The sequence below is a fragment of the Excalfactoria chinensis genome, chromosome 3, assembly GCF_039878825.1.
Source record: "Excalfactoria chinensis isolate bCotChi1 chromosome 3, bCotChi1.hap2, whole genome shotgun sequence".
Classification (NCBI taxonomy): domain Eukaryota; kingdom Metazoa; phylum Chordata; class Aves; order Galliformes; family Phasianidae; genus Excalfactoria; species Excalfactoria chinensis.
In genome coordinates, this window is record NC_092827.1 from 39,637,171 (window position 1) to 39,925,528 (window position 288,358).

General features: G+C 41.0%; 2 protein-coding genes and 1 pseudogene across 10 annotated transcripts; 1 reads left to right on the plus strand and 2 right to left on the minus strand.

Annotated features, from left to right (window-relative positions):
* Positions 1 to 56,358: 56,358 nt before the first annotated feature.
* HACE1 (HECT domain and ankyrin repeat containing E3 ubiquitin protein ligase 1) lies at positions 56,359 to 104,096 on the minus strand. Of its 4 annotated transcripts, none has more exons than XM_072331434.1 (24): positions 103,912 to 104,096; positions 100,447 to 100,501; positions 98,853 to 98,942; positions 97,683 to 97,787; positions 96,527 to 96,602; positions 96,134 to 96,265; positions 95,573 to 95,655; positions 93,455 to 93,551; positions 91,037 to 91,138; positions 86,612 to 86,718; positions 83,578 to 83,728; positions 78,959 to 79,296; positions 75,800 to 75,868; positions 75,171 to 75,258; positions 74,080 to 74,191; positions 73,903 to 74,000; positions 73,652 to 73,739; positions 72,378 to 72,527; positions 69,230 to 69,426; positions 64,808 to 64,939; positions 63,978 to 64,076; positions 63,608 to 63,678; positions 57,732 to 57,845; positions 56,359 to 57,279 (listed from the first exon to the last, which is right to left on the minus strand). In XM_072331434.1, the coding sequence occupies exons 1-24, from the start codon at positions 103,985 to 103,987 to the stop codon at positions 57,177 to 57,179; spliced, it is 2,733 nt and encodes a 910-aa protein (XP_072187535.1). In that variant the 5' UTR covers positions 103,988 to 104,096; the 3' UTR covers positions 56,359 to 57,176. The 4 variants fall into 4 exon arrangements, with proteins under 4 accessions (XP_072187535.1, XP_072187534.1, XP_072187537.1 ...); XM_072331433.1 differs by having other exon boundaries at positions 83,482 to 83,728; XM_072331436.1 differs by having other exon boundaries at positions 98,785 to 98,942; positions 103,912 to 104,081.
* A 25,987-nt stretch (positions 104,097 to 130,083) lies between these two features.
* Positions 130,084 to 215,532, plus strand: LIN28B (lin-28 homolog B). Of its 6 annotated transcripts, none has more exons than XM_072332647.1 (5): positions 130,084 to 130,271; positions 138,618 to 138,666; positions 143,335 to 143,522; positions 181,304 to 181,488; positions 213,000 to 215,532. In XM_072332647.1, exons 2-5 carry the CDS (start codon positions 138,633 to 138,635, stop codon positions 213,367 to 213,369), a joined length of 777 nt encoding a protein of 258 aa, XP_072188748.1. In that variant the 5' UTR covers positions 130,084 to 130,271; positions 138,618 to 138,632; the 3' UTR covers positions 213,370 to 215,532. The 6 variants fall into 6 exon arrangements, with proteins under 6 accessions (XP_072188748.1, XP_072188749.1, XP_072188752.1 ...); XM_072332648.1 differs by having other exon boundaries at positions 143,338 to 143,522; XM_072332651.1 differs by lacking the exons at positions 130,084 to 130,271; positions 138,618 to 138,666 and adding an exon at positions 142,485 to 142,589.
* Positions 215,533 to 230,612: 15,080 nt separating this feature from the next.
* Positions 230,613 to 272,784, minus strand: LOC140250702 (uncharacterized; annotated as a pseudogene).
* Between the last annotated feature and the right edge of the window lie 15,574 nt (positions 272,785 to 288,358).

Genomic DNA, 288,358 nt, shown 5'->3' on the forward strand with positions numbered 1-288,358 from the left:
AGTTTAATTCATCTACTCATTACTTCAAAGATTTTCTCAAGCTGCTGACACAGAAAGACAGAGAACTTTAGTTTACTACCACTTCATTTTCAAGAAGTATATTGCACAAGTAATGTTCGCATAAAACTGCTGATTTGCATGTCAGCTGTATTTTTGAGTTTCCACTGAATTTCCATAAACACCCAAGTGATTTAAGTTGTCCTGATTTCACATTCCCAAAAGCAACCAACCACAAGTTACTAGGGACCCTTAACCTTGACAGCACCCACCTATTATTTGCCTTGTGTGACAGAAGCCTTTCATAGCCTACCAGCTATGAATATACATGTATACATATAGTATACAGCTATATTCATGAGCATCCATCACTTGGAATATCACTGGAGGCTGGATAAACAAGACCATAGGTTCCCAGATGTAGCGACATGTTCTGCAAATGTGGGCTCAGAGTTGCCCAGGTAAAGGAAGTGAAATTCAGAGGAGGAGAGAAATTACAGCTGAAGGAGTCTCTGCTTAAATCTGCAGGCCATGAAGTTAATGATCACCTGAACCAATTCTGTGAGCCCTACTGAGGCTATAATGCATGCACTGAGGTAAGATATTACATCTAAAAAATAATTACTGTGAGTAAACTGCAGTAGATAATGTATGTCACAATAACATGATAGTTTGCCTGGAGGCAAAGCTAAGATGTTAATGAGTTGTAAAAGTGTCTATTTAGTGTGAGAATCAGTTGCCTCATTATTAGATTTTTTTTTATTTTATTTTATTTTTTTGCTTGAGCAAGTTTAGCAATGAAATTTCCTTTCATCTTTGTCATCTACCTTTCCATCAGCTATATCGTCTGCTTTCAAGCTTCATTGTTAATCTTATTCTGAAGGCAATTTAAAAACCACTAGATCTCAGTTCTTTCCAGCCCTAGTTGCTATGGTTACATATATGCCAATATACATCAGGATGAAAGGAGGATGAACATCAGACTGTTTGCCTTTTAAAAGGGAGAGCATTATAAGCCACAACTAAAAGCACAGCTAAGATCATTTCACCTGCTGTGCTTCAAATCAGTGGACACAGAGCCAGACTCCTCGCTACCCCATCTCCCGTGAACTAGTAGCGGGCAGCTTCACCATGCTGCCCACACAAAGCACCTCCACTACCTCTACATGAGCCATCCTGCCTGGCAGGATGCCTGCATTTTCCAAGTACCTGAGATGGACTTCACACTTCAGAGTAGTGGTCTGCACCATCACACCAAATACCTCAGCCTTCCTTCTCCTTTCTGCTTCCAATCACACTGCACGGGCTTCTAGTTTGTCACCCCCATTTTTGCTTTATTTTGCTTGTTATTTCCCCTCCTTTCATCACACTTCACTACCTTTGGCAACTACTTAACATTCTGGTTACTGAGTCAGACAAGCTACAGTTTTCAGAAGCACACAAGGCAGATCTAGCAAGCTATTGTTTTGACCCAGTGTCACCAGTGAATAGCATACAGTGCCAAAATTGGGCCAGTCAGGCTGGCCATACTTTGTAGCAAGCAAGAAAACATATCTACAGAAACTTTGTGTCCATCATAAATTTCACAACAATTCAGGTCATCAGTCACCATTTGAAGATTCATACTTTTGTTAGCATGGAGAAGTAGTAGTTGCCTCTCAGTTACACCTGTCTTGCAATATCAGATTCTGTAGTTTTAGCTCAAGGCATTGATCCAGACACACAGAGAGCTTAAGTCCCTGTGAATTTATTTCAAGTCTTCCAAGACAAAAAAAAACAAAAAACAAAAAAAAAAAAACCTTATTATATACCAATGCAGCACTTTGTCCATCAAAATTATCAAAGCTGCTCCCTCTTTCATACACAAAAGCCAGCTCTGTACAAGCATCGAAGCAGTGAAACTCCACAAATTCTCCCTACGATCCAGAACCCATGGCAAAAAAATGCAACAGTCAAGATCTGATCAGCTCAGAACAGATGGAGAATGAAAAACATGATCTTACTAGCAAATATAATGGCCAGGTGAATTGCAAATATGGATGTGTTACCTCTTCCTTTTCAACTTGAATGAGGCAGTAAAAGAAACAAAAAGAAAATCCCTCTCTCTAAGGAAAACTCTACTTAAGTTGTGTTTATGTTCTATTCCAATGCCATAAAAATTAACATTAAATTTACACTATATTAACATATTTGCACAAAGCCTGAGCAGGAAGGAGTCATTACTGATACTAAGCTGCTGATACTGTTATAATTGCTTTCTTTTATCAGCCTTATTATCAAATGATCTTGTTACAGCTAAAGAATTACCTATAATCACTTGCACAGAGAGGATTTTAAGCCTGATCAAAAAAGAATCATTAAACAGTAATTAAAAATACTGCTTGAGCACTCTGTATTAGGCTTGACAGCTTGCAGGAGCAGCCTGTTAAACAATTCCTGCTAAGCACATGGATAAAGCAAGGTGTGTCTGTACTGAGTGTACAACTGGGTTTTGGAAACATGAATTTAGTCCATTTATAAAGTTTTCTCATTAGGTTTCAATTCAGGAGTAATGCCACAATTGTATTTAAAGGATATTCAATCACTCGTGACAGAAAAGTTGGACTGACATCGCACAAATAGTGTTTGATTATTACCAATCTATCATGTCAGTTACCAGGAGGAAAAGATACATTTCAATTGATTTCAAAAGATCACCATGACAAATGTGTTCCAGAAAGCTGGGCAGCAAAAGATTTTGGATCCTGATTAATTTGGTAGACACAAAACTCCATACTGTGGCCTTTCTTAAGCATACAACACAACCCTCAACACAAAATTCAAAATGTTGCATGACCAAACAGTGGGTTATTTTCTTTCCAGTCTTTTATTTGATTATTGTGTTTGTAGGCCAAAGCTTCACAGCATATCAATCTGTTCAGCTCTCCAAAGGTAACAGTTGCAACATTCATTAAAAATCTGGACTTATACTCATTTGTTATATTGTCAACATATGTAAGAAATGAAATACTGTCTTTTAGAAAATGACCCAAAATATTTGGGGGACCACAAGAGCCATCCAAATTACATAGGAGAAAGTAACACAATCAGGCAAGCTATGCTACACTGGTAAGGAAATGTTACCCATCAGCAGTGCCAGGCACAATCTGCTACTGCAGCCACTGAGGAGCACCAGGCATCTCCATCAATAAACAGACCTGTTGGTCAAAGCAATGTTCTCCAATGAGTTATGTTTAACTTGATACAGACGCTAATGGTGAAACCTGGCATGTGTTATTCTCCAGAGGGAAAAAAATAAACCACACAGCTTTTATGTATTTGTTTGCCAAGTAAGTTCAGAAGAAATATTGGCCTGACAGACATAAGGGAAAAGTAAAGTAAAAATAGTACATTAAAATTCAACATTGCCTAAGCAGTGTGTTTATACAGAGGTTACCAGCAGATCCCCACAAAGGCATCCATTACAACAACAACAACAAAAAAGTCATGGAAGTTGATGTATTTATCTAGTGATTATGATAAAGAATTATCCTTGCAGTTCTTCCTTTTTTCCTTTTTCCCCCCAGCATTTCCACATCAGTAAGATACCCAGACATTTTTTCACAGCTTCTCCACTCAGGATACCACAGAGACACAGAAACTAAATTAAATGTTAACAGTCCCTTTAAGATGCCTTTTCAAGTGTGGAGAAGAGGGGTAAAGTGGAATTTCTACTATCCAGGCTTATTGCCTCTATAGCCAGAACCACATAATTGCAAGACAGCTTTGAATATTACTAGATGTCATAAAAGAATAAGTGCAAGAAGTCATAAAAAAACACAAGCTCCTTCATCACCCTCCTTTCACATTAACTCTGGCAATCAACATGAGAAGTGTTACCCCTTTCCCTAACATGACTAATGATTAACTAAGATGGCCTAGCACTGAGGGAAATATTCCAGCAATTAATGGGAAAAACATGAAATACAGTCTGCTGGCTTCTTCATAAGCTGAGGAACTTGAGAAAAGAATTAAGCTGAATGGTAATTGATGTGGGCTTGGGAAGTGAAAAAACAGGAGAATTAATCCTGTGATTCTTGTTCTCTGATGCACTGGTGCAATCATAAAATAAATAAATAAATAAACAAATAAATACTGCCACCTCTTTTGCTTTTGCAGTTGGAAAATGAACCACAATATGAATCAGTGTGAGGCAGTTTTTCACTGGAATGGCTGTACGTAAAGAACAGTTTGGCACTTCCATCATGTTCTCTTCTGGCAAAAGGCAAGAAGCACAGTGCTTTTTGGGTAACTCCCAACAGATGGGCACATTACTGAGGGTTTTGGAAGCTCCTTGAATTTCAGATAGCAATCTTGAATTTTGTATTGTAAAACGAAGCCCATAGCTGTTGCTTTTTTACCAGGACTATAACCGCAGCTGAATGCTTGAAAGTCTGATTTTGCATTTTCCTTAAGATCAGTTTCTCAATACAGACATCTTTATTTCTAGCTGCGATGTCAATGGCTTCTAAAAAGAACATCCACAGTATGCCTCACAGTGACACTGAGCTACAAAGTTGATTAGCTAAGAAGATACTTAATAATTTCACCTGCCCTAGTAAGGCTGTACAATCAGTCCAAACCACAGCAGGCATTTATCCTTTATAGCAGATATTTGACAAATTTATGCTTTCAGTGACACATGGATAAAGTGAGGGGCCACTCACAGAATAAGATAGGCATCCTACTAAAGTTATCCTAGTAAATCACAAAAAAATACATCTCTCCAGTCAGCTCCTATAGGGTGCTCTAAGCCCCTATAAAAACAGAGATGTTGATATAATTATTTCACATTTCTCATAAGAACATTAAAAAAAAAAAAAAAAAAAAAAAAAAAAAATCTACTCTTGGATCTGAAGCCTTGTGTGACATGTTCCAGTCCATTTAGCAAACCCTCCTGACATATGGAATTCATAACCACATTGATGGCCCTAGTTAGAAGTATTCCATTATAATCTGTCGTTCAACATAACTATTACCCAAAAACGATGATCCTGCACATTCAGCTTGTGAAACACAGGCAGGCAAAGAAAAAGGCAGGGAGCTGGCACTTGAAGTGGGCTTCACTGCCTCACACCATTTGCTGAAAGACGCACTTTGAAGTTAATCACATAGCTTTCACCTCAATAACCAGTGTAGACCTTGAATGTTTAATTATGCTACTGGTTTTATACCTAATCAATCTTTTTCATTAAAATCCAGTGAAGCAGACAACTGAGATAATTACTGAAGAATCATCTTAATTAAAAATTTTAGCTTTTAATTAAGAGTCATTGTTTACCTCACCAGAAAACCATAAGGATTCAGGACAAGGTTGCCCTGTTCATTATGATTCCAGCTTTATTTTTTTAAGCTTTCAGAGAAGAGAATGATACAGGTTTTTATGATTAAAATATATGTGTGTGTGTATATATATATACACACACACACACATATACACACACACACATTATATATTTTACATAATATATATGTGTGTGTGTGTATATATACACACAGACACACACATATATACATATATAATTGTACCAAGAAAATAAAGAGCAGGCACTAGTCAGCATCACTATTTCTTAGAGGACCCTGGTATATTTACATACAGAATAGTTACAGAATATTTCTGCATATAAATTAAGGCTGCATCAGCCCTTGAAAATAAAACCATGTCTACACTTAGAATGAACATGACCTCCTAAATTATTTCCTTATTGCTTTCTAGCTATAATAATTTTGAAGTCCCTCAACTTTTCTATCCTGCACTCAGAAATCTTTCTCCACTTTTTAACTGTTGTTTTCACAAATGCCAATTTGTGAAAATTTGAGGTGCTTCAACTGCAAAAAAAGCACAGTGGTCATTACAGCTTAGGAATTAGAAATACATAGCAATAAAATGACATCACTGAGGATGCATAGTTTCATCATACACATATTCAGTGCAAGGTATCAGGCATAAGTGGCACAGTTCCAACTACGCTTCAACCAATAGTATTAACTGGGGGATAGAATTATCAAGTCCTAACCCTTATAGGTTTCCCCTTTGTACATATTTGCAGGAATAAGGCAAAAAACAAAGATGTCTCCATATGGACGTTTTTTCCACCTGCATCTCTAGTATGCAAATTTTTAAAAGTCACGATGATGATGTCAGACCAAGTTGCTGAGTTCAGGCATTTGAAATGCAAAGCTAAACACCTCTAGCTAAAACAATTGCCAGTAAGAACTGACCATCTGCCATAGAAAAAAAACTTCGTAAGGATCAGCAGTAAAATGTAGCACAGCCTATTCTTTAGAAACAACTTTTTTTTTCTTTTTGGTTCATTCTATTTTTATAAAAACATCCTGAAGGGCATGGTGTAAGGTATATTGTACAGATCTTTAGTTACTGTCCTCAGCGGACCGGTATTTTGATGCAAGGAGTTCACACCTTAGAATTATGGAATCATAGAATCATTAAGGTTAGAAAAGACCAGTAAGGTCACCTAGTCCAATCATCAACCCATCAAAACCACATCCACTTAACTTTGAAAAGCTCCACAAAATATCCATAAATTATACATACATCACAATCAACAGAGCATTCAGTTGCATCAACAACAGAAAAATCCCCATACCAAAATCAATGTAACAGCATAATGCTGCCAAAGATGAACAATCACATGTGCTCCACCTCTTGTCCCTTCACTACATTACAGCACCAGTTATTATACTCTCCCACAATATCCCATCCAGGAGGAACTGAGAACATGATGTTGATAGCATAGAATTTCTTTATCATGTAGCTCTGAAACAATTCAAGTAGATAAAAATAGAAAAAATAGCTGCCAGGGAATTCATATGAAACTACCACCTGAGTGTTACTAATTTAAGTAATAATTGCCTCTATCTGTAAGAATGAAAATTGTCAATAAGAAAAGGTAGCCAAATCTGGTTCAGAAAGAAGTACTGAATTATCGGTTTGTTTTAAGAGTAATAGAGATAGACAAATAGAAGATATTTAAAAGGAAACTATTCAGAACAGTAAATAACAGCAGCTCCTCTCTGTCTTCAGACAAATAACTCAGTAGTACTGGCCAGTGCCAACACTTCTTAGCCAGTTGTACTTGCTCTCACCTGTAGTATAAAGTCTGATTGCAGGCATCTGAAGCAGTTCTTGCACCACTCAGTGAGTAATTTGAGTATTCAAAATTGAGTAGCAGGTAACAACCTACAGTACAACAAACCCCTGGAAGGCATACCAAGGAGGAGTTTAAAGGCTTGAAGTGTAGGTAGGTGTGTATTTGCCTAGGAAGCTAACTTGGGAAAGGCAAGATATTATGTCTACAGATGAACTGGGTGATCTCACTGGTTTCAGGTGACCTAATCTAACACTTATACCTTCAGCTTATTGCTAAATGCTGGCTGTATAATTTCCAAGGCACAAATATTTCTATTACACCATCACTGAACTGACCAAAATCTCTTCTCCAGCAAGAGCCACACCCTGTAAGCTCAAAACCAGATGTCAGAGAAACAGGGGGACAAACTATACTTTACAGTAGAGAGGCAGAGAATACCATACCACAATACCACACCATAACCTCACCAGTGTGTAATTCTCACCCAACATACCCTTCCATGTTTCAGCTCTCAAGTGACAATGGCATTTTATCACTGGGTACTTGGATTTAGAGGAAGGAGAATCAAAAGGAAGAAACATTTTAAGAAGCAATTAAGTTCTCTAAATTCCAATGCAGGTTTATGACTGTTTATCCAAAACAAAATGAAGCTTTTATGCCTGGTCAAAAGTTGGGAAGAAAGTTTTTCAGTACTGTATCTGAGGAAGCTTATGCACCTCTGCCCTCAGCTGTCTTAATTCTCCAGTGCCAGCACATCTACCTCCCATGCCATATAAGGGAGCCTAAACAGCTCCATTTGGGACAGATGCTTTCCAGTTGCAAGATGGTTTCCAAATTAACAAGAAGACTAGTCCTTGTAAAGCTGAGACCCATCTACCATTGCAGGGTTGGATGTGAATCATTTTCTGGTCAAAAATATGCTCATATAAAGACTTTATTATAGACACTAAAGGAAAACACATGCCAAACCAGTTACTTATTACAGCTACAGGAGAGCTAACGACATGAAACAGCCACAGTTCCTCTCTACTTACTGCTCAAAAAAAGTTCAGGCCTGCCTTTTAACTGCTTGAACTAAATCAATTGATCACTTAATTACATATCAATTTATGAAGAAAAAGTGACTTTTGACTTGCTTGGAATCCTACTGATCAGAGGTGCCATGGCTAAAAAGTCAGATATTTAAGTGCAAAATGTCTGCCTTCTCCATGTCTAGCTTAAGAACTGCTTAACAAAAGAAATTATCTGCTTACCTAAGAAACCGAACTTCAGAGGCTCTGAAATGCAATAGTGAGGAGGAAGAATCTTCATAGATAAATATGAAGAAAATATGAACACTATTTATAAATCTCTAAACTGAGGGAGTCAAACAGATGGACCCATGCTCTATTCAGTGGTGTGTAATGTCAGGACAAGGGCTAGTGGGCAAAAACTGCAACATGGGAACTTTCATGCAAATATGAGAAAAACTTTTTTGTGAAGATGACCCAACACTGGAACAGGCTGCCCTGAGAGATTGTAGAATCTCCTTCTCTGTCAGTATTCAAGACCCACCTGGCTGCTTTCCTGTACAGCCCACTCAAAGGAATCTGCTTTAGAAGGGGGTTAGACTTGATCTCTAGATGTCCCTTCCAACCTCGGTAGTTCTGTGATTCTGTAACTGGAAAGAGGAATGTTAATAGATTCAGGAAAGTAGCTACCAATCCTCAAAACTTACAGAAAAGCATCAATAAACTGTATGATGGAAAGAGAATAAAAGAGGAAAGAAGAGTTGAGTCAGTATCCAGACTCAAGCACTGCGTGAATCTGAATGACACCAACTGGATATGGAAGGCATCTGCTACATGTAGCAGGAAGGCACAGTGTTAAAGGAAAATGTCAGAAGTCTGAATTTAGTCTGACAGTCACAACAGAGAGGAGGGAAAAAAAAAAAAAAAAAAAAAAAAAAGGGAAAAAAAAAAGAGGGAAGAAAAAAAAACCTTATTATTGGGGCTGAAAGCTGCAAAAATTGTCAGTCTTGGTAAAATATAGTGGAATCCACATAAGCTCAAGGCAGTTGAAATTAAGAGATTTCCTGGCATGTTGGAGGGCATAGGACATCTGTTAAGACGTTTGAAAACTCAGGCTATCACTGAAGGCAATGTCAGTAGTGCATGCAGAGCAACGAGTGTCATTAACATTAAGGCCAAAGTTGGGGAGGAACTCCAGCATACGGTATAATTAAGTGTAATTGGAAAGGTGGAGGAGTCCTCAGAATGATTACTGCGAGTAATAAAAAAACAAGCACATGCTGAGTCAATCTGAATGTGCACAGGCCCTTGAGACACACATGCAGTTAAAACAGGGAAAACTGTACAACAGCCACCCTCCCAGATGTAACTTGCAAGGATTCCACAGAGACAAGGTTCAGTCTATAGGAATAGACGGTCTACTTTCATCTGCCAGGGAAGCAGAGAGATTGTTACTTCCATTACTCTGACAGGATAAAAGCACTTCTATATATTAGAAAGACAGACTAAAACTGAAGTGCAATCTAGGCTATAGCAGCACCTGAGAGGAGCAAACCAAAATGATTTCTGGCTAATTGCGAAGGGTAGGACATGCAGCCAAAACCTGAGACTAGGAAAGGGGAAGTAACCTTATCTGGTCCTCAAAGGAGAGAAGTGGAATGGCTTTAAAGCAGTAACCTTCTCTCTCTCTCTCTCACGCTTCTCTTCACATGCACAAAAAGGAGAAAGGAAACCGTGGAATCCTTGGAATCCTTGTTAATACTTCTACAAAGATTACAAGAAATCTCAGTACCTCTATGAAGCCTGAAGGATGGAAGAAAGCAACTGGTAGCAAAGGAGGTGAACAAGATCATCCAAAATACAAATGATAACATCCCACTCAAGTAAAAAATCTCAAGATAATTCACTGAAAGCAAAAAGATGCTTCCCATGCAGCAACTGCAACTTTAGCATGTCAGGAAGACATGTCAGCAGAGCCACTGGTGGCAGAGCAGCAGAGAGGTTCAGATAGACGATTATTTGTCACTATGTGTCAGAAATACTGACACTTATCTGATTGTCACACCCCTGACAGAAGCTGAAAACAAGCTCTGAGAACATCCTGGACAAGACCATACAATTAAGGTTTCAACATGTTATCCAAAGCCATCAAGGAAATAACTAAAAGACAAAAAAGACAGAAAATCCTGTAGCAGCTCTTCACTCATCCAACATGACAATGGCATACAAAAGAGAAGGGACAGATGTTCACTTATACCTGTGTCTCTGCCAAAAGAAGTGGGGAAATGCAGGGAGAAGCACAGTGCGCTGATACCACTGATTTATTTTTAATGCAGTCAATGAGGACTGGATGTCAGGCATACAGCATCAACTTCCCTCGGCCATGAAAGATGTTTGGATTAAAACAAGAATCAGGCTGTATGTGTGGGATATGAACTTGTCAAAAAAAAGTGTTCAGGAAAAGAATAAATAAATAAATAAATAAATAAATAAATAAATAAATAAAAACAAAAACAGAGATTCCAAAACATACTTTCTACATAAGGAAATCCTTCCAAAGCATACTTGGAAGAAAGTCTGTGAGGGAATCTAAGGTATGGAGCTGTAAAAAAGGCAAACAAGTGGAGGAACTTTCCAGAAAAGACTTTAAAAGCAAAATATAGTCTCTTAGACCGTTCTATTTATGTAAAGGAACAGAAAGGAAGGGGAAAAAAAAAAAAAAGACCAGCAAGGAAGCAATGATAGTTCATGATGCACCTAATGGAGGCTTGACAGCAATTGGTACCTGATTTATATGAACATAGCCAAAACCACTACCTGCTGACACTTGATTATTACAGTCATTTTGTCAAAGTAACTGAAGTTAGAAACACATTATACAGCACTGCAATGAGTCAGACCACAATAACATTCACTGGGCATAGTATTTACAGCAAGCTAATTTGGAATAATGGCTTGCAATGCATAACCAAGGAATTCTGAAGATTTGTAAAGGACAATATTTTATGCACACAACAAGCTTTTTTTATTAGCTACAGTCCAATGGAACTGCTGAAAACACACATTTGAGTAACTAAGTAGATGCTACATGAAACAGATGAAGACAAATTGAAATCCTTACCTCCGTTTATTACATTACCCAGGTCAAGTTGTGGAGCTTTATCAACACTGATGTTAAAAGTGCAAGAAGCATCCCATCTAAGAATAGGCATAACACCCAGCAGTGCAAGTCACTAATTATAACACAGAATGACAGACAAAATATAAATGGAAATTTCACTACAAAATGTCAGTTTGCTAAAACCTTTCATTAAACACATCAGTGTCATAATATTGCATTCAGAAAATAAGGTACAGTAACAAGAGGAGAAGAACACATCAGGTTCTTCTGTAGTATAGAATATTGTAGAGTACGTACAGAGAAAGTACTCTAACATAGAATACTACTTCATCTGCAGTTAATGCATCTCCTAGACAGATATCCCCAGAAAGAATCTAGTGAAGCCACCAACAGGGCTAATCAGTGACATGTCACTCTTCCTAATGCACCTGTGCCGCTTACTTAGGTTATATGTTTCTCTCTTGTGGCTGATGGATCTTCTGTTATCTGACCAGAAGTTCTCTGCAAAGCCTGTAGATATGCCCTAAAAAAAATTCTGCAGCCACACATATAAAAAATGGGATTAACAGAAAATTAAATATAAAATATCACAAGAGTGAACATTAAGAACATTAAGTACATTAAGACTCAAGCACTCAGAATACCAAGATGATGTTAATTCATGCATGCCTCATTCTGTCCCAGCAGGCGTAAGCACCGTGAAAAATTTAAGTGTTTCTGTTCTCCCATAGCCCTTCCTTCATACTCTGAAAGATGCACGAAAAGCAGCAAAACCAGGGCTGCAGAAAGGATTGGACCCAGAGGTGCTGTACAAACCATCCAACTGAGGCACTTCCTACTTTCAGTGGCTTACAATTTAAAGCTACCAAACAAACAAGAGAAGGTAAAACATAGGCAGAAGAAACTTCAGTGTGGTTATGGACCTTGTCAGAATATGAACTAGGACCAGCACTAGTCCTTCTGAACTCTAGTTAAAAGTTTATTCTTTAGATGTGACATCAAATAAAAAGTCAGCCACTGACCAATAACTTGGGTACACCATAGGACGCCATGAAGACATCAGTGTCGTTCAGTTTGACCTTGAGAACACCAGAATATTCACATATAAGAAATGTTTCATCCCAGGCTCACAAGCCTTGCAGACTCAATGCTAAAGCAAACCATACTTGCTCTGAGTAAACAGGCCCTGTTCATATATACGTGGCAGAAATGCAGATTTTATTCAAATCTTTAAAATAATGAGAACTCTTCTTTAATATCTAAGTAATCCAAAGAAGCAGAGTAGGGGATGATGCCTCCCTCTGGAGAATTATGAGCAATGGCTTATTTCCAGTAATATCACAACAGCAGCCTGAATATGCAATGGATTAAAAGTACACTGAAATAGATGATTAACAGACAGCCCATTATGGACTCCCTAAAGTAACATTTTCTAAAATATTAATATTTAATTGTGGAGGTAGCAGCAGGCTGCAGGGTTTCCCTTCTTTGTTTTCAATGTGTTCTACTTATCTATCAGTAAAATATTACAGATAATAAGAAATCATGTACCTGCGTAAACTCTAATAGCAATAATATGGCAAAGCAGAACAGTAAAAAAAAAATAAAAAAGAAAGGCCTCAAGCTGTGCATGGGGTCTCTGGTAATTGGAAGAGTCAATGGCTATATGATTCAAGAAAATACCTTCCCTGGAGAAGGAGACTGACTGTCCCGCATTTATACAGCAGCTAACCAACACTAAGCAGGCTTTCCTTTGCATATTATTGGTGCCAGCCCAATGAGGCAGAAAATTGCATCGTGTCAGTTAATTTCCCAATCTTTGTTTTCATTGTATTAATCTTTTGGCTTTGCTTCACTTTATAATTTGAAGGCTCAGCAAGAAGCAAACCAAATGGAAATTCAGCTTACTTTCATGTCTAGCTGAATGTGGTCGTTGCAGTTTTGGAAAGTTTAATTCTGTGTAATCTCACCCATGAATAATAATCATCTGGTTTTGTATGCAGACATATTAGTGGTTATTAAAGACTGCCTTAAAAATTCTTGGGATTGTGCCCAAAAGTCAGTCACCAAAACATGATTAACAAATAGGTTACAGAAAAAGAGCAGATAGGGGTTTTCTTAAGCAGGACTGTGTGCCCTGTTGCCATACTAAAAAAAAAATAAAATAAAATAAAAAAAAAAAAGAAAATCTGCAAAGTTCCTGAACTTGACTAATGATTTTAAAGTTTATAGTTCCCAGACTAGAAAGTCAGATGCTGAGGATGTTAAGACACAGTGGTTATCTTGGAAAAAGTACAGGGATTAAATGTGGAGCTCGCTCTGAGAAATGTCTTTTGCAGGATAATAATAAACAAAACCTATAGATTATCTTCTTGTGCTTATAACTAGTTGAGTCATCAAAGGCTCTGTAACACTGTGTACCTCTGAGACAGAAGGGCCCCACAGAGATCTTCTCTTCTGAAGCAGGAACAGATTAGCAGCACTATCTTCCCCTCTGCTCTGCCCTGGTGATGTCTCATCTGCATCTCCAGGGTCCACATCATAAGAAAGGCAGTGGATCCAGAGGATGCCATGAGGATGATCAGAGTGCTGGAGCACCCTTCCTATGGAGACAGGCTGAATGAGGTGGGTTTCTTCAGTGTGGAGAAAAGTAGGCTCTGGGGAAACCTCATCGTGGTCTTTCAGTATATAAAGGGAGCCTATGAGAAAGACAAATTACGATTTTTTGCCAGGGTCTGCAGTGACAAGGCAAGGGGAAACAGTTTTAAACTGAAAGAACGTAGATTTAGATTAAGTACAAGGAAGAAAGTTCTCACCATCACAATGGTTAGACATTGGAATCCAAATACACTGTAGATGCCCTATCCCTAGGGATGTTCAAAATCAGGTTGGACAGGGCTTTGAGGAACCTGCTGCATTAAAAGCTGTGGAGAAAATGATCTTTAGAGATCCCTTCCAACCCAAGCCATTCTGTGCTCCCATATTGAAGTGCCTTGCCTCCACTTGGTACATGGTGACAGGGTAAAATGAGGACTAGGACCCAAATCTGGGCCTCCAGTTCACCATCTTCCCTCTAGGAGCATGCTGAATACTTGTAAAAGGTCTGAAGGCTTGCTCAATTGCTCTTTGGTGCCTTATGAGCATTGTTCTCATTTTCATTTATTGAACTATCATGAAGACACATTGTAAATTTATACAGCAAATCTGATATGTATTTCATGCTGTGGTTATGTGATTCCCAGTTCATCCAAATAAGATTCATGAGCCATATCTGATGAATAAAGCTATTCTAAAAATGAGATGTCTTTTTCATGATTCCATTTCTGTTTTGTACAATAAAAAAAGTTTTGCATTTTTTTCAAACAGAATCTGTTGTAATCATGATGAAGAGTTTAAAGGTTCCCTTACTCAGATCTCCAAGAACATGTCCTACCAAGAAAAGTTTAGGGATTTCTGTGCTGTTTTCCATTTGTGAGAAGTTTCCATATTTGAAATGCACCTCAATCACATGAAAAGAACTGCTTAAAAACAAAAGTAAACTAAAATAAACTAAAATAAAAGAGGAAATATCCTTTTTAATTTTCATGATGTGGAAAGCAAAGGAAGGGCACCATGAGCTAAACTCTGCACTTCTACACTGTTCCCCATTTCTCACCAAGAGACAGAAAACAACTTCTGACCTACTACTAAGTAGGCAAACAGAAGGAGAAATGTGCCATGAAGAGCTGAAAAAAACCCACTATCTGACATGAGACTTGTGAAAGCCAAATTTCATTTCAGAAGTTTTAGCCAATGTATTTCATCATGTCAGGGTGAGTATCACTGCAGAGTCGCTTTCCTCTTTCTCCAGGAAGTATCCACAGAACATTTCAGGAAACTGATTTAAATTTGTGACTCTAAACTTATTCTGCTGCTATTTGTTCCACTGATGTCCCCTGAATGAGAGGGATATCTCCCCCATAGAGAGATGCAATTGCTTTTTGATACTAGAGCCTGTTACAAGTTTCTGCAATTAAACACGTGGCAAAGTATCTGCTTATCATCAGGAAGTAGATAAGATGTATTTGTGCCCCTTGTAAAATATTCATCATTAATGGAGATGCATTTTGCAGTTTACAATTCCTTTCTCAAGCATCAGGTTTTGAAAAAGACTTTAGAAAAGTTTGGGCAAACTTCGTTGGTCAACCACACTCCAAATGCTCTAGTAGTCATTGGGCTTGAGCAAAACATCAGGAAACTCTTTATCTGCTATATTACAGATGTATAATCAGACACTCATGAGATTACTTGTCACTCCTGAACCTTACAGGAAAAGATGAGCACCAAATCAGAGCTCTGTTAGTCATACTAAATTCTAGAAATACAGTTCTTTCATTTGAACTAAACAAGCCTCAGTCATACTCAGAGCATACAGGGCTGTGTCCGTTTGCAAGATGAACAAATCATTCTTCTCCCATTCTAGGCTCCATACTAGCTCAATTAAAATAGACTAGAGGTACCTCAAATAGTTTCATAGACCCCAACACTCCCTGACAAAAATTGAAACACTCTATGGATTCAATTCAGTGAAGTTCTCAAAGTTCATTAGCACCAAAAATTGGATTTAATTCCACATATCCTGAATAAAACAAGTTCCAGTAACAAGTGGAATTTATATACATATATATTTTTTATTATTATTATTTTATTTTTTTTTTTACATTCTGACTTAAAAATGTCAAAAAACACAACCTGATTCAACAAACTGTAGTTGAGGAAATAGATGGACAATTGTCAAACATTCTTCTATGGCACAGATTTAAGTAGTCTTCTTTCATAAAGGTTGGTGTGTTTCTGAAAGTTAATTACTAGTATTTTGTGCAAACTGTCAAGGAGGTTTCATAGCCAGGAGCAGATATGAATATATTGCTGATATTTAATCACAGAACTGAGAGAGGAGAGAGCACACATTGAGACAACTAATTGTAAATGACAGTCCTGAAGTTGGCAATTTCTGGGCTTTTTCTACATTTGACATCAATTTTCAGTGGACTTCATGCTTTCTCTAAGAACAGTTTTCCATGTAACTTGTCCTAAAACTTGTTTCTTCTTGTTATGGTGATTTCATGCAGAAAGGACACATCCTTTCTTTTGGAAAATTTGGTTGCAGAAGCAGAGAGAATATCTGGGGGCTGCATTGCTGGAGGAGGAGAAATAAAGCACATCTTTCCCTTTTCCCACTCACAACGACTCAAGAATGAATCCATCAGTCTTCAAGCATTTCTCTCTGTTCATCTCTAGTCTACCCTACTGACAAACCTGCCAGAAAAGAAGGGTTTAAAATAGTGGCTTTTTGTAGCAGCAGAGGAGAGAGGCAAGGTCTAGCAGTGCCATGTGTGGGGGATGCAAGAAGGATGTGAGATAGCTCTGATATGGAAGGTTTTCTGCTATTGCTAGGCATAGATGCTAATGGGAAAAGTGCAAGAACTGAAGAACAGAGCTTCCCAAAAGCTTTTCCCAATGACCTCACTTGACAGCTAATTTATATCTTCATGAAGACTTGTATGTGTAGACACACTCATCGATAAATCTTAAGGCAACCATGAATTCATGACCACTACTGCAATTAACTGTCCGAGGAATGCAGTAATAAAGAAAAAAAAAAAAAATATGACATCAGAATGTTCATGGACATCTGATGTAAAAGAATAAAGGATGATGCAAAATATTAAATAAAATAAATACGCTATCAGATATCAACATGCTGTACAATGCATTAATCTCTACGACAGATTACATGTAGATCAAAATACTGTAGACTATCTTAATAAGCAGGCTTACTGTAATTAAATAATTACAATAGGAAAGTTGTTGACAAAAAAAAAAAAGTCTTGAGAAGACATTAATACTGTAATTACATAGGAAATTTTTTCTTCACTATGTCAATCATTCTTATAAAACAGACTGTAGGAAAAAATGAAAACAGATTTGGCCATCCAGTCTTCTGAGCCAAATGAATTAGCAGAGACTTGTCTGGTTCCAGAATTAAGGGGTGTCATCTTTTTTATTTCAAGTCCAATCCCCTGAACTGTTAGCAAATCATTTAACAGTCATGTCAGTCCTAATCAGTTAACAGATGGTCTTCTTAATGCACCACAAGTCACAGAATATTGCTAACAATCTTAACAGCTCAACAACAACAAAAAAAAAAGGTGAACTACAGTGGTCCCCATGATAACAGTATATTCATCAAGTGGTAAAATCCTATTGATCCTGGAAAATGAGGAAGCTACAACACAATGCCCACATTTGCAGAGAAAGTTCAAAGTTCAAAATATGTAACACTGAGAAAATATGTATTAAAATTATTGTCATTTTTTATCCTTTTAGTCTCTGGAGTTTAAATTTGATCTAAAACACTCACTGACAGTATGCTTTGGCATACAGAAAAACATAAGCTGTTGCTCACCTGTCCAGAGATAGAGGTTAGAGAGAGTTGATACTAAAGACAAGATTCAGTCTCCCATAGCAGCTTTCAAAGTGTTAGCAATGGAAATCACAGCTGTTTCCAGACTTTGTATCTAATGCCACTTCTAAAGCCAAAAAACTCTTATTTTCCCACATCCATCTTCTGGATGGACCATGAGAGCTTTGATTTCGTGTTGGTTGCTTGTTTGTTTTTTAAGTTTTTGTACCTCCTGTGTGAGCACGAGAAGTAGATGTTACAACCGACAGCAATTAAAACAGTATTTTGTGGTTTCCTGTGTTTTCAGAATGCTATATGGAGACATCGGGGAAAGTAGGCTCCTTCATTTGCTTTTAAATTTCCACAAACTGCAGAATATTTTCCAACTTTCCTGCTGCTGTAACCCTGCCTTAAACAGCTGATGTGGTAGAATAGCTTCAAGCCTTAAAATATTGAAGAAACCTGAGGAACAGTTTTAGGTTGTTCAGCACCATACCCCTGAGAACACTGTAGCCCTGCAATGTCAATAGAAATGATCTTTTGATTTGTCTGGACTTTCGATCAAGCCCTAAAAGTGTAGTTTCAGCCCCAAATAATTGGCTCAGATGAAAGTAGCTCGTGATAACTATTGCCCAAAGTACTGCACACATATGCGCTTCCACAAGGCCTGGATATTAGCGCTGATACCCTGCACCACCTGGGGCTCTGGGCTTTCCCACTTCATTTCAGGAGGTCTGTCAGGTTTCACAGCACCAGTAATCTCAAAATAATAAGGGATTTCTGATGAGAAAGAGAATGAGAGATACTAAAGATGTGGTTACAGGCAAGTGCTATCTTACTACTCCACAAATAGCCAAATTTTGGCACCTCTGTCTGGCACTGTCTGCCTCCCAGAGAGGACAGGAATTTATCTGCTTGAAATCATGGAAGCCAATGCCAGAACCACAAGCAGGAAGCATGCTGTTCTGACTACACCCGCATACCAGGGGGTGCCTTCAATCACTGTTCAAATTCCCTCTGAGATCAGACAAAAACATAAGGAGCAGTGATGGCACTACATGAGAATCCTCAATCCAGACACACTCAGAGTTTTTCTTTCCATCTCCAGAAGGTATACATCAGCTCCTGGCAGTGTTGGAGCCCAAATGCACAGACAACACTCTCACTCTGACATATGGGGAAGACAAAGCAGGTGTTTTTAGGGAGTAGTAAGTGTGTTGGTATTGAGGACTGAGAAGCAGCTCCACAGTGCCAAGCACCACAGCAGAGATCCATATCCAGCAGGAAGGGAGGAAAAGAAGAACTTGGAGCCACATGGAGTTGTACAGGACTGAGAGAAGTACAAGCTGAAAAACAAAACCTCTCAACTAGAAAGAATTTGGTAGCTGGGAATTAGGAAGGGATCTGCACTCAGTGTTTTATGTAAAGACTTTGGACAACCATTTGGAACAAACACTTGGAGTTTGCATTTAAAGTTAAATTGGGAGAGACAGCAAATAATAAGAAACAATGCAGACAGATAAAGAAGGTCTTAGAGCAAATATTTTAAATACCAACACAGCTAATAAATGCAAATGAAGTTCACTGCAGATAAGCACAGAATTATGAGTCTGAAAGCAAAGAATAAAAAGCAGGAACTATCTGCTTAGTGGCAATCAGCTGCACTGTAATGACCAAGAATGAGATCTGGGGAATTATTGTGAAAGAAATCCCTAAAGCTTTCAGCCCAGTGAGAAAATGATTGAAACAAACAAGATGATAGGCTTTATTAAACCACCAGAATATAATGCTCAGTTTCCACACTGTGAAGAGTAGGAACGAAGTGCACCAAAACATAAGGATTAAAACCAAAAAGAAGCTGCATTAACCTCATAGATTAAGATGGATTTTTGCCCTTGACTTCTGTCTGGAACCTGAATTTTCTCAACTGCTCTGCTCCTTTGTTACCATAACGTCCTCTTTTATTATTTCACTTCCTATATTATTTTTTAATCTGTCATATAAAACTTTATGAGAAACCTAGCCAAGAAAGGACAATCTCTCCTTCAAAACCACTGTAATCTATTGTTCAGGTCAGGTAGATTTTTAAAACATAAATCCCAATTCTATCTTGGATGCCTGCCTAGATTAGCAGATGACCTCAGAATTATGGGCAAGAACAAAATTAAAAGCAGCATTATTGCAGAGCCTGGGATGTGGTAAGGAGGCAGCAAGCTGGACAGGGAGAGAAAGACTTGCACTGACAAAGGTCTGGTATGGAAGTAATACCAGAGCTTTATACAGAGGAAAACTATCACTCCAGCACGTCTTCTCTCACCACAGGTCCTCCAGTACTGTCCCAGCAGCTCTTGGCAGCCACTCATATCTCCCAGTACAAACTTACGGCTGGCTCTGCATCACCATCCCTCATCCTCATTGCTGACTCCTAAGTGCATGGTGAGATATAAGCATGGTCACACCCTGCCAAGAGGTTAAGAACACAGCAAACACAAAACAGCATATTCTCAGGACTTTCACATGCCCCTAAGTGAAAGGTTTTGCTTGAGGACATCTAAAGCTAGAATAGTTGCCTTTGTAACAGTTTGTCACATCACGTTTTAATCTCATGGAAAATTTTAGCATCCACAAAATCTTGTGCCAAGAAATACCATGGGTCCATCCAAATATGGCCAGTTTATCTACCTGAGGTTTTCCTAGCAATAAACAGAATAGGAAGCAGTTTTCTTGCTCTTTCATGGTTCCATACCCTGCCTTGGTAGCGTTCAGCTTTTAGGCCACAACAGCACTTCAGTTTTTTCAACAAAAGTTGTTCTCAGCCAGTTGATCTTAATCATGGCTTTGACAGTAATAAACAATTGCATCAAGTATGGATTCCTGTCCTTTTCCATCATCATTTTTGCGTTCTGTCTGTCTCTGTAGGTTGCCAACGCCATTTAACCTATCCTTCACATTGCTGATCTCCCATCCTCATTTAGTTTCAGCTTTAATAGAATATTTCCTATACATCAAGTAGGACATTAGAAATAGCACTGACTTGTAACTAAGAATGCAGCCCAACAGATACACTTCCTTCAGCTCCAGGATCATTTCAGACTAATCTATAGGTATCCTAGTGCCAAACTTCCTGCTGTTCAACAGAAGCAGTGAATTCAAAAGCTTGAACTATTCCAAAAACTTAATTAGGCTGGACCTGAATCTTCAGGGTAAAGGAATAAGCAGAAGGACTTCAGACATTCTATTTTGATGACATTTTCAGTCTACAACTTTTCTGCTCTATTGAGCGACACACCAGCCCTTTCCTTGGGCATCATCTCCTCCAGAAACTGTGTCTAAATGATGATTTCTTGCTGGTCCCAATGATTCCTGCTAGCCAAGACAGTTCTTCTAATGCAGAAGAATAACAGAGCACAAAATGACAATGACTCAACAGTGATGTGATCAGGGTTCAAACAGGACACAGGTGCGCTCCCCCATAGCCCAGAGTTATTGCAGATATCTCCTCTTGCCTTTCCTACAGATCGCTGTTTTCGGATGGATTCCCACATAATTGTACATTCCAGGAAATATTGCCTCTCATTCCATTCTAATCCTTCTGTTTTGGTCAGTTCAGTGTACAAGAGCTCAAATTGAACATTTTCAGACTGTCACAAAGGTTAAAAAACCTATTTACTACAAATGAGACTCTCACTTGCAGAAGATGCCAGGCTCCTCCAGACACAGCAGGGCTTCGGAGTTTATTAGGAGCTCTGAAAACAGCCATGCTGAGAAGCACGGTGCTCTCAAGGTGAAGGTACTGCACTCTTCTGCTAGCACAAGCCCAAAACCTGTGAGGAGAACCACCTGAGCATTTCTAGAGGGCGCAAAGCCTCCATAAATAACTCCAGTGCTTTCCCTAGGCTTTTCCAACACAATAATATAGAGCAGCTTTCTTTACCCCTTTGAGTCCCTGTCCAGACAACAGAGAGGTGTCATAGTAATTCCACATCACCACCAAAACACCCCAAGGGAAACAGACACAGAGGAGGGAAGTGATGCTGGGGACCAGGGAAGGTTTGACACCCTTAGCACTTCTTTAGCACAGCTCTGCCTTTAGGTCATTTATTTAGTGGCTTCCTCCACATGGGGGGGGGAAAGGAGAAAAGGACATGTAAAACTTCAGCTTTTGAAAAATACACCTTTACTAGCCTCTCACGGGCAGAATCAGCCGAACTCTGATGCAAAACTACTTTCTGCCAAACTGCGTGAAAGCATCATAAGATCTCATTTTATCTCCGTTCTCCAGATTTATTGCAGAGATGCCCTCTCCTACTTCCACTCCAAAAAGCATTCCCATTATAACCTGCCTCCCTTTTTCAAAGATTTTAACTCATTTCCATATGCGCATGATGCTGCAGCTTGGCATACAAAGTCCTTAGTCCAGATGTGATGTTTTTTTTAAAGAGGCAAAAATGATTTCTTCAGTTTTTGATTTACAGACACATAAAAACTATAAGATTTACACTTTAAAGAGCTAGGAAGAGTACCTGAAAAAACAGAAATGATTGAATCCAGGGGTGAAATGAACTATCCCAGATTTTAATCCTGGAATCATCTACTTGAAAGGCAAAGTACTTTTTCTCAGACCTCATTTTCCGAGCATCCTTCCTTTTTAAATATAGCAAAGACTAAATTGATCCCACCTGCAATAAAGCTGTTGGGGAGTAATAAAGTAGGAACAAACGATTTTTGCCAGTAATATGTGGTCTGATGGAACAGTTGTGGTATTTGCAGTTACAACTCGAGAAGTTGCAAATTTTGAGCAAAAAAACAAATATCACATCACCTGACAAAGATGTTAGCAAAACAGGATGCTAGCAAAGATGGTATTACATGCAAAAGGTAATAGCTTCTGAAAAGTAAAGAACCCTGTGGGATGGTATGATGGCCAACCTCTTAGAAGTACAGCTGATAACAAACTGTCCATACACCCACACAGGCAGTTTTCTGTCTGTGAGCTGTGCCCAATATAATGTCCCAGGAGCTCCAGTAAAGCCAACTCAATTCATTAATGAGAAGCAAAATCTGCTGTTCTCCAGTGCTCAATCCACTCCAAAGGGGCTGTAGGTGGTGGCATCAAGCAAAGCAAGATCCACCTCTGCTTTCTATCATTATTGCCTGCATCCATCCCCACCTGTTTAAACCACAAGACATATAAGTGGGAACAGTGGGAGTTCCTTTGCATGTATTTAGCCTCTGGGTGCTTGAAGCTTAGAAAAACATCCCAAGCTCCGAGCTGCTAAGGCTGCCTAACACTCAGCATCATATCCTCTGACCCCCTCTTTTCTCTGCCTTTCAGCACAGTACATGGATTGAAATTTTCTTTCAGCTATTCAAGAGCCATGCCAAAAACTGGATGTTTTACTAAAGCTACATGTTGTAAAATTGCTGCCTCAGACTTTGCCTCTTGCTCGGAGGTGATCCAAGCAAGAAAAACAGGACCTTCATGCTGAGACAAGTTCAAAAGTCATATTACTGAGGGTATTTCAGTAGAAAACTAAAACTGGTCAAGACACTGTTTACAGACTTATTAATGGTTTCTTGTAAGTTGAGTAATAGAAAATAATGACTACTTCCTTGTTTTTTTTGATAGATCGCCTGAAAGATCTGACATATTTTAAAAGAAGACTGTAATTGAACATATTAGATGTCCCTTCACATTATTTTAGTATACATTGTATTTCTATTTAGATTATTGAGGCATAAAAGAAGTGTGAGAGGTGATGGAAGAAAGGAGTGACATCACAGTTCTCTTTTTAAGGGGGTTTGAAACCCAACAGTTTGGTAGCTCTTGACTGAGATGTTTTAGTCCGAGCTTCAGAATATTCAATATGGAACCTCCTCAATCTGCTTTGCAATGAGCAAGGAACACGGAGACGGGACACAAACAAAAGCACAACTTTTTGATGATCCATGAAAACAGAAGCTAACAGTACATTAAAAAATACAGATTGTATTTGCATTTAGGCTCTTGTTATTTTTCTCTTTATATTTGTAAATGCCTTTTCAGGCAGTATTCTCGCTACCTGCCTCCTGCAGCTGTGCAGGTTTTGTTTTTCTCACTTGACAGTGATTAAAATGATCCCCCAATATTGCCTCAATGGTAGAAAATGAAATGCAAGTGAAGAAAATGAAGGGCAAAGCAACAGTGTTTATTTTGCAATCTTGCTTTTCAAAAAATAAAAATAAAACCCACTGAGAACAGAATAAATTCAGAAGTCAGTTAGGGAGCTCAGCATCGTCTGCTGTCCTTATTCCACTGCTCAGGCTCAGCTGTGAGCAGGGGTTTTTCTTCCAGAGCAATGAATCCTGCAATAATATACGAGACTAGACTGTTTACTTTCCCTCATAAACTGCCACCGTTGAGAACATCCAAAAAATGCTCCTATATTCTCTTTCACCAAAATCAGTTCTATAAAAGCAAAGTACAAGTTTAAAGAAGGGCTCAAATACTACATCGCTACGGCTGTAAAGCACTGTCTGCATGAGGTATGCTACACTGACGTTGCCACTGAGCTGGAGAGACCTGCAATGCAGTAAATGTTTGATACGAAATGAAAGGCTAGGAAGGTATTCATTTCCCTTACATGTACTCAAAGCATTTCATATTTCAACATACTTATAAACATGCCCTTGTTTCAGGCTTTTAGAAAAAACAAGCACAGTTTACTACTAAATGACTACTATCTGCAAGTGGCAATTCCAGCTAGCAGCCTGTAATTTGTCAGGGACAGATAACAGAACACTGTTATATTGCACCTGCTTAATCCAAGCTCCATTTATCTCGTGTGCATGTCAGCGTAGCCCAGAGATGTAAGCGGTAACAAATCTCATGGCATATGCGTGCATGCTGTTGTCTTGTTCATCAGATTGTATTGTGTTTTTTTAAGCCTCATATACAATGTTCTTCCAAGATTTGCTGACTATAGAATGTACCTTTGAACTCTGGGACAGCTGAAACTTAATGGAAACTTCAACTCTCATTCAGCTGTTTTGAGAGAGGTAATGAGAGAGGGAAGACATTTTTCTAAACAAATGAGTTTTCATATTGGCAATAGTCTACTTTATGTTTTAATGCGTCACAGCAGAACATTAAAGTGTGCTGTGAAGGCTTTTAAAAAAGAGAATATTGCCATTTGTGGTTAGTCACCATCCACAGCCCATTATTTGAAGGAAAATATTATCCACTAATGGCAGCACATAGGAAATTGCTCCCTTGATAGGAATGGTTTACAGCAAGTAGGAAACAACTTTGGAATGGAGATTGGCTAATAGCTCTACCTTGTCTTTGCAACTTTCTATATTCTTCTTTGCCTTTACTGCAAAGTTGACTCCTTAATAGGAAAAAGGCTTTATCAGAGAATAGTAGTTATTTACACAGCTTCTGTGAGCAATGGAAATAAATCATTGTAAGTTGAAAATGTTCCTTGAAGACCATGAAACGCACCTTTTTCAATTGCTCCATTAGGTATGATTATTTTATTTATTTCCAGCTTTAGCTTTCTCAGTTTGTATCTCATCTGCTTACCCTAAGGATCTAACTTGTAATTTGTCATTTCAAAATCACCCAGCCCATTCTAAGCGTAAATTATGTAAATGATAAAATTCATTTTTAGTAAATATGAGGTAAGTGCAGAGTGCCCAGACTTCTATATTAGCAGGAAAACACTACATATAATTGCATGGATCTGGCATTAAATCTGGATGCTGTACATCCCAGTCCATCAACAGAAATATCAAAATGCAGAGGTTTAAGAAGATATTTGTCAAAGATTTAACTGTACAAATTTCTAGCATGCCACAGAAAACATATTAACACTTTTATTCCATATTGTCTTTCATTTGACCAGTTCAAGTGGGTTTTTTTTGAGGTACTAAGGCATTAACCAAAAGTGGTTAATAAGCTATTAAATGAGATTTCTTTCTCTGTTCATATCCATTTGAGTTTATGTTCTCTATGCAGCCAGAATCCAACAGTTTTTCCCAAGGCAGCCATGGGAGTCTATCCAAAGTGCTGGCCCTGGCTCGCTTTGAACTAATTCACATAATGAACTTCACAGTGTGTTGATATTTGTAGAAAGCTAAGCCACTTGTTATGTCCAGTCCTAGTCCTTTTCTTAAAGAACTTGGTGAGGCTAGAGAACAAATCATAGGCAAAAAATACCTGGTAGCTGGTAATACTGTAAATCTCTGCCTTCTTTCTGTGGGAGCACAGTCAACTCTGGAAGCAGAGGTCATGCAAGCAGAACTCAAGAGAGCTGATGTGCAATTCTGAGTAAGTAGCAAGCTTTTCGTCTTTCTGAGTGCCACAAGGGAAAAAAAGAAAAAAAAGAAATCTTGTTATTCACTCAGTAAAATTAGCAATATGCTTAAGTCACACTCATTCCATTCATGGCCATTTAGATCATGACATTCAGTGACATTCTTCTATTCAGAAGAAAAGTTCTCAGGCTCAAGTCTGGTAAATACACGACTGTCTTCATCTGTATGCAAATAGGCATATATTCTAACAGCTGTCAGCACAGCTAACACATATTCTAGCCAATAGTACAAATAATATCAGAGCTTGTCTCTTTTAGCTTGGGATAGTGGGGAAAAAAAAAAAAATGCTAACTCATTTAAGCATCCTTCCTGTGCAGGTGCACATGCAGGTGCAACTCTCTTCTTACACAAGCCTCCAATGTCAGTGCTTGCAGTCAGCTGAAGGCTGAACATAAACGATCACTTCTGCAGCGGGACAAGTTAATATCCCACCAGTGACAGGAACAGCAAGAAGCTGAGCTCTCCCGATAAATTCTCCCCACCTAGTAGGAACAGGCTGTTAGCTGTCTGCATAAGTTATCCCCACAATCTGTAAAATAAGGAGATTCTACCTGCCCACCCTTCACACCCTGAATATATTGTAACAGTAGGACATAACTCAGTTGCTGGAGATTAAAACCATAATTCAGATGCCCAACCACTTTATAGGTGAATTAAACCTGTGTTTGAATTTTGTCTGTTAAGCATTTCAGCTGAAAAGGAATGAGAAAGTTGCATAATTTATTATTTAATGTTTTCAGCAGACCTCACTAACATACTGAAAATCAAAGAGTTTGCATGAAACACATATGTAGACAGGAGTTACAAAAAGGCTGTGACTCAAGGTTTTATGGCAATGCAGACACAATAAGAAGACTGTTTTATAAAGCTGCTTTCTGTGTGGTAGCTCATTTAAAAACTGAAAAACACTTCAAGAAGTCTTCATTAACACAGATGTGTACAGGATAAATTTTGGTCATTCAGTGACCATGGATGGAGAGCATGTCTCATGCAAGCTTCCAAACTTTGGTGCTACTTTTTTCTTACCTCCCTTCACAGTATCACACTTACCTGTTTCCTTAGTAAAGATGAGTTTCATTAGCATCCCTCACAAAAAATGAAACAAAGTTATACAGTACTTCATGCTTTCCTTTGGAACATCTTCCTTTCAAGGTACCTATCCTGCTAGTTCTCATTTCCTATCAGCTAGAAGTTTACTTGCACCACGTTGGCTTCCAAAAGGGGCTGTGTGTTATAATAAAATCTTCTCATTTTTTCCTTTTGCACAACATTTAAAATACTGAAATCATAAAACCCAGATACTGTCACCACCCAAAACACGTACCATCATTTCAGCCTTTAAAAGTTAGGTATTAAACACCAGCATTGCAACCCAGAGCATTTCCACATACTTTTTGCAGTAGTATCATTCCTTGCAGTAGTAGCATTCCTTAGATGGAATTACTCTCTCATACTGCTCAGCCCTTTTAGGAGGCAGAATGAACATATGTACCTGAATATACGTACCTGTCCAATGCACTGTGCAAATACAGAATCAAGTAAATATTTGGCTTCACAATGCCATGCAACAATCCTACAATCATATAATCATAGAATGGGTTGAGCCAGAAAGGACTTCAGGGATCATCAATTTCCAACACCCACACCACAGGTAGTATTGACAGCTGCTAGATCAAGTACTAGACCAGTTTGCCCAGGGCTCCATCCAACCTGGACTTAAACACCTTCAGGGACAGGATATTCACTACCTCTCTGGGGAGCCTGTTCCAGCACCTCATCATTCTCTCAGTAAAGAAGTAAAGAACTTTCCCCTGACATCTAATCTAAATCTCCCTTTCTTTAGTTTAAAATCATTCCCCCTTGTCCTATCACTATCTGCTCATGTAAAAAGTTGATTTCCCTCATGTTTATAAACTCCCTTTAAATACTGGGAGGCAACAATGAGGTCTCCCCACAGACTCTCCTTAATTCAAATTCACCAATTTGTAACCCAAGACCCTGAAAATGTCTTTGATTCCAGTAAGAAAAGGTGGAAGCTGATATCATCACAGATGAATTATTGGTTTATTCAACATTTTCTCTATCATCAGGCATGTAACTTTATACATCAGATGTTGCCAGCAGGCTTGTAGGAGGCTAACTTGCTTACTGTCTAGAGACAACAGTAATGACAGTGACAGGCCAGCTGTTTAAGAGGAAAGAAAAGCAGCAATCCTAGCCCAGAGGGTCCTCTTCTATATTGGGGCATTAGATGTCTGGAAAGCAGCAGGGAATCAGCTATAAAATTCTGTAGACTCCAGTTCAATTGAGGGACCCTGTGGGATACCAGTGGTTTGTGACAGAACTGATTATCAGATGGGATGGGAAAAATGCACAGATATTTGATTGAAGCAACATTTATACCCATATAACCTTCCAGTTCTCTACTAATACTTAAAGGATATGTCAAAGGAGAAATAGAGCTACCAATAATGATTACATCGCTTTTCATCCCATAAGATCTTTGGATGCTTTTCAGACTGCAAGATTGCTCATGCACTGCCGAATTACAGCTGGCTACTAGAACCATTTTGTAGCACTATACAATAGCTATTATGAATGAAATGAAGAATAAACTTCTCCTATTGATCCAGCACTAGGAATCTTCAATAGATAGAATGTAATTGCCTGAGCTAACACAGAGGAAGGTTGAAAAATGGTAGTAACTATGAGTATGAAAACACCAACTAAGTTAGCAAAGTTAGCCTTGAAACAGCCAAAAAATCTCTGGGAAAAGTTAGAAGACATGAGGAAATCTTTAGTATCACATCAGGGAGCAAGGGAAAAACAAACCTCAACACTGCCCAATTATCCAACTCTCCTTCCCCTCAGACATAGCATCAGTCTCTGGTCTTGTCACAGTAATAAATTGTGACTTTATATGCAAATATAATTAATTTGGCCCAAATAAACAGAATGAAAAATGAAGATATGGAAATCACCTTTCCGAAACACAACCTCCTTTGCACTGCCTCTTAGGACCTTTTTTTGGGTGAGAGTTCCCACTCATTCTCTGACTGCAAGCAAAGCCCTGGACAAATAGTAACACAGCCTGGTAACACCCAAGACTGGCATTTCACAGTATCTCATTCCAAAACGAAACAAAGGATCTGAATGTAGCTTCTGGATACTTTCACTCTACATAATAGATATTAGATATTAGGAATAAATTATTTACTGCCAGGACAGTGAGACACTGGAACAGATTGCCCAGAGAGGTTGTGGATGCCCCCTCCCTTGAAGTATTTGAGATCAGGCTGGATGGGACTTTGAGCAACCTGGTCTAGAGGAAAGTGCCCCTGCCTATAGCAGTTGGGTTGGAACTAGAAAAGCGTAAAGGTCCCTTCCAACCCGATGGTGTGGTTACTCTATGATTCTGTGAAAGAGCCCAGCAGAGGGTCACCAAGATGCTTGGATTGGAGCTCCTCTGTTGTGAGGAGAGGCTCAGAGAGCTGGGCCTGCTCATACTGGAGAAGAGGAGGCTCAGGGGTATCTCATCAAGATGTACAAGTACCTGCAGGAAGGATGCAACACAGGCAGAGCCAGGCTCTTTTCAGTGGTGCCCAATAAACAGAGAAAACAGGCACAAACTGGAACACAGTAGACTCCCATTGAGCACCAGGCAGCATTGCTGTGCTGTGCAGGTGACAGTGCACAGGCACAGGCTGCCCAGAGAGACTGTGGAGTTTCCCCCCTGAGATCTTCAGAATCACCTGGATGTGGGCCTGGGCACTCTGCTTTGGGTGTTCCTGCTTGGCAGGGGTTGGGCCCATCTTGTCCAGAGGTCCCTTCACACAACATCTATTTGGTGATGCCGTGATTCATCTCACTGCCCCCCCCCCCCTTTCTCCTTGGCTTTCTAACATACCTATTTTTATGGCTCTTGGTCACAGTTTTGTAAGCTGCTCACAGGGTCAGAAAGGCAGGCTGTCTAATTGGACAGGGAGGAAAAGAAATAATATTGATATATGATACTACCATGATGCAGTTGGTGTCCACATAAAGGATTGTGCTGGCAATTGATCCAAAGTCACATCTGTAACTGGCATAATTCCATTTTTACAGCAGAGTCTGCCCTAGTAGTGTAGAAGAGCTTTGAGAAGCTGTTGTGAGAGATGAAAGAGCTAAACATTTTTTAAATGGCACCTAAGGAATAGGCTGCAGGGGCAAGGAGGGGTGGGGTGGAAGCTCCTCAGCACACATTTGAGGCTAAATGTTCAGCATATTGGTTTCCCAGCATCACTGAATTGGTGTAGACCTGCTTCTCTGCCCTCTTTCAAGACAGTATTTTGTTTTCTATATCTGAAATCGTTCCTGGCTCACCTTCTGAAGACCTTTCTAGCTCAATCTACAAAGCCTTTTGCAACTCACTGTTCCTCAGTGAAAAGCTATTTGGAAAGGCAATGAATCGTGAAGTGGTCTGATAAATACTTGGCAGAGGAAAGATGCTCCAGTGCTTGGGCAGCTAGGCTGGGATTTTGATGATCAAGTTGAGGGGTTTTCTTTTCCTTTCCTTTTTTTTTTTTTTTTTTTCTTCTCTCCTCTCTGCAGCAGATTTCAAATAAACTTGGGCATGTTATTTAACCTTACTTTCCAGTACATGGAAGTGTTGTGGGCATGACCACAGGAGTTATAACTGTTTCTTCAAAAGAAAAATTGAATCTCATTCTATTATTTTTTGCTTCTAATTCTTCTTAAATACTCTGTCAATTTTATTTTTCCATTTCTTTCCCAAGAGGAATTAAAACAGTCTCAACTTCCACGAGTCTTGGGAAAACCTTCCTTACCACTGCACTCCAGTTAACATCTCATGGCAAGGTTTTGTCAAGGACACTGTTGTGTTAATCTTTGCAGAGTGATGGATTGAACAATTGTTTCTACTTATTAATTTCTGATCACTTCAAAGAGCATTCGAATCTCTGGAAAATAATAATAATAAAGAAATGATGCTTGTCAGCTGTCTCCCTTTACTGCTATAGATGCTGAATTGTACAATCAGATAGGCATGACAACTTGAAGAGGTCAGTTGTTGACAGAGCTTTCTGCGTAGCACATGTAATTGCAGAAGTACTGTTTGTCTTCCTGTTGATTCATTACTATCATTATCTGTTCAATTTCAATGTCGTTTTACTTATCCCAATTTCATTTCATGATCCAGAAAGGCACTTGCTATTAGCACAGGTAAGAGGTATTTTTCATAGCACTTATCTGCTGAAAGTCACCCTGAGCAAACACACACCTGAAAGCAAACGTGCCTTCAGACAGCATTCAGTGGAGGCAGCCAGACACCCACGGAGTAAAGGGCAGATCTGCAGCAGACACACGCAGTCCACAAAGCAGGGGCTAGTACATGACACAAGTGATCTGCTTTCTTCCCAACATGAAGCAAACTCAGCATAACGGCATAACAGTATAACAGCATCTTTCCTGATGTCTTGAGGTTTGTCTGTGTTCAACTATTTATGCCAGGTTCAGGAAGATTCAGACAGAGAGGCATTGCTTTGTTGATGTTTTCCTTCTTCCTCTTGTATAGCTGTATTTTTCTATTGCACTCCCAAAATGCAGTGAAACTTGAGAATTGTCCAGATGATGTAGAAACCTCTTTGTACAAACTGTCCTATGGCAACGTGTGTTTGAGACCTGTAGGATCTTTCCACTAAAACAAAAAGTCAATGATAAAAGAAATGAGCAGTGCATAGGTATCTTTTAACTGAGCTGGTGGAAGAGGATCCTTTCCATGTTGATCAGACTGTTTGTGCAAGCTGTAGTCCTGACACACTTCAGGAAAAACGCTGTGGTGTATGTGATCTAATTTAGATGTCTTGGTCTGAAACAAGATGAAGGTGCTTGTGCAGTTTTCTCAAAAGATTAGCTGCCAACAAGGGAAAAGAATGATCAGAAGCTATAATGGTTGCCCATTTTTTCTGGCATAACTGAGTCTGAAGTTAATTGAGGTTAATCAAAGTTAACGTTTACCCACGTTTTTGGACATATGGATGCCTCCTGAAAGCTACTTCAGGTATGAGCAGTGGTGAAGCATTACACACACTGAGTCATGTAGCATCCTTCCTCTGCGTAGGCCCCACAACATCCACCTTCAGCCCTTTTAGGGAAGCAGTTCTGCATTCGTGTCCTTGCCAAACAGAAAAGCCAGAAGAAGGTGACCATATCTGAATGCATATGCTTGACAACAGTAAGTCAAATTAAGGTTGATCACAGATTTGGCACTGAGAGACCACACAAAAGCAAAGAGTGCAGTAAAACTAATCAATATGTTCTTGATGATGTTAATGGGCCATCCTCTTTTTGTCCTGGGATATTTCAGCACACACATCATTAATACTGCAGATGCTAAGCCCCAGATGAGGGCAGCTTGCCCAAGTCATCTGACATTTCTTGAGTACAGCTGGACATATTCTTGCTGCTCAGACCCTGTGTTGAAGACAAAGCACTGGAGCAAGGGTCCTGGACATTTGCTTCACTAAGGCAGCAGTCTCTAGCTTCCTTGAAAAAATCATTTACTGTCTTAGAAATTAAAGCCTTGTTCATATGTACTGGAATAACGTTTGTTTTAGGCGCAGCAGCTTCACATGTGCGACATAACTCATGTTGATTTCTACCACTCTGAGCTCCCAGCAACCTCCATTCTCTAGGGTGGAAATGAATCAACACATTTATGACTTCAGCTGTTGCATGGGAGAGCTGTTCACCTGAGATTTATCCACTTCTGATCACTGAAGCCCAGTAACTTTGAGTATAATTATGAAGAAAAAATGAAGCTAGAACAGCTAGTTTGTATTTTACCCAAGTTAATTAAGCATAATTAATTGTGTGTCTTTTGCTGTAATTTGGCAAGCTCTCAAAAAGGTGACTTGCTGAGACCTGATTTTTACCTCTTTACTTGTCCAATGAAGACTGCTATTTCCATGAAAGCATTCGGAGAAATAGATTACTACCTAATAGCATCAAAGCACTTGATATCTTCTGGTTCAGATGTCAATCTTGTTATCTGTCTGTACCTTTTCAAGTAACACAAAAGCTATTTATTTACAGACTGACACGCAGTAGCTTGCTTTGTTCTGTCTCTCTCCCCGAGAAAGAGGTACTGATTACTCAAAGTCAGCTTTCCTTTCCATATAAATACGAAAGACTTCACATATTCACAGCACCATAGACATTCCTTTAAGCATTGACTGCTGTTATTAGCTATTACTTTAAGCTTAAATGGTATTGAATTAAAATAATCTCTTAATGATAATCCCCTCCTCAGAGGATTTAATGGTTTTTAAATTGTGTTTTGGCAAGTGTGAGACTAGGCAAGTATGCAAGCCTGGATCTTATCGAGAGACAGTTTCAATCAATGAAGTCATCAGGTCGTTTAAATGCATCACACCACAGCACAACAACTAACATTTAGTAGAATGTTTGCAGAATATTACAAAGTCTATAAAATATGGATTAAATGTACCTGAGACACAACCAGTTTCCTGACAAACAGGAGATGAAAGCTTTTTTTTTTTTTCCAGCTTGACTCTGCTGATCTAGACTTGCTGCAAGCTGTGGAAAATACTAGCTAACTTCCAAGCAGTAATATTCCTTGCAGCGGGCAGTCCAGCAAGTCTTCAAAGAGTAATTTTCTATGTGAATGATTTATTTTTCTTTGAAGCTTGATGGATTTTGATAGTTGAAAAATAGAAGTTGTAAGGGACTTCAGTTAATAACAGCCTAACCACTAGAAGATGGTCTTCACCTTCCTGTTCATAGAGTTTTCACCCCTGAATGGTCTGTAAAGTGTTGCACATTACTACTAAAGATTGTTATGCATTTTCTGAGTTTTTGTCATTTGTAATGATTTTGTATTTCTTTTCACTTTTCTTAGGATTTTGTAATTTAAATGAATAAGCTACCTTCAAATGCCTAAGGACCAAATCAAACTGTGGTCTTAACTGCCAGGAGCTGGCATTGTGTGGCCTTTGCTTATTCTGCATGACTGTTGGGTAAAAGTGTGAGTTCTTTACTTGTATGAAGCCAAAGACATACTGAATAATCTTGAAAGCAAATGAAAGCAGAAGGAAACTACTCATCCAGGTACCAAACTGTTCATGTTTTTGTTCATTATTAATATACAAATTTAGTTTATTGGTGAAAAAAAAGCCTAAGTGGATGCTGCTCATAGGGTACAGAGACATCGGTGAGGATAGAAAGCTCTGAGCTCTTCTATAGATATATAAATGTTATAGAATAGTTTGGGTTAGAAGGGACCTTTACAATCATGTAGTTCCAACCCCCTGCTATAGGCAGTGATGCCTCCCTCTAGACCAGGTTGCTCAGAGTTCCATCCAGCCTGGCACTGAATGCTTTTCTACCTTTCTGGGCAACCTGTTCTCTGTGTCTTACCACTTTCTACAGTGAAGAATTTCTTCCTAATATCTAATCTTAATCTACCCTCTTCCAGTTTAAATTTCCCCTAATTTCCCCTCATCCTGTAGCTAAATGCTCTTACAAGAAGTCCTTCCCACAGGAGGACTTTTGGAATGCCTCTATAAGGAATGTGTAGGAATGCCTCTATAAGGTTCTTCTTGGAGCCTTCTCCAGACTGATAAGCCACAGCTCCCTCAGCGTATCTTCATAGGCAAGGTGTTCCATCCCTCTGACCACCTTCACGGCTCTTCTCTGGACCCATTCCAGCAGCTCCATGTCCCTCTATTTTTGGGGGCCCCAGAACTGGATACAGTACTCCAGGCTTTGCTAATCCTAAGCAGAGCTGAAAAGCCTGGTGTCTAACAGCTGCCCAGACTTTGTTGCTCCCCTGCAGACTAGAACATGGCAAAATACCCGGCTGGACCCAAAGGCACTCCAAAAATGTTCAGCTGAACATCATCTAGTGACAGGATCCCGCAAGGACTCAGTTGCCCAGCAGCCCAATCTAGCACAGCCCTGCTGATGCTGTCTGGAGAGTGGTAATTCGTGGGTCTGTCCCAGACTGGAGGAAAGGTTGTGTGCCTACCATTATTTTGACAGTAAGAGTAGAACAACTTTTGTATTTTGGTAAGATTTCACTTTGCTTATTTGACAAAGGAGAAGGAAAAAAAAAAAAAAATCACCAACTTCAGGATAGAACCTTCTCAAGTGGATTTGACAAAAAGCAACTTACAGCTCTGCTCCCAAGGACAACCACCCTCTCTGTCTGGCACTGTCAGAGGTCCTCTGCTTGGCAGAACATCAACTCCAGCAACACAGGGCCCCAGGCTGCAGGGAGGGGGAAAACAGATTTAAACCAGTCCCATCAATACTGTCTTAGTGTGCAAAGTGCAAGAGGTCATTAGACTCAGGAACTTCCAACAATACTTTCAGTTTTTCCTTCTGAAGTCCTGCTAAACTGTGAGATTTCACATTCACTGAATGTTTTCTCTAGTCTGATCGTATAAAATATGACTGAGGGATAAACACAGACTGGGACTCTTCACCAGAATATCTGCTTTCAAACAGCATATCCAGTGGTGTTCAGAAGGCAACACCACATGAAGTGCTCCTCCGCATTTTGCTTCAAGCTCTCAATAGGCAGCCAGAATGTTTCAAAAACAAGACAGTGCATCTGTGAAAAGACAGAGACTAAAAAGTGCTGCCAGTTTAGGGTCTTGAAGTCTGGCTACTGCTGCGCCAGAGGAAGAAGGCTCCAAGCAAGGGGTGTAGCACAAGCAGAAGAATGAGTTCAAACAAGCAGACGGGTGCTTTTTTCTCCTGCCCGTCACCTCAGCTTGCCCTGGGAGGGAGGGGGGAAGGTGCTGGTGCAGGGGATGAGCAATTGTTCCATCCTTCTGAAAAGACACTGCACTGAACAAAAGTTTAAAGTTCGCCTACTTTGGGGGAACTGCCACTGACCTCTCTCACTCAGCTGATAAAGGCTTGGGGGGGTGTTTTTTCTTTCAAAATCTGAGGGATTGCTTCCCAGAACTAACTCCAGTCTGACAGAAATCAGCTGCTACGACAAGCCATTTCTCCTTTACTTACTAGCAACATTAGAAGCGGTTGGATTTTAACGACCACCTGAGAGAAAAGAGCTTTTGTTTTTAATGTCAAAATACTCCAATCTAAGTTTCACTTTGAAGTGATCAGCCCAAGATCTTAAAAGAAGAAAACTCAACACGAAGAAGCATTTGGTTTTTAGTCACTATTAGCACAATACTTACCTGGATTGTGTTTTAACTGTCTTCAAAGCATGCCAGGGATAGGGAAGCATCAGACATAGCTGATGACTGCCTGAGACTGTCTGGGAGATGACACCAATAGAAACAGGGGTGCCATCGAGGCATGGGTGTCACTGTCACCCCATATCACGGGTTGCTCCACTCCTATACACTGAGAACAAAGCTCCAGCTATCTCCCAAGGGCACAGATTAATTGTACACCACTGACAGAAAGAAAGATACATAAGCTTCTGTGAACAAGTGTAGAAAATATGTTTACTGTGAGTATACCCAGATATCAAATACTGAGAGTGTTATAAACTCTAATATAATTAAAAATAAATAAATAAAAATTTCAGAGATAAGAGACATCAGCTTCTAAATACAAGACCTCTTAAAGCAGTCTCCTAGGCACTGGGGAGGTATTCATGGGTATTCTTATTAAAAAAATAAAAAATAAAAAATAAAATGAACTATCTGAAACTCTCAGCCACTATTAAGAGGCATCAGAATTTGATGCTGTTTTCTTCTAATCAGGATTATTAGGGAGAGTTTGGGGGTTTCTAAATTCATTTGCACCATAACCCTGAGCTCTTTTTCATTTTTCTTTTCTATTTCAAGATTGGTTTTATCTATTTATTCTGAGAAAAAAAAAAAAAACAAGCACATTCATGCTCAGAGGTTAAACACACACACGGGCTCCCAAGGAATCTCAATCTTGTTTATCACAAATGCATTTTTCATTTCTGCTTTCTCTATTGCACAGCGGCAACCAGACAAGCCTTTGCTTATTCATTTGCATCCTATCCTGTCTCACTTTAAAAAAAGATGAAAAATATAGTACCACTTAAGCACACTGTATTTATTTATTACCTGGAAGTTCTTACAAGTCCCTTCTGCTTTTGGAGCTATAAAGCTTTGTGTTTTCACCATCAGCAAGCAGGAAGGTTGGGTAGCTTTTTTTTTCTAATCCCCACCCACCTAAACCACCTGGATCTCTAAGCACTTCTGCAGAAAAAGGTATCATTTCTGATCATCATCTGCACTTTATGTACATAGGCTGTATGGCTTGACATGCAGCATCAAATAGCACTGCGTTCTGTTCAGATCAGCAGTGCACTAAGCACAGTGTCAAAGGACAGTGGAAGATTTCTCATTTACAGGATCAAGGTGGAGTGCAGTCACTGTAGAAAGTGCATTAAACCAAAATGAAGAGTGGAAAAAAAATCACAACCATACCGTAGCTTTTCCATTCAGTTTCATGGTCTGTTTTGTATTACACATGCCTTCAGTTTGCCAAAACAACATGGAATTTGGAGTTAAGCACTGGGAAATGTAAAAGGAGTCCCAAGTGGTGCTAAGCACACACCTGTCTGTGCATTTACGTTGCCTAAAACCAGGGCCTGGGAAGGTATTTGAATTAAAAACACAAAAGCCAAGAGAGCTGCATTTCCAATCAAATCTTTTGGACTTCCTTTTGTTCAAAACAAATATATCTCTTGTCATTGCCCTAACCTGCAAGAAACAATAGTTTAAACAACCATCTCAAGCTCTTTCTCATGTGATGAGATTGAGATTGCATCTCCTAGAGCACTTTAAGTCGTCCCCGGGTGTGTTATCAAGCCTTCCATGGTCACTATCCCATTGGAAATGATTAGAACCATATAAGGAATTCACCTACTTCTGCAAGCCCATGCAGTAACAGCATGGCTTACTGTGTCTGTGGACAACAGCTTTCTCATAAGGTCCTGCTATGAGCCAACAGCGGTGGTTGGCTTTATCAGCAGCGCTTTAACATTAAAAAATATTTCTTCAAAAGTTGCAGAAGAGCTACAGAATCCTGCGTAACCTCAGCAAATTGTAATTCTCTCTGAGTCTCCTTGAATTAATTTTCCAAGAAAAATTAACCTTCATTAATTTAAATTCAAAACAGAACTGAAAACAAAATGAAGCAGGTTTTGGTAGACAGGTGCTGGTCTTTATCAGAAACCCTCTATGATTAGCAGCCTACTGGACTAATATAAAAATCAGAGTGTCCAGATGAACTGAAAAAAACTAAAAGTGGGCTACCTTTGTTTTCTAGTCATTGAAGTGTACTTGAACCTGTATTTTCCCTTTCACTCTAGAATTTGTTAAATCACAGAGCATCATTTAAATGTCAGAATAACATTCTTTCTTACTTGCTGCATTGTAGGGGGTCATTGGTAGAGGTTCATTTCTGCATTGCTAGTACCATAAATAATGGTTTTCATTTATGGCCTTATTACCTTTTATGTTTAAGTATCTCTCCAAGTGACATTCTGCTGAGATGCAGTAACAATATCTACATGTACTGAACCACATTTGTTAGAAAAACACTCTCTATTGACATACTCTTTAATGTGGTTCTGCTGTATGTTTTCCTTGCAAATTTTAGAACTAATTGTTTTGGAAGCGTTTTCAAAGCAGAGCAACACAATTTCTCACTAGTTTTCCTTTACTTTCTCAGGCATGCATTGGAATTAGCAAGTTATATGATGTTTTACTGCTCATAGATTGAATTACATTTATCACTCTGCAAGCGGAAGCAGCGCAACTGCCCTTTTACATGTGAAACATGCAATTCATTGATTTCTGGAGCTGTAACCACAGCTTTACATTTATCATGTGTCACTTCTAGTTTACTTAGCAGTCCCCTGTGCAGGACAAAGTAGTTTAAAACAGTGCTATTAAAGAGAAAAAGAGAAACATTTCACATACAATTGTAACATTCATCAACTGTTCTTTACAGAGCAGTGTAGCACTATTTATCAACTACCAGTTTCCAATCTCTCTAGCAATAACGCTCTTATAGACTGCTCAAAGATATAAGTAAAGAATGACAAAAAGAACAGTTCAAACATGGTCCATATAAACCTACTACTTGTGGCACAGTAAAATCTCTTTTCTACCAAAGGAAGAGGCAATTTTGGATACCAGAACTTTGTGTCTGAAGGTTCAGATCAGCCTCATGACCTGAGAGGAAACTACTTTGCCCTCAGAATTAAGAACTTCTCTTCTAGTTTTGGATACCTCCATCTGAGTGAACAACAGCTCACTGAAGCCCCCTATTTCAGAATCCTCTGAATCTCTTGAGCATTTGGCTTTGTGGTGGCAGTCCCTGTTCCAAGGGACCATCTGATGATCGGATGGAGGTATTACAAACCCAAACAAACCCTTGCAATTGCCACTTGGTCTAGAGATTCAATAAAATAAAGTGCCAAAAATCCTGCTCATAACTGAAATATTGAGATAACTATCAGAAAATATACAGCAACCTTGCATTGTTCTGAAACTCTTCCACTCACCTATCTTTAATATGGAGGCTCCAGCAACTGGTTGAGTGTACAGGGCCAGCATCTCTGTTTCATGGTCAACACTGTTGCCCAGGAAGTCAGGAGATTTATCTTTCCTTCCTTCTCTACTGGAGTGTACATGACTATGTCTTTGTGAAAAAATGCAAATTATAATAAAAAATAAATAAAAAATAAAAAAGGTGAAAACGAGTTGTGTATCTCTTCCAGATCCTGGATGGACAGTGGGAGAGAGGCTACACAAACACACCTATGATTATCTACAAAACATCCAGTGATCTTGTCACTTCTCTCTAGATATCAGGAAACAAAGTGTATCTCTGCAGGAAGGGCAACAAAGCGATGGCTTTACCTACCCCCAGACCTCAAGGCAGAGTAGCTGCCTGCCTGACACTGACAGATGCAGCAATGCAGTCACACACTCGTTCCTGCCCCAGGATCTTCTCTTAGTTCTTTACACCAGCAAAGACATCTCTTGCCAGAAGAACAGCTTGTCTTGCGGTAGAAAGGATGGGGAGGAGAAGGTGGCAACTGTCAACACACCTTCTTCCTCCAAGTGAAATACATTTTCAGCTTGCTGAGGGGAAAAGCAGAATTTGTTCTGTCAGGTGACAGCAGGGACAAGTCACCACAACTGCAAGAATCTGCAAACTTAAAACTCGTAGAAAATATACTCTCCAAGGAAAAAAAAAATAATAATAAAAAAAGGTTTAAACAAAATGATCTCTTCTTGTGACACTTAACCTTGAAACCTTGAAGATTTTTTCTTTCTACCACGGATATTTTCATGTGGTTTACTACAAAATAGAAAAATCACTGTCTTGTTAATCACAAAATGAAGTAGGTCTTATTTACTTTTTCCTCCATGTGTGTGAAAATTGTGTTTTGGTTAGCATAAAAGATGCCTGAAATGAAAGGCAGTAAAACAAAGTCTCTCCAAAAAGTACTGGTTTCCAGTATTGTACAAAAATATGTTACTTAAGAATAAACCATGTGATGATCTATGTAGTCTGTTCAGGAGAAAATTATTTTTGTATGAATCAGGGAATAGCAATGGATAATCTCCAAGAATTTCTCCACCTTCTGCAAAACAGGCTAGTATGAAAACAAAGCATGGTCCTTCCAATGTTTGCACTCAGAACTTAGAACAGTCACTTGGAAAGGGGAAGATTCACATCTGAGCTCTACAGCAAAGCTTCAGTTTGTCTTTCTCAAACTCCAGGTCTGGAAAGGAGCTCAAGAGGTTATGTGGTCTGGCCTTTTTGAAACAGGCCTGCAAGATTATGGCCATGTCGAGTCAAGCTGTGAACAGCTCCAAGAACAGAAACACCACAATATCTCTGGACAACCTGTTCTACTGTTTGACCAACATCATGGTGGGAAAAAAAAATTTCTTTGTTGAAACTACCGTCTATTGTCTCTCATTCTTTTCTTCTGCACCTGAGAGAGCAGCATTCAAGTATTTAATTCCCTTAAACTACTCACCACAGAATGTTATATCAGCCTGATTGGGCCCATGGCAAATCCACGCATCAGCTGGTGTGATCCACTTTTGCTGTCACCACTGCTGAAACACACCACTCAGCACCTCATGGTGCTCACATCCACAGTTAGGTCTCCACAAATGTTCAGCAAGCATCAATGAACATCAGTGTTATTTTCCACGGGGAGGAATTAAATTTCACATCTTTGTTTCACATGCAGTTCCACATCAGATGTCATTGCGTCAGACTGTTCCTCTGCTGCCGATTGTCATAGAGCAACAACATGTAATGGAATATTGGCATGAAGGTTCAGCCTTTACTGCCATACCACCACTGTTCGCTTTTGACAGAATGGGTCAACAAAATAAAATAGGAGGCATTACTTTCAGAGCTGCCCTTTCCCTTAGGTTCTTTCCAACCTTGTGATTCCATGATTCTGTAGACATCTTCTGCAACATCAATAGTCAAACACTATCTATAACTTCCACATCCAGAGTCTAAAAATAAAGCAAAAAAAGTGAGCTGATAATTTGGAGAAGGTGAAATAGGATCTAAAGAGAGTGTTCGAGGACAGGCAGTACCAGAAAAGGGAGATACAATTGGGCACTGAAGATATGGACAAGATACTCTTTCCTCACAGTCATAATACTGAGCACAGAGTTCAACTTAACATTCTCAATAAATAATTAAAGGCAAGAAAGTCTTTGGTCATGGTGTACAAGTGACTGACACTGAAAGCACAACTTGCTGAAGGAATATTTAATTTAGCAGAGTAGAATAAGCCAAGCTCTAATGGCAGCTGAAGCCAAATAAATTTAAGTTATGTGAAAGTTTTTAAAACAGTGAGGCAACAGATGACTAAAACACACTTGGAAATCAATTTTAAAAATGGACTCTTCATCAATCCTCCTTCTTGGCAGTCTTTTTGGAAAGCACGTCTTATCAGAGGGGAAAATGAATGGAACCTGAATGAACACACATTGCAACCTCCCTTGCAAAAGATCAGACAAAAACACACCCAAAGACTTGAATGTTCATAGACTGAAATCAGCATAAAGAACACTGATTCTGTCTAAACAGTGAATGTAATCCCCAGCAAGCACAATGGCAAGTTAGATCTGCCCTTAAGGGCACCAAATTCAATGCAGCTGGTGTTTTCTGCCCCCGAAAGATTCATTTTCCTTTTACTTGCATTAATAAACTCAAAGTTCTAGGGATGCCAACATGAATGCGCCAGTAATGCAGTAGGGCAACAGCCTGTTCGTACTCCTGCAGAATGACATTTATTGCAACGATGAACTTTACAAATACTTCAAGCCAGATGGTGTCTGGTCTCAATGGCATACAGGCAAAAGAGAGCCCCTGAGGACCTCATACAAAGGAAATCTTGGCAGTTCACAAGGTAACAAGGTTTCCTGCTTTTTCTGCCTGAATCAGACCCTTTTAAACAGCTTGCTGTCCTGACCCCACGGCTGCTTGGTTCTCACAAATAGGCTTTAAATTGCTTGCACGTAAACGCCAGTCTCTGTCCACAAACACAAGCTTCTCTCTGCATACTGCAGATATCTCCTTCTGGTTTTATGAAATGCACATATTCACATCAGCAAGATCTACATGCTTTACCAGGCTCTTTACTGTTAATTCCCTTTTATAGCAATGAAATAGGATGCTCTTTGAGCTAGTTGAGGAAGGTACTCTTTAAGAATTTGCCCTTGCTATTAATGCATTCAAAACAACACATTTTGCATACCTCTGCAGTGCAGCATTTAAGAATGTACCTTTTCACATTACCATATTGCAGCCAACAAATACAAGCTTAGTGCAGCGAGGTAATATTTCCACAGACATTTTATCTATATATTAAAAGCACAATTCCGTAGACTCATTTTCCTAGACCTGGCAAAGAATATATATTTAAAAAGAAGAGATTTAGAAATAAACTCTATTACTATTCAAGGAGAAATAAAAGCAAAAAGCTACAAATTCATACAGACCTCATTTCAGACCAGTTGAACTTACCAGTTGCTTCACACATTTTCCCAAGCAAATTGAAGGCCGCTGGAGGAAAAAGTATTTGCATGTAAGCACACATATCTCGTGCACACACACAGGCATATGCATTATATTTATGCATGCTTATGGTGTGATTTCTCCTTTATACTCAATAAAGCGTATCGGATCCTAAGAACTGCCAGTTAATTACAGACTGCCGGCTGTAACTTCAGATATATACCACATCTGCCAAATGACAGAGAGATGGATTGATCACCACAGACTTTTTACTTATTTGATGTGGATGTAATTTATATCAGGAGCAGAGTTGGAATGCCCACGCGGAGCAAAGGCCGTCCGCGGTCCCAACACGCTGACTCCCCATTCCCTCCGCTAGTTGTGTGCATCTGTAGATCTATCAACCTGTCAGGCCCAACTGCGGGGCTGCTTTCATGTGCTCCAAAGATAAACACTCCTATACTTAGGGGAGGAAATGAAAGACTTCTTTTGCTGATAAAAATATGATTTACAACAGGCGTTAGGACAGAACCATTCCAATTAAAAGCAACACTTAAGCACTTTTTGTCCTCAGTATCAGCAAAATCAGAATGTCAGTGTAATTCTGTTAGTTAATTTTTAAGTTGATTTACTAGGAATAATCCCCCTGAGCCAGTAGCTGACCTCCCAAACATTCCAGCTTCCTGTGGGATAACAAGGAGTAATGAGAAACACATTACTGTAAAGTAAGCATGGCTGGTGTGGTGTGAAGTTTGTTCCTGTGCTGTCAGATAGACAAGCCTATAGCAAGTACTCAGCAGTAGCCAAATAAATGTCCAGAGACCTTTCTCAAAAGGACAAGTAAGCAACTTCAAACAGATTTCTTGGGCTAATTCACTCTGGTATGGGCTGATAAAGCAGTATTAATCTGCTTTTAATCAAGCTTCTGCCACAAGGCTGCCCCAATCTCCCCTATGTTATCAAGTATCTTAGTGGCAGAAGTTTATATTGCTAAACTGAATTTTCTTCTCTTTCAGTATATGATGCATTTTCCTCACTTATAGTAGGGAGTGTAAAAACTAAGACACTGACAATATCATTGAATAAAAAAAAGCTTACAATTAAAGCCACTTTCTTACGAAGCCCCAAAGTTACAGCAAAATTACAAACACTGCTCACCTAGAAACAATCAATCAAGTACAAGATTTTAAGTGAAAGTCAGGCAATAGATGGTTAACTTTTTTATTTACCTTTTTATTGCAACTGCATTTAAAAAATAAATAAATAAATAACCTTTATAGTGAAAAAAAATCTCCAGGCACTTATAAAACACTTATTGATTCTTGGTGTGTATACTTACTCTACAAGATGTCCTAACCCACAGCATCCACTATTTTTAATGGAAACAGATACTCTTTACACAAGCCTACAAAGTTAGTGGCCCTTTGTTCCATTGGAGACAAATTTACAGTAAGTAAATGTCTCTGCATTAAATTTACTAAGCTAAAGTTGAAATGAATAACCACAGGCGACAAAACAACTTAATTTTATGGCCAGTAATAGAGCTGCAGGGTGGCTGGGGGGTAGAAGGCAGTAGAATCTACTGCAGCACTGACAAATTTTACAGCCTTCACTTTTCAAGAACAATACCGCAGTCTCAGTAACGTTTAGACAGACGTGTCCTGCAGACTTCTTTGAATCTTATCTATTGCTGACCATTACCATTTCAGCAAGTGCAATAAACAGCCTCGGTCAGGTGCTCAGATCAGAGATACTGCCGCATGACTGCAGAGCAGTAAATACAAAGAACTCTTCTTATATACTGATATGTTTGGATTCCACTCCTAGTATCGCATTAGGCAGAGCGTTCAAAGCCCCATGCTTGGGCACCGCTACTCCATCCATGTCAGCTTTGCAGCGAAGCCCAAAGCTAGCCAGTACCAAAAGAAGAAATCGTCTTAGTTTATCAGGCTTTGGGTGAGCAAGATAGATTAAATTTCACTCGGCTGCAATCTACATTAAGGGGATAAATAAAGCACAGCTACAGGTTTATTCTCTCTCTAGAGGAAGCAGACTTTCCTCACAAAGTGACAGCCCTTTCCACAAGCCTTCCCACAAAACCTTTCTATCTTGTGGGGGGCATTACTCTTTTGGCTCAGCTGGGAAACATGATGTAAAGGCTGAATACAATCAGGAACACAGCAAGAATAGAGCAAAGAGTGCTGTAAGGGGCTGCTGCCTTGGTTTAATTTTCAGCTGACTTCTCTTGAGTGCTCAGAGCCGGCTTGCATTAAGTGCTCCTGCTTTCCCTCTTGTGACAATAGCTTCAGAGAGTTCCCTCCAGCCTCTGCATGATCTTCACCTCTGCATTATCTAACATGTCACAGCCTTTAAATTACCTTTGCTCACAATTAGAGCTCTGAGATCATGGTCACAGGAATGAGCAGGAATACCTGAGGCAAACCATGGAGAGTGGGCAGGGAGGTGGAACACAGCCAGGAGCTAGCAGGCCTCAGGTCAGCACTGCAGCAGCTTTACTGCAAGTTCTGCAAACTATTAGTAATCAAAGGAGTCTGTTCCTTTCTATGCTTCTAAAGGGGCCTCAACAGTTTTATAGTCCCGTTGTTTGCCCATCATTCCCTCACTGCATTAATTTTATCCTCTTCCAAGTAAAGCTGTTTTACTGCACACATTTCAGAGGTTCCTGCAACCCCATTTCCAAAGCAAGTGGATGGTACATACTGGCTCATCCAGCAACCTGCACACATCGTGTCTCCAGTTTATCCTGTGTATCCTTCTAAGTTGCAGGATAAATGTGTTTCCAAAACACTGGTGTTCTCACTAGAGACTGCCATAACTGATAATCCAGCAATAAAGGGGAAATATGGTCTTAGGCAACATAAACAGAACCATATGCTACTTTAAAAGTCGATATTTTAAGAACTTCTTGGAGTAGATGTAAAAATATGTAGCACAGTACAGATGTTAACTCTCATATTTCAAGGTGCACTTCTAAATGGAGAAGGATAATCTTGTTAAAGACTCCTTTAAGTGTCCTTATTTGGATTAACTGAACACAGGAAAGATTCCTATAAATATCTGCCCAAAACATAACACAGTATTTTATCAGGAAATAAAAAAAGTACCAGAAACGGAAAGAAATGACAAAGCAAAGGACAGCCCATCCCATACTTCACTGCTGGGTGGGTTTTTTTTGGTGGTGGTGATTTAGGATTTTGTCTTGTTTGTTGTTATGTTTTATAGGCTTGGGTCTAACATGCAAACACTAAGGGGGAAAGATCATTTTTCACCTTTTTATGCCAAGGAGCCACTGCTGCTAGTATAAGAAGGGAAGTACGGCATCATAGGGGATTTGTCGGGTCCACTTTGTCCTACTGTAATACTTCTATAATTTAATAAAACTCTGTCCTGCATGTATATAACCCAAGAACAGCAATATTATAAGATTCTTCTATTCCATTTCTTATTGCAATTTTCAAGCAAGTGACCATTTTCTTAAACAAGTGATTTCTCAGAAGTTAAAAACCTAAAGGGAAGTTCAGCAAAGGTTTCTTAATGGATGCCTCATTTTCCACACCGAGTTACAACAGTCTGGTGTACAGGATGGGCACCGTTTAGTCCTGCCTTTGACAGGTTTAATGCCTGGTATCCTGCTAAGATGGAAGTCAGAGCATTCTACCACTGGCAAAGGAGAGTTAGCAGCAAATAATTCAATATAATTACACATAAACGCATTCCCTTTGCTTGATGATACTGATTCATTCTTTGCACAAAGTGCACAGCAAAACAAAACCAGATGTTTACCTTCCAATTTAACATCATATGCCAGAAAAACAACTTAAAGCTTTATAATATTTAATGGAACGGCTGACAGAATCTTCCCACTTGTAAAACCAGGTGCCACCAATATCTCAGCTCTCCTGCAGTCAAAAGGAAAATATAAGCATCAACAAAAGTGGATGTACTGCAAGTAGCTCTCTATGCTCACAGAATAGTCCTTCAGGATCATAATCTGAATTTCATGAACTGCACCACGAGATATAGAGGTTTTACCACCTACAGAAGTGGCTCCTCCCTCCCATTATGAAATATTTCTAATATGTGATTTCCAGTTTCTCATGATGCTCATCTGTCTGTTACACCTGGGAAAATAAAATATAAAAATCTCAAATAATTAAGTTCCCTTTCTTAAGCGGGTTCAGACACACTGAACAAGCGTAGTTGTGTGGTGCAGGATCAGAGCAGACAGTTATCCTGAGGCAGAAAAAGCAATGGAAATACTTTAGATGGATTTATTCCTGGCACTCCTTTTTTTAAGGGCTACTAGTAGCTGATGTTTGGCATATATCACCTCCTGGCTATGTGTCACCTTCTGAACGAGAGACCTTCAGGTGTTGCAGATTCTTTGCTGGTTTACTGCTTTCTATTGTTGCCTTCATCAAGACGTGCTCAGAAGCCTTCCCGATGCTGTGAAGTTTGATTTGTCTGAAGGGAAGTATGGCATGAAATTTAAAGATGAGATATTCCGCAGTCACAGAAAAATAAGATATCTTTTTAAAAAGCAGCATCTGTGTGTAGAGCTGCAGGACGGCAGCCTGGATGATGAGACTGGCACATTTTTAGGAAAGCAAGAAACTCCTCGCCACCTTTTTTTTCTTGGTTTTAAGTGCTGCCTACTTTGAAAACTGACTTGATTTCTTTTAATGTATGTAACCATTCATTTTACAGCGACAGAGAAACAGCACACAGCAAAGCTGAACAAAAAATACTGACTTTTACCTTCACACTGTCCAAAAATTGCTTTTGGCTTTGTATAAAACACTGACAAGACAGGCTGTTTTATTAACTGAAGCAAGGAGCACGTACATACACAATTCACGCTAACTGTAGGCTTTAAGGCAGAACGTCAATGCAATACTGAGAGAAAATATCTCAGGAGTTTGAGTGAGATCAAACCTGCCAAAATGCAGGCATTGTGCTTTATTTTCTTAAGCTCAAAAATGAATATTTGTAGCAAATATCTATCAAACACGTTTACACAAAGCTATTACAGAACGTTTGGTGTAGGGCTGTTTTTTCTGTTTTGCTTTGGTTTTAAGTGAAGAGCAGTAGGTGAACTACAATGAACTTACTAACATAAGACTGTTTCACATTCAATATGTAGCAGAAAAAAATGTAGATTTTCATAAGAATAGGTTGTATTTACGAGAGCCTGTATGCATTTAAAAAGGTAGAATAAACACAAGATGGGCAGAGTTTGCCATTAGGTTGTTAGTTCGGTACAGAAGTTGCCAGATGATGATGAATGGACTTACACAGATAAATACCAAAACAAAGAAGTGTGACACCTGCTACTCTGAAAATGCCGAGGCCTCTGATAATATCTACTGCTCTAAAGCAACTTCATCAGAAGATGGAGAGCAACAAATAGCAACATTTATCTGAAAGTTAAGGAGTCAACATTAAACTGCAGGGATTTCAAAGCTTTATCAAAAGAGCCTCTCTGTTCTGGAGATCCACTGCTGTCTGTAAAAGCCCCCAGTAACAAAGCAGTGAAGGCTCCTGAGAGGATGATTCCTCCAAGCCAAGTTAAACCACCTGAGATATATCCTTATCTACCATTCCCACCTGTTCACTGGCTCTTGAACACAGCATCTTGCAGACAAGTCACGGGAACTTAACACTCAGTCAAGCATGTAGCCAAGGTGAGAGCAGAGGATAGCTGCCAGATGGACTTGGGATGGCAAAACATGGCCAGAGTGAGGAGACTCCCAAGGACCCGATCCCGGGAATGCCTCAAAGGAACGGTAACCAAAATTAAACTCTAAGTAAAAATACAGATACTACATCTGGACAATACCAGATGCCACTATCAAACTCATCTGTTCTTTGAGACATCACACAGATATACAAAGAGTGTCTTCCCTCAGAAGTTTATGGTCTACCTGTGCTGTACATAGGCCTGTGCTATTATAAGGTGTGATTTACTAAGGTTACAAGGGAGGTCAGCAGCAGAGGTAGACATCAAACACAAACCTCAGCAATCTCTGTATAATCTGTCTGTCCATTGAACTTTGCTGGCTGTTAAGCACAAAGATACACGACAGAGCAAAAGCCCTTAGTGAACTTGCATCAAATCAGTCAAGAATGAGTACTGGAAAAGCTTGGTGCTGGAGACAAGACAGACACAAACACAGAAACAAAATCTACAGTCCAGCAGTGCAAGACATGATCACAGGATTATTTTTTTTTCCTGTGAAAAATGTTAAGGAAAAGACTTTTGTCAGGCTTTTTCCCACACAAAAATACACACAGGTATGAGCTATAATTAACTCAACACTGGACCCTTGAACAGCTGTAATCAAAGCATTTAAGAGAACCCACAGAAAGCATAGTTTTATGTTAAAGTTCATGAAAGTTACTCATACATTTCCATTATTTCAGACCATTTCTCTGGAAACACTATTAGAGATAGGGGAATTCAGTAAATTCTAGGAAAGAAACTTCAGCGAAGAGCAAAGACCAAGTATGTTTGTCTGGTCCTTCTAATGCAGTCCTTAAATTACTACAAGGAGACAAAGATTTGTATTACACTAAAATAAAAACACTCCCACAGGAACACCGAACCTAAACAAAGAAAGTGACAGCTACTTGAATTCCATCCAACTGCATTTTCAACCTTTGTATGTGTGAAACTCTTTAAAGCTGGGAGAACCTTTCCTGGCAAGGAAAGTAACACCAGCATTCAAAGCATCTTTTTTAAAAATACACACACACACGTAGATTTTTCCAAGACATATGCAGGCAATATAAATAAGGTTCAACTTAATATGTCAAAAAGCTAAGGACTAAAGGCACAGATACAGTGATTAAATCCCATGTGTACTGCCCACAGATTTTAAATTTAGAGTCTTTCTTAAATTAGAGACACATTTTAGCAAAGTTATGTTATGCTGTTATGTTTAATGGGAAGCATCTTGTCTTTACAGAAGGGAGTCCTTAACTCGCTTTAGCAAATGCTGCCAAGAAAATCTACCTTGAGGCACAGGGAGAAAAATTATCAAACCGAAGAGTCAACAGAAGACTGATTTTGGACTAGCACCAGATGTGATGGAGAGAATTCATCATGTCCACCAACCCTCCTATAGACCTGTCAAGCCCCACTAATTTTCCGGCACTTGTGGCAACAAACAGACAGCAGCCTTCAGACCAGGTGGGGAAGAAAAAAGTATCACAACTCAAGGAGGCCCAGGCTCTTTTTCCACCTGCTAGATGAATGACATGCCTTTTATTGGAAACATCACTGTTATTACATGAGACACTACGCACCTCTTTCCTGAAGATAATCTTCACTTTGAAAAGCGTGCTTCTACCACTTATTTTCTCTTTTCTCTTACTTATGTCTTAAAAGGGGTACTGTTAATGTGTGTCACAAACCAGGGGTAAGTGCAGTAATCATCTCTAGCTTAGCTCACCAGGTCCAATCTGTCACAGAATTTACATTTCCTCAAGGGCAATCCCTTCCTGATAACACACATCTAAAAGCCATAGCATCATAATATAGCACAGGAGTCCAAAGACTAAGCAATAGCTACATTTCTTTATATCCAGAAGGCTAAATGAGACTTAACAAGTCTAAAATAATGGTTATGCATAGACCCACTTAAATTTATGTCAGAATAAGCTTGAGAGGCACAGAGAAGACATCTACTAGACATCTTTGCCCATGTGTTTGTATTCTTCAGTATTTAGTTTTCTCTCTAAGCCATGTAATTCACAGATCAAGGTGCTTTTACGTACTGGACATCCCTAGGGGTTCAGTTTCCTTTTACCACCGGTTTTAAATTTGACTAGACAGCAACAATTGCTTTTTAATCTAAGCAAACTGATCTGTCAGAGGCAATTGGTACGGTGGAGCTATCCCATGAGAATCCTAATAATCCCAATGAATCACTCAGCTCCATATGAAACTCAATAGTTGAACTCTTGGCATAGATTGTCACAAGCACTTAATGCAGCAAGTACACACAGCTGCAAACAGGTACATCTTGGCACAGATTTTTACAAGCGCAGCATGCAGGGTCATGTTCATCACTGGCAACAATGCACAGGTAATAGTGGTAGCTACCTTGAAAAAGCGTGCTTTCTAGCTGAGAATTTGCACTACCAAATAGTGTTCTTGTGCTCTTTGTACCTGTTCTAGTTTCCATGATAATAAAGAGGAAGCATTACTTTCAGAGAGACCTATGCATATATCATACGTAATTCAATGGTTGTGTTTTTCTATATTATTGTTTTATACTTAAAGTTTACATTTAAAGTATATACTGAGTATTCATTGTTGCATATTATATAAATGATAGAAAAATAGAAATTAGTCTTAAATTCTGAAAAGTTATTCTGCCCTAGGAAAACAGCTTCCTTCTCTCACTCTTTGCAAGATCTGCCTCATGTTTCAAAAGCCTTTGGTGGAAACAAGAAGGTACTAAGCAGAGCACCACTATGCCTTCCTGATATGTTAAGACAGGGTCATTTCCTTCCCCCTACCACAGTTCATGTTTACCAGTCTATTAATTAATCAAGTGGTTTAACTCGAGCAGACTTTCTAATGCACAAGGAGAATTCCCATACAGATAGCATCGCCTTTGATTGTTGTTTTTCCTGAGTTCTGCAAAAGGAACTCATTACTTCTTATCTGGAAAAGAAAAAACCAAAACAGTCATCAATAAGTTGCATGTTCAATTTAACACTGAGTCTATTTGGCTTCCTAAAGTATCCATTCCAGAAACATTTTCTGTAGAAAGTGCACCACATAGAACATAATCTTGTATTGCAGGAGTTTATAGGAATTGACTGGTGTAAAGAATCCCAGGCAAACAGCTGACACTGACTCAGAGTTTGAGAAGTTAACAGGTCTCTTTCCCCAGCATATATATGCTGAATAACCACGATGTATACCTTTGGCATCAATCATAACCCAAAATCTTATTTTAATATACATTAAAAGAGAAGTATGTAACATGGAGCAACCTCAAAGAAGTAAGGCTTGCTTTCCACTCTGACCTGCCATCATTAGGAAGATATCCAACACAAGGAAGATGCCCTCCTTCTGAAACAAACATCGTTACTGTATCTGATCTCACCTTTCTCATTTGTTTCCCTCATCAACAGAACAAGAAGAACTTCTTTATTCTCTCCCCACTAAATTAAAACTATTACTCAGAATCCTACGTGCAGAACTGAAAAGGCAACTTGGGAAGGGAAAAACAAATGGCAGGAAGGAATGAACCCTCATCTTTGCAGATTGTAAGTCCTTCCATGTAAAGACTATCTCCATTCTGGATGCCCGAAGACTGTTTTATCACAACAGGAATAAGAAGTTAAAGAACTGTTTAATTCATTAGCTGTCCTCTTTCTTCATAAAGGTATTTTTTCCCCTCCTTTTTCAATTCACTAGACTTTTTGAATGTGCTAATACAAGATTGCATGAGAAAGTGTGACATGCTGAAGTACTTCTTCAGTATCAATGTTTTAATAATTGCTTGAAACACTTTATTGTAAGCTATTGTTTACAAGGTCTTTAAAACAATGATTGGATGGTCTTAGAGCAAGACCATTACCATCCGATTATGAACTTTTTTGTTGTTCTAGAAAACAAACGAACAAAAAATCCCTAAATTTGGAACAATATTGCAAAGAAAGAAATGGGAAAAACCTGAGAACTGACAAATTTGTCTGTTTGTTCATATTTGCTGACGATCAGCTGAAGTGTACTGCAAGGAATTCAGAATTACCCCAGATAATAACTAAAGATAACCAAACCAAGGCTATTGCTAAGCCAAGAAATAAGGAGTCAGCAAATGTGTTTATATAATATCAAGAACAATTCCCACAAAACTAATAATAATGTTACAAAAACTATTAAGCACTCAGCAACGGTCAAGCAATTAAACTTGTCTTGATCATTGAGGGTTCTGGATGATGGAGGGCACCAGGGGAACAAAAGCAGGACAGTGCCAGCAATAGACTTCCACTGCCTGAATAGCAAGGACCTCTCGTGTTCAGGCAGCAGAACTGCAAAGAATGCTTTTGCTCGGAGTGAAAAATCAATCCACGGTGTATACAAAATGAACGATGAAAGCTTGGTTCAATTTCTGTAACTGCCTCCTATCTAATGCCAAGGAAGTTTAACTGGAAAACCATCTATATATTAAGACCTGGAGGAACACCTAAGGAGTACTGCTTTCCTGCGTTGTGAGGGACAAAAAGGTTATTGATTTACTTATTCAAAAGGTTTAGAAAAGCAATCTTCTGCGCCACGTACCTCCGGGCTGGATGTCACTAAAGAGGGCTTCCGTTCCTCTTCGGGCTCTAGAAGGTCAACAGCAATGCTTTTATTAGGCATTATTGAGCTGTACTTGCAGAGCTGAATCAGCTCATTAGACTTCAAGAACAGCCCAACCACAATAAAACTACAGTTTGGAGTTCAGTCTTTTAAATAGAGAGTTTACAGTCTTCCAAAGCAGATGTGGTCCCAATACAGGTTTTTTTACTGTATGAGCGGAAGTCTCCAAGTCTCCGGAAAATTCAGGCCAACGACTTTCTCTCTTTCATTCCATTTTCAATCTTATTGACTATAGTAATTCATATGGAACGTACAGTAGTAGTCATTAAACTACATTTCACAGTTTATGGTTTTAATGGTTTTGTAACATTAGATGCATAACACATTTTCAAGCATCAAAAACTAGGCTTTGCTATCTAACATTTTATAAAGATAATAAAAGTTAATGAGCGCTCATGATCTATGATGTGACAAGACATCTGTTCTTTTCTTTCCTAGATAAAACACTCACCCCCGCCTTCTTCTGGCACAGTGGGAAAGAACAAATATAAACCAATTAATCATTCTAAACTATAAGCTATATTAAGTTGTAGTTTCTCAACAGGCTTGTCATATCCTGTTGCTAATAAGGCACAGGTGTCCTAAAAACAGTCTTTCAAGGCAGCAATTAAATCCTGGTAACTTCACGTGGTCAGCTGTATCAGACAGCTCAGTTTAGTGCTTACAAAAAAAAGCTATTAATAACAAAGACACTGGATTTATGATATAACAGCAGGAAGAGCTCTATATCGATTTTCTACTTATTTTCATCACGTTTTCTGTATTAGGTTTATATGGCAGCAGAGGGGCTGCAAGGGTGGGCTCTGTGAGCAGAGCCTGCTCCAGCTGCTCCAAAGGGATCGCCGCTGCCAGAGCTGAGCCGTGAGCGACATCGGGTGTGCTCCGAGAGAGCAGATGGAAGGAAGGGAAGAACCACTGTGCAACAGCAGCTGGAAGAAGGGAGCCAGGGATGGGAGAGAACGGTCCTGCGGGCACCGAGGTCAGTGCGGGAGGAGCTCCGGACGCACGACGGCGGCTCCCTGCGGCCCGGGAGAGGCCCACCCAACCCGCGGGGAGGCCATGTGGGATCAGCTGGGGGAACACGGCAGTGTGGGAGGGACAGACATGGAGCAGGGACAGCGAGCGACCGTCTAAGAGGCAGAAGGGAAGCGTTGTGGATGGACCACAGCCCCCGTTCCCTTGCGCTGCCTCAAGGGAGACAGAAGAGCATTTGGAGGAAGTAAAGTGTTTTTCGTTTTCTTTTAGTTCTCACTGCTCTAGGCTGTTAGTGATAGGCAATAAATTATATTAATATCCTTATGCTGAGTCTGCTTTGCCCATCACGGTAACTGGTGAGTTATCTCCCACGTGAAAGGGAAAACAAAGTAGTTGCATAATACACAAACAGCTGTACTTACAGTAAAACATGTGGATACAATTCCAGTTTACCTAGAGAAAGTAAATACTTCATCACTGACAAATATCGTGTGTTACTCAGAATGCTTTCCTCATGTCAGCCCACCAAGCAGAGGCAGACAAAGACATGAGCTGCACAGCCAAGGAATGAGGCACTGCCCAGCTGTGCAGAAAAGTGAAGTACTTCTGCTGACAGATCCGAGATAACTGGAATTTAGCACTAAAACCCCACATACCTTCAGACTTCTCTAAATAATCTCCCTAAGCTTCCTAAAGGATGCCACAGAGGAACAGCATGTCTCTCTGCTGACTAAACCAACAGTCTGGGCTCCTCTGACTGAACCACCATGAGGGTTCAATGAAATGCCATGCCAGAAGAACCGGCTTCCTTTTACCAACTAAAAGCAGTATTCTCCTTAAATTGCAGTCTTTAAGATGTCAGATGGAGGTTCACAAGCCTCACAATTTAAAGCAATACTTAAGCATAGTGGTGCACAAACAGCGCTTGGGGGAAAGTTTATGTTTAAAGCTCCCCCTTAAGAACAATTACTGTGGCACCACTGAATTGGATGACCCATGGATTCCTGTCTCCCACCCCCAAGAGGCTATAAGTGTTTTAGATTAAATGAAATAAACACATTAAAAACAACCCAACCCTCGGGGAAAATAAAAAAGGAGAAGAAAAAAAAACCCACACATCATCAAGTAAGTATCCTATACAGATCAGCTGGTGAACTGTATTATAGAGGCTATACTCATATTAGCACTCAGTGTAGAAGAACGTGAGCAGATCAGTAATAAACTGCTGAGAACTTGAACTCTAAAATTTATCTCTTTGGAGTATTTGCTAAGCCTGCACTCATTTACTAACTCGTTATATCACCTCTTTGGATCAATGTTGTCCTGCATTCATAACTAATGTTTATCTGTTAGCATTTGGTACATTCATGGATGGTGTTTTTCTGTTTAGTTTCAGCTGGAAATAATCCATACCATATTCTCTGGAGCAAAAGCATGGCAAGCAGGGATGATCAGATTCATTAAAAAATAAAAACACACTCCTAGCCTGAACCAAAGTGCTAAGGCAGACCTACCAGAAAGTCTTTTTAAAAACTGTTATAAAAATACATATTCTATCCCTATTTATTAAAAAAAAAAAAGAAAACATTCAGGTTTGCATTTCTGCATATGACTTGAGGAACGTACCCCAGTGCTATAGAAATTTTGATGTGAGGTTTAATTATTGTAGCCTTGACAGTTAACCTCTCAGTAAGCTCAGGTTCCTTCCCTGTACATTTGCTTATGTCTATCCATAAACTTTAATAATGCCTTCTCAAAAGCTACTTCCATGGCAATTTAAAATCATAAACAAGATGAACAAAGTCCTAGAAAGAAAACAAATATACGAAACCATACAAACTTGTCACATTCAGATTCTGGTAAAAAATATTAAAATTTAATAATAACTTGTAAACATACATTTATGTCAAGGAAAGAGCAAAGGCATTCAAACAAACAAATGGATGTAGAACTTAAATAATATTTACAAATTCTAAACCATAAGTTGACTATCGTCACAAATACTTTAAATATTAGGAGAATATAGTGTAAATTCTAATACAAATTAGATATTAATTCCATCTGATATTTTTCCAGTGATAAGTCTAATCTTTACATACTATGTACATTAAAATACTAAAAAGTTATAAAATTTTATTTCTGTTACTATGCAAAGGAATGGAAAATACATCAGATCTGCCTTACTGTACAATATCCAAATTGAACTTTCTCTGGTGTCCTCTGCAAAAATAAATGGCACTTTCACATGCAACAAGGCATGAAGTAGAAGCCTGTCCATTAGCAATATGCTACCTGAATGCAAAACAAACCAATGCCATTCAACCATCTAGCTGAAAATCAAAAATAAGACGGCAGAAAGAGATTCTAACAAACTTCCCAATTCAGACTGAAGTAATAACAAAAAGCATGTAAACCAATTTCCATACAGACCTGTCATTTAAAAAAATGAAAATACATCGTACTGGGAAAAGTAAGTTGTGTGACAGTATCAAAGTTCCTTTGACAACATCTAATGGAGAAAGAAACCTGATGATCCTGTATGAATTCTAAAACTCAGCCCTGCTGCTGCATCTGAGTTGCTATTCCACTAACAGCTTCCCAAAAAACGATTTCCACCACACTGAATTTCACATCAGTAGTCAGATGAGTTTTCTGGACTTCATTATGCCATTGTGTAACCATAGCTTCCACAGTGCAGCGCCACAAGAAGCCTGTCCTTCAGGATTTCTTTACTTGGGTATTCAGGTAACTTGAGCATGTTGATACTGGAAAGGGGAAGAGGAAAAAAAACAAACCAAGAACAAAAAAAAAGGAAAGGAAAACTCATCAGAGCAAGAAACGCAACTGTAAAGTTTTGTTTTCTAATTGAAAATTACAAAGATGTCACATTCAGTAAATAAGGAGCAAACAAAGCCAGTTCTGCATTACAGTCCCATTGGGCAGCATGCACATATATTGCAGAAAAATGTTTTTTATCACATTAGTTAAATTTAATACATTAGCTTAACTTTTAACTTCCCTTATAAAAATGAGCAAAAAATAAAAATTATACAACTACCACTGAGTATAAACCCACCACTTGAATAATGCCAAGAGAATACTCCAGGAACTGTCAAAGACTTCTGGCCTTTTAATGAAAACATTCAAAATATTTTTGACTGGCATTTATAAGAAAAAGCTTTTATTTTTAAGGTGTTATGATGAGTATTTGACATACCACGTGCTAGATGTTGGTAAAAGGTTGGCAGTATATGGCACAGCAGCAATCGTAAAATTCTGCAGTCCACTCCCACCCATTATATTGGCAAAGCCACCATGAGGCACTCTGGAACTGAGAATACTCACAGAAATTAGATCGTCATAAGAAGAGGTAAGTAACAAATACATAGTAACACCGCAATCTCTGTTAACTTACTAACACTTTTATCGAGGTTCTCCCTTTCTCACATCAGTATCAAAATTCTCATTGTCTAAATAGTTAAATTATAATACTCACATTTACATTTATGTGCATTATACATCAAACTCTTTGAATGATATTCAGGAGAATTCTGTTTGCAAAGCAAGCTCACTTCTTCAACCAGTTTTTATAAGACCTCAGTTTACCACATTATCATATTTATCACACCTTGTCTACTTTTTTTCCCCTACATTTGCAGTTCAAGAAGTACTGCATTATTAAACAGTTTATTCTCCAGTTGCTGCCTGTGTAAAAACTGACCCAAGTGTTTTGATACATCTTTTCATTTAGTACTTCATATTTAATATTTTAGGTGTTAACTAATAAAACCATCACACTGGATACATTCTCATCTGGTGATCTTAGAATGGCCTGGGTTGAAAAGGACCACAATGATCATCCAGTTTCAACTACCCTGCCATATGCAGGTCTGTCAACCACCTGACCAGGCTGCCCAGAGCCACATCCAGCCTGGCCTTGAATAACTCCAGGGACGGGGCATCCACAGCCTCCCTGGGCAACCTGTTCCAGTGTGTCACCAATAATCTATGGCAAAACAATACACACACAAAAATCACCACCATCTTCAGGAATGCATTCTCTCTTAATCATTTTATTTATTTATTTATTTTTTCCTCCATTTCAAGATATTTTCCAGGATTAAAGTGTAAATGAATAACAGACATGAAGTCTTCAGCATCCTTCCCTGATTTTAAACTGAGACAAATACAGTAAAGTTCAGATATTTCTATCAGCTGAAGTTGGTATGCATTATAACATAAAACCTGTTGTTATTACAGTCCTCATTACATTTTTTTTTTTAATTTTTTTTTTAAAGTCTAGAAACTACAACAAAAGGAAAAGGACTAATGAAGTTCAATGTGAGCAAGCAATGCATTCTCACATCAAAGGACAGCAGACTCTTAGTTGCATCAAGAATAGTGCCAAGAGGTGAACCCGCCTGTGTTCAGCCCAGGAAGGAAAGACTTGGAAGTGCAAGTGCTTTCTGGTAGAAGAGAGACAAGGATACGCTGCATCAACATGAGCAAAGTGACACAAAGGGACCAGAGAACCTGCCACATGAGGAGAGAAGCTGGGGTTGTTCAGCAAGGAGACTCAGAGAAATCTGATCGGTGTGCTTAAATGTCCACAGGGGTGAATAAATAGAGCTTGAGAAATTGCATTTAAACCTGAGGGGTTTTGTGTTGTTTTTCTCTCTCACTCTGAGGGTGGTCAAACATTAGAACGAGTTGCCCAGAGAAGCTGTGGGGTCCTTGTAGACCAGACAAGACCATGAGCATCCAGTTCTAACTGACCCTCCTGCTTTGAGCATGGAGTTGGATGAGGTCCCTTCCAATTTCATCTATTCTATGATTCTGTAACAAGCAAAGAAAGAATCTGATAAAATAAGAAAAACCTTCCATAAAATATAAAAGAGCTGTCAGCATTCAGGATTACAGGAAAACACATTAAAAATAATGAAAATAAGTAAAAAGACACTAAAAAATGAGAATAAGAAGGGAAAAGAAGAATGAAGTAAAGCTTCTGCTCAGTAAAATTACATGGTAAAATGCAGAAAAGGGGAGGTTGCTATTGCCTGACGTTAAGGAGATATATCAAACTATGCAATAACATTTCTTAAATACACCATTAAGAGCTAGCTATAGCATCCAACAAAAGCATAATATTCAACCACCTAGATTAATGGCAGCACAATTCAACACATCATTCCTAGCATTGGTGTATAAGGCAACCACCAGGAAGAAGAGTACTGATTATTTGCAGCATACCATTTCTGATGTACAAATGCAATTGTGTTTGCAGCCACACTTCAAAAGAGTTGTAAAGATTTTACAGCAGTACACTCTTTTGTAGCGTGTTTTTGGCTTGCATTTCTAATACAGTGCTGCATCCCCTACAGTGAATTTTTGTTCTGTGAGCCAGGAGAATTCTGCATTCAAATAAGCAATAAAATACAGACCTCATTTTGTCAACAGCCCACTATTAGCTAACTTTTTTTATAATTTAACTCATTAAAATGCTTTTCATATGGTAGATTAAAATCATGGCTTTCAATGCACAAAATAAATGGCTTAAACCTCCAAGTATGTGATTTCATCTCAACAAAACACTGCCAACATTATAAAGAAAGCCTTTCAAAGATGTGTAAATAAGATCACAAGATCCTACCTCTCCTACTGCATGTGCAAATAGCCTTCAGCAAAAGCAACAATACAATTCCATAGCTCGGGGAACTTTAGAGCTATTGAAATGTTTAAACTTGCATCTGAATCATAATATTACTATCTATTTTCTATTAACAGATTTTGCATAATCCTACTAAAAAAAAACCAGCATAGAAAGAATTCGCTCTACTTATGTTTTGTTTTAAGAATAATCATATCTATTCCATTTATCAAATACATTGACTTTCCCTTAAAACAGAATGTAGCTTATTTTTTACTTAACAGAAACTGCAGCGTCCTAAGTTAAATCAGAAGAGCAGGCATCCACAGTACTATAACCTAAAAACTCTGTAGTTTTAAAAGAATACTAGTAAACATTTATCACAGCAAGTATTCAACACTCCCAACTATTAACTACAAACCTGATCAAAAGTTGCCAATAGGTAATTAACAAATAGCCAAATACAGTAATAAACTATGTGGTTATTAAGAAAACATTTGGGTCCCCAATGCAAATATCTGGCACAATTTAGGCTTTTTCTTCAGTGTGCTAAGACCTCCAAAACACAGACACTGAAATGCCACGTGTGACATGGAAAGTGCATCGTCAAAAAAAAAAGATGTCTCAAAATTAATATTACTGATTAATCCAATGCTATAAGCAGTGAAACTACCAAAGCGAGCCTTTACTACATGGAAGAGAAAAAGCTTTATGACTAAGGGAAGATGAAAGGTAACATAACAGAAATATTTAGAGTTGTCAGAGAAACACTGAAGATATTGGCACAAATGTAATTAATGTTATTCAACTCACAAAGTTAATTTTATAGCCTTCAACTGGAAAGTAAGAATAGTAGTACTTCACACACACCCAAAAAAAAAAATCAATTAAGTGAATACGCAGAAGAGACTAAAGGGAAATGGAAATAATGGAAATTTAGAATGCAGATTGCAAACCAGCCCACACAGAATCTTAAAATAAATTCCTGGTTAAAAAATGTGGAGCATCCAGCTAGAAAAAAATAAAAATCTTGTTTAAAATCAGATATAACTTTAATGTAAAATTTTACTTGAAATACTGGCCTGTATTAGACATCAAACTCACAGTCTGGCATCTAAATTTTTTATGTCCAAAAACCAGAGCTTTTCAGGACACTATTGGATGAGCAGTGCTCAAGCATGTATTAATCAGGCTACACAATTGTTTACTTGGTAAGAAGTATCCACGAGAATCCAGGATATTATCCCAAATGTCTATGAAGTGGCATTCAGTATGTTTATTATCATTCGCAATGTTTTAAGCAGCATTTGAAACATGACCTTACATCTTACATATCCTTATTTGCCACCTAGATTTAGAAATGGATTGGTTCATTAAAAAATGGAAGACCACCAGCTGACATGCAGCAGATGTGCAGTGAGAATCACAGGAATCATTTGTGTAGAGGATAAAGGAAGATCAATGTGCACAGAACTAGCTTCTTAAATTGCCTGTGATCCCTAAAACCAATCAAATTCATAATAAATCAAGTGAAACTAATATAATTTAAAGACTGTTCCATTTGATGATATGTCTGTGGCTGTGAAATTTCTTCCTATAAAAGCCACGGTTTAATGATCTAAATTTGTATTTTACCACCACTTAATCACAAAATTTATAAACAAAGGAAAAGGTCAACTGCTCTGCTGATCCTCAAGTATGAAGGGAACACTACGTTAAGAAGAGGGTGTAATCTGTACCTACCAAATTCAGCCAACATATGTCACTTTGCAAACTATCTGTACACACAGACCTGGCAACACACCCAGATGCAAGTGAAATTTACTACTCAAACCATAAAAGGAAGCAAAAGTGGCTTTCTCTGAAGAACAACTAGAATTTAGGGCAGCAATACTATATAAAGCAAACAGTCTTACATATGGTTGCACTTTCACTTGATCTTGTCGTGCTGCGCTAACATTAAATCCAACTGAGCTTTAGGAGAAGGAAGTTCTGTCTACACCCATTAAAATCACACCTAGTTGTTTCTTATAGTAAAGCCTATATTTATTCAAAACTTACAGTGATATGTGTCCCTTCCCATAGTAATGGGGTTGGAACTAGATGATCTTTAAGGTTCCTTCCAACTCAAACCACTCTATGATTCTATCCAGTACTCACTGGAGAAATCAACGAATACATAAATATGCAACAGGAAGGCGAATATAAAGTGCCATTAAATTCACTACCTCCTTGAAAATTACCTGAGGCAGCAAAGTAACTACACAGAAGCTTGGTACTGGGGTCACTCTCTATTCAACATCTTTATCAGTGATATTGATGAGGAGATTGAGTGCACCCTTGGAAAGTTTGCAGACAATAGTAAGTTGGGAGGGAGTGCTGATCTACCTGAGGGGAAAAAGGCGCTATAGACGGATCTGGATAGCCTGGACTGAGGGGCAAAGGTTAACTGTATGAGTTTCAACAGTGCCAAATGTCAGGTCCTGCATTTTGGTCACAACAACCCCAGGCAACCCTACAGGCTTGGGGAGGTGTGGCTGGAAAGCTGCAGATGAACTTTGGTGTACTGATGGACAGTCAGCTGAATATGAGCCAGCAGCGTGCCCAGGTGGCCAAGATGGCAAACGGCATCCTGGCTTGTATCATGAATGGTGTGGTATCAGGACTAGGGAAGTCATCCTGCCCCTGTACTTGGCACTGGTGTGGCCCCACTTCAAGTAACGTGTTCAGTTTTGTGCACCTCTGTACAGAAACGACATTGAGGAGCTGGAGCAGGCCCAAAGAAGGGCAACAAGCCTTGTGAACGGTTTGGAGAATATGCCCTACAAGGAGCAACTAAAGGAACAGGGGCTGTTTAGTCTAGGGAAAAGAAGGCTGAAGGGAAACCTTATTGCTCTCTTCCAATACCTGAAAAGTAATTGCAGCAGAGCAGTGCTGGTCTCTTCTCACTGGTGACAGGATGAAGGGAAATGGCCTCAAGTTGCACCAGGGGAGGTCTAAGTTGGATATAAGGAAAAACTTCTTTACAGAAAGGGCTGTTTAGCACTGGAATAGGCTCCCCAGGGAGGTGGTTGAGTCACCATCCCTGGATGTGTTTAAAAACTGTTTGGATGTGATGATCACAGACATGATTTAGTGGGGGGTTGTTAGTGAGGGTAGTACGGTTACGTCATGGTTGGACTCAATGACCTTTAAGGTCTTTTCCAACCTGAGTGATTCTATAATTCTGTGAGGCCTCCTGCAAAGCAGTCAAGTATAATAAGCGAGTACTTATCCATTCAAGCAGCAATATATGTATCAGAAGTACTAACACACATTTTGTCTGTTTTTATAAATGCACTGAACACCAAAATATTCACAGTACTTTCTAGGTATGTGATCTGAAGCCTGTTGACTTATTTCAGAGTATCCAAACAATATATTTGTTGCTACGTAGGGTTTCTCACCTGCCAGTAACGAACTGTAAGAGTAGCACTCTCTCTTCCTGAGTTAGTTCTTCCACAACATCCCAGAACCACTAAGGAAGAAATAAGTTAGTTTGCATTTTCCATCAAATACTTACAGCATTTGAAAACATAATGGTAAGACTATAAATTCTCTGTATCTTGAATTACACCGATTTTCACATCGAATACATAACTAAGTCACATAATATGGGAATATAGTATAAAAAAGCTGCACAAATTTTAACCAAAATAAGCTTCCATGTAAACACATCCATAGAGAAACAGGGAAAATAAATAAATAAATAAATAAATCTTTCTTTCTTGTGGATTAAAATGCAACAATCATTATTATTCAAAAAAATAATTTTACCTGGATTACTTGGTCTCCTCTCTCATAGCCGCTGGTATATTCTGTATTTTTTAACCAATCATTCACATCGATTTCCGGCATACCAGACAACAAAAGCTCCTTCAGAAGAAGCACACAGCTTTTTGTTAGTGTGGACTAACCATTAATTTCAAGGGATTATGCTATTTAAATGGTAATGCTTTTAAATAATAATAATTAAAAAAAAAAAAAAAAACACATTTGCAGTTCTATTTCTGCTTAGTTTTACCCTTACAGAATCTTGTGTTGTTACTAAGTTTTACTATCAAAAGATTCTTGAAATCAGGCAACTGTACACGATCTGTCTAATTTAAGCATACTACATCAAGAGATGGAAATCACAATGGAAGAGCCTAAAAATAAAAGCTCTAAGTTTTACCATAACTTAAAGCAAAACTTGAGATACCTTAGTTACAGAACAACAAACTACCTTAAAAAACTTATTCCAATTTGATTCTAAAACTCAAAGAAGAAAAAAAAAGTGAACACAGTACACAGCATCTCATGATTCTTGAAGAAATTCTGTCTTCCAATTCCTTCCTCCAGAAAAAAAGTCCATATATATAAATATATATGGACAACAGTTCTCAAGGTACAGTTTATAGCGTTTATCACTGGCATTTTCCTGTGACGCTAAGTTGGATAAGCAAGAATACTCAAATTGAGATCCTCACTGATAGATGCAAATGAAAGGACTGAAATGAAAGATGCAAAATATGTATATTCTCTGGGCTCTGTTTCTGCGCCATTACATTATCGAGGAATGGTGCTGAACAAAGTCTCTGACCAAAAGTACAGGCATCTCTGCTTACCAGTTCATATTCATCAAAAAGTTGAATCAAAGATGGTGGAATGAACATATGGAAGCCTTGTAAAAAGGCATTTATCTGAGGTTGAATGGCTCTTGTCATTCTAAGTTCAGTGACAAGCTGGACATATTCAGCCTGCAAAAAAGAAAATGAGATTAAGATATACAATAACAAAACTACCTACTGATCATGCATACACATATACATTAATGCAGTCCTCCATATATTACAAATTTCATCTCCTGTTAAGGCATTAAGAGTCCCCTATGCACTTTCCACGCAGTTAAGCAACACAAGATAACTCAGATGATCCTTTAGAGTTCATAGTCCTTTGTTTTATTCCTTCCTTCCACCAAAGACAACTGCCAAACACAAGAGTTCAAATCACAGCAGCAGCCAGTCAAGATGGACCTAGACCAAGACCACAGAAATGAATAAAACTTGTTTGTCACGCCTGCATCTAATATAGCCACCTCTGATGCATGCTGTTGCACAGTTAAGCCAAGCAGCGTAACTCAGGAAAAAAAAAGGTAACATTCTGAAGCAATATTTGCTAGTGAAAAAAGCCTGCTTGTTTTCCTTGTGTCTCTGGGAGTCTAACCCCTGCAAGCTTTGTTGTATTAATAACTTTTTTTAAACAAGTCTCAAAAGCCACCTCAATTTTTAGAGGGAAGAAAAACAACAGTATTTATACTATAAATATGCAAACAGACAATGCAATATTTTGCATGCTTTAGAGATTTGAGGGCTCTGTTCTGCTTTAAAAGATTCCCATTAGAAAAGGAATTCTCCAAAACTCTGCTTTTGTTGCAAACACAAAAGCTTAGGAGGCAGTTAAAGGAAGGATTTTAAGAAAGAGACAGATTTAAAAGTGCCTGCATTAAAGCTGTGCAAACACCTCTCATTTAACCTGACAAAACAATGCAAGTCTAAAAAGTATTCAAGAACAGAAAATTTGTCCTCAAATAGAAATCTATTTCTGGATTTTTTTTAAGCATATGGTTTCAAAGTAATGCTTTTTTTACTTCCTAATTGCCATTTCTAGTAAGAAAATCATAAAATATATCTCCCAATTTAACCATCTCTACCATCATCTTGCTTCAAGACAACAACCTTATGAAAATGCAACATAGATGTTTAAATTAAAAAGAAAAAATCATTAACATAACACTGAAGTTTAGAAACCAGAAGAAAAACAATTAAGTAATCTGTCTCTCCTTCTCTTGACAAAGAAAAGAAAGCCAAACAAAACAGAGCATGTTTTTCAAGGGCAGTTCCTTACAAGCACAAAAGTACACAGTTTAGCTACTTGCCTCACAGCTGGAAGATATTTTTAAATACATTGCTATCATCACAATAGAGCGAGAGGATAATTAATTTGTAAAGAGCTCTGAAGACATACCTAAGCATGTCTGCAGCTGCAGAGCTGTTAACAAAAACCTGGTTGCAATCTAGTAATCTCCCTAGGTTGTTTTCACTATCAGTGGAACTGAAGACATCTCCTCCTAATGAATTAGATGAGCAACCAAAGGATATTAACTGCAGAAGAGAGTTCACCTCTGCAACTACTTTTATGAGCTCTGGGTAGAAATAAGAAACTTAAGCAATAACAGAATTAAAGGTAATGTTAACATTGTTCTTCTACAAGCAGAAATATTTGTTTTTAAGTCTGTTACTCCTTAGATTGTTCAGAAAACAGGGAAATAGAAAGTTTCACAATCTTATCTTGAAAAAATCCATTAGAATAAATACAATGTATATAAATTATATTATTGCATTACAAATATATTTACATTAAACACTTCCATTATGAAAGAAAATAGTTGCTGTGCTTTAGGTAGAACAAGAAACCTTTAAACAGCCTGGAACAGCACCGCATACTGACTACAAGAACCGGTGCACACTGAGAGACCTGTCCCACTATATTTACGTAATGTATGCCAGCAAAAAACAGCCAATCTGTTTTTGCCTCTGTTTATTTCATTTGCATTTTATTCCTTCTCCAAAGCCTTGGGAACACATTACAAAAACAAAAAAACTTCAGAATTTTGTACACAGTCCTACATAGCGCATAAAAGTTACAAACTAACACATTCTTCATTCAGTGAGTTGCTCATCACAAACATAATAGAGAAGCTGGGGTAAGGGCTTGTATTGTATTTTCCTTTGAGGTAAAGCAAGCAAAGATTTCACAACCCTATGCACTAAGACAAGGATCAACGTCCATTATGATGTTCAGGTTTAGGAGGCAGCCACATCCTAAAGATGTTTTAAAAATGTGTGTGGTTTTTTTTTATTGCCAGACAGCATGGCCAGGTCACAGACAGACAGGTCCCAAAGACAGGGAAAGAAATATGACTGTAGAGATTTGGACAACTTTTTGAAACAGTATATGGTCAAACTTTGTCTCTCATTTTTCCTACAAGTAAGTTGAAATCTACAAGAACACACATAGAAAAGAATAAAGAAAACTGCATAGCAAGGAAATGGGAAAAAGCAATACTTCTCCCTCTGAGGTCTCTCCATTATCATCATAAAAGGCTGCTGAACCACTACTATAACAGAGACTTTAGTTGGAGCTATGCAGACAGCCCAATTGCAAGACTGGAACATTTACATCGCATGATCCCACAGCCATTCACCTATTATACAATTGAGGTAAAAAGAGAATTTGCTCAAACACCTTTTACAAACAGCTATGCAGCTATTACTTCTACTCTTCAACAATATACTTTTCTCCTTTCCTTTCTGCTTTTCTGTAAGAGGAAAATGGATAGTTTCTGTGGGCTTCTTTGATTTGTTTGTTTGTTTGGGTTTGGGAGGGTTTGTTGGTTTGGTTTTTAAGGAATAAAGATTCACTCAATTCCATTTCAAAATACATTATCTTCAAACAGGTAATCTGCTAGTGTGCAGACACAGCAAATTCTTTTAGAAGCTGGTTTTCCTTCTCCCAGAGGTATGACAAATACAAAGATTTTTAAGCAAAAATCTTTTGTTCCTCAGGTAAAGGCAGAAAAAAAAACTATATCTGTAGCAAGAAAAAAAAAAAAAAAAAAAAAAAAAGGTGTTGCATAAATTAGAGTGCAGTCTTTTCTGTTTAACCCATAAGAGCTGTTAAGTTAAAGCATACAGCAAAAATCATGTCATGTTAAAGACACTGGAAAAAATACCCAAACAGTACTAAACCACACTAAAACACAGTTCTACAATTTTCAGCAGCTTGGTTCACTGATGTCAAAATCTGAAATAAACATTGGCATCTCATAGATGTACACTGACTTTCCATTTTGCAGCCTTCAAATTCAAAAATCAATGAATAATAACAGTTTTAAAGCTACTATAACAGTTAGCTGTTTCTTCCCACCCTTTAAATAAAGGCTACACAAACGCCAGTCCCTTCCTGACAGCACTGAAGAAGGCTGATGAGCTGGCAGGAGTGCATATGTGCTACGCACATTCAAGCACCTTTCTCAGACTGTGCCCCGAGTCACAAGTTAATGGAACAATGTGAGCTATTAATGGCTGAGGAAATCCTCATGTGGGCAAACTTCTAATTTCATGCTAACTGGTAACTGCCAAATACTTTTAAAATGGTCGTTTAAAAGAACGCTATTCATTTCATCATCAGATCTGTTTTATACACTGAAATCAAGACCACCTAGAAACAAGAATCAACATCTTTGCATTCTCTGGTGGGCAGTAAGGAAATTAATCACCCACTCACAATCAGACTTGTTTTATTGTCCGTATTCTTTCATGAATGACTGTATTGCAGGAGACAGGCAGAATCAGGCTAATAACACACACTTCAGCTATTGCAATAGCACTCTACCTTAATGAAAATGAGGATTAAGCATACAAGAATTCGGTGCCAACTGCGCCAAGAAAATAGAATTTTGTGAGAGCAAATGCTGACACCAAGCGGTGATTACTATTACAACAGCTGTCTGCGTTAGCAGGGAAACCAAATGAATACTGCATACACAAAGTAAATTAAACCTGCTGATACAACAACATAGTGAGTGAACTGCAAATGGCTGAAAATCCTCCTGCAGCTTTTCAGGTCACCAATCATACTGTATATTATTGCATGGCAATCTAAGGCTGCCTTACCTACAGTTTTACTTTTTAGCAATTGCTATTGTTCTACCCTCCTGGTATATTCAGTCATGATTTAACATTATCAATATCTGTAACTTTTAAAGCAAATACTTCATTTTTCTTCCAGAAGTTCTGACAGAAAGAACATCAAAGCTGAACACAATAGATACATATGATAGTACTACCTCAGTAATGCATTAAGCTAGAAAAAGAAAGGGAAAAGAGACAGTAACTTATTATTTTATATACTTATTCCTTTCTCAGAAAGAGAGTACAATTGTTTTTTCTTATATTCCCAGCACCTGAATAAATCTGTATACTCACCTTGTTTTCTTGTGTCACAAGTATACTCGCACCCCCAGGCTTTAATGGCACTTCTTCCATTGCTCCAAATACGTCAGTCTCAACAGAAAATGTCAGCTCTAAACCCAGATCACTGATATCATTATCTAAAATCCACTGCAAGTTCTTTGCATACTCTGGATCAATAGATGCTACATCCTGATAATTTACAGGTATACCTAAAAAGAAAAATAAAGATAAAATAAATACAAGAAGGTAAAAAGGGTTCTAATTTCATATATAGTAGAAGATTGCCCTCTAGAGAGGAAATGGAATAATGCAGTAACAGAAGAGAGGAAAAAGGGATTCACCAGCATTAAACTACAGCTGAACTGTACTTAGAGCGATTTAAAAGCATTAAAGTTTCCTCTGGATGTGTTTTTTTTCCCCCTCAGAGAAGCAAATGGCACACCTCTTAAGCAACAACAGTTTGCACAATTATAGATGGCTTGTGGATTTCAGTAGAAGCATCTAACAATAAAGAACGTGCAAGGTTAAAGAAGTGATCAAAAAAGAAGAAAAGCTCTTTTAAAGTTTTCTATTTAACTTCTAGGAACCCAAATCCATTCTTTTTTTTCCCCCTGTATAGTATCTCTTCTCCCCAGGAAATGTTTATAGCTGGAAAAAGAAAATATGAATACCTTTCTATATTTTGAAAATTCCTTCACTCTTGAGTTTTCTTTTTCATCTTTTGTTATGAGTTCTACTACTCAGTTGAAAAAAAAAAAAAAAGTGATTTATAGAAATTTCACATTTTCAAACTGAACTTCAGGTCACTCAGAAGCACTGAGATAAGCACTGATGTGCTAGAAGTTTGGCTTCCAGCCCAGTATGGAAACTGCTTATTTATTATCCTCTTCACAGACATGGCACTTGAGAACAAGTTTGAGCAAACATGTCAAGAACAAGTTGACTGAGTTTGCACAGAAAAAACTACCTCTTCACTGCACAAGAAAGCAAACCTGAGTGACTTTACAAAGACAGATAACTTAGATAACTGTCAAAATAAATACCTGGAAAAGAGGAAGAGGGTATAAGTGTTAACAGCTTTACAGGAGAAAACTAATTACTGGGAAGTATGTCTTCTACTTCACAGTCTTCTTGTTCATTTTTACGGTGACACATGAACGTTCTATTAGTAGAGGTTTTAACACGCTATGGACTGCAGGATCAGCACCCCAGACAATAAGACAATTCAGAGGCTAACAGCTTGTAGAAACACGTAAATGCAAAAATCTCTACAGTATTTCACTGGAAGGTCTGAACAGTGCTAAAATGTCTTTGTAGGCTAGAGCTGAAGTTTCCTTTTCCAAACACAAAACTGTCTCTTTTTTAAAAAAATACAAAATAACTGGGTAACAGCAACAGAGAAAGTATCTTCTCTTCCCCTGCTTAAGCAGAAGACAGTTTGAGGGGGGAAAAAAAACAAAGAGACCTTGGTAACTTCTAACTGTATTCTTGCCTTAGTTCTATATCTGTAATAGAGTACACTGATAAACAAAAAGAAAAATGAAGTTTAAGAGCACAAACAAGAAGTAATATCATTCAGAAATTTAACACATCATAAACCATGTTTCAACTGTGTTATCACCAGAGCAGATCACTCACTGCATACCAGATATTGGTGCAGAAAGATCCCATCACAGTGTAAAAGGGTGACGAGCCCACCTGAACCTGAAAAAAACTGGCCTCACTCGTTCTCACAGGTTTCAGTTTTTACCATCACCAGGAAAGGCAAGTAAAATGAAGGATTGCAGTGTGAGGTGAGAAACCAGAAATAGGAAACTGGTCTCAGGCTTCAATAGGATGTTTAATACTCCTTTGCTTATGACCCCCAAGAAGCTGAAGGAAACCTCTACTATGTCTGTAACCTGGAAATTTGTATTTGGCATGAACATAGTGAACATAACCCATACCTAAACTTGAAAAAAGCCTCAGGAGCACCTGCTGTTGTGCATCTCAGGTTCCTGAAGTGAGAGGAGACTCACAAAGGTGAGGGAAGTGGACTTAGAAATCTCGTTTGAATAATCCACTCCAACGCGGGAAAAACAATTACTTTGGGAAACAGAGGTATATTTTTTCCTTTTTATTGTGTTCAGAAAGTAACAAGAGGTGACAAAAACCTGTGAATATTTTGAACTTAAATGAACTGAATGTATCAAACCTCTGAGGAGTTACAGGGCGTCAGTGAAACAGGATGGTTAAGACCTTATTAAGAGGTACTGATGACATCTTATTAACAGTGGCTATGCACTACTGTTTAGTTTTCAAATAGAGAGATGCCACGTTAGAAGAGATGTGGCCAACAGCTGACTTACATACTGTGCTAATTTCTCACTTCAGGAAAAATATCCTGTGGCAAGAGTAAAAAAGCAAAAGAAGATCAACACCTGACTGTTTTCAAAGCATGTGAGCAAGCAGCATTAGAATGATTCCCATTTCTGAGTACAACACATAGAGATTATCCTTTAAGTATCATTCTTCTCCTCATGTGGAAGAATCACTTGATGAGAGGCCAATCCTTAAGCCAGCATCAAATTGCACCATACAAAGAAACGTCTACTTCAGAACCCTCCTATCATGTGAAGAAACAATTACTGTAGAAGCCTAATGGGTCATTGCCTATTTGGTGCTGCTTCAGACCTCCATTACCTCTTGCCCAGTACACGGTTACAAAGCATAAAGCAGATCCAAGGGAGACAGGTAAAGGTTAACACTATTCTCATGCAAAAAGATCTTGAGAAAGATAAGCAGGCTGATTGTAGAAAATCAGAATGAGATCTAAAGAATCTGAATGTCTTGCGAGGGCATAAAGTAAGGAGTGGTTCTTGAGGAAAAGTAAGACTCTTTATCCATGTTCTTGAGGAAAAGTTAAACAACAAGCTATCTTATACCTCCAAAGACAACTAAGGAATAGCACTTCAGAAGAAAGAACATTCTGCGTGATGTGGCAGTTCATAAGAGATACTCAGTATGAAACAGTAATCACTACCATATTATGCTGTATTTTGACGTACACAAAAGATTAGCAAGACTCTTTGCACTTCTAACACATACAGAATTAAAAAGGAAAAAATTACTGCTCAGACAATTGTTACAAGTAATAAATAGGATTTTAATAAAACCATACCAAGAATATGCTTGTAGAATGATCTTGTGAAGTAAATGTTCACCAGCTGCCTGTGATTGAGAGCTAATCCCAGGATCTGGCCTGCAAAGCGGAAGTAGTTCAAATGATCTGGGTTTACAGAAGAGTTGCTGTTTGGCTGTAAGGTTGTTCCTATAAAATAAGAACATAATTGGATTTTGTTATTTTATCTATATATCTTCTCTAAGTGAAGTTCATGTTTGTCAAACACATTAACTATTGGAAAACAAAGTCTTATTTTGCAGTTCTGGAAGGTTGTTTCTTTTTCTGTTCATGTCAGTAAGACAAAAGAAATAAATGTATTACAATGTAATGAAATCGTATTATTAAAATGATACTGCTTAACCACTCTCCAAGGCAGCACCCTGAAATAATTATCATCAACAAAAGGGTAAGCACTATCTGCAGAACTTGGTCTTCCATTTCTACATGCACCTTTGCTCACTCTCATGGGCCATGCTTCTATAATCTCACGAACAAGCTCACAGGAAAGATCAGAATACATTCAGTTCCTTTCGTCTGGATCCAGCCAGATGCACACAGCAGGCCATCCAGTCTTGGTCTTCTTGGAAGAGACCATCTCGCACAGACATCCCTGAACTTGTCCTTTCAACTTTCAGAAACTGACTTATGCTTCTGCTGTTGACTGATATCCTTACCATTCCCTAAGACTTAAGCCAGAGGGCAAAATATGTATTACTGCTGCTGATTTGAAATCTTTTATTGATAAAGATTTGCTGTGTATGAAGCACCTAAAAGACAAAAAGTCAAATACAAGGTAGACCCACGGAGACCAACAGATCATTTTAGTACAAAAGTGAACCGCTGGACTTTGTGGTTTTCTAAAGAGAAATGAAGGAATATCTTATCTCTACAGCTCCCTTAAAGCTGCAGAAGAAAGGGAAACACTTTCTATACTGCTGTCAAAGCATTATGTTCCTCTAATACCAGACAGAAATAGAATGGAATCATTAAATAGCATGGATTCATTAAAACTGACAATTCATTCTCCTCTTACAAAAGAGGAAAAAATTTAAGGAAACTTAAAATTAAAAAGTATTCACTTGAAGTTTTAAAACTACATGTTGAACAGATCCCTTCTCTACACGCAAATATAATTCTGACAGTTTCACTTTTAATAAGTAACAATCTTACAATCTGCAATCAATTAAGAGAATATGAGATGATAAAAATGCTTTTATTACCCTAAAATTAGTCAACAACAACAACAAAAAAAAAAAAAAGCAGAGACATACCATCAGCTGAATGGGTAAATAAGGCATAATCAGGGTTAACTATTTCACTGGATAAGATATCAAACCACTCACGCACCACACCCTGACCCTGCATGTCAAAAGAATAAAACATATTAGTACCTAGAGCTTTTACTGCCAGTTAAGGTAGATAACTGCACATTTCTTAATGAAAGTACAACAGTTGTTTTAAATTTGAATTTCATTCTAAACAATACTCATGAAAAACAGGAAAACCATGCAGTTTTACCCACCATGCCTTCTTCTCCATGAAATCGTACAGCAATCCCTTGCTTTAGTTTTGCAAAATTTGCTTTAGAGACAACTTCACAGCTACTCCTAAAAATGGAATCTAAATATAAAGCATCAATTAATTTTAAGCATTAATTCATTTTATTACCAGAGACATCCAATTCTGTTTAAAATAATACCTCTGTGAACCAGAAGGATGTCATTTTCATTGACAGGTCTGTGCACCATGTCTGAGTCTGGTTGCCCTGAATGCAGATGTTCATAGAACCATTCACAACGATCTTTAAATGGCTAAAAAACAAAAGGTAAACAACATTACATAGATGCATTCAACTAGATAATTCCTTCACAAGCACAGTGAGGAAACATCGTTCTATCCAAACATCAGGCAGCACTACTTTACTGCGCGGATGATGGAGCATTGGCTTAGGTTGCACGGGGAGGTTATGGACTTTCCTTCAAAAGCCACCTGTACGTGGGCCTGGACACCACGCTTTGAGTGTCCCTGCTTGAGCTGGGTTTTGGACAGATGGACCCAGAAGTTCTGTCAAATCTCAACTGTTCTGCAATTTTGTGAAAATGGTTAAGCACACTACAAATTCATTTTGAGATGCGCTGAGTTACTTAGTACTATCTTAATAAGCTAGGAAGTATTTTGGGATAAGGAAAGGGCAACAATGTCAAAATGAGGAAGCGTTGCATAAATCAGACTTTCATACTGAAGTTTGCCTGCTATTTTTTCCACTTAGCTGCAGTAATTTTCTCTACAGTAACTTTTTGGTCTAGAATTCACATCCCACATAAAACCATGAGGTGAGTTTAGGTTACACAAGACATCGGGATTTTACATGGCAGAAAAAAAAAGAAATATATATATATATATATATATAAAAGTATATATAAGTTTATATATATATATAAACTTATATATATAAGTTTATATAAGTATATATAAATATAAATATATATATATATATATAAATATATATATATATATATATTTCTTCCCACCCACAATTAATCAAACAGGAAGAAACAGTGTTTCACTGAAGGAGCTCCCACTAAGTAACCATGGCAAAAATCAACTAATAATGGTGTACCGATCCTATGTTTTTTTTCTGTTTAACTTATCTTAGATTACCTCAGATTCAGAAGCATTGGAGGACACAGTTCTTCTGTCCTCCCCCAGTGGATTTTAAAAACTAACAAGCAAAAAAACCAACTCTCTTTTACTCATAGAAATTGTAGCAAAACATATCTTTGTGTTTACCTGAGCCTTTATGATGTGCATAAATCTGGACATCAGTTCAGGACACTCAAGAAGGAAATGAAAGTGATCAAAAATGATTTTAGGATTCCTGAAAGAAAAATACTTTGAGTCAGAAGTCTGCTGGACAGAGATCTAATAATAATGCTTCATGACACTCTAAGGCTACTTAAAGAGCCGGTGCAAGTATTCCTATTGAGCAGTTCCAACAAACCCTTCATTTTTGAAACATTTTCATCAATGCTTGCTTCCAAATGACTTAAGCTACACATCTGAGTAAGCATGAAAGCTGCTATTCAGAAGAACAGGCTTGGAAAAACAGAGGCAGTAACCTGTTGAAAAAAAATTATTGCTCTGGGAAAAAGATTTTGTTCACAAAATCTCACCAAATCTTACAGGTTTGTTTAGAAATGCAGAAGAATTCATTTAAGCCTAAACTCTGAATCATTAATATTCACTCTCCCAAATTTGGAAGGGTTAAAGTGCATTTGGAAAGAACAAGAGTGTGTATGCTCTGTATGTCAAAACAATAACCTCAAAACACAGTTCTGTAAGAAGAAAAAGTGTATGAGGTTGGGCCACGTCAGACAAAAAATAAACAAATGAGGAACTGCACATTCCTCGAAGCTTACCGGTTAACAAAACACTTAAGGACATCATCGTGTTTACAAACAAATTCTATAAAACGAGGTGACGTCATCCTGTTCAAAGAAAATCATAAAATGTTAATGGAATTGTTTAATGAAACAGAATTTGAATTATGTTATGCGTTCTACTTTTTAATACAATGTTACACAAATAAAAATGGTTGGTTTTTACTCAATCATTAAACAAAACACCCAGCAGCATTAAAGAATATGAAGACGCACACATTTCTCTGTTGAATTCTCCCAGCTTTCAATATAATGGAAACATATAAAGAAGGACTATTGTATGCACCATATATGCACACTGTTCTATATGCCTGTTCATTAGCTAAAACTCTCACCACACACTTACACACATACTGTAAATTGTACTAAGTGTACAACTTAGTAACAGTGTTATGAAGAATTAATACTACAAACAGTGAGCTCATTAATTACGGGGGAGAAGGTGAAACTTAATAGCTTCTTAAAGAGACCAAATTACTTGTCATGCAAGCATCTTGTACATTAGCATGGAATTTTATTTCTTCTCCTGCATATGTTCAGAGAACATGGGATGAATTTAGATGGGAGTTATGTGGGTGCAAACTTGTTTACGTCTGTGCTGTGTGCCACTCAAGAAGACAGAAATACTTAGTGAGTCCCTTAGTTTCCAGAAGAGCAATATTTGCAATTGAGGATGAAATCATCTTAAAACACGCAGCATCTAAGAATGGTAGTGAAAAAATAGCGCTTTTAAAAAGTCAAGGACAATAATTCTAAAAGATCTGTGATAACTTAATAGAGCTCTGAGTTATTAAGAAAATTAACTATGGCAAACAAGTTGAAAATCACAGATTTCCAGCAACAAAAGTCTAAATATAACAATGCTCCCAACATCAACTTAGATAAAAGAGCTACTCATTTTTATATTAAGCTGAACCATTTTCCTTCCCTCTTTTATTCACTAAAATTTTACCATATCCTTTCCTTTATCCTTACACAAATCAAACCAACATACAAAACCTTCCACGCAGAGTATGAACATTTTAAAAACACTATTTCTGGCCTGAGATATGATCTGAGACTACTGAACAACTATAACACTGTCTCCTCTTTACAGATTCTGTGGCAATTTACACATTTAGATGTAACTTACACAAACTCTCTAAACTCTTGGGTTTTGATGCTGAAAAGTTGTAACGTTGTATTTCAGTATTTTGACACAGGAGGGCTAGATTCAATAAGAGCACTCACAGAAGAAAAGTAATCATGGTGTGCAAATGAAAATAACCTTAATGCTTCAAAAGTTTTCAGAGCTTAAGTGCTAACTCTCTGTTTCCACTCAGTAATTCATTATCAGATAATTTTCCATTAAAGCACGAAATGTCATCTTTTATTGTATGAGCATTATAAACAATGGGAAACTATGAGCTCTGTTTACCCTCCTTCATTAAACGTAAAAGACACTCAAATCTGAAATTAGAGCTATTTAAATTTATTTTCTGTCTGAAAGTGTCATTTTTTGGAATTTAAATGGTATTTGAACATAGCAGCAAGTTTATTCTTTTATCACAATGATCTTTCATATGAAAGGTCTGTATAACCTCTGTTTACCTATTGCCTATATAACTGTACACATCCCAAGTTCTCCAGGTTACCAATAAACCACTGAAACTGTTCTGACTCTCCTAGCTTTTATGACAGTAACCACAAGGTTCTTCCCCAGTCCCAGAATAAAGCATGTGGAGGAACAGAACCACTGGGCAAGGTCCACAGGCAACTAATCAGGATACAGACAGCCTCAAACTTAATCTTTTTATAGATATAAATCGAAGGGGAAAAAGGTGACTCACTCATTCCTAAAAGTATTTCTACTCTTCATTTGGCTGTCATAAATACACTCTATTACTACAGCATCTTAACAAGTCTTGTTGGAGATTTCAATGGAAAAGGCTTAAAAACAGTTTCTAATTCAGGGTGAAGTAAAACTAAAAGCTGAAGTACAAAGCATTTGTTGAAAGTGTTGATCCTCAGAGCATCTTCCAGAATGCCCAGAGATGAGACACCAGACAAACAGTACTGGCTGACTTGAAAGTTTTTGATCCACTACATTTGCAGAGAAAGAAAAATCATTCCAGTAGCAGGAAATAATCAGGAGTTACCACAGAATCACACAACTGTAGGGGCTGGAAAGGACCTCCAGAGATCATCAAGTTCAGCCCCCTTGCAAAGTAGGCCCCCTACAGCAGGCTGCACAGGTAGGTATCCAGTCAAGTCTTGAACATCTCTAGGGAAGGAGAATCCACAACACCCCTGGGCAGCCTGTTCCAATGCTCTGTCACCCTCACTGCAAAGAAGTTCCTTCATATATTGGTGCAGAACTTCCTATGCTTCAGTTTAGGGACATTAAATCATGTAGAGGGAACCTCACTTCAAGATTTCTCAGGGTCCTAGATCAAAACTTCATACTTTCCTAGCCCTCCACTCAGGAAGGCCAAAGGATTTTTTCCTTGCAAGTTCACTTGACAGATATAAGCAAGCCTGGACAGACTAAGACCTCAGCTACAGAAGAGACACTTCATTTTAAACCAGACAGTGATGGTATCTAATTTACGTAAGTTATGTCATGTCTGTTCCACACAAAATAATACCTGCTAACCTGGGGCAGAATTCCAAGTGAGTGTTATTTTGAGATGAAAGGCTTCTTTGGAAAGCTTCTGCAATACAGCCAAATGAGTCTTGCCCCAGCTGTCATTTTCATATACGATCTGCATTTCTTCTGAGATCAATTACAGTTGTTGTGGGATAATCACATTAAACTTAGGGATATTTTCACACTAAGAACCAGCAGCAGAAACAGCCAAATTTCAAGAGATCAAAACTACATTTCCTGCATGTATCCCACATGATTAAAAAGAGACAGTCAATATGAAACCCACTCCAATGCAGTTACCGACAGCATTAAGTAAAATTTGCTGCGCCATTTGGGGTCATTAAAGCAGGAAAAAAAAAAAAAATCAAATAATTGAACTAATGAAAGCATCAGGAAGTATGCCCCTTGACTGCCATTAATATCATCTGGTCAGCAACAACGCTCTTCCAAGACAGCATATATGATTGTAAAAATGTAATAGCTTAGTTAACGAACAGTATCCTCCTTACCCCTGAGGCATCTGACAGGAACAGCACATATAAAATGCTTGAATGACAGCACTTAGCCTGTTTGCTGTCATGGAGATAACATCCTGGCAATCAGCATAAGCTTCCTGCTTCCCTGCAACTTCATATGTTCTTGAGTCCCCTGTGTTAGTGGATAGCTCTTTTCTGCTCTCTGTTCCTGTGGCGGCAAAGGAAGGCGTAGGAGTAGCATCCTGGTGATCTGGTCCTTTTTGCTTCAGCAAAATAGAAGTAATATTGGCAGAGTCCCTTTTGTTTTTCATCAGCTCCGTGGCTATAAGAACTAGCCATTCGTCTAAAGAGTGCCAAAGCAGTTCTAGTGGCTGCAATAAAATAAGCAAAAAAAAAAAAAAGACAAAAAAAAGAACACGTTCGCATTAGATAATATGATAATATGATCATCACATCATTAACATTAAGACATCATTCACATTTAAAAGTTCAAAATCATAATTCAGAAGTCACATTAGACATAAGGCTGAAATATTCCTAAAAATTCTCTACTTGTAGCCACAGAGCACAAAGAGAAATTTTCATATAGAGTGAAAGGAGAAGACAAAACAAAGGCAAAATAATTTAAAGAAGGGTCAAACCCTGAACTGTTTAACGCAGCTTGGCTTCACCGTTCTTACACAGCACAGCTCTGCCCAACAGCTGCATTCAGTCAAAGACAGTAATGCACACCTCTAGTTTTAAGACTAAGCTTATGAGTGCTTTCTTAAGGTTCTCATCAAAAAAAGCTCCCCACACAAGATGGATAGAGCAAACCCTAAACAGAGCCAAAGATTCAGATCGATACATACATCAAGTAAATAGTGCTTTATGTACAGCATGAGATCATACAGCTCATTTTGATAGTATCCCAGAAGTCTCAGACTGGGGGTCACTAATACCTTTATGAAATAAAAATAATATTAGTAGGATGTCATAGCAATTTGTAAAGCCATGCATCTCATTTGAAAGAGGTCACTCTTTGCTCACTACCCATATAATGAAAACCTGGCACAATTGCATTATTGTTACACATTTGCTCTCAGGTGCAGGCCTACAGCAAAGGATGGGAAGAGCTGAGACACTTGTGGCTTCCTCACAGGCATTTCAAAAGCATGAGGTCCAACTATGCCACTCCTTAATGCTGCTCAAGTGGACATTCCACAAGTGGACATTCTATGAGTAGACGAAGATAATTTTTGACTGAAGTCATCCATAGTATTCCAAGAGCAAAAGTGAACATCTAACACATTATCTTTTCCATATATTACTTTTGAACCAACATTTTTAATCAATTACAGAATTTAAGGACTTAGCAGGTACTGAAAAGTACATTCTCATCATCTAACCCTGCCCTTAAACATTAAGGGCTATTTTCAACAGAGAGTATCAGAAGTCTAGGTTATTTGGAGTAATTTGTCTCAGAACAAATTAATTCCCATTAAAGATGCGTATTAAAAACTCTTGTTGAAGTTCACTGTTAAGTAACTCCAATGCTTCCATTTTCTCCAATAAGATATTTAAGGAAAGAAAGCCAGTCTGTTCTCCATGTCTGGTACTGGTACTGTTCTACATACCATATAAAACTAACTTCTTGCCCTCCCAGAAACAACAACTCTCTCTAGATGGCCTGTGGTGAATTACATAAAAGGAAACATAGTAAAGCAGAGATGGCACTGTGATTTTCTTATTCTTGCCAAGAAATAACATTCCTCAGCAGCCTCAGATCAGGATATATTCACCTTTCCAATTTTACTCTAGATTACAATCATAACTCTTCAAAAAAGAAATGTGTAAGATAGGTGTCAAAATTACTAAGTATTTCTGACATGTTCCCAAGTATGTTCAAACAGTACACTAGTATAAGAAAACTGTAACACAGTGTTGGAAAAAAAAGAGTAAAAAGATTTTTCTTCATTTCTTATGCTGGATAAAGCATGTTTTTGCATCAGCTCTTTAAAAGTCATCATGCACAGACCTACTTGCACATACAGGGAATGTGTTCAGAAGAAAGGAAAAAAAGAAGCCAGCAGCAACTGAAAATATTCTTCTATTTATCTCAAAGGGTACCAGAAGGCAGAACTCCTGCCACTGCTACCCCAGCAACATCCTCCCAGTGAAAGTTTCCCAACCCATTCTCAAAACGAGACAATATTGGACAAGTGATTAGCATCTCATACAGTAAAATACAATATCTATAGGTCTTCATTTGTTCAAATAAACAGCATTTGAAGAAAGAGCTGGTGATGATAGCATCAATGAAGACAGACAACTCCCAGGTCTCTTCAAGTACCACTACAACAATTACCAACACAATAATATAGAGGGGAAAGGAGCTTCCCCCTCTCCTGAAAGGAGTGAAGAGCCCCCCAACATCATGTTTCCAAAGAAAGAACAAAAAATGATAGAGAGAGAAGTAATAGTAAAAGAGAAAGGAAAGTCAATCAATGGAATGAGAATTATCACATCTTGTAGTAAGTACCCAGTAATTGCACATCCAGAAAAGAAAAGGCTAATCCAACTGCAACTAAGAATAAAATTGCACTGTCAGACCAGTGTACTCCACTCCCAAACCAGAACAAACTCTCATCAATTATTTTACATTTTTTCTCCTATATTTAATATCATGGAGAAAGAAAGCATTAGCCCTAAGTAGGGACCGCACAGGTTTTAGAATTTCTAAAATAACTGAAAAATAACAATACTAAATTTTAAATCCCCATGAATGTTTTGCTTTGTTAGCTCATGCAACAATAGTATATATATTCTTCTCTTTCATTAAAATAACATTAGAACAGTTTTTACAGAATTTAGAATTACTGATATGTCCTGGGAAAGCTGTGCCAGTTGTGTAATATTAAGTCTACTGCACAAGACTAATCTACAAACCAAATGGAGCAACAGTTCCTCCAGCATATAAAAATAGTATGGCCACACAAGTAAGTAACTTTGCTGAAATACAGCTTCCTTCACAAATCGTGGTATTTACATTTTGTATTTACTTTTTTCGTTTTTTAATAACGAGTCTTGAAGTGAGCTCCAGTTGAAAAGAAAGTTCTTTCTATTTTAGTCCATAAGCCAGAACAAAAATGTAAAGTTAAGCTACTCCCAAGAAAAAAAAGAAGAAAGGTAACAGTACATGTCCAACCTTTTCACCACAAGTATTTCTGTATTAACTGTGTTTAGCATCATCTGTTTGTTGTCTGCTCTGGTGCATTTAAACCAGTTTTCAATGAAAGCATTAAAAAATGGTGTCTTTAATAAAATCATTCTTGTGATTTGGGTAAGGCTTTGCTTTTTGAAAAGGAGTGAACACGTGGTTTAATTCACAAAATGCTAATTTAGTTCAATATGTTTTCATGAATAATCCTAAAGGACAAATATTATACTGCATACAGTATGACGCATTACTTTGAGCACACAGCACACTCAAGCTCTAGTCTGATACTGATGATACAAATGAATTTGTTATTTAATATATTATATTTATTTTCCTATAGAAAAAGAAAGAAATGTTTGTTTTTCAAACATTCCAATGCCTTTCTTCCTTCCCAGGAAAGAAAATCAAAAATTAAGCTAAATAACTAAACATAGATGTAATTAGATTGTCATCTTTCATGAACTTATTAACATAGCTCTGTTTAAAATTACTAGAAATAATCTGATAAACCTATCACCAAAAAAAAAAAAAAAAAAAAAAAAAAAAAAGCAGTAATTTCAAAATACCCCATTTTTTAGAACACCTGGTAGAAATGTGAAGGTTAAAGGGTTAAAGAATATTCTCATCATTTAATCATTGGCTTCTAAATTTGGTGATATGAGCTGTGCCATCAAGAGGATGGAAGGAAGAAGAAAAACAGAAAAGAAAAAAAAGACTATTTTTCAGCTGTTTTTCTTTTGGTGTTTTGAATAGCTTATCAGTTGTATTCCCAATGCAATGGCATGCAGGAAACGGAGACTGCCTTACAGAAAGTAAAGCTACAATTTTTGACAGGATTCCTCACAAACAAGTATTTTAAAAACTTCAGAAATTAAACACCTAGATGGCCAGAGCCTAAAGCACATTTTTGAAAGCAGCTATAAATCAAGAACCTTTCAAAGGAAGTAGTGAGCTGTACATTCTAAAGCATATAATAATAACACTCAAGAATAACTTGGTTGGGGGGGATGGGGATCATGATCAGGGTGAAAACAATGAATAGATTAGAAATTAAGAACTCCTAATTTTGAAGCAACATTCATACAATCTCTTTTACACTGTTTAATATTAGCACATTTTGAGATCACTACATTCTAAAATAAAATATTTAAAATAAAACCAATGTTTACAAAGAGCAGTCGAGAACTACATTTTTAGCATCTAACAAATAAGACGTCTAAATCAAACAAGAAATAAACATAAAGAATAAGGTGAAATGTGCATTAGTGTTTAAATGAATTCAGTGGAAAAGATAACTGAACAAAAGAAAAGAGTCAGGCTTAACTTAAGAAGGGATAGGGACATCAACCAAACTTACTTCCTGTTCATGAGATGTCTGATTAATGAATGCATGCTTTGTGAAATTCATCTCTTTAACGTCTATCTTCCTAACAACATCATATACTTTTCTGACCTTGAACACCTGACTTCTTGGAGTTTTATTTCCATTGTAGCCCATGTCATTTCCATTACTGGGAGAGGATGGGCCAATGCGAAAGACGTGGCAAAATATCCTCACGATCCTTAAGAGACTCTTCATTTGAGCTTCATAATTACTTGACAAGCTGAGGGAAAAAACAGAATATTTAGTTTTCTTTTCCTAGATGAAACAAAGTAGTATATTAAGAAGTAAACAATCTAATGTTGAGATCTGATAAACACAATGAAAAAAAAAAGTCCTTGTTTTTAATCCCTAATATATTTGAACGTTTATTTCCTGCACGGGTCATGGGTAAGAAATCCAGCTTTTTACTGTAAAGATCTCAATGTATGAAACAAATTGGGTTAACCAGCTGGAAGCATTTTTCATTCCAGAAGAGAATCACATATAATGGTAAAACTGTAATGATTAATCAGATATACCACCACAGCTCATCCATAACCTAACTCCTGTCCTAAGTGTCTATTAATTACCTTAGTCAGCTAAGGGGTCAGGATGATAAATGTCGCTGATTTACCCAAGAAAAACAAGTGACCTAGAAGATGCAACATAAGAGCACTGGGTTTTTACTTATTTATTTAACATATATAAGTTTTATGCCTTATTAACTGGCCAACACTGAAATCTATAAAAACTCCTCCACCACAAACATGGTGTAGAATTGGATACACTCATGAGTTTATGCACAAGCAGAATACTCTAATTCAAACTTAACCTTGTTTTGTTTTAAATCCCAAGAAGTAAGAATTTCTCAATCCTGAACAAACACACACAGAAAACTGCAAGAAATTAAAATTTCCTTTACTGAAATCTACACAGTTCTGAGAGCAGCCCTTTGGAAAAGGACTTGGTGGTGCTAGTGGATGAAAAGCTTGACATGAGCCAGCAATGCATGCTTGCAGCCTAGAAAGCCAGCTGTACCCTGAGCTTCATCAAAAGAGGGGTAGCCAGCAGAACAAGGGAGGTGATCATCCCCCCCTGCTCTGCCCTAGTGCGACCCACCTGAAGTACTGCATCCAGACCTGCAGTCCCAACATCAGCTGGACGTGGACTTGTAGCCCTACTCTGGACTCACACCAACAAAGATGCTCAGAGGGCCAAAACACCTCTCATAAGAAAAAAGGTGACATTCAGCTTGGAGAATAGAAGGCTCTAGGAGACCCCATTACAGCCTTCCAGTACTTAAAGGGGACCTACTGGAAAGATGGGGAGGGACTCTTTACTGGGGAATTTACCAACTAGGCAAAGGGTAATTGCTTTAAAATAAGAGTGGAAATTTGAATTAAATATTTGGAAGAAACTCTTTCTTCATAGGGTAGTGAGGCACTGGAACAGAATGCCCAGAGAAGTTGTGGATGTTCCACCCCTGTAAGTGCTCAGAACCAAGTTGGTCGGGACCATGGACATCTTGATTCAGTGGAAAATGTCCCTGCCCACAGCAGGAGGTTGGAACCATTCTGATACACATGCGTATTTATAAGGAAGTACATATTTAGTTTTATCCTTGAAGTACTTGCTTTCTAACTATAAGATCAACACACTCCAGAAGACTGACACCCTTACAGGATGCTGCACACCTCTGATGTAATTACTGATATGCTAATTCACAGCTGGTTTCAATCGACCTAAACTCAAGAAACTAATTATACTTCTGAATAAAGCTCTTACCTCAGTGCTCTGCAGGCAAATTTTTTAAAGCAACTCAAACCTTTAAAAAAATAAATAAATAAGAAAGAACACCGAAAGAAGTGGGTCATTAAGAGCCTACAGGACATCCGCATGTATGAGAAACTGTTGATCACAGCCTGAACCTCTGATTAACCAACTGAGGCAAGCAATGAGTCAGCTGCAGGAGCACAGGTGAAGGTAATTCAGCTGTGCTCCCGGAAGGGGTGGAGCTTGGGTCCACCTCTCCTAGATCTCATTTAAGGGGCTGATCACCACTAAGGCAGGATCTCTTTTTGGAGATCAGCCCCTTAAATGGAGTTTTACAGCAAGCCTCAACACTGGTGAGCATTTATCCTTAACCCTCTTTCTACTACGTAACCTCTGTTTATCCATCAACTTTATAGCTGTACAATTGTAACCGTACACCTGCAGTACAGGCATCTCCAGAAATGCATAGCCTATGCAACAGAATGCTTCTAATTTGTCCTCAGCCTGAACTATACAATTCACATTCAGCAACTACAGAGGCACATAGCAGCTTATATTCTGAGACACATACAAGCTGTTTGTACAGACTGTTTCTACAGCCATACTGAGAGAATGTTGCTCAATATAATGGAGCAATAACAGTAATAAATCAAACAGAAATGCAAAATCATCAGTTTAATTTACATTAAACACATTTGAAACTCCAACACACTACAGATGAAGTGTTTTGCACAAACTGCCTTTAATAGATGCCACAAAAATTAGTGAAGCGTACTAGGAAAACACACTTGCCTATTTTACATGCTTCTTCAACTAACTGCTACTTGTACTGCTGAGATAGCTACGCTGCTATTTTTGCTTTAGTGCAGTACAGGTGCTTTCATACATGTATTAGTAAACATGGAAGGCAACCAGAGCCAGCAGGCATGACTCAAGTGTCTGAAAAAAAAAACAAAATTCTTCTCAGGCATACCAGGAAAGCATGCAGAAAGTAAAGAAAAGTTGTGAGGAAAAAAGAAGAGGGGCTGGGAAGTAATAATGGTTGCTGGCTAAAAAGTTTCCCTTTCTAAAGATGACATGACTGTATCAAATTTATTTAAATAAAAAAAAGTAGTTCACTTTGCAACTCAGTCTTCCTGGTCCTAACAGCTACACAAGGAGGATACCAACTTTCTGTAATGAAATCCTTGTGAAGACAGTTATCTAAGCAGGTTCTGTTATCCAGAATTAGATATGAGATCCTTTTACTCCAATATGTGCCCAACATCAGATGGTTGAGATTATCAAATTTATTAAGTGGCAAGAACTACCTGGTAGCTTACCAACCAATTTATAATCCCCTCACACTTACCTAAGTAGTTTGTGACCATTAGTTGTAGCAACTTCAGCAAGACTTGTCAGGATTTTAAGATACTGACTTTCACTCTGCTGAGACAAATGTTCCAGAACTTGCCGCAACTGGGTTTGTTAAAACAAAAGAGATTGCATTGAGTGTCAGACCAAAGTTTAACTTAGAATATCATTACACAGTCTAGCTTTAATTCCTAGAAACATTAATGTACATGCCTCTGTTGTTGAACATCTAACCTAACCTTAGCATTTTATAAACGCCGTTGTTGTACACTTCTTTCTATCCTAGGCATTTTCTCACAGGGGAACCAACTCTCCAGTGACACCATTCACCATGCGTTCTTAAGTCTTCTCATTTTCTTCACTTCTGTCACCCTCACTTTCAGAAAGATCAGTAATCCTTCTCACAGAACACAACAAAACTGCAGGAAGGCAAAAAAAGAAAAGGAACTTCACAAAGGCAATCTAGCCCAACATGCTGATCCCATAATAAGAGCTACTTACTGCATTCTGTGATCCAAAATAGTTTGTCTAATTTGCCTGGTTCATTTTTAAACACTTACATGTCTAGAGGCAGTTTCATCAAGTTCTTTTCTTATACTCCACTAACAACCTTAACTACGTGAAAGTTTTTCTCAGTGCTACAAATGTCTAAAGCAAAATATTTCTTACTGTAAAAAATTATTGGGCAGGCTTCTACAAATTTAAGATATTCAGTGAAGCCTCTTCCTATCCCAAACTTCTTTCCGCTACATAACCATAACTTTCCATCTTTTTATAGCAGTCATTTCTCATGTTTATTATATTCTTAAAATTCTTAGGAGTCTTCATAGAATCATAGAATCATAGAATTACTCAGGTTGGAAAAGACCTTGAAGATCATCAAGTCCAACCGCAGCCTAACCAGTAGCCTATCTCTTAAAAAACAACCACAAAACAATACCACAACAACAAACCTCTTCTAAGTCATATCCCTGAGTACCACATCCAAGCGGCTCTTAAACACATCCAGGGATGGCGATTCAACCACCTCCTTGGGGAGCCCATTCCAGTACCTAACCACCCTTTCTGTAAAGAAGTTCTTTCTAATATCCAACCTAAACTTGCCCTGGCGCAACTTGAGGCCATTTCCCCTCGTCCTGTCACAAGTCAGTAGTGAGAATAGACCTGCCCCACTCTCACTGTAAGAACCTTTCAGGTACTGGAAGACAGCAATAAGGTCTCCCCTCAGCCTCCTCTTCCTCAGACTAAACAGCCCCAGCTTCCTTAGTCTCTCCTCATAGGGCTGATTCTCCAAGCCCTTAACAAGCCTCGTTGCCCTTCTCTGGACCTGCTCCAGTACCTCCATGTCCTTCTTGTGCTGAGGTGCCCAAAACTGGACACAGTACTCGAGGTGAGGCCTCACCAATGCTGAGTACAGGGGCAGGATGACTTCCTTAGTCCTGCTCACCACACCATTCCTGATACAAGCCAGGATGCCATTGGCCTTCTTGGCCACCTGGGCACACTGCTGGCTCATATTCAGCCGACTGTCCATCAGCACACCAAGGTCCCTTTCCGTCTGGGAGCTTTCCAGCCACACCTCCCCAAGCCTGTAGGATTGCCTGGGGTTGTTATGACCAAAATGCAGGACCCGACACTTGGCCCTGTTGAAACTCATTCCATTAACCTTGGCCCATCGATCAAGTCTATCCAGGTCTCTCTGTAGTGCCCTTCTCCCCTCAGGCAGATCAACACTCCCTCCCAGCTTAGTGTCGTCTGCGAACTTACTGAGGGTGCACTCAATCCCCTCATCCAAATCATCAATGAAGATGTTAAACAGAAGCGGCCCAAGCACCGAGCCCTGGGGGACGCCACTTGTGACCGGCCGCCAACTGGATTCCACTCCATTGACCACAACTCTCTGGGCCCGGCCATCCAACCAGTTCTTCACCCAGCGGAGCGTGCACCCATCCAAACCACGGGCAGCCAGCTTCTCTACCAGAATGTTATGGGGGACAGTGTCAAAGGCCTTACTGAAGTCCAGGTAGACCACGTCGACAGCCTTTCCCTCATCTACTAAGCGGGTCACCTTGTCATAGAATGAAATCAGGTTAGTCAGGCAGGATCTACCATTCATAAACCCATGCTGACTAGGCCCGATCCCATGGCTGACCTTTAGTTCGCCCATGATGATACCTGAGATTATCCTTTCCATAACCTTCCCAGGCACCGAGGTGAGACTGATGGGCCTGTAGCTGCCAGGATCATCTTTCCGGCCCTTTTTGAAGATAGGCGTCACATTTGCCAGTCTCCAATCCACCGGGACATCCCCAGTCAGCCAAGACTGCTGAAAAATTATGGACAGTGGTTTGGCAACCACATCCGCCAACTCCCTCAGAACTCTAGGGTGCAACCCATCCGGCCCCATGGACTTATAAACATTCAGCTTTCTAAGTAGATCCAGGACCATCTCATCACGGATCACGCAAGGCTCTTTTGGTTCCCCCTTCCCGTCTACCAGTGTAGGGGACTGCGTTCCCAGGGAGTTACAAGCATAACTATTGAAGACCGAGGCAAAGAAGGTATTAAGTACCTCAGCCTTGTCCCGATCCTCAGTGACCAAGTTGCCCTCAGAATCCAACAAGGGATGGGGATTTTCCTTAGCCTTCCTCTTGGTATTGATGTGTTTATAAAAACATTTACTATTCTCCTTAACCTTAGAAGCCAAGCTCAATTCTAGCTGCGCCTTGGCCTTCCTAATTTTCTCCCTGCACAGCCTCACTACAAACCTGTAATCCTCATAAGTAGCTCCCCCATTCTTCCAGAGACCGTAAACTCTCTTTTTGTTCTTTAGATCAAGCCAAAGGTCTCTGGTCAGCCAGCCCGGCCTCCTCACCCGTCGGCTCATCTTTCGCGATTTTGGGACAGTCAGCTCCTGCGCCTTTAGGACAATTTCCTTAAAGTATTCCCAACCTTCCTGGGCTCCCACACTCTCCAAAGATACTCCCCAGGGGGCCCTCTCAACCATAGTCCTGAGGAGGTTGAAGTCCGCCCTCCGGAAGTCCAAGGTGGCAGTTCTGCTGACTCCCCTCCGCGGTTCGACAAGGATCGAGAAATCTAGCATTTCATGATCACTTTGTCCCAGACGGCCTCCAACCTTTACATCCCTCACCAGACCATCTCTGTTAACAAACAGCAGGTCCAGAGTTTTGTTTCCCCTCGTCGGCTCCTTCACCAACTGTGTCAGGAAGTTATCTCCCACACACTCTAGGAACCTCCGAGACTGTTCCCTGTCTGCTGTATTGTAATCCCAGCAGATGTCTGGGAAGTTGAAATCCCCCACCAGAATGAGGGGGAGTGACCTTGAGACCTCCCCCAATTGCCTATAAAGCATCTCATCCACCTCATCATCTTCCTCTGAATACGGTTTCCAAAGCTGGATGCAATATTTCAACTAAGATAGCAAAAGAGAACTTGTGCAGCAGGACTGCTTTGTGTGTCTTAAAGGAAACAGAAGTTCCTTCCCTCTTCCTCACTCTTGCAAACTGAAAAATATGATGCCAACACACCAGCACAACTTGTAGCCTACAACAAACATCAGATCCTTTTCTACAAAGCTGCTCCACAGGCAGCAGCTTCCCATACTCTGTTTCAACACTAATTGTTCCTACATGAGCACAGGAGCACTGTACTTGTGCCTAGTGAAATCCATTATTTCACCCTGCAGCTTATCAGTATTTTTTCCAGTTTGTCAAGAACATTTAAAACATGAGTCTTGAGTTCCAACTCTTTACATCATCACTTCCAGATAATATGAACTGCTCACTATCCAAGTCTCTAGGCAGAACAGTTTGACCTTGGTTGTAGAAAACCAAACTTAAGGTTTCATTCTTTTTTTAAAAGAAATATAGATATACAATGAAACATCTAACATATTTTACATGGACTTCCGTTCAGATCTGACTGTGCACGCACTGCCATGATTGCTCAGATAAGACACCCATTTCCCTTGTTTATCATCTTCACTTCTGCAATACATGATAGTGTGCTTTGTCATTTGCCTGTCTGTGGAAAGTCATTTTTGTTCCATGGTTTTAATCCTTTAACATTCTCTTTTATTTGAAGTCAACTACCCCATCTCCCTATGTTTCTAAAATAAACCCTGAGAATTCTCATCTCTGTATCATCTAACTTTATAAAACTCCACACTGTTTCAGAAATTTAAGCACTGTTTCTATAGTTTCTATTTCTTCCTCAACCTTGTAGTGGAAGTAATGGGATTACAGACACCATTTTTCTTTTTAATCTTACAATCTGCAAGATTGTTTGCAGTTACTTTCATGTAAACAATATATTAAAACAAAAGTATCTAAGTAGGGAGAGAAGAAAAGTAACCCACACTAACACTCCCCTGCTAGATCAACAAAACCTAATACCATATTACCATGTTTTCCCGTAGATCTTCATTCTGAGTCATTTGAATTATTGTCTGGAAAAGTCGAGGATGGTACTGTATTAAGACTTCACAAGTCTCTCCATATCCACCCTAAAAAGCAATAGTTCAAAACAGTTTTTAATTAAAAGCAGTACTCAAATTGGGCTTTATCCTAATGTAGGCATTAAGACTTACTGAGCATTAAAAATACTTAAAGAAAGACCAACATCAGAAATGCAGTCCTAAAATAAACTTGAAGTCAATAACACATCAACGTTAGACATCACTGAATGTTTGGGAGAGGACAGAATCAAGTTATTTCAATATATTAGATCAAACATTGTATTATTTTGAATGTAGTGGAGAAGTTCTCCTACCTGGAAAATCAAAGCTAGCTTGCACTTAAACAACGTCTCCCCAACAACTCACAAAAGAGATTAAATACAGTACAATACTTAGCTTCTCTGCTGATCAATGATACCAGTTCACCTATGTACACCCAGAATTTGATCCTTTGAAACAAATCTTTCCCCAAAGTTTCATAAGGTACAAATCTGATTTGTTAAAGTAAAAAAAATAAAAATAAAAAATAGGATAAACATACAGAAAGGTTTTTTAACCACAAAATGAATACACATGTACGATTCCACATGTGCCCCCAGATCAATAGTGTTAACCAACTTAACGTTTTTCTCAAACAGTTTTGTTATTTGGAAAGAACAGAACTTGAATTTGTGGTTTGTTTCTATCAAATTTTATTCAACACATTTGCATTTTTTAAAAGGACACCTAGCAGCTGAACAGAGGTCACAAACTGGAAAGATGTAATTTATTAAAAAGCTTTAAGTCCAGAGTATCCTTCTCTGTACATGACAGTGTAGAATGCACTTCAGGGATAGGAGAATCATTGAACAGATTGACTAAATTGTTCCTACTGCCAAGAACTTAAGTATTAAAATTGAAATCACTCTTAATCTTCAAGAATTAATGAATGTCATCTCTTTAAAAGCAAGGTTATATCACACTAGCAAGAAATACATAGATCCATAATCTCAGTCCTCCTAAAGCACGACTCTACTTTGAAAATCAAATCCACTATCGAAGAATAAAACTATTCATATAAAAGGAAAGAATATATTTTGTTTTCTCCTTTTTTACTCAGTATCACTAGCTTGTCTTTTCTAGAGGATCTCAAATGCAGTATTACCATCCCTAAAAAACAGCTAACACCAGGTGTCAGTATTCACAACTTCAAAGAAAAAAAATTTGAAGTTTTTTTTTGAGTTTTGAAGTGGTGTTCATCCCTCTGCTTCCCTAGAGATTGTAAATCTGGAAACTAAAGCAGACATTTGAAACTCTAATCATAAAAAATAAATAAGCTAAGCACATACTGCTATACTTTCTTACACGTTTGTGGATATAAGAAGCCTCAAAATCAAATAGGCAGTGCGGTTTTACAGTAGTAGTAAGTCATTCTGCCATAACAATGAAAATATTTACCTCTGAGCTTCACAGAAAAGACAGCAGTGAGACAGTATAGTGAACAAGTAGTTCTGAGCAGTTTTCAGGCACATCCAATATACTTCGTTTATTTTTGATGCCCTACACTGCTTTTAGAGCTTTGGGTTACAGAAGGCAGGAGCAATGGATCTCCTCCAAAACAACCCTCACCGTTTTCTAGAGATCTCATTAGGAAAAGATCACTTTAAGATGAAACACAATTGGATCTACTTCCTGCTCATCAGAGGGGAATCAAACACATTTTTGAGGGTCTTCCTCTCCAGTTATTTGCTGACTTCCCACTTCTTTCCCACATAAGCCTTCCCAATGGTAATCTGAATCAAATATACCTACAGTTGACTTGCACATCATACTCAAGAGATTTTACAGAATTCCTTAAGCCCTGAGAACAGACACAAGCTTATATTATACCACCATCAACATGCAATTGATTTCCTTGCACATCACAGTAATAACTAAGATGCTAATTAAATCCAAAGTCTTAACTTCAATGAAGGGGCATAATTTTTGTTTTTCTAGGGGAAGGCTAAAAGAGAAGGTTTTGTGAGATTTTTCTTAAAAAACAGTAGAGCGGAACTGAGGACTGCTTAGAATTTCTCCCGTCCAAAAAGGAATGCTATAAGTAGCTTAACTTGACTAAGACTTTTCACAGATAGCCTATAAAATAAGTTTTGCAGCATTAATTATTCCAAAAACATCCCACAGGTGCTGAAGACAACAAGTCATTACCATGTAAATATAGAAACTTCAACTGCAGGTCTTAAGCACACGAGAAATCTTCAGGATAACTTGAGATTATCTTCACCTTCTACATATATACATGTATATATTAATACTGTTAGCAAGTGACAGTTCTTAGGGGGAAAAAAAAGAAAAAAGAGAATTGGTACACATATATATACATACCTGTACACAGAGATCCAGTGGAGTAATGCCATTTTTATCTGGTAAATATTTGGCTCCTCTCATCAAAAGAATTTGTGCAGTGTCTCTCTGACCATGGCTATCCAAATGAAGAAAAAGAGTTAAGACAGCAGTTATGCTTTATTATGAGTTGAGTTTTATTACACCTGACAAACACGGTCAACAAACGATTAGGAAGAAACTAATACTATGTAATAAGAAACTAAGAAGAAACATGAAACAGAAGATAATGCAACACTCACGTGCCCCACCACTATCCTTCCAAGTCACTATAGAAGCCCAGTGGAAAATTAGATATGGCCCATTTATGCAACCAGAGTCATCCTCATCATTCAGAAATGAGCCATCCTTGCCTAGCCTGGTAAGTATCTATGAGCTGCATTTCCTGCACCCTATAAAGTTTCCCATGCTAAATTAGTTCTTCACTCACTCCTAATAGATTCAGGGGAAAAAAAAATATTGAACTAATATATTATCTAGTTATACCAAAAAAATAAAATAAAATTAAGTACCAGTGATTACATGCTGATTTAATTAAAAAAAAAGTCCAGTTGACAGTCACCTTCAAGAATATTGTGCATATACTGACAAAAAAAAAAAAAAAATGTAATACCAAAGTATCTAAGGACTATAACCAAAGAGAAAAGATGTAGCAACTGAGGCTACAGATCTAAGTTGTCCACTGAAGTTTCAGGTCACAAACACTAGCTATCTCAGTCTCCAGCTGAGTTCACCCCTCCATGCCTTTGCAGATCAGGAAGCCAATAGTTTAAACTAATGTACCAGACCTCAGCTTAACATAAACACTTTCAGCTACCAGATCTCATATAGGAGCTAAGACTAACTGCCTTATGAAGCACCTTTTCACAGCAAGTTTCCACACCTTTAAAAACAGAGATATGCAAGTCAGACTTCAAGCACTCATAACCCTTCTCCAGCCATTACCAGACACTGCTGCCGCATTCTATTCACCCTGTGCTCAGTGAACTTTCTCCTTGGCTGGCAGCACCATCAGTTGGCACTTACTGACAATGAGACCTGTTTATGTTCACTGTGCACTCTGTCCACTCTACCCTTCCAGCTGCTCCAATTGTTTATTTCTAAAAGAATATCACAATGGACTCACCATGCGTTCCTTTCCCACAGAAAAGCTCCAAGCTGAGACAAAGTTGGTTACATCTTCTAAAGTGAGTGCCAAAAGCTAGCAGCTATTTATTCTCTGCTTCCCTCCTTATCCTTATCAATTGACAAGAGACAGCACACACTAACTGCAAAGCTCCAGAAACTAAGACTCTCACAATGTAACCCTTAGCAAGCCAGCACTCTTCCTTATGATAAATGTTAGTAAAAACAAAAATGAACTACTTATCCTATAGCCACAGCTTAGGGATTACAGAATTTCAAACAAAATAACAGCAAAAACAGTCCAATTAAAACAAGAAGTCACTTATCATACAACTTTGAAACAAAGCTGAACAGCATACACTGTAACACCATTAACAAACAGTCAAAACTGCTGTAGAAAACTTGCACTTCTTCAAAGTTATTAACACAGCTATTATTGCCTTTATTATTCCTATGACTCAACGTGTGGGGTCTTCCCACATTAGGGAAATAAATAATTTAGATGATATCTTGAAAATGACACAAAAGTGATCTTCCTGGCAGACCTGTATTTACAAATGTCCTGGAAAGGTTATCAGTGCTTAGCTATCCACAAGAGCTTAATGCACAGAACAGTAACCCAGTAAAAAGAGCTACTTAAATTATTACTATAAAGCACACGGGTTTTAAATAGTCACAGGAAAGAGAAAAATATTCGTCAAAATAATCTCTTCAAAAGTGGATCTTTTCATAAGTCATTGATTCTTGCTGTAAAATGCACAGCTATATGTTTAATATGTCTGTTACAAAGAGGTATATAAGCCTGTATTACTAAGGCAAACATTTAGATAAGGCAACAAACTACATTTAATCTTTCCTCATGACTGAATGTAAGTCAGCTTTTATGTTTCCTAATTTTTGTGCCTCCCCATCACTGTTATTGATGAGAGAAAAAAAATACTTCCAGCATGATATTTAAACCATAGGAATATATACCTGCAAGCAAAATAGAGTGGAGTTGCCCCTGAAACGTTGGGCCTATTTATATCTGCACCACTATCCAGCAGACACTGTACTGTCTGTAACAGAAAAAAACATCAACATTAGAGAGACAGCAGCAGAGAATTCTAATGGTTTAGAACTAGTTAGCATCATACACATCTAATTACACCGAAGGATTTAATTTCCAGTATGAATCTTATGAATTTTAACAGCCATTAGCTGGTATAATTATGAATTATTACAAGTAACAAGGATGAACATCTTCCTTGTATTAACATCTTCTGCTGTCAACAAGGCAATAATACTACAGAACATCGGAGTATATAGAGTAAGTCTGAGTATATAGAGTTCATCACTTAGTCTCAGAAACAGCAACACCAGTTATCTCTATGAGAAGAGTATGGAGTCAGTATTAAGACACACAATAGAGTTTTTCACATTCACCATCATAATATGCATGATTGGCCTGAAGTTAAAAAAAGTAACATGCAACACCATTTAAGCATTACTGGAATGAAGGTTTGCATAATAAGTTACTAAAGTTTAAAAACTTACTGTTTTGTGTCCATTTTGACAAGCTACATGAAGGGCTGTCTGTCCCATTGCATCTTCAACATCAACATTACTGACATGCTGCACAAGGTCATGAAGCAATTCTGTCCGTCCATTGACAGCCAACCAATGAATCTAAGTACAAAACAATGATAAGTTTCCTCAAGCAACAACACAAATAATTTATAAATAAAATTTTCAATCTGACTGCATAACATTTTCACAGGAGAAGCTTTGAATATCAAATACTTCAGTATTTCAGTTACATCTTTCATTTATAAAAGCACTGGACACAGCAGTTTCATCTAGTTACATAAGATGGCAGAAGCTTAAGAAATCTGGATCTTCAAATTCTGCATTCATTTTAAGTTCACCATGAGAATTAACAGCACTTACTGCAGTCAAGCCTTCATTATTACAAATGTTGACGTCTGCACTGTATTCCAGGAGCTTGCTCATGCATTTTTTCTGGCTATAAACAAAACAATACATTAAAATTGAGCTGGTCAAAATCATCTTCTTAGGCTCCATTCACTCTAATTAACCACTAAAAAAAACAACAGCAGACAGTTTTACTTCACAAAGACTATGGTACTGAGCACCTGAGATAAATCATCATTAATAGCACTACAGATTCACACAGTAAGTGTGACATGACAACGAGGGACAAAAAACAACTGTGTAGCTGAATGTTTTTGTTGGGAGCGTACAAGTAACTGTCATTGTAACAGCTTCCATTCAGCATGACTTACACTCTCAAGACAAGATGCTGGAGCTAATGGAAATCCATAAAGCCAGTCATCATCTGTACACTTCAGTGAACATATTTGTACTAAACCACTTTAGATCACTATTTAATAAGACACTCATTGTAACACCACATGCATTTTTGGCAAGTACAAAAAAAAAAAGCCTTAATGAAAGCAGGAGTGTTTTTCCTCCTTCATGTTCTGTTGGTCTTTTTCTGCTCTCTAATATTCTAAGTGCTTTACCCACAAGAGTTTATTCTCAATTCTTTTTATTTAGTACTTCTTGCACCTTTTCTCACATTTCCCTTTCACATAACTGTCTCATGCGCACTTCTGTACTTCATGATGATGCCACTCAGCTGTTTCTTTCTTCCTTCTCCTAGATACCCCTCCCCCAAACTAAACACACCCATTCTCACTTGAACAAACAGCTGTGATACAGTTTAGTTACCACTAACACACAGATGTTCTAGTCATGTGCTACCTAAAGCAGCCTTTCAGAAGTGCCAGTAACAACTGAAGAGAGAAAACCATCACTAGCATCAGAGTTAGAACCGCTTTATCTTTAGCACTGCAAAACTTTACCATCAAAATAACAACTACGTAACTGGGAGACACAGATTATTCAGGCTGAAGTTGTTTTTCCACAAGGAAGGAGAAAACGATTTTTCAAAGGCCAAAATAAGATCTGACATTTTCTCATAAAGCAACCAGAAGTAATAGTTAAGGCAAGCTCTAACATCATGGCATCTGACGTGAATTATGTACAACACCTTCCTAAGTTTTAAAAACATTTTTCTTACCCGTTCCTTGCAGCTAAATGGAGAGGTGTGCATCCTGAGATGTCCTGATAGTTTGGATTTGCTCCTTTTTTTAATAATAGAACAAGACATTCAACTGAGCCACAGCTAAGAAGAAAAGGGAGAAACAGTAACAAGGATATTTACAAACCAAATTTACGCTGACACAAAGACAACAGCAGTACTATGTGCAGATTGCAATTAACATAAACTCTTAAAACTAAATAGCTTCTGCACCTCTATATTTCAAATCACATACAGCTAAAAAGAAAAACACTTAAATACGATGAGAAATGACTGACCATAACTTGTACTAATAAACAGATGTTAGGCTTGCATGTGATTTTAGTTACTCTAAAACCCAATAGTGAATCTTTAAGACTGCCAACTGTTTTGAAGTGTAAACCATCTATAATGTGCTATTCCCTTCAATGTTTTGTTTATTATTTCCTCTAGCCTCATCTTTCACCTATTCACAGGACTGAATTTTCCATAATTCCAGTATGATTCTTTCTTTACGCTTCAGTGTCTGGAAGTTACATTTAATAGTTTTAATATCAGAAAAAAAAAAAAAAATCTAAAATATTAGGACAATGCTAGAAGTCATGCAAATGCTTCTTGGCACTTTGGTTCGAGTAGGTAAATCCTCTTTACTATTCATAATAAGGCAGCTCCCTAGGGTAATCAAAGTCACCAGGAAACTTTGTAATAAACATTTATTCTTCTTCTGAACTCTCCAGAAAAAACTGATTTGAAGGGAAAAAAAAATGCAGTATTTTTGCATTCATCCTGACCAGTTTACCTATTATTACCAGTGCCCTCAATGACAAAACTACTATACAACAACCCAAAGACACTGAAGCTTAGCTGTTCAATAAGTTGTAAAAATAGCAACTTGATGACCTCTTAATGATCCAACAAATAACCAAGATAAAACAGAATCCACAGGCTCTGTAACACATTTTCTTGTGTTCATTTGACACCACATATAATAACCGTCTCTCCATAGGGAGACAGGCACATTGATTAAAAAAATAAATAAATAAAAAATACAAAGGAAGTGCAAAAACAAATGTTACTGATACTACAGAGTTTTCCAGCTTACATTGATGCCTTAGATTTGTGGTATTATTTTCATTGTTAACTTCTGGACCGGACTCAAATAAGTCTTACTTTGCTGCAATATGAAGCAAACTTCTCTTCACGCGTCCAAACGCATAATTCACATCAAATTTTGAATTTGATAGCAGCTCTGAGACAGACCTTCAAACAGAAATACCAGATGTTAATAAAAAACCACTGACAATATCCCGGTATATGCCATAACTTGTACACAAGTACTTAATTTCTTACTTGATCACAACTTTCCTTCCCCGCAACCAACTTCTGAACAAAAGTTCCAACAATATTCAAGCATCTGTATATTAACACCTACTTCCACTCTTTCACTACAGTCTTACATGCATGTAGCACAAGCGCTAAGTCATGGCCTGAAACAGTGATTGAGCACCTGGTGCGAAGGCAGAACTAACCCAGGGGAGCTCAGGTGCATGCAGTGCATCTGAGTGACCCAAAGGGATGGAGCCAGGATCCACTCTTCCTTCCCCCAGACCTCATTTAAGGGTTGACAGCAAGGAGGGGGTATCTTGCTTGAGGTTCCTGCCTACCTGGGGCCTTCTGAAGGTAAGCAGCTTTTTCCCTTTATTTCTACATCCACAGCTGCCTCACTTGGGTTTATCATCACTTGCTGCTGCCTGGGACTCTGTTACCTCCCAGTCATTGATGTCTTTTCCATCACATTATAGCATTACAACATAAAAAGGAATTGTGACGACGGGCAACTGTTTCGCATGTGCACTACTTGGCACTGGACCAGATGGCCAAATGATATCTTTAGAGACAGAAAACAAGTATATCACTAGCATATGTTTGAAAGAACTATACAGTCTAATTTTCCTCAACTAGAATAGGATGTCTATGCTGAGATATCTACCAGCTTTCCTAAATATAAGTGAAGTTCAGGAAGAAGACTAGTACAGGAGAGCATTACGTAGGAAGACATACTATGATAGTATGGCAAATTTAAATACAGGCCTTCCAGTTCTAATGAACTGATAAAGATACAATATCTCAAAGTGGGTCAGATTGCAAGTGAACCGGTCATTTCAACCTCCAGTAATGAGCTAATCACATAATGTAAAAACCAGTGCACACAGAATCAACAAGATATTATGTGTAACAAATGTTTATACTGATTAGATAAGCAATTTCTATTTTCAGCAGGAGGTACTACCCGCATACCTACAGAACTCAGTGGGAGGCAGCACCACTTTGTTGGCACCATACAGCTCACAAGTCCCAAACACACTGAGGGCAACTGAGTAAGAGAACCAGCTGCTTATCTGAGGAATCACAGAAGTGTCAGTCCCATTCATTTTGTGTTTTTTTGGAGACATCTACATAAGACTAACAGCTTTTATGTCATAAAAACTACACACTTAGAGCTATAACACCGTTACAAAACTATGTTTTCCTTACTCTAGAGCAAATTCCTCTCTGTGCATCAAGGGAATGATGCAGTTCCAGTTTAAAGCACAAAATAAATCAGATTTCTCAGCCAGTCACAGTCAACTACTAACTTCAGCTATAGAAGAAACCTCAATTCAGCACTAGAACTATCAAACACACTCAAGCAGCCGTAGCCACAGCAAACATGCTGCTTTTTATGACCTTAAAATAAAAACATGAAATGTAAATAAGCTCTCACCTGTGCTGGTCAGCCATCACCATTGGCATTAGTGTATAAACAGCAGTTTCATTATCTGTAAAGAAATTAAATGACTCCATTATCAAAAAGTAATATTTTACCTAAATTAAGTTCATCGAGCAGCCTTATTCACCTTTTAAAGTACCCACTGTTCAATAGATCACTCTAATTACAGAGGTAATAGGTACCTTGAGTTACATCATAAAGATCTACCATACTCATAAAGAGGTAAAACTTCAACATAGCATTTTTCTCTTTCCATCAATTTATTTTAACTGACGACTCTGCTACATCAAAGCATTTAAGAAATGTGCATTGAGCAAAATAAAAAATACATTTTAAAAAGACATAAATTTTTCCGATATTGAAAGGTGACTTCCATAATCCTCATAGCTATAAGTTTGTGAAAGTTATGCCATAACCATTTAGTTTAATCCCAACTTGAAAACTTGAATGCAGTATACTTTCTTTGCAGTGTTTCATACCTCATATCTGACTGCAATGAAAAAAGGCTGCAACACAAAGATGCAGATAGATGATAAAAGCAGACTGAAAATAGACTGATATGCAATGATAGTCTCCATCAGTATTACCGCTTCACATACCAGAACAACACATGCTTAGATGTGCCTGCCTGATCACTTACTGACTTTCTGGAGTGAAGTATTATTTTAAGAAGGCACTAATTTGACAAAACTTAAAAATGACTTCAGTGTACAAAAACAGCCCTGAGGGAAGAGCTGTTGAAAAAATGTATGTGATCATCTCACAAATAAACTGACAAAAGGAAAAAAAAAATACAGAAAACCTCTTGCTTGAGCTCTGTTCCAAAGGTCTCTTGGCAGGAAAACAAAAATCTGCTTAAAAATAACAGCAACAAAAGAATGTGAGTGCATCACATAAACCCAGGCAGCAGTTAAATATGAGTGTAGGCAGGCCATAAAGGTTGTTTATGATATCAGAGCTCACCTGAGCCCTTTCCTATTCCATTAAGGGCATGTACAATGTACAACACAAAGATTTTACCTGAATTTCTCTGTAGAGATAGTTAACTAAGGAGCTTTTCTTCCTATTTTTTTGTAAATATTATCCCTATTCACAAACAAGTTCCTATTGACTCAATGTAAAAATACATAATACCAGGGAGAAAAGCATTATATGCCTCATTATCTAACTTGCTTCCATTTCAAGTCACGAATATTAAGGCCTAAAAGTTGCAGCTCCAGACTACAAGACCTGGCTTTCAGACACTAAGCCTTTAGAGTAGAATCCAGATATCTGTGTTGAGCTCTTAGGTGCTCAGAAAATGCCTACTGAATAGTGATTTAAAAATAAAATAAAATAAAACAAAATGAAATAAACACTTAAAATTCATCATCCAGAATCTTGATCTAACAAGATGCACATATTATTTTATTTCCTAACAGGCTTGAATTTAACAGAGACCACCATCTTAAAGAAGCGTGAGCACCACCTACATAATATGCCAATGGCTACAGCCCACATAGAGAACCAAATAATCATAGAATTGCTCAGGTTGGAAAAGACCTTAAAGATCATCAAGTCCAACCATGACCTAACCACACTACCCTAACTCTAAAAACCCTCCACTAAGTCATGTCCCTGAGCACCACATCCAAACAGCTCTTAAACACAACCAGGGATGGTGACTCAACCACCTCCCTGGCCAGCCCATTCCAGTGCTTAACAACCCTTTCTGTAAAAAAGTTTTTGCTGATATCCAACCTAAACTTACCCTGGTGCAACTTAAGGCCATTTCCTCTCATCCTGTCACCTGTCACCAGTAAGAAGAGACCAACCCCACTCTCACTGTAAGCACCTTTCAGGCATTGGAAGAAAACAATACGGTTTCCCCTCAGCCTCCTTTTCCCCAGACTAAACAGCCCCAGTTCCTTCAGTTGCTTTCTCTTCAGAGGAAGATAAACACGTAGATTCAACTTCATCAGCACAAGGAAGTTCAAACACATCATTTAATAGATTCACAGAATCATTAAGGCTGGAAAAGACAGCTAAGATCATCTAGCCCAACCATCAACTCATCAACCCTTGCCCAGTAAGCCACGTCCCTAAGTGTCACATCTACACATTTCCTGAACACCTCTAGACCCACAGCTGCAGTACTCTTGTGATGGTGCACTCTCTCCACCCCTTCATTTTTTCTTATGGATACTGTAACTCTTAAGGACAGAAAGCAGAGGTAAACCCCGCATCTTTACAGTTAAAGCTATTCGTGACACACAAGAAGCCATCAAACTACATGTCATACCTGGCTGGGTGTGGAATATTCTAAGCTGATCCTGTCAGTACATGTTTGGAGCAAAGCACTAAATCCCAAACTGCTTACACAAGAGTTGCTCCTCAAGAAATGTTTGAGCAGGCCAATAAATGGCCAGGTCCAGGGAGAAGACATTAGATGTACCATTGCAAGACGGTCATCGAACAGAAGTTATCTTGGAACATAACTGACATTGTAACTAGTGACAGGACTAGAGGTAACAGCCTCAAGTTGCACCAGGGGAGATTTAAGTTGGATACTAGGAAAAACTTCCTTGATTGAACGGTGAGGCACTGGAACAGGCTGCCCAGGGAGGTGGTGGAGTCACCATCCCTGGTCGTGTTCAAGAAATGTTTAAATGTTGCACTGAGAGACACGGTTTAGTGGAAATATTGGTGACTGGTGGATGGTTGGACTGGATGATCTTGGAGATCTTTTCCAACCTTGGTGATCCTATATTGTCATCACAAATTGGTTGAACTGTTACTGCATTATTCCCATAAGTTTGATCTGACATTGGCAGTACCAAATCAATTCTCACTGCTGCTATTCAAGAGCTCGGGAGAAGCAGGAAAGCCCCTCCGAAGCACCTGTCTTGCAGTGACATTATCAGTAACCGCACCGCAGCACTGAAGCCATCCATGGGGACACGGAGGCGGGAGCAGCAGAGGGCCCCATCTACCAGCTAGGAAGTCCCAGCAGAGAAAGCACGCAGAAAACAGGGCTATTCCTTCCGCACAACGCAGGAAGCGAGAACCGGCAGCCTGAGTCAGGCTCAGCTGTACAAACAACTCCCTGAAGGAAGGAATGAGCGGTGACAGCGCACGACTGACGGGGGCAAAGCCCTTGGGTTTCCCACAGCTGCTCCACGGGCAGCCCTCCCGGCAGCGGGACGCCGGCACAAGCAGAGGGAGGCTGGGAGCCCGTACGACAAGCGGCGGGGACGCGGCGCTGCCAGACAGGCAGCCGGACACTGCTAGACACCGGAGGAAGGAAGAGGATGAAGAAACCAACCAGCAGTGCCCGGAGCGAGGAAGGGAGCCGGCTCCCGTTCCCGGAGTCCTGTGCGGAACCCGCTTAGCCCGGCGGGGCCGGATCGGGCCGCCGGACCCAACGCAACCCCCTGTAACCCCGAGCCTCATTCCCTGCGACCGCCCCTCCGCTCCTACCGTCCGGCAGCTCCACGGTGCGGGCGCGGCGCAGGGACCTGGTGAGGCGGTTGAGCTGCTCCATGGCTCTCTCCATCCTCGGGGCAGCCCGCCCGACAGCCGCTACCAGCCCTCGCACCGCTCCGCTCAGCCCATGGCCGTGCACCGGCGCCCAGGCTGCCCGGGCCGCCGCCGGCACCCGGCGTTGTGCGCATGCTCGGCGGTGGGGCGGCAGTGCGCACGCGTGGGGCAGCTGCCGGAAGTGAGGTGGGCGTGGGGAAGTAATGGGGTTGTGGTGGTGCGATGGGCTTGGGTTAACGTTGGTGCTGCGAAACCAACATATCTCAAAGAAAAAGAAGTAAATGAACCAGCAATACATATTGACACCATCTGATCATTAAATACATATATATAGCTACCAAGCTACCAGCTTGATGTCCTCTGGTAGGTAGTAGCAGTGAGTATCCCAACCAAAAGGCAGAAAGCTGAGACACTTGAAGGCATATAAAGGGAAAGATGTTCAGCGTTAGCATGCTTCGTCTCTATTGGTCTGCCAGTCTGAAGGTCAGCTTTCCAGAATCGTACAAAGCATGTCTGCTTCTCAAGACTTTGCTTTACTGGTGATGAAGTCGTATGTTTTAGTTTTAATTAGGAATAACAGTGTTTAAATCTAGTGGTTTTACAGCTCTGTGATATGTAAAATCGGTATTTCCATATGAGGTGAATACTGATATATTTTAGTTGCTTGTTGTTTGAGGTGGCTGTTGCTTACTTGATGTTTCATCTTAGCTCACAAAAGATGGTTGTGTGCTTTCAGTGTGGTTATCTATGCTGAGTGCCAGTTCCTTCCTGAGTTGATACTACCCATTTTCACAGACCTTTTGTAAGCTGAAACTCTGGAGATGAAAACTGCATCAGTGCTGTAGGTACTGACCTGGTGTTGATTCCTTCCCCTGAAGAACTTCCTAGTTCGATTTGGCCAGATGTTTTTGCCTTTGTCTGCATTTACACAATAAGATGGTAATGCTTTCTTATATGAGATACAGTCAAGCTCCAGTGATCAAGACTGTGAAAATGTGAGGCTTCCTCATGTGTGTGTGTGTGTGTGATTCTGGATACACCTAATTGCAGAACCACAATATGTGTGAACAACCGTTGCACTTCTAGGAACTGAAGAGAAGCAAGGAAACTTGCATATATATGTTCTTTCTAAATAAATTGTCTTTTGAGACCCTCATTGGCTACAGTGGCATTTCAAGGGTGTGCCACCACCACAGGACACATTTAGAAGCATAGTTTAAGTTCATCAAAATGGCTGTAACGAAACCAGAGCATTAAGGATATGTGATCAATATAGGTTGTTAGAGGTTTATGCTAGAAATTCCCAGCTTTTAGTGCAGTGCTAAATGCAAAGTCTCAAAAATTAAACTATGGTTACAGCAGTGATGTAAAACCATCAGTGAATTTTATATTAAATGGAGAATATTTTAAAGTCGCACTGTAGATGCATTGTGACCTGGAGGCAATAGGGCAGAAAGAGTACTGGAGGACAGGTGGACAACAAAGTGCTAGCAACATAATATTTGAAGATATTTTTCAGTTCCTGAGACACTGATTAGTTACAACTGATGATTTTTACCTTCTATATTGTCACAAACTGCTCAAGAAAGAGGAGAAGATACTCACTCCCTGGCTTATTTCCCTAGCAATAAGCTCCACAGTCTTCCAACCCTAAATACAACATCTTCCTCAACTTAAATACAAGGTTTTCCACTACCAATCCAGTGAGATCTGCTATCAAGCCAGACAACCTGGATCTCATCAGGGTAGGAAAAACAATCCTCTTTCCCTGACCAGCCAAGTCCCCCCAACTTTAATTTTGCTCTTGCATTTTTTGTCCCTCTTTCAGGTTTTCTTCTGGAAACTCATTCTACTATATTACCAGACTAATAGAGGACATGTTGATGGGCTCTTGAAGCTTTGAAGCCTTACTCTTTTCACCATAGCAGGAGGAAACCTAAAAGAAAAAAGCATCCCCTGGAGGTTAACATCTCCTTTGGCTGTGAGCTGTATGAAAACTCGAGGAAGGAAAATCCAGAGCAAGCCAGATAGTAGTAACATGATCTCAGCATCAGTGATCACAGTTGTCAGTATCACTTTCAGAGGCTGTCTTAAATTCTAGATCCATCCAGGTAGTTTGAAGGGTACAGAAATGGCCTCAGGTGAGGCCTTTTTTTAATTTATTTATTTATTTATTTATTTATTTTTTAATGAACTGCTTTAGTAGACTTCATCACCTAAAAAGAAAACCCAGCTTAAACCTCTGAGTTATTAGTGTATCCTGGGATGTAAGTACTTGAACAATTGCTTTTCCAGTGGTACTGCTGCTATCCAGCCTGTATTGACTGTCCTGGAAAGGTAAACTAGGCATAAGCAGGTGGTAATTAATTCAGTCTGCTTTAGAAATTGGTATTACATGTGGTGTGAGCACCTTCTTGAGGTGCCTGAATCTTCCTAGAGTATGCCTACATCTCAAACTGAGAACTTCTTAACTGACTAAAATTAGCTGGAAGTTGTAGAAATAGCAAAAATTTGTTACATTGTGACAAATATAATTTATAATTCTTCCCAGTTTTATTAACTTTCTTGTTGTCAAGGAAAAGAATCCTTCCCAAAGAAAGACTAAGATTCCCAGCTTGCAGAAAGCCTTTGAGTCACTTGCTCCCTGAGCACAATCGGCAGAGTTCCTTCCCATCAAAACCCAGATAACAGGCATGAACCTACCAGCCCACTGCACTCACATATCCAAAGATACCACATCCAAGCACAAGAGCAGCTGGAGAAATTTGTCTTTCACAGTTAATTAAATCAATTCAATCTTTCCTCCTGTGAAAGAAGGAGTGTCTCTGGATTTCACAGGAAGCTGATTGCCAATGGACTTGAGCATTCCCTGGGGAGAGCACAGCTGGACTATGTTTCTTTCCCAAAAGATAATAGCATCAAAACAATCAAAACAATTAAAACTGTGGAACTTACGGCATTTATCTTGCCAAACGTTTCTTCAGAGATTTGGTTTTCTTTTTTTTTCTGGATTGTTGTCAGAAAGAAAATGCAAAACTAAATAAATATAAAAGCCTTCAGCTCTTTTGGTCTTTTTTCCTCTGTCCATTCTTCACGCAGCCTTACCAAGTTGTGAAATATTTAAGCTGGTTAGCCCACAGCATAGGAGAAACAGAGAAACTGCTATTGATGCTTCTTGTTTTCAATCCCCAAATCAATCTGTGGCACAGTGACTTTGGTGTGTACTCTGCATCTCCTTTTTATCGCATCTGATTTGTCACTGGGCTCTCAGATCCTCACAAAGAGGCTTCTCCACACCATGATAAACCCAAGAATTGAGGCATAAATAAGACCCTTTGGGCATCACTGGATGACAAAGTATTAGAGCAAATGTAATGTGTGAGAAAATGTGTTTCAGCTCTATTCTGTTGTCTTCTTTTACTGAAAGAAAAAAGAAGGTGGTGGGGCGGGGGGGGGGGGGGGGCAGATATTCTTCATTTTATGCCTTTCAAGTTTTGGCACACTTGAAGCAAGTCTACTTGAGAGAAACCTCACATCTCTTTAGTGAGAAAAATGTCATTAAATATGTAAAAATAGGTAAAAGAGTTGGATTTATTATTTGTCCACTACTCATTATGAATGAGCAGATGGTGCGGTTGCTCATTTTATATCAAGGAGTAAATTAAAAGAGTATGATATATCCATGGGATACTCCAAATACAGAAGCACAATTGGGTGTACTCCCCTCCTGCAGCTGCATTGGCCTTTACTTACTTCCAGCTCTGCCAACAGTGATTCTCCTCCCTCTGCATTACCGTGACGGCAGCCATTTTTCATGTATGGTGTGGAGCAATTTGTCTCTGCAGTCACTCACTTCAGACATGGAAACCACCCATGTCTTCTGCTATTGACAAGAGTACATAGCAGAGAGTTCACAGACTGACAGAAGAAGCTGGCTTCACTCCCAAAGACCTGCACTAGCTATCTTATCTTCTTCATTTCTATGGTGCTACCATAAGACATGCGTGTGAAGCAAGTCTGTAGCCACTTTCCCTGTGCTCCCCAGGGGGCCACTCTTGTTGCTGGAGAGATGCTGTCAGGACTGAGGAAATGAGCTCGATCCACTTCAGACGCAGACCTATGCCTAACCCCACAAAAATGGTGGTGAACAATCCATATGGACCTCTGCAAATCTCACTGCTAGAGCAGCTCCGTGCCTGTAATGTAACTTTAGTGTAACTGACCACTTAAAACATGGCTGCAGGTAGACTTCACAGAATCTAACAGCTATTTATTGTGGGGTAGGGAAGCTTCATGCATATATACATGGGCACCTGATTTTTTCAGATGCTCTTCTATCACAAAAAATCTTTATTTAGCTTTGTTGTCAATAGTATCGAGGATAAGAAAATGCAGCATTGAGCTGTTTCACATCTGTCTGTTAGCCTGACTGGAAATCAATAGTTTCATTTGCATATCCACCTTAAAAACAATCAATGCAACCTTATTTTGTTGTCAGTGGGATTTATAAGAAGGTAATAATAATAAGTATTTTGTGCACATTTATGGCTGCTGCCAAATGAAACGTGTACTTGGCTGCATTCAGATGCAAGTTCTGAGCCTCGCTATTTCTGTTATAGATGGCAAAGCAAAATTAACAAGGTCTGTAATAATAATAAACAACAATAATAAAATGTTACATATCTCACAAAACAAGATACCTTATTTCTATATTTTCCTCTTATTTTTGAGGAATATTGTTCTATGCAGTAAAAATATATATATTTCACGTAATGAGATTTCTTAAACCTGTTTAATACTGAAAGCCATATTCTAAAAAATGGCAGATCTTACATATATTGACAACAATGTTACTGTGAAGGGATGTCACAGAATCATAGAATCACCAAGGTTGGAAAAGACCTAAAAGATCATCCAGTCCAACCATTCACCTATTACCAACAGCTCCCACTAAACCATGTCCCTCAACACAACATCCAGTCTTTCCTTGAACACCCCCATGGTCGGTGACTCCACCACCTCCCTGGGCAGTCCATTCCAGTGCCTGACCACCCTTACTGAGAAGTAATACTTCCTAATGTCCAGCCTGAATCTCCCCTGCTGTAACTTGAAACCATTCACTCTGGTCCTATCACATCCAGAAAAGCAAACCTGCTCTAAGAAGGTTCAGAAAGCACAGCAGTTGCTTTGGTTCTGCCAAGTGGCAGTGAGTCAGGACATGAAACAAAACCCTGCTCACTTTTCTGTTTTTATTTTACCCAGCTGTATTGCTGGATTTTTTCCTTCTGTTACTTTTGGGTGTTTGTTTTTTTCTGCTGTACACAATACAAACTTTCCTTACTTCTTGTTTCTCTTTCTGAGATCTTCAGCAGCACTTGAAAATACATACAGATCTTCCTTGATTTAATTCAAACTTGAACAATTAGTCTAATTACATGTGGTTAAAAACAGGTATTGTATTTTCATGACCCACATGATTTATGCTGACTCTCAGCAACATCTCTAAACGAAAGGCCCATCAGTTGCAAATTGCTCAGCATCCATTTCTGCTCTCTGTGGAGTAGTTACTTCTACTTGACTGCTACCTACATTTCCATGAGGCTGCTGAAATTTCTCAGTAATGAAGAGCCCAGAGTCAGTGATATGTTTTTAATTCTCTCTGTCAATGAATGCAAACTCCTGGTCTGAAACAACTCTGCCTGCTCTGTCATATTTCTCTTTAATTAATTTTTCCAAAGGATGTTTTACAGCACCTTGGCAAAAATCAGCGGTGCTGAAGGATTAGAATGAACATACTTTGAACTATGCTTATAATGTCACAGTTGTTAACTTTGCAAGATCTTCACTGGGGTTTGAAAAGCCTACCGCTATGTCTCATATTAAAAACAGAATTCCACTAATTTGAGTAAAGCACAGAGCATTTCTGAGCAGAAAATACCAAGGTACTTAAGACATAGGTACAACCCTTTGTTCTGCTAATCCTTGTGCTCCTCTCTGTATCAGCCTGCATGGAATCAGCTAAGAGCCCATTTAAACATCTGTCTGGGCAATACAAGTGTATAATTTTTCTGTCATCTGTCAGACTTTGGCCATACCATCCACGTGATGCAAACTTGCTGTCTGTTCTGCCAAATGACCTGTTTTCCCTGTCCTTTCCTCAGTAGTTCTGTCCCCATCTTTATTCTGTGCAGCTCTAGCTGTCTACAGATGTGACATTTTCTTCCTCCAGATAGTTATAGCTATTCTTTATACTCTCTTTTTTTTTAAGATGCATATTTGAAGCTCTTCGATGATAATTAATTATCTCTATCCTCAGCAGAGGTCACAATAAGGAAACCTGCAAGGTGAACAATGTTGAAATGGTATATTACATCCTGAACAATAACTTTACTAGGTTAAATGAATATGAAATGAATAGGTTAAATTTGCTACAAGTGTAGAGCTTCCAATATACAGAGATTTTCACTGTCTGTCTCTGTTTCAGCCCATTAGTAACTGCAAAAATTGCCTTCAGGTTAGTACTATTTTCCATCATTCTAGAATTTACTTCATTTGAAGGATTAATTTCCCTCATCAACTGATTTCCTTCCTGGAAATAAATTAAAACTGGGCTGATTTTAGTTACTGCCATTCAGTTCTGTCATTCAGAGAAGTTTAAAGGAGGGCAATCTCCCTTCCTTTCTCAAGCAAATAAATAAGTATATATTATCATCAAGAAATACTGTGTTTATCCTTATTTGACACACGAATAACTGCAGGTACCACATCTGTTTTGCCTCTGCTACTCGCTGCTTGAGCTATACCAGTGGACACCCATTGGGACCCAAAGGTGTTGCTGCAGAAGCTGATGATGCCTATGAATCAGCTAATAAAGTGCCAATGGGTGATCAAAATGTTTTAGATAGATGTCCAAATTTCTTTCCGGCTTTGTGTCAACATATTGCGCATTTCACACGGCTCTCCACAAAAGAGAATTCTAACATTAAATTCAGTAGAGTACAGAGAAATAGCCTTATAATATTAAGTAATCCTTTCAGTGATCAACAAATTGTAGCCACTGCTATACTGTTTGGACTGGAAGTAATAGCATTTCATGCTCGGAGATGGATTCTATTCTGCAACAGACACTGGCAGTACATTCTTTACATAGCAAAAGGCACAATGAAACCTGAGGGAACGCTCCTGTGTTCCCAGTAACTTTCTTGACCGAATGTATGGCAAAAACAGGGCTAGTTCTAATGCTCTGGCTGGGCTCTGGTAGCTCTTAATTCCCTAAAGATGGAGAGCATCACTGAAGAGATTTCCAGACAATAGGCTACTCCCTCTTTTGTCCCTGTTCATTGCAGGGGAGTTGGACTAGATGTCTTTTAAAGGTCACTTCCAATTGAAATAATTCTATGATTCTATGATTACCCTAACCAATGCCTTTAAGTTTGCTTGGTGCACCAGAGTAAGACTGCTAAAAATTTAAAATATCTAAGCTGTTAAACATCCACATGTTAAAGGAGACACGTCAAGGTGGGCTGTGACTGCAGGAGCAGAAAGGCTTTGCTACGTTGGCAACTCAAAGATATAAATCTCTGAAGGCAAAAGGACGTAAGTTTTGATAGTAGCACAACTTCTTTTCTCAGCTGCCAGCTGGGGATACTGAATAATTCTCACAATCATGTAGCTAGTGTGCTAGGTGTCACCTCATGTAGGTGACAGGGAGAACACGTACAACAGCTGCTTAAGCCAAGGAAGGAATTCAGCCTCTTGTGAGAAGTGTGAGCAGAAGGCTGCATACAAGAAGCAACCACAAGATGTCAGCCTTAATGAGTTACTGCTGGTTATTCCAATCAGCTTCATCGTGGTAAGTAACCAGATAGGAAATAACTATTTATCATGTTGGAGGCTTTGTGAAGAAAATGACTTAAGAATAATATTCCTAGTCATACACATATTCAGAAAAAGATTGATGAACTCCAAATAGAGTCCCTCTGTGTGGTTGTTTCTACCAGAAAGGCACTGAAGTTGTGCTGCTCCTGCTGGAGGCTCACAGGGAGGACAGAACAGGAATTCTGTCACCCTGCAGCAACCATCAGCTGTCAGAGCTGCCAGAGGTATCAAACCGGATGGAAGTCTGCCTTCATCTTATGCAGTTATTTTCACTCAATATTCTTGGCCACAATCCTGTCCTGCAGTTCTGAATGTTTGTGAGATAATGAGAAAGTCTTGATTTCCAGTGCAGCTCTGGAGATGTTCAAGTGACAGCTCCATTGATCGCTGTTCCTGGAATGCTCTGCAATCTGCTCCCCTCAGCTTGCTTCTTATGCTGACTGAGTAGTTCTGCTGTCCCCGGCTATTTAAAACAGTTGCTGTTCTTACTCCTAGCCACTCACACAAGCAGTGCTCTTGTGTTTGCCACCTGCAGTACACATTAGCCACTACCATTGGTCACAGCCTTCTACTGTTGTTCCTGCTGGTCTATGCTGCTCTTCTTCACTTGGCTCTGTCCTGACAGCAGAGCTGCTGGCTGCTTCAGTGCCTCTGCCCAGCTCCTCCTTTCTGCAGCCCACACAGCCTTTCCGTTGTGCTTAAGAAGTTCAAGTGATACCCAAGATCTGCAGTGGGCAGATTTCCCAGTGGGATCAGAGAGAGAGAAAAAAAACCCTCAAAGATGCTTTGATCCAGGTGTGCTTTTAGTTCCTTTGCTGCAAGATACAGAGCCCAGATGCAGCACTGCCCCCTCAGCCACCACAGGTAGGTTGCCCAGGACACCATTAAAACCATTACACACCAACTTGAGAGCTCAGCTGAAATGCCTATAAGGTACCCCAGGATTTGCCAGGAATTTTAACCCTGCCCCGTCCTTAAAATTTAATTCCCCTGCCATGTCTTTGACTTTACTGACACTTTGATGGCTTTCAGTCTCTCTTTATATTCTTATTTTTATATTTGCTTATGCTCTCCTAGGAGAGCAAGCATTGTAATATGCAATTAGACAGGGTGGCCTTGGTTCTGGGCTTTCCAGGAGTAAAGAGGTGGTGGAGAGCAGCTCCAGCACCCTGCAGCTTCCCAATACTGCCCACACACTGGGGAATGACAAGCATGGAAAACGTTCTGGGGTATTCGTGCCTCTTCCCCATCCACCTACCACTTACTGGAAAATGTTCTGATATATCACTTTCTGTAACAATATCCTTTACTTATACTAATCCCCTGCAAATCGCAAAGCAAAATCATAAAAGTAAAGGATAAAAAGATGCTGTTTCTCATTTCTCTCAGCTTCTATCTTGTAATTTGTCTGGAAGCCGTCTCCTTTTCCTTATAAAATCACTTCCTTTCTGCCTGCTTTCTTCTCTGAGAAGCAGCTAGACATATTGACTGCTGCTGCCGTCACCAGGGATATAGAACCATAGACTCAGGAGTTAGCACACATCGATTTAGTACTCATCAATTACTTTGTAATTGGTACCACGGAAGAAATACAAAATGTCAGCAAGACAGTGAAACAGCAGAACCTATCTAAAAATAGATCTGACATAGATGCATTCTGCAGAAAACCCAATGCTTCCAACATACAAAAATCCAATTTTCAGAACAGCCAGTTTATTGTATTTATATTTTTTTCTACATTTTTAATTGCATTCTATTAGAATTTAACCTTTAAGAGACATGTTCACATCGCAAAATCGATTACCGTAGCCAACCCAGTTCTCAGACCAGAAACTCCTCGAGCGCTTGGTTTCATGGGTACCTTTACATCAGTCAGCACAATCCCAGCTCAAGTTTCACTTAAGATAGCTAATAGAGTTACTGCGTTCCACTAAGAAGCATTTTCTTTCTTCGCTGGATGCTTAGTCGGCTTCTGTGTTCTTCACTTGTCCCCTTGTTCTCAGTATATGATTTTCTATCTTTAACATTTTAAGACAAACTTGTAGATCGATGCTTTTCACAACATCAGTTTTAACCATTGACAGTGATGATGATGGATGGGATATACCTTCCCCTATTGTTAGGACACTAATTCCCAGCCCATTTCCTGCCCTGCATTCCTAAGCTCACCCAACACATTCTTTACCTTCCTACTCGACCACTTTATTTTTCCTTTAAAACATGCCTTCCCGCAACCATTGCCCTCATCCTTCTCCTTTCTGTCGCTTCCTGTATCACCTCAGGCCTTCAGAACATGCATTTACAGGCAGAAAGCAAACAAATGCAAGTCCAATAAGACACATGCACTTACAGTTTTCTGTTGCTGACTTGTTTACCTCCATGCACCAGTGCACTTCCCAGAGGTCAGGATGTGGCTCATTAGAGTGCTCTGAAGAGCTAGCCAGGGACCCAGGAGGATATATATTTGAAGGTATGTGCACTTTTTAACATCTCATAATGAGACCATAGAAGGATAGGATTCCTGGAATGATCCTGGCTTCAGCTTTCCAACAGCTGTGAAACGCTTTCTATCCAGAATTACTGTATTTTTTGTCCTCCTGTACCACACATAGTCCATTTTCAGCTCCTGAAGACCTGTTGTTGTTTGGTCCTATGGTGTGGGACCATGGGAAAGGGTAGGCCGGGTGAACGTCTTGTCTAAAAGATGATTTGACACATCTAGGTGGAGATGAAAGTTCACTTATTCTCAGTTACTTTCTAAACATTTAATAAACCCTGAGCACTACATGAGTAATAATAATAATAAATGACAATCTTATTATTAATTATTATAACATTTTTATTTCTTATAATACCCCTTGTTACTCAGAGAGGTTTTCTGTGGGAAATATGCCACAGAATTTAACTTTATGATTGAAAACAATTTCATAGATTAGGAGTTAATCATCCAGGAAAAGAAACTATATGGTTGGGAAAACAGCTGTATGGAATACCCAGTCTTGTCACTCATGGTTATAGCAGCATCTCATGAACTTCCTCAGAGCAAGGAGGGGCTGTGGGTCATGGGAAGGCAGGAAGGAGCGTGCAGGATAAGAAGCAGAATGTTTTGCGTCGCACTGATCTGTTATTTTATGTTGTTACTCTTTTCCCTGGGCTCTTTGGGTCTACCTAGGAAAAATTCTATTGAGATTGGGGGAAGTAAAACATACTTATAGGCCAGATCTACTGAAGAAAAGGATTTATAAACAGATTAACTCACAGTATGTGAAGCTATAAGAGCAGCTCACCCAAATGTAGGGCAGGAACGCAGCAGACAGCAGCAACCATTGCAAGGAGATGCATGCTGCACAGGAGTGGAATGCATGTTATATGCTGTCTGGAGGACAGGAACCTGCTGAACTGCCATGGGAAACATGCTGTGGCAGCACAGCACCCCCAGGACCCACAGACTGTGGTTGGCTTCAGCTCTTTTCCCATGTTTCCCATGCAAGTTTCACAGCTGTCACAGTCAAAATACAGAACATCAGATCACACACTCACAGTTTGCTGTATATTGACACAGAAAAATAGGGAATGTGACAGATCTGTGACACAGCACGGAGACTTTTTTGGTTCCTGCAATGACCTGATTTCCGACCGCTTATAAAAGCAGACAAGAGTTATTTTAATCTAAAACTTTGATTTTCATACCATACCTAAATAATTAAGAAAGCAACAAAGTCGTTCCTCAAATATATTCATTTGCAAAGGTACGTGAAGCCAGATAGACACAAAAGAAAGTTGTTGTGCTATTGCTTCTGTCTGTTAGAAAGTCTTTTCAATATAACTGGAACAGAAGTTGAATAATATTTTTTGTCAGTTTTCCATTTATAGCAAGATCATCATCATGAATTAGCAGAATATTCTTCATTGTAAGGGCACCCAGACATAAATTAATGTCTGTCTATTTACATACAAATCGTGCCCTTAAATGAAAAGCGAGTTAGGGAGATATCCGTCCCTATACCAGGCCATTTTCCACATGGATGTGTATGATAAATATTTCTGTATATGCTAATTCTGCAGGACTCATGTACTGCAATGGTTGAATGTACCTAATCCTGATTATTCCTAATCTTAAATCAGAGAAAATCCTCTCCTCCCTTCTGCCATCACCTGATCTTGATTCCTGGATTACCTTATAAATACCTAATTGTTCATGAACATGAATCATCTTCTTTAAATATATACTCTGTATAAACAGAGCCTGTTTCTCATTACCTCGGTCCTAGACATTATTCCCATGCTATTATTTCTCTAGATAAACTCTAGAAAAAAAGCACTTGAAATCATTCGAATTCCGAATGCTTTTCTCCTGATCCAAACACAGAGCACATCCATTGAAGGAGCTCAGTGCTGCTCCCTGTGAGGAGCAGCTCACATGAGGCCTTCCTTTGTATCTGCACACAACACTTGATGTGCAGCCACACTGGCACAGAGCAGAGCAGGACAAGCCCTAGAGGGCTGTGCCCTCTTACTGTGCTGGCAAAGCCTCTGAGGTTGTCCATGCCAATAAATAAGGCCAGCTGGGGATGGGTTCTGGAACCACAGGGCCTGCATGGTTGAGTCACCAAAGCAATCCTAGCTGCTCCTCCTGTGCAGCTCCCAGTCTCAGCTCAGCAATTAGCCAAGGCCACTCCCAACAAGGAGCTTGCATACAGTCATCCCAGTTTGGAAGCAAGAACCAACACCATCTGTTTTGTCAACACAAGTTAATTACCGGTTTGCTAATAAACAGCTTAGCACAGCAGGAGCTGGTAAGTGCCTACGCACCACCACCTCATGCAGTTGCACCCACCTTAAGCATCTGCACAGTGTTGGCAGGCAGGGCACAGGAGCTGCAGGACACCTCTGCCTGAGTGGAGGGGTGGTTTAGTGGGTTTCACAAGAATCCACAGGCTTGTTTCATGGGACCTAGAGTCCACACTTAGATGCTGCTCATGCTGCGGGATTCGTGTTTGCCCCAACCATGCCTCGCACCCCAGGGACAGGAGCTGTGCCCATGACACATCCACTCCTGACCCACTATCAGCGAAACCTGAGGGCAAGGTGTTTTACTTTAGTGGCTACAATGTGAGGAGTTTCTAAACAGCCAAAGATAAAGCCGGAGGTGAGGAGGAAGGCAGAGTTCTGCACAGTCAGGAAGAACGGAGGAAAGGTGTGCACAAGGTTGTAGTGGGTACCAAGTGAAATTTCCAGACAGCAAGCTGAACAGGAACAAAAGGAAGGATTATTTCAGAAGATAGGATAGATACTGGAGCTAATTGTCACAGAACATTGTGGTAGTCCAGAGTATATCTGGGTTCAAAAAGCAGCTAGAGAAGTTCCTGGAAAGAAATTCAGCCACAACAGTTAAACATAAAGTCATGAATACAAGTCTTGCTCTAAAACATCCATGGACAAGACCAGGAGAAGATACGGGGGACAGCATCACTTTTAACTTTTATATGCTGTCATGAATCATCCTGGCTATTGCTGGAGACCAGGTTATCCAGCTGGATAGACTTTACATTCTATCAGTAAGACCATTCTTATTTTCTATTTTCCAACAGAGATAACGTTGTTAATTACTGCCAGCCCATTATTTGCATTATTATGTAATTACTTTCCACTAGCTGTTTCTTAATCTCTCAGTTCGTTTTAATTTGTTTTAATTAATGCAATTACAAATTACAATGTAAGCACTATTTCCATACTTGTCCCATGACTAAAACATTTGTTCCTTAGGCATGGTTAATCAAAAATGCATCTTTCCAGCCTATAATATAATCATCTTGGTTAATTAATGTTCATTAACTGGAGCTTAAACATGAAAGAAAATTCAAGTTGGCCATATCCAAAAGAAAACTAGGGCTTTGGGTTTTTTTAAACTACTATATAGCACCCCATCAGATAATGGTCTGCCACTTATCCAAGGCATGCAACATATGCATACACACTAGAGAGTTTTAAAAGAAGGGAGTAAAGCTTCCATACCTGTTAAAGGGATGTATCATCATTACGGTAGCTCAGAGCTGGATTAACTTTGGATATACAAAAATAGCTTCAGCAGCTGTGTAAGGTGAGTTTTGACTTTAGAGATTAGGAAGAAAGGATATTCTAAGAAAGTCTCTGCGTACAATTGTGTTTTAGGAATTAATAGTTCTGAAGTTGAACCAAATAAATTGACAAATTGCTTCAGTAATGACACTGAAAAGGCATGACTTTATGCAGCTCTGGACCCTATTTCTGCTAAATTAGACTATGAAAATAGAGACAGTTAGTGAGTTACAGAAGAATGAGCAGCAACATGGAAAGTTCCAGGCAGAGTTGCACAAACTATTTTATTTAATAACTATCCATATGTACTTCCATAACAGACCTATTAGTTGAGCAATATGAACAGGTCTGTCTGTAAGTGTTAGTGCATTAGTGGAAAATACCTTGACGAAAGAAGTAATCTTCATGGCTAAAGGGAAAAAGAGCATTATAAATGCAGACCTGTGAAGTTCTGCTTTTTAGATACGACAGGTTTCTAGAAAGTTACACTGGAAATAAGTACTGCAGTTATTTGTTTTTTGACCTCATTCGATATTTCAAATGAGAATAATAGAAAAATATGCATGTCCCAAATCACCTGGCTATAAGCACTGCGAGCAATGCAGTTTAAGTTCACCCTAGACTTGATATTTAAGCTATATATTTCTCAACAATTTCCCAAGAAAGTTTCTAACTGACAGGTTTATAATGCTGACATAATAATACAGGTTAATATATTTTTTAATTTTCTACTTGATTTCTACAGGTTTACTTTTCAGCTGGGTCCGTTAATGAAAGTCTTACAGGGGAACTTTTCAAGCACAGACCCTGGTATAATGCAGGGAAAGATGTCGGTAGAAAACCGAGTTTTGCTGATGTGATCTTGAAAATGACTTTCCACATCAAATTTTTACTGATATATACATATCAGTAAGATTCACCACATCTCCAATCTCCATGTAAATTCAGGAAATCCCTAGGAAGGGTTTTCTGTTAACTGATGAGAGCTGACGACCAGCTTCTAGAGTATGCAAAAATCTGAGACTGCAGAATCACAGAATCATAAAATCATTTGAATTGGAAGGGACCTTCAAAGATGACCTTGCTAGAAGGGGCAAGAAAGTAATCTGGCAGCTCTGAAACATATTTCTGCTCACTAATTTCTCTCCTGTTGAAATTAAGAATTTGGTGGTTAGAAAACTTAATTCCTGCAGTATTTTACTGATAGATGAAAAAGTTATAAGGCAACAGTAGTACAAAAAATTCTTCCATGCTCTCTTTGGAGAGAATAAAAAAAGTTATCATTGATCAGTGTCAAAAAAAGATTTCTTTAAAAGAAAAGGGTTGGGAACATTCCCTACTATAGCCTAGCCTCTTCTCTGGAGACTTGCTCTATCTTTGTATCTCCTTGTGAGGTTTTGTCTCTAGTTCTCCCTTACTTCCACCAGAGCTTTGAATTATCCAAGATGAGCTGTGGTGTTTAAAGGTTAGGATATAATCTGTCTTATAGGCCACATTTGATCAGTGAACTGATTCATAAGTCAGTGGGACAATGGCACTTCATTCCATGAAAGTCTCCCCCTAAGTACTTTAGTGCCTTTCATACGCAAAGCAAATGGTTGTCCCAGATTTATCTCCTGTTCTGTTGTTTTGTTTGTTTGGTTCCTCTTTTCTTAAGGGTCCATGAGTAGGTCTGCTTGCTAAACCTGTTATGGTTAAGTGGAGTTTTGAGATGAAAATGAACTGAGCAGCACCCACTATGCATTTGGCATGTGTTTTGTGAGGTAACCTGACAGTATTTCAAAGAACAGGCTCATTAGATAGAAGATTGATTTCTTCAAAGTAGAAGAAAGGCTTTCACTTCCCTTGCCAGGTCTTGGGACAGATTTACTGGAACACTGAGACAACAGCAGCTCTGTCAGATGAAGCCCCAAGAGGGAAGAGACAATTAGCTTTACACTCAATTTGGAGGACGTCAGGAATGCTGTGGGGTGGGAGAGAAGAATGGGAGAGCAGCTTCATTTCAAAGAGTCTGATCTGTGCCCAGTCTGCTTTCTTCTGTATCAACAGAGATTGAGCAGAAGAAGCACTCACACATGACAGCACAGGTGACAGGACTACTAGCTCTGGAAAGGGAACCCAATTTGTGGTGATCAGTCCAATTGTTATTAAGATGTCAGCTCCTCTCTCAGATCAGTCTCTACACTGGCCATTTGTTTCATCAAAAAAACCATCCAGCCCTTTGTGATTCTTCTCGTGTTGCTCCTCATTCTTACTAGGAGCAATGTGCAACTGTTTTGGCTACTGCAAAACCATTTCATTAGCCTTTTTTTTATTTACTAAGATTGTGAACTCCTTGGTAAGTCTTCCATATTTGCAAGAACCATTACGCAAAAGGTTGTGATACTTTCATGTCAGGGAGAAAGCAAGCAAACAAGAAATCAGTATGATTCCACATAATCGAATGCAGCTATTCTTTGCCTGCTCCACTCACATTTAAAGCACTAGGACCCCTTAAGTAAACAAAACTTGGAGGAGACTTGCACGTCTACAGTCTGGATTTCACAAAGAGATCCTGAAGAATTGATCCATGCAAGAGGATGCAAGCACAGTTGAGAATTTCTTCTATTTTATAAAGAGACTCCTTCTTTTTCTCTTTTTTTATCCTAGAAATAATGAAGGGATCAACTCTTTATCTCGTCCTTTCCCTTTTTTTTTTTGCTATTTCCCCCTTCATAGTTAACAACTGATTAGTTAAACAAAAAAAAGGGGGTGGGAGGGTGGGGGGGGGGGAGGAAGAGTCCTTTTTTTCCCCTCAGACTTCCAGCTGTGTTGGCATATCTGCTATTTAGATGTTCCCAGTTCTGGCACAGCACAATAGGATGGCTCAACAGAGTTGTTTGAGACTTGTCTCCCCTTATTAAGTTTCAGTTTATGGTTGAATGGTGGAGGAATTTATAAGCAGAGCTAGATATAGAGACATAGGAAGGGCCATAATGAGTGGTAGGAAGTGTTCTGTATCTGTTAAGGAGTTACAGAAAACACCTCCTTGAGGTTTGGTTTCCATTTACTTTTCCTCTCATGATTCCGCTGTTAGCTGTTAAGTGAAATACACAGCTGGTCCTCAAATGAGAGTATATGAATCCCAGTGTTTAGTCATCTATGTAAAGAAAGCTGCATGCTGCAGGAGTCTGTTCCCTGGGCTTTCTTGACTCTTCCTGGGATTGGCAGGTATTTTTTCAGAGGTGCAATGTGGGTTGAGGCTAAAAAACTTTGAGAAAAAATTTTTCATTAATGGATGTTTTTATTCTTGTGCTATAAAAATGTGAGTGGAGAGGGAATCGGGTTCTCGAGGGAGAGAGAAATTATAGCAGGCAAAAGAGATTCCCAAAACTCCATGCTCTAAGTGCAATATTGTCACTGATTCACTTACTGATGCCAAACAGCTTATGTCACTGTTTCTGTATCTCTAGAGTGAGGTTAATATTTCTACAAGTACCAAAAGTAACTCAGTGGAAGGATGCTGAGTGACAAGCAGCAATGCTACACATACAATTGAGAGCACACTGGTCTTATCTGATTATCATCCTGAAGCAGTAATCAATAAATAAAAATGAACTTCTTAAGCCATCAAAAAGTTCTACAGTCATTCAAGGACTCTTGAACCACTCTCAAGAAGCACTCCAAACGAATGTTTACTTAGTGTACTGAATTTGTTCACTTAAATTAGTGTTTTTATTCCTTCACAATAATCTATGACTTTGGAATATTTTCCTGTTTCAAAACTGGTATTTTTCTTCCAAAGCGGTCAGCTTTTAACCCGAGCTTTGTTTTGCTGGAGGACACACACACACTGTCTAATTTACACAGTGTTCACTCCTGTTCACGCATTAGATCTCTTATTTGATAAGTTTGTGTTTAGTGGATTGTAGGCTTTACAACTTTTCCTGTGTGTCATATTATTGGAGGTTTTACCTCAAATCTATTATAAACTAATATTTCAATGTCCTTACAGGAATCCCAAAGAGCTAGCATGCAATGGCTTAATTGATTGGTGATGTAAGAGTTACAACAGAAGGAAAATGTATAAACATAAATATACAACTCTTTTTGTTTTCTTTTTTTTAATCCAAAATGTAATGAAAGCTGCAGTTATTGGTACTTATAAGGTCAGATCTGCAATCGCCCTTCATTTAATGCAAAAGAGATCATTTCCTTAAAAGTAAAAATCTATACATGAAGTGCTACGATGTTTTATTACAGCACTACTTTCAGCTGATACTTTATTCAGATTTATTCACATCTCCATGATCTCTGGCAAATCTTTATCTGTTCAGTTTCTTCAGCTTTGCTAGCAACCTAAATAATCTCTAAAATTGCACTATCAAATACAATTTCCTTAACTTTCTAAGGTTTTGCTTTATGAGAAAAAAAAATAGTCTAATGACTAAAAATTAGGTGTTTGATGGTCATTCACTTTCCAGCTCAGTCATTATAACCATCAGCAGCAAGAACAGACAGTGTGATGAGAAGCCTGCGGATACAAGTATAGCAGTAAACTGCGTGGTGCCAGAAAATGGGTCTGAAGACAGGATTTTGCTCATCTACATGAACAGTGCAGCAATTCTAGGGTGCAGCTCAGGAGTTAGTGCATGAGGATCACTTCCAGATGCGTTAATAATGTAGACCTGGCTACTCTGTGCCAGCTGGCCAACGCCCTGAGGAAAGTTCTCAGCCATGAGAAGACAAATAGCCTGTTAGTTCTGAGATACACTGTTTTCTCAGTGACAATTGGACTTACACCATGAACATAATACCTGGTGATACAATTAGATCTACGTACTGCAGTATATGTTACTGTTGTATGTGAGCAGATTTACTCAGACTTTACATTTTTTGCCTCTTGTCTTTTCACTGAGCACCACTGAGAGAAGCAGGTTCTGCCTTCTCTACTGCATGAGTTCCCCCTGTGCCTTCTCTTATCCAGGCTGAACTGCTGCAGCTATCTCAGCCTCTCTCCACATGGCACACGCTACAATCCCTTAATAATCTTTGTGGCCCTTTGCTGGACTCAGTCCAGCATCCCTCTTGCACTAGGAAGCCCAAAACTGTATTCCAAATGTATCTCACAAGCACTGAACAGAAGGATCACCTCCCTCAACTTCCTGGCAACACTCCTTGCATCCTGCAGATTGGGGTGCTGTTGACTTTCCTTCTTCTGACTTATGTTCAACTTGGTGTCCACTTGGACCTGCAGCTCTTTTTTTTTTGCTGCTTTCTATCCAGTCAGCCCCCAGCAAGTGCTGGTTCACTGTGTTATTCCTCCCCAGATCATAGCACTTCCCTCAGTGGAACTCATGGGATCCTCCTCAGCCCATTTTTTCTCCTGCCTGTCCAGGCCCCTCTGAATAGCAGTACACACATATAACAGGTTAAAAAGCAATGCGAGTCAGCAATACATTTGTAAGCATAAGAATGATACTGAAAAGTGCTTAGCAATGTCAAATATTTGAAGTATGCACTTGTACTGGGTGACTGCCATATGACTGCAAGGTCACATGATTGATGTCCTGTATATGTATGTAATAAGTTGAGTTGGTCCAGTGAAGAGCCACTAAGATCATTAACGGATTGCAGCGTCTGTCATACAGGCAGAGGCTGAGACAGCAAGAGTCATTTAGATTGGAGAAGGCACTTGTTGATATCCAGTGACAGGGCATAAAGAAATGGCCTCCTGTTGCATCAAGGAAGGTTTAGAATGGATACTGGAAAGAATTTACTCATGGAAAGGGTGATCAGGTGATGGAATGGGCTGCTCAAGGAAGTGGTGGAGTCACCATCCCTGGATGTATTTAAGAGACGTGTGGATGTGTTGCTCAGGGGCATTGTCTAGGGTTCATTGACAGACTTGGTTGTGTTAGTTTGATGGCTGAATCTGATGATCGTAAGGATCCTTCCCAAAATAAATGGTTCCATGATTCTATAAAGGGATTCTATAATGGGAGAAGAAGCAATGAGCACAGATTGAAATACAGGAAAATTCACTCAGTGAAAATATAATATTTGCCACACGTTTGCAACAGAATGTTTGATGTGGAATGCTTTTCCAGTGGCCCTTCCAGCTTAATGAATGGCTCAAACCATAGTATGAGATGTTGTCCATATGAAAAGAGTTCACACCTGAGAAAAGAACCAAGATCTACCCGAGGAACCAATGTTACGTCATCTAGAACACCGCCTCTTCCCAATTGTACTTGTTTCTGAAAACAGATCCTCCAGGTCAGGACCAAAAGATGTTGGTGTCTTGCAGAAACTTCCCACGTTGCAGTACTGTAAACCTGGTTGCTTTCAAAGGCTTTCCAATCTGTTATCTTTTATCAATGTTACATTTGTTTATGCAAAAAAAAAACACCCAATAACAACGACAAAAAAATCAACCCAGCACCTTGAAGCAAGTACAAATCCCACATATACCAGCACATAAGTTCTGCTTTGTCCAATAATTAATTGACTTCGTCTTACTTGCATTATATCTCCATACTGCTTCAAGCTGTACAGATCGCAGTTTTAATCTCTCTCAGTAATGTTTCAACTCTTCATTTCAGGACTGTTGTTTTGTGGGCTCTCTATATTTTCACCTTCCTACAAAAGAAAGCAAGCCTGATTTTTAATAATGAACAAATGATCTCCTCTACACTAACCATAATGCATGTTTAATTAACAATGGAAGCAAAAGGTTGAGTAAACCAAAGGTCACGGTATTTGAGGCTGATTCCATTAGGCGGAGCTGGTATGTTATTGTTCCCAATGCAGAAATCTAGGTCACAGGAAATTATCATTCTTCTGTTAATACTGGGTCACCTACAACTATAATTATAGTCACAAGTGGGCACTGCTAATAAATAACATGAAAACAATAAATGAGTGGAACTATGAACATACTCTTACCAAAATAATTCAGATACAATTAGATTCTTTCACACTTATTTACTGGGTGATATTTTCCAGTACAAACACTCAGTCATGTGTGCAAGGATGGAAAAGTCTTCTCTCCACTGATCTGTATCACTACAACTTTTTATCTCTTGATAATAAAAGAGGAACGGGAAACTCAGGTCAATGTGTTTTGATAAATTAAAATAGAGCTAGGATTAGGAGAGGATACTCTATCACATGAAAACTGAAGCATGGTACTTGAAGAAAAACAAAAAAGAGCAGCTTTCAACTCCTTAAATATATGATATATTGCAAAGATACAAATAAACTACCTTGGCAAAAAGGACTGTGCTTAAAGCTAGAAAGTACATGTTTACTACTTAGAGTACTGGGGTCTAGTATAATTTCTTTGATATTTCCATTGCCTGCAGTGAAGTTTTTTTCTAGCTATGGATTTAGCTTTGCACTTTAGTAGCCTATACAATGAAACCTAATAACTCCAGGGTATCCGTCACACGATGCCACTGCTCTGTTCCTGAGAGATAAAATGCAGACAGTTGGATGTTTTTTATATATTCACAGTTCATCGCTCAGCTTTCCAGCTGCTGAGCATCAGCCTTATGTTTTCTCTTCCCCTATCTCCACCTGGCTCTGGCATGAAGTCTTCTCTTCGGTGGCCTAATCAAGCAGTCAAGCATTGCCAGTACTCACACTTGGTCCTTCCGTAACTGTCAGATTTTGGATGCTCCAGTTTCCCTGCCCTCCTTTTCATCAGCAACACTTAGTCCCTGACTGTACAGAGAATTTGCTCACTTCTAAGACTCAGACATGCTATTTATTTATTTATTTAATGTATGCACACACACACACACATATATATAATGTTGGAAAAAGTCTTTAAATCTTCTCACAATGAGCTAACCTTCTGCTTCCTAGTAAAACCGTGGCCAGGAAGCACTTCTTTTTCTCTTTTCATTCCATGATTTTTATCTCTGGCTGTTACCTGTAAGGTTTTTGCATATCTGAACAATTAAATAAGGAGGAGTTGCTAAGAGCTCCATGCCATGCCTCCTTTTCCACCTCACATTTTGGATTCTGAATTGTTTTCCAACTTAGTTCTGATAGCAAGTACCAACGGGACTCAGATTACCATGACTTGTGAAGAAAGTCACAAAAAAAACCCCTCAAAATCTACTAAAACACTTTGCATGTATTTTCTTAGTATGTTTTTTTCAACTACAAGGGTACGGAAAATATGAAGGGATCCTGTCCTGCTTGAAGACATTCCTCATTTCAAGGAACATAGGATTCAGTCAGTTCACCCTTTAGCACCACGGTGTACCTCTGCAGTCAGTCTGTGAGTAGATTCCAGTTTACTTTCATTGAAGTGGCAGTGGCAAGCCAGGAGTGAAAAGAATCTTATTTTCGAGTCTATGTTTTTGAGCACGTTAGGACTTGCTTATCAATTAAGGTTTCACTCTTAAACTTATGTTTAACCTTAGAAGTGACACAGAAAATGAGTGCTTGAAATTATATTTCTAGCTGCATATTATTCTGGTCTGATGTAGATGCAGAGAAGCTCCTTTAAGTCTTATTAATTCCTCTACCTATTTTTTTCAATATTCAATAGAATGAAGACATGCTGACCTGAATGACTGTAATTAGCTCTTGGGACTGGAGTAACGGTAGATGAAAAAACAAAGTATATGTATAAATTAACTGTGGCTTACCACCCACAGATTCACGAAGCAGGCACTTTCTCGCTCTACGCCTCCAACTCCATGTAATCATTTCCTTTCTTCACCACTGTGTACTTTGAAAAACATTCTGATTTTTTTCTTTTTTCCTACCAGCTAACAATTCAATTTTTTAAGCCTTCAGTTCCCCAAGGAAACCGGTTCAACTTCCTTAAATCAAGTTGCTATGAGGAGCCAGACAGTTTGAGCTGATGAAAACTGCACACAGTGTAATGCAATAAAACTCACAAACCAGCCTCGGTCATAATAAAATAGAATTTATTCCTAACACTGAGTTAACATCTTCTTATGACTGTTATTTTTAAAGGCTATACATATCGATTTAAAAAGCATTCAAACTTAATGGCTTGCCAACTATTTGTCTGTTGCTACTGCTTTTGTTGAGTTAGAGCAAAAGCTAGATACTGATCTTCCTGATCATCATTTAATACCTTGGATAGTCAGTTTCCACACCTCTGTTTCTGCACCAACCTAAATACTGAGAATAATCTCAGCCTTTGTTCCAGCTGAAGGCTGAGATTCAGTCTGGCATAGCAAAGCCACCGAGCAAGGGCAGAAACAATCATACAGTCAAAGAAAGCAAATTAAATGTAGTCTCGTAAAGGTGGTAAATACTAGAGGTTTAGAAAAGGGCTAGAAAAGTCTAAAGAAGTCAACAGTTGAGATCTGACAGATTGCTCTCAGTGGGCTGGTAACAAAGTCTCAACTGAAACGCGATTGACTTGGCTGCAACTAAATAAATGCACAAAAAGGCATTTGCAATAGTTTCATCTGATTATCATACTGAATGTTCGTGTGTTTAGATACCTCCCTAGATTTGCAAATTGGAATGTTCTTGAGGATCTTATATTAAAATTTAAAGCTTTATAAAACGCTGCTTGACTTTCATAAGGCTATAAAATAAAGCCTAACAGCATATTTTGGCACAGCTTTTCCAAACTAATTTTAAAAAGAGTAAGTTTCTCTTTTTTTTTTTAAGCCCCATTAGGAAACGCAAATAAAGGAGGAGGAAGACAGAAGAAAAATAGACAACTTCTCTGTTACCAACATTTTCATTGGGTCATTAAAAAAATTACAACAATCCCAAAGGGCAAAGAAGGAGACTGACTAAAACTGGAAGGGAAAAAAGAAAGGAGAAAGAGAAAAGAGAGAGCTCTGTAACTGCTCCTAGTCATTCCTAGCTATGGCAGAGAATGCAGTTTGGATCTTCTTTTCCTCTTCCTTCTGTGTATCTCGATCTCCTACCAATTTCCCATGGTTTTGTAGTCCATCTCCCCCACACACTTCCCCAGTCCCTCACAGCCTAACAGAAGTAGAGCTGCTGCTTCCCACAGACACAGACAACAGCTCTTCCAGCCAACAATAACTTCTTTAACTCATACTTTGTTTGCTGTTGATTACACTACTCCGGCAAATGAACCACACAGATATGAGGAGAAATGTTCTTGGCCAGCAAGTCTCTGATTTCTAGACTTGGCTTTTTATCCCTTGTACAGTCCTCATCTCAGGAGACCCTTTCTCTTAATATATTCTTTCCCTCATCCTGGCCTGGCGTTTGTCTGTCTGTCCTTTTGACTCAGACAGCTTCTTCCTTCATGATTCCAGGGTGTTAGCAGTAAGGGTCACTAAAAGGATAAAGCAGAGAAATCCCTCGCTCAGTTTCAGCACAAGAACCTATCTGGGAAAGTGGCAGCGAAAAACATGAAAAGCTTTCACTGAGGTTCTGTAGCTCTGGCTATAGCATAAGGAGGGAGAGCGTGAGAACTACGAACATGCACTTCAACACCAAGTGTTGAAAGTAATCTGGGTATTCTATGCTACAGCCAAATCCCTGTAGATCAGAAAGTCCCTCAGCATTGCTGTCTTTTAAATCTTCCCCCTGTAAGTGACTGCAGATAAATGTAAAGAGCCGACAATGGAAGGCATGGAGAATCTAAAATCAAAGAGCTATCTTGTTGAAGATATAATTGGAAAGTTTGGGGCAATTTGAGTATTACCTGACTAAAAGACTCTCACCTATAAGAAATAACACTCCATAAAATATTGTAGGCTGAACTATGAACAATCTCAGACTGTGACTAAGCTGGCAAAAAAAGCACGACTAATGGAGGGGCTGGGAACTTAGAGACGATACTGTAAGAACAGAAAATAGTTTGACCAAAACAACACAAAGATGGATAAATGTGGAAGGATGGGAAACTGGATGCAAAGCTGAGAAAGCCAAAGTCTCTCTTCAGGATAATGGAGTACACAAACACTCTGCTATGAGCAGTGATGGGAATGGACCAAGAGTAGCCCTTCTCAGTCTAACACCTCTGAGCTTGGACCAGTCTCCAGAAGGTGAGAAGAAATATGTTACTTGGAACCAGAAACTTCCTCCCCATATCAGTTCCTTGTTTTTAAATGTTCAACAAATAATTCCCACATATGAACACGCCATTAAACAAAGGAAAACTGCACCATTTATTGAGAATCGGGGCTCTTTTTTTTTCTTTTAACTAAAGTGAAAAGGCTTTAGTTAATCTCACTAGGAAAATGATATATTCCTTGTACATTTCTATGCGTTATCCCAGACAATATTCTATATAGCAGTCCAACACAAATGGCCTACTGTCATGGTTTTGTGCTATTGTTGTCAATATTCTACATCATGACATCATGTGCAGTATGAATCATTAACTGAGGTACAAATAGTGGTAAACGTAATCACAGAATAATTCAGGTTGGAAAAAACCTCTAAAATCACCTATACCAACCAACCTATCCCCACCATGCCTGCTAACCACATCCCTCAGTGCCACATCTACATGTTTCTTGAACACCTCCAGGGATGGTGACTGCATCACGTCCCTCTGCAGCCTGTGCCAATGCCTCACCGCTCCTTCTGTGAAGAAATGGTTCCTAATATCCAACCTAAAACTAACCAGAGCCGTAGCACACAGGGACTCGTATACAGCATCCACCCCCAAATCTTCCAAATATTCCTTTGCTCACACGAGACATTTTCCAGCCAAGCAGGGCAGAACACAGAGTGTTTTTTACACCAGCTAAGGCTGTGCTCCGTGAGACACTTTCTTTATGAGAAGGAAATTAAAAGATGTGCACACTGGCCAAAATACGATAAGACCCCTAATCGTGCTGAAAAAGTCCGCCTGGAGCCTCAGAAACGAAACCCACAAAGGAAAATCCAACAATGGGAAACGACGACCAAGGAGTGCAGCCCGACGCCTAATGACCGTACCCCAGAGAAAGGAGACCCACAGCCACCCCCACGCCTCAGCGCCGGGCCGCGGCCTCAGGCGGCTCTGAAGGGCGCGGAGGCCGCCGCCCCGCCCCGCCCGCGGTTCGCGCTGTCCTCGAGCGCCCCCGCGCGCAGCCGCCGGGCGCCCGCCCGGAGGAGGGCGGCGGGCAGCGGGCAGGTGCGCGGCGGCGGCTGCGGCGTGAGACGGCGTTGGGGCCGCGTCTGCCCGCCGCCCGCCCGCTCGCCCATCCTGCCGGCCGCTCCCTGCCGCCCCCGCGGCGCGCCTCTCCTTCTCCGCCGTGTCCTCCCGGCGGTCGGCAAAGGCGAAACCCCCCACCCGGTGCCCGTCCGGCGGGGTCCGCGCCTGGCGCTCGCCTCCCCCTCCGCGGCACGGCAGCCCCGCTCAGCCCGGCCACCATGGCGCGCGGGAGGTAAGCGAGCTCCTTCACCTCTCCTCCGCGGAGCTGCGCGGCCGCCGGCTCTCGCCCTCCCGCCGCCGCGGTACCCGCGCAGGGAGCGGAGCGGGCGACTCCGCCGCGGCCGGAGGAAAAGTTACGCGGCGGAGCGCTCGGTGCCGTGCAGCGCTCGGTGCCGTGCGGCCGCCGGCGGGGCGGGTGTACTTCCGGGTTCACACCTTTTTTTCCCTTCGCCTTCGGGCCGCCGCCGCTCGGACGGCAGCCGGCACCTGCGCGGCGGTTCGGTCCCGGGCGGGGCGGGGTGGGGTGTGGCGGAGCCGCCCGCCGGGAATCGGGAACGGCGACCGCCGATGGACGGCGCCTCGCGCGGGGGGCGGCCGGGCCCGGCGGGGCGCTGCGGCCGCACGACGCCAGGGGGCGGCCCTGCCGCGGGATGGGGGGCGGGAGGCCGAGCGGGGAGCGGCGTGCGCGCGGTGCGGGGCTGGGAGTGCGGGCGGCGGAGGGGCCGCCATCTTGAATGGCTCCCACCGCTCCTCGGGCGGCGCGGGGTCGCGGCGACGGGGGAAGAGTGGGGGGCGAAGGGAGGGCGGCGGGTTCGGCAGGTAACGGTGCCCCCATGTGAACGAATAAAGCGCGGAGCGCCTCCGGGCCGCCTGCTTCTCCGCCTCTGCTCTCAGGGCTGGGGTGGGGGCGAGGCGGCTGCTGCTGGGGACGCAGGGCAGTGCCCAGCCCGACCCCGGAGTGGGTCGGCGTTGACTTGCCGCGTCTCCTCGCGTTTGGGCGTGCAGCCGTGGTCGGGTACTGCGGTTGGGCTGTGGTAAATGACGCTTAGTCAGGTAAACAGTGGGCTCATTGAAAAAATAAGCGCCCATCTCAGCAGCAGCACGTGTAGGTGTTTTGTCCAAGGTATTACAGATCATGACACGGACGTGTTCAGAACGAATATGATTCATACGAGTCTGAGAACTCCAGATTTGTGTTAAATCTTTTCTGCCCTAACGTGAGGGAATTACCCATTGTAATCTGATGAGCATATTGCCCTGAGATGTGGTACGTCCGTGACATCCCTTCCTTAGCTCGTGTGTAGGTGTGAGCACATGGCGTCCGGCGCTCTCTGAGCAGCGGGGAGGGCACGGCAGTGCTGTGTGCCCATCTCAGTACAGATGGCACACTGCTCTATACACACACATTCTGCTTCCCTTTTCCTATAGGCCATATGTTGGGGTTGGGTTTCCCCACCCCGTAGCCTGCTTTGGCATTTCACCTCTTGCATGCAAGCGCTGTGAATGCTCACGAGAACAGAAAAGACATCCTGCCGTGAGCGTAGCATTGGTTGTTAGGATAATAATTACAGTTAAGTTTGGTTGTAGTTAATTTCAGTGTCATTGCGTATAATTTCAGCAACATTCGGATATAATACCAGATGAAAATGCAGTATTGCATGTTGGGTTCATGCCTGTAGGTGGGCATTGCTTTACAGAGGTCACTTATTAAAACACATTTCAAAAGCGAACTTGGGAGGAGGCAGAGCTGTGAAGCTTGTTTGGAAAACAATTGATAAGATGTGCAGCTAAGTCACAGTGCTTCAGAGAGCGACAGCGTGCTGTCCCCTTAGTACAAGGCAGTAATAATCGATAGTGAATGAAATTATTACCTTAATAATTAACACAGCAGGATTGCCTTTGTGGTAGTGAAACAAATGCTGCAGGTAGCAGCCTGGGACTGGTGTTGGTGCTGTAGCAGAGGTGCTGCTGCAGTAGTGCCTGCATCGTTATGGCAGACAGCGGTCCAATTGAAAGCACATTCAGCACAGGGCATGTGCCTCCATCCCGGTTTCAGCAGAGCTGTGCTTATTTTCTCTTTTAAATTCGAAAACGTGTTTTCTGACGTGCCTTAAGAAAAGAGGAAACAGCGGTAAGTACGTGAAGGAAGAACGCAGGCCCCCTCCGTCCTAGGCCCCAGCTCTCGCTGTCCTACTACCGCGTGGACGCGGCGGGCCACCGGCCGCCCGAGCCGCCGAGCCCCAGCCGCTGCTGGGAGAGCCGCGTTCGTTCAGCGCCGCGGCGTCTCGCACGGTCCCGGCGCGGCGGGCGGGCGGCGCTCGGTGCCCGCGCTGCGAGCTGCCGGCTGTCGCTGGCCGCAGTGCTGAACGCCGCACGGCCCGGCCCCGCGGCGCAGGGGGTGCCGCGCGCGGCGGGAGCGGGGGCGGCTGCACGGAGCGCACCGCGTCGCTGCGGCGCGGGGTGCTGGTGGTGAGATCGATCGCCGAGCTTTCTTGTTCGGTAAATGATTCCTTCCGGCCGGAGAGATTTTTGTGTAGACAACTTACAAAGTGTAACGTTACCTACACAAAATGGAAGTGGCGCTGAAGCTGGCCATCGGGCGGGAGCGTGCTGTTCGCTGTCTGTAACCGCACGTTTGGTTTATGAGAGGACGTTCTGAAAGCTGATAGCAAACCGGCACGTAGTGATGGGAGTGAAATAGCTGCTGGCGGCGCAGGGAGGGCTCGGGCAGGCAGGTACCAGTCAGCAGCAGCACAAGCAAACATGAGGGGCTTCCCTTTCTCTCTGTAAAAAGGGACATCACATTTAGAAAGGCACGCAACCCATAATATTATTTTATTTAATTCCCTTTAATGTGCTTAGGCATCTCCAGGGCAGTTAAAAAAAAGTAAGGTTTTCTGTTGGGCTTTTTTTTTTCAGCACACAGACAAGTGTTCATTCGCTGTCATTGCAATGCTGGGTGTTTCCAACGCAGCTGTGTGATGAAAAGAAAACAAATATGCCACCGTGGCTTGATGCATAGGTGTTATGAAAAGGAAAACAACCTGCGAGATCGCGTATGGGAGGACAGAAAGTGAAAAAGTGTGCTGCTTCCTTAGCGTTGGGCTTCTAAAAATAGAACCCATTGATATGCAAGGTCTTCGAATTAAAGGTCAAAGGTGACAAACCAGGACAAAGGTCACGCAGCTCATTTTCAAGCAGTCGGTTTCTGGTTTTTTCATGGTTGAACAAAAGCTTAATTATACAGAAAAGCTGGAGCTGTGATATTAACTAGTCAATTTTAACGGAGAACTCGCCGTAGTTATGCACAATTCCCTCCTTTCCTTAATGTGGTTTAGTATTACATACGTGCTACTGCTGCTGATGCAGGTACAGGTTTGACTATTAACAAACAGGTTTAAATGTTTAACATTTCATAATTTGTTGTCTGTATTTACAATTTATGCATGAAGACCGAGAACAGAAATAGCCACTTCCAGTAATCTCAGGGAAAAAAAAAGTCTATCCCTTGGATACATGCTGTGATTTCAATGGGGTTAAGCTGCAGGTACTTGCATTTTGGTATTGGTGCCTCTCCTAATGTTTTCTAGCAAAGCACTTCCCAGAAGTCCAGCTTGTGCTCTGCAGCATTTTGCAAGTCAGTGGGCAATAATTACATAGACCTGGAAAGTGTTCATTGAACTACAGTGTAAATGTGCTTATCATTTTGCTGTGTGTGCTTCTGTATTCTTTAATTAAGACCGACTTCTGTTTGAAGGGATTGTTTCAGTACTTTGATTATTAACACCACACATATGTTAAATCATACTTCCTACAATGTTCTGAATGTATTTAATAAATGTTATGCGGGTGACATTGGATCACACCATGTGCAGTATTGCAACACGTGCCCACAAATTACACTGTTCAGTTTTGCATCCTCAATGGTATTTTTGTATCCCGTCGCACCTTCCTTGTTTTCTTCCTGGCGCTGCGTCTCCTGCACCTATCTGATGTGTGCATTGATTTTTAAAGAGATCGTGACTTTTTAGTGATGTGCCACTAACACCCCATTCTCAAGTATTAACTCAGCAATCCAAGGAAAAAAATGATCTCTTTTGTAGTGTACTGGCATGTAGAAATAAAACAAAAATACGTGCAAGGGAAAGGATATGCCATAAATTCAGAGTAACTTCCATCAGAACAATTATCAGCATAACGTAGAGCATCTCAGAGTGGAGGTTTGAGCAAACCGTGCTGAAGTTATTATACAAAATCAAACCAAAGTCTGTGGAATCTTTTTTAACACAAGTCATTGTAGCGCAGTTGCTTTCAATGGGCTGGTGTTAAGCTATTAATTAGTGGGAGCATTTTTGTACTAAGTGCAGATTATAAATTATGCAGTTTACTACTTCTCAACTTGGTTAAATAATGCTTTTACATTGAGAAAAAGCACACGGGATTCTGGGTTACAACCTGTGATGTTTTCACACCAAACATGTATGATACACATTCAGTTTGATTTAACCTTGAAGAATGGGGGGGGAAAAAAAATTCCTTTAACTAAAAACTGAAGTATTTAATTTGCCTTCTTCCCGCTGTAGGTACACACATCTTTCTTCCTTTGGCCTTTGAAATACCTCTCCGCAGGGCTTCATTTATGTTGTTTTGTTTGCAGAGAAATGTTATTCTCTGGCTGTGAACTTACAAGTTAACGTGGCTTCTCAGACACAAAAATAAGTACAGTATCTGAAGAATATGCTGATGTACCAATGGCTTTAGGATTGCGTCTTTTAAAGGTAGTGAGTTTTATTTTTCCATGAAAGGAATTAGTTTAAAAGTAATGATGATAAAAAAATCAGTCTGAAAGCAAATGAATACCACCAGAAGGAAGGTTGTTTCTTGTGATTTCGTTTGCTTAGGAGCATACAGAACCTGTAGTAAATGAGTTGTGGCTATTGTGAAATGCCTGTAGTAACCGTAAGTGGGGATCAAAGCGCTGCCAACAAAAACGAAGTAGGAAGAGCAGCAGTAGGAGTTGTTGGCTGCACTTCTCTTAATCGTGTATTTTGAAAAGCTTGTCTTTGAATCTTGTAAAATGTGAGCCGTAACGTACTTGGTTTTCATTGGTTTCTATTAAGTAATTACTGTTCGGCTGCTTAACCTTTGTACAATTAAATGCAGACCACATGAAACTACAGATTACATAAATGAAATACTCTTAAGAACTGGGGTTATCTAATGCCTGTTTGTAAATAAAAACAGTATTGTTCAGGATGTTTCTTCAGTGCGTATTATTAAAGCTCTAAGTTAGATGAATCTTCAACATTTTAATGCAAAAATGCTGTCCATATTAATGTAACAATAGTATTTCATCTTAAAGAGAAACTTGTGTCCTATTCAAACTGTAACTATCCTACATCACATCAGTTACAAAACAGGACTCAATGAATAAAAAGTGGGTTTTTCTTAGCTATTGTTTAATGAATTTGTGAAGTATTTCAGCATCGATGCTTGGAGTTCTCACATGCACTCAAGATGTACTCTCTTGCTAATATTTTCAATAAATTTTTGCCTAGATTGAATTGAATTATGAGAACATATACATATATTTTTTACCCCTGTAATTCCATAGGGATACTGACACCTGAGCATCCATCTTCAGGAGTCTTTTGTTGTGCGTTTCATTCTATTTTACATAACGAAACGAATACAGAAGAAGATTTAAAACAACGAGAACACCTCAGGATCATATCCATTATTTAGAACCGCACAATCAAGAACACAGGTGAATATTCTTAAAACAAGTTGATTGCTCATGATTTCTGAAGCCAAAGTACTGTGAGTGCAGTGCTTCAGCCAGCAACTGTAAGCAAAAGATAACGGTTAGTTATTTTTCGATTGGTTAAAAATATAGACAATATATATATATATATCTTATAATATATAAAACCTCTGTATATAGAGGTTTTAAGTTTTGGGTGTCTTTTGTAGCATTCATCCATTTAAGCCTTCACTGCTGATGAGTGCTACTAAAGAGCTCCCTTAACGCTGCACTTTTTTCCCCTGCTCCTCGTTTGTTACAGCAGGAAGTATTGGTGAGTTTTCTCCTCCTCCCCTCATTCCAGGTAGTGCTTACAGTAGCCATTCCTGGAAAATAAATACCTGTGGCTTTACTCTCTGGGAGAAATCGGTCCCCTCGCTGCCACTGCCTGTGAAAGAAGCAGGGTTAGCCTCTGCAATTTCATTTTTGACTTATTTGTCGAGGAAACCACAATAACTTATTTAATGGGGTAACTATTTATGTCAACTTTACTTTCATCTGAGGAAATTACATTTCTGAATCTCTCAGGCAGCGAACTTCCCCACGCTAATGGGTTTATGATGTGAAATCAAAACACTGCTTAGCAAAGAGGCTTTTTTAAACAAAACCATATATAAGCTTATTGATCAGTGGAAGATAAGAGTAAGAAGTTGTCAAAAAATAAACGATACAAGCTACTGAGCGAGTTGGATTATACAGTGTGCTACTTGTAAAGAGATGTGGGTTGCTGTTGTTGTCTACCAGAATATCTTTAAAGTATCTTGCTGTTCAGTACTTAACTCTTAAACGCCATTTAGCATTCAAAGTTGTATAGTCGATGGAAATAACAAAATAATTTCAGAACCAACAAGCCTACCTGATTTCTTTCATTTTGTACAGTGTGAGGGGATGTGGGAAAGTCACTCATCAGTCATTTCAGAGCCCAGCCTTGCTTCCCTTTAAGTCAGCGACTGAGCTCTTGTAGATTGCAGTGGGATGCAGCAAAAGACACGCTCCTCAGTTTTTCATTTAAGCTGTCTGGATTGAATGAGTTCCTAGAATGCTCAGGCTTTTCCACACTGACATCCCTGGTGGTGAGTTCTGTGCGTCTTCTTGGGAAGTTATTTAAAACAACTACTTTATATGTAACTATATAAAATTGCATCTCCCTTCTCCTTAATAACGTGGTATGTTTATGTAGCATTTTCAAATACGCAGTGCTTACAAAAGCTGTGGGACACTGATACTGGAAACAAGAGTAACTTGTGTTTGTGCTGTTTTCTGTCACAGTTTTTAAGAACTGTGCTTTAGTTTTAGTCTCTTCATAAACTGAGGCAGACTTCACGTCAAAGCCAAGAACAGATCCTTTACTCTATGCTTGCATATTTCATTATGTCGCATAAATAATGCAAGTAAATCCGAAAGACACAAAAGCCATGTAGCCACAGGTTGGCAGGACAAAGGAGAGAACACAGAGATTGGACTATAGTGTTTGAAGGTGTAAAAGCAGCGATAGGTTCAACGCAGAGCACAAGTCCACGCAATTCTTACGGAAAACCCAGTTATTACCAAGGGGGAGGGGCTGAATTTGCTTTCTGCTGTCATTGCACAGAAAGGAAAGACAGCGCTGCACCGTTTTCCAATTCCCAGCGTTGTAAGGGACACAGAATAACTGGGCGTGGGGGGAAGAGGAAGCTAGAGAAATTTGATTCTCGTTTGTCTTTGATAATTCATCTTCTGCCTTCAATCACTTCTAGTGGAATATTCTTCCCTCCCACCCAGGAAAAACAGGGGTCAGGCCACACTCTTCCATGGGGAAAAAGACAAATCTTAGATTTCTCTGAAAGAGAAGAGAATCAGTCTTATATCTAAACAGGACGATGCATGCCTTGGCCACGTTTTAGTTAAAGTAAATGAACTGAAAGGTAGGAGAGGGTGACAAGTGGACAGGTTTGTAGCAGGTGAGTTTGTGCATGCTCCTGCCTATTCATCTTTCTCGTATTGAACAGACTGGATAGCCTGACTCACACGATTACCCAAAACCAAGGTCTTTTCCTCCATGCTTCCCACTGCCTGTGATACTTGGTTTCTGCGTGGTATTTTATTGTACAGACTTAGCCAGGCCTTGCTCAGCTGGGTCTAAAGTGTACTTTCCATGGAGTTTTGCTAAAGCTAAACACCTGTATTTTTGTGAATAACCGAGTTTGTTCTGTTTGGGATGTAGAATGTAGCTTTGTAACAAATTACATTGTAATTCTCTATCTGATTTAATTGAAAATATTTTTCTCAACTTGGCACTGAGTTCCAGTTTTGACAAGCAAAGATACCAAACAGTCTCTTTTTTATCACTTTTTAGTATCATGTATCATGTATGACTGAGCGCTTAATTTGTACGATTTACACATAGGGAAAACAAGAGTCACAAGCTCTTAAGTTACCTACTGCCTTTAAATATTGATAAAGGAAAAGAACAGCTTCCACTGTCCTGCAAATCTGTGTCTCTTCCTTCTGTTGCCATCAGCTGCGCAGCTTTCTTGAGCGCAGTAAAAGGGAGGATGCTTTTAAGGATGCTTTAAAAAGAGAGACTCGGCAGGTTTTCATGCTATGTCTTGGTTATCTCCTGGTGTTTCTGATGAGCTAGGTAAGTCTCGCAGTCCGTCTGGTTACAGGTCACTTCACAGAGCCAAGTACTGGCATTTTATGGCCTTTTAATGAGCCGTTAAACTGGAGAAGAGGTAATTAAATATGGAACTCGGTACAATGTACACAGCACTGACTCCAGCTCTCTGATTCTAGGTTCCTCAGAAGACGATGAGGTCATTCAAGAAGGTCTCCTCAGGCTCAGGTCAGTCCTTTCTGTAGCATCTTACGTGGCTCACTTTGTATCTGTGAATCTGCAGTGCTGTCGTGCTTCTGTCCCACTGCCCCAGTGACTGCATCCCAGTTCGTTTACTTTCCTGGAAGAATCATTGGTTTCATGCACGAGCTTCAGAGTTCTCTCTCAATGTACTTGGAATACGACAAGTAAACATCATCCTGTAGAGGAAGTTAATTTGGAGTAACACACCTTTGGGCACCTACTGTACACTTTTATGAGCCCAGATGCTCTTGCGGTACCACAGAGGTGCTCTGCGCACCTCAGTCGCTAAGATCCCAATTCGGTGACCTATTTCCGTGGCGCCTTCGAGGTGCTGTGGCGGTGGGACCCTCCCCCGGGCGCCCGCCCGCCGTAGAGCATGCGCGGAGCGGGAGGCGCGGAGCGCCCGCGGAGAAGAGCCGCGCCGCTGAGGGGCGGTGGTTGCGCGCTCGCGGCACGGCGGAGTCCCGCGGGCCGGCGGGGATGGGCGCCCACCTGTGTGCTGAATGGCGCTGAGGGCTGCGCGCTCGGCGTAGGCGGGCGCCCCGGCAGCCCTTTCGGAGGCACGGATTGCCGCGGCGGAACCGTCGGCGCGCCGCTGCCCGCCTGGCGCGGGTGAGCGTTGCCTCCGCGCCTCCCGCCTCGGGACAGCCGGAGCGCAGCGCGGCTCGCGTCATTCGTTTCGTGGTTAGAAAAGTTTCGCTGTTCGTTAAACGCGTTCCTCCGGGTGGGTGGGGAGGAGGGCAGAGCCCCGCTTCTGGGCAGGGCGGCACGCCGCCACCTTTCCGCCTCTGAAGGGAGCCGCGTTTTCTGGGGGCGTCGAATGGAGGATGGAAAGCGGCGCTCCGCGTGGGGGGGCGGCGGGGCACGGACGACACTTCACGCGGCCTCCGGGGGTGCCGGGCGCCGGGAAGCGGGCCCCGGAGCCGCAGGGCCGCTGCCGGCGGCGGAGCGCGACAAGCAGCGCAGAGCTGAGCCGAGCAGAGCCTGCCCTCGGGCCGAGCGCTGCGCCGCGTCTGTCGTGCGGCGGAAAGGAGGGGGCGGCTTCGGGCGCGTAGGTGAGACGGTTTTGGCGGGAAGAGCCCGCCGCCTCGGCAGCTCCACCGCCATCACGTCGGGTCCGGAGGGCGGGGAGCGAGCCGGCCCACGGGGATACCTGAAGCCGGCACGGCGGGCAGCTCGGCAGCTTTGATCTCCCTTAATGGGTCTTCCGGGGCTGAGCGAGACCCGGGACCGGGCTCCCCGCCCTCGGAAGCCCTACGCTCTGTACGCTGCCGTTCCCCGGCTCTCCGGCGCAGGGGGCGCTGCCCGGCGCGGGGCAGGAGGGCGGCCCCGCCGACCCCCGCGGGGAGGGGCTTCCTCCGCTCTGGGAGGGCGGCTCGGGTGGAGAGCGGCTGGAGCTGCGGCTCCGCTTCACGTGTAACCCCGGGGTTGGTTCGGAGGCACGCGGAGCGCTGCCGGGTTTGTGTCGTTGTTGCCGTCTTTGTAGATGTGGCTTGGTGTGGGATTTTGTTGTTGTTTTTTTGAAGGGGTAGAAGAAATCGGAGTTACGACTTTGAAAAGTTTTATGAATGTGGCAAGAAAAAACTACCGCCGGTGATTACGTAGTTCCAAGCGGGCTCGCAGTGCGTTTACACAGACAACGATCCGCTTCCTGTAGTTGTCTTTACCCAAATTAGCATCTCCGTAGCGAAACGTAAGGACAGAAACACCTCAGTGTCTGCGGGCTGCCGCCATTCAGCTCACTTCGCCCCGACCCGTTCGATAGGCTTGTTCACGTTTATTCCCTGGGCTGCCCGCCCCCTCCAACGGGAAAAATCAGGGCTGATTCTCAGCGAATGGGTCCTGTGAGGGCATCGCTGGGCTGTGCTCCGCTCTTCTTTTTTCATTCTTTATTTCTTCTCTTTCTGTTTTCTCTCCCTCTCTCTCTCCCCGCAGCCCCCCGGCTGCCACAGCTCTCTCCCTCAGCACTTGAAAGGCCGATGTCCCCGCAGGAAATGAGTGAGCCGATAACATCTGACACCGCCGCCCGGTCCGGTGACCCCGACCTTAATTCCACTAATACTGGAGGCCTGAAAATCGCAGGAAAGGCTCCTTGCATAGACACACACACACACACACACACACACCCGTTTCACAAACCCCACGTTTATTTTGCACCGTAAATACAACAAATATATTTGCGGTTACTGATCTCTCGTTTTTAATTTCTTAATCGAAAAACATCGTGTAATTGCTTTTATTTTAAATGAAAGGTACTGACCAGGGACTTCTTGGAACCATCTGATGGGCTTGAGAAGCGTTTGTGCCTGTTCATCCCACACACTCCCATCCAGTGGATCCTTATTGCCACGCACATGGAGTGTGTTTTAAAGGAGGGAGCTCCTAGTTTGGGGTATTCCACTGCCCTGGCAGTGCTCTCCGACACTTCCAGCCCGTGTTAAGCGTTTTTCCCGCAGGTGACCTGACTTTCTCCTCCACGGTTGGGGTTTCACACGCATTAACATCTCCTGTATTTATTATATATTAGAAATCGTCACGGCCATAAGATCCAACCATCTAAGATTACCGAGATTTAATATGGTAAAATAATCGCTGTCGCACGGAGGGAGGAGGCTACGAGCAGAGGGGAGCGGTGCTGGGAGCAGCTCAGCGCAGGAAGCCGGCTGCCGAACTAACCTCTGGGAAACGTCCGGCTGGAGGCTGCGGAGGAATTCAGGGCTGCAGCCCGCGGGCACCTCTGCCGGCCCGGCCGAGGGCAGCTAATGGGAAAGGAGCGGAGCCCGAGGGGCGGGCGGCGTGGAAAGAGCGCGTGACGCGGCGACACGCGGGTGGGCGGCGAGAGAAAGCAAAGTCGCCGTTTGTTACCTCCATTTGTACCTTTGCTACGGAGATGAGAGCGATGGGCAACGGCGCGGCGCTCTCTCTCGGGGCGTTGAAGTCGCCGCCCGGCCGCGGGCAGCGCACGGTGCGCCCACCTGCGCGGGAGCCGGCAGCGAGAACGTAGCGCAGCAGCGCCGGGCTGCGCCGTCTGTGCTCTTTGTTTGCCTTCTCTCGTTTGTTTTGTTTTTTGAGTTTTTCTGTTTTTTTGTTTTTTTTTTTAATTGTTGTTTTGTTTTTGTGTTTTTTTGTTTTGGTTTTTTTTTGTGTGTGTGTGTGGTTTTTTTTCCGCCTTCCTCTCCAGCAAATCCTTTGCCGTTCCCCCCTTTTTCTCCCCCTCCCCACCTCGCTCCTAGGGAACAATTGCCGCCGCCCGAGGTTCGCTCTCCCACCAGCCCTGAAAACCGGGCTCCTATTTAGGAAGTCATTAATCACATCCCCTCCCCCGGAAAGAGATGGCGGAGAAACCTGTGAAGCCCGATGCCTCCCCCCACCCCCCTCGAGTTGCGCTCCGAAGGGCCGAACCCGGCGCTCCTCAGGTGCCGCCCGGCCCCGCAGCCCCCCGCCCGTGTGCTCCGTCCGTGTGCGCGTGTGGCACCGCGGGTTCCCGCTCGGCACCGCGCGGGTGAACTGCCGAGAGAGGAAAAAAAACAAAAACCACCAGAAAGAATGAGAGAAAAAAAAGCCGCGTTGGAAATGCCGTGTTCATTCATAAATTATTTCGGTGTGTCAGGCGCCTAGAGAAGGCGATTGGCTGCCGCCGCTTCTCCCAACCCCTTCAGGACCCGATGCGAAATTAGTAGCGAGAAAGCATGTAATTGGCAAAGTCACGTGTGCGCGGGGGGCCAGAGACCGAGCGCCAGAGAAAGGGAAAAGGCAAAAGGGGGAAAGCACGTTGGACCATGCGAGCGAAATTGGGGCTCGTGCAGACGCAGGATGTTGGGTTAAAGCAGAAGAGCACTTCGATCCAAAGGGAAAGTTTTCATCTCACGAGTTTGGAGCAGAGGGCCCGTGGGGCAACATGGCCGAAGGTTAATTTTCTTTTTCTATTGTTTTACTCCGGTTTCGTTCGCTCGCTCCCCCCGCCCTCCTATGCCTCCCCCCCCGCCCCCCCTCCCCGCTCCGCATTCCCCTGTTAGCGGCCCGCGCACGGGGGCTGCCGCGGTCTCATTGTTCCGGACCGCCGCGGACCGCCCCCTCCCATTCAGTCCCGAGCGGCTCCCGGGGGCCATTGTCCGCCGGCTCCGTCCGCCCGGGCCCCGTCCCGGCGGCGGGATGAGAGCGCGCCCCTACACCTGTCCCGGCCGCCGCCCGGAGCGCGTTCCGAGGAGCGATGGGCACACGCTGGAGAGCGGCGGTGGCCGCGCCGCACGTGCCGTAGCCGGCGGTACAGCCCCCCCCGTCCGCCCGCGCCGCGCCAGGAGGGACTGATTGGGCCGAGAGCCGCGCTCGGGAAATGGGATCGGTCTTAAAGCAGCAATACCCAAGTAACGTCCGAGGGCCGGGATGGGGCTGTGGATGGTGCGGTGGTGGGGAGAGGGGCCGAATCGAGGCCTCCGGTGGACGCGTTTCGGGAGCAGGCAGCCTGCTTCCTTACTCGGCAGCAAACAGGCTCCTGCCGCAGTTTGCTCTCGTTGCGTTTCGTTCGCCTTTATTTCTTTTTTTCCTTCTTTCTTCCGTAGTAACTAATTTACGCGGTGGCAAAAGGATGTTCTCAGAATTTAACTCCTCTTTGCATCTTCCTTCTTCTCTCTTCCCCTGCCCCCTCTCCCTCAGCAGGGGCGAGTAAAGGCGGCGAGGAGCCCGGGCGGCTGCCGGAGCACGAGGAGGAGGAGGAATCCCCGCTTTGGCACGGAGCCGGCCACTGCAAATGGTTCAATGTGAGGATGGGCTTCGGGTTCATCTCCATGAGCAGCCGAGAGGGAAGCCCCTTGGAGTCCCCGGTTGATGTCTTTGTGCACCAAGTAAGACCCCTTTCTGTCTTTCTCCCTTTTTGGTTGGGTGCAGCGGGGCTGTGGGCCCATGTGTAGGAAAGCAACGTGGCTCCCTTGGTATTTGGGAGCATCTGTAAAAAGGAAGTTGCCTTAGGTCAGTTGGATGGACAGCATGCTGCTCGGATAAACGGCTTGGTGGCTTGTGCTCTGGAGCTGGAGATGCTTTTCCTTGGAAATGTTTAAAAGGAAGCTCCAGAAAGGAGAAATAAGTACTCTTTTCATTTAGGTAATGTTTGAATGCGTTTTAAAGCACTTTTGATTGTAAACCTCGAATTGCTTTTTAAAAGCACGTTTGAGATCAGTCAGTGAAATTAAGACGTCGTTACAGTGTTGTTTTGCAGTAATTCAGGCCCGAGAGTGTCCCAGTGGTGGTACACTGGCACGTGCAGTTGCTTTGGCTGAGTTTTAAATACTCCTTCCTGGAAGAAAAAACACACAACAACAACAAAAACTTGCAGTAATGAAGTGATGCCAAAAGCTTCCCTGTGGGGCAGTGGGTAAGAGGCTCGTGCCTACTGGTTTGTTTCTAAGCTCACTGGTATGAGCGTGTGGGCACCTCTGGCAGGGTGCCTTCAGATGGAGGCTGTCTGCAAAGCCGTGACCCCAGGGGAGCTTTTTCCAGGTTCAGTGGTTTGTGGAAAAGGTGCATGCAGACCTTCCTGAGTCTTGTGTGCTCACAGCCCACATCTGATGGTCACGGGGACCATTCAGGGTTAGCCAGGGCCATGCCGGGGAGGCAGTAAAGGCACCTTAACTTTCAGCATGGTTGTCCATTTTCTATGACGTTTGCATCGAAGGAGGGAGGATTGGTTCATAAGGGCACAGTGATTGCATTTCTCTGTTCTGTTTGGTGGCCATTTGTGCTGACTTTCACCAGGCTTTCTAAAGGAATATATTTAAGGTGACTCGAATTTGCAGGCAGCGCTGCTGTGGTGTGCTGTTGTGTTCCTTGTGGTGCTGGGGTGATTTCTGACCTCACAGTGTTATGCATACCCTGTGCTTTAGGGCTTGGGAATCAGTATCAGCTGTTTGCACTTGGAATTATGGGCCAAGTGTGGAATTAAATAGTGAATGTATTACATCATTGCAGTTCTAACACTGTACTGGCATGTAGGTGCCCTCTCACTTTGCTACTACTATTTTTTGTTGTTGTTGTTTAAACTGAATTAACCATATACTTAAATAAGAGCATTCTTATTCCTGCTCCTCCCTCATCTTCCCTTCTTTCTATGTTTTTAAGTAACAGCGTTGGTCTTTGCAGTTCTGTAAAGTTACTTTGTAGATAAATGAAGGTGGTTTTGTTTTTAGTTTTGTCTTACTACGTGTTATTGAACAGCAGCAATATCAAAATAATGAATTTAGTGATCTTCTCAGAGCTGTGGAAATGCAGAAAGGTTGAACTGGATGAGAATGTGATGCATTCAAGTAATGCTAGGCATGGTGTGCTGCCTTACAGTGTACAGTGGCTGTAGAAAATAACAAAAAATGAACATAAAAAAAGACTATCGTGGTAAATGTGGAGTTCTCTGTTCTGTTGTTTCCTCTCCCTGAAAGGATGCAGTTCTCTAGAGGCAGGCAGGATATATTAAAGGTATTTGTTGACACTTCAGCAACTTACAGTTTATCAGCATTCTTAGGTTGTAGTGCAAAATGCAATGAAAAATAGCATCTTTCACTGCACATAGGCTGTGTGCCTCAGTCCTTCTGAGTGTTCCTTAGAGATATGCCTCATGGAGTTTATTAATATTCTGCAAGGGATTGCTCCCAGAACAAAGATATGTTCCTCACTCTTTTTCTTTCTGTCAAAACCTGCGTTGTGCATAAGCTCCCCATTCACATTATCTTCCTCCCATCAGTTAGAAGTAGATTTTTTTTTTCTAGTTAAAGAGATGCAGAGAAGCAGCACATATGTTGGTTCAGACTATGTTTCAGATAACTTGTATTCATGTAGAGACTGCCCTGTGTTAGCTGCTGCCCGACCAATGGTGCCAGTAGCAGCCGGAGCATAAGAATGTCAATGAAAAATCAGTGAAGTTATTTTACAGTGTAGCTTTTACAGTAGAGCGGGTTATTTGATTGGACCCTATTCTTATTAGCTCCATTCATTTGAAAAATTTTGTCCGTGTTCCTTTCAAGGCAAAGAGGTGAGTTTATTAATCTGTCGAAACAAAATATTGCTGTTAGAAACTGCTTTGAAAACGGTACATCAATTAAGCATGCTCGTTGTTCTGTGTGCGTTCTACAATGTTTCAAGCTACTAAAATAGTTCTGCAGAATCAGTCTAAGTAGAGGAAAGAAGCATCTACCTTGGTACAAGTCAGATTAAAGCTAGCTTGAAACCTGCAGCAATGTTTTTATTGCTTTATCTTTACTGTTTCTTGGTAAGGTTATGTTCAGTTTATGAGATCTTGCTGTGAGCAAAAACTACTTGGATGTTGAGTCAAAATTCTTGTAATAGTTTAAGCTCATTATGCCCAGTTTTTTGAGCTTGCAATGAATGATTTTTCTTTCTACTTGGATTTAAGTGCAGATTGCAGTCATGTTTTTGTAGTGTCAGTGCTTCACTAATTACACAATGATATTGATAACTATTTTTAGCAGATGAGGCTTGTGTTGAAACCCACTCTTCTTTTTCACTCAGTGAAAATTCTGTTTGTAGAACAGCTGCAGTACTGAGTTTTTTGACTCTACCTTTTAAGTCCTTCCTACAGCACTAATCATTGTGATTGATTTTCTCCAAACTACCTTGAGGTGGTTGTTACCCTTCTGGTAATGAGGTACCTGGAGTTAGACGCATTATTTCGGGCAGAAACATGTCAGTGATTATATATGGGTGTCTGCGTGTTTCTGCAATGTATATAAGGCATGTCTACAAACATTTACTCTGCTGCTCCTCCCTTTCTCTTTAAAATAGTTTTATTCTGCTGGTTTGTATCTTTGTCACGCTTTAAGGTCATTCAGTATCATGCAAAAGTTACAAGTACTTAATTTCTGAGACCAGCCCTGTCAAAGGCAGTGATGTGCCTGCTCCACTGGTTCTTTAAGAATAAAAGTAGCAGTGTCAGTCCTGTGTAACTGTAAATAAAGAACGTGCACCTCACTGAATTTTGTTTCATGTTGTCATTTTGGACTTCTGATAGGTTAAGCATGGAATGAATAATGTAGCTCACTTCTCTCTTATGGTGGGGATTCTGCACATAGTCATGTGTGACCAACTCTTGGTAAATTTTAGATGATTTCTTCGACAAGGGGTGAAACAGACTGGAGGGGGGGAAGTGAGTGGAAACCTTTTGTTATGCACATGCAAAAAGTCTTTGTTGCTGAGAACTAGGAAAAGTTTGAGCTTTGATAGAAGAAAAATGTTTAATTGCACGTTAAAAATTGTACAAGCAACTTCAGTAAGTACAACTTGCTCAAATTCTGGCAGCAGAGTGGATTTTTTTTTTTTTACACATTTCGTATAGATTATGTTAGAAAAATACATTTTTCTTGAAGTATGAGCATGTATGTTAAAGATGATACTAAAGAGTAGAGTGCTGAATGTAAATAGATGGAATTCAGTATGTTTGTGAATTCCAAGGGTTATAATTTCATGTTCCGAGAAAAGTGCTTTTTCAGGATGGGGTGGGTTGATGAGTTTAGAACATGTTTTCTTGGACCTGACTATAGTCCAAATTCTTTCCATGTTGAGAGTTTGATCTAGGGTTTCTCAACTGGGACCTTAAACGTGATCCTTCTTCGGGATCCTCTTTTATGAGATGGGGAGAGGAAGGAAGGGAGGAGTGGCGTGCAGGACTCAGTGTATTTTGTTTTCCCATTAAAAGAAGCATGGCTGGTTTGAAATTTCTCACTTTCATCTGAACTTTCTTATGGTTGCTGCAAGTTACTGTTGTTATTACAAGATCTGATAACAGTAGGAGACAGACTTTTTTTTTCTTGCAGTGAGTCTTTCTTGCAATGTTCTGAACTGCACTACAGTTTGTACATTGAGTTTTGTTCTTGTATGTTGCTGCTGCAAGTACCTGACAAAAGAGGGAAAACTACTGAGCCTGTTCAACTGAGACTAAATGGAAATTCAGATACGTAAGCAGTGCTTAAAATTTCTCCTTTAATTTGGCCAAACAGACTTTCTGATGATGAATCGGATGCCTTGTCTTTAAAGTCCTAATGGTTTAGCCACATATTAACTGCTTTTTCTAAGACAAGGTTGAACATGGCGTAATGCATTTAGCACTGACTTTTTCAAATTCTGAGACACATGATTTTGTGCTTTCTCAAGAATGATTTCATTTATCCAGCGTATATTTTCCATTCCTGCATCATCGTGGTAGGAGCCTGCAAAAGCTACTTAGTTGTTCAGAATAACTGGAAGTTCTGGGCAAGCAAGAGGGATCAATATTGCCTCGCTGCTTGTTGTTAAATGGGACATAGCAGTGCCCCCTTTGAAGTACAGAGGTCTCCATGCGGAGTCTTTTGTTCCAGTCTTGTCTCCCTTGACTTCTACTAGGGTCCAGGCAAGCCCAGTTCTAATCAAAACAAAAGTGACTAGCAGGATTTAGAGAGGGAAGCTGAGGAAGGAAGTGAATGCGGAGTAAACGTGTCTGCAGTGAGCATGTGTATCAGAGATCTGGCAGAGATGAGTCTTACGCTGAAGACGTGTGTGTTCAGCAGACCCACCGCACGTAGAAGCTACGATGGGAGCCAGAGCCGCAGCGTTGGTGCCTCAGCGTCTGTGTTGAAGCATACGGAGAAAGTTAAACGAGGGGGACTGTGTGTTTGTGGTGCACTGCAGCGCTGCATTGTTTGGGATTAATTCATTTATTTTAAATTTTGACTGCTAATTAGCACAAGTCCTGTGTTTCAAGTCCTATCTATGGATGCATAGACAGATGGCAAAATGCTTTACTGAGAGCTTGAAGTTTTAAGACAGTTGACTGAGGAAACTTTTGGTATTGAAGTTATGGAATTGCCATCTGTGAAAATACCTTCCAGATTTCATCTATTTACATATAAAATCAATGTTATGGTGCATTTTTATCTGCAGACATATATAGTACTTAAGTGAAAAGTTCCATTAAAGGGTTTGGGGCCAGATCAGATTTTGCTGAATAAGTTTAAACATTACGTTGTTCACAAGGAAAAGTTACAAATGCTCTGAAGAAAGAGGCTTGCAGTGAAACTAATTTTGTCTTAGGAGAAATTTCCCTCTTTGACAAACAAACCCTTCCAGACCATGCTGTCCTTTTTTGTGAAGACCGAGGAAACTGTGTGCAGGGGTTGGAGTGCTGGGAGGAAGAGGATATTTTGTCTGAAGCACAAACAGAAGATACCAAAGCAGATATAGGAACCTAAGCTAAAAGGAAATGGAATTGTCAAATTGGGAAGAATGTTATCCTTGCTTGTCCTGGTTTGCAATTAGATTACTGCTGTATTAAGTGCATCTAGATCCATTCTGGTTTCTGTTTTATACACTTTACAACATGTACTTCCATCTAAGTGTTGTTTAACTTGTTGTCCTTAGGCAACCCATTCCACTAAAGGCTGTAATCTTTCCCTGGTTATGTCTGTGGGAGTAAAATTAGACCTATGGAGTTTCCCAGAGGTGTATGAAAGTGAATATAAAGATTTAGTTTAAGTAAGATGTTAGAAATGTAGGAACTAGAGGATAAAGACCATTTGTGATGTTCCTCAAAAAAGGGTACTGTTTATGTTTTTCATTTCCTGCATTTAAGGTTGTTTCTACTTCTTTTAAAATCAGCTGAAAGCCATCATGGCTAATATAAAGTCATTGTAATCAGCTCCTACTAAGGGACTGTTATTTACTGTTATGTAAGGGACTGTTATGAACAAGAAGCTTTTACTTGCGGGTTATCGCTGGTAAAATAATGAAACCTTAAATAGCTTCTGTATCAGTCATCGCCTCTCCTGGTGGTGGCCTGGGAAGTGCCTCTGACTGATTGAGAGTATTTAGTTGGAGAAATTGGTGTCCAGAATTTTTCTGATTATTCTGGATGGCCGTGACTTAAAATGAGGGTTGATGTCTTGGGAGATGGTTAGAGTGAATTCCAGATCCCCCACCCCAGAGATGGCTCAGCTGCTTGCAGAGCAGCTGGGGAAACTGCTGCAAGTTTTACAGCCTGCTGTATTAAGGGAAACTGGCACTGATTTTGATTTTTCTCAACATGCAAAGCTGTAACATGCAGCAGGTCAGCAGCTGCTCTGCAAGCAGCTGAATTGTCTTTGCAGTAGCAGTGTGGTGAACAGGTGGAGGTTGAAACTCCTGCAGCCACCCTTCTTGGCAGGGGTTCTACAGCCGCAGTTTTACATTTGGCGGCGCTGCTGCTTAAATAAGCTTCAGGAGCTTTTATAGCACTCTCCCTGTTGGGCTAAGCATAAGTGTTTGTGAAGCTGTATGGTGAGCAGGTTGGGGAACTGTTTTTCACATCTGATTCTCATCAGTTTTCATATCTGAGAAACCCCTTGATTCCCATAGTTAAGTGTAGGCAGTGCTGGCACTGTGGAACTGTGGCCAAGATGCAAACAAAAGCAGTTATGAAGTTAAAGTGAAGGTATGAAAGTATGAGTTAGACGCTGCTGCTGGAGATAAGTGAATGAAGCTGCAGTGTCCTCTGGTGCAAAACAGCAGAATTAGTATTTCCTTCAGCAGTGGATGGAGTGACAGTAAAAGTCTTAAGTGACTTCCCAAGAAAATGGGCGCTGTGGGTACTGGAGTGGGTACGAGTTTCTGAGCTCCCCTTGGAAGTGGAATATTTCAAGGGCTTCTTTGGGCTGCACTTCAGGTGGGTTTTCTGTTTGCTTTTCATTTTTACTATTGACATATAAGCTTTGCCATTGAAATGTATTGAATGCAGTTTTAAACGGCGTTCTTGAAAAAAACGGGGAGTTTTCAGATCATGACGATAACGTGTGTTTCTTTCACCAAATAGAAGGCACGTTCATAATAATTTGGGTACATCTTTTTAGCAGAGAAATAAGAGCAGTGGTGAAATTAGTTATGAATTTCTTTACAGTCTGAAAAATACTGCTTCCTAGTTAGTTATAACTAGGTGTGTATAACTTTGAAAGATAAAGGTATCAGTAATTGGAAAAGTTGCATCTCTGAGAGTGTGAAGTATATTTTGGCTCTAATGTCAGTACAGTGTTCAAGAAAAGCACACATACTTCTTACTCCAAAGATTAGTGCTAGAATTACATTTCAGGAAAGAGGGGCAGTGGGAGGTGTGTTTTGGGTTGGCTGGCACCATAGGCAAGTATTTTCACCTATAATATCTGAGTGACTACATGTATAGTCAGTATTTAAAGTGTAAGATTATGTAGATTCATAAGTAATATTCCATCAAATGCAGCATCATACATTCTGCAATAGAGAATATGAATGTAGCCAATAGCAGCTTTCCTCTCCAAAATAATTTGTTCTCATCTAATTAGTCACAGTAATTTAGAGGTATGCAGTGTAGAAGGATTTTTTTTTCCTAGATTGCTTTTATTATAGTGCCACTCGAGGCTACTTCAGTATTTGTGTTGTAGAACCACAATGAATGAGAGTTATAAAGTCATGTCCCAAAATAAACTCTGGATTGAAACCAAGGGTAAAAAAGGATAGTCCTTATGTTCTGTAGGTAGACTGTAACAAACATGAACATGGTTGTTTTCTAGTGCAGGTGTCTTAAATCTCTTTAACAGTGCATCTGTGCTGTAAGTTTTAAAGATCTTTTTTTTCATTTTATAACTGCATTTTTCAAGTTAGTAACCAGAATCTCAGCTGTTTCTATGAGCTATTTGTAGTAATGCTGTCTTGGTAGAGGTAGGGTATTTTAAAATGCTTCTTCTGACCTCGTGTAGTAGTTTCTCAATATTAAACTCATTTTATTAGAAATATAAGAAATAGATAATTTTCTTAATCTAGAAAGACCCAACCCGACTTCCTTAGAGTTTGACTAGACCACTGACTGCTCCCAGTACTTAAGAGAGATTGCTGCTTTGCACTGTTAAATTACCTGGTCTGAGGTGCACAGATTGTGCGTTCTGAGCATTAGCCATCTGTTAACTGGAGTGGAGTAAGATCAAAGAGTCGCTCACATTCCTGCTCACTACAGGCTGTCTCAGATACATGTGTATGTATATATGTAGTAGTTAATACATCAGGTGAATGCAAATTCAAGAATGTTTTCAACAGCAGACAGAAACTCATCCTTAATGTAACTGAATTATTACATCCCTTCTTTTGTTGGCGAAATTACAGTGGTGGTGGGCCAAATTCTACTCAGTCTTCTCATGTGAAGTAAGAGTGAGACTTGTTCTATAAACTGGGCAGCAGTAGGAGTGAATTTTAAGCATATCATGTGAGTGTTCTTACTGGAAGTATTTCATTCGCATCCTTTGGTGGTTAGTGTTATTTTGTTGAATATGAATAAGCATGGTTTTTATGCTCTAAAGCTCGAGGGCTGTATTATGATCTGATTTGTTCCCTGCGCAGTACCTAAAATGTAAACTAGGGCCTGGTTCTGTTCTGCTTAATTAAAAGTTAAACTATACGGCTTAATGTGATGTGTATACATGAACTTGACAGTTGTGTAACTTGCACATAATTTTCGCAATAAGCTATTTTTGTTAATGTGAATGTATAATATTTAATGTCTCGCATAGCTAAATTGACTTGACCACCGTTCTGTCAAGGTACTTGAATGCAAGGTTCTTGGGCTGATCATCTTTTTAACAATTTATTGAAAAATTGCTCAGTTCCAAGCGAAGAAAGTGTGATCAAATAAATATGTGAAACACTCTGCTTTTAATAAGAGCCCTTGCTATGAGTACTCCTAGGTTCTGTTGAAGGGGAATTAAGTTCACTCATTCAGCAAAAAAAGCACCTTGGAATCTTGAACAACTATTCAGTAATCCAGAGAAATTTGAGGCCACCCAAAAATCAGAGGCTCTAGTCTTAGGATTTCTTGTAGGGTTAATAGGATGCAGGAGGTGCTGGAAAAACCTCTGAAAAACTTTATAACTACAGCACCTGTTCACATGAAGAATGGGAACCCTCCATGCATTTCTCCAGCCCCCCCTTCAAACATGCAGATCTACTGCCTAGGCATAAGGGTGGGTACTGACTTACAGGGAAGTAGCTGAGTTCCCTTTTCAGAGAGGTGGGAGTGGGCAGTTTGGGAGCATTATATAGTCCTCAAATATTTGTAAATGCATTTAGTCGAAAAGTTTCCATTTCTCCACAGTATTTAAAAGCTCTCCGCTATTAAATTCTCATTTGGCTATGCCAAATGTGTTTTGTTTGTCTGCCCTGCTGCTTTTGTGTCAGTTAAAGAAAGCATGTAACATTTTTAATAGATGTTTTACATGAATCAGAATCACTTTTGCTTAATGATTTCACTTAGGGTGTTTTGTTACGAAACTGCGTTATGGTTAGGAAATGTAGGGTGGAAGTTAACGCTACAAGGTGGGGACTGTGCACACATGGTTACTTGTATATGAGAAGTTTACATGTCTGTACCATGGACGTTAATCTTAACTAATTGAGCAGCACATCCTGAGCATTGTATGTGCTTCTGGTTAAGAAACTACTGCAACACAGAAACAAAGATAAAAGTAAAATAACTTGTTCGGCTTTAACTGGCTTGAGGAATTAGTGATTTTAAAAAAAAAAAAAAAAGACAAACATTAATTGGAAGGTGATCTGGGTTAAAGGCAAATGCATGGAAGAAGAAAGAGTTCTTTTTGAACTCTGTATGTCGCTGTTGACTTTATCGGCACTTTACACGCAAAAATAATTGTGGGATTTGACTGTAGGTGGTAGAGAGCAAAAGATTTTAAGAGGTACGCTGTCAAGTTGAAACTTGTATTCAAGATTTTCAGACAGAAATGTGGTACTTAGGAAGACAAAATCTGTCATCCAATTGTGAAGATTTTTTATCTTATTTCTGTTAATTTGCGTTTCTGCTAACATTTAATGCAGCAGTTAATGCTATGCAGTCCCTTCTATTTGCAAGAGAAGTAGTTCTCCTGAGTTATAGACCGTTGCCTGCATCAAGAAAGAAGACTATCAGATTCTCCTGATAGCAATGCCACCTTTGCCTCAAGTTGTTGTTTTAAAGTGAAATCTAAATATGATGACTTATCAAATGGGAAAACGTTTTAAATTATTTAAACTCAAAAAATTCAGGCTGAAAAGGTTCCATTAAATTTGATCTATTCCTATGTATTTTTGTTAGAATTTAGCAAAGAACTTTGTACAAAATAAGAATACATTTTTGGGGGGTTTCATTCTATTTTTATGTCAGTCATCCTTTTGCTATAGCAGTTTCCTTTTTAACAGAAAACGATTGCGGTCTTATTGGAAACTGATAGCCCACTCCATCCGTGCTTACATGGATTTATTGCTAACTTTCTTCACAGAGAAAAATAGTCAGCTGAGGAAGAACTATTATTTAACTGGGGACAACTGTAAATGGACCGAGGTTAGACTGATAAAATGGCTACAGCTGAAGCAGTGTCCTTCTTCAAAAATTATTGGAGTGTTCACTGTTTGATAGTGTACTCAATGTTTGGAATGTTCTGTGATCTATGTATTAATAGTTCTCTATAGGTGAGTCAGTAATTGTTTCTGTCAGTGCTGCTTTCAATAAAGCAGTACTTTGCTTAGTTATAATTTGTTTCCCATATATCTGTAATTTAATATTGATTCTTTGTTAGTGGTATGAACCTCTGTTAGAAAACAAGGGAGTTAAAACAGCTTTGACCACAGTAGATGTCATGAAATGCACCAATGGTATACTAGAGTTTCTTGAGAAGTATTGAGGCGATAGGCATGAAATAATTTATTTGTGTTTTAATATTTCTGGTTTGGGGACAATGAATTTAATCTACATGGTACATTGTTAAGAACTGGCAAACCTTTGCTTAGTTTCTGCTTTGTCCTCCCTTCTTCTACCCGAGTTGCATTTTAAAAGTACAGGATACTTTTGCAATGCTTGGGGGTCCAATTGTTACTAATATTAAGAGGTTAAGTCACTGGCAAAGCAGTCAAGAAGTTACTGTAAGAACACAGTTTTCTCGAGGATGTTTTCTTTCCTGGCGGTTTTGTTTGGGAGATTAGATGCATTTACTTGATCAAACTTTTCTAAGTCAGGTTGGTTGTGGTTGTTTTTTGCATATGCCAACTATCATTCAATACAGATGTTTTTACTAGTGCTTGCTAGTGCTTCATGACCTTCAAAATTATCCCGATGGTAATTAAATATTTGACAGCATATGGAGTACAGTGTGTTTGAATAATACAGTCATTTGTAATAACTAGATTTTTGTGAATTTGCCATGTTGCTGAATACTGATGTAAATTTCATGTAGCACTTTAAGCTGTAGAGCACATTAAGAGAAGTGGGGCTACTTTTATTTACACCATACATGACTGAAAATATTCCACCGACTTCCTTTGTTCCTTTTCACTTGGTTATTTTAAGTGTAGCTTTGCAATTCCGTGGACGAGTTGAAATTCCTGGCATTTCAGGTCTGAAAGAGGATTAGCTTGAAGATATTTAACTGATAATATGTAAGAGAATAAAAAAATATACAGGTCTGTGTCTTTTTCCACAGAAGTTAACATGTTGAAAGTTTGTTTTTTTCCCCTCCCCACCCCCTTCTTTTTTAACTTTTAAATGGGTTGGTATTTAATTTGGAATTAATCTGATTGATTTGAATTTGTACATAGTCTTACTCACATGTTGCTCCTGCGTGCACACTTACATGTGGTTGTCACGCAGCGTAAGATGAAGTATGGAAAAAGCAAATGATTTGCTTGTATTTGATCTGCATGGAAGTTAGTTTTGAAACAAATATACATGCTAAATGTATATGAGATATAGTGATCTTCACTTCCTTTAACAAAAATGTTGGAAAATACTGTTTATTCCGTAAAATGACATGTTCATTAGACAAAATATTTTGTGGGAAAAGAGCTGCTGAGATCTTGAAATGCTGTGTAAATGATGTGTAAAATAAAAACACTCATTATGAATTAATACAAGATCCCTTAAAAACAAGGCTTCTGTGTGAATACATTTGTCTTTTACAGCACTAGTGCCTATTTCTAGAAGTATTCTTAACAATGTAGGTCAGTTTGGGTTGTGCTGCATAAAGGAGTGGCAGAGACCAATGCTTATTGTCACAGCGGTCTTTAGATTTGTCAGTCCCCTTCTGGATCAGTGCATTCCAAATCCGCATAATGAGGATCCAGAAGGGGCCAAAAATACAGATTCCGAGTCTCGGTTTTTCTGCTTGCTGTCGAGATTTGCCAGTCAACTACTGACTGCTGTGCTGCTGTTGGTGTAGATGGATGAAAGAAAGCCTTTGGTCCTGCGAGGAGTTCTGTATTTTCCTCCTGTTCTCAGTGTTTTATTTGTCGTGGGTTGAGTTGCTAATATCCAAGTAGTGCAGGTTGCCTCTGACAGCGTGGAAGTGGTTCTTGTGGGGCTGCTCTGCAGCGAAGGGGCTGCAGGATAAAGGCTGTTAGCACCTCTGCTTGTTTAGAACAGGCATGAATGGAGGCGCTGCAAAAAACGTGGGCTTTTTTTGTGTTTTTTTGGTGGTTTTTTGTTTTCTTTTTTTGTTCTGAGATCATCGCTTTGACCTGTCAACAGCAGCAAACTGCTACTAAACACCAGGAGCAACACGACTGAAAATTCTGTTGTTGTCAGCTGCCCCTTTATAAAAATGTAGATTAATCCATCAGTTGATGGGAAGACAGGGGCGATCCAAATCTGCTTTTTCATGCCAGTAGCCAAGCAGGCAGGGAAGACTGCTGTGTTTTTTGCTTTTAACGAGCAATACGACTCCATTACCGACGTTAACGTCTAGCTGAAGGAATTCAGCTATATTAACCAAACGGGCGCTAGAAGCGAGCCGCATTCCGGCTCTTGTGGCCGGGCAGCCCCGCGGCTTGGATCCCCTCAGGGCCGCGGGCCTGAGCCTCCTTAACGGCCGGCCCTCACAGCACAGGGGGGGCACGGGGCAGGAATTCGCGCCCTCCTGGCTCAGGTTGCAGCCCTCCTGCTCCAGCCGGGGTCAGGCTGCTCACCGCCGTGCGCTCCTCGGGCCATTTGTAACCGCTCCTCTGCCTGCAGCTAATGGCGCTGCTGATTGATGGAAAAAGATTCCTAGATTTTCTTTTTTATTAGCCTCTTAACAACGGCCTAAATTGTTTTCTTAAAAGAAAATGGGCACGTAGTGCAGAACTGGAAGCGTGGTTTAGTATCTTTGAGAATCTAAACGGTGAGGTGTCAGGTACGGCAGCTACAGCCTGATGTGTCCGAGGGGCCATGCTGCTGGAATTAATGGATTAACGCTGCTCATTCATCTCTGAGCCCTAAAACCTGAGCTGTCTGCCCACTGCCACTGGGGAGGCTCACCTTTTCCCTTCTGCACGGCCGGCTTACAGCTAGACGCTGAGCAAATCAATGTATTCAAGTGCCAACTTGAAGGCATGGCCAGTAAATGGCAGCACCTTCATGACTACCTCCATTTATTTTATACGGTTGCTGCTACTCGTACTGGTGCTTACCACCACGGTAGTGTCTCGGTATTTTAGGGTCTGCGGAAGACGTGAGCTGGGGTTGGGGCAGCCCCACCGCCCATCCTCTGTCCCCACAGCCGGCGGGCTGGCCGTGCCCAGGCCCGTGGGGCTGCCCACCAAGATGGCGGCGGCAGGAGTGCCCCGTGGCTCTGGCTCTGACACGGACCCCCATTGAGCCTCACCCCGGCCCGTGGCGGCTTTTTGGCACGCGGGCCGTAAAGCGGCTAATGCCAAGTTTTGTTCTCCCTGCCCCCTTCCCCGGCAGAAGGGGAAGAAAACGCTTCTTTTTCTTTCTCTGCTGTCGTCACGTGATTTCCCTTCGTCAGTCACGGGGGGTGGGGGGCGAAGGTGAACGGCGGTGGTGCGGGCGGGGGAGAGGCGGCGCGGCGTTCCCGCGGTGCTCGCTGTAGCGGCCGGTCGGCTCGAGGCGCGTTCCCGTGGGCGCTGAGCCCCGCGTGGCCCTCAGGCGGCTCCGTGGGGCTGTGCCCAGCTTTTCGGGGGGGAGCAAAGATAAAAAGGCGGAAAGCAAACCGGCTTCCCCTGCCACCTAGCCGCTACCTAGTGCCGGGGAGGCCAAGCCACCCACCTAGCCCCGCCGGAGAGCAGCGATAAGCGCGTTTACGGGCAGGGGGATGGTGCCGTCCTTTTTTTTTCCCCTCTCTCTCTTTCCCCCCCGCCCCCCCTTTCCCATTCACATTGAAACCTACTTTGAAGACGCCAGCACAAGCGCCTTTTCACGAGCATATGAAACCAGAGAAGGGCTACATTCGTTGGCGGCTGTGTGGATGTTGCAGGGAAAAAGGAGAATGCTCAACGCAAAGTTAAATGTGGATAACGAAAAAAGTTAGAATTTCGGTGTTTTTTGCCGCAAATAGGTGGATTTTCCCCTCTTCATGATCAAACCAAACGTGGCAGCCCACGACTTGTGTTGGAATATCCGTACTTAAACAGATATTCAGAATTGTGAAGCACACGTTTTTACCAATTGCCATTCAATTTTGTTGTAACTTTTAAGCTGTTTCCCCTCACGGCTTAAAATTTCTCTTCAGTTTAGCTCCAAAATGTTGTAACATGACAGCACAAAGGAGGGCTTTGCTAAATATCCAGCAGAATTATCTGCTTTTGTTTGTTTTGAAGGAGAACACAGCCCCTCATGCTACAGAGTCATTCAGAAAGATTAATGATTGTAGGATTCCAATCTTGCAAACCCTTGTTCTTTGAAAGAAGAACTGTTCGTGTAAATAAAGGTTTCAAGATTAGAGCCTTAAATGCGACTTTTATAACTTAACCCCTTAAAAAATGGCCTCCTTCAGGCTGGCCTTGGGCAAAATTTAGCATGGATTCAGTGGGGTTTTTTTTGCCCCGTAGAAGGACTGTAACTTCACTGGGGTGTTTTGTTGTTGTTGTTGTTTTTAGGGTAGAAATGTTAGTCTGTTAGGATTTTATTTTTAAAAGTAAGGAGGTGTACGTATACATATCTAGATTTCACATATCACATTTAAAGTACATACATTCACCATCAACAGTTCTGCAAAGGGATTATAGTGAAGCAGTCTTCATTAATGTGGGTCTCAGGGCGCTTTATTTTTTTTCCATCTGCATTCATGAGTTGTGTAAGTTCTCCAATTGGAGTCTGTGACGCATTAGTATAATAGAAAAATCATTTTTATGTTTGAAAAATTAAAAAATAATATGTAGTTTCTGTCTTTGAGTAGTGTGCAGTGATTCACTGCTCTGTGTTAGAGTCTCCTGTGGAACGAGTTTGATGTAATTCCATTGATTACAGTAAAATTGTGTCATTTGCTGCTTCCTCCCCAGTCAGCTCTCTGTAATCTCATCTGCTCCTTCTGATAACATTTTTACTTGCAGGTTTTTTTTTTTAGATACATGTGTTACCAGGGGAGTTTGTGCCCACAGATCTCCAGGTTCCTTTTGGTTGTTTCAAAATACACTAGCGCAGGGATTAAAGGCTCTTTTACTTGTTGGATTCAAATAGGTGACATGCTTTGTGAGAGTGTTTATCAAGCAGAGGTATTTCATGTTTCAGACACTGATAACTTTGCCTCCAGTTTTCTGTAGTTTTGATAAATTCATGTATGATGTGGATTTTCAGTTAAATGTAGGTTTGTTTTACAAAACTCAAGGATGTTTTACTGCGTGTGTTGGATAACTGGGACATTTAGATAACGTTACCTTTACAGTTGGCAACTTATTTTAACCTTTCTTTGTAACATTTTTTTTTTTCTTTAATGCTGTTTTTGAACGTTGCTTTTACAAACCCCAAAGTGGTAGAAAAGCTGTTCAAAAATCACAGATCTCTGGGACTGCATTGTCACTCCATTTGCTGGTGTTTTAATGACATTTTGGTTGATACGCATCCAGTCTTTCTTTTTTTTTCATTCCCATTTTAGTGAGCCTGAGAATTATGCTGATTATACAAGATTATTTGTAAATAAATTTAAACCTCTCCATTAATTTTGAAGGAAAAAAAAATAGTGGCCGTAGATATAATATAGTTTTAGGTTTTCATTGTTGTTGTTGGTTTGGTTTCATTTGGGATTGGTTAGTTGCGGTTTTGGTGAGTTTCTGGCTTTTGATTTATTGTTCAGGTTTTGGTTTGATTTTTGTTTTGATTATTTATGCATTTATTTCTCCCTCTGGACAAAACCCATGTGTGGTTTTAACCATGCAGTTTCATTATTGCCTTAAGTCACCTCACTGTAGACTTAGGCTACAAGAAGCAATCCCACTCCTTTCCCTTCCACATGTTCACGCTTCTGTGTCAATTCTAGTGCCCTGTTCTGCTGCAGGAGGAATTACAACCCAATGCCATTTGACCTGGAAAAAGCGTCATTCAGTTTGCATGTTTAAATTTAATTTGTATCAGCAAGCTCCTAGCATTTTCCTTTTGTTGTACAAAGACTTGAGCTAACTTGAGGACAGCGGTGGATGGATGCGTGCAGCTTGAAAAAATGCCAGATGCTGCAGTTCCACTTGTTTTCAGGGCAGTGGCAGAGTGCAGCTTTCAAGCCAAATTATATGGGAGGACTGAACTTAGTTATGCCCTAGTGGTTAAACTCACTAAACTAGGTAAAAATGGCTGTTTTTCTGAGTTCCCTTAGCAAACTGCTGGAAGAGTTGGAGGAGTTAAAGTCTTGGAGAAGAGCAGGGGCTGAGCAAGGCTGTGCCCATGGACGGATCTTGTAGAACCTCTGCCTTTCTAGTGGCTCCTTAGCAAGAGGCACTTGCAGCCCAGTCCTGCAAACAGTGGGAATGTCTATTTCTGTAAATTTTTTACTGGAAGTAGTTGTGATTGAGTTTCCCTTTGCCATGGACAACATCTAACTTGTGAATGCCTGCTCTCATATAACCAGCAAATACAACTGAACTGTTTCCCTTGACTGTTTACACTATTTGCATAATATTAGAGCCAGTTAAATCTCCTTAGTTTGCATGCTTTAAACTGTCCTTTTAAACAACTAGCACCACATCGAACAAGCCATCGTCAGCTTCCTTCTTGATTTCTAAGCTCTAAAATGACCTATATGAACTGAGGTGTTCTTAAAAAAATACTTCTTAGGCACAGGTCCATCTTTGTCAGTAATGGTATTTGTGCAGTGCCGTACCTACAAAGTTATGTCACTTTCACTACGCTGCACTTGGCTAATGATCAGGATGCCGAAGCAAGTTGTGTGCAGGGGGGTGCATTGTGCAGCAAGTTGTAGGGTGAACTCTTAAACTGTGAGAGTAGGTAGGACTGGCTTCTGCCCATGAGATATTGGTGACATTGATGGGGGCTGCATGTGCATAATGTGGTCAGTTGCTGCTTATTTAAAACGAAGTCAGAAGTTTACTGTAGTTAATAAAAAGCATTATATGCATGTTAAAGGAGCTGTTAGCTGTTATTTCTCAGCGATGTCTGTGCTGTGCCACCCAGTCAGCAGGGGTAGCCACTGCCTCTCTGGCAGCAAACCACCTTCTGAGCCTGGCAGGGAATGCACAGCCACTGGCAGTGGAGGGAATAAGAGATTTGGTAGTTCTTTGCCCCGCTGCTGACACCACTGGGGAAACTGCTGAGTGTGGCTGGTTTTAATTGATGAAAAGGATGCCCTGCAATGTTGGGGAATGCCTGTCGTGCACAGGTAGAGTGCTGCTGCTGAGTGGATCCTGTAAGTGCAACTCTGTGTTAATAGCATTTGACCCTCCTCATAAAATGGTCATTCATGTATAAAATTATATATGGGTTGAATATGTAGCTGCTCATCCTGTAGGTGCAACTAGGTAGTTATTTTAGAAGGAAAAATTGGCATAAGCCATTAAAAATCCAAAAACATTCAGCTACAGAATGTAATTATGAGGAAATGGTTAAACTTTTCAGTAGCATTTGGTTATGGCATAGGATATGAGTTGATTAAACTTACTTGGAACTTTCTGTTGCCAACAGTGATTTGTGTGCATTGTACACTGATGTTAAGTACCCACTCTAGGTGGATCACAGCAGTGAACGGTTAACCTTAATGGAGGACTAAGCAAGAGAGGTACAACTGTTTCTGGCACACAGATAAGAGGGAGGGGGATGTCAATGTTGAGTCTGTTACAGCGAATTGAATTACTTGGCACATTATTCAAGCAAAGACTGAGTTAAGTGAGCAAAATACAATTTATCTTTATTTGTACGTTGTTCTTCAGGTTAGTATTGATTTCCAAATTTCAGGTAGTTAGAGAAAGCAACCACAGTGACATCAGCTGTATGCAATTTAGCCTCTTCATTTCTTGGGAGCGGATGCAGTGCAAACATGAAAAATTTAATGCAATAAAACAGCTGTTTATAAATGTATTTTAATATAAGTATTAGCTGTGAAAGCCATGTTACATATAACAGTGACTATAAAATGTAAATTTAATTTCCATGTGAAAGGTATTTTTATAGCATGTGTTATCTTATTGTTACAAATGATTCAATATCTACCTTTTCTCAGTAAAAAAAATATATATGTGTGTGTGTATAAATCTCTAATTTTACAAAGAAGAAGCGTCGTAAACTATTTAGTCTCCATCAGCTTTGCAATTGTAGGTCAGCATTTTGCGATGAATTCCCAATTTCTATATTCTTACTTCATAAGCACCTCTGGGAACTTAGTGAGGTTGATCAAGGAAGGTTTTTCTTTCCTTGCCATCTATTTGAAAGGAAGCCTTACCTCATTTAGAGCTGAGCAAGATGTTTGCTGCGCTGTAGGCATTTCTGCAGGCTTTCCTTCATCTTCTGAAGGTGCCCCTCCTCCATTTTGTTTTTGTTTTCCACGAGTTTTCTGGTTGTGCTCTCTCTTGACCCCACCGTGTGAGCTTGCAGCCACACAGGACACTGGCAGGATCAGAGAGCACTGCTGTTGAATTAAAGAGGCTGTCAAGGTAGTGGGAAAGCGGGGGTCTCTTATTTATCCTTAAAATGAATCAGTGCTTTTAAGCTAGGGCTTAACATTTTGTGCAGATTGTTGGAGTTTTAATACTGAATGATAGCAAGGCTTTTTGTAAAAGATCACTTCATGTGTTGGTTTTGGGGGGCCTTTTTATTTCTTTGTTTTGTAACATCTATTGTGGTTTGTTCTTGCAATTCAGAATAAAATAATAATAATTAAAAACAATCTGTCTGTAAAGGTATCCAGGCTCTAAATCAAATGATTATTTCATTTCCGATTTTGAGTTTCCTACAGCTTTCCAACACTTAAAACACTTGAAAAACATGACACCAATTTAAATACTGATCATTCCTTTCAAATAAATGCCTTTTATATTATTTGTTCCCGAGAACAAATGTCTTTCTTGTCCCTTTTGCATCTGTACCTAAATTCATAGAGTAGTGCATTCACTAAGAAGGATCTTCTTATATCCTTTAGTTTTGTGGTAAAGTGTATTTACACCTTGCCACCTGAGATGAGCAAGCTGTTTCAAGTTGTTTTAGAGAGAGTTTCTTTGGCTGAACAGGAGAAATGTACATTCCTCTTGTCCTTGAGTCTCTGAAGTCATATTCATCTTTTGTCTGACTTTCATCTTCCCTCTGATAGGATTTTAGAACCACCGTTTGTTAACTGTGTCAGCTACCTGAATGCCAGGGAATATATTGTGAAGTTAGCATTGAATTTCCATCTTTATCTGTCATGAGTTTCCTGGTACAGTGCAAGGAGGCATTCACAAGTTTTGTGAAGCAGGCATGATAGCTGTTCCTAGAATCAGTTCCTTGAATACTGCGTAGCAATTACTTGTAAGTAAGCTTTTAATAGGAAATAAATTGATTGCATTTGCTTGCTATTTTCTGTATGTGTGGGTCTGCTTTTTACAAGTCTTGACTGTGGATTCTGTTTCTTAGTAACTGCTTGTGGATTATGTTTAAAAAGCTATGCACATATTTCTTAGATCCAGAGGCAAGACAGGATTGTTACTGAGCTGTGCTCACAGACACTGAGGCACAACAGGGCACAGGATCTTGCTTACATTAAGGCATGGATGGTTTGAATGTAGTTGCTGCAAGCAGCTGGCTGATTTCTGGCAGAAAGTCTCCCTTATTTTACCAAATCAGTGGTACTCTGCAGGCATTATAACTGTATCTAGCATAAAGAAAGCAGGAGCAAGCTGAGACAGTGGTGTCTCAGCCTCCATGCTCTGTGAAGAGTAGCGTGGTACTCTTTACCAGTTTTTCTTCTCTGCTGTATCAGGTATACCTGAGAGAACAGCAGGTGCTCAGCACTACTCTGATCAGGAGTCTGAGTACAGCCAAACTGCCTGGCAGGTAGAGATGGGGAAGGATGGGAGGTCATCAGACAGATGCTAGATGATGCTATGCCACTTTGCTTCAGAGCCAGAGAATGACCCTTGCTGGGTGCATATGTGGCTGTCAGCAGATGTAATCAGGAGCTCAGGATAAAGGTATCTTTATTTAATTCATTCATTCCTTACCTCTCTGATTAATAGTAGAAAATCGTGAGGATAGTCTGTAAATATTCTTGTTTCCTTTCCAAAAGGATTAGGTAATAGTAAATTATAAATGATATGGAGTCCTAGAATGGGTAGGTAAACCCATGCAGAGTTTAGTTTGTACTCGTTTAAGGATAGCTTTGCAATAGGTTTACTCCATGCAAGTGGGATAGAGGCATTTGGGAAGGTAGTGCCGTGCTGCTTTTTGTCAGCTCTGTGGTTTTCTATTGGCTTGAACCACGAGCAAAACTGCCCTGAGTTGCATATTGCTTGGTATGATTGAGTGAAGTATTTGTGCAATGTGGGAGGTAACAGCAGTTCACTAAGTACACATGCAAATGCCATGTGTGGATGCACTGACTCATGTTAATGTAATTACCTCTTTGTAATTGAGTTAAGTACAATTGATTTAACAGTAGTGAAGATGAGCCCACAGTTACAGTCTAAAATGTGAGTTCATATTTGATCTTTAAGTTTTCTGATACCTGCAGGTGGTTGGAGATTTCCTCTGTAATACAGTTAATGAAAAATATGCTTAACCTGAGCCATACCCATGGTCCGAGTGGAACTTATCCAGGAGGGTGATTTTTCATTTCTTTGTGTATGTTTTCAAAATCCTGGGTCAGCTCTAGGTAATACACATTTGGCAGTGGGAGAAATCAGCACACTGTACAGCACTGCTCTGTCTGTAGGCTGAGTTTGGATACTGGTTAGAAATTACCCTGTCACTTAATTGTTGAGTTGTTTGTTTGTTTCTTTCTTTGTTTTAGGGGGGTGGAGGGTATGGAATGTCATGGCAATAATTTTTAAGACCCCTGGCTCAGTGCTCTGTAATTGTGATGTTTTTCACAGAAATATTTTTTTTGTTCCTTCTTTATATTTGTTTTTAGATACTAAGAAGCTCAGCTCTTTACCAAGACTTATCCTAACGGTAGTTACCATCTCTAATTCAATATGCTAGCACTTGCTAATCCATGACATTAAGTTAAGGTAGTGGGTTTGTCAACGGCAGTGTGAAGGTGATAGGAGAAAGGGACAGAGAAGAATGAGCACCTTGGTTTACATGCTATTGAGTAATGAAGTTAGGGCATTGTATCAGATATGAATTGTATATAATTGGTATGTTAATACAAACATTCTCCAGTGAAGTGTGTTTTTACTTCAAAAATCTCTTGTCTGGAGAAGTCTGTGCTTCTCTTCATAATTATTGACAGAAGGATTTTGTTTGAAATGCCAGGTTTTCTGTGAACTGTTCAACCCTTTCCTTTTGAATTCTTAACGTAGTTTATGCCTTACTATATATACTTATATATGACTATTTTAATGAGACGGCCCACAAAGAAAAGCATCGTAAAGTTATCTTTATTTATTAAACTTGGTCTGTTCTTTAAAGGTTCAGGTGACTGGTACTCTGCAGTTATGATGTGACATTAGAGTTTAGCCTGTTTAGGAGAGTTGAAGCATAAGGAACAATCTTTGGTCTTTTTGCACTGGTCCAGGCTCTCTCACAAGACAGTCAGGCAAGTTATACCTGTTTAAAAGTGTAATCTGTAGAATTAGTTCTGTACCGCGTAGCTACTTAAACTGATGATGACTCAGATGAATGCGGGAGTTGGGTACACAGTGCAGAGGAAGGAATTGCATCTGGAGCTGGGAAGAGCAAAATGGAGTGACTCCCTTTTCCCAAGAACATAATTATTTAATTTTAAAAATGACGTTAATGAGTTTACATGAATAATTGTAATATTTTACTGTCAGTGTGGGAATGGTTTCTGAAACTAGGTTGCCTGTATATATCTGCAGAGAGGATCCATATTCCTATCATTGTCCGTATGTAATCCTAGAAATTTAGAAGGATATTGTAGCCAAGAATGCCAAGCATTCTTGTTTCATGGACAGTTAGTTTGTAATTTTTACTTCTGTTCTTAAAAAAAATAGAACATTGTGTTTAACCAAAAAACTTCTGTGGGAATGGAGCAAAAGCCAGTAGCATCCAAGTGTTACAAGCAGCTTTGAGTAGAACCTGTCACAGTATAAAAGGTAATTAGGATATGCTATAAATCTAAACACATTATTAATTGTATTTCAATTTCTTTATTCAAAATTCTTGTCAAGCTCTGAAGTTGAAGAATGTTAAAGAAGAGAAAAATGTGCCTGATAATTAGAATACAACTAAGTCAGAAGGTTTTCAAGATTTGGGGGCAAGCTATATCGGGAACTGTGCAGTGCTACCGTCTGAGGCACAAAAAGCACATGAAACTGATACAGCAAATGTTCATATACATGCCGGGTTTTTAATATGGTGGTAGATAAGAGTTTTTCAGATCTCAGAGGAGCATCACTGATGGCTGCCTCTCTAGTAGTAATAGTGTCAACTTTGAGATGTGATGAATTGATCTGCTTTTGGCTCAGCAGAAGTTTGGAGAGCTACTGGAGTGCATAGTTAGTACCATGCCCTTTTTACCAGGCAACAAATGGCTGCTGCTGGTTTTGACTCTTGAGTGTGATAGACCTTCATTCTTTATGGTGTCAGTCTAGGAGCAATGGTAGAACCACAAAGATGGGATGAGTGAGAGAAAGAGATCTGTGATTTAAGTGTCTCTGAGTCCATTTGCAGTACATATTTTCCTCGATGGCAAAATCAAGGAACATTTTCAGAGGCTCATTTTCCATCTCTACCCTCTCAGAAATAGTGGAGGGGGATTGTTAGTTTTTAAAAGCTACCCCAAGGGACAGCAGCATCCCACAAATCTAAATCAGCATAAATACATGGAAGAAGGAGGCAGGAAATCACAAGGAAAGCTGTCAACTCTGTGAAGTAGCTTTGCCTGCCCATACAGTGTTTGTGGAGCTGGGTCTTTCAGTTCTGGTAAATCAAGGTATCTGGAGATTTTTATCAAAGGACAGATCTTAACAAATACTGTGGTACAGTTCTAACAACACCAATCAGTCCTCATTTTTACTGTCTAAGCAAGCTTTTCAGTCAGTTTAGATTATGTTAATTAAGGCTGAAAATAACACCACTTGGCAGTGCATGGGTATCTGTTTGGTAGTTTATTGTTCAGCTCTTCTAAATCCACAGTTGAACTGAAAACATGAATGTTTTAGTCATACTCGTTCTTGCCTATTCAGCTGTTCTAGTTTCAGCGGCTTACAGGAGAGGGAAGCATGGGGTGTGGAGAGTCATGCATCCTGCAGCCCTGTGTCTGTGGCCATGGTGCCTCTTTGTGCGTCTTGGTGTCCTAACTGTCTGCCAGGAGCTCTTCTCAGAAAACTCTTCTAAGTTCCTCATTGTAAGCTTCAGGGACTTGCTTCTATGGGGGGAGGAGGGAAAAATCAGAGCGGTTAATCAAGCTAATTTGTGTTAAACTTAAAAATCCCAACTTTCTATGATTAACTTGTCTTAACATTTGTTATCTCAAAAATATCTCACCAGTCTATGCAACAGTCATTTGTGCACCTGATTAATCTGGAGGCATTTCGTAGGTGAAATATTCCTGTGTCCACTAAACAAAGCCAGCCATAAGAAGTCCCACAAAGTATATGAGCTGCAGAAATTTCAGCAGTGACTAGCCATGAATGTGAGCTTATGCTTTCCTTTTTTTTTCTTGACAGCTATTCCTGTGACATAATGGTCATTTCTAAGTGGTCTGGGGGATATGGAAATACTATGTAGCTGTAAGGAGGAAAGCTGTTACCTTAGTTTGTTCTTAACAGCCAGGTCCAGTTGCAGTGCTGCAGGACCAGCTGTTTGTGCACGGTGAGCAGCTCGTGCAGTCTCATGTCTGCATCTTCATAGATATGGTGTTCACTAACACTAAAATCAGTGCTGTAAAAGTGTGGTTGTCTTCTCCGTGTTGCATTACTGTGATTGGTTTCTGGGATTAGTGTAGTTTTTCAGGGATATAGCCAGTAGTAGTGTATTTTTTGATTGTTCAAATTGCTGAAAAGATTCACTGGGTTACATTTGTGAACAGAAATACAAAGATTATACCACAGAACATTTTCTTAGTGTCTGTATGATTAGACATACCTGTCATGTAATAATGGGTGGAACTTTCTTTTCCAGAGGACATCATAAGCAAGCTTGGGTATCAATCTCTTATTTGTCCTGTGGTCAGTGAAATTCTCATCTGCTCGTCTATAGCTTTAATCCTGCATGTGCACTCTAAGAGAAAGCAAGATTCTCTGTTGTTTGCGTTCCCTTCTGGCTAAAGCAGATCTGCTCCCCAGCTCATCCCTGTGCATCAGCATGCAAGCAGGGCTGTCAGGCCTCCTCTCTTGGCAAGAACAGGATGTGCAATCCAAGCCTGTATTTCCTCTGTTTTGTTGTATGGAGCCCAGATGACAACTGGTAGATCCCAATTCTCCCCTTCCATATCCATGGCATTCTTGTGAGTCACGTGGAGACAATCTTTGACTAAGTGAGCAGAATCTCACTTTAAAAAGTGAGTGTGGAAATAAAAAACGGAGTCTGCTCTGTTCTCGTCACAAGTACTTACATCTATCTTCACTAATTCTGCATTGCAGTGCTTTCAGGGGTCTAATTAAAGAGCAACAATAACAGCATTGCAGGTGGGACTGCCATTTGAGTGCATAACAGTCTACTCGCTACTACTCAAGGCTGTTAAAAATAATTTTGGGAAGTGTTGTGGTATTTTTGGATGCCCATATGACAGTGGTAACAGATCTTCCCTTTGTTGACTGTTAAGCATTTCTCATGTTCCTACTGGAGGTTTTCAGGTTATTTCATGTAAGTTTTATCTACCATCTTCCAGAACCTCACTTAGGCGAAAGCTGAGTCATTCCCATACATAGCTTTTTTTTGGGTTTTTTTTCTGGGTAAGTTTTACTTCACTGCATATCCACAGCTATTTGTTGCTAGAACTGAAAGTCAGAAACTGCATAAATGGATGCTGACCTGTTCAGATGAATGTGTTGCTAGAGTTCATGTAACCGCAGTTTAAGTAATTGCCGAACAGCCTTCCTTCTCCTGTGCCTCTTCTGGTTCTGTCAGCTTCCTCCCCAGGTATGCTGTCTTTGGAAACTGCTGGTGAGGGTGTATTTTAAGCCTTAAAGGAATCCAAAAGAACCTTGGTTAATAAAAAGAAATGGTTTACATTTCTTTTTATTAACCAAGGTTCTTTTGATGGGGTGAGAGCTGCCTTAGGACTGTACACAGTAGAGTGGGCTAGTGTTTGGAGCTGGTGGTGTCAGTGATGGCAGGTCTGTGAGCACATGCACAGCTGTGTGTTTGCCTTTCTCTCCCTGGTCCTGGGCATGCTGCACATCTTTCTGAAGACGTTAACATGCAGCAGAGAGGCCCCTGGCCCTGAAAATGTTGAAGTTGCTGAGCATATGCACCCAGTGTAGGTAGTGCCTAGATGAAAAAGGCCTTTGTGATTTAATACTGCAGCGTACCTGTTCTCCAGAAGCATAAAGTGTACAAGAGATGTTCACAGAACATATAGAGCCAGCTTTAAATTGCGTTCATATACACGTGTATGTGAACTGTGATAAGGGAAAGCTGAGTAGCTGAGTTTGTATAGTCAAAAAGAAGAGCTGTAGAGGGCTCACATATTGTGCTTTGAACCACATGTGATTTTATCTTCATGGTCTGACAGTGATAGTAAAGAAGGGGATTGGTTTTAAAATAAAGAGGGAAGATTGAAGTTGGATGTTAAGAGGACATATTTTAATTGTATGCACTGACACAGACTGTTGAGAGAAAGCTGTGTGTGCCCCATCCCTAGAGGTGTTGAAGGCCAGGTTGTATGGGGCCTTGGGCAGCCTGACCTTGTGGGTTGTAATTTGATGATCTTTAAGGTCCCTTCCAGTCCAAACCACTCTGTGATTCTGTAATCTTACATAGCCGTCACCGGGGAGTCCAAATAAAGAAATAACACATTAAATTTATTGTTTTCACCCACAATTCAGCTATGCCTCTTGCATCTTAGTCACTACCTGATGTCTCTCTGGTTTTATCCTTTGGAGCTTTCTTTTTCAAACAGTCCAATGAAAAAGGGAGCTTGGAATTTGTTTACTTCTAGCATTAAAACCAAACAGTCAGGCAGCAGGCAACTTTTATTGGACCCATAAAGGAGTGATACAGATAGTAGAAACTGTATTATTATCTCTTCCTTTGTCCCTTTATCATAAGTTAGTTTTCTGGGGGGTTCTGAGCTGTTGGTAGAGGGGAGGAACTGCAAAGCCAGTATCCCTGGTCTTGTGATACCTTGGTCTGAAAAGGGATGATTAGGACAGAAGACACTTGCACATTGTTAGTAGAGTCGAATCTGCACTGATGATAGCAGAAAACTGAGTACGTTGCACATGGAGTTGGGACCCTACAAAACACTAGGCTCTCAGTAAAGAAGAATGAGGAGGGTCTGTGGCTCAGGTCATGACGCTGCAAAGGTATTATCAAATGATAGAGGTAAACCATAAGTTTGTGTTTGGAAGAATTTCTGTTGTGGAATATTTGCCTTGTAATTACATCAGAATTAATCACCTGCCTACACTTCATAGGGCCATGCATCTTTGATGTATAGCAAACTCACAAAAGCAAACAAATATGGAGTTAAGAGGCTAATGATTCTGGGTCTCCTCTTCCCCATAAGTATTTATGAGAGTTGTGTTAACAGATTGCAAGAGTTGTTGTCCTTAAGGAATTCCTTTGGATCACTGTGCTGCTGCTGGTCTGACCCTCCTTCAGGAGGCTTTGTGTAAGATGCATTTATGTTTGTTGGCTTAGTGTGTTACAACTGGGGGTGTAAATGACAGATTCAGTATTGGAGCCTTGAGTAGTATTTAAGCAGTCTTGCATTATGTAATCTGAGCAGAAGCCAGCATTACTGTTAGTTGATTAATGCGGCATATGCATGACACTCCAATTTCACAATTACTTCTACACAAAATATTATTCAATAGTGATACTATTTTAAAAGTCAAACATTTTAGGTGTTTTGAGTACTTCCACAGCACCTCTGGTAATAAGGGTTATCCTTGGCTGTAAAAATCTGCTTCAATAAAGGACTCTCCAGTTTCTTCCATTTGCTTTGGAGAGGTTTTACTTTAAATGCTGTTTTCCCATTTCTATGACAGCAAATTCAGAGGTGCTTCACTGAAACCTGGGAAGTGTTCCTTGCTAAGAAACAAACCAAAACCAAACCGGTTATGCTTTGGTAACAAAATGTCTTCCTCCAGCAACTTCCATCAGTTTTTAAAATGCAACTATTTAGAGAACTATTTCACAGTGAGGTTATAAATATGCTACAGAGTAATAAGTTCAAGTTAATTTTCCGATCATCAACATTATCTCCTTCCATTGCTGTGTATTTCTAAATGTAATTTAACTTGAAATCACCCCCTCATTTCCTGTTAGATCTGGACCGTTAGACATTTATTACTGGTTTTCATTTCTCTCTAGTACCTTAACTGTGGTGTGCTCAGATGATCTTCCACTCTCTGTTCTACAAAGACAGTGATAAGGGTTTGAAGTATAAAATGACCTGATGCTCGTTCGTCAGAGACAACTGTTCAGGTATCGATCAGGTCCTTAGAATGGGTATTCATAGTTCTGACAAAACAAATGGGATACTGTAGGAAGTACCTGATTTAAAAAAATGGAAAGAACTGTAAGTGCACAGTTTGCTCTACAGGAACAGTTAAGGAAGATTAACTATAACACAAACTAACTGGAGAAAAAAATACCCTTAGAAATACTGGACAACTTGAATCCTAAGTCAGAAATAGTTAACACGGTGTAAACACCACTGTTTAGTTGTGCTTTGATAGTGCAGGATTATGTTGTGAAATTAATTTTAAGCAAAATTAAAAGTTGAACCTTTTTACCACCTCTCTGCTTTATGAGCACTTACTTTCCAGCCCCACAAGTTTTGTCATTTCTGTGTGCGTTATGTCTTGGTGGTGAGTTTGGCCTTCTGTAAACAAGTATTCTACTTTCTTTGCACTTGTATATTAACATTTTAATTGAATTGGATTAAAAAATAGCAAATGCAGATTCCGAGCTCCAAATGATTTAACAATATCTGCGTATTTCCTGCTGATAAGCCATGCTGGTATGATTTGTGCAGGACCTTGTGCAGTGCAGTGTGAGTCCTCAGCAGATGTCAAGGACATCTGTACTATAAAAGAAAAATATTTGCCCAAAAACTTGAGAACAATTTGAGAGGGGTTCCTTTTTACAAGATAATGGATTTTTATCTCTGGATTGCTTAGGGCATAGTGACTCAGTTGGCTGAAGTATCATCTGTGTTCACTTACTCCCTCACTCTCTTTCTCACAATATCTTTCAGGAACCTTTTTTCATTCTGAAGAATTAGAAGAGGTTGTTCAAGTATGGAAGGGCTTTACACTAATGCAGCTGATGGTGGCTTTCAGCAAGCGTCCTCCTTGTCGAGGATATAGATTTTCTGAGGTGAGGGCCCACGAGGTTGGTGTCTTCAGTCTCTCAGACTGTACTGTTCAGCTTAGGGCCTGGTGATAGTGGTGTGAGGATATGTAAATGACTAATGAATCTTTGGGAATTAGGTCACTTCTTCCCTCCTCCTATGGACAGGATATGACAGGTTGGTTCTTTGGGCTCCAGTCCACAGATAGCTGGGACCAGCCAGGGTAAGGGAAGATGAAGGAAAAAGGGAGGTGGAAGCAGAGGTGGACTTCTGCTTCTAGGACCTTAGCTGCTCCTGTGCTTTCCCAGCCTAGGAAGAGAGACAAATTTGTTTATCAGCTTTGAGAACTCTGTACAGTTGGCCACTGACAATCCAGGGATGGGTTTGAGCTTGGATCTCCAGCCAGGCTGTTGCCCCAGCTCACTCCTTGTAAGTTTCACCCTTCAACAGGGCCCAGTCCTTCCATTCCTTTATGCCCTGCCTCGTGACCACTTCAAGTTCCCAAGATCCAGCAGGATCCAGACACACTCCTCTTGTTCAGCTCCATCCTTTCCCACTTCTCCAGTCCTACACAACTTACTGTTCCCAGGAAAGATCCATTCTGTCCATGGTGTGTTTGGCTTGTGACCAGTTTAACCTACCAGCATCACCCCTGTACCATCTCCCCACAATCTGCTGCTGTTCCTTGGTAGTTGGTAGTTAGCTGTTACACCACATTTCAGAAAGAGACAAATGATATAATTCTGGTATGTTTTGCCATGAGAATGTGGTGAGCTGAACTGTCTCTGTACTAACATATTAAGTCATTTGTAAAATATGTCAGCCTGTGGCTACTGTAATTGCCAATCTTGAAACACACTGTTTTCTCCGTTAAGCTAGGACACGAAAAAGCATTTAAACCTCTTCACTTTTTCCTGGTATTATTTTTCAGTGCTGGTTGAAATGCAATTTAAAGGTTAAGGACAGCTTCGCAGAGATCGAAGTTAAGGGCTTGAAGTGTGAAAATATGGCTCTTTTCCAAGATACTTCTGCACAGGAAAAGAGAAAGGTGCATGTAAAAAGATCCTGTAACACTTGAATTAGCACAGCACAGTCTGGGTCTATATTATTTATTTATTTTTAATTATATGCAGTCTCTTGAGATGATAGGAGGAATTTGGCAAGGAAATGCTTTATATGGCTTCATATATGGTATAGGGATTGCTATTGCCATGCTAGGAGGTGAGTAGAAAAGCACAGGAACAAAGGCTGTAGATGGAGTAGGGCAGACAGGGAAAACGAGGGTGCTGCAGTTGCTTCTGAAAATATGGTTAATGACACCAAAAATGTGTAGTAAATCTGAAGGAAGTTGTGGTTTAGTTTTAGGTGAAGCAACCGTACCATTGACTTAGTGCTTTCTACTGGAGAAATTCTCAGTGTGTGGAAAATGCAGCAAAGTATGTGGGTTGTAAATTGTGCCTTCCTGTGCTCTTGCAGTTCCATCTATGCTTAAGGGACTGTTGAAATTGGCTGATTTCTACATCCTTTAGGGGACAACTGTGTTCACACTGTATTTGGTGTATTTTTAACAAGAATGAATCATAGCCATATTGTGTGCTGTCTCTCACCATTAAACTCATGGGAAAGGTGCCAAAATGGAGAAAGCTCTGTTAGATTCACCAGGCAGATTTTGGTCCGTTTGTATCCCCTGTGGAAGAAACAAGAGAACCAGACTTAGTGACACTCATGGGTTTTCTGGTGTTCCACGTGTTTTTTGTTTGGGTTTTTTCTTGTTCTTGTTTTGAAGAATCTTGATACAGTTCCCTGCTCCAGAAGAAGAGGCCCAGGACTTACTGTGGCACATCCATTCTTCTGGTAATGTGAAAAAAACTGCAATAACTGCTTGTCTTGACCTCTGCCTGGGCAGTTTGGGTTTCTAACAGAAACGAGGCTTAAAAAATACTCTGCCCAGAAACTCCTTCTAATGAAAATTAAGAGGATAATCTGCCTGAGCTATTACATTCATTTGTTCCTAATTGTTGTAGAAACACCCTCTTAGTTTCTGCAGAATTGCCCTGCATCAGGCAAGGATACCTGTAACAGAAGAAAGGTAGCTTTTGCTGTATGAAGTGACTGCTCGGGTCAGTATGGAGTTAGTGGCAAAGGTCTGAAGAGAGCAACCCCATTCTGGGGAGATTCATAAGGCTCCATAAGATGGTATGGCCAGGCAGCAGTGAGGACAGTGAGATGTGTTCAACCATTGGGAGACCATGAGGAAAAGAGATAGTCCTCAGTGGTAGACTTTGGAGGGTATTAAAGCGTCCTAGGATTATTGGTGTGGTTTCAGGGTATAACAGAGGCAACATTAGTGACATAGTGATGAGATACAATCAAAAGAAATAGTGTGCAGCATGGGGTGGTCTCTTCTTACCTGTCCTGGCTACACTCTCACACAGAAGCTTCTGTTGAGGTGTACTGGTGGCTTTTTGATTCTGGAGACCTGACTTGTATGAAGCACAGCAAAAAGCCTTACACGACCAAGAATAGATGAACAGTTTTCTTCCTGGGTCAGTAGTGTGAGGCTGAGGTTGGGGAAGAGGAACTGTGTGAACCATGTCTTCAAGCTGTTGTCTTGTTGCTGGCATGGCTGGTGAGAAATCAGGTAAACTAAGAAATGAGAAGAGAGACCAGCATTGTATTCATGTTAGCAGAGAAGGAGGAAAATTGGGTAAATGAGGATGGTGCGCATTGTAACACAATGCTCTGAGCAAAGGAAAGGCAATAACTAGTAGTAGAAGACTAGTCATATGGGCGCTGTGCTGTAACAGAAAATTGTACTTGCTATGGCTAGAAAGTGGGGGGGGGGGGGGGGGAATCAGGGAGAAGCAAATGAGATGTTTATTATCCAGATTCTTTGCAGGAATATACAAAACTAGAACAGCTGGTGCTGAATGTGGATGCAGTGGAGTGTGTTTGATCAGATCACATTGAGAAGTGATCATGGCCACCCTGCTGTAGACTTTCAGTTAAGGATTTATATACAGAGAGTGTAGTAATAATATTACAAGAGAGAAATACTAGTTGAATAGCATCATTAAAGTTAGACTATGTATTAGGTCAGGCTGTTATTTAAGCTCGAATTATAATTATATGGTTATTATAATGATGATATGTTTCTGGACATGACAGTCTCTAGTTTTCTTCCCAGAACTGTAATTCAGAATAGAAGTAATGTTATTTGCAAAATTTGATGACATTTTAGAAAAATTGATTGTTTAAAAAAAAATGAAGACAAAGCGTGGATGCAGTTAATTTGGTTTAAATGGGGAGATAAAAGTCAATAGCCTATTATTTTTTTTTTTAAGGCTTAATTTTGTTGAATGAACCAGTCTGTGGACTTGGGTAAACTGACACACTGGAGAACTCAAATGGAGAAGAGGTTCAGCTTGAATACCAAGTAATGAAAAATGAAGAGAAAGTTGGGGAATTAGTTGTCTCTTTGTAACCGAGAACCATCTCCTAGTAGGGCTGTTGGTAGTGAAATGATAATGTGAAAGGAAGGAAGAGCAGATAAGCTAAGAAAGAAATGCAAGACAGAAACAAATTCCAAGTAAATAAGGATGTGAAACTGTGGTATGCTAGCTGCACTGCTGTACCTGCCTCGGTACCAGTTCTTTCTCTGTTGTAAAGTTACATGAAGTTGCTTTCCCCTGCTCAGTAAATGTCATCTCTGTGTTGTATACGTGGCTTTTCGCTGACGGATACCTGAAGTGCAAGTCTTTGAGCAATGCAAGGAGATCTTAATAGCTTTATTTTTAAAGTAAATTTAGAAATATCTTGTAATCAAACTGCAAATTCAGTAGTGCCACTAGTAACGTGGCTTTTTTTGGTGTGTTTTTTATTTTTTTGCAGTGGCGGTTTTTGGGTTTTTGGTTGTTTGATGTTTTGGTGGTGTGTTTTTTTTAACATTAAATACTAAGTAGCACGTTCTAATTTCAGTAGCTGCAGTGTCCACTGTATGCACCCTGGAGCTCATTGAACCATTCTGTGAACAGATTTAGCTCACTGGAAAAACAGAAATCTATCCCCATTTCCTCTTCCTCTTACTCCTCCCCCTCACCTTTTTCTTCTTTTTTTTTTCCTTTTTTTTTTTAACTGAGTTTGTTTCCTGTCAGATTAGTGGGTTAAATTGGCTTATGGGGAGGACTGAGAAGTGCCAGATTTGGTGCAAGATAAGCCTCTAGGAGCAGGAAAAGACCTTTAAGGTCAGCAGGAGCAGGGAGCAGGAGGGAAGAGTGGCAAGAGGTTAGGTTGTTGCATGGATGCACGGCCCTCGGGTTCAGTGTAAATGCAGAGCGACTTGCTGTTCTTTGAGAAGCTATTGTTTAACACTGTGGATTTTATTTTGTTTGTTTTAGCATTCTGTCTGCAAAAATACACTGTCTTTACAAACATCGTAAAATGAAGTTTGGTGGACTCTTGCAGCAGCCCTTTAGCCTGGCCGGGTTTCAGGATGCTATCCCTCGTATCTGGATTTAATTGTAGGTAATTTCAGAGGGAAAACCATTTTCTTACTTTGTGAAACCTAGCATACTGGTGGCATCTGGTCATTGTACAGAGCAATCAATCAATCACTAGATAAAAAGAGGCAGAAATGAGAGATACAAAAAATAAATGATCTAAGCAGAATTGCCACCAAACAACTCCCTCCCCCCAAGAATTGAATGCCTGCCCCAGCACTTGTTTACAGCCCAAGCAAGAAATGGCGGCGAAGTGCTGAGGAGGCACATGCTGGGAACCTGTTCTCGTGACCCCCTGCACAGATTAATAAAAGTAATGCACACTAAATATCAGAGATCAGACCCCTGTAACAAGCCTGAATTCCAAACTTCCTTTCTTTTGTAGAGCTGAGGGAATGTTGCAAGCATTCCCTGATACTGTCAAAGAAGTGCTATTTTTCACTGGGGCAGTCTTGCAAATACAATTTATATTTGTTGTATTTTGGGATTTGTTTCACTCTAAGCAGTACTTTGCAGGAACTTGTGAGTGTGGATTTTTGTCTTTTTTTGTTTGTTTGTTTTTTTATTATTATTATTACTGTTGTGAAATTCACAGCTTTTTGGGCCAAGCTGGTCCTTGTAAGGAGATATTATGAGCTAAAATATCAAGAAATAATTGAATGTGTTTAAAATTAAATGGCACTGTCAAAAAAAAAAAAAATCACCCCAAAACTCCAAACTGTCTGCTGCCGTTGTATTGACTTCTGGTAAAAATAACAGCAAAGTCTGTGACAGTTGAAAGACAGTAAGAGGTAAAAGCATGGTGCTTTTAAGTTTCCCTTCCTTCATTGGCAGTGTGCCCACACAACCCATTCAGCGCTCTAGGAATGGTTCACTGACTTGAAATTCTGGCTGCTTTTAATTGTGGGAGTAGTTATTTGTTTAAGTAATATGAGGAAAATACTGAGCTAGGACTCTTGATGTTCAATTATTGACTTTACAGACATGTTTTGTCCAGCTCTTCAGCAGAGTTGAGGAGGATTCTTAACTTAAGAGTTTTAAACTTTTCATTTTTTATTTCTTTATTCTTTTCTGGTTTCCAAGTGCCAAATTTTTGAGTTGCTACTGCACCCACAGAGAATCTGTCTGTGAGCAGGCTGACAGTGTTGCACACGTTCACACAGTAAGTCAAAGTACACCAAATCTATCTATAGCATTGATAAGCTGTTGAGGTGCGTTATAGGAGGATGCTGTGCAAGTCATTTGGACTGCGGGTTTTTTTTTTAACCTTTGCCACTGTAAGAAGCGCTTGAGGAAAAAAGCATTAAAAAACCTGCTTAATACATGATTTATGAAAGCATGGTAGTTGTATCATAACTTCAGCTGGTAAAGATACTTTAAAAAACCCTCTTCTTTGTATGCTTTATTTGGAAGTGAAAATTCTGTTGTTAGAAGCAAAATGACCAAAACATTGAAACATTTTAGGTTACTAATAATGTCTTGTCTTAGGTTGCACTTTAAGTACTTTTTTCTTTTGAAGTAAAGTAGAATATACAGCATTACATGCATATCAAATATCAGCCTCTTGGTGTTTATTTTATAAACTGAGACTTGGAAAGGAAAAAGCCTTGCTGTGGACTTTACTGTATCTTGATTAGGTTGTAATTATACAGAAAGAGAGTAGCATCCATGCTGTATTCTGTATTAGAGAAAAATCAAGGCTTCTGTTTAATCTGCTTAAGGTTCCCTTTGTGATGCGCAGACGTCTCTTTTGTAATAACAGCCTGATTTTGGGACAGTTTACAGTATGTGTTATTTGGGGACAAAATACCTGCCCTTTTACCAAGATTTCCCTCATGCTTGTTGAAAAGGTCTGGGTGGGTCTACAGATGGATTAATGGCACAGGCAGAATCTATTGTTTCAAGTGGTAGTATTGTATTCTGGGCATGTTCTGAATTTTGGTGTGTCTTCACTGTGGCAGGTTCCTTTACTGCTGTGCAGACATTTCAGAATGGAGGGCTTGCCTGAAATAATGCTGGATGGTTTACTGGTTTATATAGAACTACGATCCTCCCTGTCAAGTATTTGTCTTAACACTTAACAACACTTAAAACTTTTTTGGATGAGCCACATGTGCTAGAGCTGTGCAACTGGATAAACAAAAATAGCCAGAAATTAGCCTTTCTCTAACCAGTGAAGTTGTGTTGGGGCTTGCTTCTCACTGCTGGAAAAATCAAGTAATTGAATCTCTCTGTCAGACTAATGTCAGAATTTTCTTGCTGCATTATGAATGGCTGTTACTGGGTGAACTTGGCTGGTCTAGTAATTGAGCTCTTTGAAGCAAATATGTATGTATTTTTTGACATGGTTTCGTTACAAAATAATTCGGAATATGTCTTTTAATTTTCAATTTAGTCTAGCTGTGCTACAGAAATGCTGGTCTACATTATACTGTGAATGAGTGAGCTCCAGCATATCTGAGTCACAAAGAGCATGGTTGGAAGGGACCTCTAGGTAGTTTGGTCCAACTTTTTGTAGAAAACAGGACCTTGGGTTAAATTGTTCAGTGCCCTGTAAAGCCAAGACTTAGCTGTTAACAGCAAGGGGAATTTCACTAACATCTCGGGCTTCCCTCTTTAATTCTTCTCATATTGAGTGATTTATCCTTACATCCAAATTAAATTTCCCTTAACATGGTTGGAGCCTGTTGCTTCTTGTCCTGTCTTCAGTTATCCTTGGGAAGAGAACACCTCTTTCTTCTCTTATGTATGGACTCATACAGCTTTTGTTCTTGTGCTCTGTTAAAAGACTGTGAAGATAACATTGTCAGTACAGCCTACAGGGAAAAACATCTAAGCAGCTGCCAGACATGAGATTTAGTTACCAAAACAGAAGTGTACGGTACAGTTTTGTGTGTAAGAGTGTCCCAGACACTGCATGGGCCAGGCAGTAGTGACACAGCCATTAGAGGTGACCCGTTGTCTTATGAAACAGCAGTTAGAAGTCTGTGGAATACCCCACAGTACCTAGCCGGCTCAAATGCTGGTGCTTACACAGCTGATTCTTCCTCTGGATATCTACTCAAGATCCTCTGAAGATATTGAATTTGTCTGTTGACTGTTGATGTTGCTGATGAAGATGCTAAAGAGTATCGGTCCCAGCACTGACTGCCTGTGGGACACCATTCACTGCTGGTCTCCTTGCAGACACTGAGCCATTGACCACACCACTCTTTGAACTCAGTCCTATAGCCAATAAATTTTGATGGTAGATAGACAGTTGGACTAGATGATCTTAGAAGTCTTTCCAATCTCAGTAGTTTTATGAATCTATTATATCAACACATTCTCTAGTTGGACGTGGGGGCAGCGGATGTGACTTAGGCAAATGTCACTTGGTTCTTTTTGACGTGTAGTTGAGTGGGACACTACCTGTGTTGAAGATTCCCTCTTTAATTGCATGACACAGCCAAGTGAGTGCTGAAGAGTGGGTAAGTATCAACTGATAAATTGCTTTCTTTGCTCTGAAGAGTTCATGAGCAAAAGAGGAAAACATGTTTTGTAGCCCGTGTATAAAAAATACAAGAATGCATTTGGAAATGGACAGAGATTTTGTAAAATACTCTGTACATTCAGTTGATCTCACTCATTTAATGTATATCTTCTAAAATAAATAGTTAGTACAAACAGTCTGTTGTGGGGTTTTTTTTCCCCAAAAAATAGATTGTCTAAATTAACTTGACCGTCATTTTATTTAAGAGTTAAATTCATTACTTTGGTTCTGGGTTGTAAATTAACTATTGTATGTAATCAGTGGTGAGCTTCTGTTGATTTCAGTTCCTCCAAGATAGATGCTACTATGTAATATTAGACAATATACTAGTATTTATCTCACTTGTTCTTGTGTTAATAACGTCCTTTTCTGTGAGTGAAAATACAGATCTGTACTTTCCATTTCATTTTGCAAGATTTTTCACTTACAGCTGTCTTACAATTTTAAGGTTGCAGCACTTCTCTGCCTTCTTAGATCAATAATATTCAGCATAGATGAGGAAAATATTATTTCAGTTTTGTTCATGATGAAAAAAAACCAATACTTGTTCAGTGTTGAGCAATGTATTCAGTGTTTCCAGGACTAAAATTTGTAGTATCATCTAATAGCTCATGCAGAAGAAGCTGTTACTCGACTTGTGTATTTTTTTATAGTAGTAGACAATAATTTGTCCTGTTGATTATGAATGTAAATATTCTTTTTAAGACAGTGGTAACTAAGAGTGTTTTTCCTATTTGCAGAGCAAACTTTACATGGAAGGATTTAGAAGCCTGAAAGAAGGAGAACCAGTGGAATTTACTTATAAGAAATCTTCCAAAGGCCTTGAATCAATACGGGTAACAGGCCCTGGTGGGAGCCCCTGCTTGGGAAGTGAAAGACGACCCAAAGGGAAGACAGTACAAAAAAGAAAACCAAAGGGAGATAGGTAATTACCTTACTTTGTTATTCTACCCTTCTTTTTTTCTCTTCATTTGCACATTTTTCTTGAAGTTACGTGTTCAGCGTTTTTTGATTTGTGAAAAGAAGCTATTCCATGTAAATGTGCTTTTATATGTAATGAAGTAATTTGATTAAGGCTATTAAGCTGTACCTGTACAACTACATAAATCACTCACTGGATTGGTTTTTCTTGAGAAGGCTTTATTGAATTAGAGGAGGTCTGCAGAGGAATGTAATACTGTTTTGAAAATACTTCAGATTGAGTATGAAGACAGGTTGGTCTGAATACAGGTGAAGCAATGTCGTGTTTAGTTGAGAACTGTGCATGCTAAAGAGACTGTTGTGTGCAGTGGCATTTTAAATTGTGCGTCAGTAGTTCTGTACAGAAGGGTTTAAAGTAATAATAGTGAGGTATGTGTTATTCGGTTAATTATATTTTTACTTGGTGAAAAGTGTATCTAAAGTTTCTGAAAGGTAATAATAGTTGGTGGTCTGAAGTAGTATTGTAATAATATTTTACAGACTACTTAAGACACCCAGGGACTGAACAGGCTGCACAACAGGATGCAGTCCCTTTCCTAGGAGCCCTTATCAGTTGCTGACCATGTGTTTTGTTTGGCATCAGTAGTGATCTGACTCAGAAGTACTTTTGTGCTGCTCTCTAAGAATGACCACCAGGAGCTGATGCAAAAAAGATAAAGCACTCTCAGTTCTTGTCTTAATCACCTGCTCCATAACTTGTAGACAAGTCCATGAAATCTTGATTTAGAGTAGAATAAATAAAGTCAGAACTTAGCCAGCTGTCTTAAGGTAAGGTTTGGAATAGGAGAAAAAGAACTATGCTTTGTTTTGTTTCTTCTTCCCCAAAACACTTCAGTGATTGTAATTAACCTAGAACAAAACTGTGTGTAGGACCATTTCATCACTCTGAATTTTATTTTTCTTTCTTTCTTTCATTCGCTCATTTATATGTGGAAAAATATTCTTTAGTATGGTAAATATTTGGGTAAATGTTACCGCTAGGTCTTTGGCACAGTATTAGCAGCGAAGATGAGTGATGTTCTCAGAACTAGAAGCTAGGGTTGTTTTTGAGACCTGAACATCTTATCCAGTATCTATAAATATTTCTGATTGAAACTCAAAGTTTGATACTTTTATCAGCAGAGTGTTTGTAGAGTTCTACCCAATTGGATTGGCACTTACTTCAAGTGGAACATTTTGGAGGGGGAGAGGGACCCTTGAAGTATTTATACCAAAGTAGAAACAGTGACTCAAGAGGGAAAGGTCAAAGAAGAAGTAAGGTTGTAGCTCCATCTCCTAATCCCAGTTTATGAAATTGCAGTCCTGTGCTGTCCTCCATTAACACAGCACTTGTGGCTGAGATGCACCCAGGTGAACTGCATCAGTAAGGATTTAAACCTGTAGCAGATGTTCCGAGATCTTGATTTTGACGTGAAACATTCCACCAACATGCTTTACAGAACAAGCCTGCAAGTAGAGCATGACGAAGGGAGTTGAACTCCGCTAGAAGTTAAATGCTGCCACTGAAATGACTGTACATGCTGAATTTTGTTCTAGGCATGCGGCTAGTGAGATAGCCGTGTATCTGTAACTCAGTTGGTTAAATTGTAAGGAACACTGCAGCTACAGATGTAACACTTCACAAACCTTTTCCAATGCTGCTAATGAGAGACAACTAAAAAAAGGAGTGGTTTTTGTGTTAAGATGGATTGAGTGATATGTTTTAGTAATTCTCAGACTTGACAAAAAGCATAATTTCCAAATGTTTCTAAACAGTTGAAATACATCCACTTGAGGGAGGCGACTGTATCAAATAATAAAATACTTCCCTACTGGACTGTTGCTTAACATTAATTTGTGTCTGAGTCAGAAAATGAAGTCTTAAAGGCATTCTGCAGATAGCCCAAAGTTAGATTGTAATAAGATGGCAAGTCTTTCTCACATACTGCATCATTCAGAGCTTATATTCTTGAACAAACAGCTCTTAGAGGAGACAGCACTTTTGTGTACTATTGAGAGCGTCTGGGCTGAAGTTAGTAGAACAAGGAGAGCTAGTGTAGGAAACAAAAGTTATGAGATACAGTCATTTCAGATTATATCAAATTCCATCTTCACTGGCTAAATCATCCTCAAGCGTCTAATTCTCATAAGCTTTTGATGGCTCAAGCTGAGCTGTTTTTTTGTGATGGATATTGAATAATTGGAGTGGTACAAGCTGTGAAGGAGAACACTGAGCTAGTAGGAAGTGGGAGAAGATCATAGAAGCTATACGTGAAAGATGGTGGGGACAAGGAGGCTGGGGAGAGCCCTTCAGAAAGGGGCACTTCCACTCCTGTTTGTCTTACCCCTCTGCCAGCCCCAGTGTGCAGCTGCCCCCTGGGGACCCACTTCAGACCATGCCATAGCATCAAAGGGCATCAGGGCAAAGGAAGTGAGAGAGAGCAGCTGCACAGAGGATGGATGAAAACCTCAGGTCTTTTCCCTTCAACACAAAATTGTGTCAGCATCTAACTGTCAAAGCGCTGAACTTTACTGCTCCTCTCCTAGGTGGACAGTGTGTATATTTCTGCACTTTTCTAAGGAAACTGGCAGAGAAGTCATGTAATTTTTTATACATCTCTTAAAAATGCAGCCTTGCAAAAGGATGTGACCTGAGGATGGCGTGTCAGAGTTTAAAATGTGAGCATCTCCTTCTCCCTGGTTGTCTTTTGATTAGTTTTAGATAATAAGAATTTTTTTCTTTCCAGTTTTAATTCTTTTTGCTGTTTTTCAAGTGTAGCGTATTTTGTTCACTGTTTGCTTCTTCTGAACATCCCAGGGATTACACTGCATGTGGGTATTGTGATTACCACCATGGTTTTTGTTCTTTTTCATGAAAACTATCATATGAGTTGAGGTCCCTGTGGCTTAGCACACTGTTCCAACCAAAGCAAGTACCTACGAAGAGACTGTAGGAAATACAAAAGATTTGCTTTCCATCTCTTGCATTTAGAGGATTAGGCATCTCTTCAGTATCAACACCTAATCTTCACGGGTTGGATAGATGGTGCTTTAAGTGCCTGAGAAGAGCTGGACACAACTTATTTCCTTAAGCGAAATTTGAGATTATTTGTACAGAAACATATAGTTAGGAATTCAGACTTCCTTAGATAGTAGGTGATAAACAAAACCAAGATATCCTTTCTTAAATGATATTATTTTTCATACTTTCTAGCTATACCATAGTAAGCCACTGAAGTAATACAGATTACAAGATTAATTCAGCAGCACAATGCTGCTAGCTTTAAAACAAACAAAAAACATTAAAAACCACAACTTTGCACAAGAACTTTGCACTACTGTGCATACTTCCAAACACTTAAATCTTTGCTGGACTATGATAATTAGGGAAAAATATACTTGGGGAATTCTGTACTTTCTCCTGTGTTACTTTTGGGAAGGTGTAACTACAGTCCTGTTTTTTTGCAGGACTGGGGTAAAACCAGAGGGCTTAATTAAGAGAGTTAAAAATAGGAAACTTAAAAAAAAATAGCTGTCACTTGGTGTTTTGGAATGGAGGCTTGAAAGCTGGCTTGGAGATGGATCTCTAGGGCAGGGGGTTAATCTTCCCTCGTCTTTGTGCAGAGCCATCCAAGTCTAAGTTACAAGCCTCTGAGAAGTGTTACTGCATATATTCATTAGACAGCCCTTGTTAAAATCTCTAAATCATCCATCTGTGTTTAAGTGAGCTGAGCAGCCACAGACTGGCTGCATACCAACTACACAGGCATGCTTCCAGGACTCAGCATGTCCAGTGTGATGAGAATGGAATCATGTATCCAAAACTGGGTATTTTCTTCAAAAGATGCAAGGAAGATGGCTTAAGATCATGAATACAAAACAACTGCCACTAAATGGAGCGTATAGCAACCAGCATCTGGGGACAGTATGTTGTTTGGCGTGATTTTATCTTCAGACTGGGATGTTACATGTGAATTTCAGTCTTCTGGAAGTGCCGGCTGTAGGCTATGGAAGAACAGGTACCCAGAGCAAGAGCACGAGCTGGAAAGCCCTTCCCTTTCAGAAGACAACAAGCTTTGGCTTGCCTAGCTTCTACCCCCAGGTCTAGCATGCAGCAGTGGGAATTGCTTCCTCAAAAGATGATGACTTTCTCTTCCTGCCTATTTCCGTTTCTCAAGCAGTTGCAAGCCAGGATGCGGAGCCAAAAGATGAATTATTGAGATGCTGGGCTAAGCGTAGGAATGTTATAGTTGTGCAGAATGATATATGCATTATTAGAATAAACGTTTCTGTTTTTCAGAAGACTCTTAGAAAATCACATTCCAAATTTCATTTTTAGAGAACATGATCTAATTTACAAAGCCAAGCACCCACTAGATACAGGCTACAAAGCTTTACTTGGTCCCTAACAAACCTAGACGAAGATCAGTTAGTTATCTTGGGGTACCAGGCACAGTGTGCTGTAGTATGCTGCATGGCAATGCAGGCATTTCCTCATTCATTGAAAAGGCTGCTTTTTGTTTCATATGTTTTTAACTATCAAATTCACCAGAAGGCAGCTTGAAAGTGAGGGCTGTGTTTTTCAGATCCCGTGCTACTCATAAACTCTCATGGCCATGCTGTGCTTCAGCCTAATTGCTCAGGTGAAGGCAGGAATTGGGCTTTGCAGTTGGGCACAGAAATCAACAAAACACAGTAAAAGACATACTTCCTTTCAATCATACGTACCTTCTGGTAGGGCTGCTCGTGTGTTTCAAGTGAATGCAAATTTCTGTGCTGAGGGAAGAGCTGGAAACCTGGTGTCAGGTTTGACCGATTTTCACCAAGTGGTGTCCAAGGCTGATTTTCTTCATTAGGAGCTTGCAGTAAGAACAGAGTAGAGACCGAATAAAGTCGTCTGTGATATCTGTTTGTATGAGTTCACAGTTAAGAAGAAATAGGCCCCAATTTTTCCATAATGTTTGTAATAAATACAAATTTGTTGTTAAAGTAAGTAGATGAAATTCTGAGGAAGTACAAGGAACAGATGAAGCGAGTAGGCTGGTGTCAATTTTATACAGACTCATGTAGAGTAAAGCTATCCCTGCACAGCAGATGGGTTGCTGAAGTATATACGCTGTTTTCAGAATGCAGAATATTTTTCTTTAATTGGATGTCTTCTTGGGCCTTGTGTTTTCAGAGTATCTTGCCACTTCTCTTCAAGGGATGAGCTGTCTCCCATTTACAGTAAAACACCAGCATATATTTAAGCCTTTGCTGTGGTGTTCTCTTATTTCTGATCATCAAACTGGAACCTTCGCTTTGGGCCTGGATGAGCAAATTGCTACAGAGTATCATGGATATCTAAGCTTTTTCAACATGCCAGGCTGCAAAAAGCTGCTTAGAGAATGAAGTTCTGGAGCTGCAACCCATAGAAGGGGGTAACCGTTTCATCTGCTCCAGCTTAATTTGCTGCTGTTACGATCATCTGCTGAGATCTGTTGCAGTTGGAGGTGCTTATCATGGTATTCCATACCCTGTTCACCTTTTAGGAGCTTAATTCTTCCAGTAGCACTTGCTTGTTTTTATGCTAGTTGGACAGGTATGTGCTTTATATTTGAGAAGATCTTGAGATAAGTTAATTTATATAACTGTTGGTCAAAACAAACATTTTTGTTTTACATTCTGTGTATATTTTGAACAACTTTAGAACTTTGAACAACTTAAAAAAAAATAAAAATGAAAACAGCACCATTTCTTTCAATAAGACAGTTGAGATCTCTCTATTGGAAAACACTTCTCATCATCTCGTGAGAGCTCATTTTGCACAGAAAATAGTGCAAAATATCGCTAATTCAGAAGGAAAGAAATGGAAACTTCACAAAACATACCAACTGCTTTTCTAGTCCTGTAGTAATGATTTACCATATCTCAAGGAATTTGGAAGCAAGAAAGAAGAGTTACACATTTGGGAATTTTGCATAACTTGAGAGATTATGGTATGGAATAGATGTAAGTTTCAGTAAATACAAAGCATCATTTCAATTTCTAAGAATCTTGCTAATATAACTGGTGTTTCCTTCCATTAATTCAAATTTCTTGCTGTTTATTTCCTTACTACTCAATTAATATACTCCTTTCAGGTAGAAAAGAAATAACAATGCATATACAATTCTTAGGGGCCAGTTCAATAAGTGCTTGAGCCCGTGCTTTGAAAGGAATAGGGAAGCGGACAGTGTTTAGAAAAGATTTCCCTGGTTGTGGAAATTTCTTTCCATTCTGATGTGGACCCGACCTACAGATTGTGCTGCTTTTTTTTCTTGTGTGTTGCTCTGTGTAACTATCAGCCAAGTGAGAACAGAACTGCTTGCAGCAGGGCAAACCATCCTTCAGAAAAGGTCCAGACAGTCTGCTGTATTGCACTAAAAAAATGAAGCCCCAAATCCATTGTATTTCAGAAAAACAAGTTGCATTTCCTTGCTTTTTTTGGTGTGTTGCCCTCCAGCATCACATAGAAAATGTAATGAAGGCTCATAATAACTATGAAAACAAAAAGGAAGATTATAATAGCGATTCCAGATGATGGAGAAAGAAGTGCTATCTTAAGTAAACTGCCAGGGACTTGAAAGTTGGACAGAACTGAACTATAGCCTAGCTGCTAAGTGAGGTATTCCCAAAACACTGCCTTTGATTTACCTCTGTTGGTAAATCTGAAGGTCTTCCAAAGAAATAAAAGTTCTGAAGCCCTTTAATACAGTAATACAGTAATATAATTCCAAATTGCTGCAGCTGTTTCTTTTATTAGCTGTGGCTTCATGTTTCTGTCCTTGACACTTAAAGATCAAACCTGCTTGAATATGAATCATTTATAAATGTGCATTTACTTCAATATCTTATTTTGTCAAGAAGCTCAGCAGTTCATTATGTAAGAGGAATGTGTCACGGAGGTAGTCATCCCTGTAGTGGTGCAGTCACATTGCAGTTATTCCCACTGTGGCCCCCTCACCTCTGTGAGTGTGCCTACAGTGTGCTGGAGTTCTTCTCAAACAGGCAGTAAGACATATGCTGTGTCCTGAAGAAAACATATGGTTTTAAAGACATGTTTACATGAGGAAAGGTAGTTTTATTTAGGTGAAAAAAGAAATGAGATCTTCCATCCAGAAGTAGGAGAACAGAATGAGAATTTGCAGTTGCTTCTTCTGATTATAGGAAGCTTGTCAGAGAAGAAACAGGAGCTCAGAAGGGTCCTTCAAGCTGGATGACTTGGACAAGATGCTGCTGCAAGGTCAATGAATAGGGGGGAGATTAGGAAGGAGTAGGGACATTTAAGCGTAAATGGACTTGAGGTAGATCAGGGATGATAGGGAAGAGTTTGAGGAGGAGTGAACTAACTCTTGGCTGAGGGGGATATACCAATGAAGATTGTGGCATATGAGAAATATAGATTTTCCCAGCCTCCAAGTTGTCATCCAAAAAGTTGATACGGAGATTGTCAGGAAGTGTAGGGAGATCAGAACTGAATCAGTTTCCTCCCTTTGGAAAGATAGGTACACTAAGTCAACAGCTAATGTGTAAGGAGCTGGAGCTAAGGTGGGAACGAAGCATCTGCTTTACAATTCTGTGGTGACTCAGGTGATTCCAGCATTTCTCTTCTTGCTGATCTGAAATGAAACTGACCAGCCTTCTTTTGTTGCAGGCCTGGATACTGTTTGCCTTCAGGGCTGCTAGCGCTTGCTGTTGTCTTGTGTCAGCATTTTGTCCACCAGAAACCCCATGTCCTTCTCCACAAAGCTGCTTTCACTGAGTTCTTCCAGTCTGAAGTCAAGTCTAAACTGTGACCAAGGTGCAAAACCTTGTACTTAAACCTCATTAGAGTCAGTTGGGTCCACTTTTCAAGCCTGTCCAGGTCCCTCTGGATGGTGTCCCTTCCTTCTGTAGTGTCATATGCATCACTCAGCTTGATGTCTTCTGCAAACTTGGTAAGAGTGCCTCTCACTGTCTAGGTTGTTAAAGATGAGCGCTGGTCCCAAGACAGATCCCTGAAGGAAATTCCTTCCATCGCAGTTCATAATTCTTTTCTAGTCTCTTTGCTGGCATTATTTCTCTTCTTTGCATATGCTTGAGCAACTCAGTATCCTTTTCATAGTGGAGGACCTGAACCTGGACCCTGCATTTGAGGTGCAGTCTATGCTTTCAAGGGGTAATTGCTTCTCTAGTCCTGCTGGCGACATGATTTCAGATGCAGTCCAGCATGCCGTTGGCCTTCTTGGCCATCTAGGCACACTGCTGGCTTGTGTTTAGCCCACTGTGGGCCAGCATCCCCAGATCCTTTTCTGCTGAGCAGCTTTGCAGCAGACATTTCACTCTTTCCTTAGCTTGTGTTGCTGGATCAGGATGTTGTGACCCAAATTCAGTACCTGGCACTCAGTGCTGTTGAATGTCATGTGATTGGTCTGAAAAAGAGGTATCAATGCTGCTGTATTGTCTTTGAGATTTAGATGAATTTTCATGGGAGTCCAGACACTGAATAAACCAATAGACTAAAGAAGTAGTATAAAATTATCATGTTTGCTTCCAAGCAGCAAGTGAGAAAAGACCATGCAGGACACCAAGCACACTGTCTTATAGTTCAGACAGTTAATGCAGTATAAATTAATTTCTTGCTCTTCGAATGCTGAATTTGTAGGTAAAGAGTAGGAATTAGCCTGAGTGCCCTTCTGACTACCTGCTAGGTTGCTGCTTGTTTTTCTTTGAAAGCGTACTGAGGCACTGTAGGAAGAGGGTGAAGGGACTGATTTTATGTATGCGTAGGAGAACAAAGGTGGCAATAGCAGAGCTGGAGAAAATAGCAAGTCAAGGCTGGCAGTATTGATGAAGTAGATGGAGCTGGGTTTGCTCAGTAACAGACCCGGGAAATGGTTAAGGAGGGAAGGAGTTGTGAAGGGTCACTGTGAAATATGGGAGTGAGCTTAACAATTTCTTGTCTTTGATCTCTATTCATTTATAATCTTATAGGTATTGAGTCTCCTGGCACTATATCTTTTACAATGAATAGTTGAAAGTAAAATAAAAATCATTTAAGTTGCAGCAGTCTAGTGCTGAATGGCTTTCTTTAGCCTAGAAGTTTCTTGGAGTTTTAGTCTTCTAGCCATAGGACAGCTTAAATGCTAGACATTTAATTTACTTCAGACAGCTCTGAAAACAATAGCAAACCACAGACTGCTCTGTTGCAACAGCCTTTGCATCAAAGTTTAACCAGAACGCTTTGATTTCTCAATGATAAATGGATATCTTCTGACCAATATAGAAAACTGACATAGCTGAACAGTTCAAATTCGGCTTCAGATTTGCTAGTGTTGAAAATTGATGCCTCTACCTTTTTGTCATGCTAAACTAATAATACAGGACAAAGAGGATAGCGTGTGTGTCAGTGTGTCTGTGCAGTGGGATTAGTTGTTCTGTAAAATTAGGCAGTTTTGTTTCTTCTGTTAACAGAAGGCAATCATCAGTAGTTGGCAGTAGGATTAGAAATTGTGAATATCTCATATATAAAAAAGAGTCTTATTTACCTTTGGAAAGGTTTCTTCACGTTACTTTTCCCCAAGTTATTAGTAACAAAAAAACCCTTCTTTCTAATGAGTATTTCAAAAATCTTTGATTCTTGTTGTATGGGTTCGTCTTTCCAAGTTTTGGACTTCAATATCTGTTGGGAGAATCATGGTTATCAGCTCACACAATTGCTATTGGGAATATGTGCCTGCCTATTCTCCTCATAATTAGTTAAAATACGCTGAGCTCTTGGATTTTTGTAAGTGAAGAAGGAACCCACAAAATGTTTTGATTAACTTTTTGCTAAATAGCACTGTGGAATTACATTAAATATGAGATCATTAATCACTTCAGTTCCAGGATTTTTGTTGTATAAACTACACATTTTTTACTTTGATCTCAGAAATGAATTGTTCTTGCTATCGTCTTTCTAACTCACTAGAATGTCACGAAGTTATTGTTTTCCCTTGTAATCTATACATTTCATTTATGCTTAGAAAAGTCTGGCATATTTGTTTCTTTGGGTGTTTTTTGTTTGTTTTTAATAAGAACTCTACTTCCATTGTCCAAACAAGCAGCAAGGAATCGGTTGTATAGCTGATTACAGCAAGAAATTGAGGGAGCAGTCTCACTGGTAATCAGTGAATTTATATAAATTGGTGCTGTTTAATTTTCTCAGTTAGTTGTGCTTTACCTTCATTCTTAAAACAAGTCATGTTTAAAAATGCCTGTTGTATAAAAAATATTACTTTATGTTCTAAAGATTTTAGATATTTAAAACATACCTTGTAGATTTCCCTGGGTTAAAGATGCAGGCTCTCAATTCTCTCCAGTCTAGAGCTTTTCTTTTCTTATCTTTGAAGTTTGGCCATTATCCTGTGTTGGTACCATTGTTTTTATTTTAGTATCCTACAGAAATGAATTTATGGTGTATTGCATCCAGACCTTTTTTTTCCTATTTTTTTCTTATTTTTTAAGAATAGTTGTGAATGTAACATATCAACAAGTTTATTTTTATATGGTTTGTGGAGCTGGATTTTGGAATTTGCTTTTTTAGTGATTCTTTTGTGGAAGAGAAATCTTTCAGGCATGAATTGATAGTCCAGATCTTTTGAGGTCTGTCTGTGCTAACCTATGACCTCTGTTCTTACAAGGTCAACATCTGAGGGCAGGAGATTAAGGCAGTTAAAAGATTGGAATGGGAACTGGAATGGAAAAATTAGCCAGCACATTTTGGGTGGAAAACATCAAAGTCATCAAACAATTTGCTTATTTTAAACTCAGTTTAAGAGTAACAAGCTAATTGTACTATGTTTGTTGATGCAAGCAATTTATATTATTTGAGGAGATTAACTGAAGAATTTTTTTATTGGAGTAACGTAACGTCTGCTCAGTATAAATGTGCTAAGTATTTTGTATAGTAAATGCCTTTGACTAACATTTCTGGGTTTAATAATTTAAGATCTGATCCTACAGTCCTTGTACTTAATTAGCTGTATTTCTTACAAGCTGCAGTATAAGCGTTGGAAATCAGAATCTTACTTGTGATCTGCTGAAGGCCCCTCATGGCTATGGCAGAATACAGGTGCTGTCTGTACATGAGAAAAAGTTATGACTCTGGTGCTTAAAAACATTCGCTATCATCTCTTTTTGTTCAAGCTTTTCAAATGTGAATTCCTTTTCAATGCAAACTTGTCACCAAGGAATGTTCTTTCATAGATTATAAATGGATTTAAAGAAAATGGTCTGTTTGTTCTTGTCTGTCATAGTTCAAAATTCATTAGTTTGTTTTAAAAGAATGAGGACTTAATCTTTCATTTGTACAATCAGTTTCAAAGATGATACTGTCTTGAAAAAGGCAATTTTCCATGTCTCAAAATTAGGTGAGTTCAGGCATATACGTATATACACACAATCACGTTTTTGTCTTGCCTGTTTGAAGTACGTATAGAAGGGGTTTAAGTGTCTCATGCAAAGAAGGACTGTGTGTTTTGTTCTGCAGTCCCACCTAACAGAAAAAAAGTTATTGATCTCAGAGCTCGTGTTTTGACTGATAGATTCTGTGTGGATTCTGGCGCTACTCCTATAGCTACATCTACTAGTTAAATTAAAGCAACTATAAAATACAGCTAAAATAAGGAGATAGGCACAATCTACAACTCAGTCTTTAATCTTCACATATTATCATTATCCTTTTGATAGAAAATAATAGGACATACATGAGATTTAAGCATCTTCTCAAGCTTATCACTTTCCAAACAGTTCACGTGAAGGCTGAAACTGTCCTTTTTCATTTTTTAGCTCTGACATTCACCTGAGGGGAATGGAGAAAAAATGATCACTGTGATTTTTTTCTGTCTTATATGGAGGAAAAAGGGAAAGCAGGAGGAACTGCAGTAGACTGCAGCAGGCCTCAGACCATCCCCACAGATGCAACCACCCTTTGGCTTCCTTCCTGCCATCTCACAGGGCTGCTGGAGAAGCCGCAGCAGATCCTAAGGCTGCCACAGCCACTGAGCCGTATGGCCCTTGGAGAGACAGAGGTGTGGGGAAATGGAGTGTTTGGCTGGGCAGGAGCAATCCTAAGGGCTGCTTAATCTCAGAGTCTGCTCCCTATTTGAATTCTGAGGGTGAAACGAGGTTGCTTCTTATCAGCCATTTTGTGATGCTTGCCAGACCTCTTTGTGGTTAGATAAGTAGGCAGGATGGGCAGGTGCTGAGCTAACGCTGTTTTAGAGAATAACTTCAGTTACTCACTTATGGGAAGGTGTAATAAGTGCAGTGAAATACACACTTTTTTTTTTTTATCTGGAAGACCCACTTTCCAGGATTTTTGTTGGAAATGTGTATCCTTTAGTAGTGATTCAAACATCCTGGCTACAAGCCTGCTTTTTTTAGGGTTGTTTTTTGTTGGTTTTTTTTTTTTTTTGGATGCCCTTAAGAAATAATTTATAGATAACTAAGATTCCTGTTAATGGAAGAGGTTTTGCATCTCTTAATTTCTACCTCAGAGTACCAAGAGCTGCCTCCAGGTCTGGTAGGCAATACTTGCAGGGCAGAGCAGATAGTTTGCTGAGTTAGAGGGAAAGGGAATTCAAAATAATTTTTGCATGACTTAGAAACTATATTTGACTTTTTATGATGGAAACCCTGCCTCATTTTTGCTTTTCTGTGTGAAAACAGGTAGACAGTATTCCTCAGTTTCTTTGCAGTCTCCTTTCACAACAAAAATTGGCTGCTTAGCTAGAGAAGACTCATCAGAATTGCTGCAGATAGCATTTTGAGGCTTATGTGCTTATGAAGGTTGGAATTTCTGCCAGTGCAGCTTCTCTGATAGATTTCTGCCTGCAGACTCACTGTGCTCTTGGAATCAGCGTCTCCAAATGGACTCTAATTTGCCTCAGCTGAGTCATTTCCTTGCCACGAACTGCCATGAAGAGACAATTTCTTCTGCTTTGCTTTCTAGGGTTTGGCCTGTACTGCCCCCATTCTTTTCAAAATAAGAACTCATTAGAAAATACCTTTTGTAATAATATGGTCAAGTTCAGGGGGTTTCAGAAGTCTGAATTATCAGTGGTTGCCTTAGTTGAAGTGGCTTTTGGTTTTTGTGTTTCTCCTCCCTTTGTAGCTGCTAATTTGAATGAAAAGCCAACAAAGAATCATGTTCCTTTTCTTTATAAGTGGTAATTGTAATTGTCCTCCAGCTGCCAGGTGAACTCAGATGTCTGAGATACTCCAGTATGGTGATGGCTATCCATAAAATCTTCACAAAGTACATCTCAGTGTATACAAAGGGTTACATCTTTTTTACTTAATGGCCCCCCATTCCTTGCTTAATTCTTGTGTGAAACATGAAATAATATGAATCAAGATCGAAAGCTTTTGAATTTGGCGGAATAATAATAGCCTCTGGTGTAAGGTTTAGATGCATTTTGTGGAAGTTTTGTACATTTATGTTGTTGTATATGTATATTGCACTCTTATTGTATGTGCATATATTAGATTTATAAAAGGTTGCTCTAACTGAAAGATGACTTAATCAGATCAATTTAGAATGAGGTATGCATGCTGATGACCTCATCAGTTCAAAAAAGTAGGTTTTATACTTGCAAGGTAAAGCTGACACAAACAGATCAATCTTATTTTCTTATGTTGGCAGTCATATTCCCATTCTACTCCAAACGTTTCACCAGGTAGTTGTGTAATAAAGTGATTCTGTGGAACATGGCGAATCCCAGCTTTGTAACCTGGCTTAGTTTTCCACAGTCATAATTAGCTAGGATCGTGTATGACTGGCTGCATAAGGTGCTTTGTGTGTTGCATTCGTAGGACATGTTCTAACCAGACAGAAGTCCTTAATCTGTTTCAAATTGTGTGCTCTGTTCTCCAAATTCTGTCTGTTGGTGCTTTATTGTACATAATTTCTGTATTGCGGGATACGGCGCTAGGCAGAATGCAGCTATACCCAGCATATCGGTTTTACCTTGCTCTGTTAGACCAGGCAACAGCAGAAGCAGCAATGTAATGACATTACATCTGGCCTGTGTAAGGTCAGTTGAGGCTTTTCACAAACCTGCAGACATTTTGTGAACTGTAGATTATGATCTATACTGTACATGAAAAAGTCTATGAAATAAAAAGTGCTATTAGTCTGGGAATTACTCATGATGCTGTATACACAGTAATCACTGTAGTGGAAACATCCATCTGCTATAATGAGATGCTGTGTTGGGAAGGGGATACTGCCATGTTCCCTTTCAGTGGTAGCAGGTGGTAAATTTGCTTAAGCTTGCAGATTTTGTTACACTGTAGAAGACTGCAGTTTGTGGCATATAAATCCATTTTCAATTAACTTGAAATTGTGGGGTTTTTTTTTTTCCTTTTTTAAAGCAGATTCTCACGTAGTTAAAAAGATTCCACAGGGACTGTTTATGTATAAAGACTTAAATCTGTTTCTTAAAAAAAATAATAAAAAAGAAACCCACAACACTGTGTTACTAAAGGATAGTTTAAGTTTGTTTACAAATGGTTGTTTCCTTGAAGAATCTAACTGTGACCTCTGCAATGGGTCACGCACATTAGTAATGTTAAAACTAAATGTGATGCTGAGGAGCAGAATCGGGATGGAAGTGAAGGTATGAGGTGCTAAGAAGTAAGAAATGAGGTAAATGAGATAGCTGGATAAGTCATTTGTGGGGTTGGGGCTGGTGGGACTGAATAATAGGGGTGAGCAGTGCTCAGCACTTCCTGGCAGGTAGTGGAGGCAAGGCTGGCATGCAGGGTGTGAGGGGCTGGTTCTCCTAGGTGTGTATGGAATGCTGGAAGACAGAGGCTGCACGGTGTGTGTGCTGCTGTGTGGGATGTGGGTGTCTCCAAGGACTGCTCTGTGACAAATGCTGCTGCCATATGCACATGAGGGCTGAGACTGCTGGCATGGCCTGGCAGTATGGCTGGGAGGACTCTCCTGAGGATGCTGTAATATATACAGCCCTGGAGACCTGTTGGCAGAGTCTGCCAAAAACTTAATTTTGCCTGTCCTTCAGGCTCTGTCTGTAGTGGAAACAAGCCTGTGTGGAAGAGATGCAGGCCTGCAGCCTGGCCAGGTTGACATTCCCCTGCAGCTAGATGGCTGCGTGCCCCTCAGCAGATGGGCAACTGCAGAGGTAGCCCCGGTCCTGACCTCAGGCCATGCTCACTCAGGGATGAGTCAGACAGATTTCTTCAGAATTGGACAGCAACTTAAAATTTCTTGTGTCGGTAACTTCATACATGATGGAGCTCTTAAGTGTGCATTAAAAGTGTACATTGAGGTTATTGTCAGTGGAATCATTGAGCATCCTAAGGTAACTTTTTCCTTTGTATGTGCTTGTAAATGGTTAATTATGGTTAATTATCAAAATTATAACCATTCCAGCAGCCCGTTCTGTATATCATGCCTATGTCAATTACTACACAGCAGTGTCTTAGGATTCTTCCTCTTCACATGCTTAGATCCTCCAGGAACACAAAGTTAGTTTTAAATAAAGTTGAACCCAGGCTTGCCAAAGCTATCTCCAGTGATTTCCCCAAAACTCTTAAGTTGTTGCTACTTACATGTCCCCATTGTGCAGCATATGCTGAAGAAACATTGGTCTCCCAAATCACAGGGAGGCAGAGAACAGATGAGACGTTGCAACAGCAACTCAGCACCTGGTTCATTTGTCTGCAGGCTTGTGAATAGCTCAGCACAAAACATGTAGTACTCCCTGCTTGAAGTCTTTACTGCAGCGCAGAAGTGGCTGTGCTCAGGTATCCTGGTGATGGATTGCATCAGGAGCACAAAACCCCAAAGGGAGCTGGGTTTGGCCCAACCAGAGGGCTGGAGGCACTAACAGGCACGGGGGCTGTTCCAGACAAGGCTTGTGCTATTCAAAATGTCCATGTACGAACATCAGCAAAACGTGTGTGTAAGATCCCATTGCACATCAGTTCCATGCAAGAACAATGTGCTGTGTTGTTAGAAAAGCTGCATCTTTTGCTTTTCCTGATCAGAGAAAGAAAACAGTGGGAAACATAAATCCTACCTATTTTAGATGCTTTGATGCCGCCTCACTGTTAACTCATTCATTAAACTGTAGTGTGAGGTTAGGAGAAGTGAGGCTCTCATAAGTACGCTGTTTATTTAGGTTTGATAGGGAAGTTTGCACATCCCTTCTGCCTAGAGGAGGGCCTTTCGGTACTGCAGTGACCAGGTTTAATTCATTGCTAACTTCTAGTTTGGAGGTTACATATGAACGAGCAAAACATGTGTGATGGTTATTTCTCAGCTCCCTTCCTTCCTTTAGCAGTCGCTCCTCAAAACTTGCAAAATGTGAGCAGCAGGCCTTCAGGAGTGCAGTGGATCATGTTATCACAGCTCTTCCTTCCCTACCTGCTTCCTCTAAGCAATCTGTTTTGGTTTTTTTTTTTCTGTCTCTGTTGCATTAATTTGAAGTGCTGTGAATGATCTGAAAACAATAGGAGATGCCTATTAAAAGTAGTATTGTTGTAGTGTTGTAAGTTGTAGTGTTCTGGTACTTCACATCAATGGTAATATTTTAAGTGTGGTGTGGTTTCAGGCTTGAATGTTATAAAATGGTTACCAGTCTTAAATAGGGTAGAGCTGATTAAAAATGAATTCACACACCGTAGCAGAAATTGTATTCCTGTCCTTTACTTTTTCTATGCATTGATGATAGAGTATTTCTTTTTAATGTAGTGAGGAGTTCGTGTTTCAGGTTTCTTGGTGACCATTCTTCAAAGGAAATTTTTTCACTGAGTAGAACAGTAGGATTATACAAATGGGGACTTAAAGCTAGTAGTAATGCAATGCTGAAAAGTGTTCTGAAGTATCAGTAACATATACTTTGTGAAGCCCGGTATATAACCCATTAAACATGTTCTTTGGGCTTCCAAAAAAGGACAGTGAATATTCCCCAATGTTTCCAAACATGCTTATTTTCCTATTATTTTCTGGGAACAAGTGAATTTTCAACATCAGTCACTGGAAGTGTGCTAAAAGTAATCTGTTTGGCTATCAAAAATAAACTGTTGTAGCACATAACAGAAAATTACCAGGTAAAATAAGCTTTATTACCACGTGAACTCCGAAATGGGCAAAAACATGTTTGTTGAATCCAGCAGCTTTATTTCTCCTGGCGCCTCTCTTGTTCCTCTGTGAGTTACAATTGAGAATTAGAAATGTTTTTAATTTTATAATTATTAAGCTGCTGTACTTTATGCATTGAACCCCACTGAGCCACTTGGTAACATTTAGGCAAAATGTCATGGCCTTTAAGGACAATCTTAGCAAAGAAATATTCAAAGCAGCTTTCCTAAATTGCATCTTTATGTAAAAGATAAGGGACAGGATTTAAGCTTGGTCTTCATCCTGTGGGGAGAAGGTAGGGGTTACTGTATTTTGCCTTCCGCCTGATTTGTCTGTCCTGCAGTTCCCCAATTCATTGTTCTCCCCGCCCTGGCTGCAAGCTGTGGTTGCCCCAAAGCTTTTATGCTGGGTTACAGGCTCCCCCAGAAGGCGTTTCTCCTGCTTTTGGGGAAGCATCTGTAGGAAAGAAGCTGATCTTCCTGACCATGTCCGGAGCAGCCTGGGGGAAAGAAAAGAAATGATCAGGTCACAGGTTGCCTTCCCTAGTTGGTGCTACAGCAAGCTCTGTTCGCACTGTTGAGCTTCGTGTCCCTCCTGGCTGCTATTGCCAAAGGCACACAGACCAGCTGGGAACAGCAGGAGTATAACAGATATCTGTGAGTCGTGTGCCTGCTGCACCATATGAGGCACTGACCTGTGGATTTGGTGAGGGGATTTCCTTCCTCACGCTGCCAGCATAGTGCAAAAGCAAGTAAGTTCAAAGAGATTAGAGAATTTTCTCCGTAGTATTGACCATGGCTTCTCAGCCCCTTCAGTAATCTATCTGATCAAGAAGCCTCTGTGTAGTTTCTGTGACAACAGATGAGTGTTTGCAGCATCCCTCTAATATCAGTCATGACTGCATTGTCTTCATGAGCTGCTATATCAGAGTCTACTTCCAGATGAAAACAAACTGCCTGAGCCCTGCTGCTCAGTGCTGCAATTCAGACAGGCTGCAGTATTCTGTTTCTGTGGTGCAGTTTGCTTTTCTGATGGCAGGCCTATTGGAGAGGAAGGGCTTTGCACTTTTCTCATCCTGTTCCCATCAGCACACACCACACCAGCAGTAAACAGGGAGAAAGTCCTTCCCCCTTTCCTCCACTGATCATGTTCCATCAGTGCCATTGAAACCTGCTAGAAGGCCAGATGTAGTCTTGTGGGTTATTTTACTACCCTCATTGCATACATTGCAATTTTTCCTTAGCAGATGTCTTTATGTTCCTAAATCATGGTGCAAGCATTGTAGAATGTCACAGACATTGTACAAATAGATCTTTGCGTGTAACAATTGCAGCTTTTGCCCTTATTTCTCAGATTGTGGAGTCTTTTTGTGGGCTATCTTTACTCAGAACTCTTCTTATCTCCATTCTTCTCTCAAAGAGATAAGGAAATTTGACCACATTTTCAGAAGGTGATGATGAATAACAAAAATTATGCAAGCACGGTTTGCCTGGATTGGGTAAGAAAGAAATTACATTGTGACTGTTGATGAAGTCAGTGATTATTACTGGTGGGTCTAAGGCCGCATGGAAGGAAGAAGCTGAGAGTTTTCAAAGAGTATACAGGGAAGTGAAGCCAAGGTGTAACGTATGATATGCTGCATTAGGACACAGGACTTGGTTCTACTCAAGGACTGATAGATCAGGATTTTAAGGAGGGCAGGGGGAGAGTGGGGGAGTAGAATGGACCTGCTGCTGCTGCTAACAACCATTAAAAAATACAAAGCCAGCTGCTCTCAGAGCAGAGCTTGATCCTTTCAGTGCCTTTAACAGCACAGTATATATTCAGAGGAGGGGAATTCATGAGGCCCTATGGACCTACACCATGGCATTACACAAAAATGCAAGCCTGAACAATGGGTGGCCTCAGAGGTTCCATCTGGCTTGCCATTAACAAGGTTAAAGTAAAGTGGGCTGCTGTGTCTGCGCCGCACACAATTTACACTTCAGATGCTTTAACTTCGGAGCCGGACTGGAGGGAGTGCAGTTCTGACTGCACATGGCAAGGGCTTGTCACATGTCTGGCAGACGTATTTGGCATTGATGCTCTTTCAAAGATACAGCAATATTATTTAGATAATTTGTAAGTGCTCTTCTCAAAGTGAAGGCCAGCTCTTTTGGCTAAGTCATTAAAGATATGAATATATATTCAGTCAACAAATGGGAATTGCAGTCGAGTCTTATTTATTCAAGGTATTTTAAGAACATAACGTTAGCTAGCAGCATAGAGGAAATGCTGCAACTGGTATTTCTAGCACAACTTAAAAACTGCAATACACTTCTAAGCTAAAAGGGATATGGATACGTACATAGAAAGGTATTCTGTTGTAAAGCATTGAATTGTCAGAGCTACCAAAATACTTAGCTGGTAGCATTAAATTTGGCAAAAATATTCTTTTTAAAAATTCAGGTGTTTGCATTGAATAGGTTTTAATAATGTCAATCGTGACTGAAAACACGAGTAAATTTAACAAATTATCAATTGAAAAAATGAATGCACTACCCTCACTATAGTTTTGCCATTCTAAAAAGATATTTTAGTCACAATCTTGTGACTTTACAAGACAATACAAGGGTAGGGATCTTTTCAGTGCTGTAGGAAAGGCAGAGATTGTGGCTGCTGTGGGTAGGTGCAAAACCATGACATTAGGTATCCTTCACATTTTATTCTTGATTCTTTTTTCATTCAAATTGCATTGAGTCGACTTAAAACAATATAGAACCCTTAGACTGCCTACATACGTGTGTATTTGACTTTAAAAAATCCTATAATTGACCAGTGAAAAAACAGTTATCAGTTATAAGATATTACACCTGTCATATTTTAATATCTTGCAGTGGTTCCTTGTATTATTCTGTTGATACCCAATAATAGTGACATTTTTTATTTTATGTTAGCTTTATTCATGAAGTAAATTATATTTTTGTAGACAGGTAGTGGTATATCAAGAAGTATGGACATGGCTGGGAGAATATATTTATAGCTGGTTTTTGAACAGTTTCTGTGCTGTGACCACTAGGAAGTCCCATGTGCCAGATGCCGTTTCATACTGCAGTTTCTTTGGCTGCAGTTCTTGAGGGGATGATGGGAATCTCAGTGCTGGTCTGTTCCTTCCCACCTCCTGCCTGGGTTTATCACACCCAGCGCAATGGCTTTTTGCTTCAGAGCTGGAGGTGTGAGGTGAATCAAACTAAACGAATACTGCAAAACCGAAAAGCAAGTAGGTAAATTATCTGAAAACTTCTGCTGTGAATGAAATGCAGAGCAGCTGAGCTGGACCAATGGTAACTGCTCACAGTGTTAGATGGCTTGCAGTACTCAACCATGATCTCTGGCAGATCCATGCACCCTGCTGGCATGGCGTGCTGCTGCTGGCTTGTTTCACAGCATGGAGTGTGAAACCAGAAGGGCACCCCAGGAGCAGTCACTGATGCTGCCAAGACAGCAGTGGTGGCACCTGCTCTGTGTAAAGCTGTGCACAGGCTGTGAGGAAAGCTACACAAAGTAGTTGTAGAAGGCATTCTGGTTCAGGCTTTTCCATCATGAAGGAAGCATGTGCCTACCTTGTCTGATTCTTCTTTAGTGCTTCCTGTCAACGCAGACTGAAAAAGATGTGTGAAGAGTTTTTTCTGCACTTTATTTCAGTAATCCTACTTTTCCATTTAGTGTTTGAGCTGTGGGCATAAGAGGAAACAGCTTGTCACAGCTTGCTTATGACTTTTCATCCCTGGTGGTTGGACAGCATTAGGAGAGCTGTAACATGGAGGACAACTTCCAAATCAGATATGTATTATCTAGGATGTGCTTGTCTTTTATTCTAGTTCTGTGAATTCCAATTGATTTGTGACCTGTTCAACCATAAGGTGCTGTACTGTTGTGCAGTGATTATTTTCCTAGATTACCATATGTAATCCAGAGGGGCACACTCATATCCTCAAAGCTATGAGGAACCTGATTGCCTCAGAGGTCTGTAAGTTTTAGACATTTGAATGCCTGTAAACATTTGACCCCTAATCCTTTGGAAGTCTTATTATCAGCATCTTTTTTTCAACTCCATTTCCCAAAAGGTTCCTTCTATATTTTCTCTCACTGACATCATTTACTTAAATCTCCATCACCAGTTTCAAAGCCTGGGAAAAATAAGACTTTCCCTGCAGGAAGTTTGGAGTCTGTGCTTGAGGTTGAGAGCCATGGGTAAGAGCTGCAGTTTACCTCCAGTCTGAAGTTAGTTGGAATCAAGTATTTGCAGGTTTGTTGGATGTTTAGAAGTTTTTTAAGGAGGAAAGTGAAAGGGATCTGTCTTGACTTAGGAGCATGGCTTTCTGGCCTTTCAGTTTTTCAAGAGGGAGGCTTGCACCAGCACAAGGTGCAGGGATACTAAGACTAAGGTAGGCAGGGATGAAGGATCTGAGCCATGCAGGCTGATGAGTACAGTTGTAAAGCATACAGCAGCTCATTAATTTGTTGTTGCAAAGAGCTGGTTTGTGGCTACCTGTGTGCTGAGGAGTGACAGAGGAAGGGCTGGCACAAGATGGAGGGGCTGACTGGGGGCAGCAGCTCTGGCCTGGACTACCTGTGTTTTGCTTCTTCCTCCAGCTAGCAATGGATTATTTATCCAGAGTGGCAAAAAAATAGGTCTAATTCTTTGTTCAGATGCAGTATTTTTGGATCTTGTGGAAGGATACTTGCAGTTCTTCCTATGGAAGATACTTTAACCACAGGAATAAACTGGGTATTTAGTTACCATTTCCAATAAGGGTTAATAAAATTGTATGGATTCCTATGAGTTTTGACATTATGCATTCCATTCATAGCCACTACAATACTCCTGTCACCTTTCTGTGTCTTCTAACATGCGCTCAGAACCCAGGATTGAAGGGGAACAGACAGGCTGACAGCATTACTGGGTAATCCTCTGTTTTGCTAGAAGTCAGGATTTGCACTCCAAAATGGAAGAACTGTAAACTGTCTCCCCCACAGAAATTCAGTATCTTGCTGGCCTGCGCGTACTTCACATAAATGAATGCAGAAACATGTTTATGTGCCTTCTTTGGTCCAAAGAATCTGACCAAAAGTCAGATTGATCACAAGCAACTTCAGGGCTTGCATTAAAAATATGTTGGCCTTTCTGCCTTTGCGTGCTCCCAGTCTTAACATTTCAATTTTCCTGCCCTGCACAGTCAGTGCTGCTGGATAACTATAAAAAGTTATTTGGTTTAAAGTACAGATGAAATGTTAAGGCACAGACACAGTACTGGCATTAATCACTCTTCTGCTTTGTGACTGCTTTCTACATTGTAAATTCAGGGCTTCTGTAATTGAAGCTGTGACTCAGGTATGAATTGCTGATCAGAACTACTGATAGCTGGTTATGCTGTGCTTGGCGAGCATATCCATCTCATCTTTCTTACTATTTTTCTTTGGCCAGTGCATGTAGTGTCCAAGTAGTAACCTGCCATCTGCACTGATCATAACCAGGGTATTCTTACCTGAATTGTTCTTTATTTTCAAACATGCTGTTTAAGTCTAAGGTTCCAATTTTATATAAATCTCTTGAATCAGATTTCATTGGTCATGGCAGGAAAACTGATGCTCGGACTGTAAATGTCCTTTTATTTTATTTATTTATTTTTTTTAAGCAGTTAATTTGCTCTTTCTTAGCTTGGATGGCTGAGTATGATTGGCCAGAAGAATCGAACAAGTCACTCCTTTACCTTGACCGTAGTTCTTTGTTTTTGCTATTCTAAATTCTTTTGTTACATCATATATTCAGGTGTCACATCTGCTATCAAAGACAGATTCACAAGTGAAACTGAAGTGCTTCCTCCTCATGTAACACGCAGGGGAAGAGCCTGCACCACTGCAGTGTGACTTAAGTATTCATACACTGAGAAATTCTCTGCTCCGTTACGCTATTAAAGTTAGCCAAGAACAAGCTCGCTGAAGTTAGCAAAACTGCTGTGCATTTACACTTGTGTGATTGACAGCAGAATTAAGACCATTAAGATGATCTGTTTCTGGATGATACAGTCTTTTTGATAAGTTTTCTTCACCTCATTGTTAGCATTTACTGAAGTGACACCACTTAACGTGCCTAATCTTGACCAAGAGGAATAAAGTGATATAGTTTACCAGGTACTGCAACATGCTTTCAGTTATGATTGATTATTTGTAACAACGCACAGAATTAACAGATTTCAGAGAAAGAAATACTGAACTCAAACTCATGCCATCCCGAGGCTAAATCAAGAAAAATGAAACACCACATTTTGAATTAACAGCCTTGTTTTTATGTGCACAAATGTGTGTTTTGTTGGTGATTTTTTTTAAAATGTACGTAATTATAGAATTAATAACAAAGATTATGATAAAGTAGATTGGGATAGAAAAACACTGAATTAATTTACTTTTAATTCTCAATACCTGCCTCAGGTAGGAATTAAGAGCTTTAACATTTGAGGCTTAATCCTTTTGCTGCTGAAACCCTCTCTTCATGCTTTGCTGTTGCCTCTACATTTTGATGTGAAAAGCGTTGAGTTAAAATCTTGAGATGGTGTAAATCTCTTTGAAATGTTACACAAGGTGCTGAGCACAACTGTTCTTTAGTAATATCAGTTTATGGAGCTTGTCCATTTTAGGCATGTTAGGTGCAAGTTTGGAAAAGTGAACTAGGAACTGGCTACTTCCTTCTTTAGTCGGTAGATGATTGTGATACGGAATTCCCTTAGTACTAAAATGTGGCTATAGAGCTACTAAATAATCTAATCCTTCCTGCAGATATTGAACATCTGAACTTGCAGGCACAGTTTCAAGGAAAACCATCTGCCATGTTTGCTGACCTTTTGTTACACAGCTGGAAAGGGAATCCCTACTTGTATTTTGTGTGACGTGAGTTATTCTATCAGTTCCATGAGCTCTGGAATCAACCCCCATAGGGATTACTGACTTGGTCTCATAGTAGCAAATGTGACAGGAACTGTCCTTTGTTTCTGAAGAATGAAGATGTGAGGTGCTGGTCACATTCTACAGTCCTTAACACTTGTAAAGCCTATGCTCGTGCAAGTCATCTGATTCATGGTAGGACAGCTTTCTTGAGAATCCACCTCAGGACTGAGATTTCAGTCAGTCCCTGCTTTTGCTGTTTGATATTTGTGAAACTTTGCGCGTGATACTGATTTATAAGGGATACCTGAAGTTATGTGACCCTCAGACTGAACGGAGAATTCATTATGAAACTTATATTTGCTGTTAATATTAATGACAGAATAAGGAACAACAGGGAAATGGCAGTTTTTTTACTACCAGTTTCCTGTAGCGTTCTGCCCTTTTATTAGGCCTGTGCACTTAGCTGATGTGTGGATGTGGACGTGCTGCAGAGGCAGATCAGGGCAGACATGCTGCATAGCTGAGGAGCAGCACCTCGCTGACCCAGGCAGAGCAGAGCCAGCTTTGTGCACCATTACCTGTGTTACTGAACCAGGGTTCTGTATTGCGGGCACTGAGAAGCAGCTTCAAACCAGCCCAGGTCTACCCAGTGCTGCAAATGGGTAATGCTGGCAAATACACTTCTGAAACGTGGGCGCACACTGCAGGGTACCTTGTGGTAAATCTTTGTGGCAGCCTTTCCACCAACATGGACTGTGGGAAATACCTATTATTTTTTAAAGTACTGGGTAGATAACTGTTTTGATTTTAAATCCATTTTTCTTATTCCCACAGAAACCATCACTGATCTTATATCTGCTCTATCTAGATGGGTTGGAGCTATTAAAATACGCATTCTTTCCACGCTGTATTTATAGATACTTTTGGAGCAAAACCATCTCTGGTGTTATTCAGAAAAAAAAAAAAAAAAGACCTTATTTTGTACATTGTTATTTCTGGAGTTCCTGACTCTCAGCGTAAAGAAACCCCTTTTATTGTAAGGAATGAAAAGAACATCCAAAGCATTCCTCCTCGAGGATGCATTTCATACGGATTTTTTACGTGATTTATGCAAAAAATAATTTTCCTTCATGCCTCTGAAGAGGGCAGAGTGGATAGCACAGATAAGGTTTCATGGAAAGCAAGCAAGAAAGGAAATGATATTGTGGAGGTTATTTTTTAAGAGCTGATGTCTGTGTAGTTCTTTGTGCTTTGTGAGCCACCTTCCATTTCATCCTTCTTCTTGGTTTTCAAGGAAAATAAACACGTAAAAGACATCTTCCAGTCAAATTATGTTAGCAGATTATAAACAAATTTCTTTCTTTTTGGTGAAGCTGACCAATGCCCCAAAAGGCCGGGTTTATCAGACAAATGCACTGCGTTTTTGTCAGCGTCTTTGTCGGGGGGTGAGGGGGATGGGAAGCCCACACAACAAAAGACCACAACCTATTGATATGGCTTTTGGATGCAAGGGGGGGGAAATAGATTGATTTAGAGCTAACCACGGAAAACTATTCGATCTGATGAGTTTACGATTGAGCATTTTTGTTTATTTATTCGTAATGAGAATATGTATGCGCTGTCAATATTCTGCCCTGCGTTATTGGAAGTTTTGCAGAAGGTGGGTTTGCGTCGGTGTGCTGGGGAGAGATGCAAGATGAAAGAAGGCAACCTTCAGGAAAAAAAAAAGGAGGAATCTTGTTTTCCTCATTGAAATTGAGTGGCTTCAATCTGATACATTACAATGTGTTGTGGGATTAGTCAGAGGAAGAGATGAACACTTCTATTTTTATTTCATCTTTATTTCTTTTGAAGAGTCACCTTGGTATTAAAAGGCTATGGCTTTTAATCTCAAATAGATAGAAAGGCATGGTGCATATTCAGACTAAGTTTTACTGAAGAGTAGCAGCCCGCAGTTTAACTTCCCAGCACGTCACCTCTGCGCTGCCTTTATAGGGCAGCATGTAGGCACAGGATCAAGACAGATCTCAATGTGGCCCCCACATACCACGGTCTGGATTGATACCGTACAATTTTCCAGTATACCTGACAGGAAATAATTACAGTTTTGAGATTCAAATGATTGTTGATCATTTCTCGTGGATTAAAAAATGAGGTGGTTGGTGAAGTTTTCTGCCTTAGCATTACTCTGCTTTCTGCACATACTATAAATGCTCCGATGGAAAAGTAAGATGCTCCATTCTCATTCTCTCAGTCCTACAGAGGTGTTTGTGACCCAGCAGTGTCCCTTTGCACTGCCTGTCACCACCAGGTCTGTGGAGCCCTTGGAGAGTAAAGCACCTCCATTTTGTCTGAGATTTGTGTTTCTGTTAAATCAGTTATAGCTGAAGTTCCCTTCACAGCAGAAGGAGGAGGCTGAAGCAATCTGCAGTGAAATGTCCTTTCTTCAGGTAGTTGTGAAAGCAATGGAAAAAAGGACAGCATATCTAGCTAGGTATGGCTTTAAGCATTCCCTTGTAATTATTTGATCTGCTTTAACTGCTTTGCTGGCATTCAGCACATTGTGAAAACATCATCCTTGCGTATGCTATTATGAAACCTAGCTGTTTTTCAAATCATTTGAGCTGCTGGATGAAGCATTGTTTACCAGGGTGCAGCTTTTGTTGTCTGATAGCATTCCAGAAGGAGAAACAAAAAGGGGAGCTGGTGTTGGGAATATCACAGTGAATTATCTGCACTCTTCCTCCTTTCTTCCCTTCGCTAGCTCCATCAGATATGAAAACCACCACCCCCAAAAATAGTCACTAGGGCAACCCTAATGCTTTTTTCCTGAACAGATAATAGAGTGGAGCCACACAAATGATCCTCTTCTTGTCGTATATATTGGATTATCATCCAAATCATATTATGTGAAGCAGAAAGAAGAAGCAAGGGGTTGCGCTTACCCTCCTTGTTGCTTAGCTCAGCTGAGCTGCTGTTGTGGGAAGCGTGTTTGTTTGATGGCTGTCTTGTCATACTGAAGGTGAGAGGATTAGAGAATGCTTCCTAACTATGAGGGGACTTCTGGGGCAAAGCAAAATAGCTGAAAGCTATTTTATTTTGTGTTTGCATTTGGTTGTGGTTTGAACTATTCGTCATGAATTTTTGATCATCAGCTTTTTGGTATTAACACAGTAGGTTATGTTGGATTCCATAGGCTTTCTGCTTGTTCATCTGTTTCTTCTAATATGTGTAGTTCTGTGTAATCACAAATCTATAGTGAAGGAGAATTTAGAAGTGTTTTTAACTTGTTATGTGTTCTTTCTTTATTAGTAGAAATTAATGCTACTGTTTTTTGGAGAATACTGAAATATACACAGTATATGGATAAAGTTCCTCAGGGTATTCCTTCATTAATATCTTTATCCTTTTTATATCGCTAGCAAGTCCTGTTTCCCTTTCCTGCCAGTGCTGTGTTGAAGGAAGGGTTCCCCTTCAGGATAATTGCCACCTCTTTATTTATATTGTTGCATTATTCCAAGCCTGAAGCTAGCAGTGAATCACGGGAGAGGACGTTCCTTTTTTAGTCAATCTTTCTGGCTGTTGCATTTTTGTAAGGGTTATTCCTGCTGTAGTAGCACTTCTAAGGGCTTTTTGTGGTTTATTTATCTCATGTTGTAATGAGCACAGGAAGCTTTACGTTGTGTCTAACTTACATTATTTCCATGGTGTTTCTGAAGAAGTGTTTACTACAGTTGCACTTAACGTAGAGTTTTTGAAAACACAGTTGAGTGAGAATGTGCTGATTTTCTTAGCGTGAGCCACCATGCATGTTCTACGTCTTTACAGATACAGCATTATGGATACATAAATCTCTGTGCAAATATCGTACATTATCAGTTTTCATTATGCTCTGATGCGGGTTTATACAGCAGAGACAAGCAAATGGCTGAAGCATTTTGGACAAAAGGGTTAATACCGTACCCTAATGTGCGTGGATGCTGCCACGTGGTGTCATTTGTGAGCTCCTGAGATGGCTGGCCATTTCCTTTGGGCGTAAATCCCTTGAGAGGGAAGGCTTCTGAGCATGGGGTGTGATCTCTTCTCTTGGTAGGAGTGATTGACAAGGGATGAATACATAGTTAAAAGAAGGGAATGAATACCACCCCCCTGTTTAAGTCCAGGCACACCCAGGCTGGCACATATGTATTCTGATGCGACACTACAGCCAGATGCTTGTGTTGGTTAGTCACAAAAAGCATCTCAGAAAAGGCAAATCATAGTTTAATTACAGCAGCTGCTGGCATCATTTTATTTTACAGTGACATTTTACAAGGGATTTGAATAAAAACAGAGAATTGCAGTATTTTGCAAGTAAGATGTATTGATAAAAATACATGCAAAAGGTGACTGAGGCCTCTTGAGTGGAATCAGGGGCCCTGACAGCAGATTCTTGGTCAATTGGTGAGGTGAAATGGTTCACTGAATTGGATAACACAGTGCATACCATAGTGACTGATTAAATTGATTTGTCCATGGCTACCGCCTCCTCTGCTACTGAAGCCCTTTAACCTATTTTCAAACTTTTTTTTTGACGATCCTAAATAAATGTGATGTTAAAGAAGGAAGCCCACGCAAATGCATTTTGCAGCCATAAAATTCTGTATTTCATAATCAAGGTAAAATGCACATTTTCCTGAATGGATGCTCACATGAGATACTGTATTACATTGTACTTAGATAAAAAACACTTAGGAATTAGTTCACTGCTAGAAGCAAATGCACAAGACATTAATAAATGCTATTCCTTAATACAACCCGCATTATAATAAATACCACATTTGTGAAGTCATAGGTGTATTTACTTGGGGCAGAGAAAGTGAAATACTGAAGAGGTTTTGTTGTTGCTGTTCTTGTAGGGACTTTGTTGTTTCTGTTCTTGTGTTTTTCCAATTGCAAGTCTTACTGTCTTATCATTTTAACCAGAGGATGTTTAGCAAACTTGTCATGGAAATATAGTTGAGTGCCTGTTAATACTGAATGCTGCTGTTAAGCAAGGCCATTAATTTAAAAATACCTACAGTGATTAGGAAAAAAAAAAAAAAAAAAAGGCTTAATGGTTCTGTCTTAAACCAGGACATTCATATTTTACAGTGTGTTTAGTATTTCCTTGCTAGGGAGATCTCCTTGGTTGAAGGGAGGCTTTATATTTCATCTACTTGAGGGTTATTACATAGTACATACAGGCAGGCTGATGCTGGCGTAGCCTTCAAATTCCTCTGAAAATCACATAATTCTGTGCACTGATGGTGAAGAAGTGAAATCATTTGTCCTAGATTTTCCATTAGTCTCTTAAAATAAAGATCGGGTTAGCATCTTGCTAATAGTGAAAAAGAAATATCAATAGAGAGGCTCTTGGGACTGTTTCTTTTGTAACCTTTTTATCAGTTACACAGGTTTTATCAATAACATTTTTATGTAGGCAACATATATTCTGTAAGTGGGACACCAGCTGTACGTACATACAGCTTTGCATGGGCGAAACCTCTTGGGTTTGTGTAGACTAACAGTGATCACCAAATGGAAGCTCAGAACAGTGCTTTGGGTTCTGTCCAGGAACCTGAACATCTTGATGTGGGATTGAGCAAAAGCACATTGCACGATTGTATACCTGTAGTTGTTTGTACGTAGAGTCTGCTTGAATCCTTCATGCTTGAATCAAGAATGAGTATTTGCGCTATTTTTTTTTTAACTGGTTCTTGCAGTTAAGGGAAAGAAAAAAATAATGATTATTTGGTTAGTTCTAGAATTCTAGAATGCTAGATGATAATAGATTTAATACATTTGCATTCAGTGCAAGTGTTCGTAATAGAAAGAAATAGAAACCATAGTAAAACAAAGTAAGAAGCTCAGTGGTAAACATGACCAGCATAATTTCATCAGGTAATCATTTCCCTGTATCAGCTGTCAGATTAATATAATTCAAGGGTTCACATTCCTGGTGCATAAAAAGAGGGAGTTTTCAGCAGAGAATTGTTGGAGATTTCTTGATAATAAGATTAATAGAAGTGTTTACATTTGGGTCATTTTTAAGACTTGGTGTTGCCCCTGTGGCTTGGAAGAGGTGCTCTGCCGTGTGTCCGCCTCTGGCAGCTGTTCTTTTGAAGATGACACCCCAGGTCACCACCACTTGCAGTGCGGTTTGGGAATTCCAAGAGAAAACAAACAAACCCTGTTTTATGACTCTTGCTAGGGCTCTATTTAGTTTGATTTGAATTCAAACCATAAAAGCCATTACCAGCCCTCTGAAACACAAGCATCGTAAAAGCTTGGTCCCCACCCTCCCCTTGGTGTACCTTAACTGAGGCAGGGTTTCAGACATGATCTTTTATGTGACCAAAGAGTTTTTGGGCACAGAGGATCAGAGAAAATGCAGCACATCCTGGGAGACACCGTATATTCTGAGGCAGCCCCTTAGGAAAGGCCAAATGTCTCCTCCCTGCTTGTTTCTCTTCATGGCAGCAACCCAGCAACTCATGAACTGACACTTTGCTCTGAGTGAAGAGCTGGGTCCTGGTGGCTGCCCCCCCTCCATCATAACCCGCTCAGAAATGTCTGTCTTGTTGGGAATATGAAGCACTAGTTCGCAGGAATTTAATGCTATAAATACTTGGGTAAGCAGAGCTGTTTGCTGCAGGGATGCGTGAATATTTGGTGCCCTCTAGTGGGGCTGGAGCTGTGGCTGAAACCCCAGCACCTCTCCTTTGGGGAGAGCCAGCAAGGAGGGCTGGCGTGGGATTTTTGCTTGTTTGTTTGATTTTGTGTTCATGATTTTAGTGTCTTGGCGTTGTATTCATGAAATTCTCAGTGTGCAGCAGGGTTTCCTAACGTAGTTGTACAGTGCCAGTGGCTTTTTTGACAGCGGGACCCTTGCAGTGTTGTCCTTGTGCTGCAGGGGCTCATCTTAATCACCGAGGGCAATGAGGCATCTAAAAGCTTTCATCAAAGTATGATTAGGCCCCTGCTTGCACTTGCAGACAGATTTAGTCCCTGTCAGCCAGTAGAAAGGTCCCGCAAGTTAGGATCTACTCAAGGCTCGTCTTTTCTTTCAAGGAGTACCAAGGTTTTTCATAGCAAGATACTGACTGATAAAGACAATTTTAACAGAATCCACTTTGCAGTAAGTTTTTGGTTTGTTGGTTGGTTTTTTACCAGCATGACGAAGGGGCGCGTTCCAAGTGTGTTACTTAAAAAGCAAAACTCAAATATATCTCCGCCTGTGGCAGTGGGATGTCAGTGCAGATGCTCCTGCTGCTTCACCAGCGCTCTGACAAGGTGCACCCTGAGTTTATGATGCATAAAAAGTCTTAACAATTTCATGCTGCATTTTATAACCAGCTCTCTCTTTTCGTTTCTAGATGCTACAACTGTGGTGGCCTTGATCACCACGCTAAAGAATGTAGTCTACCTCCACAGCCAAAGAAGTGCCATTACTGTCAGAGCATCATGCACATGGTGGCTAACTGCCCCCATAAAACTGTTTCGCAACAGCCCACTAGTTCTCAGGGAAGACACGAAGCTGAACCCCAGCCTTCCACTTCTGCTTTCCTGAGAGAAGGGGGAGGAACCTATGGCTATTCGTCTCCATCGTATTCTCAGGAGGGGAGGTCAGAGATCTCAGAGCGTTCAGGCAGGTCGCCACAAGAAGCTTCTTCAAGTAAGTTATCGGCATCACCCGAAGAACCAAGCAGAAAGGGGCCTTCTGTTCAGAAAAGGAAAAAAACTTAAAGCATTTTCCATAACTTTCCATTTTCTTTATCCTCTTGGGATGTCTACCTCATGCAAGTACAGGGGAAATAATTTCATTATCAGTAGCTGATGTGGAATTTTAACTACTGTGGAGGAACTGTGATTATTATTATTTTTTTTTTTCTTTAATAGACAAATCACTCCAAGCAAAATCCATTTGAGCAGGGTGCATTGCATTTTACCTTCTGTATGTGTGTGAGTGTGCACGTGTGTGTATGTATATGTATCTATGAGTATGGTTTTTTTTTCATCAGGACACTCTTCAGCTCCCACAATACGTTACTGTGAAGCAATAGACACAGTACCCGTAAATGTTCCTGAACTCGTTCCCAGAATCTGTTTTCAATCACGTTCAAAAAACAAATAGGAAAACCCAGGAAACCTCACAAAATGAAACAAACCAATTCTGAAAAACCACTCTGAGAACTAAGACAACGACTGTTACTTTCTTGTGAACCAAAGGATATGTTCGTATTTTAAAGCTGCCATATGGTACTAAAGATACTAAGACATCCCCCCAACCACCAATTTGAGTTACTTTCTTTGTAATCTCCGCAAAACATCATTTTCTCCCTTCCCACCCCTCCACCGCCATGCCTCAGAAGGGCAGTGTCACAACTAAACATGGCTCTCGTTGCCACCATCCTGTGTTCGTAAGGAGTTTAAAGCTCCAGGAAAGACAATGAATGTGTAGTTTCTGTGCTGGTTTCTCAAAATGTTTTGTTAAAGTAATATGAGTGTAACTGTAATTTAGATGACTGTTGTGTAGGGGAGACTGTGTAAGTTGTTTAAGAACAAACCTCTTTGAGTGGTAGCGGGATACCGTTCTGTTGAACCTTTTGTATTCTGTGAGCATTTAGGGGACCTTCGTGGCAGTCGTAGCAGCAGCAGCAGCAGCAGCAACTTCTCTTGGTCCCAAGTAGTGCCCCGCAATTTGAAGGGACTTCCCCCTTATTTGCTGTTGGGAGAATTGTGTAGGGATTGTTGTTGTTGTCTGTCTTGTTTTTAAAGAAAACGAAATGCAAAACTAATAAGATCCTGGGATAAATAGTTTCTTAAGATGAAAGGTAGCTGGGTATTCATAGTTGCTCAGCCAGCCTCTCTTGGTGATGATACAGCATGTGTACGTTAAAGAAGGACAGGTGCCTGCTGCATACAAGCCTTAGTGAAAAGGCACCTAAAAACTTGCCAGAAGCCGTGGACATCACCTGCTTCTTGTGAATGGGAGACTGCTGCTGACCAGCCATGGTCTGGTGTGTGCTGGGACCACACACTTGTGCATTACATAGGAGGAAGATTGGTGGTCTCAGAGTGAGACTCCCTGGGCTGCAGCCCTTGCTGGGGGTTAATAGAGTTGGAGCCTGTCAAAACTTCAAGTCACTTTCCATTTGTAACTTCTACATTACCAAGTCATACGTACGATAACATACTTTGACAAATCCCTTTGCAGATGTAAGTTAATTAGAGAAACGTATGTAATCCTTAGCATTGGCAATAAACACAGGCTGTTAAAGCTTGAAAGAGTCAGGTAGGTTTAAGCTAAGATAATCAAACTGAAGAAACAGCCCGCACGGGAGGCTGCAGTGAGCCCAAGTCCCAGATGTGGTAACTCGTGCAGCCAATGGTTACGGCAGGCTCACTGTGTGACTCTTCCCTTCCCACTTGTCCTGCTGGATGAGACTTGTACTGTTGCTGCTGCTGCTGCTTCAGTAAACAACCAGTAAGCAAAAGCCTCAGCAAAGGGCACGATTTCCAGACAATTATTGTGTGTGAATTCCTTGCCAGTGTTTGCGAGAATCTCAATGGTTTGTACTGAAGTTCTCAGTGTGCTAATGCAAAGCTTACCTTTGACGATATTGAATGTGATGTATCTATAGAGAACTTCCTTGCCTTACGTGAGGATAGTAAACCTATTTAAATTATGTAGACAAATCAAAGTGACATTGCTTAACCTTCTAGCCGCTGTGAAAACCCAGGTTAAACAGCAAAGATGCAAAACTTAGGTCACTTTGAACGTTTAAACCAAAGTTCCTTATAGAAATAGGCAATTGTGGATTTGAGAACTGGTCATTCCCTGTTTATATGTAAGAAGTTCAGAGCTGAGATGAGGAAATATTTTCAATGCGCAGATTTCTATCGGTGCTGTTTGAAATCACTGTGTGCACCAAAGTCAGACTGAACTGCAAAGAGCACATACCAAACCCTATCTTATTGTTGAAAGCTTAAGGTTTTATTTTTATATATTAGAATGTTATCACTATTACATAACATACTCAGGACAAAGAACTTTGCTCAGGGAATATACCATGTAATGTTGTTTTTTCTTTACAGAATAGTCTACCGACTTACTCAGAACAAACCAAATAGACTTAGCCCTTTTTAATCTCTCTATAAGTATTATGTACTGATGTTAGTAACTACCTCTGAGTTGACATAGACCTACATTTCTGATAATCAGTCAGATTTCAGCGTTTTGTATTATAAGTTCCTGTGAAACGAGAAAGTGGCGTTCTGTACTGGTTGCTTATGTGAGCATACGTGTCTTTACATTCACAGGGTCTCAGCTTTCAGAGAAGCTGGGCAGCCACAGCTCCCACTGACTTCCAGTTGGAGTTCTGGCGCTTAGCTTTTCTAGCAGGGGAGGGGTGGGGGGCGGAGGGGAAAAATAAGAAAAACCCACAAAAACATCAAGCCCACTTTGTTTACATAGGTGACAATAAAATTATTATTCTGTTTACAGCAAAAGGCTACCTCATATTTACTGCGTAAACACACCTTTTGTGCTGCTCTGGCCTTAAAGGTGGCTGTTGATCGATGGTACATGCTTTTTAATCTGTACTGAATATGTAACTGATGTTTCACCACTGCATAACCTTACGGCAAATACTTGTTTAAGATGAAGCAACCGTTTGAAATGATGAGAAGTTTCCAGCCATTTCTTTGGGAGTTTTCATTTCTCTGTCTAAAGGATGATGATGGGCACTGTTCACAAAAAGGGAATATATATCGTCTCCCAAGCAGACAAAAGTAAACAAGCCTGAGTTAAACATAGCAGTGCAAGCTATGGCAGGTAACTACTTTACTTAGCACTGGGCTGCTGTAGGAATAAAATAAATAAATAAATAAAATCTAATTACACTCCTTCAATAGGCTGCTCCAAATAAGCAAAAAACACTTCACAGGAACAGGCACAGACTTGAATTTGGGATTCTTCCTTCAAATCTAAGGATGTAATTAATATTCTACAGCATTGGCTCAGCCTCGATTTTCCCCTATTCACCAGCCTGTCCTTGCCAGAATGCCTCACAATAGAACTCATTTCAGTAGAAGGAGTTCAGGTACCGGCTCGGAGAGATGTATATTTCTTCAGACAATACTGGAGATGAGGTTAAAACTGAATTGAAATCTCTCCCTTCCATCTCCCTCACTCCAGAGTACTCAATTGGATTTAACCATAAGGGGCATTGTGAGATACTTTACGTTCTCCCCTGAGGAGAGTTAATGGAATCTATTTACAAACTACAGAAATTAAGCCACAAAGAACATTTTGGAGGGAGAGCCAAAAAACTTTCTGCTGTAGCTGATGGTAAGTCTGGCATTCTAGTACCATCTGCAGTATTTTGCTTTTAGCTAGCTCTCAGGGAGTGCCAAAGAACACATCTGACTCCTACTTTTTCCCTTTGTAGGCCACCTTTTTCAGCCCAGCTTTATTCTGCACCAGTGTTATCCTGGAGTTCCTGCTTAGTCATACATAGTTTTGTGAATAGAGCCCCATAAAAAGTGTTTATAGGTCTTGTAACATTCTTTGTAAGAAGAATTATAAAAGAACGTGGGAAATCTCATTGAGTCTTAAATTTAATTTAATTAATTTATCTGTAAGAAATGTTTATCATAAAATTATATATGTATTCCCCTGTGCTAGATATAAAAGTAATTGGGAAGATGTGTACATGTGCAGGTGCACTGATTTTAATTTTCTAGAAGTCTTAATGAGATTTGAGTATTGTTTTAGAAACAAGCAGAGCCTCGTTAAATGCGTCAATCTGATTTTGCTTAGTTTATCAACAGCCTCTTCTTTAGGATGCGTTGGTTGTGTGTTACCCCGTTACAACCGTCGACTAATGGCAAGAGGTTGATTTATGAACGCACCCTTCTTTCTAATGCTAAAACAGAGCTGTAAGTTGACAGCTTTGGTAGTGTTTTTATAAGAATGTGGAAGAGTACCAAGGTATTTGCTACCATTGTCATTGAACCAAATGGGAGAGCAACCAGCTTTACATATAGGATAATGGTTTTGACTACCTCTTGGATTACCAAGTTAAGCAACAACTGGCTGACAACCATCACCAGACTGGCTTAAACTAGTATGTGTTGCTTGTGGTAATAATAACAATAACCATACTAGAGACCAAAGTGAACACTGATTTCTATATGTCTTTAATACTGTGTCTTATCTAGTGTTTTTAAATTATCTTCTGTAGTATAGATTACCTCATTGTCCATTTTGACTTGTATGTTGTTTACAAGGTGAAATAAAGGAAAAAATAAAATCACTTGAATTCTATGTTCTAAGAAGAAGACAGTGAGCTGACGTTTTGAAGATCATTTCATCTGTTTACTGTCTTGAGGGACTAAAGCACTGATTGCCTTTCTACATATTGTGTATTTTATATCCTCATTTCATGCCTAATGTCTTTTTTTTTTTTCCTCCTGTCAGTCATGGATATTGTGAGGTTTAAAAGAATTACTTGATTAAAAATAAAACATATAACGTTGGCATTTACACGACCCCTTTGAGATTCTCTTTATTTGCATGATTAAAAAAACACTGCGGTCAGCGCTCACTTCATTTTCACAGAATCACAAGGTTGGAAAGGACCCACAAGACCATCCAGTCCAACCGTCCTCCCATTACCGTAGCTACCACAAGACACTAAACCATCTCTCGTAGCTGCTCATCCAGATGCCCTGCAGAAAGCTAATTTGTTATATATATTGTATGGGGGATTTGTGGAGGGGTGGTGGAACGGCGAAATAAGTTATTATTGCCTACCTGTCTCACACTAGCAGCACTGCAGAAACTGCACCCCAAACCACATTCAACTATTGAAATTAAACTGCAAGGTTATAGCTTTGGGTTCTTATTCCCTGTGAGAATGCAGCGGCCATTAAAGTTATCAGACATCTGGGCTGTTCCCGAAGATGAAAAGCTTTCGGTATTTAAGCCTTATTCTGTCTTTTATTACTTCTTTCGTAACCCGCAAGCTCACGTATGTCTATTGTGTGCTAATTTGAAGTGATTTTAGGTGTTGTTTTTCAGAAATGAAAGCGCTGTCATCTGCCATTACTTGGAAATGTCATCTCAAAATTACACAAGGCATCTTAGCAAATTCTATTGCAGTAGCTCATCATTTTGTATTAAAAACTGGGAGGACTTGAATACGTTAACTGCGTAGCGGTTGTGCGTCAGTACAAGTCTCTACCAATAGAGGTGATTGGCAGCAAAGTGTTACAATCTCTGAAATATAAAGCAAAAGAGCTTTTTTTCCCCCTGTTTGTGCAAACATATCAGTTTCAAGGGTTACCTGTGCCTGATGGTATCCGCTGCCACAGTGCTGTTGACCCCATGTCAACCAGTCAAACTCTTGCTCTCACTGTGTCCTACAAGTGTTGCCCACTGCAAATTGCACTGTAGCTGCCATTGAGCCCCACAGACGTTTTCAGGTTGCTGAAGCTCAGTTCACATGCAGCTGGTCAATTTTTGCTTCCTGGCTGTTATTTCACCCCGGGCACTATTTGCTGTGCAGCACTTAGCCTAGATATGCTGGGCTGGAGCAACCAAACAGTTTGTAAACAAATGAAAGTGAACATGACTCCAATTTTCCCAGCCAAAATAAGGTGAATGAGATAAAAAAGTAACAAGTACTGACCTTTGGATGCAGTTTTAGATGCTTACAACCTCATTTCACTTTGACTCTCCTCCTCTGGAGTCCTTCAACTTTGATGCTCTGTCCAGCTCTGGCTTTAAGAACAGTCTCCTTCTCTTAGCGACAGTATGGCTCAAAGGCTTTCCTTTTCTGTACCCGTGTATTCTGTCACACCGTCCTTGGAGCACACCCTGCAGCTGCTCCCAGGAACGTTTCACATGGCCAGTTTTTATTTTGCACCTTTGGTGTATGCGTTAATTCCATGCCGTGAGTACACACACTGCCTCAGTGAAGGGCGTGTGTCTCCTCTGCGCTGTATTTGCACACATTAACTCCCAGACCTGGGACCACCACAGCCCAGGTTTCCCCCTGCAGAGCTGTGCACTTATTATCTAGAAGGACATGAGATTGCCCACAGCTGAGCTCAGTCCAGACTAGCCCACCCTCCTGCATGAAGCTCTGCCCTGGGCACAAGAGCATCACACCCATAAGAGCTTCCCTTACCTTTGAGTGCAGCCAACCAGCATCTCCTCCTGACTTTCTCTTGGACAGTTTTATCCACAAGCCCCCAAAATTCCTCAAATCAGAGGTAGCAATGGTGCTTTCCAAGGATTAGGACCTATTTCCAGCTTCCTCCACAGCTGGAATAAGCTGTGTTTCCTCCTGTTGCTAGCAGTTCACCAATAGCAGCCTACCTGTCTCCTTCATCCCTCACAGCTATGCTCATAGAGTCACAAGGTTGGAAAGGACCTACAAGATCACCAAGTCCAACCATCCTCTCATTACCATTGCTACCACAGGCCACTAAATCATATCTCGTAGCTCCTCATCCAGACACCTCTTGAACGCTGCCAGGGATGGCGACTCCACCACCTCACTGGGCAGCCATTCCAGTGCCTGACCACTCTGAGAGAAAAAAGTTTTTTCCTTATGTCTAATCTAAACCTCTCCTGGCACAACTTGTGGCCAACACGTCAAGACACCTCTGAAAACAAAATGGTATGGTTTGTATACCGTGAGCCTTACAGCCAGTCAGTATACACTCGTTTAAAGAGTACTCTGGTACTGCCCACCTCTTCTTACACCAACAACAGCTAGGCAGGGGGACACAGTGGGCACAGGGGAGGGAATGGAAGAATACACACTGATCAGCACAGATGCTGAGCAACATAAGGTGCAGTCACCAGAAAACCTTGTTGTTCCAGTGAGTCACATGAGAACAAGCCGCGCTCACTCAGAAGAAAACCAAAACCCTCCATTTCCTGGGAGGCCACAACCACAGAGCACAGGCTAGAAAGAATTGGGGCAGGGTAGAAAAGGAAGGGCTGGTGGGAGAAGGAAGGAGGAGGGCAGGAGCCTCCATCAGCTGCTTCATGTGGCTGCAGAGGTGCAGGCAGCTCCTGGGGGCTGTGGGGCTCCAGGGGTCACTGGGACCCCCGTTGCCTGTGCTCTGCCTCATCCAGCACCAGCTTATCCAGCTGGGTCCGGTGCTCTGGTCTGAGCCTGGTTAAGCCTCCATCAAGTCAATACAGAAAGGATTTGGGTCCCTGTGAGCTTTTGTAAGATGGGTTGCCTAAATTAGTTCCTCTGTTTGAGATGAAAGGATGAAAGAGGTTCATCTTTGTTCTCCCGCTGTCATGACCCCATCCCATCCCTGTCGCTATTCTCCAGTCCTCAGCAAGGCCCCAGCACCAGGTCATGGGTCAGAGTGATCAGCAAACTGCGTCCTTAGAGAAACCTGAAATGGCTCCAGTGCTTCCAGAAAGGTAATGGAGACAGTTGGTGCCACTGAAGTTAATTCACAGCAGCCATCAGAAAAAAGACACCTCCCATATACACAAATAGACATTGACTAACCAAAAGAAAATGGTGCCTGTGGATCTGGGGGCATGTAGAGATATATGTTGTGCTCCAGTTCCAAGACCTGTGTCTGAGTTCACTGGTGAGCGTTCTGCTCCTGGAGGTGTTACCACAGAGCACAGATGAGCCCACTGAGCAAGGGATGCCCACATGCACTGCGCAGCCCATCCAACAGCAACCTAACTGCTAATGGTTACTGCTACACATAGAGTATCACGTAACACAGGACAGCAGCCCATGCAGGCACACGCTGCTTATGAAGGGAATTCACCCTAGGAATTGGGAGCTGGCATTGCACACAGCAACATCTCAGCCGCTATTCTTGTTGCTGTCCAAAGCAAGCCCAGATGCCCCATGGCACAGACCTATGCCAAGAAGAGGGCGTAGCAGCTCTCCCAGCTACCCAGATGGGACTGCATATCTCTATGCCAAAGCACAGACACGGCCGCTGCTCAGAGCCACATTACCACAGCTTGTGACATTCACAGCCGCCATCCACAGAGTAACCTCCTGGTCACTCCCACAACACCAACACCTACACACCAATAGTCACCCATACACCACTGTACTACTTTTTTCCGCTTTCTACCGTGCTCTCAGCCATACTTCCAATGGAAAGCAGCAATAAATAAAAGAGGGGGGAAAAATGGCATTTTCCCCTCACATATTCCATTCCTCATATCTGGGCTCATCTGCTGCCAGTGCCTCTGGTCCTCTAGTAACAGCCTGGAAGACACTGCCTTTTTCTTTCCATAGCAGAAGCCACAGCCAGGCTTGAATATTAGTTATGTTAATATAGACAGCATTGGGTCAACAGAAACGGTGAGGAAAACAGAAGGAGTATAATGGAGTAATTAAGGGGGATGGTTTTCAAAACTGATGTTAGTTTAGAGCTGGAGAGTGACAGACGACGGCGGAAATTCTCCAGGAACATTTCCCTCTTTGGAAAAGAGAAATCGTTTTCCCCCTCACTTCAAAAGCCCCTCATAGATTTCCTGTACCGTTTACATCACCGTCTTTTTTCAGCTCAGCTCTGTTGGGGATTTCCATTCATTTTCGCAGTCAGTCAGCACTTCTCGGTACTCCTAATGCACTGTGCGCTGTGATGAATGCAGTGCAGGAGGAGAGTGGTGCTCAGACCTCCTGCCCTGAGACACGCAGAGCTCAGCCATCGTTCCTGCCAGGATGTGAATGAGGAGAATGAGAAACATGAGGAGAAATGGAGGCGGTAAGCAGTGTTGTACCTGTGGTACACCCAGACCCATGCGCATCTTTAATGGGAACAGCCATACAGCAAAGTTATTGCAGGGATAAGTACGGATTGACACATTATTGATGTGATTCTGTATTTGTAGTTCCTCCCTTTCCCAACAAGGCTTACAGTCGTAATTACACCAGAATGTGATAACTAACAGTTCAAGGCTCTGGTGGTCTCTCCACAGCATAGTGGATCTGAGCTGCAGCTATGCAGGTCAAGTTGGTAACCAGCGGCCTAATAGGAAGAGCAGCCTATGCTCTGAAACTACACCAACTTGTGCGTGTAGCAACAAGTTAATAATTGATGCAATAGCACGCGCATGGACGTATTTCCAGAGGTATTGCTTTTGATCTGTTCTTTGCTACGAAGGATGATGGGGAATTGCTGTCCCAAAAGCACTTTGCACAGGAAACCAGGATGTTGCCATAACGGATATTAATCCCCAAGGAGAAAGTGAAGGAAGAACTTAAGCACAGCAAATTGCAATGGCCAGGCAGCGCTTATCGGAGGCACCCGATTGCTGAAGGAGGCCCGGGAGGTCGTAACCCAACTTACATCCATCCCTGTGCAAAGCTCTAATTTCTGCTCAAGTTGCAGCTTAGGAGTTTTAAAGAGCTTCCTGAAAAACAAAACAGGTGCTCTCAGCAAACACGATCATGGCGCAAACACAGTCTGTAACTTAGATTCGTAACAGACGTATTTTATGTTCATTATGTGCTAAGTTCTTGTGCACCTAAAACTCACCTAATCCTTAAGCTTGCTGAAAATGCCTTATCCTTCCCATAGCCATAATGACTGTCAACTGAAAAGCACTTTGCTCCGTTAAATAGCCCAACACGAGCCCGTCCACTTCTGCTGCTTCGTGAAGGGTCTGCGTTTGCCAATCAATACCCACCAATTCTGCGACTTTTACTATAGTATCTCCTCTCTCTAATGACTCTCCTATCATCATGCTCTCAGGAAGCTTAAATGTCAGGACTAATTAATTGAGACGGTTTGCCTTCTCTTATTAATCCCTTAAGTACTGAGAACCCATTCCCCTTTAATCAAGAGCAGCTGGGACCAACACTGCACAAGAGACGGAAAAGCGTTTTACTCGGAGGTACTTCCCGTGGCTGCGTTTCTGAAACAAGTACTAAGGGAACAGTCGCTATTTTCCAGTAACGCTAAAACGTGTCACTATGATTTCACTTCCCAAAGCTCCAACAAAACAATCCCTCAACCTGTATGAAGCCCAAAGGAAACCGCACTGAGCCCATCACTGGTCACAAAACTGCCGCCTTCCGCACCTGCAGGCGCTGAGTCTTTACTTCTGCAATGGGCTCTACGTGGGTGCCAGGAGTCTGCTGAAGGACAGAGCCCTGCCAGAGCCTCATGCATTTACCCAAGTGTCTGTTATCTCAGGGTTTTGCTTTCCAATGCATCTATCAAATGAAGATCAGGAGATTATGTTTCAGCTGGGCTTATTTCTTAGATGGAAATGGCACAGGATAAAAATGAGCTCTTTCGCTATTTGCATGCCAGTTCATCACACTGGGTTTTTAAATTCAGATACATAAGCTACTACTTAAAACAACAACAGCAGAGTTCTATGAACCACACAGGCATTACTGAAACATTTTGGATCTCTGATCGATCAGTTCTCAGTGTGCTGCTCACGGCAAACAGCCATCGGGGGCTGGAGCTGGGACTTGCACAACAGGTCTTGTAGTGAGGGGCTGGATCATTGAGTCCAACCCCTCTGCCAAAGCAGGCACCCTACCACAGGTGGCACAGGTAGGCCTCCAAACACGGCTTGAATATCCCCATGGAAGGAGACACCACAGCCTCTCTGAGCAGCCTGCTCCAGTGCTCCATCACCCTTACCGTGAAGGGGTTTTCTTCCCCCCAAGGCATCCTGGCTAGCTAAACAAAGTATCTGCTCCTATAATTCACAACTGCTGCATAGTAAAAGCTATGACCAACGTAACAGGATATAACAATTTAGAAGCATATGTTGCTTTATGTTTGATTTCCCAGACACACCTTGGAAGGAGCCAGTGATGGGTTTGCAGCCTGTTCTCCTCCACCCATGCACACCAACGCTCCTCCTTTAAACCTGAATTATTACAGGATGCTTCTACCTACCTTCCGCAGCAGTGATGGAGAGTGCCTCATTAAGTACAGAAAAGCAGGCTGTAGCCTGTTTTAACCTCTGTTGTCTCGGAAACAGCCCTATTTGAAACAACAGGTAAACAGACTTTGCACGTTGTATACGGCAAGTCAACATTTGCTATTCATTTTACCCATTCACCCGGAATGCTTAAATTTCCAGCCACATATTTTTATGCAGTAAAACACATTGCTTCCTCTAGTATAAGGCAGTTCTTTCTCATTATTTGCAGCGCAATGCCCTGCGGGCACAGTGCAGGCTGGGCTCTGGCTGCCGGCAGCTCACAGGGCTGAGGTGTGAGGCAGGACCTGCACAGCGCTCCTCAAGTCCTGCTCAGGAGCTGCAGTTTCTCCTGGCACTGAATAATGTACGGTAAGACAAAAGAAGCGAGTGTGGCACAGAGGGAAGAAGAGGGGAAAAAACCCATTATTTGTACATTGGGCACTCCAGGCTTCACAGTTATTCACTTGGTAATCTATGAGGTCTATTCCAGTAACACAACTTTGTGGAACAGCTTCTGTAAAACCTGCAAGTATACACAGAATTGTTTTAGTTATTAAGCCTGGTTGTGCTGTAATCTAAAAGGAGCGTGTTTCAGACATACGATCCAGCTTCCTGTAACAGCACTTGTTGTTCAGTCCCCATCACTTACAGCGTTCCCTCTCATTTGGAAGCTGACAACGCTTTGGGCAGCATGGACCATCTAGGATGCTGCATCACAGGACCTGCAGCCTAATTACAAGCACAGGATCATCAAGGTTGGAAAAGACCTCTAAGATCACCCAGCCCAACCATCAGCCCACCCCAACCATGCCCACTAACCATGTCCCTCAGTGCCACACCTCCGTGGCTCTTGAACACCCCCAACAACAGTGACTCCACCACCTCCCTCAGCAGCCAGCATGAGGATATATATTTCTCCCTTAGCGTACATTTATTGCATTGAGAATATTTAGTGTTGCTTTCTACTATAGTCAATTGTCTACAGTATTTTTGGTCATAGTATTTCAGGCACTAAGATGTGACATATTTTCATATATGCAGTTGTGTTCTACTTGCTGAACCCTTGTTTTACCCCAGCAGGCTCCCTGCTGACTCCATCTATCGACCTGGTTTTTCAGTGCAGTGGCTTAGAAGCAGTTTCAGCTCTCTCTTACCTACCTACAAATAATGCATGGGGGGGGTGAGCGGGGAAAGGCCATCCAAAGCTTCAGTATTAATATACTGAGGGTATATTAATACTGAAGGTATATATATATATATATATATAAATATACTGAAGGTACACTACTTACCTACAGAAGTAGTTCAGGTTTGAGGCAACATTACATTTCCGGGTAACACAGGTGATTTAGTGGGCATTGTGGTGATGGGTTGAACTGTTGGACTAGATGACCTTAGCAGTCTTTTCCAACCTTAATGGTTCTATACATTTAAATAAGCAGACAAAAATAATTAAAAAGTCATTATTACAACTGTGGAGTCAAGCTGTCAGGTTAGGAAATGCCAGAATTAGTAGCAAACACCTACCACTGTACACAAAATAGTAGCTACTATTTCATATGAGACTTACAACAATGATATTACCTAAAAGAAACCACAACACCACAACTTTGGAAACATGGTTTAAAAATCTCCCACTGAAAAGCTGCTAAACACACCGGGAAATGAAACTTGAGATACTCCCATCTCTGCAGCCTTCAGGCCAATAAGCCCCTGAACTCTAACTGTATGACACCAAGAGCTGGAATATCAACAAAACAAACACCCACATCCAGAGAACAGAAACAAAACCCGCATAGGTTTGTTTGCTTATTTATTTAGAAGTAAAAGTGTGACATTTCTGTCTAGGAGCCACTGACATACTGTGTGCTAATTTCAAAGACAGACAGACGTTCTTAGCTTCCATATTCCTCCCTCTCGCCCTGGAGCTCTGCACAAGCTCTTACACATCAGATGATATATTTGTTCAAGGCAGCCGTTGCAGCTCAAGCTTTTCAGCCGACGGTGCTTCGAAGACATCATCTTCAACGCTTTCTTCTATTGGCTTCATCTTTGCTGAAGTTCTCAGGTAGGGTGACGTCCGGCCTGGGCCTGCCACAGCGTCAAAGAAATTAGCAATTAATTTAATAACGCATACCTGCTTTTCATACCCATCCGTGACACAGAGTACAGACTCTGATGATCCTTTTCTAGTTCCCTCATAAGAGGATTTTATAACTGAAGGTTTCTTTGTTATTTGGCCACAGGCACAAAGAAATCATAGATGTGGGACAGCCAAGCTGACATGCACCAGGAACTCCTTCAGGGCTCAGATCTTACGACCACAACAGACTTCAGTGCAAATCCTGATTGCATGAGATACACACCTCGCTGTCCTTGAGAACCATTTTCTCACTGTTAGACTTGATTCAGGCTAGTTTGTTTAGTAATGGGGATCAGTATATCAGTTTAAGAACCAATATACTTGGTTAGCAAAAGGAATCAATGGGTACTAGTTCTAAATCTTTCCATTTCAACTTTGCTTGGCGTGTGAACAGCCTTGTTTTTCTCAGCTTGTGTGAATAGCCTTGTTCCTCTCAACAATTTTGCTTCACAAGAAGCACTGGACTCATAACAGACTACACTAGGACTGGTTGCCTACATACGGAAGTTCCATACATCTGCATACTTGCTCTTGCCATGAAACAACTCCTATTTGGCTCATCTCAGGCGGGTACGTGATCTCAGCCCTAACTGCCTTAAGGTTGTAGGCAGCTGAACAGTTGCCAACAACCAAAAAGAGTAGGGAAATCTCTGAAACACCATTTCAGAAGAGCAAGAGGCAGAGGTCCGGTCTGGCTGATCACCTGCATACGATTTACACATGCAAATTAAAGTACTAATAGCCATCACACAATCATTCAGGGTTGATCTCACTACATAAAAAAGGGCGCACACAGCACAGCGCTCAGCTGAGGAGGCCGATGAGGAAGGACTTCTTTCTGCAGAGCATTTCACACAAAGAACAAAACACTTTGCCACAGGCAGGACCGGCAAGTGTTACAGTATCGCATTTTTAAGTTACATTCCCACAAATGCTGTTCAGCTTTCGAGAACTTCTACGTTAAAAACGTGTTAGTATTTTATTCTAGCACCCAAAATGCTATTTTACTGGCATGATAAAGGGTTACTCACACAGGTTTAAGAACTGGAATTGTTAAGCGCTCCTTTCTATACAGATGGGCTTCTGCAGCCCAAACACGTTTTGAGCACGTCAGTTAGCTGTCCAAATCCACAGCTCAGCTGTAACGCTGACTTTGTTTGGAGACCAACAGATCACAGTCAAAGGTGAAAGGATGCCTGAGAAAGATTACAGTTTCAGCTTTCTTTCTTCTATTGTTTTAGATTTAGATTAGCTTACTGCAATTTTTAGAATGGTTTTGTTTCAAAGTGCTTACTTCTCCTTCTGAAATCAGAAGGAAGAAGCTGTAACTGCCAAGCAGGGTTCCGATATCAGCTCTAATGCTCTTGTTTGATTCAACACCATGCCCTTATTTTCCACAACCGCAAAACTCTGCCTGTTCATGCCTCCATCCAGTGCCAAACAGCAGCTGGAGATTGAACCAGACCTCAAATGCAGGCCTTCCATAATGCTGCTCCTGAACTGTCCTGAGGTGCTAAAGCCAAACCCCCATTAAAATGGCATTTCCTACAAAACCCAGTTTTGCTATAACCCACAAGCTGGGTGCAACATGGCAAGCACACAGTGAGAAAAGGCCAATAAACATACTACCTAAACAAAGCAGTTCTACATTTTGGCTTAGCTCAGAAATTTACAAATTCAGATTCACTGATCAGCAACTTTGAGTGACCTAAAGCAAGTATAGCAGGGCTGGAGCACCTGTTCTGTGAGGAAAGGCTGAGGGAACTGGGCTTGCTTAGCTTGGAGAAGAGAAGGGTCTGGGGAGACCTCACTGTGGCCTTCCAACATTTGAAAGGAATGTATAACAGGAGGGGGTACAACTGTTTATGAGAGTGAACAGTGATGGGACAATGGGAAATGGCTTTAAACTGAGACAGGGGACATTTAGGTTAGAGATTAGGAGGAAGTTTTTCACACAAAGGGGGTGGGATGCACTGGAACAGGTTGCCCAAGGAGGCTGTGGATGCCCCATGCCTGAAGGCATTCAAGGCCAGGCTGGATGTGGCTCTGGGCAGCCTGGTCTGGTGGTTGGCAACCCTGCACATAGCAGGGGGTTGAAACTGGATGATCATTGTGGTCCTTTTCAACGCAGGTCATTCTAAGAAAATACTCTAACTGTATCCTTACTAAGTATTACCAAGCAATAGATTTTCTCAACAGAACCCAGTACTGAAATGTTTTTAAAGGACTGAAAGTCAGCTGTTCTTCTGATCGAGTTTAACTACTTCTGCTTACCTCATACATTGGAAGAAGAGATAAATCAATTTCATTTACTAACAAGTCACATACAGATAGGTCACACATGCCAAGCACATGAACCATAATACACAAATTTCACTTTAATACCTTTTGGAGGACGCTTGTTGAGTTAATGTGATGTTATCAACAGAAAGCATCATGCTGCAAATGACTCACTCCATAAGCACTACAGAACTCGTGTTGGTTATTTCCTTAATATAAAAGCAAACAGTTAGTCGGGTTTCTCAATTAATTACATTCAAAACATAGTTTTGTTAGTAATTGTAGTTCGTGGCCAATCACTTAGAATTTTTCCACTCTTCCACTGCTAATCACTTTGAAAACAGCCTTACATCAGTTTCTTTATGAAATGCGTCAAAGTTGGTAACTTTCAGAACAGCTAAAAGCATAATTCATGTTAGGATGACACAAAATAAATGTTCACATTTTCAAGAGCATGGAAATTAAGAGAATAAGATCTGTTTTAGTTGTAGTAGTCAGATATCGTATCTGTAATGAGAAGCTTCTGTCCACACACTTGATCATCCAGGAATGACAAGACAGGAATTGTGCAGAACTTCTGTACGCTCTCGTTTGTTGCTGCTTCTTCCAAAAGAAATACAGCAGTCATTTCCATATTGCTTCTCACTCAATATTCTGCTCGGGTTTTTCGTTTGTTTGTTCTTAAGAAATTAGTGCACGGTTGCAGGAGAATTCAGGGGAACACAGCACTGGGGCTGTATGCCTCCGTATGCACCTCATACTGAGAATTAAAAAGCACACATGAAAAAAGACTGACTACGCTGTGAGGCAGCACTGAAGGTTTCTGAAAGCAGAACAGTGGGAAGGTAAATGGCAGCTTTTTTCTTCAGCTTTCCCTGCTATCTGAGAAAAAGTAAGTACGTAGTAGCCATAGCACAAAGTTGTACAGATCTTCAGACAGAGCTCACCTTGGTAGCAAAGCCATCACCGGGCAACAGCATTACACGAGAGAAAAAAAACAAACTAACAAGTTACTGCGGCAAAAAGAAAGACTAAAGCATTATGATCTAGTCAGACAAAACAATCTTTTATCAACTGCAGGTGTCAAAATTCCACATTAATCAAAACACAAAGAAGAACGAACTGATGATAGTATTTCCTGAGGTGTACTTTACACTGCACTATGGGTAACCCCCCCCACCTCCCCAGACGTAAGAGAAATGCACTCCAGAGTCTGCTGTCTGTCACACCTCTTGTTGCCAGCGGTGTGGTAGCAGCGGCACAGCCAACTGTTGTTTTCAGAGCATGTAAGAAATTCCCATCTCTCTCTTGAGGAAAGCACACAACACACACCAGAAACAAAATACGATACACAAACCAGGAAACACACAACAGAAGTGTTTTTAACAAGTACTTGCTAAGAACAGGTGCATCTCAGGAATTAACGTAATTACATCTGGAAATGCCAAGCGTTCAGATTGCTTTGCCCTGAAGCTGAAATACTTGTGTAAGTGTTCTGCTTCTAGGTCTGAAAGAGAATTTGAAATCCAGCTAATTGTACAAATACACATTTACAATTCCTTACAGGCTTCTGAGAGTGCCAGTTTGTTTAAGTGCCTTCTATGCAAAGGACCGGCTTCAGTGCACGGAGCTTTGCCTTGAAACAGGTGAAAAGCCAACTGAGAGCTTATAGGTAAAGATCAGAGAACAGACCAACACAGGAGACTTCACAGCAAGTATCTGCTGCCTGATCAAGAAGAGCAAGTAGATGGAAGCCTTCTTCAGATGGCTGGATGATGTCTCACAGTTGAAGGCCTGGGTACTTGGGAGCTCTGACTACCCATGTCTGGTGGCAGCAGGGCCAGGCACGAGTAGGAGGTTTCTGGAGACAGTAGTAGACAATTTTCTTGCAGGAGTGATCGATGAGCCGACTAGGGGAGGTGCTCTGCTGGACCTGTCACTGGCGAACAAGGAAGAACTCATCAGGGAGGTGAAGGCTGACAGTAACCTTGGTTGCATCTTCCAGAAGCTAGTGGGTTTTAAGGTACTAAGAAAGGTGTGCAAGACAAACAGGAGGATTACAGCCCTAGACTTGAGGGCACTGAACTGCATCTTAGTCAGGGATCTACTTGGCCAATACAACAGGGCCTGCAAGGGCAAAGGGACTCAACAACAGCTGGCTGATCCTCAAGAACACCCTCCTCAAAACACCAGGACAGTTCATTCCCAAGTGCAGAAAGTCAAGCAAGCGTGGCAGAGGGCTGTCACAGAGGAACAGGAAAGTTCTGACAGAGCTCAGACATACATACAAGTGAGAGCAAGAATGAGCTCAGGAAGAATACAGAAACACGGCCCACACATGCAGGGATGGAACTGGGAAAGCCAAAGCTCAGCTGGACTTGGATCTAGTGAAAGACAACAAGAGCTTCTCCAAACACACTGGCAACTAAAGGAAGACCAGGGAAACTATGAGGCCATCACTCAGCGGGGCACAGCATCTAGGGAGAAAGCACATGGAAAACATGAGACAGTCCACATCTTCTTTGGCTCAGTTTTTAAGTGGTAAAAGATTGTCCTAAGGTTTCCCAGGCCTGCAAATGTAATGGCAGAGACTTGGACACCAATACTTTACCTATAGGAACTGCACTGAATTAGGGACCACTAAAGCCAACAAGCTACAAAAGAGAATTTAGAACTTGCTGTTCTGCATCCATGAGCATTAAGAGGGGCTGAAGCAACTGCAACACCCCCTCTATCATCTTTGTAAGGTCACAGCAATCAGGAGAGGAAAAAGGCAAATATCGTGTTCATTTTCTAAAAGGACAAGGAGAAAAATCCTGGGAACCACTGTTCTCTCAGCCTAGTCTGAGGTTCACAGAAAGATTCTGAAGCCTATATTCCTGGAAGCTGTGTCCAAACATATGAAGGGCAAGAACATTGTTGGGAACAGCCACCATGAATTTACCATGTTCAGATTGTGCCTCATCAGCCTGACCACTTTCTGTGGTGAGATGACTGGCCCTACGGATGGAGTGTAGTGAATGTTGAACCACAGCAAGGCCCCAAGCAGCCTGCCGCCAAATCCATCCAGCAAAATTGTTGAGAAACAGACTGAACTACAGCATGGGTGTGAACTGGCAGGATTGCTGAGATCACAGGATAGTGAACAGCTGTACAAAATCCAGCTGGCAGCTGGTTACCAGCAGCGTCCCTCACAGCTCAGTACCAAGGCACATACACTTCAGCATATCTTTATTAATGACTGGGATGATGGGACAGAGATTACTCTTGCCAATTCATTCACGACGGCCACATAAAGAGAAAAATCATATCCCAGAGGATAGAGCTGCCAGTCAGATATGGGCTTTCAGCGTCTGGACAAATGACATGAGCTTCAACAGAGTCAAATTCCTGCACCTGAGACACTACAAGGTAAAACAGCATTACACATTGGGCACTGACTGTAAAGCAACTTTTCAGAAACAGACCTGGGGGTCTCGGCGGATACCAAACTGAATGCAAGTCAGCAGTGTGCCTCTGCAGTGAAGATCATTCATAAATTGTGCTGTATTAGCAAAAGCACAGCCAGCATATCAAAGAAAATGGTTATTCTCCTGGATCTGGAGTGCTGAGTCCAGTTTTGAGCTCCTCTGTACAAGAAAGACATGGACATACTGGAAAGAGTGCAGTGAAGATAACCAAGGTGGTCAGGCTGGAGCACATGGCATACACAGAGGATGTGAGAACTGGGTGTGCTCAGCCTTATGAACAAAGGACTTGCAGAGACTCTTACTGTTGTCTCCATCTACCTAACAGAACAGTGAAAAGAAGACAGTCAGGTTCTTCTCAGAGGCATGCATTAAACAAGGGACAACAATCATAAGCTGCTAAGTAAAGGAAATGTTTTTCACCACGAGGTGGGAAGGTACTGGAATGGATTGCTCAGGGAAGGCACAGAATGTTCAACCTCAAACATATTTTAAGCTTGACCAAATACGGCCACGGGCAACCTGCTATAGCTGACCTCACTTTGAGCCCGGTGCTGGACTTAATCCAGAGGTCCCTTCCAACTCATCTGTACTGTGATTCTAAATGTTCTTTCAGGAAGCTGAGGAGAAATGAAGAAAACACTGGAGTTTTCAACCAGCCCTTAACAACTATATAGCAGCTGTCAACCTAGACATTCTAGCAGGGTGAAACACTAGCAGAGCTTTTGCTTCCATTTCTCTGGTAATGCAGACTAAATGTAAGGAGTGAAAACAGAGAGGCCCTCCAAGCCTGCAGGAGCTCTTTGGTGAGAGCTGTGAAGAACACAATGAACAATTACACAGTAAAGTACGTTGTTTTTTTTTCCTCAACTTCAGCAGAGTTTAGCTACAATAAATAACTGCCAGTGATTCTTTTCCTCATACATCTAAATTCTAACTAGTCAAGAAAAAAGATTCCCTGAATCAAAGTAAACAGTACTATGTGACCCTTCACAATTGCTAAACAGCTTAACGCAAATGAGACAATTGAGCATTTTCTGTTATGTTGTTGTTGCTGTTTTCAATAGCAGCTTTCTGAGCTCAGACTATTGTTGAAGTTACGATTTGGGAAAATTAAAACAAACAGGAACAAAAGTCTAGAAAGGATTGTTTAAAAGGATTCTCTAAAGGAATAAATTCTAAGATTGGAAGCAAAAGGTCAGACGCTGCTTCCCTCACTTTGTCTGTCCTGTACTGATTCCATTATACGAAGCACAAGGAAGTAGAGCCTGGCAGCACATTTGGAGATTTTCCAGGTGGCCTCAAAATTAGTTGTGCACCATCTCCTTCCAGACCCTGCCAACACCATCTGCCTCAGAGGAAATGCAGAGCACCCAGTTGATGAGGGTAAGCGTTTTGCAATTTCTACAAGCACCAATCACAGACCAAAGGAGATACTACTGTGATAGGCACTGTGCATTCACATTGTTTCGCTCCATTGCTATGAACATTCCATATTATACCTATACATTCAGTTATACTGCAAATTATTACAATACACGTTGCTTTTTCCACTGTCTACATGAAGTAGCTTCAGTTAGTATACTAAGCCTTGCGCATTTACAGATTCCCTACCGTTAATTCCCTACACTTGGTTGGTTTACAACATCATCTCATAAGCTACATTCTATTTCCACTAAAGACAACAGAAGTTCTACAGCCATCTTTAGCAATCAACCAAGCTGCGTTCAAAACTGGTATGAACTATTACTGAGCACTCACGAAGAGAAGATGAAGAGGAAGTCCCACGAAGAAACATCTGCAAGCCATCCTCACTGTCACTGGTACTGGCCATACTGTTCCTCATCTGCATCACAGAGAGCTGTGAGCAAAGACTTGGCTGTCGATCAATCTTTTTTGAGGCCTAAAAATATATACAAATATATATATATATTTTAAAAGGGATCAAGTAAATTAAAAATTAAAACAGAAAATAGCTATTCCTTCTGTAGTTGGCAGTCTGGTCTCAGCTGTAACTGGGAATCAAGAAACAGCAAAAGATTCTATGCAGTGCAAATTGATTTAATGCAGATACAAGACGCCAGTAATATACTGGAATTAAAACATCAACAGCCATGAATTATTCACTTTTAATTCTTCTTTGCACTGACTTTTCAGGTATTTCCCTACAGACAAGTTTCTTTTTATTATCTGTCAGTTCATCACTCAGGTATGTTCTGCAATCATGCTGGGCTTTTATGACATTTTATCTTATTAACCGGCTCTTGATTCTGATAAAAACAAATAAAATGCATTGTGTGTCCGTTACTCTCTATGCAAAGATTTTCCATTTACTTGGAGTAGTCTTTCTGAGATGTCCTGTGTCACATTCATATGAAACAATACATTGTATTTCATTAGGTATTATTAAGAGTCAGAAAGATAAAGTGTACCTGGAAGGTGCAATGTGCATGACAAATGCATCACACATAACTCAATTCTACTGAGCTTCAACAGTCAAGCATTACCACTTCATTTCATGTAGAATGACTGTTTCCTGAAGTCTTTGTGATGCAACAGTTAAAATAGTCTTTCACGTGACTACTTTCACTAAAATTAAAGAGTTGCTGCAAAGTGAAGTGAAAATAGCATTTAATGAAGAAATACACATAAGACTGTGAAGCCAAATATCTGTATTTGGTGTTAGCTATTCTAAATGACTTGTGAATGAAATATATATTCAGTGTATAAATAACTCAGAACTGCTCTTAGCTGGAATAAAGTTAAAAGGAACTTCTCTGTTCAAACTGACACACCTGCATGTTATGAAGCCAATATTTGAACCCCGTAGGGATAAACACAGACAGGGTAAATGAAGAATGTGAAAGTCCCTTTTGGCCCTGATCTCACCTAGCCCAATGGGTTGGGCATCCATTTGATTTTCCAGGCTCTGCAGATACAACTGAACACCAATCAAAAGAAGCATTTTGAATAGCGAGGACTGCCATGTGACGGCAGCAATACCTGCACATGCAGCGCAACACAAGGATTTAATATTTGGAAGGTGTGATGAGGATATTCCACTTAAAATCAACAAATTAAAATCTTACAGTGAGTATTCCACGTGGTATTATTTATCAATAAATACTATTGCTGCAGTTCTGTCGCACCAGACATCAACAACACAAATGTGTTGTGGATAGCTTTGTACACTAGGCACGGTAACAACACCCTAATGTACCTGGAGTCATCCACACATTAAAAAGAAAAGGGAATGAAAGAAACGGGGAAGGTAAGTAGAGAGAAAAGAAATAAGGGGGGGAAAAAAAAGAAAATTGATAAGGAATGTAGAAAACAGCAGGCACTTAGGAGAGGCTGACTGAATGCAACTCATAGTGCACAAAGGAAGCACGCTGCTACACGCCTGTTCCAGATGCCATACTCCAGAAATGACTTACTGTCTACACAAGTGTTTTTGTTTTTTAATACAGTACATCTCTCTCCTGTTTTCTTGCCATCTTTTCACCACCCCCCCTCCAAAACAAAACAAAACGAGTTAGCCACATATTTTATAAGGTGTACTTCATAGATGGTACATTCCTGTTAGATCATTTATCTTCCTGCATTAGTAATACTTACAACCCCAGATGATCAATGAAAACAAGGATCTGAAATAGTTTTGAGGGTTTAATTGTAAGACAGGGTAGCCCTCAGTTTCACTGACCAGTGTAATCCAGTATGTCCTTAACCAGAAGGCAGAACAAGCGGTGCTTTAACACCTGTCCCTCCAACACTCCCTTATTTTTCTCTTCCTATAGCCTACTGAGAATTGAGGAAACTTTCAGTGTCTAATTAATCACAAATACATTACAAAATATATTAGTAGGCTTCGCGTATAAAGTAGCGGTGGCAGCCACTCCTTTTGGATCTTTTCCCACTAAATTCATAACTTTGCAGAAATAACTGCTTAACATACATTTGTATATGGGCAATCTGATAAGGATTTTTGCTTTGAGTAAGTGCAAATTAAGTTAGTAAATACAGAATCTGGAAACTCTGTATTATAAATATTCCAAGCTTTTCATAAATGATGGTGAAATTTCTTCAAATGAATTATGTATGAGAATCCTACAGCCACTACATAAATAATAGAAAAAAACCCCACTACCAGCAGCCAAGTGGCATCCCTGACAAACACTGAAAAGCCCCGGAACTAAGGAAGGAGACAAAAGGAAAAGTAAAGTAAGATAATCAATATATCCACAACTACAAACAGGGCACTTAGCATGACACCTAAAACACATTTCCGCTAAGTTCAAAGAAGAATGAGTTAGTCAGAGTCCTTAGCAAAGGTATTTATATGGTTTTCATGTTCTGCTCCACTGACTATCAACCCATCACTTCCTTTTTTTCCCCTCTCATATTTGCAACCCGCAAACACACATTGATGTGATTCCTCTTGGCAAGATGTATTAACGCAGCTGTTTGATTCCAGCAAGGCAGTTCTAAAAATATCCTGAAGCTTCTTTGTACAAAGCTACCCATCTATTAGTAAGAGAAGATATCCAGGAAGAAGCACCTTCTATCTACTGGGCAACATGGCCACCAGTTGACTAGCCAATCCATTCAGAATCTCTTATTCACCTTTCTTGCACATTACAATGCTAACAATAACCAATATCAATGGCTAACAAAAGCGTTGCACTGACTCACACTTTGGCACTAAAAGGCAATGGATATGAATTCAACAGCCAACAGTGGCAGATTAGAAAAAAAGGTATTTTAAAGTTGAAGCAACGATGCATTTACTTGTGTGTAAATTCCAAAATGAAACTGCAGTTGCTTACCTTGTCATTTAAGGTTGGGTCATTCAGCGAATAGAGTTTATTTGTAATATCTTTACCAATAAGATACTTAAAGATCTCATAAAGAAATGGCTCAGTTTCCAGAAAGTATGTCAGTCTTTCCCTGGACCAGCAAAGGAACTTGCAATTATCATCTGCAATAATGGTGACCTGAGAAAACACACACAGAATTAGCCCTTCTATCTTTTGCTTGCAAATAAGTGCTACCATCTTATTTGCGCCTCTAATTAAAATAAATTTAAAGCCAAATAACTTTTTGGTATCCCTTAGAAAATTGTATTTACAAATTTAAATCTTCTCAGACGGTTATCACCATCAGTTTTTATCTGATAAACAGACCTGTTTGTTTTTCAAGAAATCTGGTGGGAGTTAACATGAAGAGGAAATCCCTCAGAAGTTCCAAAACAGCAAACATTTATGTTAGAATAGATATATATACAGTCAGTCCTGTGCTGATGACACATCCCAAGAGGCCTGCATGCTACTTGGTTTTACCTCATGTGACTGTGCCCAAGTAGGAAGAACTGGTGCAAGCCAAAGGCTTCCATGGAAGAGTTTAAAAAAAGGATGCAGTAAAAAGCAAAAACAAAACATCATGCCTTTTTCTCTTCCACCTCAGGCCTCTGCATCTCACAAGCACTACCTCCTTGCATTTAGACCAGGGATGCATTGGCTTAGGCAAGCACAATACTGCTCTGGATGGCTGCAGCCAAATGAGGAAGGCATTAGCACCTACAAATTCCTGGTCAGACTTGTCCTGCTGTGCCAGCGGAGGGCAGTGGCAGACAGAAATCAGCTCTGGGATGTTGCAACAGCATGCTTTGCAAAAGGAATTAAGAATTTATGAAGACAAAGTGTCCTATCAGAAACTACCTTTATCTAATATATACATATATATACGTATACAAACACACACACATATATACATAAAGCCTAAGATAAAATGGAAAACTGCTACATATAGTTGGGTTTTAACTTTACAGTCTATGACAGAGGAATATGAACTTGGGAAGAACTTGGAGGCATCGCCAGCAGATGGAGTCCCTAGGACGAAATTTCCATCCTGTGTTGATGGTGCTGCCAAAAACATTTGTATGTCACAGCAAACTGCGAGCAAACCTCACAAGTGAAGGATGCACAAAGCGCCAAGACTGCAATAATTTTTCAGGCAGGCACAACTAGGAGCGCGAGACTTTTCAACTTCAGCAGAACTGATTCATATCTAGTAATTTACAGGAGAAATAGATGGTACCAAGAGGGGTACAGCACTGCCAGACACCTTGCTGCCATGAAATGAATATGTCCTGACAACCATCTCCCTTTGGCGCTAAGCCTAGTGCTTGACTGGAACGTGTTACATCAATCACTGATTTTAGATGCTGCCCTACTCTTCCTCCCTCTTCCTCTGTTATGATATCAGCAGGGTCGTATCCAGTCCAGCCACAGGCAGTCAGTATTACACACACAGCTGAAGAACAGCAAGAGGTAAACAGTGATTTCAGTACTATGTAAAAAAAACCCTCTCTTATCTTTACCACAAGCTATTGTATAATACGTTCATTAATGTTCTAGTATAATTAGAACACTAGAGACATATACCCTTATTGTTCTACCACTAAGCTACATATTCTTGTTGTTCCCCTAGGAATATTTTAATTCAAACAGCTCTTTCAATTCACGCTGTTTTAACTACTTTCAAATGACTAGATCCTGCACTTCTTTTAATCTTTCATTTTAGTAATAAATTTAGTAACTACATTATAATGTAATTAATTTTCCCATTCTGTTTATGAACTAGCGAGGAGACTGCTCACGTCATCACTTACCTCAGCAAAACTCTCACCTATAAATTAGTTGTCTCAAATAATCTTCCAGCACAAAATAAGCTTGCAAACAGTAAAATGAAAGAGAGTAACAGGAAAAAGACAGACTGCTCAGTAAATACCATCATAATACTGCTTTGTAGCATCTCATTTTAAAAGTTACTCTTAGCATGGTCCAGCATCAGACACCAGTATTAGAAAGCCAGCAAAATTACTCCAAGCAAATAGTTCAGTGTTCCCTAAAATTATATTTGGGGTTTGTTGTTGTCGTCAATTTTGTTTATTTGTTTTCTTTGAGTTTTTGTGTGTTGCGTTTGAGTTTTGCTTTCTGTTGGTTATTAGTTCCATTAGTTCACATCTAGTGACATTTAAGCCAAAGCGTACCTGGAATTTTTCACCCCGGTTCATCTGAGTTGATCGAAATTCAGGTGAATCTATAAAGGCACAGGGGTAAATATTATGCAGAAAATGCCCTCGATAAGAAACCTTCATTCTGGAAATAAAAAAGTATGAAACATCATTTCAAAACCATGGAGGATGACTTATTTTATCTAAATGTGAATATGATTACTGACAATGGTAATGCAGGAGGCAACAGAAAGTACAGCATGTACAAGTATGTACATCTTCTGGAGTTGGAATCTTTCTGCCCGAAACTCAACCAAATCCAGATGTAAGGTTAACAGCCAATTCTGGTTGCCTGATCTGGTGTGCAGCCCCAAAACACAACTGTCAGAAAGGAAAAAGGTCTGATGCATGATGTTCTAGATCCAGATCAGAATCAGACTTCCTTCAGATAATTAGCTTCAAGAATGAGCTGCTACTGACTTTGAAGAAAAATGATGAAGCCTGATGTCAGCACTCCCATTAACAGAGACTGCTTAAAATTATGGGCATAACTAAAGAACCTCAAGATCGCAGCCTGGATGTGGCAATTTATTTTACCCTTTCTCATTTGGGTCTGCCAGCTATATCTGGGCAATGCACCTTCCCCTTTCTGTCTGCATGTATAAGTGCAATGAACCAATTTTAACAGGCCTCTTGGTTTAAAGCCTAATGGATGGTTATTTTCTCCTTCCATCACGCACAATATATTTTAACCTTAAAACCTGAGAATGCACTGAGGAAAGTCTCAGACACCTAAAACTAGAATAAACTTCTTGTTTGTTCTGGAAGACTGTGTTATAAGAACATAATAACCATTAAAATCAATATGGCTGCACACACACAAAGGCACAATGTATTTGCACTAAGAAACATTACAGTCATTTAAAAAGAGTACCAAAAATAGCACACTGATGTATACTATGTGGCAGCAGACCATAACATGCAACAAACAGTAACGTTAAAAAAAAAACAACTTAAATATCCACCAACTTTCTCATGAATTCAACCACCACAAAACACATAAAAAGCTTTATAGCACCTACTTCCCCTTCAGCAGGATGCTTAGCCTGTCATCAACTGATGTTTTATCCTCTGCAGCGTAAGCCTGACCTGTCTTCAAAGTCTGAATGTTGCAGAATTGCCCAGTTAATCTCTGGAATAGCTCTGGAGGCACATGGAGTGGCTCAAACATTCTCTTGTACAGGCTGCTGAGCTCCTTCTCTATCTTGATCTAGAATGCAAACACCAAAGATATCAATACAAAGAGATAGTCCAGCCAAGAAAGGCTAATACTGCATGCGTGCTTTAGCTGCTAAATCTGAGTAACATCTTTGTATTCCTTATGTTTAGGCAAGAAAAGTACTGGTAAATGTGACATCTATGCACAGTGCTGCCTATCTGACAGGGTGACTAAAACCTTAGCTAAACTAGCAACTCCAGCAAGCTGGTGCTTTAGGAACAACCATTTCATATAAAAAGTATGGTAAATCAGGCATATGGGATCTTTTGAGACTTCTGATCTAGCAGTGCATAGAACTTATACCAGAATTACACAGGAAAATAATGAGATTGCCTGTACTTCCCACACCATGCCCACAACTCATTTTGGTCATCTCTTGGGCTTTCCTGGGAATCTTTCTTCCCTTGGTTTCCATCTTGGCTTAAATGCAGCAGAAATGCAGGGCTACGAGTCCCAAAAAACAAACCCATCATTACAACACACGTGTGTTGAGGGAGAAAAATACTACTACCAACTGAACATCCCACATCTAGGAGCTCACTCAAATTCACATAGCAACAGTGAGGGAAAGGAAGCTGGCTGAAACACCAAGCCTGGACATCCTTCCTGGATGAAGGCAGCAGGGAATAGGACAGAGCCCTGGCCTTCCCTAAAGCAGAGGCTGCTTGAACAAACAAATTAGAAATAAGCACCAGATTATGAAAAGGTAATACATAAATAAAACAACAACAACAAAGAAGGAAAACCAAGATAGGAAAAAAAAAAGAAGAAGTCAGCACTTTGACAAATCAGAATATTCCATGTTTACGCATCTTCTAATTTTTTTTATTTTTTTAATTATTACTATTATTCTTATTTTCATATTAAAAATAAGGAAGAATAAAGCAACATAGAAGTCCAGGAGTCAATTTTCAGCTCACGGTAGCAGAGCAGACTGAGAAATTTCTGGAGTAGGATGCAGTCCAAAATGACCAAGAGAGTTCCTGGACTCACAATGAATTCTAACTCTGAAGTACGTACAATTTCCTCCCCAGAAAACTATTTCAGGGCAAAAAAAAATTAGTCTTCAGCCCTAAGAGATTTATATCTCACATTAAACACTCCCTGTTCTGGTAGAATTACATACAAGTGCTGAACAGTAAATCAAAATTCATGACATTTAACCTTTATTTACATCTAGAACAAACTGAGCTGAAGGAGAAGCTTTACAGATTTATGGAACCATATTTGAAGTATATCACTCATAGCCTCATCTACTGGGTGCCACTCATCCTACATATAGGCAACTGAACTCCACGGCAATTGCTTTGGAACTGACAAATACATATGCAAAGATGGTGGGTTAATCCCACATAAATAGTATACAGCTACTTACTACATTCCTACACAGGAAGAGATAAAGCTGCTTAGGTGACCTAGACATTAACATTTCATGACATCTCAGAATGGTCTTTGTAGCCTTCATTTTCCACAAAAGCTTAATAAAATAATATCCCTAACCTGCAGTCTCCTACCCAAAAAAATTACACACAGTGAAATACTGGTTATAATCCACTGAGGCTTTTTAAGCAGCATCTATTTTCAAAGGCTTAACGTGAAAAACTCCTGCAAGAACTTCTGAGAACTTTCTTTTCATTATACCTAGCAAAACTTACCATTAACTTTACGAACACTTACCACCCACAACTGTATTAAAATACTCAGGTTTTGTTCATTTACTTTTTTGATCTGTTCATACACATGCTTCAAACGGGACTTACTGTTTTCTCAAAACATTTCATCAGATTTATTTCATTGCTTTGTCACTATTTTGTTACATGAATTCTCTTTTCCTATAATACCACAGAATATACATGCCACAGAAATGCTGCCAGGACTGTGAAAAGAATGGCTGGAATACAACTGTTCAGGCAGCGTTAGCAATGAAGTCAAAGAACCATAGAATGCCTCAGGTTGGAAGGGACTTCTTGAGATCATCCCATCCAAGTCTCTGCTCAAGCAGGGCCACCGAGAGCAACACCGCCCAGTACCTTGTGCAAACAACTTCTGAATACTGTGAACGACGGAGATTCTACCACCTGTCTGGGCAACCTGGACAAATGCTCTATGACCTGCACAGTAGAAACTGGTTCTTGATGTTCAGATATTACCTCCTGTGTTTTATTTTGTGCCCATTGGCTCGTACCCTTGTACCAGGCACCACTGAAAATTGTCTGGTTCTGTCCTCACAGCACTTTCTTCTTTGGTATTTGTTTGCTTTGGTGAGATCTCTGAGCTTTCTCTCCTCCAGGCTGAGTAGTCACAGCTCTCCCAACCTCTCCTCATAGGCTGCAGCCCCTTCCTCATCATGGTTGCTGGACTCCTTCCATTATGCCCATGTCTCTCATGCTGGTGACTGCCCCGAACTGCTTGACTTCAAAGTATGTTCCACATACACATGACATCAGGCAATTTGTTTACCCTACAATCTTGACTCCCTCATTTTTAACAGGCATTTCTATTTAATTTGTACTTCTGTCTATCCATCACCACTGCAACTCAGAGAGAGACAAATTCCTTCCTCAGATGAATACAAGCAGCTCCCAAGACTCCTGAATCCAAAACAATGCATGAGGAGAGGATTTGGCACTGGAATGCTAATCATTCCTTTAACTGAGTACACAATTCCAATTTCATGATCTTCCTCTAACGTTTAACACTTATAAGAGGAAGAAGGTACAACTACTTTCCTTGAGATTGGTTAAGTTGAGCAGTGTAGATACACTTTAGATGGTCTTGCTTATAACAGACTATTCACTCTTCACGTGCACAGTTGACTGCTTCTCCAGTCATGCTCATGGGTCATATTCCAAATGAGCCATACAGGGAGGTGTAATGTTTTGTTCAGCAGTGGTTGAAATATTCTGGGATCCTGCCAAAGCTCCAAGTCAGAGCTCTGTACAGACACTGAATAGAATCCTTCAGCTTCCACTCAGACTAAAAAAGTCAAATCTGCAAAGCTCCAAGGAATCAAACCCACAGAAATAATCTTCTAGTCAGAAAAGAAACTCACTGCATTTTGCATGCTCCATTTAATAAAATAAATATTTAACAACTGGAAATATTAATTATTCATTTTGTAATATCGCTAGCTTGTAATTATTCTTCCATTCTTTTCTTTCCTTAAAAATATAATTTGTGAGGATGACTAAATAAAATTGATTCTGAGATGGGCAATAAAACAGAAGCAGAAAGACAAAATTCACTCCAAATCAGTTTCTAATAGTTTCTTTTCTTTCTTCTTAGGCATTTTCCAGCTTTCTGTAGAAAAACACTTAAAAACTGCCTTCTGTTTACTGTCACAGCAAATAGAATATGCCAAACAGCTAGAAAGATGTGTGACTATCGCACACCACTTCAAGTTATCCTGTTGCTCATAGCCTATAACAAAGTGACTCATACGTTATTTGGGATGCTACCCCGTTTCCATGTAATTTCCACCATTGTTTAAATTCATGTGATTTACTAAGAATGCAGAGTTCTGTTTTCAGAGATACTGACAAACCGTAGCACCACACCTGCAGTGGTGGTGGGAATAGAGAATTCCTGAGAATCAGACCGCAGAACCCAATACAGTTTAGGTATGCATTAAGTTATTTGACTTCTTCCTTATACTGCTACAGAACAGTAGGGAAATACAATCATCAAACTATTACTACATAAACATAGGTCAGTAGTTAGCAATAGCTGTACAGACAAAGCCAAAGGAGAGGCATGACAATATCACACCTCCCAATGGCTATTAGGTAGGTAGGTTGAATTACACTGGACAACTACCTTGAGTTGGATGTGTAACTTGTAGATAGAGTGAAACAATGCGATTCCAACTCCCATTCCTCTTTTGTAAAGTAAACCTATTGTCTCAGAAGTAGAAACCACAAGTAATTACTTGTACTCTTTGAAAGTGCTCTTAATTGTTAGACTCAAGTATTATATGCTTCATTTAAGAGGCCTTTCATTTCTGGAATGAACTATGCAGTATTTGAGTATCAGTATGTGAGAGAGACTACCTAAGAAAAGTTTATGCCTACGTAGAGCACCTTCCTATTACAAGTGTTTGATATTCCTCCTACATTCTAACATTTCTGTTTCCTGCACACTTCTGTCTTTAGAAAGTGGTTCAATACTGAACAAGATTGAAGGAACTAAAGATTTACTAAAGGCACAGGTGGTAATGGTTTCAAGATTTTAATTTGTTCTCTATCCAAGATTATAGAGAATGTCAAGAGGCTGTCATTCATTCTTAAAGTCAACCGTACTGACATTTGTTTTAAGACGACTCTTCCGGAAGTAATGTCATTCTCAGTAGCAGTGTTTACAAAGGCTTCATACAGAATATGATTCCAGCAAGATTGCTAGTTTCATTCCCTAGATCTGGTCAAGACCAGATCTCCAGATGTACCTTATGTCACAACCTTCCCATACGGGAAAGGAAGGGGTGACCCCTCACTCAGGCAAAGTAGAGGGGGAGGAAAACCTTCCTCAACCTGCTGGCCACACTCTTCTAATTCATCGTAGGATATCACTGCTAGCTCAATCTGTCAACCTGTTGTCCATGAGGACACTCAGGTCCTTCTCAACAGAGCTGCTTTCCAGCAGTTCACCCATCCTTTCCACCCCCTAACCTGTACTGATGCATGCAGTTATTCCTCCCCAGGTATAGGACTCTGGGCTTGCCCTTGCTGAATGTTTCCACCTCTCACCAATGCTTAGATGTGTGAATAGATTATTTACAGCAGTTTTATTGTACCAAGCGTTAAACACTTCTAGAAAGCATTTGATTTTAAGTAAAAGCAAGGTTATTCTGCTCAAAACCAGACAACCTGACACCACGTATTCCCGTAATCTTTATGTTACAAATCCATATGCCTTTGACTTTGCAAACCACAGAATGTAATATTAACACTTTGAACACTTAGCACTTCATTAAAATTTGAGTGGTATGTAATAGCAGATATTATATTACAAGTTATCTAGTTTTGACAAGCATATACCAGAAGAAGGTTGGATTGCTTGTCATTTTCCAGAGACAGAATGCAAATCTGGATACAAAATGAAAACAAAACACCTTTCTCTTGGATACACGTTTAGCTGAAGGCAGGGTAAAGTATCCTCTGGTTTTGGTATGTATTTCAAACATATAATTATGGTGCATTTGAAGGAAGGTATCTTAATGCACCCTTCTGAAGGAAACAAAGGGAGCTGCAAAATTCTCAGCTACGACTCTCAAAACTCAGTGAATAAACAAGCTAAAAGAATGCATAAGATGAGGAAAGGGCAAAAAGATTCTGTTTTGTTGTTTACTTTCCTTTAAAAAAAAAATAGCAGAACCTCATTTATCTTTTATTCCCATTTTAAAAGAATGTGACAGTGAAAACATACGGACTAGCACATTTGTGTGCAGAGTGACGAGTATGAAGGTCACTCATAAATATTGAAGTAAGAGTCTATTTGGACACTTCTAATTTAACAGTCTCCTTTCTCACCACAGAGGCTGTTTAAGACTTAAAAGAAAAAAAATAACCAGATGATAGGAAAACTGTGTCCCTCCCAGACTCATTAGCTTAAGCAATTACTGTTCCAGAATGCTCAATTCTAAATATCTTAGTAGGACTTTATTTCAGGAAAAATAATAGAAATAGACGGAAACACAGGGAAACCAATAATGTTTCTGGTCTCTCGGCTAAGAAGTAGCTCTTTCCTTACTATCAGAAGAAAAAAAGCAAAAACAGCCAATAGTAACTTCTGAAGTCAAATCACTTTCCAAGAATACGGATTTCAGGAAAATAATTATGTAGGGAATCAGACTACGAGTATTCTGATGGCTTGGATCCTTACTGAAGTTGTTGGTTTACTTAGTACAGAACAACTCCCCCGGAACTCAAGCAATAGGTTTGTCCGGCAAATATGGTCAAAACTTTCCTTTCCTTACATCTTACTAGACAGCTCGTGCAATTTAGCTGATGTACATACCGGTCTTCTTTTATACACTAGGTATATGAAGTGTAAAAGATTGACCACCAAAAACACAGAATTCCAGATCATTATGTCCAAGGCACAACGGTACAGTGTAGCCCAAATGATGAACAATGCACATCCTGTAAGAATTAAGAAAAGGACATTAACTTTCACTGGCTAATAAACACATTCTTTTATAAAATCACCAAGAGCTTGTCATCTGATTGCAAATATACCCCCAAATTTTACTAGTTAGGCCCTGTGAATCAGCACACGCAAAGGTTGCATGAGTAATGACTACAATACCACCAACAGGCACTGGGACTGCAGTCCTGCTGTACAAGGCTACAATACCAGAGCACCAAGAATTCAGGAAGGGACTGGGGACAGCAGAAAAGTGCAGCACATGATGACCTGTTACTAAAAATCACATCAAAAAAGCAGCTTACAAAACTTAATTAGTGCATTAATTAGACAAACAACAACCTAGAAACAAATGTTCATTATCCGCATCAGAGACATTCATGTCTAACTAGGAAGCTGTACTTGCAATCTTTGTACTTGCAAAAATCTCCTGAAGTTGTGCACAGATACTTCTGAAATTGAAAGGGAGGCATCACTACTGTATTTTGACAAAGTCACGGCAGGAACTAGAATCCTCTGGTGTGACATCAAAGAGAAATTTTCAAATGCTTATTCTTTTTCAGTTACTTTGTTTTGAATAATGACAATTGTTTTACAAGATAAGGCATGCTTAATGATCAGGGCTGTTATTTTTAGCCTACGAAGACAGTACTTAACAGACGATAGGTTATGCATCAGCGAATCCCCTGCAGGTAAATGTGAAATAACTGGCCAAATTCAGCCATGTCCAATAGAGATGGATGTAGACAGATATATTTTCCCTTAATATTCATGCAGAAGAAAAGACATGCAATTAAATTTCCTTTCCCTGGAGGTAATGCTGAATATGAACTCAATATTCCGTATGGGTGTCTGGCCAGGCAGCACGTACATATAGATCATAAAAATTAACATGTAATGGCTCTTGATCAGCTGCTAAATTAGCCTAGGAAGAAATGAGGACACTAAGCCTGGAAGAGTGATACTGTGGAGCAGCAGAGGACAAACATCCATGGGGACTAGATATTCCGCTGCCCACAGAGTAAATTTACTTTCAGCTGCCACCTCATCTTAACAGATTTTTATTCTATATCTGTTCAAAATGCAAGATCTATGGTCCAAAGCTCTCCAAAAAAGCCTTACTTGTTGTACATTTACTAAGCCAGAGCACCAACCAATATATTTACTTGAAGCCTAAAAGGTAATGTTTGTAAGATATAAGGATTTCACTGTAATTTGGAATTCAATTAATTTTAAGCAGCAAGAGAAGTTTAAAGTAAATGCAGTACACATGTTTTTAAGTCAACATCTATGTAGCTTTAAGTTGTGAACTGTATCTCTGTGAAATTTTAAGATAAATAACCATTCTGAAAAGTATCTGTCCGGGCCAGAATGGTCCTTGTCTTCAGCAAGAACAACTTTAGCAGAACACAGAATATGTGGATACATGCTGGAATTTCACTGTGAGCTAGAGATGCCCCTGTAATACTCCCTGTTTCTGCTACAGGCAGGGTGCAAACTTCTCCATAACAAGTCACCTACCTATGGTGAGCAAACCTCGCAGAAAAATCATATGAAGGTTCAGAGTCGTCGGAATAACCAGGCCAGCTGCAAAACAAATATTTGCCACGTGGAAAACAAGATGATGGATCTCCTTCCAGTTTTCACATGCAGTCTCATTGAAAGGCACAGAGGTGGCATTTTTTAAGTCTGGAATAACGCCTAGAGGAGTGAGCGGGCTGACTGCTGTAGTGTCCATCTTGAGGAATCCTGCAAAGAGAAGACAAAAAAGAACAAAACAAAATAACAAATACACATTAAACTGAAACGTTAGTGGAAAAACACTTTTGAAGGGCAAGCAAGACCTACATAGTTCAGTAACACTTTACTCTCTCTTTTTCACCTAAGTGTTAAGCTTCAAGAATGGTCTACTTCAAATTTTGGAAGGCATGTATAAACATTGTCTGAACACTTGCTGCTGTAACTCACACTGTTCGGTGAAACATGCAGGGTATTCCTCCATGTCCTACACAAATAAGAATCACCTTTTTGGTCTCCCAAAGATGGCCCCAAAATCACAGGCAAAGTCAATAGAGTCCTTCTTCTAAATAAGGACTGGTGAGTCCTAAGGGAGGAACAACGCTCTCCTGCAGGATCATCTGGGGTCTCCTAAGCTACATATTATTTAGCATTAATTAACCAAGGAATGCAAAAAAAAAACAAACAAAGACAAAACCACCACCAACCCATCAAGTTACTTCTGAGAACCATAAACTAATATTATGGTTTCTCAGCCCATTGATGAGCTATCAGACCAAAAGGGGAGATGCCCAGGCTGCAGGCTGGTGAGTTACGACAAAGTTCTTCAGGGAAACCACTTGTTCTGCCTATAAGCAACCTCACAGGAGTCTGCAGAACTCCAGAAGAAAAATGGGAGAGTTATAAAAACCATGACTCCTAAACTAAAAATATAGGCTTTTTTTTCTTTGCACTGAGCACCTCTTCAACACTTAACATTGCTTCAGCGCCACCCATCCATTCTCTTACTTCCCCCAGTCAACTTGTGTGCAAGACTTCAGCAAGTCAGGCAATGTCTGAAAATAAAGAGTCCCTCAGCCTCCTTTTAAAGCAGTGAGCAGAAAGACACCAGAAAGGAAAATTCAACCATCTCATAGCTGTTATAGCTGTCAGTTGCCCAGAGTGTGTCACAGATAAGGCACGCTGCAGAACACACAGACATTTAGCAGGATCAAACATTGCAAGGACACGGTGTGCACTGTCCCTGCATTGCAATGATTTTCAAAGAAAATAATATATATATATATATATATATATATATATATATATATATATATATATATATAATTATTACAAAACAAAACCAACAACCAAAAAAAAAAAAACCATACAAAAAAAAAACAAACAACCATAGTTCCCTTATTTCTGTTCTTAAGAGCTTATTCTCCCCCCTTGATTCCTGCTTCACTCACTCGCAAAGGCATGAATAAGCTTTACACTGAGTTGCTACCAACCATCAGGAGGTAACATTTTGCAGTGCATACAAGAGAACAGAGGATGCCCTTCTCTCCTAAGGCTTGGTTGGAACACCTCACACATTTGAAGACTCGTGGCCCACAACAGTCATTCTGCTCTTGCCAACCACAAGTTCCACTGTTATGATCCAGGCTGGGTATCGGGAAGAGGTTCTTCACCAGAGGGGGGTCAGATACTGGCACAGGCTGCTCAGGGCAATGGTCATGGCCTCAATCTGCCAGAGCCCAAGAAGCATCTGGACAATGCCCTCAGTTATACAGTCTGATTTTTGGAGCAGCAGTTGGACACGGGGGCTTCTTGTGTGTCCCTTCCTACTTGGGATATTCTATGACTCCATGACCCAGCAGTCATAAAGCAGAACAAGAGAAGGGTTTCTCTGGCATGCACTGACCAAGCCACTGGACATCTTTGTCAGCAGAGCATCCACAGCTGTACAAGGGGATGTTCAGAGCTTCTGAGCACTACCTATTTAGCTGCCTAAATTACAACCTGGGAAGCTAGATTTAGATACGTCTACCTTTTATAAGCTATAACACTTTGAAGTCTTCATATGATTACGTTTGATACTGCAGCACTCTAGCTGTACTGGAAAGAGCTGGAAAGTTGCTTGGTCTGAAAGTGCTAACCACAGCTAATGCCAGGAGGTCAACAGTGAGAACTCTGATTTTTAGAGCCAGTTCTTTAATCATCACCTCCAGTGCCGTCGTGTTTCAATGTGAGCTTAACACTGAACAAACCCAGTGGCACTGCAATACTAAACCTACCAGAAATTAGCACAGCTAACAGGAAAGCCTAACCATTTTTTCTTGTTTGCATGACACCTGTAAAGAGTTACAGTAATACATTCTGAGAACGCAACCGAACACCCCAGCTGGGTTTGCTGTCGCATTTTCCTGTGCTCAGAACATCTTTATACACGGCCAGACTTAGAAATCCATTCCTAAAGGTCCTCAAAACCTCAAGATTCCTTCAAAAAGGGATTTGAAGAAGCTCCTCATGGGGGTCTGACGAGGTGATATGGGACACACGGAGCAGCCCGCTCTCACTGTGCACTCCCAGGAGGACACTCTTTCGAAGCACCATTTTCCTTTCCATAGCGAAAAAAGTGCGAATGGGAAAGCGGTGTTAAGAAACGCTTCGTTTCAATATGCTCTCTAGGGCAAGTTCACTCCAGTTAAACGCCGGCAACTACAGAAATTACTCTTCCTCCGCACCTTAAGCCCGCCAAACTTCGCCGTATTTTCACTCTGCGCAGCGAACAACACACACCTGCGAGGAGAACGTCCCGCGGGCTCACAGCCACGGCAGCCCGATACCAGCACCGCACCGCACCGCACCCGCGCTGCCCGCTCCGGGTTGGCACCGCCCGCAAAGGCACGGCACGGCCCCGCCGGATGCGGCCGCAGCTGCCGCTTGTAGCCCCGCTTTTTTCCAACGCCTCCAAGCTTTGTTTTAGCCCCAAAGCCCGCGTACACCAAAACGAATAATAACGAAGCAAGGAAACCCGCTCTTTGGGCCGCTTTTAAGTTAAGATAAACGAGCCACCATGTAGCCCGCCTTACCAACCCCGGGGCAGGCGCAGCACCTCACCCCGCTGACACCGTGAGTCGCTGCGCCGCTCCGTCCCGAGCCCCGTTCCGCCGCCCCCAGCCCCTCACCTGTCCCCGTGACCCCTGTCGGGCGCCCTCGGCAAAGTTTCCCGGACGAATGGACGGCACGGACCCCCACTCCTCGCAGAGCCGGCAGCCCCCGCCCGGCCCCACGTCCCGCCGCGGCCCCCCGCCGCCGCTGTGACTAAAATAGGCAGCAGCCGCCGGCGGGCTGCGGGAGGCGCCAGCCCGGGGCCGGGAGCGAGCGGCCGTAGCGCGCAGGCGCCTCCCGCCCGCCCCGGGGGGCTGCGGGGCTGCCCGGCCCGGCCGCGGGGTTCCCTTCGGGGAGGCCGTGCTGTGGACCCTCGGCGCGAAGCGGTGTTTAGATGCGTGATGTCCGCGGGACGAAGGGAGAGGGGTGCCCGTGGGGCAAGCTCTGAGCTCAGGCAGCGCGCCTGGCTTTTGGGTGGTTAAAATTAGAAGCGCTGGATTCTCCCCTAAAGAAGCTGCAAGCGACGTTTCCCCTACATGGTGAACCAAGGAGTCAACAATGGCCTTTGTAAAACCTCGCCTCGACTTGGCACCTGCCTAGGCTGCTGTGTCACCCGCGGGGTGTTCCAGAAACGCCAGCAGCACGAGCCCTGCAGCCCCCACAGGCCACAGGTGCTGTGCTTACCCCACAGCTGCTGAGAGACCCCTCACGCTCCCACATGCTGCTCCCAAACTGCTGGTGTGCACCATCCTGCCGTGCGAACACACTCACAGCCTGTGGCAGCCTGGGAGCATGGCTGTTAGTCCAAAATGCATCATGAACTGTCTAGGACTTCTCTGGGGCTGTGCTTCCTTTTGCGAAGATGTGAGGAGCTGGGTTCACCTCCTGTCGATGCCAATGCAGCGCAGCTTCACTGAATCCCGCAAACATAAATTAACCTGACAGAAGCCAGACGTGAAAACTGTTTGCTCTACGTTTATTTATGAAGGGGCTGACTCCACACAGCCAGATCAATGTTAGAGAACCGTGGTGATGCATGTTGTTCGCAGAGCTGTTTGTCAGTGCAGATTTTCCCTCCTTCGTGTTTCTGTTTTGGCTATCTAAGTCTTAGTAGTTCCTGTAATTTCATCATTTGGTTATATTCCATACTCATAGCCCACCACAGAAAATGTCACCAAGGCCGCAGGTCACCTCATTTTGCCCCTCAGAATCACAGAATCATTATAGTTGGAAGGGACTGCTAATGATCATTTAGCCCAGACATCAGCCCATCACCACCATGCCCACTGACCATCTCTCTCAGTGCCGCATCTACCCTTTCCTTGAACACCTCCAGGGACAGTGACTCCACCACCCCCATGGGCAGCCTGTGCCACTGTCTCACCACTCTACCTGAGAAGAAATTATTCCAAATGTCTCCTCTGCTGTGCTCTGTGCTCCTCACAGCCTAACTCTTGATACCGGGACCCTGCTTAGCACTGTGGGGCAGCGAGAGGCTGCGCTGAGCAGCTGCCACATAGCTCCTCATTGCACTGCAAGTGCTCTTCCTCTTCCCAGTAGGCGCCACTGATTCCATGGCCTTTTTTAGGCAAAGTTTTCACTGAAGAGGGAACAACAGCTTTGTGTACCTCGCTGTTGTACCCCGGGTCCCAGATGTGCCAGGCTGATGTAGCTATTTTGAGACAATGGCAAGTTCTATGAAATGCTTCCATTTATAGCTTCAGGAAGTTTCCTCAGCATCTGTAAGCCAAAAGATGCTTTCTCTCTAGCAGTCTTTTAAATCACAACATCACAGACTGCCTGAGGCTGCTGGGCCCTCTGTGTTCATCTGGCCCAACCCCTTCTCCAGTAGGGACACCCAGAGCAGGGTGCCCAGGCCCATTTCCAGGGAGGAGACCTTATAGCCTATGGGCAGCCTCTGCCAGTGCTCCATCACCTGCATGGCACAGCAGTTTCTGCCTGGTGTTCAGAGGGATTTCTGTAAATACATACACAGGCTGCTCACAAGCACGATTTCTGTGCCCACAGAGCCTGCTGCGCTGTCTACATCATGTGATGGCCAATAAATAAATAAATAAGGACCTGCTGTAAATCCCCCCAATTCCCCACCCCCACCCCCTGACATGTCACAAGGCTGGGTCACCACACACCTGTTGCCACAGCCTGTCAAGGGCAGTGTGGGGAGCCCAGCCCAAAGGGATCTGCTCGTTTCTGAAGATCAAGGGATGAGGGGTGCTGTGCTGGTATATATATATTTATTATTATTATTATTATTATTATTATTATTGGTAAGAGTTTACAATTTCATTTCAGTGCAAAATAAATAAATATAAATAAATAATAGAACTAGATGAGAAATGTTTTACATGTCTAGAAAGGCAGACGGAACTCCAGAAAAAATAAAAGCGATGATAAAAATAAATAGTTGTGGAAGGAGGAAAAAAAGAGGAATTATGGGGAGGCAGGAGATAAGCCCACAGCATTACTTAAGCAAGTGACAGGAAAAGCATGTAAGATTTGAGAGTGAAAACACTGTACCGCTCTGCGGGGGAAGAAAAGGTAAATAGATGAGCTCAGAAGAACTGGGGGTGGGCACAGGGCAGCTTTCTTTAAGTTAGATTTCTCTTTGCAAAACAGAAACCAACACAGAGGAGGACGAAGGTAGAAACAAAATCAATAATCCACTGAAAGAAAAGATCACTCATACCTGGGAAGAAAATAAGCTGAAATAAATGCTAGAAACGACAACGTATCAAGAGCAAAAAGCAAAGCAGGAACGCACAAGTTCGGTCCAAATGCACAGAACAGGTTGCTGTAGCCCAAATGTCATGCAGGAACTTCTGATGCATTTGCTCAGAGTAATCCTAAACCTGGAGATTGTAAACACCCAATTATTCGACTGCGTTAGCTGCTTCCTCGGCCATGACAGTACAGTCGGCACGGAGCAGCTGCAGAGGAGGGGCTGCCCCACATCAACTGAACTCTGTTGCACTGCTGTGTGGATCCAGAAGCTGGACCTCAGTCCTGCAGCTTATAAACAGCTGCAGAAACATGTGCCCATCTGACACTGCTGCAGCTTGCTGCTGACTGAGCAATCTTTGAAAGCAAAGGCAAACACAGAGTTACCTACACTCCTCCGATTTCAATGAATAAAGAAGACCACTCTTCTGAGTAATGTTTATTGTACTTCCTTGTTCTGTTAAGAAAAAGCAACAAACCGACCTCTATCGTATAGGGTTAAAAACAGGGATACATACTGCAGCAGATATTTATGTGATTATTGCTTTTGCATGTAATATTGGCTTAAGTACACATGCTGCTGTATAAGGCAGTTTCAGAACTAAACCAGCAATGACTATGGTAATGAGAGAAGTAGGAATACTTCGTAGAACCAAAAAGCTGTATAAAAATGTTCTATATTGCAGATCTGGTTTCAGAACATCAGTAAGTAGTTTCCTCCCTCTAGTAACTACTCATTAATTCTTTAAAATATGGACATACGTACTGAAAGAACACAGTGTGCTTTGCAAAGACTACAGAGACCCAGCGAACATCAGAGCACATAGATGTACGGCTGTCAGGAAGTGCTCCCATTCACTTCACATGGGAGAGCTGCTTACAGAAGTCATCTGGGTGATCCCTACCTTTCTGCCCACAAAAACTGGACACTTCTGCCTCATATTCAAAATATATATATTTTTCCTAAGCTAAAGCTTGTAGTAAAATAGAGCATCTGCTACAACCACAAGTTTTAAAGCTTTAAACATGAATTTACATGAACCAATCAGAGTACAGACTTCAAGCCGAGCAGCTATTTCATACCAATTGCTGACACCCATACTCGTACATCCTACCAGATATGGGCTGGATTACTTCACTGTTTTTAGGGGTAAGTCATCCTGCTTTTCCCACAGTGCATGAGAATGCACAGGGGCAGATATAAGGAGAACCTAATGGGCTTTAAGGCCACACCACAGCTCACCTGCCCACATCCTGCTCATGGAGCTCCACAAGCCCAAACCCAGTACCAGGTAACTGGATTCTCCTTTGTTCTTCTTACTGTTTACTAACACATACAGAACCCTGCCACCAGGCAGCTCTTTGCCTGCCTGGCATCACAGAACACACTTCCTTCTCAATGGTGGGCGCCCAGACGTGTCTTTTCAGAGCACTGACTTGCTGCACTGCTTACAGCAGGAAGATGGAGGATGCCGCGGTGCTGCCCACTTCCATGCCATCATGCACTTGGCACTTAGAGCACTGAGCCATGAAGTGGGATTTCAGGCTTCAGCATCTTGCTCAGCCTAAAGGAGCTTTACACCTTTCTCCTGAAACACCACCTCATCCCCCTGGCTTTAGACAAGTTTGGGTGAGAATTACTAGTGGATACAATGAAAACTAAAGAGATTCGTTACTAAATTAGTTATTTACCACCATTATTTTATTGTGTTTGTTTTTTATATGACATCAGTGCCTTCATTCTCAGTCATCAGCAGTACACTTACCTGTAAAGCCCCGCTGAGCTGGGAAGATACTGATATCCCAACAGTACACCAAGGATCCCTTTATTTAGGAGCTCTGGTGGATGGGACAATGTCTGGGAGTCCACAGCAGAATAGCTGCTATAAAGTCCTTCTGCTCCCAGGAGGTTTTGGGAACACCTTGCCCTCTCCCCAGTTGATAGCAATGTCTAACAGCATTTATGGCTCGTAGAACCAGGACTTGGGTGAAAGCCCTCTGCTACAGAGCCACCTGCAAAGCTATTCCCTGGGTTTGCCAGCTGAAACGGTAGATGTGACCCTGAACTCTGCAGAGCTGCCCCCACGCAGTGCTCCCTGCAGTTCCAGCCAGTCCCCAGGCTGGCAGGAGCAATCGGCTACTCACAAGATGTGCTACTTGTTTACTCCTTTCATTGATTTAACACACAATATGCTCAAACCTGTAATCCAGGGCATTAATACCACAGCATTCAAGCACTGCTCACCACCTTTCTCTTTCTTCAGCCATTTACTCCTGACAACTGCAACACCACATCTGCTAACCCACAGAAATCTACTGGAAAGAAAAGGTAATATGATTTGGACAAACAGAAAAAATAAATCCCTTAGGAAACCTGAACTTCCAATACTTGAATGGAGCATATAAACAGGAGGGGGAATGGCTGTTTACAAGGGTGGATATTGATGGGACAAGGGGGAATGGTCTTAAACTGATACAGGAGAGGTTTAGGTTAGATATTAGGAGGACGTTTTTCATGCAGAGGTTGGTGACGCACTGGAACAGGTTAACCAAGGAGGTTGTGGATGCCCCATCCCTGGAGGCATTCAAGACCAGGCTGGATGTGGCTCTGGGCAGTCTGGTCTGGTGGTTGGTCACCCTGCACATAGCAGGGGGTTGACATTGGATGATCATTATGATCCCTTTCAACCCAGGCCATTCTATGATTCTATGGCTCCATGATTAATGTAAGACCAGTATGTACTTTCAAGAGAGAGTAACGAACAAGCTTAATAAGGTATTTACCTTTTTTGTATTGGAAGGAATGTCAGTAATGCAGTAACACTTTGGGGCAGACAAATATGCACTCTGTTATTAGAGGGATGGACAGAAAGGAAAATATTTAATCTGTTAACATGGATTCAGCAAATAGATGTTCATTTCCTTTTGTCTATTCAAACAGTTTGCTCTTATCTAATTAGCTTATGGATTCTTTTAATTTTTAGCAGATGGTTTGCAAGACCTGTTTATGTGAGTACTGTGTTGTATTTTAATTTTCCATATATACAGAGTCAAAATATGTATTATATTCATCATTTCCAATCATTGAATAGTCAGCACTTTTTAATCTTATTTTTTGCCGGAGATGCTTCACGGACATATTATTTAATTATTGCAACTTATGCCTTTTTACAGGTCTGATGCAACGACTTCACGCAAGCTTGCATCCAGCTTTCACAGCTTTATCCTAGCAGAGATCATGCACAGGTGTATAGTTTGAAACAATTATTTGCATTACTGAGTTTCCTTTGATCACTCAACCACGTCTGCAAGCCAATTAATTCTTGAAAATTCAGGACTGGGCTGGCCCTCCTCAGCCTTCAGTCCAGCTTCTGCTATCAAAGGCAATCACATCAAATATTATTTTTCACTAGGCACGTTCAATTTACCTTGCATAGCATATTAGTTGTAAAGGTACTCAGAGAGACATTCTTTTCTGCCTTTGTGTTTTTTTGAGTGTTGCCTGCTGGAGTAAAAGCATCCTTTGGAATCCGTTCCCTGCGCTTACGCTACTGCTTGTTAAGCAAGTAGTACGCAATGAACTGCAGGGTCAGCCTCAGGGTCAGTCTCACGGTTCTTTAAGGCATTTATCAGACCGGCACTGCTCTGCCAAAGGACTGTGGCCAACCAGCCACTGGGGCCCCCAGATAGGGAAGACCTGTTTTGAATCTCATACTAACAACCAACAAGCCCTCTCCTGGACAGGGCCTCTATAAAGCTGAGTGGAACGTTTTTTCTTTACAATTTTGACTGTCCTCAGCTATGTAGTTCTTTGGCATGTGCAATAAGAAGAAATCTGAACCCTTCTGCAGGCTGGAAGGGTGATTCCAGCATGATGTTCAAAATCATCCTAAAAATTCTGGACTGTGAACAGATGCAGATGAATAAGCAAACAACCATGTGCACCAGATTTGGTTGCTTTTACCTGTAAACACATATGAATGTAGACTTGGCCCTGCAGACTATGGAACTTTCAAAACATAAAATATCAGTATACAGAAGTCTGCTGAGCAAGAAGAGGATTCATGATCGCATCCTCAGTTCACAAAGTAGCATTAAGGGAATTATCCTTTCACTTAAACTAAAATTAAGGAGCTCGATCCCCTCCCTGAAGCTATTCCTGAGTAATAACCCAGGCACAACCAGGCAACGCTCAGGACAGAGCTTCATCATGCTCCAAATGTTCACTAGCCTATAAATTACGAGTGGGCACATACAGCATCACGAAAGATTGCATTCTTTCACTGGCATCAGTATGAGCACTTCTTCACTTAGGTTAAATAATGCAGATCTCCCAAAATATAATCGTATGAATCACATAGCAGAGAGTATTCTACAGTACATTTTAAGAGCACTGTCAAGGTTCAAAAAACAGGGGTAGCGAAAGCTTGGTGTCTCACTTACAGTCCTTTCTTGTGTGTATGTATTTTATTGTAGATATACGCCCTGAATTCTACAGTCAAAATGTTCTGCTAGTCATGACTCAAACAGATGCTAAAAAACAGGAAATGATTTTTAGAAGGTGACTCAAAGCCCCAAAAGCATCGTACCAAAAGCCAAACAAGAACACTATATTCAGATATTGACTCAGCCACATCCTAGTAGAGATTACTGACAGTAACCAGTCCAACCAAAGCATCACAAATGGCTGCGGTTGGAAAGGTGACTGACACTACAGCACACGCTGGTCACAAAGAAGAGAAAAATACTCAAGTATGAAAGGAGCACCCGTCACTGCAGAACAGGTCTCTCTCTAAGCAGTATGCTATAGGTTAAGCAGAATGCGTCCACTTGAAGCAGAAATGGCTGGACATGACTCTTTGGTCTTATTTTAAAGATGATCGATCATGCTCGCCCTATTTAAGGCATGTTTTCTATTAGATATGTATGGGACAATTCCATATATTCAAGAATACTGAGAAGAGCACTAAGCTTTGCATTACGCCTTAGCCTAGAACCCCATCTTTTTATGTTTCTAGACTACAATCTTTTTATGCTTGTGGACTGTTAATATATAAACAAGTGAGTATAAACTTCATTTTGTTCCAACACGTTCTATACCAAAAGCAATTTATAAATATGGGGCACTTCACCAGTAGAAGTACGACTGCAAGATGTGACATGAGGACACCTGCTGCTGCAGGCAGAGCCATGATGCTGAGCACAGTGTTGGAGAGACCGCTCCAGTCACACCACGCAGCCTGCCACATCCCTTCACTGTCACCTAATGAGCAGTGTCCAACCGGAGTGTGCAGCCATGCCCCCTAAAGTGTTCCCAGGCTCTGGCACTTGGTGCCTTGGTTGTTTCCTGAGCCAGCCTTCAACAGCTGTTGGTGAATCCTCCTCTCACATTTTAACAATTCTCTGTTCACCAAAGAAATTACAGCGGTTTCACAGCGTAACAAACACAGAATGCATAATGTGGATGGTTGTTAGCAAGACTTAGGGATTACTGCATCACATGCTCTGCTATTTATGTCTGCCAGATTTCTCTCTCTAAGGAAGGGACCTAAAGCTAAAAGGAGAATGCGGACAGCATTGTTATACACTGAAGGCCATACAAACAGGTGGTGTTTCAGACCCCTTCTAACAGATCTGTTGTACACACACTGCCCAATTACCTTTCAAGCACAAGGCTGCAGCGCTGTCCTAAGCCCTCCAGCCCTCAGGATCTGAACTCAAACACGTACCTGCACACACACAAATAAATACAGGGCAGTTGTCCTACCAAACAGCACAGCAATTTTGGATTTTAAATATTAAAAAAGTGATCTACCTTGAGATCTATCAAGCAGCAATACAGGCTCATGAAATAGTAATGCTTCTTATTTTTGGATTACTGGCGTGCATCAAGCATAGCAGCAGGAAGGTGAGCTAGAAAAGACATTCAAACTCTTCTCCCCAAAGGCAGAGTGACCTCGAGGTTCAGAACTCACTTTCTCCCACTCAAGCTTGGTCTGATGCTCCCCTTATTTTACTAAAACACCATAGATTTAGGAAGAGAATACATTTTAAATCAAGGATTTCATAGGCACAGAGAAGCAACTCCGGAAGCTACGCAAGAATGCTTCAGCTCAAAGTCATTCTTGCTGCTGCAGCTGTTTCTTAATTTCTTCCTGACAAATCTGGCCAAAAAAGATACTGTAGAACAAACTCCCGTGGTTTGACAGTTGACTGATTAACAGTATTTATTGTACATGTCATGAATGGCACTTACACCCTGGAAGTCCAGGTCCTTTAGGATTACATTCTATTAGAAACACTGCACAATCATTTCCCTAGTAGATATTTGCAGCAATTAACTGCTTTACTTTTCCAATGCCAGTAATTACATTGATGCTTGTTTTCACATAATGCCCTTTTAGGACAGCCTGAGAGAAAGCGATCACCCATGGGACAAGGTTTCTTGTTTTATTTTGTTTGTTTGTTAGAAGAATTTGAGCACTTCAAACTCTTCCAGTTCTTCACAAAGAAGAACAATACAACCCTTTGCTTTTTCTGTAACATTCTTCCTTAATCGGAACACAGCTCGCACGGCAACAATTTGGTGTTATAAACAGGTTGCTGTGTTTTGAAGACAGCTTGGTTGCTTGCAATAACGCAGAACTGTGTATTTCATTACGGCAAGTAATTTAAAGTATAATCACAAACACCGTGGTTCGAGTTGGTTGGTTTTGTGCTGTTGTTTTTTGGTTTTGTTGGTTTTTTTTTTTAAGAAACACTACACAGAGGCTGCCACAATTACAATAAAACTCCAGCCTTTTATCATTTGTTTTCCTCCTGACGTAAGAAGATGAAAAGAAGAATCAACAGAAACAAAACATATTGCACGAGTAGTCAAAACGCACAAGCCAACCAGCTGGCTCTACGGGAAGAATTCAAGCTACTCCAGCTAAAGTAAGTGGCACTTCAGTCAAATTTGGTGTTACTGAGTCTCATTCCACTTCATCTCTACACTCAGATGCTTCCCCTATCAGCTCTGGGAACGGTCAGGGAGTACATCCCCACACTACTGCTTCCTGGGGGAGCTGCAATTGGGGACCCCTGGCCGTGGCCGCCCCGAGGACCTCCTCTGCAGGCGGCGTGGGGGTGGCACTGGGGGCGTCTGAGGAAGCGAAGTGTGGTAGAAGTTGGGCAAGCGGATGTCATACCTAAAGCCCTTCCCCACGTGCACCCTGTCATTCAGGGCATACAGTTTTTCGGCGATGTCGCTCCCGATTAAAATTGAGAATAGGCGCGAGATGAAACGGTGCTTAGCAAACAGCAAGTACAGCTTCTTTCTCCTCCAGGCCACATACCGACAATCTGTCTCTGCTGTAAGCGTTACCTAGAGAACAGAAAATTAAAATCAGCTAATTATTATGTCTTTGTATCTGCTGCAGCTAAAGCCACTTAATTTGTGTGAGGCTGCAAAAGGCAAAAGAGAGCGTTGACAGGGAGGGGATACCCAAGGCCGTACCCAGCAACGGTGAGCAGGATGAGCACACCTGTTCTGTGCGTGGCAGCTGAAGCAGGACGTGCAGCCCTGCTTTGCCCTTGGCAGCCCACACTGGCAAAGCAGCTCTGAAAAGCTGTCTAGAAGGGCTACTTGCCCTTGCGAGGCGTGACCAGCTTATTGCCCTGCTGCCAGCCAACTGACAGCAGTGCAGGGGCTCACAGGTGACAGCCTGGAAGGACACCATGTCCCTCACTGTGCCTCCATGCCACACAGTACTGCAGCCAGCATGCTCTGAATTTCACCTCCAGCGGGTAAAGCATCTTCTCCCACCTCCCATAGATGTGGTTTCTCAGGTATTTTACCTATTTTAGCACAGCCAACAAATACAAACAAGAATTCACCTCTTGAATCAGCTTTTAGGAAACACCTGTTTGTGCTAACAGGACGCAAACAGAAAACACACACACAGCACGACCAGTCCAATGGACATCCCTCCCCAAGACAACAGAATGCCACATATTTGATTTCACAACCATCCCCCACAAGTAAATGAAGTTATTTCTAAGCCAATTAGTGCTTTAATAGTTTGCTCTGGTACTCAAAAAATCCCTCCACTTTTACCTGGAAAATTCCCTCTTCTGTAGGTCTCAGTGAATCCCATTCAGGAGAATCCAGAAATTGAAGAGGAAAAATATAATGCAGAAACTCCCCATCAACTGTCACTCTGATCCTAGCAAGATAAGATATGTTAATTTGTTAGTACTATGTGTACAGCAGCAACAACTGCAACAAGGTGTTACTTCTATTAAGTGAAGAGTTTAATTATAGCTTTGAGAGCATGGAAAAACAACCACTGGATGACTCTGCGATTAATTGCACTACACTTTTTGAACCCAGTTGGATCAGACTAGTTGAAAGAGAATACTAGACAAATGTGCAGCCGCAATTCCAGGCCATACTCAGCTCACACACTGTTCTCTCTGGGGCAGCTCTATGCAGCAACATGCAAGGTTGCTCATGAAATGCATGTGTGTGCTAGCAAGGAGAAAGACCAACGCACACAGCACCAGTTGTCTCCTTCCCTTGGAAGCCATAAGGATATGCTTTAGGTATAGCAAACACGTGGTTCACAGGGAATAAAGTGGCAAAGACAGAGTGTGAGGAAGAAGGTCCCCATGCCATGCACTGTGGAGGGCTCTCCTTGTCCTGGGCACAAATTACATTGTCACAAGACTGTGTCTAGAGGCAGGACAAAGAATGGAGGTTTGGTGCCTGTCTGAATGCTGTGTGGTCTTGTGCAGGTGCCAAAGAAAATGTTTCTTTGAACATTTTTCTTTCTAAAACTAAGTTTGAAGGCCATAAGCAGGAAATGTCTGCTTGAAACACAAAGCAAGCTGCTAGTGTCCCCATTTCACATCTGTTTCGCACTTACAAAAGCACAACTAGCAGCCCTACACTGCCTGAAGTTGCACAGCAGGAACTCCCTGCATGGCTACAGCATGGCTGGGCATATCGCAGGATGGGCACCTCTCTCTCAGTATGACTATGTCCAAGAGCAACCTCCACATGGTACTTTGTAGATATCTACAAAGAACGCTCCAAAACTGGGTTTCTGTAAGGCTAACTACTTAAGATCCATATTGTTCATTGCCAGTGGTACCGAATGAGCTTCAAGCAGCTCACAGAGTCCATCTGCCCATGGAGCAGGCTGCCAAAGTACACCCACAAAGTGTCCATCAAACTAAGACCATGGCTATCATTCTCTGTGTATCCCATATATCATTGTGGTGTCCCAGGGCCACTCTGTATACAGTACGTAAGCAAGTATTTCCCTTCAGGAAAGCAACAGCAAGGTTGTTAAAAAGGGTGTCTGTAAGCAGGGAGTTCAAGCAGCTGGATTTATTGTCTAACAAAAGGCCAAAGCATACAGAAACTGTAGGGTCAGTTTTGTGAGTTCTGGATAGGGCTTAACTACATCTCACTGCAATGGAAGCAGACTATGAGACCTTATTCTCTCCCTTATTATCTCCTTTCTTTCAAATACAGTCTATAGCAAAGTCAATGTACTCTATTGGACCATTTACCTCTGTATATTCTGTTTCTTAACTACATTTTAGTCTTGCTTCAGATGATAATGGTACAGAAAAATAAGAAAGATGCTGTGTTCATCAGCTAAGCAATAGATAGCAAAACACAGCCTAAGACTGAGGCACATGCTTGTTCCCTCTATGTGCCTAACCTGTTAAGTGCTGTGACACAGTGCTCAGGAAAAGGATGATTTTAAATCCTTTTCTTTAGGCTATTACAGATTTTGTGCTTAGTGTTTCTACATTAGTGTTGTCCTAGACAAGTGTATTTAGCCTATTAATATTTATATTACGTGCATTAATATTTAATCTGCTGTACTGGAAAATGAACAAACAATACACAAATGAGGCAATTTTTTGCTTTCATTTTCAAGAAAGGGAGGGGAAGACACTTGCAGTAAGCAAGTCTGAGCAAACTGATACAAACCTGCCTGATACAAGCAAAGACAGCTTGTCAATAGGTGTTTTGCCTTGCATAGCGTAACAGTGCTCCTTCTCCAGGGTAACCACTTCTGCATCACAGCACATGACAATCTTCCTGTAGACAGTTAAGGAAATTCCCAGAGGCTGGAAGAGAGCGCTGTAGAGTTCCTGGAATTCTTTGTCAAAGGAAACACTCCGAACTTGGTAGGTAACATAAATGAATTGTACAAAGCATATAGCAAACAGTATAAAATTCCAGGAGAATATATCAGCAGCACAGACATCCAGCCAAGCCCAAACAGAAGAGCAGAGGAAGCCTAATCCAAGCAAACTGAAGACATAGAGTAGCCCAAAGAATCCACTTCCACCCATGAAGCCAACAACAAAGAGAATACTAGCTAGGTGGTAGATAGATCCCTCTGCCTCTTGCTTCCAGGTGACACACGTAGGATGTGCATATATCAAGCTTTCCCAAAAACTTGCATTTTCGCCCATGGCTGGACTAATTTTTTTTGATTCAGCTGAATTTATGAAACTGTTATTGACGTGATACAGCCAGTGAAGTCCTTCTCTTTCCCATTCTTGCAAACTGTTCAATGATCACATAACATCAGGGTCTCTTTTGGTAGTAAAGTTGCATTTAGGATCTCCAGAAAATAGGAAGCTGATGTTCTCAGAAGGCAATGCTGTTTCTCATCAGTTCACACGTTGTCTTGACTTTGGCCATGTCATCTGTAGTTTTATCTGATCTGGACAAGTGAAGAAAAGATGAATTACTTATAAAGTGATCTGCATCAATTAAACACGATCAAAGCTGCTATTGTCTAAAACCACAGACTGCATTGCAACCATCCAATTTCCCTTACATCCCTATGATTCCAGGATCAAACCTCAATACTCATTCTGTTGAAGATTGTGGTTTTGTACACAAAAAGCATGCAGAAGCTATCAAATTGCCACCGAGTTCATGTAATCTGCATCTAATGCCTTTCCTTGTTTGGGAAGTAAAAAAAAAGAGATGATTAACTTTTGTCCCTTGCTCGCTTCCTCCATGTCACTCTGGGTTTCTGTCAAACCACTTTCCTTTCTCCTCTTTGCCTTTCTGTTATCATTCATGAGTTCAGCAAAGCTGCTTTGCCCCTGGAGACAACAAACTACATCCCAGAACATCACAGTATGGGAAACCATCACAAGGCATGCAATTTTCTCCTGTAAGAACAGACAGCAAAGAGCTGTCATGTAGAAGGAAGACTACATCATTTAAAAGTAGCTTTAAACAGATAGTGATATTTGAATATGAAGCAAGCCGTCCTTCAAAATACGTCTCAAAAGGCATTTACAGAACAGTTTAATAACAGTCAAATGTTCTACTTTATATTATTTAATGCCACGGGCCACATAATTTATTGGTTACCACTGTAATATGTTAAAAATGTTACTTTTTTCCCCACATTACAATGCATCCCTGATAGTCTTAACAAAAAGATGCACAAATGAAAAGCATTAAAAAAGCAAAACAAATAACATCAATGTCTGCTTTCTTTGTCTCTCTTTCAAAGGATGTTTCAATGAGAGACTTTCCAAAGTCAAGGTGCTCTGTATTCTACTTCGGTAGAAGGATCTGCATTACAGGAAAGAGGCACTTAGTAGCTTTAAGTTTTGGTGTTTGCCTTTTACCCAAAGACTGTTCTCTGCCAGCACAATCATTGCTGGATTTCATCTGAGTGTAGAATTTAGCACTAGAGAATGGGAGTTCAGAACTGTATTGGCCTCAAAGCAGTTATCTAGGCATGGAAGAGCACTCAGAATTGCACTCAGAATTGCAGGTAGCACATCTGTGATCAAGGGGTGAGATTTCTGAGCCACTAGAAAGTAAAATGGGTGCAGGATAAACAGGCACAGCCCTGACCTTTTGTTCTGAATCCTTTCCGCATTTTCACTGACCCGTCAAAGTCACAGCTGAAGGTTTTGTTATTTATTTTAAATACAATCACTGGTAACATAGATCTCTGCTAATACTCCTCTATCGCCAACATCTTGTACCGACCAATTCTCCTCAAAACACCAATTTCTACACAACATTCAGTGTTCTGAATGGGATCGTGACTGAGATGTTACAAGGGAACTTTATGCATAACACAAATAAAATGCCGTGGATCTGCACTGTATCCTCCTTTCCATTTCTAACATCTTTGTTCACGTAAAACTCGCATGACGTTGCAATAATTTCACAAAACTTAACGTACACTTTCCAAACCACTTACAGCATCCATAGGCTGCCCTCACTACATCACAGAGCATTGCTGTGTAACATCTGTTCGCGACAAGATGGGTCAAAGCAAATCTGAAAGGACAGTATATCAGTAGAAGACAGACAGATGGCCATCATACACAAAGACCCCACTCCAAAAATGCCCTGTATTTCTAAACACTTTGAGAATGGAACATATCTTTCAAAACCACTGTATGCAAAATTCCCATTTGTTTAAATTTTGCACAATAACATCTGCTGCTGTAGAGGATCTCCTTTCCCTCAGAGAGGAGGAGAGGAGTGTGACATGGGGCAAGCATTCCCACAGAAGATGGCCTCACTAGCATGGCACCCTCCTGATCAGCTTTATGCAATCACAGGATCACATAACGGTTTGGGCTGGGTTGGGAGGGACCTTAAAGGCCATCTAGTTCCATCCCTCTGACACAGGTAGAGCTGCCACCACCCAGCTCAGCTGCCCAGAGCCTCATCCAACCTGGTCTTGAGCACCTCAGGAATGGGGGAACCCAAAGCTTCTCTGGGCAGCTGTGCCAGTGCCTCACCACCCTCTGAGTAAAGAATTTCCTCCTAATATCTAACAAAAATCTTCCCTCTTTACATTTAAAGTCATTACCCTTTGTCCTATCACTGCACTGCCCAATACAGAGTCCCACCACAGCTTTCCTGAAGCCCCCCTTTAAGTACTGGAAGGCCACAGGAAGGCCTCCCCAGAGCCTTCTCTTTCCCATCCTGAACAACCTCAACTCTTTCAGCCTGTCAGCGGTGCTTTGATCATCTTTGTGGCCTACTCTGGACCTGCTCCAAGAGCTCCACATCTCCATTGTGCTGGAGGCCCCTAGCCTGGACACAGGTGGATCGTCATGAAAGCAGAGCAGCGCACCTCCCTCTCCCTGCCGACAACCCCTCTTGTGATGCAGCCCAGGATACAGCTGGCTTTCTGGGCTGCAAAGCACACATTTCTGGTGTATGTTGAGATCCTTATCAAAGAGCACTCTCTCGAGTTGGACAGCCAAAACAAACACCCTGAAAGCACTGCAGAACTCTGCTTGATGCAGGTGACCATGCTTGCAGCAGCTGAACTACAGGCAGAGAGGACAGTATGGGTGGAAACAATTTTAAATGTTGGCTGGTATTTAATGCTAGGTAAGGCCTTTCACATTTTTCTTTATAGTTCTTGCAGCTCCAGATTTTACACTCTTTAGTTGTACTAAACCATTAATCTACTGCAAACCTAGGGGGAGAAGTTAGAGAAGTGCATCTTCCCCAAGTACATGTCCAATCCTATCTACTCTTTCCCTTACTAAGGAAAAGAAATTGCACCTCATGCACACATGCATCCCCAAGCCTTGCTGCAGCCCCCACCATGTGTCTACCAGGTTCAGAACAACACAGACTTGATGGCTACAGGCTGCTGGAGACATAAATGTCCAAGCAAGATCTCCTAGTCCAGAAAGAAAGTGTACCCCATGAGCACAGGTGGGATTATGATAGAGACATGGTTTAGCAGGGGGTTGTTAGAGTACTATGGTTAGGCTGTGGTGGGACTTGATGATCTTTGAGGTCTTTTCCAATCTGGGTAATTCTATGATTCTGTGATTACCAAACCACGCTGGGGAATTTCATCTCACTGCAAGACTTTCTTTCTGAAGCATGGAGGAAAAAATAATCCCAGACTGGAGATGCAAGAGACATTCAGCAGCACAGACTTACAACAACCCACAGCTTTTCTGAAAGAGCTACGCTATCATCAGACAGTGATAAAATTAATAGGTTTGCTGCAGCTTCGGGCAATAAAGGGGATATCTCAAGTATATTCTGTGATATAAATGCTAGCCAGCAACTGAAAACTTCAGATGAGCAGAACATTAAAACAGACAAAACAGAATGGATTTGTGTTGTTATTTGCATGCACATTGTAAGACCTCCCCAAATGGGCATTTTCCCCACTTGCTGCAGCACTCCCACAGAGAATCACCCGTTACGTCGATCGTAATTTACTTAAGAACGGTGTACTTCACCCCATTTTTGCCACTGATGACTCAAAGTCAATTATGAGAAATATTAATTAGTACGTTTGAATCACAATGATTTCTGAACACTCCCTCCCCTCCCCTCAAAAATAAAACCAACCTTGAGGTCACAAGCATTTCTCTCTTTGGTCTTTTAAGTCAAAAGTAAAGCTGTCCAGATGGAACACTTTATTCCTTAGCTGGTTTACTGTTCATATCCAGGCAGGTAGCCCTCAGGATTTCACACTACCGAATGTGACAAGAGCTGTCACCCCTTGCAGTCAGCCCACTGATCAACACTACTACAGCTTTGGCACCACAGAGAAGATGTTCCAGTGCCCATGCTTGTATACTTAGAGTGAGATTATGCTGCACTTAGGTACTTTGTCCCATTGGTTTAGCTATCTATGTGCAGGCTAGCCTGGTCACTGCTCCAGGCATGCAGAAGGGAGCCAGGAATCCCACAGCTGGGGTCCCACAGCTTCTGCATCCAAAGGGTGAGTCCCAAGAACCCCACCTGGGCTAGGATACCTCATCCTATAGGCCATCCTATAGGCATATGAAGAGAGGCTGCTCTTTAATTTTATTAAGAACTTTCTGTAACATAACGCAATCGTGTTTTGTTCAGCAGGTCTATTAATGAAGTCCTTTCTTCCATTTCCATTAGGTTTTTGGAAACTACTACCAACACGCATTTCTCCTAATGGCTGTTTAAGTAGTACACTTTCCCCAAGCTCCCTTCCTTCAGCAGTTGCTCCCTTATGGTTAGGCACCCAAAGGGACTGAGACGGCCAAACCCCAGATGGCAGTGCGCTGTCTAACTCATACAGTACACAGGAGCTATGCACCTACAGACAAGTAAGGCCTTAAGGTGCTTTAAGGCAAGTATGAGCCAAACACACTACTTCTAGAGGTAAACAGCCCCTGAAACCACTCCAGGCTGAAAGCATGCATGCAGCAATTAAGACAGCAGCTAACACCACAAGCTCACATCCTAGCTTGTTTTGCACTTCGTGGGGCTCTATCCTAGAGAAAGCAGTGTCACTATCATGCTGGAATACTCTTTTGCCAAGAAAATGCAGCCTGCACAATGTAGAGAGAGCAATGGTGACTTCATCGCAACCCAGAGCATCTGTTTAGGAAGCAGAAAGAGGAGGAAGGAGGATGAGGAAGAAACGAACTAACTGAGCCAAAAGGCAAACATACCATGATAAGCAGTCACTATTAAAACCAGCTATACTCAGATTACACAGACATGCAAGCATAGGTAGCAAAAGTAATTAATGTAATTACTTCAAAACTTCCCTTTGCTGGGAATTGTCAGGATTCTGTCTGACGTGTAAAATAAATCTGGGTATGCTATTAGTAAAAAAATAAATGGATATTTGCTATGAATCCATTTTTCCATTCTATACAAAGTCAGATTGGATGACCGCAATGATGCCTCCTGGACTTCCATTTTAAGCTACTTAATATAAGCAAGTTGTACGCACAAAGCATACAGCAAGTTTTAAAAAGCTGCACAGCTGTGTGTAATTTCATTTCCTAAAGAAATCACAGAACCATGGCATGGTTTGGTTTGGAAAGGACCCTAAAGGTCACCACATTCCAACCTATGCCACAGGTAGGTAGGGACACCACCCCCCAGACCAGCTGCCCAGGGCTCATCCAACCTGGCCTTCAACACGTCCAGGGATGGGGCACCAAAGCTTCTCTGGGCAGCTGTGCCAGCACCTCACTACCCACAGAGTAAATAATTTCCTCCTAACACCTCACATCAATTTCCTCTTCTTTAGTTTAAAACCATTCCCCCTCGTCCTGTTACTATCAGATGGTGTAAAATGTTTCTTTCTCCTGTTTATAATCTCCCTTTAAACACTGGAAGACCGCAATGAGGTCTCCCCAGAGCCTTCTCTCCTCCAGGCTGAACTCTGAGGAATAAGCACCAGCCAGGCACTGCGCTCTGCTCTGCTTATGCTCCCTTAATCAAAACTGTCACCAGAAAGCGACCTTCAGTCACCTTTCCCCCGTTCAGGGCTGCAGATGCCCACTCCCACCCCAGGGGCTGGCATGGCTCAGGCCAACATCCCACCAGCAGCCTGGGCCTGGCCTTGCCCTCCCACTGCAGCCAGAGAAGGGCAGGAGCCTCTGAGCAGGGCTTCAGTTCATTCAGCTGCAGCTGGGAAGTCCAGGTTCTGCTTACAATCTGCTCAAATCCCTCCTAATCTTTTTAAGAAGTGGAAAAAAGCTGGGAATGGGGGGGGGTGGGGGTGGGGGGAGTGAGTGAGAAGGAAAAGCCTCAGCATCACAGAATACTTTAAGGTTCATTAGCAGCACTGCATACAGCGAAGCTGCTATTATTTAGTCTTTAAATATTTAAAGACCAGCTTACTATACACAGATTACAGTACTTGGACGACTGCTCATTTATCACTGTAAAGCACACAACAGGATCCTCCGTGGCTGCAGAGCCAGTGCTGGAGATGCTATCTACAGTTCCTCTAGGCAGTGGCTGACATGGAAAGAAAAAAGACAGATTTTTCCTCCAATTTGAATCAGAACTGAGGAAAAGCGAGCATGTGGTATTCGTGCCACATATTCCCCACAGCACTCCCCCCATCCATGCCAAATATTCCCCACAGCACTTCTTCCCCCCCCCCCAATACACACACACAACTTAGAGCAAAGTGAAGCACAAATTCAAGCTTTTCCATGGTTCAACTTTTAAGTTAAAAGCCACGGTGCCTGTTTCACAGATAGAACTGTGTCAATGAGCTGTAGACTCAGTGTGAGCGGCTGCGTGCAGCTGTGCCTTTGGGCTGAACGCCTCCCCTGGATCTGGCCACACCACAGGATAACAGGCCACAAACCTCACCTCCCAACAGACATAAGTACTGGGTTCGGTGCTACACCTGGACATGGAACTAGATGGGGCAGGGCAGTGCCATCAGCTATGAATCCAGATACGCAGCATGCTGAGTCACAGAGCGCTGCACGTAAAGCAGAGGGAGCACTAAGCAATGAGGCTGCCCCAATGGGGCTGCTGATGCTATTCACTTAGCCTTCATGGAGGACCTGGGGTTAGAAGCCCCCCTTCTGTTGGGACAGTGTCACGCGGCCCAGCAGCACAGCACAGCAGCGGCACCGAGCTCGGGTTCAACACCACCTCCTCTGGTCTCCCACCTGCCAGAGGCAGCGCTCTGAGTGTCACAGAGTAACACCGCAGCAGCAGGGCCACAGACCCCCTCCATGCACAGAGACACTGAACACACTAAAGGGTAAAAGAAAAGCTGTGCTCTGAAGAGGCCCCGCATGCAGTGATGAGACGCAGTTCAGCCAACAAGTCTACCCTTGAATCCTCGCTAACTTTGTTCTCAACTTTCATCATGAACCATTTCCTTGCCACAGAATTCACCTGCTCCACTTTTCCTTCTGTTTTAACACCCATCCTCCCTATTTCTCGCCAATCTGCAAGCAAGGCGTTTTCTTAAAAGCACCCAGGTGGAATTCCCAGCCCCTTCACTAACCAGCACGGTGCTATGAACGCTGTGAAGGCTGAACTTTGCGTGAAGCCTAATTTCGCTGCGGGCAAGCGAGGGCGTGTTTAACCTGCAGCCACGCACTGTCAGTGCCATCACCGAGGGAGCGGCATGGAGCCCGGCTCTGCTGGGGGCACATTTCATCGCCACAACGCCGTACCACCACCCGGTGCTCTGCGATTCAACGCTGCCAACAGCCCGCCAGGCAAAGTGCTTGCCCGACAACTGACTGAACACCACGCTCTGGAAATAGATTCGGAAAAAAATATATGCGAGCTTCGGGAAAAAGAAGTGTTTTCTATCACTTGTAGCTGTTTCTTCGCAAAGAAACAACCACGCGTACAAAAACAGACCTTAATTTCGGGGCTCGTCTGTGCTTCCATTTGCTGGCGGTGGGAAAGAGGCAGCTGCCTGCGATCAGCGAGCTATGGGCGAACTTCGGGGAGAAAAGCGCACTCCGCCGCCGCACCCCGAGCTCCGCCGCAGCTGCCGCCCCGAGCTCGCCTTCCTCTCCGCGACACCTCGCCCGGATCCCTCCCCCCGCCCCCAGGCACGGCACCGCGGCCGCTTACCTGTCCCCGTGCCCCCTGCCGGGCGCCCTCGGCAAAGTTTCCCGGCCGGATGGACGGCGCGGGTCGGACGGGACGGCGCGGGCGCTCCGCTCCTCGCGGCTCCCGGAGCCGGCGGCCCCCGCCCGGACCCGCGTCCCGCCGCGGCCCCCCGCCGCCGCTGTGACTAAAATAGGCAGCAGCCGCCGGCGGGCTGCGGGAGGCGCCAGCCCGGGGCCGGCAGCGAGCGGCTGTAGCGCGCAGGCGCCTCCCGCCCGCCCCGGGGGGCTGCGGGGCTGCCCGGCCCGGCCGCGGGGTTCCCTTCGGGGCTCTGGGCGCTGCCCGCGGGCTCTGGGGGCTGCGCGGGGCGGGTGGCGGTCTGAAGAGGCGGGCCGTGCTGCGGTACCGCCGTGCTGCGGGCCGGGGCGTCCCCGCGGGCTGTGGGGTGGGCAGAGCCGGAGGCTGTGCCGCCTCCTAAACTTTTGTGCCTTGGAATGCTCGGGGCTTTATTGCTGCCGGCTCGGTGCCTGCACGAAAGGAAACAGAAACAAACGAACAGCATCAACCAACAAACCCCTCGACTTTCACGGCAGAGAAACTCATCTTCTGTACTGTCGTCTTGGGTTAAATTGTCGGGAACTGCTGGTTGTTTGCAAATAAAAATGCAATTTTCTTCACCTGCAGCATCACTCTTTGGAATGTACTGGGAAGATCCGTGCCCTCAGCGCTGTATGCAACCCTCAAGCATTTCATTCTGAACGAGAATGCAGTTAAAGCCATTGGTACCGTGTCAATACGTGTGCTAGCCATAAATTTGTGCTGGTGATCACTTTATGTCTAGAGGAGATAGAGTTCGGTCAATAGACTGAAGGAGACAGACCTACCGGCTATTAATACACAGAAAATCACAGTGCGTTTATTACGTGTGCAGCTCCCAGCACAGCAGATGCAATATCTCAATAACCAAAACATGAGCAATGCGTGTCTTTTAAACAAGAAACTGGCGGACTTCACGCACTTGCCGGCAGCCAACTCTTGGTGTCCTGCACCAGGTGGACGTGTTCATTGCACAGCACAAGACATGGACATGGACCACAGGAGTATATGCTCTGAGCAGCCTGCTGTGCTCTCACAGAAGGCTCAGGGCCCTTGTAATCATCCCACCGACCTCACTGTCTTAGACAGGGGAGGTTCTTCAATTGGGAATCTGGGCTCTTTCCAGAGAAGGTGTGTGAAATTTTGGAGCACTTAATTCTCCTAAAACTTGAGAAAACAAACAGCCAGAACGCTTTAACCCAGCACTGTCACAGGTTACTCATACTCAAAACTTCATTACCTGATTGCACTACTTATTTTTATGTCTATTACTTTTGAGAGAGGAGTCTTTTTATCAATCATATCAAGTACGTGTTAAGATCCTTTTAGCTAATTAAGCATTTAGAGAGTTTTACACTGTCACTCCAAGTAATTACCTTTCAGACACATTCTACATATTACAACTACATCTACAGCTTATCTGGCTTCAGCAGTATCATCAGAGAGATTTGGGAACATCAGGTTGGATATCAGGGAGAGATTCTTCACCAGAGGGAAGTCGAGCACTGGAGTGGGTTCCTCAGGGAAGTGCTCACGGCCCCATGCTGCCAAAGCTCAAGAAGAGTCTGAACTACAGTCTCAGATATAGGGCTTGAATTTTGCATGGTCCTGTGTGGAGCCAGGGGCTGGACTTGATGATCCTTACGGATCCCAACCAACTTGTGATATACAATGATTCTATGAGATTAGTTCGCTGGCAAACTTGAGGCAGTGCTGATTCATGTTTTTTTCCTTCCTCTTCTTGCTCCTCGTATTTGGGGAGAAGTGAAAGCGCACAACCACTTCTTATTCACATTCATCCCAAGTTGCCTTAGGCATAAATTTGACCATTATGTTTACACCTCACTGGGACAATAGCAAATGGGATGGAAAAATATCAAGTAAAAAAAGGGCGGCTGAAATTTTATGTTGGATCTATTTTTCTGTCAACATCACATTATTCTAACAAATCGGTATTGGATCATTTAAGATGGGTTCCCCCTAATTTTCATCATAAAAGAAGCAAGGAATGCTTTGACAGCATATCTTCAGGATACTTTGTACTGAGTTGCAAACAACAGTCATCACAATTCTCCATGTCATTCATATAGGTCACTGAGGAACAGTTCTGCTGTAATAGTTCTTTTAATTCAATAAACTCTGCATCAAATATTCTCTAGCATTCTGAGACTGAGATGCAAACGACCTTCTGAATCTGTATTATGAATGTATTTAGTGTTGCACTTTACTGATATACACGTTTGAAACGTGGCACATAAAGGCAAAATGGAGGCAATCAGGACATGACACACCGAGGGAGCAGTCAGTGTCTGAACTGAGGGAACTGTTCAGTCTGGAGGAAGCTCAGGGGGGACATTATTGCTCTCTACAAGTACTTGAAAAGGGGTTGTGGTGAGGTGGGGGTTGGCCTCTTTTCCCAGGTAACAGCAACAGGATGGGAGTTAACTGCCTTAAGCTGTTCCAGAGGAGGTTCAGGTGGTGCATTAGGAAGCATTTCTTCTCAGAAGGAGTGGTAAGTCATTGGCACAGGCTGCACAGGAGGTGATGGAGTCACTGTTCATGCAGGCATTCAAAAAACACATGGATGTGGCACTGAGGGATGTGGTTAGTGGGCATGGTGAGGATGGGCTGGTGGTTGGACGAGGTGAGCTTAGTGATATTTTCCAACCTTAATGATTCTGTGATTCATTTGTCATAAGCCTTAGGAAAGGCTCAGCAGAGAGAACAACTTAGGTAAAGATTTTTAAGTCAAATGCAATGCGACGTTGTGGGTGCTTGGAGATTGGCTTTCATCTTTGGAAGACAGGCCGGGGTGAGAGACCAGAGTGCAACAGCCACAAAATGGCTGAGCCTCCATGCACTGAAGGGAGCCAAGTGCTGCTGGCACCCTCCACATCAGCCACCAGGGTGATCAGACTGCTCCCTGATGTTTGTAAAATGACCTGTGGTATTTGTATAGAAGGACTGCTTTTAAAAGGTCACATAACATCATAATTGCAGAACCAAATTATAACTGGTATCATTCTTTGCAGCAGCATGACAAGATGTAAAGGTCACACTCGCCCGTGGCAAGGCTCAGCAATGCAGTGTCAGAGCTGAAGGGCTGCTGGAGAGAGATGTCATGGCCCTGGCTCTGGGAAGAGACCTGACTATGGTCCACAAAGGAGCCAACGAAGGAGCAGCCAGAAGTGCAGAACTGCTCCTGCAGATAGAACAGTATCTGAGCATCTGGGCCCTACGTCCAGCCATGGAGCTGGACAGTTCCAGCTGGGTGTGAACAGCTCTCTCGCACACAGTTAGATTGATGAGGTACCTTAGATGCACCTACCTCTGGCCATGATCCATCCTACAAGAAGTCTGACACCTCCATAAAACAGGCAGATTGCTTTGCTGCAAGCTGTCAGCAGGCCTGTCCTCAAATGCCACTCATAGCTGCCACTGCCTTAAGGCAGGTCACAGAGCAGGGACCCAGGAGTGCCCAGTGCTGGCACCCACCTACCCTGGCTGTGCGGCTGAGTGAACCCAGGCAGAGAGAGAGCTCAGTGTATTGTGCTGCCTTGAAAGTAGCCCCATCCATTTCCTCAGTACCTGCTTGGAGGAGGGACTGACTTACAACATCAAATAGCTCCATTATCTCTGGAGTGAAGCAGCGGTGTTTCTTACCTCATGCTGAAGTTATCAATAACTAAGTTTATGGGGGAGATTTTAAAAAATGCTTAATAAATCTCTGCTGCATATTTTTTCTTTCACTGCGTTGTCCTTGGTCAATAAAAATAACTTATGGAGCAGGGGGTTATGGCAGTATGTGACAAGATGAATTATCTCTTTAGGAAGTGATGGACTTTTTCTCTATGGATGTAATATTGTACTTTCCAGGTAGTCACAAGAGGGCAATATGTAGGAGCTCCTAGTCATTTCAGAATGAGAATTTAATTCTTAATGTACTTTGAAAAGGTTTTAGCAGACTTCTGTATGGCTGGATTCTCCTACAGAGCCCTTCAGCCCTTCCTTCCTTTGTTTGCTGGTACAGCTGAAGAATAAACAGCATCGCATTCGGGCACTAAACCAGTTTTATTACTGCCTTTTACAAGCAAGATGTTAACCAAGTCATGTCATAACAAAATATTATAATGTCGTTCAAATATTTAGCTTGCAGAACTGAGCAAAATTCATATTGGAAACATTTCTCAAAATGTCATTCAATTAGCAGCATCCCCCATCAGGTACTGGTAAAATAGCTGTAATTTAGTCAAAAGGCTTTTATTTTTTTCTTTAATGTATCAGCAAAATAACATGCTAAACAGCACATTTAGGTTTTTGTCTTTTGTCTCTTAAAGGCTTTGAGATAACAGAATTAGAAGTGAGTATCCTCAGCTGCAGTCAAGGTGGAGGGCCTCTTCTGAACCCAGGTTTTCATAACCCAGAGCACAAGGAATACAGTTCCCTCACCTAATGACTTTAAACTCTCAAAGTGGATGACTGTAGAGAAGGGGTCTTCTGGGAAATGGCTTTTCCTACCCTGAGCTCTTTTCAGACAGCAGCATCTAAAAGAGGTGGAAGAAGCACCTCGCATGGGATTTAGCTGTAACAACATAGGAGTCCGGTTTGTGACTGCTGCGAGTGTCCACTGAGCTCTTTCATGGCTTTAGATTTGTAGAGCGACCTCTGCTTCCCATTGTTTGCTCAGCCATGTCAGAAGCAAGGAGAAGGCCAGAGCCTGCTCCAGTCCTCCTCAAAGGAATATCATCTATCCCCAAATGTAGTAACCAGAGAGGGTCCAAGATTTCTTTGGACCAAAAAGAAAGGTGCCAAAATCATGTGGGTTGAAATCCCAGTGCTTAGAGCATTCACATGGGAGAGCTTGGAAGAGCTGCATTTTCAGTCTTGTTCTCCGTGCTTTTTCCACATTGCAGCTAACTGCATTTTAATGTCAAATACTGAAACGATTCTGGAAGTTAGAGCTAAAACTGCACCGTGTGCCATAAACACTCCATTATGGAGTCTCTGCCTCACTCACATACGCTTGTGATGCTTAGTATGTCCACATGTTCAAACGCTGGCAAATGTAGCCTGGTAAGTGTTTGTATAGCAAAAGGAGATCTAGATTTGGATTATTCCCAGCTTCTTAAATGGGTGCTCTCCCCACAAGGGTGGTATGCATGGGGAAGGATGTGGTTGAGACAAGGCTCTGTGGACAAGGTGCAGAGCTGCAGGTCAGTCAGTCACTGAAGTAAGATGTCCCCTCTGGAGTGAGAATATAAGGTAAAAAATAAGGACTGTGAATCTAAACGCTCTTCAAAACATTATGTAACTAGGAAAAACATCAACTGTAAAACATTTAAAGGGTATATTATTGTTAGGCAAAGAAAGCAGATGCTTTTCATCATTAATGTTTAAAGATTTCAGGCAAGGAGATGAATTCTGATATCAGTATTTGATATTCTCTCTTGCTGAAGTTCTGAGTTGTCATCGACCTCCTTCTAGATGTTGTCAGAGAAATAAAGGAAACCTGTAATTTCTAGCCTAAGCTTTCACATTGAATATCTTAGTTGTTACACATTTGTTTGTTTTTTCCAATAGTTCTTAGTTTCACACTCCTTATTTTTAACTCCGTGTACTCTCACTGTTTAGTTTGCTTTTTCACCACTTTCCAGCTCTCTGTATCTCTTCTCAGAAGCCTTTTGTTTCAGTTTGTACCAGTCAAGCCATTTTCAAAAGCACTGTTACTAAGGATAGATAAAGATTTTTAAATACACTGTGATTTTTACTTAGAGGGATCCAGATGATGCACATACTGGGCAATGCAAGAATTCTGACCTGCTGGGATGTCCATGTTGTTGTTGAAACAAGTCTGGACTGACACAAAGCAACACCACTGTAGAGCCACCCATGCTCCACAGCGAATGGGTTTCAACCACCGTAGCATTAATTCTCTGTGTTAGGAAGGTGTTTCTACAAACAAGTGCCTACAAACTATGGATAACGTGTTGTCACGTCCCAGCAGGAAACAGCCAAGGTAAGCCCTAGTGGGCAGACTTGCCATAAAGCCTCACAGAGTTTAAAAACTACCATTCAAATATTTGTCAGAAGGGCCTCCTTTTCAACCCAAATCTGAAAGTCAGTACAAGAAGGATTTCACTCTTGTAAATGTAGGTTCCCGATATAACTGTATTTGCCACAATCACTTCTCTTGCATTTGGCTCCAGGCACTAAGCTTTGCAAAAAGCCGCAGATAGCAAGAATGCAGTTATATTTAATTCAAAGGTATAAAAATAGGAAATGGATTCTTTTGAATGTTCACTTTATTATGTTGCTAATGAATTATAAAATGTATATCATCAAAATAAATATTCTTGAAATCGCTTCCTAATGAATCACTTAGACAATGTGCCTATTCAGTTGTGTCAATGATTAATTATATTCTTGCCTCCTTCCTGGAATACAAATGCTTTTATTAAAGCAATCCAAAGACAGTAAGACAACAGACTCATTCTTATGGTCATTCATTTGGTTGTGGATTGATGGAGTATTCCTTTCAGCGTTTTCAGAGTGTATCTGAACAGCTGCAAGTAGCGATGGCATAAATGAAAGTTCATGTCAACTTAAGCAGAACGAGATGGAAGACATTCTATTCATCCAGTTTTAGCTTATCGGTGCACAGTCATTAAATACGAATATTATCTCAAGAACCATAATAGATGCAGAACAAACCGTGCCAGCTACAGGCATCATCAGATAGGAAACTTTTTACAACATTCTGATGTGCAGAGGTGAATTATTCTGGAATATTAAACATTTCATTAGTTCTCAGCTTCGTGGTATGGCTTTAAATGTGGCCAGCCTCACAGGAAAATATATCGTTAATACTAAATGCAACACTTCCAAATCGACATTGATGAAATTCAGAGACTGCCGCTGTTAAATAGCCTCAGAAGTCTTTGTATAGGTGCCATCATTTCTGTGAGTCTGAAAAGTCATTGCTTATTTGCATAATGGCATTCACATCATTGTTGAAAGCTTAGGATTGACTTAATGAAAGTGGCAACGAGCAAAGAAAAATGCTTTTGCGCTGAATTTGAATAAGTAAATCCTGAATTTAAGTATTCTTTTCTATTTTCCTAGCACAAGGCATACAGAAAATGTTGACTACAACCTGTCCTTGGCACCAATGGGCTTCGCGTTCGTGAAGACAGTTAATGGTGTTGGCTCAGGTACCCAACTGTTCAGGTGTCAGTAAGCAGATTACTTTAATCTACTAATCAACACGTGCATTTACATGGAAAGAAAGGAGCACTGGAAAATTAGGTTAGTATCATTTGCATAATGTGAAACAATCTATTTACAGTGATGGAAAATGAAGAGGAGTAGAAGTAGGTAGGAATCTACCACATGTGGCTGTCAGAAACATTGGTGTGTGGTTTTGCTAAAAGCAATGAAATGTAAAATAATGACCAAAATGCAATTAACCCATTATGAAGAACATCCAGACATAGAAGATCCATCCTTTGTACACTCTGTATTAAAGATATTTGATTTGAGGGAAAGGTTAGTTAAAAGAAATACTCAAAAAAATCTTGAACATAAGCTGTGGTGAAACAAAGTGGGTGGTTGGACTGGATGATCTTGTAGGTCTTTTCCAACCTTGGTGATTCTGTGATTCTGTGTGAAAGTGAACAGTAAGTTTTTAAAAGCTGAATATTTTCTAAATGTTCAGAGAGACATAGAAAAGCCAACGGGTGCCAGAACCAAAGCCAACTGAATTTGACAGAGGCCTTTTTCTCTAAAGTGCAACATTTATGTGTGGGGAAAACAGCAGTAAAAAAAAAAAAAGACCAACAGCAATAGAACAGGAAAGAGAACACAGTTTGTTTCACATGTTAATATGCCTCTTTCTGGGTTCCTACCTGCCTTTGTTTTTGCATATGTAGCTCACTGGATTTAATCAGTGGCCCTTTGGGTGGGCTGCGTCTAAGCCCACTGTGAAAAGGAGGAGTTTGGGAGTATCTCCATAAGAGGAATAAATTAGGGTGGGTCCAGCTGTGGAAAAACCTCACGTGTGGAAAAGAAGCACATCCCAGCTGTAGTACTGGTTCTGTCTTGCTGGTCCGTGAGGTCCTGTAGCCTTGTCAGCCAGAACAGGGCAGCCCCCTTGATCCCTGTCAGAGGCTGGGCAGGGCCTGGCATGGTTGGATCTGGGATTAGCTCCCTAGGCCATTGTGAGAGCTGCTTGGACACCACCTGCGGAATTCAGTTCCCCCTGGTACTGCTAAGGAGCCTCTGGCAAGCCAGGCTGGCAAGCCTCAAGTGGTAGTGGTGGGCAGCCCACTGGAACGTGAATTCACCCAGGCTCAAGACGAGACCGACCAAGCGCAACAGCCAGCAAAGAGCAATTGCTCAGTTAATGAGCTCCGCTGTGATGCGAAAGCATGTTCTTATGCCAAGGAAATCAGCAGGATGGAGCAAACACAACAGAAAATGAAAGATTTGCAAGCATCGATACTTCAGGGCTTGGAGGGCTCATTTTCCCAGGCAGGATGTGTAATGCTGTTCTCACTGGACTGCATGTGCACGAGGTGCCTTTCCTGTGTGCTGCTGTACAAATATATTGGCAGACAAGCACTGAGGGAGATAAAATCAATAAAGGAAAGGAGGGTGGCATTCCTAGTACACATACTCATACAGGGCACACATGCACAAGCACAGATAAGTAAATGGATAACAATTGGAATTCAATTTGGAGACTTCAGAAATAACTCATTCTTTCTGGGAAGTGTCACCCACTTTAACGTGTTCCTTTATCTTCTTCCTTAATAAGGATATTGTCTTTCAATTTAGTTTACTTTCCTACTTGCTTAATGACTTCGGGAAGGTATCGCAGTTACTCTTCATAATCTGTTTTCAGAGTGATTTTTTGCCTGCACTCATTTATGGCATCCAAGAATACTTTTTTCTTCTGTCCTTTCTGCCATTACCTTTACGATTTGCAGCCAAACACATTCAACCAAAAGAGTGACACAGAGAAATCTAAGTGCAGACAGGCTAAAATCCCACACCGGGATTGCTCTGGGGAATTAAGTTGTTCAGAAGCGTTTAAGGAAATGGCAATTGAAATGTGCTCTAGAAGACCAGAAATTTGGGAAGGTCATTCTACTCGTAATTGTAGACTGCCTGCTGTAATGCCAATAGGCTATTACACATTTGCATCACAGCACACAAATAAGGAACAGTTGCTACTGGAAATGTTACTGCTTTTGCATTAATTACACACAAAGACAATTATGTCTGTCTGAACATAGATAACTGCTCAGGTACCACAGTGATGAGCTGCAAATAGAAATGAAAGCAGGGTAAATAAGTAACATCATAAGCTGTTTTTTCCCCTCTGTTTCTGTGGGAAGGAGTAGACGTGTGGGCAGATGTATACCAAGCTAAATTACAACTAGTTAAATCACAGCCATCTGAGCATGGCAATTTACAGTGTAAGGATAATTCTGTGCAAGAGTCATGAAGTGGACTTAGCTCTGGTGTGTGTAAGGATGGCTCAGCCCTAGAGGTGTGTGTGTATGCTGGAGACCACGACCAGATCCTTTAGAGAAACGAGGTGGAAACTACGGGGTTAATATTTTGCATTTGGTTATTATTTGCACCGGACACAAAACATTACGCAGGAAAAAAAAAATAAAGAAAAAAAGAAAAAAAAGAGAGGAAACATCATTTAACATACATCATTGAACATATTACTTTTTACCATATGGTCTGTGGAGTGAAGGAACAACAGAGAAAAAAAACAAACCAAAAGTGTTATGTCTGCAGAGCACCAAAGTATTTCCCAATCTGCTGATCAGCTCTCATGCTTATGATTAAGAAATGCTTTCGCACTGCCTGAGAGTCTGCAGTGTGCCAAGCAGCACAAGATTCAGCTTGAAGAGTGTGAGAATCTCATCCTACTGCAAATTGCTGGGAAAAGAAGGGAAGGGGGAAAAACCAACACAAAAAAGAAAGCCCCCAAACCTAGACATTAGACAGGGCTTTGAGAGCTGCCAGTTATTACAAGGCTTATAAATAGGATACTTTGTCATTTAAATTAAGATTTTTGAGATCTCAGTTTATAGCTCATGTCAGCATTTAAAATGAAGATCAATAAGTTGTTGAAAAGCTTCACAAACAATTTAGTCTCAGTCCTTATTCTAATGTGCGGTTCCAAGCAATGAAATGCTGATCTTTTCAAGTCCAGCAATTTCTCCAGTGCTTTTTGTAAAAGAATTCCGTTCTGAATATGAAACACTGTTGCATGGAAGTATCTTTTCTGACACTGGAAAAAAAAAGAGTGATGCTGTCCATGTATTTTCTGGACCAAAGAAAATGAGCTGTATGAGCCTGGGGAAGCTTCAGAAAATGCTGAGGTCTGTGAGTGGTGCTGGAGCTCGCTGGCTCTGGGCGTTTGGTGGCCCACAGCCTGACAAAGGGCTCATTCTCCTCATGTCGTGCCCCATAATGCCTCCTTTTGTCAGGGTAGGTTCAAATGAAGAAGTATTCAGAAAAGAAGGGGGTCATCTACCAAGCTTTGTAAGTTTAGATCCTCATCTTTGACACTGAGGCAAGTATCTATGTCCTGAAGTATTTCAAATCTCTTCCTGTACCAATGGAAAACAAACCAGGAGAGCTCTCTGCCTGGTTGCTCAACTTTCTGAATACTGCTGCCTTCTTGGCTTTGTCAGGTTCCTCTGGAGCTGCAGGATTACGTGTCATGTGAAAAATATTCGTTGTGGTGATGCTGGATTCCCTACGTTGTCATTCTTCTGGGGAAGTTTCCCTGCTAGGAGTACCGGCAGTCCCTTTTGCTAGGAATAACTGTCATAGTTTTTATAGGTGAATATCACCTTCTCAGACCTTTGGTTCTTTGAAAATGTCAACTGCAATTAAATGAGATAAAACTCCTGTGCTGCCTACTTGAGTTTCCAAAAGGCTTTCAGCAAGGTTCATCACCAAGGCTTTTAAGGAAGCAAAGCAACCACGTGGCAAGAGGGAAGGTTCTTGCACGGGTAAATAATTTATGAAAAGAAAGGAACCAGGGGGTGGGGGAAAATGGTCATTCTTTGTGGTGAAGAGAGATTGTAAGAGGAATCCTGCAAGACAATCTGCCCTGTGAGGTTTGCTGCTGACACAATATTAACTGTCATTTATCCTGGATAGTAAAGATGATGGTGCAGAGCAGGAGAACGAGCTTACTAGATTGAGTGGGCAATAAAACAGCAGATGAAATCTGATGTAGATAAATATGAAGGTTAGGGGAAAAACAATTCTAATTTCACATATAAAAGATGGGCTGATTGCTTCCCTCAGCAGCAAAAGCTGTGGGTTATGATAGATAGCTGGATGGGATCTATTCATGCTTGCTGTCAGCACACAGCTTAAGAAGCAGACCAATTATTAACAACTGTCAGCAAAGTAAGAGAGAAGAAACTGGACAGCATCATGCCAACATGTAAGTCCATGACTTGCTCACCCCTGCAATACTGCTGCAGTTTTGATCTTTCTTTCTCTAGAGGTGTAGGTTGGCTGCAAAAGCTTCTGAACAGGGCAACAAGGGTGATCAACACACAGAACTGCTTCTGTATGAGGAATGAGAGAGAGAAGGCAAGACGTCTGAGCAGAGGGGCCTTGCAGAAATGTATGACGTTGGGAGAGGCACTGAAAGAAGGGGTCAGTGCTGCTCTCCTTTCACTGCTTGGCTGTAGTATAATGCTATTAACAGCATTACCATCTTTAATAAACATAGGACTCATTTGGCCAAAAAAATCCCATATTAAACATGAGACTGGATAGGCCTAGTGGCTGTGCAAACATCCCAGCCCTTCTTTGTCACTCCTACCCAACTCACCTCACAGCGCTATGCCTCCTTTACGAATGATCAAATGGAATACAGTTGTTTGAAAAAATACTGAGCATTATTTCAAGCTGCATGAGAAAACAGATGACACTGTGATTTGGAGTAAAGCCATGCTTTCACTTAGCCCTAAAAGCCACATAGGGCTAACCAGGAGCTGGTTACACTAAGTGCTGGGCTGTGCTTAGCACCGTGTTTTCATGGCACCTGCTCACCCCACACACTTCCTTGGTGAAGATCAGCTCCGGTCAGATCAATCCACTGCTGTTCACGGTGGGTGTGGGATTTTAGAAAGCATCCCCAGGGCGCAGACAGCACTGCCAAATTGCTTTCCATCCTCCCTTCATTTTCTTGTGGAAGGGTGCAAATATAACTCTTTGTCCTCAGCAGTTACCTTGCATCTGTTGCGCTTTCTCATCTGTTGTTCCTATTCCACATGCCCAAGAATCTCATGCGCTGTCCTTGGCATGCTATCAGACAAGATGCCTGATGAGGAACTACGAGATATGGCTTAGTGGCTTGTGGTAGCAATGGTAGTGGGGGAGGATGGTTGGACTAAATGATCTTGTAGGTCCTTTCCAACCTTGTGATTCTATGATTCCATGATATCGCAGAGAGGATTATTGGCTTCTGGGCTGTGGCAAGCAGGAGCAGATGAAGTCTTCAAGCAAAAGATCTTATTTCCTTGAAACCACATGAAATGAAATGAAATCAGGGAAGAAATTATAAGGAAAAAAAAAAAGTGGGGGGAGGAATATGAGTTATAGTCAGAATTGCTTATAATTAGCTGTCTGTTTTGGTTCTGTCCCTGGTAGGCTGCAGGCAGCTGCTGTCCTCCAGTTTGTTTATCTGTAATTCCACCTTTTTTTTTTTCCCTTCCCACTTTTGCCCTTCTATTTCTGAAAGAAACTGCACCGAAAACACTCAGGAGAAGTGTAAATCACTGCGGCTTGCTGGAGTTTGATGAAGTTAGGAGAATTTATATGGGCGCAGGGTTCTTCATCTTCAGCTGTCACGGGGTTCATCCCGCTCTGTTAGCTGCGATACTTCAGGCTACAGAACCGCGCGCTGAAACAGGATCGCGCAGCTTATTTAGATGCTTAAGAATTGTCTGTTTGTTATAACCCACACATTTCCCTGGAGAATTTATTAAAGATTTTGAGGGGGAAAAAAAAACAACCATATTTTTCTTAGACTGTGGCATTTTGATTAATTTTGATGTGACATGAAAGTCACTGTGCGTCTTCCACAGAACCCACTCCAGCATTATGTGAGTGGAAGAGTCGGAGGCAGGTAATGTATGAGTTGTCTGAGAGTAACAGCACTGCTCTGGTAAAATGTTCTCACAGCCAGCATCGCAGCCTTTAAGACATCATTTCTGAGGCATGCAAAATACAACATCACTTTTTCCTTTCAGTCTAATGGAATCTCATTGGGAATTATGAAGGACGATTTTTCTTTTTTTTCAAGTTTTAGAGGACTGCTAAGAAAATGGAAATGTTTGCTTTCGATGGAGTACAATGGCCAATGCTTTACTATTCATGACAATAACACTACGATGGGACAAATGTGCCAAAGTCGTTGTCAACAGAGCTGTTAATCTTAACATTTCTTCTGCCGCTGGCAAACTATAAGATACTTTCCATTTCCTGCTGTGGCTGTGTCCACGAGACTTGGTGTAGCACCATGGTAAGTAAGCAGGAATGAGCTAAAAACAGTGGAGCCTGTGTTGGCTGGGAGGCTTTGAGGAGATCTGCCAGGAGCACTGACAGCTTTGTCCCAGGTCTGTTTAAGCAGCCCAGTATGCTCATGGCTTCCATTAGGGATAATGGGAAATGCTGTGTCATGAGAAGTGTCGGGAGAGCTACAATGGGGCAGAAACTTGCAACCAAATACAAATGTAGGAAGATTGAAATGAAACTGCTGGAAATTCAGAAGAGGACACGCGGGGATGTCTCTTGATCCAGCAAAACTGTCACTGCAGCAAAAATAATAAGCAAGAGGTCACTGATTGTGAATGAAGGCTGAGAAATGTTCCCCCAAGTGCTGCTCTGAGATACCGGCATGAATGTCATGGGCAGCACTGATTAATGACACTGTGCACCAGTTCCCGTTGGAGGCTTCTGTCATTTCAGCAGCAGCATGATAGGAAAGCTTGGAGGAACAGAAGCAGACCTGCTCGTTGGGGAAGCTTTACCAAAGTAAAGGTGGAAACAAACCCCAAACCTCTCACACATGCTTTAGAAAAAGCTTGGAATTGTTCTGGCAACGTGGGATTGTTCAGTGCATGAACAATTGAGGAGGGCAACAATAGGAGCAAACAGGACCACATTTATACCATCACTGAGTGATGTGTTCGTGACAAACTCAGTGAATCGCTGGAAAGGAATCCCAGAAAATGTTGGCAAAGCCATTTCATTCTGAAACTGCCTCCCTTTGGGGACAGACGTGATTAATTCTTTTTTTATTATTATTTATTTATTTTTTTTTGGTGGATGAGTGATGCATTTTCTTCAAATCAAAATTCAATTTAGGACATGCATTTCAGTGAGGAAGAGAAACAGCACGATAAAGAAACTTAACCCATTGCTTTGGAATTTGGCCAGAAACCTGAAAAGCACCTCTTGCACAAGACTAGCAGGGAAAGAAACTGGAAGTGAAAAGCATAGACCAAGACTGCCTTGGCATCAGTGTTAGTGTCTCTAGTGCAGTCAGCTATGTTAGAGAAAAAAAATAACGTGAGGAAATCAGGTTAGTTAGGTATCAACTGTCAGATGAGCCTACCGCAAAGTGCAAGTAGAGCAAAAGGTGTGTGGGTGTTTAAAGGCATTCCCAGAGATAAGAGCTGGCATCAGAAGCTTAGTTCTGTCTTGTTCAGTAAACAAAGAGCTCAGGAAATTTCTTGATAGAATGCCTCCCCAGGGCACAGACCCTCCATCAGCCCCATTGGAGTTTGTATTTTTTGGGTGCGATCTGAAAGTTCATTGCCTGAAGAGGAAGACAGGCATGTCTTGGACGAGGACTGTCTTTTGCTAACAGTTCTTAGTTTCCAGTACTGAAAACGTGAGGCAAGGGAACAGTGGTTCACTTTTAGTCCCAGACTTCATCTCATTTAGATCTGTGTGGATTTGCTTTCCTGAAATGAGAACAAGAAAATGTAAAACCAGGCGAACATATTCTCTGTGCCACCATAAAGGATGAAATAATGAGAACTGGAGGACCTGTATTGGGGAAAGCCAAATTATCCCCGGGGCTGTGCATCCAAAACAATGGCTGTGATGAGCTGCTGTGGTGGCAAAAGCACTGCTGGAGTGGGAGCCTGGCAGCCTGGGAGGAGAGTCTTGCAAAGTGCTTCGGTTGGCAGCTCTGAGGAGCAAGAGCAAGATTTACCAGAGCCAGGGCAGCTCAGAAACTGTTTATGTAGAAGAGAACATCTAAAGATAGCAGAAGACAGTGAAGGTGCAACAAGAGCAGGGAAGAAAACCAGAGGGTTGAATGGGAAGCATAATGCTGGCACCAAAGATTCCCAGTGCATGAAAGCCAGTCATTCACTGAAAAAGGGAGCGTTGCCTGACATCCTCGCTGCATCCCAGAAATACAATTTGAGTGAGGCACAGTCCTTTGGAGGGCCACGTCTGTGGGAGCCATATGTCACCCAGTGGGTACAGCCAGTCTTTGGAAATTGGCTCAAGGGATTTCTGCCTTTCTAATGAGCGATCGGGAACAAAGCAGAGAGAAAATTAAGCAAAGCC

Coding starts and splice junctions, on each gene's coding strand:
- HACE1 (XM_072331433.1), bottom strand. CDS start 103,987: ATGGAGAGAGCCATGGAGCAGCTCAACCGCCTCACCAGGTCCCTGCGC. Junction 100,502..103,911: donor CACCGTGGAGCTGCCGGACG/GTAGGAGCGGAG, acceptor ATTTCTTTACAG/ATAATGAAACTGCTGTTTAT. Junction 96,266..96,526: donor ATAATGAAGGCTTGACTGCA/GTAAGTGCTGTT, acceptor TTTTGTACTTAG/ATTCATTGGTTGGCTGTCAA.
- LIN28B (XM_072332647.1), top strand. CDS start 138,633: ATGAGGTCATTCAAGAAGGTCTCCTCAGGCTCAG. Junction 138,667..143,334: donor GAAGGTCTCCTCAGGCTCAG/GTCAGTCCTTTC, acceptor CCTCTCCCTCAG/CAGGGGCGAGTAAAGGCGGC. Junction 143,523..181,303: donor TTGATGTCTTTGTGCACCAA/GTAAGACCCCTT, acceptor TCCTATTTGCAG/AGCAAACTTTACATGGAAGG.